This window comes from Lissotriton vulgaris, chromosome 9 (assembly GCF_964263255.1).
Source record: "Lissotriton vulgaris chromosome 9, aLisVul1.2, whole genome shotgun sequence".
Taxonomy (NCBI): domain Eukaryota; kingdom Metazoa; phylum Chordata; class Amphibia; order Caudata; family Salamandridae; genus Lissotriton; species Lissotriton vulgaris.
In genome coordinates this window covers 92794733-93083090 of record NC_141697.1, presented here as the reverse complement: position 1 = coordinate 93083090, position 288358 = coordinate 92794733, and positions in this window count along the sequence as shown.

Here is a 288358-nt window from a genome sequence, read left to right as displayed (position 1 = left end):
GAAGCCTGGATTGTTTGCAGCCTCTTAGCCACCCCGGATTTATCTCTACTGATGACGGATATTATCCAGAAACGCGAGCCATGTCTCGCGTCTAGAGACAACATATACTAGCACCTGCTTGCACCAACTCTGTGTTATACCCTGAATTGTATCCTGAGGTGTACGAACTGCATTGACCACAATGCGATGGGGCGACCCAGTTAAGAGGTCAGGAGTGTGCTCCCTTTCTGTTTCCTGTGTTGGTAGTTGTTTGCTCTTTTTCTAGATGGGTAGAAGCTTACCCCCTTAAGGACAACACTGCTTTGTCCACTGCCAAAGCTCTGATAAAATAATTTTTCCCTAGGTTTGGATTGCCGAGAATCATTTGGAGTGATAACGGAAGTGAGTTTGTGGGACAAGTGATGAAGAGAGTGTGTGATGGTCTCGGGATCAAGCAGAAATTTCATGCTGCAAATCATCCCCAATCAGCTGGTTTAGTCGAGTGCTATAATGGCACTTTGAAGTTAAAATTGGCCAAAATTCAAGAGAGCACTGGTTTACAATGGCCAGATGCTTTGCCTTTAGCACTTTTGTCCACCCAAATGACTGTGCACTCGCGAATGGGTTTGAGTCCGTATGAGGTTGTGTTTGGTCGCCCGGCGAATATTTGGGGCGTACCAAGACCAATGAGATTTAGCGACCTTGAGTACCGTGTTTTGCTTCATTACTTGCGCGAATTGACCACTAAAATGAGTGTTTTACGCCAACAGGTGCACGACTCTCTTCCACAAGCTGCAGAAGATCCAGGTCACATTATCGAACCTGGTTCCTGGATTTTTGTGAGGAACTTTCAACGTACTAAAAACGAACAACCCCGTTGGACTGGACCCTACCAGGTCCTGTTGTCGACGAGATCTGCGAGTTCGTGGGAAACGCCACTGGATTCACGGCTCCCACACGAAGAAAGCACCCTTACCTTTGCCGTACGATAAGTGGGTTCAGGATGGTCTTGCAGATTCAGAAACGGAGACAGTTCCGAAATTTGTTACGTTCAGTGATGCTCGTTTGATTGGGACTAATTCAGAATTGGAGAGCGATCGTCTTTTGCAAGCAGCAATACCTCCTGCAGAGCGGTTGGACACTACCGAGCCTCATCTTTTGTTTGCCGATCAAGAGTTACCTGGAAGAGACAGATACAATTTGAGATTGAGAACTAAGGACAGATAAAGTTGATAAAGTTGATTTTTTTTATGTTTGCAGGTTAACTCTCCACCAAGGATCTACGTATTTTTGTTTTTTCTGAACTGCCATCCGGTTCTTGCTGCTAGGGTCGCGGTTGCTACCAGTCTTGGGAGTGTAAGTCTGAGACACTAGGTCTTGGATTCTGTTGGTCCGGGGCAGCCTTCCTGGGTATAGCAGAGGCACTCTCAAGCAGAATCAACCAACCACCGCGGGCAGCAACTTTAGTTTAGGATGGATTTCTTTGAGTTGGAGAGACCTGTGCAGACACTGACTTTTAGAAAACGCATTTGCAAAATAATGTTGAAGAAATGTTTTTGATACCATCCATACTTTTACTACTGAGTTTTGTAATTTTCATAATTGGTTATGTAGCATTTGTTTTTAAAGTGACGTCTAATTCCACTGTGCAATCTACACCTTCACCTACTATTTCCTCTCATTCTTTCCACCCTTTGCCTGAATATGAGGTAGTCAGACGTAAGGAATTCGCTAATAATTCCTTCATACAGCTTTTACATCAGCATCAGTTAGTGATCAATACAACGAACTGCTGGATTTGTGGTTTAATGCCTCATACAACCGATAAAGGAATTCCTTATTTGGTCTTGCCCTTTAGTTTGAATGGTTCGATCCGAGCTTACAGAACCATGTTCATATATGCACACAGTGTTGACCCTTTACGTTCACCGAGAGATAATCCGAAGAATAGTCCTATAGCTAGAGGCATAGTCGACATGATTCAAGGAACTAATGCAGTAGAGACTATTCCGAAAGACGAGAGGCAACCATATATTGGTTGGAGTGTAAATGGATATGGAGTAAGTCGGAGTATTAACCAGCGTGCGAAAAGTCCTCTACCGATCTGGATAGTGCCCCATAAGGGTTACTATTGTCTGCAGGGCAACGGTAAGAATCCGAGAGCTCAGTTAGGGAAGAGCGTTTGCACTGAGACTTACGCGTTTCCGTCTCAGTCTTCCCCAGCGTTCTTAGCTGCCAAGGGTACTTACTTTGTTTGCTACGACAAAGCATATACATGGTTGCCCCATGATTTTTCGGGCACATGTTTTATTTCCTTTCTGTTACCCCCCACTTTTACAGCTGCGGCAGATTATCACAAGATGAGAATTGCTAGAGGTGTCTTTAGCCAAGAAGACACTGCAGGACAAGAATTGGGTGATTTCTTTAAGGGTTTTCTGCCGTTCTGGGGACCTATGGCTAACAGTAGGAATATTCATCAGCTTACGAGAGTGGTTGAGTCCACCATAGTTGAGACTGCCGGTGCCCTTGGTAACCTGACTGCTGAGCTCCAGTCGGATAGACTTATGACACTTCAGAATAGAGTTGCCCTAGACGTTATTCTAGCAGATCGAGGGGGAGTTTGTAGATTGATTCAATCAAGCTGCTGCGTTTTTATTCCAGATAATGCTCCGTCAGTCTTCCAAGCCATTTCCAAATTGCATAAGATCTCCGATTCTGTCTATCTGGACAAAGGGGATTGGTCTTTGATGGGATGGTTAAGGGGATTGATATCCACTTGGGGTTGGAAGATTTTGATGGTCATTGGGATGGTCTTAGCGATTCTGTTCATGTTCTGTCTCTGTGTGCAGTGTGCTCCGGCTATTTGTGGCCTTTGCGCTACTTTGTGCGTACGGAAGCCTGTCCGGAGAGAGATGCATAGTAATGAGATGATGCTACAGCAGCATTTCGATGACCTGATGAATATAGATCCGGATTCAGATTAAAATGAGTCAGGGTTTATTGCCTATGATAGGGCAAAAGGAGGGTCTGTGGTTCCGTGGTCCCGAATTGGGTTCGATAGTTTGGAAGCCCGATTTATAAAGATTGTCGGAAATGGACGATCTTGGTGTCAGCAGACCGCAAATGACGAGTCTAACGTGTCTGAGTGTTTTCGTATGAATCGATATAGGAGAACACTCTGCATTTGAGGATTTAGTTTGAACCCTCGGGTTCCATTTTGTAATGTGGCAGCCATCTTGTATGGTTGCCCTAACATAGGCCCTATGATTGTGGCCGAACGAGTCCTTGACACGTACACCTTAGCTGACTTCTGGTTGACCTGGCCGAACTGACTCCTCGCCTGGGGCGAATCCTGCTGAGCCAGTTCCTTGGTTAGCAGCTGTACTGATAAAGATCAAAGAACAGGACGTGGTCCGATTTTATGGCCCACCGTTCCCACTCCTCTATCTCCTTTCCATCTGTTTCTGCCTTTCCTTTACGACATGTTCATCGATCTGGGTTGAAGGTTTTATGATGGGTTTGTCCGGCCTGATCGAACAGGAAACTAGCATATGTGCGATCGTTTTGGTGGGCTGGACAACGGAAAGTGGGATTAACTTTGACTGTCGTGATTCGCTACTTTTTGAAATGCTACTTGCTCATTGGTTAGTTTTGTATGCACTGAATGTAAATTGTGATGTTGCCAGAAGCGTAATTTTCGGCATAAAAGACCGAGTTTTGTTCACTGAGATGATGCAGTCTCTTTCGAACTACCCGTGTGTACTTCATAGACCTCTGTCCCTGGTTGCAACCATTAAACTTTGGTCTTTGACGTCATCGAGAAGTATCCCGTGTCTCTGTTTGCCAAGACAGGGGAATCCGGGGTCTTTGGGTGTTGCCCTGACACGGCTGGGTTATTGTAGTAATATTGGTTCTGAGAAAACCCAGTACCTCAGGCCTTAAAAGGCATTCAAGTGCTTGGAGGTGTGATTGACAGTGATTATCAGGGAGAGATTAAGGTACTCCTGCTGAATAGCAGTGAGGTTGATTTACCTATTCATAAAACTGACCGAGTTGCTCAATTGCTAATAATGCCTGTTTTCAGTGGTGAGATTCAAAAAGGCACCGCCCCGATCTTGTTAACTGTTTGAGGACAAAAAGGTTTTGGCTCCACTGATAACCCAGGAGCGAGAGTGTGGGTGCAATCACCTAAAAATCCCCCTGAACAAGCTGAAATTATTGCAACCGGTCATGATAATACAGTACTTGTCATGAGACCAGGGAAAAGATAGCTGGGAAGTTGTCCCAGCTGACAAATGTTACTTACGAGAATGAATAATGCATGTATTTGATTTTCTTTCAGATCATTCTCTGGACTGCTGTTGCAGGATGTGCCGGCGTTGGACTCCTTTTGGCCTGCTATGTCGGGAGAGGAAGGAACCCCCAGACTCTGGTTAACTGGAGAATCAGAGTGCCACTTTCCTTCGCTGTGTGGGATTCATCATCTAACTTTTGGACAACCCTAGCACGGAGAGTAACAAACTCCCCACATTTCTGTTTGACACCGATGCGTTCGGGGACTGACATATTAGCAACCTGTTTGGTTGCCGTCCCGGCTTCTTTGGAGACCCTTGCCCATATTTTCAATATATCAAATGCCCGTCCTAATATTATTCTTGGTGATTTTGTGACTCATGAGTATTGTCCTTTATGTACTGTGCTATTAGATCCAGTACCACCGATTCATTCTCAAATAACTACATATAATATCACGCAGGGTGATTTATGTTTTTTCCTCCCATGTGATCCAAGCGCCATAACTGAATGTGTTCGTTTGAAGTTAAAAGGTGCTACTTCATTTACAGATCATGAAAAAACTTTATGTTCCCGGAGATCATCGAAATGATGTCTTTCAGTTAAAAATAATATGACCTGCAAAAGTCTTGTAGTTACCCCTAGCCACTATCGTACAATGCTATTACCTTCTGGATGGCTTTTCTCTTGTGGCAATACATCTTGGCCTTACATTCCTGCAAATATTACCGGAGGACCCTGTGCTATTTCTAGATTAAGCTTGCTAATGTTCTCTTCACCTCCTAATTTGAATTCCCGTATTGTCCGTGATGCTGTAATGTTGAAAGACAATTGCGACTCTACACTACATTTATTTTCTGAATCTGAATATCTTAGTTTATCTTTCTCTATTTTAGGTGTTCCTGCCCTGGCAGTATACAATGCTAAATCTATTGGAAAAATGGCCTGTTGGATGGTTAAATCCATCAATCACCACGATTCTGTCTGACATGCTATTGGACGCCCAGGGTGAACGCAGAGCAATTTTACAGAATAGAGCTGCTATAGATTATCTTTTACTCAAACATGGACATGACTGTTCTGACTTTGAGGGTCTTTGTTGTTTCAATTTATCAGACCACACTAGGTCCATTAAGGCTCACATTGACAAACTACACGACTTGACCACAGAAGTTAGAAAACACATTGACCAGGGCTGGTTTGACTGGCTCTTTAATTGATTACCAGATTTACATTCCTTACGTCAGATATTAGAGGGTATCCTGCTTACTATTTGCATTTTAGTTGCTATTTGTTGTTTTATTCAGTGTATTCCTTCTTTACTTCAAACTTGCAGATGCAGTACTAGAAATAGGTCTGTCAGTTTTGTTTCATATTATTCTTTGACAGATGTTAGTTTCATTTAGCGAATGATTAGTAGTCTAAAGTCAAGGGTGAAATGTTCTAACCAGGTTTTTGTTTCCCTTTTTGAGTGAAGATGACTTTAGCCTGCTATCATTCTAATAGGAGGATTAGAGCCTCAGACCTGGCCTATTTACAAGGTGTTTGATATAATTCCCTATTCTTTTCTTTATTCTAGGCCTATAAGCTTATGTTAAGGGATAGATTCCTTAGTATTAATATTAATCCATCCTTTTGTAAGGTTGTTAGTATATTTCTGATAGAGTTATTCATCTTTATGCTTATTTCGGGCCTTGTAGGCCTCGAACGAGAGAGACTCTATCTTTCTTTCTGCCTCGGCTGCTTGAGATGCTTTTAGGTCAAATGTAATGTTTTAGTTCTAAGGTGTTGTTCGCTTGGAGAGAACCGGCTCAGGCTGGCCCTTATCGAAAGACTGTATTTTTCTTCGTGACGAAGACATAACATCAGGCCGGCCGGCTGAGAACGTGTCCTTGGCACGGGGTGGTTCAAGAATTTGGTGGGCAGCAGGTTACTGGCCGGAAATTTCCATGCATGAACAAGGTTCTATATTAGCGAAAGCACAGAGAGTTCAGAGAGTCTGATAACCTCTCAGAAAGATTAAAGTTACTTTAGTTGGAGCAGCTGGTGAGCTTTGATACTAAGATCAGAGCATGCAGAGTGAAGAAGCTAGCAGAGCGAGCGAATATTAGAGCGGCAGTAACTGATTTATAAGAGCGACGTTGGAAGGTGAAGATAGTCCGTGATCGAGAGGAGAGAGGTTCCAGTCCAGACTTGGAGGGGAGCAGAGGAGACAGAGCATAGCGGTGCAGACCTGTATCCGTGACTGCAGGGGTGATCCTAAGATGAGCCAAGGCACAGACGAGAAGGGAACCCAGAGGACAACTGAGTCCAGACTTCGTACTCATAAGGTGACGTCGACCCTTTCTTATTAGCGTGCACACACATTCTAATTCTTCCTTTGCTTTTCAGGCTATATGCTATATTGCAGTATTATATTGTTGTTATAATTTGTTATTGCGTAATAAAGGGACCCCAGTTCTTAGTGAACCGTTGTGTGATTGTTATTTACCTGACACAGTTAACCTTTCTTTTAGTCAGATGCTGTTATGTGGACGGATGCGTTTCCCGTCCGGGTAAGTGGTAACTGAGCAAAGGAGCAGGGAGCACTTGAATCAGAAAATAACCTTTGCATATCGTAATTCGGCCATTCTTGTGTGAAAGGATTAAACTGTATATGAGATATTCCCAGTAGTATATGATGAAACTTCCCAACACAGAGAGAGAGAGCTAAAGGTATCAATAGGACAGTGATCGCCGTTGTGTAGCGGCGTTAGTGAGAGCACCGAGATAAGACGGTGTGTATACCCACAGGATTGTGGCTTGTGTAAGAGAGTGAGAGCACCAAGAGAGTATGGTGTGTATACCCACAGGATTGTGGCTTGTGTGAGAGAGTGAGAGCACCGGGAGGACACACTGCATATACCCACAGGATTGTGGCTTGTGTGAGCACTGATTGTGGTCAGTGTGTAATGGTAAGTAATCGGAACTGCCCCCTTCACTATGAGTAGGAGTGTAGCCTAGTCTGGGCCTAAGTGGCCGCAAGACTATAAGGTATGAGTGTGGAGTAGAATATTGTTTCTAGTAATCCTTATGAATTTGGTGGTATTTTAGATGATCTAAGCTTGTATATTGCGAATTCCCCATCCCCAGGTCGGTACCCAGGTACCGTGGTAAGTAAGTCCTGAGGAGGGAGGTGGTTACGTTTTGGCCGGGTTGGTGGTGTCTTGGTAAGCTGATTCTATCTGGTCCGAAAATCCGGTCATTACAGCCTGTCATTAAAATGGTAGCCATAGGCCCATGGGATGCATGCGGGGGGCACAAGGTGTGCCTCCTTGTGTGCATTATGCACCCCTTTTCTGCACTGCATGGACTTATCGGTCCATGCTTTGCAGGAACGGGCTTTGATGTTTCCATTGCAGTTCCTTTTTGAAAGGCACCTAGGTGGGAAAGCCAAAGGACCACCTGCCAGACTACAAAAAAACTCATTATCTGGCAGGCAGCTGGCGGCTGTTTCGCAGTCTTAGAGTGGATTGCAGCGTGGCAGCCTGCTCTAGGTGTGCCAAACTCATAATCAGGCCCTAAAACAGAGCTTCTTATGTTCCACTTACATTTGTCCTTAATAGGCAGGACTCAATTTGCTGCCTTTCCTCCAATCTATCCTGCTTTTACAGCAGGGTCAAAATAAACTCTGAGAGGTTTGCCTGAGTGTCATCATTATACCAGTAAAACCCAATGATGTTGGATTTAGGGATTTGAGCCATTACTAAGAGGTATACAATGAAGATGCTCAGGGAAAGTAAAGTCACATACCAGTCCTTTTGAGATGACTGCAATTTTGAAACGAAAGTTTCTGCGATTGAATAATTGGGTTTATGAGAGTTTTAATATAGCCTTATAGCCCGTGGTAGCGGGCTATACCGGCTATTAAAGGCCCGCTGAATCGTTAAAGGCCCGAGCCGAAGGCGAGGGACTTTAACAAGACAGCGGGACTTTAATTGCAGGTATAGCCCTGCTACGAAGGGCTATAAGGCTATTGGAACATTCTGCCACTAGAGGGCAGAATGTTCTAACAAATTAAACAAAGGGTTCTCGAAGCTCGAGGGGATATAAATCCCCTCGAACTTCGAGAAGCCTTTGTAGAACATTGGAATGTTGCTCTGCGGGCCTTTACCGGCCCGTAGAAGCAGGGAGCACTCCATTGTCTGCAATGGAGCTCCCAGCATTTCAATGTGCTAATTCATTATAATGCACAGACTGTGCTCAAATTGAGCCAGTGGTTGCAAGTGGGAGCCACTGATGCTTAGTTTTAAGGATCGGAACGTACTACCCTCATCAGACTTCGACCGAGAGTATGAGAGAGAAAAACACATAAGGGGGAAAGAAGGAGAAAGAGAAAGACCAAAAACAACTGTGATGAAGGGTGAAAGCAGGGATGAAAAAGAAACTGCAAGAGTGTGATAAGGGGACTAGGAGTGTCTGGTGAGGTAGTAAAGAGGCGTGAGGTAGAATAAAGATAACTACCCTTGTATTTGGAAGCCCAGCCCTCAAAAGCGCAGATGACAAGCTTTTTAGCAAAACTTTGGGCACCCGCATTTATTCTTTTAAAAATTATCCTTATTTTTTTACGAACATCAAAAGTGATAAAATTCACACTTTGAACACATTTATTTATATCAAAGGTTTGACAAGTTTTTCATCTTTAGCCCCTCAAGAACCTCTTATTTGTTACTGAAAGCAACTTTAGAGGCAAGTAGTGGGGCTGAATAAAGTAAACAGCCATTGAGATCTTTGTTACTTTTCTTCCTGTTGTTGGCATCATGCCCTACGAGACAAAGGGAAGTAAATGAAAGGGGTGCTGAAAGGCAGGGCATGGTGATTGACTCCATCCCTAATTGATGCCAGTGCGGATCTGCAGCTATGTATTCTATCCTAGCATGATGACCACTTGACTGTCAGTTGTTTAGGGAACTGCAGAGAGGTCCATACGTACCAGGATGCAGGCCTCTCTCTGGTTCAAGGAGAGAAGTTCTTACCTTATATTGAGCAGTGTGGCTTCTGCCCTACACAGTAGCTGGAAATTAGCTGGAATGGAAATCATTGATATTGCAGTATGACCCCATGTCTTGATTATTTGTCAATCCTAACTACACAATATATGAATGGTATTTAGGGTGTGGGAGGGGCAAAAAGATCAAATTTGATGGAGGCAAAGAGAAACTTCATTATTTTTAAAATAAAAAGTTTGGCAGCAAACTTTAAAATAGCTGCCATGTAAGAGTACCTTGAAATCCCACCACACAAAAAAGTGAAAGTGACCCAATTTTTTAAATACCACATTACATTTGGAGGCAGATTGTTGGAGTAAAATTAGCTCCAAGCATTAGCCACACCCAACCATAGGAAAAAACAATCTGATAAATGATGGGGATTATTGCACCCTAGAAAAATGACTCCGCACAGTATAAGCAAAGACCATGAAAGTGACAGTTAGGTAGAAAAGAGTATTGAAGAGGGAAAATTGTGGGGTTCCTGTGCTTAAGACAGTGGAGGAAAGAAAATGGATTAGTTGTTGTAGTGGAAAGATACACTGGAACACCATACAGAGTAATCCTTAAACAGGCTTTGTAGGAAACACAAGCTATTGTCAGTCCTCTCCAAGATGCCAGGACCTACTTACACTCTTGGAATTCCCTATGACTCACAATCTTCAATGGAACATCCAAAATACAACACATGCAAATGCACTTACATCATAACACATCCCCTCCCCTTCCCCCATGAATAAAAAGAAAGTAAATACAGAAGAGAAAAGAAACAAAAGAACAGCAAATACATCATAACATGAAAAGAAGGTGGAGATGAGCACCAAAACTAAGGTCTGACATAGTCCTCAAGATAAGTAGGTGGTCTCCAAAGTCTTGATCCAGACATTGGTCTTGAACCACAAACCCCATCATCAATGGGGTCAATACCTGGACCACAACCAGTGCCATTTATATCGTCATCCCTTATAAACATAATTCCCGCACATCCCTCATCCTCTTTCTTAACACATTCACGCCTCTCTTATATAACGCTAGATTCCGAAAATTCCACCTCTCACCATTTTTCAAAATCACAAAAACTCTTCCGACCCTGGCAATGATAAAAGTGCCTTTGAACTTGGAAAGCCCCTTGCAATACTCAAATACTTAGGGGGTCATTATGATTGCGGTTTTTCCGCATCCTCGGGGCCGGCGGAAGCCACCGCCAGCCCAGAGGATGCGGAAAAACCGCAGCGGACTGACCAAAGACCCACCGCCACATTAGGATGGCTGGTGGGTCCTGGTTTCCGTCCGCAGCTTTTCTGCCGCGGTCGGCTTACAACAGCGGCGGAAAAGCTCTAATATGGTGACGGTGTCTTCCAGACACCGTCCACCATATTAGGATGGCCTGTAAATTATCCTTTTCCGCGGCGGCTTTTCCGCCGTGGAAAAGCATACGGAACTTCACTGCGGGGGGCCGTTGCGGGCCCCCCAGGTGAAGGGGGGGTGGGGGGTGCACATGGGGGGTACCTATGGTACCCCCCTGCATTTGCATGCAGAAAGCGCGGTGCCTGCCTCTTACTGCATGCAAATGCAATGCGTGCATTTTTAACATTGCCGCGGGTGCAGCTTGAAGCCGCACCCGCCGCAATGTTAAAGGTTGGCCAGGGTGGCGGTCACATCCTAATTGCACAGGAGGGAACTCCGCATGCCATGCGGAGGTTTCCTCCTGCTCTGGGGTCCTAATGAGGCTCTTTATTTTTACCCAATCACCTACACTAAATTTGATTTTCTCTTCTCCAATGGATCTTACCACTCCTTGACCTCAATTCTTGACCCATTCCTTCAACCAAGCTGGAACTAATTTTGTATCTGGCAAACGCCATCACAACTCTTGAAAAGGAATTTTCTGTGTAACACTATGAGCGGATGTGCGATACATTACACTGGTTCGTGATGGGCAGCTGTATGGTACCCTTCAATAATCTATTGCTCTTTTTGTGAATGATTTCCCAGGGGATTATATATTGAGGTGTGCAAATGTCTTATCGCACATTGTTTCAGAAAATGTATTTTGTTTGAGGTTAACTGTGTACCATTATCTGTCATTAACACCATAGAAACACCTTCTTCCTCAAAAGTCTCTTCCAACACTGTATTAATGTTTTTGTGGTGGCATCTCTCAAAAATGTTTACAATAATCCACTTTATTTATTTATTTATTTTAGAAGTTTTCTATAGCGCTGTCAAGACCCAGAGGTAACAGAGCACTTTACAGTAAGAGAGTACCATACAATCAACAGAGGCATGACATATGAAAGGTTATGACAATCAACGAGTGTCACAGTAGGAGCTGCATAAATGTACAGCAGAGCTTCTTTGGTTTCAAGGTTCAATGCAGGCAAAATTTCAGGTGTTACAGTCTGTTCCGTGTTATCCACAACCAAGGGAACGGATGAGGAACACGGATTTGAGTTGGCTTTTGAATTCCACAAAGGACGGTATGGTTCTGATGTGTGTGGGGATAGAGTTCCAAATTTTAGGGGGGTTTCCCGTGAAAGAGCAGTCCGCTGTTCTTTTCTTTCTGGTTTTAGGTAGGATAAGCAGGAGTGAGTTAGAGCTTCTCAGATTCCTGGCTTGGCCAGCTTTTCTGAGTTTTTTTGCCAAGTATTCGGGTTTGCTGGTATGGAGGGCTTTGTGGGTTAGGCAGGCCGTTCTGAAGTTACTTCGCATTTCTACTGGAAGCCATTTGAGTTCTTTGAGTGCCAGGGAGATGTGATCAGATTTTTTGATGCCGGTGATCATTCTGGCTGCTGCATGTAATGTTGTTTTGATCGGTGCCAAGTGCGATTTAGGAATACCTGTTAGGATTGCGTTCCCATAGTCCAGTCTTGACAGTACCAGGGATTGAATGGCCAGTTTGAGATCCTTGTTAAGAATGTATGGTTTGATTTTGTTCAGAAGTCTGAGGTTAAAGAATGCAGTTTTGGCAGAGCTCTTAATGTGTTTCATCATGTTTAGTTTAGGGTCCAGGGTGACGCCAAGAGATTTAACAGAGTCTGCTAGAGTAAGATTCCCTTTGAGCGCATCGATTGCCTTTAGCCATTCGGTGATTTGAGGGTTGTCCTCCTTGTTCGAGATGAGGAGTTCTCGGTCTTGTCTGGATTTAGTTTCAGATGGTTGCTTGTTAGCCATTCTTGAACATCTTTCATGACATCATTTAGTCTTTGGATGTCAGTGAGAGAGGAGGTTTCCAGATAGATCTGTGTATCATCCGCGTAGAGGTGGAAGCGGATCTTGGCTTTACTGAGTAACTTGGAAAGCGGTTCCATATAGATGTTAAGAAGCTGTGGAGAGAGCACCGATCCTTGGGGGACGCCCTTGTTAACTTGCTGGGTTTCAGAGGTGAAGCTCTTGATTTTTATTATTTGCGTGCGGTTGTGTATAAAGGAGGAGAACCACTTGAGAACTACCTCTCTGAGGCCAGCTCTTTCTTGGAGAGCCTTGATGAGGAGTTTGTGGTCCGCTGTGTCAAATGCTGCCGAGAGGTCAAGGAGAATGAGGAGGCCGCATTTGTCTGAGTCTAGAGATCCATGGATGTCATCTATGATGTTCAGCATCGCAGGATTTTTCAGTAGGGGGGTGACTTGCCCCATTTTAAGGCAATCAGGGACCACTCCGTTTTTTAAGGAGCTGTTTATGATTTTGCTTCATATAGGTGCAAAAGCGTGCTTCAGTTTCTTGATTAGTAGGGGAGGAATGGGATCTGAGATATGAGCTGATGGTTTGGAGGTCGAGATCAGCGTGTGGAAAGTCAGCCCAATTTACTACCGATGCCCAGGCTGCTGGCGCAAGACGCCTCTTAGTTCCCATTCTGAATAGTTATCAAATAAAGAGACGGGCGCTGGGAGCAGGAACACAAGAACAGAGTTTTATTTCTCATGAGGAGAGCCTGTCATTTCGGACACGAAACACAGTGTCTTTCGGGAGGTGCTCTAACAAGTTCTCTGAGACATCGCCTTTTATACATCACAAACATTCCTTATTACAATAATAACATTGTGAAGCAAGGAAAAGACATCCCCGACCCCTCCCCGTTCTAGCGCAATCCAACACGTGGCTACAGTACAGGTCCTCACACCATACAATGGGAGGGGGCTATTGCTCAGCTGAGTGTTCCGCTGATTTCTTTGGAATGTGTGCGCCTGATCGATTCTCGGAGGGGTGGGGAGGTTATGGTCAATAGTAGCTGTTTTGAAGAGGGACGAGTGCATACAGTGGTGGGCAATGAACTGTATCCTCAGGCGAAAGAGATAACCAGTGGTCCGTGCGGACAATCGGGCTCAGTGGAGGGGTCATCAAGGGAGGGGTATTCATAGGAAGAAGGGAGGTGATGGTCAGGCACGAGGTGTGATGCCCAGGGACAGAGTCGTACAGAGAGAGAGGTCTTATGACCCGTACATGAGAGAACGGGGGCAGTCAGGTACAGCTGGGGGGGTTATGTCAGCTGAGGCAAAGGATGCTTCTTCGAGAGGAAATGGGGGGTTTGCGTGGGTCAAGCAGGAGGGTTGCTTCTCAGAGCAGGGTCGCGCAGAGGGAGAGGGTTTTATGGTCTATGCATGTGAGGGGGGGGGTGTTCAAATACGCAAAAAGGCCATGGTGCCTAAAATGGCTGTCATGTACATATGGGCACGGACTTTTACTGGCGGAATGATGCGGTCAATATTTCACGGTATTCATGGTGCTTACAGGGAGGGGAATGGGAAAAGGCAAATGAACGCCGCTTAGGTACATTAATTTTGCTAATTTCCACAGTCGCCGCTTTTACCATAAGCTAGTTCATTTCCTAATTAACGGGTGTACATATAAACATGTATGGTTGATGAAAACTTATCAATACTAGCAGATTGCATATAACCATGAGCAGTTGATGTGATTGGCAGGATGCAATACATAGAAATTTACATTTGTTGGGTTACTACAAGCCTAGGGTGCAGCATACTACACAGTATAAATGCTTCTGACTTTCTCATCAATGTACAGCTCTAAAGGTGACCGACAGACATTTTGAAAACAATACCAAGTGGTTGAGGGAGGAATTCAGTCCAATATATCTTCGTCACAGTGTCTTTTTAGCAGTGAGCCATCACTGGTAGGCTCTCGTCCGTATCTTTTCGTTGGCGCTGTTGAGCACCGGCGGTGGAGCTATAGGTCCAGCTCGGATCTATCCTTACGCGTTGCAGGGTGCGGTCAGTCCTCTGCCGTTAGACCACAGTCCTGTTCCCTAACCAATCCTTTTGGTGGTGCCTTATGCTTGGCACCTATATTTCTTTTTACTTCCGTTTGCAAACCTCATTTCCACCTAAATGCTGTTTCTTCTTTCTGAGTCAAAAAGTCATGTGGAAAAAGAGGGGGTTGTTGGATAGTCGAGGGAAGAGAGGGCGGAGTGGGATCAGATCTTTTCGGACAGTTCCAAGGGACCAAGGGAGCAAAGGATAACGAGCAGGCAGGCCCATCAATCGGGCCCAAAGAGGGGGCAAAGACGTCAGGCACACGTGGGTTAGCAGACTGAGGGCTTCAGGGCAGCCCGTCAACTTTTCATTTTCCACGTTTGAGATTGCTGTCTCGTCCCGTATCTTGTTGCTCTGCAGCTCCACCTTTGGTCGAGGTCACATGTGTCTCAAGATCTGCAGCCAGGCTGTACGTCACGTCCGACCCTTCTCCTCTGGTGATCGTATATCTTTGAATAGGTACAAAACAAGCTTTAGAGAACTGGCAGGAGAAGACATTTATGCATGTGAATTCCTCCTTCAATCCTACGCACTTGGGAGATACGTTCATCGGTCACAGTCAGAAGTCTATTACCATGCAGTGTATATGTCGGCATTCCTACTGAGTTCATGCCAATTTTATTCATCGTCTATTCATGACACAAATGGAGAGAAATCAGACTCCTATCAACTGCGCATTTCATCAAATTCAACATTTCGGAACCTCCAGCGGAGACTTGTCTTTCTAACCCGAGCCTTAACAGTCTAACATTTCCCTTCAGAGCTGGTTAACCCTTTCAAACAGGGCGGGGCTACTATCATCGAGAGAGGGGTCAATGGGAGAAGCGGGGACGCTTTGAACATTCGCGCTTGAGTACATAAGGGTGGGGCAACCTGGACATTGGGGATCAATCTGGGCATTGGGGATCGTATTTCTAACGAACTGAAGAATAGGAAGCCATTGACATGTAGTCCCCCCTATAAAAGGCCAGATTGGGGGATATCAGTCGTCTTACCTGCCCTTTCTTTTTTAGCCAATTCAAGTTCATTTATTTTGCAGAAAGGAGAGGTAGTAATATGGCAAGTCACAATCGTTTTAGTTTCTGTCAATTTTGCTGAACACCTTTGCGTTCAAAAAAATGAACCCAATTAGGATGGTGCAGACGGGGCACAATTTTACCACGAAAGGGAAGAGGGAATAGGGAGACTCTCATAGAGAGTGAGAGTCGTCCGCAACCTAAACGAGCCATTCGGTACACGTATGACATGTAGAGAGAGAGAGAGAGAGAGAGAGAGACGTGTACAGTAATGGGTCATTTAGTGCGCTCACAACACAGAACAGCAGGGGTCAGGTAACACAGAGACGCGAACAGAGGGGAGACATAAACCCATACATTACATACACACAAACTCAGTCAAAGGAAGACAGTACATGTAGTACATACAAAAAAAATGTTCATGACAAAACATAAAACAGTTATTGGCCAAAAAGATCTCTTTCTGCATGCTGCGTATCTTTAGTATCCTATTTGTCTACGTGCTGAGCTCTTTTTACCTTTTCCTCCTTTTCCTTTCATTTGCTATCTTTGCGAGCGTTCTCGATCGCTAATACTTACACCTCGGTCAGTTGGTCAGGAATTAACCTGGTCGGGTTACTACTCACTGTGGGATCTTTGAATAATTTTTCCTTTTCTCCCTTTTGGCGAAAAGGTTCTCCAGGCTGAGGCGACGGAGGGCGTTAATCGGGAGAACAGTCGGACAGCTTAGCTATATCTATACGGGTGCGAGAAGGAGGTGGTACACGGTCTTTAAACATTAACAACATTCCTAATCTTCCAGACGGGTGGTGCCTAGGTAAACCTTACCCCGGAACTTTCCTTGTCCTTTCCCTATCTAGAAAAACGTCATAGTTGCACTATCTGGTGTGCTAGTTCGAGTCAAATTCTGTCATACAGTACTAACCCGTCAAGTTTCTATGTCAGTCCATCCTCCCAGTTGCTACGTTCTAAGGAGACACAGTCATATCTAAGTCTACACCTTTCAAAGCTCGTTAGCATAAGTACTATGCTCAGATCCCCTTTTTCCCCTTCTGTCGGTCGCTCGATCATCGCTCTTCCATACTTCAGCCAATGTTCCGGCGCAACCTGCAGAAGGGAGGAGAAAGAAGGGGGTGGGGGCAGCATTCAAAACACATCAGCGCGCAATAATCCGAAAAGTTTTTACCTACCACATACCTGACCTAATTTCCACAAGCGAGATTATCTCGCTATGTTTCTAGAACGGGGCGAAAGCTAAGCCAGGGGGTGAGAGAAGAGCCAGGAGAGAGGGCAAGGGGTACAGCCGAGCTGCTCTTCTTGGGGTGTGATTCGTTGATGTCTAATGATAGTTCGATTCTTGCGATCTTATCATTGAAGAAGTGTGCAAAGTTGTTGCAGAGTTCTTTGGACGCCTGTACAGATGAGGACCCTGGCTTGGAGGTTTCTTGTCTGATGATGCTGCAGAGTTCCTTTGGCCTGTTTTTGGCCTTGTCCAGTGACTCGCGGAAGAAGTTGGATTTCTTATTTTTGATGTGGTTGTTGTATTTCCTACGGGCTGATTTCAGTTGGTCACGAAGGATGGCAGTCGGGTTATTTCTCCATTTTCTTTCTTTGGCTCTTAAGTTTCTCCTTTCTGTGTTGAGGTCATCGTTGAACCATGTTCTGGATGGAGTGGTTCTGCTTCTTTTGAGCTTTAGTGCAGCTAGTTTGTTGAGTATGGACACTAGCTCGGAATTATACCGATCAGTGAGACCTTTGGTGGAGAGGTGGGCTTTGTTGTCCGGGAGAAGTGAGCTTAACTGAGCTTCCAGGATATCCAGGGGTACTTAGGAGATGTTTCTCATCCATTTTGGGGGGTCGTGTGGAGGTTGGTAGGAGATAGAGGGATGATTGATATGAAATAGGATTATGTGGTGGTCTGACCAGTTGATGGGAAAAGAGTTCTTTTGCGAAATGATGGCATCCAATGTGACTCCTTTGTAATGAGTTTCCTCAGTGCAGTGTTGTTTAAGGTTGTTATCATTGAGGAGGCTGGATAGCGATTGGATTAGAGGATTGTGTGTCTCGTTCCATCATAGATTCAGATCACCAAGAATTAGGTTATTGGAGTTGCCAAGTGCGCCCTGTGCTATCAGGTCTAATCGTTGTTCTCCAAAAGCGTTGTTTCTGCCTTGGAATATACATCAACAATAATCACTGCAGATCTCAACTCCCCAGACAATTCCACCTTGGGACCAATGAAATCTAAACAGACAGTATGCCAAGTAAGCATGGGCGAATTTTGCGAATCTCGCGTTCGCGAATTTTGCGGATTTGTGAACTCGCAATCCGCAAAATCCGCGAATTCCCGCGAATTTGCGGATTTTTTTTTTTTGTGTTCGCGCGTGTTTCTGCCAGTTCGCGAGGGTTTTTACAATTTCGCAATTTGCGAACTTACCTGTCGGGTCGCAAGTTTTGCGAACTTGTTGTTTCTACGTGTCCAGCCTGTTTGGGACACTCTTCTTCATCACTGCCACTCTCTGTCACCACTGCCACTCTCTGACTACTCATGCCACCCTCTGGCCCACCCATGCCACCCTCTGTTTCATCACCACACCCTCTGGTTGTCCAGTGTACATTATTTTCGGCAAAGCAAAGCACACCTTCCCTGCCTCAAGTGACCTGAATTAATTTGGGGCTGATTAATGTGTCACAGAATATTTTTTTAGCTGGCACCTGCTTCCTTAGTGCTTCCTGATTAGTGATCTTTTGCACTTGCTAAGTGCTTTCATTGTTGCAAAATTAGTTACAACACCTGCCCTGCCCCAACTGACAATAATGAATTAGGGGCTGATTAATGGATTTTAACTTCCAGCCTGGCTCCTGCTTGTCTCCCTTAGCTGTAATTCAGGACCTTTGTGGCATATGTGTAACTATTCTGAGGTTCAGAGCAGGGTCACATAATAGTTGCAACTGGCAACTGAACTCTGGAGGGGCCCCCCAGGAAGCACTACAGAAAATGGCTACTAATGATGAGCCTGAACTTTTGAACCTGGTAAGTAGTTTCAGTTTTGCTAAGATCGTATTTCTGCAATTTAGCACTTACTCGCGGGGTGCGAAGTTGTACTGGCAAGCCGCAAACTCACACGAACAGTGCGAGCAAGCCATAAAATCCGCTGCTCGCGGATTTGCGGATTTTGCGGGAGATTCGCGGATCTCGCGGATTGCGAATTTACCGAAAATCCGCAAAATCCGCGAGCGAAACGGATTTTCCGCCCATGCTTAATGCCAAGGCCTACCAGGATCTTCAATGTGCCCTCCTTCACTTTTGCACCCCACTCTCAACCTTTACTCACTCTCCTTACAAATACAACAACACTTCACCCAACTTTTGATCATCAAGACCAGGCCACCTAAATTCACCCTTAAGTCTCTTACTAGTCACACCTTGTCCCAAATGTCCCTCATGCACCAAGTCAAACAACCTAAGCCTCCCAAAGCTATGGGAGGAACAAAACGATCTCCCCTCATAATGACATTCCGACCACAACCAACAACTCATCCAAGACTTTAAAGCACAGCCTCACCGACAGTGACAGAGTACTCTATCTTGCTGCACCCCTCTGAATCAAATTACAAACCTCCATACAATTCAATTTCCTCCTCCCACTGCCCCATGTGAAAGCTCCCAAGCCGCTATGTACTGCATCTTGCACAGATGATACCACACTCTCTGATTCAAACCTCTTCACCGCCACAGTTTCCCAGGCGAGTGGTAATCTAAATAGACAATCTGTCTGTACATTCCTTCTTCCCTGCACACATTCCATTGTATCAGAATAGTGTTAGAGCCTTGCCGATAGCCTTGCCAACCTAGCTGTCCCCTTACCTGCTCCTCCAGATGACAAGATCTTAATCAGAGGTTTGTGATCAATACGCATGATAAAAGACAAACCCCATAAATACACTCAAAAATACTCATCACCCCAAGCAGCAGCCAAAACCTCCCATTCTATGACTGAGTATTTCCTTTTTGCCTGCATGAGGGTGTGTGAAGCAAATTCTGTTTCCTCCCATGTATCTGGTACTGCACTAACCCCAATCATGTCGCACTTGAATCTACTGTGAGCACTGTTTTCAACTTGTTGTTAAACACGGCCAAGATTCCTGCATTGCAAATTTTAATGTTGTCAAAACACACATGCTGTTCCTCTCCCCACACAAACTTCTCCCCATTATGTAGGAATTTCCTCAAATTCTCTGACTTATCTGCAAAACAGTCCGCAAGTTTGTCATAGTACTCTATGAGTACTAAAAATGATCTTAATTGATCTGTCTCAGTTGGATCAGTTGCCATTCTTATTATGTTCCATAGGGATCACTTGTATCTGACTATTTTCATGCTAGCTTGTTTGAAAAAGGAGCGATGCACAAACATATTGTATCTTTTTTTATTGAAAATGAAGGGGGATTTGTGGCTGTTGCACTCTAGCTACAAATAAATGCCGATAAAAATACATTGAAGCCTGAGTGTTCATGCAAAAGATTACCTTTTGACCATTTCTTGTGGCAACAGCAGAATTGCACCACTATACATAACCATATTAAACATGCAATGGGTTGTCGACTTCGCTGTCTGGCCAAGACACGACATCAACCATAATGCTCTGGTACTCGATCTTAAGCTTCCGGAACCTCATAGCCCCCCAACCTCTGGCAACCCCACTGGTACCAACCTATCTTTAGATAACAACAGGAGGCGAATTATGTGGGAAACCCTGAAGAAGTCACCAGAAATAGACAGCCGCTCTGTACTCCCTAATAATTCCACCTTCGCTGGTAATGGAGAAGGCCGTACAATTTTAAGGGCGATATTGCCCAACTTACGGCTATCCATAAAGATCCGACCATTAGTTTGACTAACACCTTTAACCCTTTGATACATTGCAAAGCTAAGAGGACCTCTAAAACCACTTTGTTTAATAAATCTTGCCGAATGGCAAAGGGTGCCCTCATTGACGCTATAAAACTAATAGACAGATCTCTGATTAAAATTAGCAGGACCCTATATAGTTATACTCTAAAGTCAGCCAAAATGGAGTGGGAGGCCAAAAGATGGGACATAATAGAACAGGCCCTCATCAACAGAGATATGAGGGCGATCTGGACCCTGGTCCGTACAGGCAGCACTTCAGAGAGCTCACCTATTGGGCCGATTACTGCAGCAGATGCTTGGAAACTCAATCATTGTATTCCACTCAGGACATGGTAGAGCCAGTAGGGAATACCTCACAATTCCCTGTGGAGAACCCCCTTGAAGGTGATGGAGGATTCACCCTTACAGAAGTGTTTAGTGCAATTGGGAAGATTCCCCTCAGAAAGGCCCCTGGCCTAAACAAGATTCCCGGGGACCTATTTCGGGAGCAGCCCAACATCTGTGTAATATTTAATGCCATCTTAAATGGTATGAAAATCCCAGACACCTGGTTAGGGGCAGACATTTTTCTAGTATATAAGAAGGGATCTCCCCTCCTTTTGATTTGGTGCCCCGTGACAAACTCTGGGCAATTTTAGAGCAATTGGGCATTCTGTCCTACTTGCTCTCCTTGATCAAGAGATTGCACACTGGAAATTTTGTCCAGTTGAGATTCAGGAAACATGGAGAGCTGACCCCAAGCTTCCCAGTGAACAGGGGTGTGTTTTGGCCCCCACCCTGGTTTGTCTTTTTATTAATGCCCTGGTGGATCCTTTAAATGAGGTGGACTACATTGATGCCTCAAAGCTAGCCCGGGGCAAGGTGCCAGCAATGATGTTTGCGGACGACACCTTGTTACTATCTAAATCACCTATGGGCATTCTAAGGACCCTTGACTGCTTCTCTCTATTTTGTAAGAACAGGTGCCTAGGGATAAACACACTAAAAACCAAGTATATATGTATTTAACCCTAGTAGAACATCTCGCCCTAACCCTACTTTAAATGGTATTCAGATAGAGAGGGTAGCTGTCTTTGATTATCTGGGTGTGACACTAACGGAAACCTTTGGGTGGGGCCCTCAGCTAGAAAAGGCAGATGGCCGGGGTACTAGCAAAACTTTATAGGAGTTCCACATCTAGACAACCTGGCCCACTGACCGAGATATACAAGGTCCAAATCAGGAGTGCAGTAATGTACGGGGCAGAACTTTTGGGACGCCTCCCTGTAGCCAGAATGGCCAAGACCGAGAACAAGTTCATGAGGCAGGGCTTGGACCTTCTGCAAAGCACCCCCTTATCCCTTTACGAATGGACCTTGGGATTAGACCATAGACGATGAGATTGGATTGCGACCTCTGACCTTTTGGCTTAGGCTATGGGCGACCCTGAGCTATTAGCCTACCAGTCGGAACTCAAAGTAATCATGGGCCTCCCAGGGGCGGGCCAGCTACCTTGGTTTATACACATAAAAGATCTAAGTCCTTGACTAGGTCGACCGGACTTATGGACCCACCCTGAGGAAGTGTCCCCGATAATATCATGGCTCGATCTAGTAAAAACCTATAGACAGTTCAGATTGGCCGAAATCAAAGGGAGCACTAAACAAGGCCGCTTAACCTCTGACTTTTTTAACTTTAAAGACCAGTTTTCATTTGAGCACTTTCTTGATAAGGTTCAACCGTTCATGGCAAGGAAACTTTATGTTCAATTTAGACTGGGTTGCTTCCCGGTCAACGCATTTACAAAGAACTGGTCCAAAGCTTCCCTTGTTAGTTTTCCTGCCTGCAATAGCCAAGAAGAGACCCCTATTCATGCTCTATTCTTTTGTCCAGAATATGATGTCCCTAGGTGGTACTGGCTTTTACCAATTTGCAGGAACCTGGCGTTCAGACAGTCACAGAAGGCTTTTAGAGTCTTGAGAATCGACATTCACCCTCCAATTGTTCTTGCTGTGTCTTGGTTCCTTAACTCTATGTGTCATAGGCATCGCAAGTTTTTAACTTCCCCCTCTATTAGATAATTGCTCTTTTGCCATTTCCTATTGTGTTGATTTTACCATGTAATGTAATCAATGTTTAGTTCGTTTTAAAAAAAACCTTTTAAAATGTAATATATTTTTTCAGCTGTTATAAACTGTGTCCAAATCACCCTATATGGTTATATTTTGCAATGTCCATTGTTCTGTTTTTTGCTTAAATCTTTTGCTGTATGTATTTTATCCATTTGCTTTTATCGTCCATTAGATACAGCTTGGAAATGGTAATGGATATTAAACATTTCTGATGACGTAAGACAGCATTTTAGACCATGAATTAGTTTTGCATGTGTTAAGGTATGAAAATAAGAGCTTGAGGTGCTACTTGAGAGGGTAACTTTTGACTTCAAGGCAGAGGAATAACTGACACTAGCTACAAAAACATAATTAAAGTGCATTTTATTATATTTTACTACTACAACACCACCATCACAATTTTACAACTACATCAGCCTTAATGTAATTAATTTTTTTTAATTTAATTAGTAGGTACTATAATCAAATTATTGTCTTTAATACTTAACCCTGGTTCTATGACGTTACAAACGCATGCCATTACCCCGCATGCCATTAAAACGCATACCTTTACCCCAACTTGATGTCGGGGTGCTGGAAGTTGGAATAGTATAATTTACTATTCCAATTCCAGTGTGTGCAACAGTAGGGAAGGTGTTGGAGTTAAATCCAATACCTTCTACCCCCTGTAACAAGCCTTTCAAGTTGTAACAAATTGTAGGGTTATGGCATGCATTGTAACACATGCGTCGCAACACTTGTTTCCCCTTAACCATATCCTCAACTCTTAAATAATTGAAATTAAATACTTTTAAATCAAGTATTCATTAATTTAAAGCACAATTAATTTGCACCACATCAATGCAGAATAACACCATATATTGTAAGTGACTGTAATTAAACAAATTAGTTAAACTAAATTAAATAATATCCTTAGCCTGACCCCAAAATTAACCCTCTGCCATTCTATAATTTGACTTTAATTTTTCTTACTTTAAATATATAGTAATATTAGCCAATCACTAATGTCAACCTTATTAATCTTTAGCAAACATCATTGGCTGATCTCCCTTTTAATTTAAATTATATTAAAATGAATTCAATCAGTAACTATACTTCATTTAAAATAGTTTAAATTATTAGCCCTAACCCAATCTCTCAATCTATTTCATATTATTTAAATTAAATTACATAATTATAAAAATGCAACCTTAAGCTGACTTAGATCCCAACTCTAGCTCTTACCCCTAATTTGTTACAAATATTTTTTAAATAATGAATCCAAGAATGTAGCTGTAAGAAATGTGGCTGTTAGTTGAGGGGATGAGAGTCCACCTCAATAATATCCACAATCCTTGTCTGGGTGAAAACTCAAAGTGACTAAATTACCATGAGTTCAAACCCTTTGCAGCCTGTGGCTCAGAGAAGGAAGGATGAATGAGTACAGTATTTATGTAGTATTCAAACAGTAAGTCAAAACACAACACAAGAAAAGTCCCTAACCAATTTATAATAATCAAGTAAATTTTAATTAATAGAATGAAACTAAAATAACACAAATCCAAAAAGTAAAACCAGAGTTGTGAATTTTTGGAGATTAAGGTTCAAAATAGTGCCAAAAAGCTTCAAGCGCCAGCCATGATCATCTAGTTGTGCTTGACCATGACAAGGACAGAATTTAAGGCCGACCGTAGTGGAGCATGTGTCAGATAACATGGACCAGGTGTGTCCCAGTGAAAACTTCTACCTTTTTATTACGTCAAAAATCCTCAGTGGGGCAAGGCAACAGCTGTGGCCAAAGAGGGCATTGTCAGATAGCCGCTGACGAAAGTATTGGTGAAGCCATTGACTTTTTTGGGCAGCACAGTTCTAAGCAGGAGAAATTTCAATTTTGTACCTAGAGGTCTCGCCCAAGCATCTTCATCCAGTGGAGATTTCTTCTATCAGATTTAGTAACTTTTTTGGAGCTTGGATTCTTCCAGCGGGGCAGGGCTGCAGACTGTAATCATAGAGGGCCCCTTATGGCCTGACACACATTTTTGCTTGATCCCAGTTGAATAACAGACCATACAACTATTGACAGTGGAACCCTACAAGAAACTAGCACCTAACCTGCTATCCCCTGTTTTAAAATAAACAATTGGAAATACCTAAATGGCGTGCGCACACAGTGTTTGCATCCACAGTGCAGTCCACTACTGGACTTAACAATGTTTAGCAAAACAGAAGCAAATGGTGCACCACTTAATAAATATTAACACAAAAGTTAGAAATTCTGTATCCAAGGTTGTTCTTCAAATCTTCCTTAATTTATTCTTTTTTTATTTTTTTTATTTTTGGAGAACCTTTATTTTTCTTACAAGCAATTACAGGCAGAGGCCTACGACCACCCTGGCCGGCCACTAAACAAGTCATGATTACCACAAGTCAATGATAAGAAAACATAGCAACCCAAGGTCAGGGGGTCTAGCAAAGTCAGGATATAACATGTATTCAAGCGTGCACGTGGGCCATCAGGATTAGAGAAGGTTCATTTTACAATATAAGAATCACAGGATCAATGCCATACAGTCGTACCAGGTCCTGTAGTTAGCAAGCATAAAGTAGTAGGTCAGCAAGTAACACTACTACAGTAGGAGTGAGAAAGGCGAAGTACACAAATCAGGATAGTCTCCAGCATAATCACGTTTCACAACAGACCAACGCCCCACCCCTCAAAACTGAACATACTACAGGGACCGTAGGAGGCGATGACGCCGAAAAAGAGAAAAGTAAAGGGCCATAGAACCAATGAGGAAACAAGAAAAAATAAAGAAGGAAGAAACCCCCTCCTCCAACCCCCCACCCCGCACCCCTGCAGAAGGCTACGGCCTACCCCCCCAGCAGTGTGCCTGTCGCCCTATATAAGAGACCCGAAATGTAGTAAGAGAGAAATAAGAAAAGCGGAGGAGGAGGAGAAAATAATATATACTAGCTCCCTTTCACCTACCCCCGAGCCCCAGACTATCAAACTGACACCAAGGCGATATGCGTTTCAATCTTAATAAAGCATGTCCCACATAGTCACCAGCCTAACAAGCACTATTAATCAAGGAAACATACTCAGCCTTGTCCCGTGCGATCTAGTGTACCAAAGGAGTTCTGCCGGCCAGCCGCCATGTTAGATTATTTGGGCGACCAAGAGGACCAGGATAATTCGGTAGACTGCCCACCACAGCCAGCCAAGAACAACAGTTTATAGTCAAGGGCAGTGCGAGAGAGTTCCATGAGCGACAATAAGCCCCCACGCCCTGTTATCAGGCCCGGTTGTACCAGTTCTGTGAGAAGAGGAAGAGTCACCCTGTCAATCCACAGCTGAATAGTCGGAAGCAGCGTCCGGAGCCGAATCTCCACCCACGAGGTAGGTCCAGAACCCCTGGACCTCTCCCCACCGGCAGCAAATAGCCCAGTGGCTGTCATGAGATCCCGGTCCTCCAACTTCACCATGTCCACCGGGGTAATCAGTATACCCTGCTCAGGTTTAGGGTGTGGCACAGTGTCCTGCACTCGAGAACAATCCCGTAGAGCGTATCCCACCGCGGGGATAATGGCGTCTAGTTTTCTCCCCAGACCGCGGGCACTGCAATCCAGGGCGACGCGTAGGGCACTGAGAGCAGCCAAAACATCACTGATCCCTGCCGTTGTTCCGTGAGCACAATCTGCGGCGCTCCTCCTCACCAGAGGCTCCCCGACAGGCAGCGCTTCATTAGCCAGGACATTGCTCTCCCATGCGTCCGAACGGTCACTATCTTGCCACACATCGGAATACAATCGAGTCACGGCCATGGGAGTAGCAGATTCCATGGCGCTACAGACGATGTTGTGGAGGCGGACTTAACAAGCGCCAGGCTCGCTATCGCAGTCTGGAGCTCTCATTGCCCAAGCACAGATCCCCAGTTGCACAAAATGTCGCCCGCAATGGCGTCGGGAGAAACAGAAGGATCATCCGAGTGGCGCACGGGTGGAAAACCAGCCGAAATATGGTCCACCCGGACCTTTGATGTTCCGCCGGCTCTCGACCCGCTGGGTGGGCTAGAAAGTTGCAGCGAGGGTTGCGCAATGCAGTTGAGTCACTCCGGCCGGCCGACTCCTCCCTGTCGCGGATGGCCGTTGTTGTTGCATCAGAGGCTGGCCATCCCCCTCACGCAAAGCCCCAGTTCCATGGCTGTTAAGGGCCAGAGATCGAGTGAGGATATTTCTCCGGTTCCACAGCTGGTAGGAAACTCGGGAGCACGCTACCGGAGGCTGTGTCATTTCCCCTTCACGAAGATGCGGCTCGGATTCAGAACAGGTTACAGGATGTAAGCGCAAAGCAAGGAAGTCGGCGGAGCTGAGAGCCTAAGCGGCCATCACGGTCGCCAGCTTGGCTCCTCCCTTTATTTATTCTTAGTTAATTTTAACATATCAAGTTGAGTAGAACAGCCAACACGTTTCATCCAAAGAGATGGACATCTTCAGGGTATATGCAAGGCACTCCTAACATATTATGTTAGGGGATCAATGGTAGGTGAATATAACCAGCGTATGAAAATACAACACTCCGTATCCAATCTATTTAGTCTGAGTGAAGCAGTACTATGTGTTAATAGTAAAAACCGGACTCAAGGAGTGTCCAAGTGAAAGGATTCATTTGCTGCTGTGGAGAGGAATGTAGCGGGAACAACCTGAAACTTTGGCCCAGTGTTGATACACCTTCGTTAGATCAGCTTGGCAGGCTGGTCCTGATCCTTCGTCGGTTCTTATAACAAAAAGTTGGCAAAAAGTTTCTCTAAGTCACAGAATTCAGGAAACTTTAAGAGGACTACACTTTGACTACACCTGATGGGACAGGGGACTTGGTGGCACCCCCCTCGGCTTTGACCCTCAGCTCATCACTCACACTGATAGAGATTGAGGAAGCCTTAGGGAAGGGAGCACGGCTAAAAGCTCCAGGCCCAGACGCTGTCCCCTTGGACCTTTTTAAATCCAATGTTAGTTTGTGGGCACCCATATTATTAAATGTCTTCAAGGCTGTTGTGGTTGGGCGCATCCCAGGTACATGGGAGGAGGCAACTGTAGTGCCGATTTTTAAGAAGGGCGATAGGTGCGATCCACGTTGCTATCGCCCGATTTCTCTATTAGATGCCTCATGTAAAATACTGGGTAGGGTAATCCTAGCGAGAGTAGAAAGTTGGGCAGACTCTACAGGCCTTATAGTTGACTCTCAATACGGTTTTAGGCGTGGAAAGGCGACTAACAAGCAGTGCCTAAATCTGGCACTAATTTTAGGCAAGTATATGAAGGCAAAAAAATCCTCAGTACATCTTGCCTTCATGGACTTGACTAGTGCATTTGACACTGTTTGCAGACATAAGTTGTGGCGGATGATGGATGACATGGGCTTTGAGGAACCTTTGGTCACATTACTCCGCAGGTTACATGCAGCAACAACTGTATCAATCAGATTTGGTCCTGGAGGTGAAATAACTAAACCAATACCTTCTACTGAGGGTGTGTGTCAAGGATGCATTTTGGCGCCTTTTCTTTTTCTTGTTTACACAAATGGGCTAGAAAAGTATCTACTAAACCAGGGTTGCGACTTCCCAAAAGTTAATGGTAAAAGTATCCCCATGCTTTCTTATGCAGACGATACTGTCCTAATGACATTAACCGGAAATAGCATGCAAGTATGTTTAGACGCCTTTAATACATTCATGCTTGACCTTGATTTAAAGGTGAATTTTGATAAATCCTTTGTAATGTCTTGTGGGCCCAAAGGGTCAAATATTAGGAAGTTCGTGGTAAATAACCGCATAATTGGAAAGGTGGAAAACTTTAACTACCTTGGTAATCTGTTTAATAGCAAATTAAGCTGGACACCGGTTATGAAGGTTCACGCCCAGAACATGACAAGGGCCATAGAGGGCATTTTCCGTTTTTGTAGTAAATTAGGGCAAAAGCATGTCATGCACCTCAAAACCCTTTATACTTCAAAATGTCTATCTGTGGCCACCTATGGGGCAGGGGTGTGGGGGACTGAAACACCATCTGTGATACAGGTGGTGGGAAATAATTTTATAAAAAGGGTTTTATCAGTTCCAAAAGGTTGTTCGAATATTTTCTGCCACAAAGAAATTGGAATGGTCAGTGTTTCTGATACGATTCGCCTGTCACCTCTATTGTTGTGGGGCAAAGTTTGGAAATCTGAAGACCTGCAACTTACTAAAGACATTATTATCGATTGCATGGCCTCAGAAAACTCAAAACAGATCCCCTGGTTGTCTTATTTTTGTAATATGTTAAACAAGATTGGACTGGGTTCCTATTATGACAACCCCGGAAAGATAGAGGGAAACTATAAGGCGGATATAAAGGCGATGTATCGGAAATCATTGAATCCACCACCTTTGAATCCACCACCTTTGGATGATGCTACTGTTTACGCCTGTAAACCCCAACCTCAGTTTTACTTAACATTCACCCTCAATGTTCAATGGCGATTCCTACTAACAAGGTTTAGACTGGATATTTTGCACTTTTTGCTTGCATTCCCGAAACAAGGGGGTTGGTGTGAGAGACTGCCCCCTTGTCCATGTAATAATAGGGATAGTCAAAGCACTATACATCTGGTCCTTTTTGTTCCTTATATCAAGAACCAAGACTTCGGTTTATTAGACCAATACTGAAGGGGAGGCAACCTTGCACCTATAAAGAAGGGTATGATTACCTGTTAGCATTATCCTCCGTAGAAACTTGCTGTGCCATGTTAACCACATGGCTGCTGGCAGTTTTCCCGTCCTGTGCTGGAAGTTGCCATTTTAGTGGCACCATGACGAGCTCAGCTCGTCATCAGCACACGACACCCGTGGGTGATGACGAACTGAGCTCGTCATCAGCATCGAAAGGGTTAAATTTTATTAGAATTTCGTTAAAGATCAGGAAGGCCTATGGGTAGTATTACACTGTATAGAATATCCCCTGGTTAAAATCATGTTTTATTTGTATTTTATGGTCATTATCATGTCTTTACAAATTGGGAAATTGTGTTTTTTAACAAGAACTTTTTTATCATATGAGGTATTATGAATTGTATGTTCAGAACTTTTATGATCCATTTTACGAATCGAATAAAGTTTTTTGAAATGAAATGAAATGACTACACTTTGATACCAGCCAAGGGGCGAAGACTCAGGTAACAGCACATAGAGGTCATGACTCACTGCAGCAGAAGCCAGCAGCTGGGTCCAGGTCAGGTCCAATACGAACTGCTAAGCTGGGAGTAAAAGAAAAGGCCTCTTGGGCCTTGTTGTGTCCCTTAGCCCAAACATAAGGCCAGCCTTTTGACCTGAGAAGTCCACTTCTTAGCCCTGGGTACAAGACAGAAAGCAGATCCATTCTTTAAGACTCTTCTCAGGTCACCAACAGCAGGTCCAGTCCTTTGCTGTTCTTTCCCAGGTCCATTAGTGATCTGAGGATGGCACTGTGGGTGCCACATTTATGCCAAGTGCCAGCCTGTTGGTGAGGGAAACTCTTAGCCTCTTCGTATCTAATGAGGTAAAGGTTCCCAGGGGTAACCCATCTCACTTTTGCAGCACTTTCTGTATGTTTTATTTTCTTTTTTTTAATTTATTTTTTTATTATTACGAACCCAGCACAGGAAGAGCCAGACAGAATCTATACAATACATCATATAACGCAATACATTACAGATTCATTAAAAAGAAAAGGAATAACAGAAATACATCAAATAACAACAGAGCAAGCAGCTAGAATGGAGCGATCTAAAAGCCTTATATAGTCATAGGATTATGTTTAGATTTCCAGTTAGTGATCGGAAGCCAGAGTGACTCCCCATGTTTCCTTGCTCTCTTTCCCTTTGTAGCATATATAGCCGTCTCTATGCTATAGATTGCCAGAAAACGGGATAGCCACATCTGAAAACTAGGAGATTCTTGCTCCTTCCAGCGAGCTGCCAGAATGATTCTAAAGGCAGCGGTACCAATATATAGTATTTTTTGCTCTGTTTTAGTCAATTTTAGAGTAGTTTCGAATCCTAAAACAAAGAGTGTATCTGAATCTGGTACCCTATGCCCAAAAAGCTCTTCCCAAAAATTCGAGAGCATGTTCTTAATTAACACAAGTGAGGGACAGCTACTAAACATGTGTATCAGGGTGGCGGGACCTTTCGAGCATCTTGGGCAGATGTAATTCTCCCTTTTGCCAGCCTGTTGGTGAGGTAAACTCTTAGCCTCTTCCTAACTAATGAGGTAAAGGTTCCCAGGGGTAACCCATCTCACTTTTGCAGCACTTTTTGTATGTTTTATTTTCATTGCAAGGCCTGTGGAGGTATCTGGAAGAAGGGTGACATTCCATCCTGAGCAAAGTGCAAAGGTGGGTTTGGAGTGATATTATACTTTGCACCAAAATGTTCCCGGAGGAGACTCTACAGAGTGGAGGAAGTAACAGGAAGCTGAATTCAGTGTGAAGGAGCCATATGTGCTCTCAGAAGAATGCGTTGGTCACAATGAAAAGCTCCTTTAGTGTTCAAGACTTCAAAAAAGAAGATTTGGAAGTGAATACAGAACAAAATTAATTTGGTGGGAATGATGCAGAGTATCATAGAAAAGATTAAGAAACATTGGTAAAATCTGCATTCCTGAAACAAGGAAAATGTGGCAAATAGGCTGTCTGATGCATGTGGAACAGGAGGAGGACCACAACCAAGCAATCACCCTCAACTCTTGACCACCAATTTGATTCCACTTTGTAGCGAGAAACCATTGTGTAAAATGTAAATTGTGGGTCTAATGGACATTGACACATCTACACCACCCCGAATCATGTAAAGGAAATTGTTAGAACAGGAATGCAAATTTTGAATCTTGTAGTTGGAAATGGATTGAATAGTAACTGACTAACAATTCGAAATTAACTCCAGAATAATTGATGAGAAAAAGGCCTTTTGTAGTTATGAAATACCTATTTTAGTAAATGGTTACCGATCACTAAACATTCAAAAATCTAGCCCCAAGTATCCGTTTTCAGCGCTTGACAATGAGGTTAGCAGGCAAATCAGACCAAGACTTGCTTAGGGTATATACTGTGGCCTGGAGACTTGGAAATCAGTAGTGCAATAAACAATTCTTTATTAATTTTTGTCTTAACAGTATTTTTCCTATAAAAATTAAAAATACTTCATTAAATGCAAAATTAGATACTATGGACAGATTAACAAGTATGTACATTTACTCTGAAGAGCTTCACATTCTGCAGGGAATGCACAATGAAGAAAGGTCTCACAGGTCAAGTAATCCCCCAAATATACCCCGGACCCTCTGCTCTTAAATTACTTCAAATGGCCCCAATCTGCTAAAACAGATTATCAACCCCATGTGCCTGATAGAGCATGCAGCGTATAGAGTGTAGTAATAAAAAATTCAAGTGCTCTGGCATTGCCCAGCTGACATCATATTAATCCAATGCAAACTATAAGCCCTCTAATCAAAATGTGTTTGAAATTGTTTCAAGATCATGCCAAGGAATAGCCCCTAGATGTGACTCCCACTGACAAGGGACTTGTGAGGTTATTTTAACCTCACATTTCTATCACTATTTCTGTGATGATGGAACCACTTTCTAGACAAAAACTCCATTGAGTGGACAGGAAACACTTATTTGGTTTAGTAGGTATGACTGTACTTGCCATAGGCTATGATTTATAGCGGATAGGGTGTGGTCTGAATATTTTAATCCCGTGTGATTTTCGATTTACCTCAATAAAATGGACACTTAAGCACACCTTAGAAAAAATAGTGAGTGTGCATTTGAAATCATTTACCATTAAAAGCCACTACTAACCCGAGCGATCCCATGAACACCTCCCATTGGCTACCTACAATATTCATGAACAGGGAGCTTTGTGTAAAGCAAATTTTTGAGTAATAAATATAGTGTGCAAAATAATATTTATGATGAATATAGTAATAATCAATCAATTAATGATGCAGCAGTTGAAAGTAATTAAAAGTCGTGTTTAGAAATGTGATCAATAATGTAGTTTAGCTATGTGAATGGGTTAAGGTTAAGAGCAAGGAGACAAAAGATCTTTTGTTCCAGGCGAGGTCGCCCCCACACCGCTGCTCCTGCCAGCATCCTGCCCTGCTGACTGCGCACTCCTGCTGCTGCCTTCCTTGCCCTGCAGCTAGCCGCCTGTTTCCCCCGTGTCTCCCCTGTTGCCGCTCGCCTGTTGTCCTAACTTTTGCCTCCCCCTCTGCACTCCGCCGTTTGTTTAGCCTGTTTCTGTTGCCCTGTGTGCTTGACTTTTGTGCTCCCCTCACCCCTCCTTTTGCCTTCTGTACCCCCCTGTGTGCCCCCTGCCCAGCCACCGCTGAGCCACCCCCGGTCCTCCCTTCCCGCCACTGCCATCCGTTCGTCTCCGCCCCCCTCCTGCCCATTGGCCGCCCGCTCCCGCCACCCAGCTGACCCGCCCTCCCGGCTCCTCTCTTATGACGCCCCCAGAGCGACCGCGCAGCGGACGCGAGCAGCAGGAGCACCGATTGAGCGCCGAAGGTGCGCCAAAGGTAAGCCCGTCTGCGCCCGTCTGCGCCTGACCGCGCCCAGTGCCAGGACCCCTGGCTCCCGCAGACACCAGCCCACCCGCCGGACCTACGACACCACCGAACTCTACGGACTCAATGCCGGTCGAATCCCGGGCTGCTATCGAGCCACCCCGAGACGCACCCACGGACCCTTTTGCTGCCACTCCTGCAAGTTCACCTGCATCCGGACATGCACTACACCAGCACCAACCAAGCCGAGCACCAGCAGCAACCACCTCAAGTGCATCCTGCTCAACACCCGCTCCATCCACAGACACGCCATCGAGCTCTGGAACCTGCTCGACACCACAGCCCCAGACGTCGCCTTCCTCACGGAAACCTGGATGAACGCCTCCTCAGCGCCCGACATCGCCATCGCCATCCCGGACGGCTACAAGATCATCCGGAGGGACCGCGTCAACCAGACAGGAGGAGGCATCGCCATCATCCACAGGAACTCCATCCACATCACGACCAACACCGACGACACCCTCGCACCCGCCGAACACCTGCACTTCCAGATTCACATCAACTCCAAGACCACCCTCAGAGGCACCCTCATCTACAGACCCCCGGGACCACGCACACAATTCAGCGAAGACATCGCCGACTTCATCAGCCCGCACGCCCTCCCCTCCGCTGACTACATCCTCCTCGGGGACCTCAACTTCCACCTGGAGAACAACAACGACCGCAACACCACCACCCTGCTGGACAACCTCGCCAACCTCGGTCTCAAGCAGCTGGTGACCACCCCCACCCACTACGCCGGACACACACTCGACCCCGTGTTCTCATCCAGCAAGGACATCGCCTTCAGCCACGCCACCGGACTCCACTGGACGGACCACAGCTGCGTCCACTTCAGCTTCAGAAGGACCACGATCCACCACCACCAGCAACAGGTTGCACGCAGAAGCTGGAACAAGATCACAGCCGACCAGCTCGCGACTTCCCTGAGCATGAACACTCCCACCAGCGCAACGAACCCAAGCCAGGCGGCCACCAACCTCGCGAAGTGGATCAGCAACTGCGCAGACGACCTCGCCCCTCTGAAGACCCCGCCTAGCAGACCCGGCAGCAAGAAAGCCCCATGGTTCACCGACGAACTCAAGAGCTCCAAGAAGAACTGCCGAGCCCTTGAGAAAGCCTGGCGCAGAGACCCAACACCCAACAACATGACTGACCTCAAGCTCGCCACCCGAAAACACCACCAACTGATCCACGCCACCAAGAAAACTGCATTCAAGGAACGACTGGACAACAACGCCCACAACAGCAAGGAACTCTTCAACATCGTGAAAGAGCTCTCCAACCCCAACGCCGGAAACAACAACAGCACCCTTTCGCAAGACCTCTGCAACTCCCTCGCCTCCTTCTTCCACAACAAGATCGCGGACATACACAACAGCTTCAGCACTCAACCGACGCACGCCACGACTGAACCACCGCCCCCCACCACCACCCTCCGCGCCTGGACCCCGATCAGCACCGAAGACACCATCCAGACGATGAACTCCATCCACTCCGGGTCTCCGACCGACCCCTGCCCTCACCACGTCTTCAACAAGGCCGACGCTGTCATCGCACCCCACCTGCGGGACATCATCAACACCTCCTTCAACACCGCTACCTTCCCGGTGAGCTGGAAGCACGCCAAACTCAGCGCTCTACTAAAGAAGCCATCATCCTACCCCACCGACCTCAAGACCTACCGCCCCATCTCGCTGCTCCCGTTTCCTGCAAAAGTCATTGAGAAGACCGGCAACAAGCTGCTGGCCGCCTTCCTCGAGACGAACGGATCCCTCGACCTCTTGCAGTCTAGCTTCCGGGCCAACCACAGCACCGAGACCGCCCTGATCGCAGCCACCGATGACATCCGAGCCCTGCTCGACAACGGAGAAACAGCGGCCCTCATCCTCCTAGACCTCTCCGCGGCAATCGACACTGTCTGCCACCGTACCCTAGTGCGGCGCCTCAGCAACATCGGAATCCAGGAGAAGGCACTAGAATGGATCATCTCGTTCCTCGCCGGAAGGACACAGAGAGTCCGCCTCCCCCCGTTCAGATCAGAAGCCACCGAAGTCATCTGCGGCGTTCCTCAAGGCTCCTCGCTCAGCCCAACCCTCTTCAACGTCTACATGAGCCCCCTCGCAGCCATCGCACGCCAACACAACCTCAACATCATCTCCTACGCCGACGACACCCAGCTGATCCTCTCCCTCACCAACGACCCCACCACCGCCAGAGCCAACCTACACGAAGGGATGACAGACGTAGCCAAGTGGATGATGAACAGCCGCCTAAAACTGAACTCGGACAAGACGGAAGTCCTCATCCTGGGATCTTCACCCTCCGCCTGGGACGACTCCTGGTGGCCCCCTGCCCTGGGCAGCGCACCCAAACCAACAGACCATGCACGCAACCTGGGCTTCATCCTGGACTCCTCCCTCTCACCGAGACCAGGAAGACGGTCACCCAGGCCCACGTCACCAGCTGTCTGGACTACAGCAACTCCCTCTACGCCGGAACCACCGCCAAACTCCAGAAGAGACTCCAGCGGATTCAGAATGCCTCAGCACGACTCATCCTGGACATCCCCCGTCGCAGCCACATCTCTGGACACCTGAGAGAACTGCACTGGCTCCCGGTCAACAAGAGAATCACCTTCCGTCTCCTCACCCACACACACAAAGCCCTACACAACCAAGGCCCAGAATACCTCAACAGCCGCCTCAACTTCTATGCTCCCACACGCCAGCTTCGATCGACCGGCCACGCCCTCGCCGCCGTCCCCCGCATCCCAAGAGCCACCACAGGAGGAAGGTCCTTCTCCTACCTGGCCGCCAAGACTTGGAGCTCCCTCCCGACCCACCTCCGCCTGACCCAGAACCACCTTGCCTTCAGGAAGCAGCTCAAGACCTGGCTGTTCGAGCAGTAGCGGACCCCCCCTCCCCTAGCGCCTTGAGACCCTCCGGGTGAGTAGTGCGCTATATAAATGCATTGATTGATTGATTGATTTATTGATTGATCTTTGAGTATCTAAAGTTAAAAAGTTATGATATTATTATACTACAAGAAACTCATCTTATTAAAGAAGAATGGCTTGATAATATAAAAAGAGAGAAATGGGTTGGTGAGAGTGTCTGGACAAATCAGTCCTGCAACTCTAAAAGCAGCGAACATAACATTACTAGGGGAGAGTGCAGACTTAAGGGGCAGATGGGCCATAGCCAATATAAAAACAGGTGATGTTTCACTATCAGTGGTCAGATATTATGGTCCAAACACAGATGACCCAGCGCCCCTTCAATCTCTCTACGAAAAATTGTTAACGTCATCTCTTCAAATCATACTAGGTGGGGATTTCAATATTCTATTAGATCTTAGAAAAGACAGGCATCCTCCTGGTAGGGCTGCAAATCTTCTTAAAATGAGGGAATGTCTGAATAGACTTAAAGAGGATTTGGGGTTAGTAGATATTTAGAGAGTTAAAGGCGATACAATAAATAATTTCACTTACAGGAATTATAAGTATGGACACGCATCTAGGATCGATTTTTTCTTAATCGACAAGAATTTGAGCTTTAATGTTAAAAGCTCATCTCTAAGATCACTCACAAGTATATCTTGAATTAGCTATTAAGGACATACTGGGTGAGAAAAGGTGAACTTTAGATTAAGAAATAAAAGACAAGCTAAAAAATACCACGCTAAATTACTTTATAGTTAATAATGAGGGGGAACTCTCTAAGATCGTAATTTGGGATGCATTCAAAGCAATTCTTAGAGGAGCCGTAATTAACTTTGCAGCATTTAGGAATAAAGAGAACAAAACCAAATTAGTAAAGTTAGAAACTGACATAATAGAGAAACAAGGGAGGTTGGAGATAGCTTTTGACGAGGAAGACCAGAGCAAAATAAGGGAAGATATATTAAAAAGGAAACAAGAATTCGCATCATATTTGGAAGATAGGGTGTGAAGAGATGGCAGGCTAGTTCCCTATCAAACTTTGGAATCGGAGAAAACAGCGGTAAACTGTTAGCATGGAAGCTAAAAACTGAGTCCAATAGAAATATGATCTTGGCAGTTTATAAGGCCAATGGGAACAAAAAGGTAGAAGAAAGGGTGGATATAGAAGAGGCTTTTGTTGACTTCTTTAAGCTTTCATATGAAGAAGACCTTTCTCCTTCACTCTCCCTGATAGACACATATTTAAATAAATCACAAGTCTCTAAACTGGATGTTGATTCTAGAGAATCCCTAAATGCAGCTATTACAGTTGAAGAGGTGCTGCAAGTAATCATGAGCTCGAAAAGAGGGAAAGCGGCCGGGCCTGACGCAATCCCTATTGAGATATATCTAGTTTTGAAAGAGCTGCTGGCCCCAAAATTTGCAGACCTTTTTAACTCAATTTATCTAGAAGGTTCTCAGATTCCTAATACTTGGAATGAAGCTACTATTTGTCTGATATTAAAACCCGGGAAAGACCCTTTTAAATGTGAGTCATATAGTCCCATCTCACTCCTCAATAATGATTATAAAATATTTACCCAGATTCTGGCACGAAGACTTGGTCTTTTTCAAATAACCTAATCCATCAAGACCAGAAGGGCTTTATGAGGGGGAGAAAGTTAAGTGATCTGACTCACCAACTGATTGGTGCCATAGATATTGCAACTCAAGAAAAAGTCCCCCTTGTGGTTTTTAAATTCGATGCAGCAAAAGCTTGACCGTGTAAATTGGTCATACCTTCAGAAGGTTATCCATCATTTCGACTTAGGGGTATATTTTTCAAGGGTCATCACAAATATATATTCAGCCCCGGTAGGCTAAATACTCGTAAAAGGAAGAGTTTCAAAAGGTTTTCAGATCAGAAGAGGTGCAAGGCAGGGTTGCCCACTTTCTCCACACCTTTTCAACCTTTACATTGAACCTTTAGCTAATATGATAAGATCTACTGAATAAATTGTTCCTTTTAGTTTTAAGGGTTGGTCTCTGAAAGTGGCGTTATACGCTGATGATTTAATGATACACCAGAGAAACCTGAACAAATCGCTGGCTGGCATAAATTGCTTATTATCGGACTTTGGGAGGTTATCTGGTTATCAAATTAACCACCAAAAAACGGAAATTATGCATATAAAACTAGCCTTGACTGAGTCTAAAAATAAAATAAAAAATTTGGGGATTGAAATTCCAAGAAGCATCAAAGAGGTTGCACAAGTTAATCTTGATCTTAAAACCAAAGAAATGAGGTAATTGTTAAAATCATGGAGTTGTTTACATCTCACATTCCTGGGGAGATCAAATATCATCAAAATGGCTATCCTACCAAAGTTCACTTTCATATTCAATGCAATCCCTATGGAGTGTGGATACGAAAAATACAGAGTGAAATCAATTCCTTCATTTGGGAATCTCAAGGGGTAAGAATAGCCTGGAGAGAGCTATGTCAAAAGAAAGTAGGGGAGGGGGGGAAGCCAGCCCAGATTTAGCCATGCATTATAAAGCCTTTCATCTTAAAAACATTAGGATTTTATTTCTTGCCCGGGAGTCCTATCCCGCCCTTTGGAAAGCAGTAACCGATCACGATCAATGTCTTTTTAAATTCGGCTATCCTAAATACTTTAAAAAGATTAGACTGAAGGTATTAAATCAGCATATAAAATGTGGTCAGAGATACGGAAAGTCTGGAGGTTTTCGTATTACAGCCCACTGGCCCCAATATGGAACTCGCCTGGCACTCCAGAATGCCTGAAGGACGCCCTAGCAAGTCCTCTGAAAAAGGCAGGAATAGAGAGGTGGGGGGATCTTCTCGAAAATGGGAACCATAAACAATATCCGCATGAAAAATACTAAATCATCAGTAGCCACACATTTTCTGGAGGCGCAACATAACATCTCCCAATTAAAATACATGATACTGGAGACGGTGACAAAAACCGAAGGAAGGGACAATACCAAATTCATGCTGCAACGAGAGAACTTTTGGATTCACAAATTGTGTACCCAGAGTCCAAACTGGCTCAATGAACGTATGGAACTGTCTTGCTATTTGTAACAGAATATATGTTGTTCCTTATTCTGGAGTGGGTAACCTGCGAGGGTATATTTTTCTTATTTTCATTCTGCAATTTTATTTTCTAATTGTTGAGTAAAAGAACAGCATTAACTGTGTAACCTCATCACCTCACATCACCTACATTCTTCTCTCCATAGATATAGCACAACAGGCTGGTGAACGTTTTAGGGACCATGACACGTAGGAGTTCGATCCTCCGAACACCGTTTTCATTTTTTACGTTCCATTTTTCACAATGTTCCTCTAAACTCCGTTTTTGTAACTAACAGTACAATGGCCATTATTGGTTTGTAGGAGAATTATCGGTGAGAACACGCCTCTAATACCAGATTAGAAACACAGCCTTTGAACAGATAGTATTTTGTCGAGTTTTTATAGTCACGTGATCGGAGCTTTAACCTATGGTGGAGGCTGTCGGTTGAATATATGGGGAACGGCATAAACAATAGGGTGTTTGAAGTTTGGCGAGAAGAAGGCGATCAAAACGCTGCTACACCGCAGCTAAGGTCAGTTTCATAACTAGTAAGCGAGCTCAGATTTAACGTTGCGCTCGAAAGATGTGATTCTACATTTAACAAGGAAGCTTACAGGGTACATTGTTTTTTCTTTTTAGCGTTCTTAACACGGACTAAGATCCTTATATGAACTAAGCACAGGCACAAGCGCGACACGTAAGTGCTTGTCAAAGAGATGGAACTCAGTTTGTGTTGACACGGGCGTATAAGGTTTTCTTGTGGTGAAATCGGTAACATACACGCAGGTTGAGTTTTCGTTATTGGTGTTGAATTGGACACTGTTTTGTTTTACTGGAGGTATACACAGAACATTTACCCATGGGTTTCATTTTGTGTTTGTAGTGTTGATTCCCTGACGAAGGGCGGGATAAACACACCCGAAATGCATTGGATTTAAATCACAATTGTGTCGCTGATATGAACATGAAAAACTGAGCATAAATATCACAATGACAAATGTACAAAAAGAAAAAATGAAAGAAGAATAACTATAATAAAAGCAAACATACAACAACAGATAAGTGTTTGGAATCCTCTTTTTCACACACAGAGGAGAAAAGGTGTGCCCAAAGGGATGTCTTTAGTGTCCCACTAAAGACACTGGCTGTAACCTTAAACACTGGGACGTCCTAGCAGAAAGAACAAATAACGAACTATCAAGATTCAAATATTACCTATTGGCCAGTTGGATCAGAGGACAAGTAACAATACTGGATCCGGGCAGTACGTTAGAGGAGAACCTACAAAAGAAAACAATTCTTAAGGAAGTTTCATTGTGGTACTGGCACCTGATTGAAGGCAATGAGGCCAATTTTGATACACCTGAAGACATTTGGAAGAAAACCTTTCCGGATAAAGACGTGCAACATTCTTGGCAAGTATCCTGCACTTTTTTATGGCACATTATTGTTTCTGCACCTCTTAGGAGAAATCATCTTTTTACTTTGCTCAGGTCGTATTGGACGCCAAAAAATTGTCCAAGATGAACACACAGATGATGAAAAAATGTCCTAAATGCAGAGAGATGAAGGCAAACGATATGCACATGTTTTTCACATGCACTCACCTTGACGTTTACTGGCATGCAGTCGGTAAGATTTTTGATAACGCTCTAAATTTCAACATCAAGGTAAGCGCTTTCACTATCATCTTTGGCATTTTACACATTGCTAAATCTAGTTTTAATTTAAATAAAAAACAGAATCACTTGCTATTTATGTCTATGCTATTGGCCAGAAGAGAGGTGTGTAAAAACTGGATTCTCTCTCATACCTCCTGAAGTAGATGATTGGGTTATAGTAATGAACAAATTTAGAAAGCTGGATGAATTGAGAGGGAATAGTAAACGCACAAGCTATTGGGAATAATGGGACAAGGTTAGGAGGTAGTGCAGGGAGGGAAGTCCAATGGTTTGAACAAACCCGATCGAGCAAGTTCTTTCTATCTTTGGTGGTATCCCTTTCGCACAAATTTGATAGAACTTGCTGGTTTCTTATGAAATGCTAATTTCACCTCTCTGGGTACTCCCCCGCGCACGATTTAGAGGTGACCCTGTTCCCATTAGCATATAGATCGTACAAATGAGGACTACAAATAAAAATAAAGAAATAAAATAAAAAAATAATGTAGTTTAGCTATGCCACATTTTCGTGAAGAAGCAATGTTATTAAAATGAATGACGTTTCCGGTATTTTGTTCAACCTACCCCAGCTCATTTCCCCTCCAAATGAATATTCCCCAGCGAGTCTCCACAGTTTCCAAAGAACACACAACAATGTGAAGTAACTAACTTTTTAAAAAGCATGCATTGTGAAATAAACTTTCCATGGTGTCCTGGATGTAACAATTTTGAAGGACACATCTGGTGGAAGTTCCGATGCTATCTTGCTGGTACATTAACGTATTGTCAGTGTTAGAGAATGTTTCATTTTGTTGATTGCACCTCTGGTTTTGCTGTAAAAGGTGAGGGAAAAATCTTGATTTTTCTTAGAAGTGGGCTGGTGTTATAGATTTATTTGTGATGATCCATTTCTTGATTTGTCTAAAATGTGTGGTTGATGGTCGCGCTATGCTGAATCTGCTGTTTTCCTCATTGTTATGCATGAAATGTGTGTAAAAATCCAGGTTTACTGTAAATGGAGGTGACTTCTATTGTTACGTCTGGCCGTTTGGTCGAGACTTTCATTTTTTTCTACTAACTCTGCCCAATTATTTAGAGAAGTAGGTGGCCCAATACCGGTCGGTTATGGCTGAAATTACCGAATTTCGTCTGTTACGGACCGGTATTGGGCATTTGGGATGTAGGTGGCTACATTTAAGTTTCGGTAATTTACCGAATCGGTAATTTAAGGAATCAGTAAATTACCGATTCCTTAAAATACCGAATCGGTAAATTACCAAATCTGAAATATAGGGAGCACTCAAATGAGTTCATTGCACAGTTAAGGATTCGGTATTTACCACCAAATTAAGGTTGGTGGTAAATATAGAAAACCTTAATAAAAAGCAATTATGTGATTTTTTTACTGTGCCATGTGGCAGATATACATGCCCTTAGGGCATGTATGCACGCCACATGTGCACCCATGCACTATTCAAGGGTGCAACAGGGTGTCAATGTGACACCCTGCCACTCTTGAACATGGTCCCCCTATTACCGATTCGGTATTTATCGAATCAGTATTTACCGATTCGGTGAATACCGAATCGGTAATTCCCAATCATTCCTATGGGCCTCAAGGCCCATAGGAATGAATGGAAATCACTGATTCGGTAAATACCGAATCGGTAATACCGAATCCTACCAATTCGGTAAAATTTACCGAATAATTAGCTACATCCCATTTACCGGTTCTGAAATACTGAATAAGTAAAATTCGGTATTTTAGAATCGGTAAAATAGGATTACCTACATCTGGCCCTTACTTTGTTGATAAGACATGCAGTTAGTGTTCTTAATGAACCTGGGAATTATTGATGATTTCTGATTTTGTATCTGTGTATCTAAACTGCAATCATTTTTCTAGATTGGCAATTCAAATTTTTGTAAATAAAACCTTTAACTTTTAATTGATCTAAAATTGAGTTCTTGAGTGGTCCCAGTCACTATTTTTGATTTGCTCTGCTGATTGGTTGGGTCTGATGTCGGATAGAGTGTAGTCTCAACTTGTCTGGTTGTATATTTGTGAAATGCTTTTTCTCACTGTATAGTTTTTAAAAATGTCATTACTTTTATTAAATATACATGGCTTATGTGCATATGTAAAAACAGGAAACATAGAATTACTGTACATATGTGTTTTGAAATCAAAGGTATATTCAAGAGGTTTCTTTTTATGCGTAGGGGTACTGCCGCCGAATACCAGAGAGTGCTGTTCCCTTCGTGTCCTGCCTTTCCTGATTGCAGAGCAGCGCCTCGCGGCCCCCGCTCCGCGGGTGCCGCTCATAGGCTAAGGACTTTGCTTGTCACCTGTCCCTGGGCTTTTAGAAGTGCATAGGAGCACCAACGCGACCTCGGCGAGCCGACATCTGGACCCCAAGGCTTGAGGCGGGACTGCGAGGACCAGCGTGCAGCGCGGCGCTGATTGGCCGCAGCTGGTCCTCTTCCCGCCCCTCCACCCATCAAAAACATCGTGGTGCGTGAGCAGCCTGGGTACTGCCGCCGAATACCAGAGAGTGCTGTTCCCTTCGTGTCCTGCCTTTCCTGGTTGCAGAGCAGCGCCTCGCGGCCCCCGCTCCGCGGGAGCCGCTCGTAGGCTAAGGACTTTGCTTGTCACCTGTCCCTGGGCTTTTAGAAGTGCATAGGAGCACCAACGCGACCTCAGCGAGCCGACATCTGGACCCCAAGGCTTGAGGCGGGACTGCGAGGACCAGCGTGCAGCGCGGCGCTGATTGGCCGCAGCTGGTCCTCTTCCCGCCCCTCCACCCATCAAAAACATCGTGGTGCGTGAGCAGCCTGGGTACTGCCGCCGAATACCAGAGAGTGCTGTTCCCTTCGTGTCCTGCCTTTCCTGATTGCAGAGCAGCGCCTCGCGGCCCCCGCTCCGCGGGTGCCGCTCGTAGGCTAAGGACTTTGCTTGTCACCTGTCCCTGGGCTTTTAGAAGTGCATAGGAGCACCAACGCGACCTCGGCGAGCCGACATCTGGACCCCAAGGCTTGAGGCGGGACTGCGAGGACCAGCGTGCAGCGCGGCGCTGATTGGCCGCAGCTGGTCCTCTTCCCGCCCCTCCACCCATCAAAAACATCGTGGTGCGTGAGCAGCCTGGGTACTGCCGCCGAATACCAGAGAGTGCTGTTCCCTTCGTGTCCTGCCTTTCCTGGTTGCAGAGCAGCGCCTCGCGGCCCCCGCTCCGCGGGAGCCGCTCGTAGGCTAAGGACTTTGCTTGTCACCTGTCCCTGGGCTTTTAGAAGTGCATAGGAGCACCAACGCGACCTCGGCGAGCCGACATCTGGACCCCAAGGCTTGAGGCGGGACTGCGAGGACCAGCGTGCAGCGCGGCGCTGATTGGCCGCAGCTGGTCCTCTTCCCGCCCCTCCACCCATCAAAAACATCGTGGTGCGTGAGCAGCCTGGGTACTGCCGCCGAATACCAGAGAGTGCTGTTCCCTTCGTGTCCTGCCTTTCCTGATTGCAGAGCAGCGCCTCGCGGCCCCCGCTCCGCGGGTGCCGCTCGTAGGCTAAGGACTTTGCTTGTCACCTGTCCCTGGGCTTTTAGAAGTGCATAGGAGCACCAACGCGACCTCGGCGAGCCGACATCTGGACCCCAAGGCTTGAGGCGGGACTGCGAGGACCAGCGTGCAGTGCGGCGCTGATTGGCCGCAGCTGGTCTTCTTCCCGCCCCCTCCACCTGACCTTCCTAGATAACCTGTGGCAGTAACGCGCACGCGGGACGCGCGCGGGGCAACGGCCGGGGCGAAGACCGGGCAAAGAGCGGGCCGTTTGAGGCCGTTCGAGGACGGCAGAGGACGGCCCTGGCCCAGTCCCCCAGCATTTTGTCCCTCAATCACATGTAAGGAAGGCAGCCCAGTGACACTCACCTTACCTTTCAATATAGAGTGACCAGCCACAGGACTCACCACTTATCTCCTGTGAGGCCCATTTCGAAGCTCCTGATTCATATCACACATGACCACCATGCGTCCCAGAACTAGAAGCAACACAAAAAAGGCCACGGCCGTGGCACAAGTGACCGGCCCCATAGATCACTTCATCTCCCGGGTCAACGAAACCATTGATAAAAGCATCATCCTCCTAGAAAAAAGAGTCTCCCTGGACCTTATGCACGCCAAACGCTCTTCTCTGGGTTCCCTAGCAACTGTAAGCTCCCCTGCTCACCAGGTCGCTAACAATTGTTCCTTACCCTTATCCGTAACTACTCTCCCCATGCTGACTGTCCCGAATGCAGTAGACTTATCCGTGACTCAATCAGACTCCGATTTGTCATACGTTGATCTCGAGGCTACCCCAGATCTAGAAGCATGCCAATCACCTGACAAACCAGAGCAGAGTGTAGCTAGTCATTCCATTATACCTGACACAGAAATAACTTTAGAACCGATAGAAACAGGGAGAGACACCTCCACTTCCACCAAGGCCCCGCCCAACACTAAGGAAAAACCTAAAGCAAAAGTCAGGAATCATAACTTGATCTCACCTACCCCTAAATCTGCGTCAGGCATACCCTGCTGGGTGCAAAACATGGTAATAGACTTTAAATCAGATTTCGAAGCCTCAATAGCGGCACAAATCAAACCCTTAATATCGAAGCTAGACAGACTCACGTCACTAATTAATTCGAAATGTGGTAGCAAGATAAGCGGGAACGGCCTCTTACAAACACACGGGGTAAAAGAAACACTTCCCAAAAAAACACCCAGTACCAAACATGCAACAGGCACATCGATCAAGCCTAATACCCCTCTACCTAGCAAGGCATCAGCTATACAGTTTCTAACCCAAAAAGGGAGTAAACCAGATGCTCCCCCAGTCACCCCTATTGCCGCAGGTTCTGCCTCAGCAACTCAAGCAGCCCTGAAAGCTCCCATAGGTCCAACCAATACAGATAACCATCAAGTTAAAGGCACTAATGGGAACATTACTACCCCAGCAGTGTCTCCCCCCTTAGAGAAACCCCAAGAACCCAAGACAAAGCAGTCTCGCCCTAAAATAATTAATTTGCCGCCGGAAGCTTCCCCCTTCGTGGTGGTTTTAACAGCTGTACCTCCACTGAAGGAGGGTGTAAGAGAAACTTTCGCAGAACTAAGGAATAAATGTGCCCAATGGCTCCAACTGCATAAACCCTTACCTGACCACATCAGGGGTGAGATCTTCTCTGTACGTAGAGGAGACTGGGTGGGCAGGAACATGAAGACCATAGCCGGTGACGTTATTACCATCAAATTTAGGGAGATAGGTGCAGCAAACTATATCTGCAATACACCCAGTAGCGGACCTGCCACACAAATAAACCCTCTTCCCTTGTGCTATTTCCTACCCACACCCTCACGACAAAACTTTCCCCGCTCTACTTTCCCAGCAAATAGAGGGTTCATACAACCCCCAGAATACATTATGTACCAATGGCAGCAGCCTCCACAGACTCCACGATTCCAACAAATACCACAACATATATCATTTCAGTGGCAACAACCCCCTCAACCCCCTCAACCTTTACATCACGTTTCTCAACAGTGGCAGCAACCTCCTCAACCCACACAACACATCATTCACCAGTGGCAGCAACCGTGGCAAGGACGGCCCCCCCTTTCAATCCACTAGGTTCCAACTACCGAGGCAGAGAAAGGGATGAATGGAGAGGACAAGAACAGTGGAGAAATTACAGTGATCCCCCACGCTGGGATGGCTGGAATGGACTTCCCCTAGCAAATAAGTATAGTGCCCTAGAGTGCGTCGACTGACCACCACAGACAGAAGAACAGTCTCTAAATAGCACACACTCACTGGTATCTCCGGACTCTCCCTTAGCCCCTCCAGACCCAGAGATCCCTAGTGAATTACAAACAGTTAAAACCTCTAAAAACAATCCAACAACCCTAAGCCTGATCTCCTGGAATGTTGCAGGGTTAAGGACAAAAGTGGAGGATGGGACAATCATGTACCATGTGCACAGTCATCAAATAATCTGCTTACAGGAGACGTGGTCACAACAAGAACAGCATTTACAGGGGTACAAGACATACTTCTCCCCCGCGTCGTCGGGACAGAAGGGTAGACCAAAGGGAGGACTAAACATCTACTTAGCTAATACTATTCAAAACATCAAAACAAAGGTCATCGAACTAGACCCTAATTTCCAGATCCTTGGTCTCTCCCTACCGAAAAAAGAGTTCGTAGTCATTATTAACTTCTACAACAATCTGGACGACACAGAGTTTCAGAAAGTCCTGACTCACCTCTACAAAAAATTAACTACCCTTAGAACAAAACAAGGAGAAAGAGGTGCGGTATCTATCATATGGGTAGGCGACTTTAACCTCCACGTTTGTACACAACCAAAGCAAAAATGTCCTGGCATGGTGACAGAGGAAGGTCTTTCTCTTATCCATTTCTCGCACAACAACATGGGCAGATAAATGAATGATCTCCTATCAGATATGGACCTCCAAGTAGCAAATACTTTGGATCATGGACCCAACTTACAAGCACCGACCTACATAGGAAGAGGCTACAGTACTACGGTTGACTTAATAATAATATCAGCAACCTTACAACCAAGAGTAAAAAACTTCAAAGTCAAACCGAATTCCCAAAGCGATCACGCAATATTAAAAATAGAAGTGACAATGAACCACCAACAATGCCCTCCTATGATAATAGCCAACGCACTGACACAGGAAAATATAAGTATGGACAAACTAAATGGGTACTCAATAAAGTGGGGGAAGATAAACCCAGAGGAACTTACTAGAGAGCTGATAAAGACAGTTTACCCCCAAATTAAAAAATGCCTGGATATATCAACAGAAGACGAGGAACTTCTTAACAACTTCGCCCAAATCATGGACAAATTAAAGGTTCTACTTACAGCTAAACACAAAGCTGGACCATCCCGACCAAAAGGCTGGTTTAACCAAGAGTGTACCAAGGGCCATACAAAACTTAAACTAGCTCTAAACAAAGATGAAAGGGATCCTCGCAACATAGCCATCCTAAGAAGCGAATACCACAAAATCAGAAAAAAGAGAAAAGAGGATCTTAAGCAAGCACTTTGGAACGAACTCCATACCAGTGCACAGGTTAAAAACACCCAAGCCTTCTGGAGAATTATAAGAACTCCTTTTCTGGCGGATGACATGCTCCCAAAAATTGAAGTCGCAATAGACGCAGCAGAATGGGTATCTCATTTCACCAAAATCTTTCAAAAACCATCTTCTGATCAAGAAACAGAAGAGGAAAAAGAAACATCTCCAACATACCCTATAGATATAAATTTCGAACTTTCTGAGATCCTTCTGGCACTGAATTCAACCAAAAAAGGAAAAGCTCCAGGCCCAGATGGAGTCCCGGCTGACTTCTTCAAATACAAAATAGATCTTTGGGCACCGATTATAACAAGGGTGTGCACCACAACGGCAAAAAAAGGCATCTTGGAGTCATGGACAAGGTCCATCATGGTACCGATATTCAAGAAAGGCAACCGCCAGGACCCTGCTTGCTACCGCCCAATTTCTTTGTTGGATTCATTGGGGAAGATGGCAGGTAGAGTGATCCTAGAAAGACTTCAGGACTGGGTGTTGGAGAGAGGCATACTATCTGACCTACAATTTGGTTTTAGAGAAGGACTAGGAACCGTGGAACAAGTCCTAAACCTTTCGGTCATTTTTGGAAAATATGTGCAAGCCAAAAAAGAGAAACTTTACATGATCTACGTGGACTTGTCCGCAGCTTTTGACTGTGTCTCTCATACTAAACTATGGTCCCTTTTAGCCCAAATGGGGGTAGATCAACCACTACTGAACTTTTTAAGGGAACTCTATTCCAATCCTTCTGCAAGAGTTCGTTTTGGCACAAAGGGGGAACTGACAGCGCCATTTAGAGTGGAGCGTGGGGTCAGACAAGGATGTGTCCTGGCGCCTTTCCTTTTCTCCCTCTACACTAACAACTTGGAGGCAGAGCTTTTGAAGGGTGCCCGGGATCTCCCGCAGGCTAAACATCGCCCGATCCCCGCTCTGCTCTACGCGGATGACGCTGTCCTCCTGGCACGAACCCCTTGCGAACTCCAAAAATCCCTCAACAGATATTCTCAATTCATGAGAACCCTAGATCTTCACATAAATGTGAAAAAGACTTTCGTGATGACGGCTGGGGTCGGGAGAAAACAGCAAAAAACCATTACACTTGACACCCAAAAAATAGACTCCACAACCGAATATTGTTACCTGGGAGTCACAATAGATAACAAACTCTCCTGGAAAAAGGCAGTGGAAGCCAGGAAACACTGTTTTAAAAGAGCATTAGCAGCATTGGTGACGTTCACACAAAAATTGGGAAAACGACCGCCCATGGAACTGCTGACTATATATAAAGCCAAATGTCAATCGACAGCCCTATATGGCGCAGGATTATGGGGTCATACGGATGTCACTTGTCTGCAAATTGCAGAAAATAACTTTTTTAGATTTCTCCTATCAGCCCCAAAGCGAGCTTCGATCTATGCCTGCCACACAGAATTAGGCGTTCCACATATTGAAGATCTTGCGAAAATACAACCGCTACTCCTATGGCGCCGCATTTGGGCTTCAGAAAAAAATGACCTCACAAAGACGATACTGGCAGATGCAATGTCCCTGGACTATGCCCTAAAAATTAAATGGCTAGCCTATATCCGGAACTTCTTCATCGACCTCGGAGTAGAACAATACTACTCTAATCCTGAAAAAATTGGAGAACTAACAAAAAATAACCTAAAAACAAGAGCCTTGGAACATCTGGAAAACCTGAGATTACAATCAGAAGTAGGGAAACAGTCCGTTCAACATGCAATAACGGTCCAAACCACCTTTTTAATTCAGCCCTACTTAACTCTCAACATCGGTACTTTTGATCGCTACCTCCTGGTAAGATTCAGACTAAACATATTCCACAAGTTGGTAGCTTTTCCAACCCCAAATGTCTGGGATCCAAATCCACCTCTTTGTCCTTGTGACGGAAGATCAACACAAACCACCCTCCACACCGTCTTGTTCTGTAAATTTTACCAGGAACACCGTAAACTCTGGTTATTGACTCTCCTAAAAACTTGGGGTCTTAGACAATGCCGACCAGCCATGTTGAGTCTGCAGCTTTTGGACACAGAAGCCACATGCTACCATGTTCTTAACTTTTTGAAATGTATATCCAGACACAGGAAAAACCTCTAAAAACTGCACTGTACAAATTACTCGATTTATAACTTCCTTGTTATTTGTAACTATTTTTCACTGCAAATTTTACTATGTACTGCTTTTATGGATTTCTAATCTCTGAAAAATCCGAATAAAGTTTATTATTATTATTTATGCGTACTATGGTTTTGTGATGTTATAGGATTTAAATCAAATAAAGCTTATTCTGATTCTAATTCTAATAAGACATGCAGTTAGTGTTCTTTCTGCACCTGGGAATTATTGATGATTTCTGATTTTGTATCGGTGTATCTAAACTGCAATCATTTTTCTAGATTGGATATTCTAATTTTTGTAAATAAAATCTTTAACTTTTAATTGATCTAAAATTGAGGTCTTGATGGGTTCTAGTCACTATTTTTGACTTGCTCTGCTAATTGGTTGGGTCTTATGTCGGAGAGAGTTGTGTCTCATCTTTAGATCAAGGGTGCTGGAGCTGAATCACAAGATGTACATTTAGGGTGATTTTTTATATTGGGGTCTTTAGTAAATTATTGGGGTTGATTCAACAGGTTTTAACTCCCTTATGCGATTTAATAGTATGAGGATCCCAGGATTACAAGGAATAAACCCTGCAAGGCCCACTACCAAAACTACACAGGCAAGGGGCTACTCTGGAAATAATTCAGTATCCACCATCCCCAAGTGGTAGCAAACTATCAAAGTGTCAACTGTGCAAGGCATGCGTCATGGACAAACTCAAAATGTTAAAAAAGAAGCCATGCACCGATGTAATCTACAGCATGTAAGAGAGTAATACGACCCCTACTGGTTACTACCTCCAGTTGCATGGCCATGCCTGTGCACTCTCATATGGAGCATTTCCTCTGTACACATACATGTATCCTTAGATTCTCTCATTACAACTGGCATAGAAATCTAATTGATCCTAGGCCTGGGTGAACTGAGCACAAGGCTGCTCACACCAATAGGAACAGGCAGTGCAAAAGCTGGGTGCAGGCATTGGTAATCATGGGTACCTGCAGGTGCTCAGTGCTAGAGGTGCTCAGACAACCAGTCCTACTTGGAAACGTCAGAGACAAGGAGAGGAGAATGAAACACTGATTGCTGTGTGTATGCTTTCAATAAACTTGACAAGAGCACATATACCCACTGGCTCACACTGGCTACACTTGCTTATACTCTTATGCTGTTCCACCATAATAATGCAGAAATATAGCAAATACACATTACCACCAAGGCCGCTATGCTCAGGTGCTGCACTTCCAATACTATCACCTTCATGTGAACACTCAAGGCAAAGTCATGGCTTGAGTTGTTTCCGGCTGACTTATGGCAAACATATAGTGTATATTGAGTGCATTTAACTGCATGCAGCACCCGCTCAATCTATAGCATTGCCGTTAACCGTGCACTTGGCCATCCCTTCCACTTTCCTCATTAGCCAGCCCATGCTTGATATCCACATTTTCATCCTTGTCCTGCCAACCCTGATGTCTGATTCATCTGAAGCTGCAAGTGAGGATGGCCACCTTCAAATATGTTAGTGGTGTCTATAGGACATCACTTGGGAACGTTATCCTGTGGTCAACTGAATTCACATTCCCTCCAACACATGCATCGCTCATCCTCCTAACACTTCATCCAAAAGGTCTGTCGACACACTGGTTTCAAAGTCAGCCTTTTCTCTTCAGGTGATGCTACGAATGATGGAAAAGTGTGGCTCAATGGTTAGAGCGGCAGACCCTGATGCAGAGGTCTAGCCCGGGACCAGGGTTCAATTCCCTGCCTTAGCGGGTCTTGGGCTCAAAATTCCACGGACCTGATGATTCTCGCCTCGGTGCCTATTCTAATCACGGGTCCCACTCTGCAACTCTGGGCAATAGCTTGCTTAATCTCCACAACGGCCCCCACAATGCTAAGGATGCCTGGCCTCCACCTTGGGGGTGCCCAGGAGTGGACACCTCACAGGGAAAGCCAGGACGGGTTCCACAGTGGTATTCGCACAAGCGCCTTGAGACCCTTGCGGGTGAGTAGTGCGCTATACAAGTATCAATTTACATATCAATTTACATTTATCACATGTATTTATGGTGACAAAGGTACTTTGCCTTTCGACTTTGCCACTAAAAGAGCATAAATGCAGAGAAAAATTATCATTATTGAGAGTTGTCAGAACCATCTAGATATATATGCATGAAGGACATATATATATATATATATATATATATATATATATATATATATATATATATATATATATATATATATATATATATATATATCCTGCACTCCGTTTGTCTCCAAGCTCGCGCAGCTCGCACAGCCAGCAAGCAGACTCCGGACACGGACCTCGAGGTGCTTCACAGATCTTTATTTGGCAGAAAGAGTCACAGACGTTTTGGCTCAGCGGAGCCTTGATCACATGACAGCGTTTTCTATGCAAGGTACACCTTTTAAAGTGAAAGCAAGTGGTCAACTCATAACACCTGTGCAAACTTACTAGTAGACATAGAAGATATACTATGTAATGCACCCAACTATGTTTGTACTTCGATTTTCTAAATAGATGTAAAATACATTTATAACAAATCCATATTTACAATATTCTATACAGATTCAATATCAGGTGTGACTTGAATTATAAATGGAATTCATTAAAAATATCTTGGTAAAATACACATATCTAATATACAAATCCGTCTAGAAAAACCTTATTTACAAGTATGTACATCTCCTACCACATGTCTCTTCACATTTGTAAACTTAATTTCTGATTTTTATTCTAAATTCAGGAACCTCGGATTAATGGCTAAATCCTTATAAAGTGCTATGTGCTGACTTTTCAAAGTGCAAATTGTGCTTTAAAGTGCCTTATTTCAACAGAATGTGCAAAATTAGCAATGCTAGTGCAAATACGCATATTGCAGTTTTCCTCGGTCCTAATCTGTTTTGATTGTAATCAGTATATATTTACAAATATATTGATTTCTATGGAGGAGAGCTGCTGTATCAGTTTCTATTATCTTTCAACAATTTTGCATTGCAATTTCTAGTCATAGACGGAAAAATTGATATTACATTTAACATGAGTCACACTAATCTGTAATGTAGACTCCTATGTGGGTGCCATAGTTGCCATGTCTCAATATCGATTGTAATGGAACGAGTGAAAAATGATAATTCAGGTCCAAAAGGGACCTGAAACCCAAAACCAAAAATTAAGAAAAAAAAAATTATTATATATATATTACCTACTGGCGATAGCCAGTAGGTATATATAGTTAGGATTTTTTTCCTATGGGACTTTTGAAAATTCTATGTCTAATAACTTTGGCGTTTGTGGACGGAATCGGCTGAATTTTTCAGGAAAATGGCACATTTTGTTTCTGAGCAGCCCTTGAAAGTTTGGGGGGGTTTCGTCAAGAGGGGGCCGAGAAAAAAGGGGGGTCCCAAAACACGTTTTTCCCATGTTAATTTCCATCGGGCGTTTGGCCTCACTTTTAGCTCGAACGGCTGAATAGATTTGCACGAAACTTGGCAAAATTGTAGGGACTGTTAGCATGATGTGCCTTTGCTGGGTCTCAATATATGTGCTCTAGTGGATTTTGAGAAATTAACGTTTTAAAAAATGTATATATCTGTGACAGCGTCCTGGATAGCGCACCAGTTCGCGTACTTTTCGCGTAACGGAGCTTTGCGAAGCGAAACTGATTGGCTCTCCTGTGTCTGTCAACATTCTAAACAGTCCGTAGCGGCCGCCATTTTGTCTCTCGGTAGGATCGAGAGACAAGAGGAGGCCAAAACGAAGGGGGAAATAAAGGAAAGGGGGCAAGGTAGACCCCTTCTGACCCCCTAGGATTGATGAGGGGGATATTAAAGTGTCCCGCGGGGTCAAAAAATTGCAATTTTTCGTCGTAGAGGCATTGTAAACAGTCCGGAGCAGCCGCCATCTTCCCCGTAGAGGCGCGTCCCGGTACGCGAACCGGGCAGCTAACTAGGCAGCTAACCGGCAGCGTAACGGGAGTCTGAGGAGAAGCTGATTGGCTGTCAACTTTGTAAACAGTCCGGAGCGGCCGCCATCTTGTCTCTCGGTAGGATCGAGAGACAAGAGGTGGTGAAAAACGAAGGGGGAAATGAAGGAAAGGGGGCAAGGTAGACCCCTCCTGACCCCTAGGATTGATGAGGGGGATATTAAAGTGCCCCGCAGGGCAACAGGAAAAACGAAAAAAAACATTGAGATTTTTCGAGGTAGAGGCGCTTCCCGGTACGCCAACCGGGCAGCTAAACGGTAGCGTAACGGGAGTCCGACATCTTGTGTTTTGGAGCGTCCGGTTTGCGTACCGGGTAGCGTTCCGGTAAGCAGAACAAGGGGAAAACCAAAAGAAACAGTAAAAGAGTGAAATAAAATTTTAAGGAATAGATTTCCACCAAACTTGGCAAAATTGTAGGGACTGTTTGTTTGATGTGCCTTTTCAAGGCCTCAAGATATGTGCACGTGTGGATTTTGTCTAATTAAGGTTAAAAACAATATATATATATCTGTAAGCATGCTCTGGCGCGCTTACGTTACGGGTTTTGTTTGCGCTGCAGAGACGATACGTCACGTTTATGTGACGCGTCATGAGGCGTCTCACGTGGCTACGTGATACGTCACGTAATAAAGAATATATTTTACAGCTATAGATATTAGCTTTTAAAAAACCAATGAAATTCACTGAAAAAACCATAGGCTATAGACCATATATAGTTAGGAATTTGCATTTACAAAACCTTGAAAATTCACTGAAAAAACCATTGGTTATAGACCATATATAGTTAGGGATTAGCATTTACAAAACCTTATTTTACTCGCATAAAACCATTGGAATTCACATATATAGTTAGTTGCGCTAACTATATATCGCGCACCCGCAATCCACTGCTGATGATGTCACATATTACATCATTCATGACATGGTCAGTGACATCACTGATGACATCTCAAATGACATCACTGATGACATCACCCAGTGATTTTATGTTTCTGTAAAGTTAAAATATGTCTTACATATTGAAGAATGAGTGGATGTATAAGTGTCTGGATGAAGGATTTAGTAGGTGCATGACTGACTGTATGAGTGAGTGATTTAATGTGTCTCACTGAGTGCATGGGTTAGAGACTAAACTGTCTTAATTTGTGTATCATTATGTCTGTTGTTCTGTAAACTGCTGCATGTGTTGATCAGTAGCTATATGAGTAACTATATGGGTTATTGATTGGTTGCCCAAGTATTTGTATGGGAGACTGAGTGTGTGTGTGGGTGGCTGGGAGGTGTGTGACTCTGTGCATAGATGTGTGAGTAGTTGATTCACTATATGTATGGGTTCAAAAGTGCATGTGGAAACAGCTGTATGGGCGGTTGACTGTGCATGAGTGTATTGGTGAGTGAATGGATATCTCAGTGCTACATGTCAAAGTAAGTACATATGTAAAACACAGTACATGTGAGAGTTGACATATATAAATAACTGTGCATAAGAGCCAGTGAATGTGTGAGTGGCTGTATGGATCATTGTGAACATGTATCAGGGATTGTATAAGAGAGTAAATATGTGTTAGTATATGTTTGAATAAGTAAGGTGTGTATAACTGTATAGTTGAGAAAATGGAGGTGTGATTGATTCTTTGCATGACTGACTAGGTGTGTGAGTAACTCCATGGATAAGTGACAGTCTGTGAGTGTCTGTTTACACTGATTGTATCTAAGGTTATATTAAAGTCTGAAGATGTTCATTGTATTATCACATAAATGATATCATCAGTGATGTGATCAGTAATGTCAAATGAGATGTCATCAGTGATGTCATCAGTGATATCATTTGAGATGTCATCAGTGATGTCATCAGTGATGTCATTTGAGATGTCATCAGTGATGTCATCAGTGATGTCACTGACCATGTCATGAATGATGTAATATGTGACATCATCAGCAGTGGATTGTGGGTGCGCGATATATAGTTAGCGCAACTAACTATATATGCGAATTTCAATGGTTTTATGCGAGTAAAATAAGGTTTTGTAAATGCTAATCCCTAACTATATATGGTCTATAACCAATGGTTTTTTCAGTGAATATATATATATATATATATATATATATATATATATATATATATATATATATATATATATATATATATAATTATATATATATATATTTATATATGAGGCTCCCCCAAGCTGGCTGGGATCAGAAGCAGGGACCGAGCCAGTTGGGGGGGGCTGGCTAAGTCCTTTCCACTGCGTAGTAAGAGTTTGGACCAAACTCTTACTGCGCAGTGGATAGGACTTAGCCAGACACCCCCCCAACTGGCCCGTCACGGGCACCCGGACCCTCGGCAGGCCGCAGGACAGGGGCTCCCGCACCACATATATATATATATATATATATATATATATATATATATATATATATATATATATATATATGTTCTCGCTCCAAGGTTGTCCACCATTGAGTAGCACGCGAGCAGCAGCTTTATGTATGTGTAGGTGAGGACGGGGATCCGCATGTAGACGCCGCTCCGTAATGGATCTGCCCGACACGTTTCGAAGCTCCATCTGCTTCTCTTCAGGGGCTTTAACGGAAGCGGTGTGCGCACCCGCTACACTTCTCCAAATACGTATAACTCACCCACCGATGGGAGACTCCAATGAGACTTCTGGGAAGTGTAGTGCAGAAAGCACACAATCAAGTCCTGGATGGACTCCACAAGTGGGCCCGTCCTCGATCCCATGTACGGCTGCTACTTCACTGCCGTGACCCCCACGTTAACGGGGTGGTGCATACTCTGCGGCTGGACTACCGCATATAGATTCTCGCTCCAAGGTTGTCCACCATTGAGTAGCACGCGAGCAGCAGCTTTATTTACGTGTAGGTGAGGACGGGGATCCGCTTGTAGACGCCGCTCCGTAATGGATCTGCCCGACGCGTTTCGAAGCTCCATCTGCTTCTCTTCAGGGGCTTTAACGGAAGCGGTGTGCGCACCCGCTACACTTCTCCAAATACGTATAACTCACCCGCCGATGGGAGGCTCCAATGAGACTTCTCAATGGTGGACAACCTTGGAGCGAGAATCTATATGCGGCAGTCCAGCCGCAGAGTATGCACCACCCCGTTAACGTGGGGGTCACGGCAGTGAAGTAGCAGCCGTACATGGGATCGAGGACGGGCCCACTTGTGGAGTCTATCCAGGACTTGATTGTGTGCTTTCCGCACAACACTTCCCAGAAGTCTCATTGGAGCCTCCCATCGGCGGGTGAGTTATACGTATTTGGAGAAGTGTAGCGGGTGCGCACACCGCTTCCGTTAAAGCCCCTGAAGAGAAGCAGATGGAGCTTCGAAACGCGTCGGGCAGATCCATTACGGAGCGGCGTCTACAAGCGGATCCCCGTCCTCACCTACACATAAATAAAGCTGCTGCTCGCGTGCTACTCAATGGTGGACAACCTTGGAGCGAGAATATATATATAAGTGCCCGGATAAAATTGGATACTGGCTTTTCAAAAATGTTGGCGGTCATACAGTATAATCCTTCAATGGGACAGAGTATCTTGCTGGGGCAGTGAAGTCGGTGATCAGGCTGCTGGTGCGTCAGCATGACCTCATATTAATGGGCTTTCATGAGGTGGGAAGATGTGTGGCACCAACACACTTTGATGCCTTAAAGTGTGCACTGCATGCAAGATTTCATGGTGAATGACATTTGAAAGTGAATCACTAACATGCCCCTTGTCCTTTTCCTACAGCAGGTTCATCAAAAGCACAGCCCTTGGCCTATTCCTCAAACTGGTCATCGAAATCATGTAAAATGTTGTGGACAATCTCTCCAGGAAACGTATTTAAATAGACATACCTAGAGAAAATAAACAACAATTCATTTTCAACATTGGAGCCCACGTTTAATAAATGAAATACACATAAGCAGAGAATCTGTAAATATATGCTTTAAAAAGCAGTATGTCAATATTGGATTGTTATCAGAACAAGGGGTTCCAAAATGCATGTGCTAAGATTTAAATCAGCCTAAAATAATGTCGTGGTTGAATGCTAGAACAGTACTTGAGAATATCTATTATCGTTTTCCTTTGGTTGCAGAATTGCCATACATAATAGGCCTCTCAGAATTGAATCTTCAGTCCTCAAGTGCTTTTGCATTCAGAAAGTGCCTCTCTTCTGGATACTATGTTTAATTGCATCGGAATCAGAGCACTCCATCTGGTCTGTACCAGGAGTAAAAAGGGTAAAGGAACAACAAGTGGTTCTCATCTTCAGGCGTTTGATGATCACAAGGGCAACAGGTCTTGACTCCATTATGCATTTAATAGCGCGAGAGGCAGGAATCTAAATCCTAATGTCATGTACCAGGTTTGAAGACATGTAGAGTTCTTCCAGTCCAGGTCAATCTTCCAGCCACACAGCTTCTTGTAGAATATACACTGTAAATCACGGCTACTATTCTGTTTCAGCTTTGATTTTGGACCTATTTTTATTTATTTATTTGAGTTTTATATAGCGCTGGCTAGACCCGGAGGTATCAGAGCGCTTTACATAGGGTTCCACAAAGATACAAAATTACATCAGTTACCAGTTACATCAGTTACTAGAAAACATTTCAAGAGCGTAAAGACGAGATAAATGGAGCTTATATGGGAGAGGGGGTATGGTAAAGGGGTGGAGGAAATAGGGTGGAGAGACGAGGGAGAGTCTGCCCAAAGTTCAGCTGGGTAGGTGACGGCCGAGGGGGAAGTCCACAGCCCATTTCCTCTATAGCTATCAGGTAGCCACCGGGCTTCGGCCAAATAGCTAGGTCCCAACGGAAAAACATTTAAAAAGCATAGGGGATGAAACAAAATGGAGGATAAAGGGGAAAAGGGGGTTGGGTAAATGGGTGGGAGAAAGAATGCGAAGTCGAGATGAAAAAAGGTCTGCCCAAAGTCCGGCTGGGTAGGTGACGGGTGAATTCTAGCCTCTGCCCTTTCATGAGGTTGCAAATTATGGGGTTTACAGCAGTTTACAGATTCATGGTGTTTTTTTTAATCCTTGGGTAGTTTTATTTATTGTGTTTGATGGGTTTTTTTTGGCAATAGTATGCATGGTCTATTTTATCTGGAGGACAGATTTTCAAATATGAAGTAGACCTACACAATTCTCCTCAGGTACTCTCCAAGACATCTTGGGAACAGGTACAGTATGTTCACGCATTTAAAAGAGGCCCCTGTTTTAGCCTGTGGCTATAGAGGTGAATCGCTGTACTGTTGGTACTCCAGAGAGCGAACAAACGCTAGGAAAGGATCCCTATGTCTGACTTGAATTTGAAAATGTGATGATTCCACTCACAGAAGACAGCATGGCAGAGTTGTGCATGGAGCTGATTCCCCTTTACACCCAGTGGTAGCAAATAATAATGCAAGATTCAGATTAATCGATTATGTAAGATTTTAATTATCCGATGAACATTGCAGCAATTACTTGCCGTTTTTGATTGACCAGAGTAGTGAATACAACATACCTGTAGCTATCGTATTTCCGAGAACCAAAGTGCAGAGGCCACCTAAAATCGGACGTGCACCCTGAATATTGACCCTAAAATAGCGATTTGACACAATATTGAGAATAAAATATCCAGAAAAAAAGTAGTGCAAGTTAAGTAAGTTTACATTTTCTTTTCTTTTTTCATTAAATAAGAGGCAAAAGGAGAGTGGAAGCACGAAATAGGGAAGGAAATATGAACTCAAAGAAGGAAAAAAAGAATGAAAGAAAGCAGGAAGGAAAGGCACAAATTAAAAATGTAAAGGAAAAGAAAAGACACGGTGGAAAGAATGATGAGGGATGAAAGGAAGGAAGGATTCAAGAAAAAGGTTTGAAAGGAGAAATGATGGCAAGAACAATTGTGAGAAGAAAAGAAGGAAGGAATAAAGAAATGTAAAAAAGATGGATCTGGGAAAGAATGAAGAAATGCAGGAAAATAGAATTAAAGAAATAGTAAAGGAGGCATGAGAGATGGATAGAAGAAAGGCAAATCAAAGGGGGGAAAGAAGACATAAAGGAAGGACATATATAGGAAAAGAAACAATCATTAACAGAAGAGGAGAAGGAAGGACAAGGGGATGCTACGAAGAAAGATAGAAAAAAGGCTGAAAAAGAATGGAAACGTAGAAGCAATATCAAATAAGGTAAAGAATGATGGAAAGTTAGAAAGAAGGAGAGAGAATGAAAGAAGAATGAACAGGATAAATGAAATACTGAAAAAAGGAATAAAAGGACAAAAGCAAGGAAAGAAAGAAAATATAAAGAAGTAATAAAAAGGAGGAATGAAGGCCAATACTGATAAATGTGCAATTTTTGGCCACATCCTTTAAAAATGAGCTTCAAAATCCATGATTTGGCAACACTTATTTTTCAAACTTTCCACAGCTGAACATTTGCAACAGGCCTTATAATAAGTTGAGATCAGTGACTCAATGAGTGCCACATGTTTCAAAGTGAGAAGAATTTTGTTCTTTTTCTTGGCTTTTCCCACACCCATTGGCAGAGACCCTCATCCTTTCAAAATCAGCATTGCCACGATCTGGGGTCAACTTTGACAAAGATGGCGGCAGAAAAGCCATCCGATTGACGGTGACTGAGCCATGTCGAACTGTTGAAGTTATCTGTGGGAGAGATTGAAATGGTAGAAGCAGTGGTAGATTTATTGGTTGTGTAGGAATTTGGCCCTAACCTCTTGAATCCTTCTCTGTGGATGCTAAGGACAGGTATATGGCTGCTGACAATATGAAAAATTACCTACTAAAGTGGTCATTTTCCAGTGTCCACATCTGTTAGGAAACAAAACTCTTTAAGAATTGGATATTGGAGGAGTTTTTATGATGGGTTTCTGCCCAAGCATATATCCATTAGCAGATACAGCCTTATGAGTTGAGAAACCTAAGCTATCAAGGCATCTACATGTACATGCATTTTTTTTCACCTCCACCTTAGCAGAGAGGTGGTGGGGGGCAGGGGAGGGTAGGGAGGGGTTATAAAGAAAACAAAAGCTTACCTCATCATCGCCGATCGCCAGCCACCACCTCTCCTGCTCCGAGCAGAAACAGGAAGCTGCCAACCTGCCAGAATGCCCTGACCAATCACAGCACTTCTAAGGCAGTGTTGTGATTGGTCTGAGCGCTGAGGTTGGGTGCTCAGACAGGGATTGGGAGGTTAAGTATGATCCCCACCCAGGCTGTAATGCACCTGCAAAGTGCGAGAGGCGGTTCGCACACTTAACTGCAGCAGGAACCACTTCTCGTCACTTTCCCAGGCAAGCCCAGCCCGCCCCAACCTGGCTGGTTCCAAAAAACAAATGATAACGTAACATTGTTAACGTTGTATTATTATCATTTTCTTTTTGTAGGCTAGCAGACCTCTAACAATGCTAGCCCTGGTGAAGAGAGACTATTTTCTTACCAAAAAAATAAAAATGAATATGCATTATTGATTTAGTTCACAGTGCTGCAGTGTTACATGGTTTACTACCCCTCCCCTCCACAATAATTTACATACCAGAAAACAGTTTGTGGGAGCACACCGCTGACCTCTCAGGCAAGATTCGCCCCTGGCATTCTGGTAAATGCAGTCTCTTCTAGCTCGCTCCAATATTTTTGAGTGTTTCGCCAAGGTTGGCACAGATAGTGCTGACCTCGAGACACGTGTTTCTGGTTTATTGACCGTCCTAACTTGAGCGTGTAACACACTCAACCTCGTTGCACTGTTGCTATAGGTGGTTCACAAATTGAACAACACTACATGCTCTACAATTTTCACACAAATAAATGAATAAACTTCTATGTTTAGCATAGAACGAAAGTCATCAAGTTTTTTACTTCACAAAAATATGAACAGCATCTCAACATTCTGATACATTTTAAGGCAAATTTTCGAAAACATTAGTAAAACAAACAATCACATTGTTGCATCTTCTCTTGTGCCCAATGCATTTCGAGCTTAACAAGCTCTTCATCGGGGGCCTGAAACTGAAATGAACATGGTGTCAACTAACTCGAATACAGGATGTACAACGATTCAGACTCTACATGGCAAACAATTTAGTGCATTAAGTTCACTTATGAGAATGTGGTAAAAACGTGAAAAGTCATAGTGATAACCTTAGCCCACACCACGGTGTTTGAAGAGAACGTTGAACATACTCACAATCTCAAAACGATTATGGGCAAGAATCCTAAAAATCAAGACCTGCAGAACAAAACATGCAACGGTTGGGGAGGGTTCAACAGGGCAAAAGAACGGAACTGATTACAGGGGGTGGGAAATCCAAATACCTGGGACGCTGAATGCTTCTCAGAGTGCTCGGGGTTCGTAACAACTGGAGAAGGTAATGCTGGACCAAACGGCAGCCTCAATCTGTTAAACAAAAACCAACTGTGAGCACCAAACTCAAACGGTTGGTGAGTTTAGGGACCAACACTCATCATTTCTGAAACCTTACCTCTATCGACGGCGCATCGCAACGAAGGACTGCTCAAGCTCACGGGCTGACTGCGTTCGAGTGTTTGCCGGAAGCAGCTGTACTCGGCATTACCTCTTGCGGATATAAACAAAAGAACCGCCGAAACTGATAACGGACTGTAGAAAACCTCGACTCTGACTCCAGGGGAATAACGACGGACTAAGACACAACTGAACTAAGATCTAGGCACGCGCTGACAATGCAAAGCACCCTAATACTGTATGAATCACTCAAAACCAATCAACAATGAAATTGCCGATCGGAAAAAACCGACGCTATCTATGAGTGGGGACCATGTATACACAAACAAAAAGGTGACCAAGAGCCGATGAAAAAACCGACGCCATCTTGAAATGGGGACCAAGTATACACAAACAGGCAGGTGAACAAAAATGGTGTAAAAAGAAGAAATAGGGTGAATTGGCAGAAACTGTGAAAAAGTGAGAGAAATAATGGAAGGATAATGCACATTAACATTTTATACAAACATTGGAAATAAACGACATTTTATGATTAGCAGGCACAACCGTGATTACAGTCCACAGTGCTGAAAGGGATCACAAGAAACATGAAAGATCTATTTTTTCATTAAGACCAGCAGGTTCCTGTGTTTTAAGAAATGTTATCCAGTGGATCTTTCTCTGGAGGAGGGATCTGGTGAGATCAACCCCCTCATGAATTTTTATAAGTTCCAGTATGGAAAACCTAAGCTGGGAAATGTTGTGACTATTCTCTGCCCAGTGTTTAGCAAGGTTGCTCTTACAGTTTTTATTCCTAATCATGCTTTTATGTTCAGAAATTCTGGTTTTAAGTTTTCTCTCAGTTTTACCTGTGTATAATTTACCACAGGGGCATTTGATGTAGTAAATCAGATTTTTGGTGTTACAATCACCGTCATAATGTAAAGAGATTTCTCTGCCATTTAAAGGATGATGCAACTTATTTCCTTCAATCACATTAGAACAATGAACGCAATTATGGCATTTTTTCATTCCTCTATGTTGACCATCAGTATTTCTTATTGGTGTGGTCAGGAGTTCCTTAATATTTTTGGATCTGGTATAAGCGAAGATTGGTTTGTGAGTAAAGATGCCATTGAAATCAGATTCGTTCTGTAGTAGTTCCCAGTGTATTTTAACATTATTCTTGATTTTCTGTGATGATGTAGAAAATTTTGAGACAAAAACATGCCTCTCATTCAATTTTTTGGGCTTCAACATAAGCAGGTTGTCCCTATTGGTAGTATGGATCCTCGATTTGGCTTTATCCAATATCTCATCAGGATACCCTCTTTCTTTGTATCTCTGATGCTGAGATGTCAAATTCATATCAAGTTGTTCATTCGTAGAACATATTCTCTTAATTCTCATGTACTGAGACACAGGTAAGTTGTTCTTCAAATTAAGCGGGTGAAAACTGTTGTAGGATAGTGCATTATTAACATCGGTATCTTTGCGATATAGAGTAGTGAACATTTTTTTGATCTTGAATATTGATCTTAACATCCAGGAAAGAAATCTCTTTTTCACTGATGGTATGAGTAAATTCGATCTGTTCTAAACAGTTGTTGAGTTCTCCAATTTCAAATTCTAGACTTTCTTTAGTGCCAGACCAAAGTACAAAGATGTCGTCAATAAAGCGGTGGTAAATGATAGCATGTTTCTTCCAAGATTCTTTTCCAAAAACAAAATCGGCTTCAAATTTCGCCATGAAGGTGTTTGCATACGCGGGAGCACCCGCAAATCCCATGGATGTTCCATTCTGTTGGAGGAAGAATTTTGAAGACCACTGAAAATAACTGTGATACAGACAAAAATGTAACAACTCAAGGACAAAAACTTTATCTGCTTTAATTGATGGTTGTTGCACCAATGCTCATTCTACGGCTGGTGAGGTATAGAAGTGTACAACGCCTTGACGTCAATTGCATTTATTTTATTTTATTTTTATTTTATTTTGAAATTTTTAAAGCGCACAAATACCCGTACGGGTGTCTCGGCGCTGGTGATCTCAGAGCTCACTAAAGTATGACAGAGGAGTTAGGAGGAGGAGAAGAGCCATGTTTTGAGGCTTTCTCGGAATTTCAGAAGCGTGGGAGCGGATTTGATATGGAGTGGGAGGGTGTTCCACAGTTTAGCTGTGGCTGTGGTGAAGCATCTGTCTCCCCAGGTGGCCTTTCTTGTCCGAGGGACTTTCAGCAAGAGGGCTGCAGAGGATCGTACCGTCCTGCGTTGCTCCACTGGGCGAAGAGCTTCTTTTAGGAACTGTGGTCCTGTGTTATTCAGGGTCTTATAGGCTATACGCAGGGCCTTAAATTTGATTCTACTCCTGATTGGGAGCCAGTGGAGCTTTTTGATGTGCTGGGAGGTGGAAGTGAATTTAGGAATGGAAAGTAAAGTTCTAGCCGCCGCGTTTTGCACGGTCTGCAGCTTGTTAAGAACCCCTTCCTGAGCATTCAGAAGGAGAGAGTTGCAGTAGTCCGTTCTTGAAAAGACTAAGGTGCTGATGAGTGTTTTGCCGGCTGATTGAGGTAGGTAAGGAAGAAGTTTTTTGTTTTTTTTGAGGGTGAAAAAGGCGGATGATACGACAGCATTGGCGTGATGGTGGAAAGTCAGATTATTATCAAAGATGACTCCCAGGTTACGGACCTTTACCACTGGTTGGGGGGGGAGCCCAACTCAGGTGGCCACCACTGCGGGGACCATGCTGGCTGTAAGCTCCCGAACGTCATCACCTCCGTTTTATCGGAGTTAAGTTTGAGGCAGTTTGATGACATCCAGGAGCTTATCGCCTTCATTCCCTCCTGAAAGTTGGATGCGACGCTAGCTCCGTTGTTGTGCACCGATAGAACTAGTTGCGTGTCATCGGCGTACGTAGTAAGGGCTATTCCGTAGGATTTTATCACCCTCGCTAAGTCCGATACATAGATATTAAAAAGCGTCGGACTTAGCGAGGAGCCCTGAGGAACACCGCAAGGGAGTGAGAAAGTCTGGGAGGTGAAGTTGCCCACCTTGACAGTCTGAGGACGATTGGCAAGGAATGAGGCAATCAGATCTTTAGCTGTACCTCCTATTACCAGAGCTGTGACACGGTCGATCAGAGTGACATGATCGACCGTGTCAAATGCAGCGGAGAGATCTAGGAGTATCAGGACAGCCGCCCCTCCCTTGTCCATGGTTGTTCTAATTTTGTCTGCGGCTTTCAGGAGTACTGTTTCCGTCCCATGCCCTTGTCTAAAACCAAACTGGGTGTCATCAAGCAAATTGTTGTCATTAATGAATTTCGAAAGTTGGATGTTCATGGACTTTTCGAAAATCTTTGCTGGGAATGGGAGACAGGCGATGGGTCTGTAGCTTGCAGGGAGGAGTGGGTCCAGAGTTGGTTTTTTCAATAGTGGCTTAATGATGGCCTCTTTCCAAACTGAGGGATATATGCCTGTTGAAAACATGGCATTGCAGATGGTGACAACGCGGGGGAGATTGCTTGAGGAATACGGTTCAGAATGGAAGGGGGGCAGGGATCAAGAGGGGATCTGGATTTAGTGCTGGCTACCAGGCGTTGAATGTGATCCTGATCTACGGGGATGAAAGATGATAAGGTAGGCTGGGTGTCAGTGAGGAGTGCCACCGGGGAGGGAGGGGGGGCAGAGTGAGAGAAAGTGTGAAAAATGGAGCTGACTTTTTCCTCGAAGAAACTGGCCAAGGCATCTGCCAATGACTGAGAGCCTTCTAGGCGCGGAGTGGGGGGGTTGGATAGATTAGTGACTACCCGAAATAGTTCTCCTGCCGAATTTTTTGCCTGATCGATTTGAGTGGTAAAATAGTGGCTTTTCTCAGTGGTTATCAATCTTTTATAGGTGGAGAGGGCATTTTTATAGTTCATTTTGTCTGCAGTTCTATAATTGCGACGCCACTGTCTTTCAAGGTTCCTGCAGTATTGTTTTTGCATGCGTAGGGCTTCAGTGAACCATGGGGCTGAAGGTATTTTCCTGTTCTGGTGTGAGCTTTTAAGCGGGGCTAGCTTATTACAGGCCATGTCTAAGTTTGTCAGGTAGTTGGAGGATGCTTTAGTAGGATCTTGCTCATTGGGAATATGGTTATCCTGCATTATCTCTGCTAGTTGAGTTAGATTGATATTTTTCCAATCTCTGTAGGATGAAGGAGATGGTGCAGTAAAGCTAGGTTTGACGGGGTTTGTTTGAACTGTGAAGCAAATGGCTGAGTGGTCTGTCCAGATGAGTGGAATTATTTGAGTGACATTTACAAGAGGACTATTGGTGAAGATGCCGTCTAATGTGTGACCTGCCTGGTGCGTAGGGGAGGTTATTAGTTGCGTTAGGCCTGCAGCTGAAAGGTCTGTGAGAAGCTGCGTAGTATCATGATTGTTCAGAGTCTCTAGGTGAAAATTAAAGTCACCTAGTAGCGTAAAATGAGGGGCGTCTGCAGCTGCTTCAATTAGACTGCCTATATTGGCTAAAAACTTTGCTACACAGAAGTACTTGATCACTGATTTGTGTGTCCTTTGTGTGTCTTCGCTTATACCAGATCCAAAAATATTAGGGAACTCCTGACCACACCAATAAGAAATACTGATGGTCAACATAGAGGAATGAAAAAATGCCATAATTGCGTTCATTGTTCTAATGTGATTGAAGGAAATAAGTTGCATCATCCTTTAAATGGCAGAGAAATCTCTTTACATTATGACGGTGATTGTAACACCAAAAATCTGATTTACTACATCAAATGCCCCTGTGGTAAATTATACACAGGTAAAACTGAGAGAAAACTTAAAACCAGAATTTCTGAACATAAAAGCATGATTAGGAATAAAAACTTTAAGAGCAACCTTGCTAAACACTGGGCAGAGAATAGTCACAACATTTCCCAGCTTAGGTTTTCCATACTGGAACTTATAAAAATTCATGAGGGGGTTGATCTCACCAGATCCCTCCTCCAGAGAGAGATCCACTGGATAACATTTCTTAAAACACAGGAACCTGCTGGTCTTAATGAAAAAATAGATCTTTCATGTTTCTTGTGATCCCTTTCAGCACTGTGGTCTGTAATCACGGTTGTGCCTGCTAATCATAAAATGTCGTTTATTTCCAATGTTTGTATAAAATGTTAATGTGCATTATCCTTCCATTATTTCTCTCACTTTTTCACAGTTTCTGCCAATTCACCCTATTTCTTCTTTTTACACCATTCTTGTTCACCTTCCTGTTTGTGTATACTTGGTCCCCATTTCAAGATGGCGTCGGTTTTTTCATCGGCTCTTGGTCACCTTTTTGTTTGTGTATACATGGTCCCCACTCATAGATAGCGTCGGTTTTTTCCGATCGGCATTTTCATTGTTGATTGGTTTTGAGTGATTCATACAGTATTAGGGTGCTTTGCATTGTCAGCGCGTGCCTAGATCTTAGTTCAGTTGTGTCTTAGTCCGTCGATATTCCCCTGGAGTCAGAGTCGAGGTTTTCTACAGTCCGTTATCAGTTTCGGCGGTTCTTTTGTTTATATCCGCAAGAGGTAATGCCGAGTACAGCTGCTTCCGGCAAACACTCGAACGCAGTCAGCCCGTGAGCTTGAGCAGTCCTTCGTTGCGACGCGCCGTCGATAGAGGTAAGGTTTCAGAAATGATGAGTGTTGGTCCCTAAACTCACCAACCGTTTGAGTTTGGTGCTCACAGTTGGTTTTTGTTTAACAGATTGAGGCTGCCGTTTGGTCCAGCATTACCTTCTCCAGTTGTTAAGAACCCCGAGCACTCTGAGAAGCATTCAGCGTCCCAGGTATTTGGATTTCCCAAACCCTGTAATCAGTTCCGTTCTTTTGCCCTGTTGAACCCTCCCCAACCGTTGCATGTTTTGTTCTGCAGGTCTTGATTTTTAGGATTCTTGCCCACAATCGTTTTGGGATTGTGAGTATGTTCAACGTTCTCTTCAAACACCGTGGTGTGGGCTAAGGTTATCACTATGACTTTTCACGTTTTTACCACATTCTCATAAGTGAACTTAATGCACTAAATTGTTTGCCATGTAGAGTCTGAATCGTTGCACATCCTGTATTCGAGTTAGTTGACACCATGTTTATTTCAGTTTCAGGCCCCCGATGAAGAGCTTGTTAAGCTCGAAATGCATTGGGCACAAGAGAAGATGCAACAATGTGATTGTTTGTTTTACTAATGTTTTCGAAAATTTGCCTTAAAATGTATCAGAATGTTGAGATGCTGTTTATATTTTTGTGAAGTAAAAAACTTGATGACTTTCGTTCTATGCTAAACATAGAAGTTTATTCATTTATTTGTGTGAAAATTGTAGAGCATGTAGTGTTGTTCAATTTGTGAACCACCTATAGCAACAGTGCAACGAGGTTGAGTGTGTTACACGCTCAAGTTAGGACTTCAAATTTAGGCACGGTTAGGACAAACGTGCTACCTCTGTTGCACGCTTGTGTTGAATTTTATAGTAACCAAGCTTAGTTAAAATTTATTAAAATACTGGAGTGCTCCTCTCACCCACCCACTTCATTCTGGTTTATTGAACACCATCAGTAGAGAATACAGTCTTGTATTTTGGGGTTTGCTTAGTAGGCTGCCAAATATTATATCAAGTCCGGTACCTCTCACTGGGGCGCAGGTGCTTTATCCACGAGCTCGTCAGCTCAATGACTCACAGGAGTACTTCAAATAGAAAACAGGACGTGGGAGCACACCGCTGACCTCTTAGGCAAGGTTCGCCCCAGGTATTCTGGTAAATGCAGGCTCTTGTAGCTCGCTCCGATATTTTCGAGTGTTTCGCCAAGGTTGGCGCACACAGTGCTGATCTCTACTGATGACGGTTAATAAACCAGAAACACATGTCAAGAGATCAGCACTATCTGCTCCAACCTTAGCACAACAATCGAAAATATCGGAGTGAGCTACAAGAGACTGCATTTACCAGAATGTCAGGGGTGAACCTTGCCTGAGAGGTCAGCGGTGTGCTCCCACATCCTGTTTTCTAATTTACATACCACATAGGATATATTTTCAGCCCTCTATCAGGAACCTAAGAATCAAAGTACATGCTGGTAATCCAAACAGGCATGATTCATTGAATAGAGCACCTGGATGAGCTCAACAAATGGAGAAAATATATTGCCTTCTTTTTCCAATAGTTTTATGGAGAAACGCCCACTTTCCATACATTAAAACTGTTGTGACACAATGTGGTACAACGCAACGCTTGTGCATGCAAGGCTGCAAAGTGATGTAAATCAACTTGTCACATTGTAAATATTCACCTACCGAATTGCATTGTCTTCTTGGGTGATGGAGGCATGGCACAGGAGCTTTGTAAACCTGAGTGCAAGTGATTTACCCAGAATCACAGAATATTTAGACTAAGCTGGAACTCAAACCTGGTTCCCTAGTTTAAATGAGGGCAGCTCTGGACGTTAGGCCACACCTTCTCCTGATAAAGTAGTATTTTAAATTGTTTATTTTCTACAGCTTAAATGAGTCTATCATACGATAGACGGATGAGAGAGAACGTTCCCTGAGCGGTTCAGGACACTTGTCCACAATATTAAAATGAAACTCTCTTCTAGACGTCGTAGATGTTTTGAAGTGGTTGCAAATGCTTCCTTCCTTTGAGCTCGCGCCTTCCCAGCTGCAGACAACGGCGAGAGCCAGGCATTCAAAGCCTGCATCTTGTCCTGCAGAGAGAAAACAACATGGAGGTAAATGCTGTTGGAAAGAGGAAATAATAAAAACAGATTTGCAAGCAGTGGCAGGAGTCCAGATGTATTCAGGCTGCAGGAGGTCTTTGCTGTAAGCAAGCAAGATAGGCAGTAAAACGGAAGGCACTGCCAGGCAGCGACCAGCTCATCATAGTTTATGGCCCAGAACCCCTTTTGGCCTCAGGCGCTGAGCAGCTTGTAAGCGTGTTAGACACCAGAACAATTCAGCCGCTTTTCTTTCTGTTCGTCTTACTGATTGAGAAATGTCTGTTTAATCTTTTTGTCCTGTTTCCAATAAGTACTGACATTTTGTCTACCAGATCTGGCTTGCGCCTTTAATATAATTGTACTGAAAAAGTGAAAATATGTATGTTAAGATATTTAGGGGCATATTATCAAGAACGGCATTAAAGTCATCGCGGGTTTAGCGGCAGAAAACTGCAGCTAAAGCAGCAAGAATGGGCTTGATAATATGCCCTGGAGAATTCCAATGGAAGCCCATGTTCACACCAGAAAATGGACTTGTATGGGAATTCTCTACGGCATATTATCAAGCCCATATTATCGCTGCTGCGTTCTTGATTGTATGCCCCTCACTGTTTTATTGCAGACTCACCTAGTGTAAAACCATGGTCAAACTGCGAGAAAAGCCTATGCATTGTCCGAGCAGGGGCAAAAATTGTCGTGAAGTTCACAATACATTAAAAAATATTGACATTGTTTATAACACATTTATCAGCAGCTCTGGAAATTGTCATTTTGAGAGTCTGACAGAGTCTGCAAAATCACAGTCTTCAAATAAGGACGAAGAAGATGATCTTTTAACAAAGGATCACCCAAAGCAAGGCAGATGAGATTAGGTATTACAGACCGAGAAAAAAAACATCTTTGCTTTACTGAACAAAATGGGACTCTCTTTGCAATCCAACATTGAATGTTCACTTGCAATACCTCCACACGTGAGGCTGCTGCCTATACTCCATCTGCTTACCTTGGGAGCTTTCCAATGCACTTGTGCCTTGATGGCTGGTATCGCCAAGGGTACACATTCTTCTTCTATTTCAAGTGTACTAGAGCCTCAAATAACTCCTCGCGTTCCTTATTGTCCCAATATTCTTGAAGGACAAATTCAGACCAAGAAAGGATTTTGTCAGATTGCACCATTTCAGCATGTGTTGCATGCCATTGACTACACTCAATCAATTAGTGCCACCAGCACAACACACACATGCATAGGAACAGGAAGCACAATGACTCCATCAGTGAGCAAGCTATTGTGCACTCTCAATATTATTTCGCTAATATTGCAGCAAAATATCCTAGAAGTGCCCACAATCCATACATCTTTCATTGTTTGGAGTATATGGAAATTCTCTACAGGTTGGTAATACATTTTTTATATGTTAGTTGAGATTAATAATATGTCAATGCATTTAAATGACCATTTAGAGTACAATACATTATAAAAAATAAACAAAATGTTGATATAATATTATGGGGCCGATTACAATGTCGGTGGTTTCAATTCTGACCGGGTGATCATGATACAGCTGCTCGGAATTGAAACTGGCCAGTCATTCTGGCTGGCTTCCAACTGACTCAAGGAGCCAGCCGGAATACATACGGAATCCATATGGCCGGTGGTTTACGCCATCCGGATTATGATACACGGTTTCTGGCAAAGATTCCATGTTGGCCTTTCCGACATGGAAACCCTGTCAGAAAGTGTGTTTGGGGGCCCCTCGCAGGACCCCATTCCCTTGTGTCCTCTGGACGGGGGCTGAGGGGGCACCTATGGTTCCCTCCTGTTAATCTCTTCACCTTGTGACAGGCACCTTGAGGTGTCTGCCACGGAGTTCAAGCATTAACACAATCTCCCATTTCTCTATGGGAGCTTGCGTTACGGCCGTTTTATGGCTGTAACATAAGCCCCCATAGAGAAATGGGAGAATGCGACTGCACCATGTGTGGTTGCATCATAATTAGTTGGTAAAGACCGCTGACCATAGGTCAGCCAGTCCCGATCCCGCCACGGTGTCGGTCGGAGGAAATTCCGACCAACATTGTAATAGGCCCCTATATGTTACAGCTTGTGACATATTTATACAGATATTAAAACATTAGATACTGTTAAGTCCATCCAATTTCATTTAGACATGTACCTATTTATATTTTTATTTTAACGTATTTGGTTGCTTGTCACCAATGTATTAACATACAAAAGTGTGTCAGACGACAGTATGTTTCCCACTGTGTTGCACTATCCTCCATCACTTTTTGAGATATCTGATGTAGCAGTGGTATCCCTGTAGCTAGGGTGGGAAATGGTGTTAAGGTGCTTAACTCATGCTAAATTAAATCCGTCATGATGTCTGTTGTTGTATTTGATGCTTGCCTAAAAAAAGTTTCTTTTTTATCTCATTTTTATGCTAGATATTTTTTCCTATTTTGAATTAAACCTCAATAATTAGCCACACATATTCAAGTTACTAGTGACTTGAAATGGTTTAGTGTGTCATGATAACTAGTTGTTTATGTTAAATAAACCCCATGTTTTACATGTTGTTTATGGTTAGAATCAATAACATAAAATTTGTAAAAAGATATGTAGAGTGTAATAGTGTTGCACGATGAGCTGTATTCTAAATTTCTATTTGAGTATTGTTGAAGTAGATGCAGCCAATGCACGCTGTGTTAGAAGGTTCATGGCTATAACTACATTTTAAAGGATGCCTGGACAGTACTTCGGTCGGACACAATATATTTGGTTTATTAAAACTGAATAACCAGATATTAAAAACATATATTTTGTTCTTTGTGTATTGTTAAATAAATTATCACTTTAGAAATATATATATATCATATATTTCTAATATATTAGGTGACCAAGGTTATGCTATCCATCCTTGGCTAGTGACACCAATGTAGAATCATCAAAACGAAGATCAAAAGATATATAAGCTGGCACTTAAAAAAATGCAGAAAATCATTGAACGGCCAATTGGTATTTTTAAATGTAAGTTTAGATATTTGGAACAATCAGGAGGTCAACGAGCGTGCAAGCTACAGATGGTGTGTAAAACGATTGTTATCGAAGATATATATGATGCTAATAATTCTGAAAATAACATGGCTACCCAGGAGAGATTTGAGCGAAGAAATGACATTGGTAGCTGACTTTCTGCCTGATATCGTAATGTGGCCCATGGTTATCAATAGCACATTGCTGGCACTAGCTCAATTGTATTGATTTCTGCAAAACTGTGGGTATCATGTCCTAATTATACCAACATTAGGCTATTGTTGGTTCTGCCGTAGTAGTTGTAATTAGCCAAAAAGTATGGCCAATGCTAACATCAGCCTTTTCCTGGCATTCTTCATGTCAAATCACCACCTGACTATGCCCACATTTCAGGAACGAGGAAATACCCAGTCTGCCACACCACCCGACAACAAACACTGAACTACACACACAGTGTATTGCTGCCAGAGCACAGGGAGAGGGTGGGATAAAATGAGAAAAAAGGATACAAGGACACCACACCTAGGCTCCACATGTTCTAATCCTATGGGCGATAAACAGCTTCTGCACCTGAAGTTATGGTATGTTATGTTATGTTATTAAAATATTTGTTGAGCGCACTATCACCGATTGGTTTCTTGGTGCTAAGATTGACAGTAACATAGACATGAATGCGGAAAGAGAATTATTGCAGTGCTTGTCTGAAGAGCCAGGTCTTCAAGGCTTTCCGGAAAGAGAGGAGGTCTTGGCAGTTCCGAATCTCCAGGGGGAAGGTGTTCCATAAACAAGGAGCGAGTGTGGCAAACCTGCGACCTCCAGCGCACTTAAGTTTAAAGGAAGGCGTCTGGAGGAGGCCCTGATGGAGTGAGCGTAGGTTGCGGGGTGGTATATATCTGGTGATTAGTAGGTCGATGAATTTGGGGCTTTTACAGTACAAGGACTTAAATATCATGCACCCGGTTTTGAATGCACAGCGCTGGGTGACTGGAAGCCAATGCAATTTCCTGAGTAGGGGAGAAGCTGGCTGTCGCCTCGGTTGATTCAGAATAAGTCTCACGGCATACTTCTGTACCATCTGGAGGCGTTTAGATAGATAGGTAGTTGGGAAGACCTAGATAGATGGCATTCGCATAGTCCAGATGGGACAGAACAGTGGCAATCACAACCTGGGTGATTGCCTCGGGCGTGAGAAGACGCTGAACCTTCCGGATTTTTTTTAGCTGGAAAAAGCACCTGGAGACCACCTGGCCCACTTGTGCCTTTAATGAGAGATCACGGTCCACGATGACTCCAAGTGTTTTGGCCGACAGGGAAGGTGTTGGGGCTTGACCTAGGTCCGGGGGCCAATAGTGAGGGCCCCAATGCTTGACGCTGTCCCCAGTAAGAACCAGCTCAGTTTTCCATGGGTTCAGTTTCAGCTGGTTTTGGTCCATCCAAGATTTTATGAACCTCATGGTTGACTGGAAATGCAGAATTGAGTTTTCAGAGTTATCAATAGTGAACAATAGCTGTAAGTCATCGGCATAATTGTACACCCTCACCTGTTCGTCTCTAAGAGTCTGGATCAGAGGAAGTATGTATAAGTTGAATAGGTGGGGTGACAGGGAAGAGCCCTGTGGCACTCCGCAAGTGATGGATTGCCTGGTGCCAGTTAAATGTCTGAGGCGTAAAGCCTGCGTGCGGTTATCCATGAGAGAGCTCAACCAGCCAGCCGCAGTGCCCCGTATGCTGGCCTGTCTGACACAGTCGATGAAGATGTTATGGTCGACCATGTCAAACGCGGCCGACAAGTCCAGGAGCACCAAGGCCTGTGGGGAGCGTCGGTCAGCACAGTCTTGCAACGTATCTAGGACTGTGGTGACTACTGCCTCTTTGGAGTGTGCCAGCTGGAAACCAGTGGGAGACAAACAACACAATATCAAGCATGTAATACATGTATCCCTAAGGCCCCTATGGACATGCATGTACAAGCCCTGCATAAGTTTGCACACTTTATTCCCTTACAGGTCTGAAGTTCCTTATTGCCGTTGTAGAATCCAAGCTTCGAAGGCAATATGTAGTGTCCCAGTTACAACACAAAGAAGAAAAGCAGTCCCAATGAAAATTTAATTAAGGCTCTCCTTGCTCTTGAACGACCATGGGGGAAAAGTCCTTAGACAAAAATCCTAAGCTTACTTAATAGATACAAAAATGGCCCAAAAAATTAGGTAGTGGCCACAAAGAGGGAAAAAATGCTACTGGGACGTACTTGGTCGTGAATACACCCAAAACGCCACAAAACGAGATTGGGTGGTAACAAAATATCCAGGAAGTGCTGTTGTCAGCCGAGGAACTAATACACAGCCGCGTATTAGACACTACGTTCCACGAAGATGCAAAGACAAAATGAAGAATCTCATGAAGGAGGGGGAGGAAAAAAGGGGATCCCACGATGTTTCGAAAAACGCTTGCACTCAATATTCAGGAAAACAATGAAAATATACCTGCATTCCTGCAGACACCGCCCCGTCCAGAACACACAGGATACCGAAAATCCAGACCCAGGCAGGAAACACCGGAAACAACAAAGGCAAAAGTCCTTCCTGGTGAAATGACCGGGCAAAGAAACCAAGCAAAAAAGATCGGCTCAAGGCTTCCCTTTTAAAGCGTGCCGATCGAATGTGCTACATTAGCTGACCTGACCTGGTGACCTGTACATGCATGCCCACAGAAAGAGGACTGAGGTAAAGCCACCTAAATCCTAACAGTATCTCCCCCAAAGGCCTCCCCCTCCCCACAGGACGAGGTTTTGAGGGATGACGTAAGTGGAACAACTGCACCAATCGGAGAGCATGAACCCCACCCTCAGGCTCCCACGTACGATCCTCCGGGGCATAGCCTTTCCAACCGACTAAATAATATAACCTCCTTCTCCTTTCTCTAGAATCCAGGATAGCATTCACCTCTAGCTCCTCATACCCATCTATCACTAAGGGAGGAGGCAACTTCTGGATAGTCCTGGTGTATGGCTTCAAGAGGGACGTATGAAACACAGGAAGGACACAATACTCATCAGGCAAATCTAATTTCATAGCCACAGGATTCACTACCTTAACAATAGGAAAGGGACCCACATAACGTGGCTGCAACTTCCTAGTTCCACTTAATCATAGATTCCTGGTTGCCTACTGCATAAGAAGGGGCAGGAACCCTGTGTTGATCATCCTGCCTTTTCATGTCAACCTTAGCTTTCTGTAACTGTTCCTGTGCTTTTTCCCATACTTGAACCAAAGACAAACTTAAGGTATCTACTGCTGGTACATGCCCCGTGGGTTGGATGGGAATAGCTTTTGGATGAAAACCTATAGAGCAAAAGAAAGGAGTCATCCCCAAAGTGGAATGCACGCTGTTATTATATGCAAATTCCGCTAAAGGGATGGCCATAACCCAACTTCATGTCAATGATGTTAATAGACACCGGAGGTACTGCTCTATAGTCTGATTGGTATGTTCCGTCTGACCATCCGTCTGCGGATGGTATGCAGACAACAGATGCAACTCCATGTGTAATGAGGAGCATAATTCAGTCCAAAAATGGGATACAAACTGGGCCCCCCTGTTTGTTACTATGGCTGAAGGCAACCCGTGTAACTTCCCCACAGAATCCATAAAAACTGATGCCAACTCTCTTGCAGTAGGAACCTTCGGCAGCAGGATAAAATGCACCATTTTTGTGAACAAATCTACCACTACCAATATAGCAGTAAACCCAGACACAAGAGGAAGATGCGTCATAAAATCCAGACTAATAGTATGCCATGGTGCAGGAGGAACCGGCAATTGCCGCAATAACCCAGAAGGGCTTGTGTGTTGGTTTACTAATGGTGCAAACCGGCAAAGAGGCAACAAACACCTGAACATCATGTCTCCCACCAGAACCAACGTAAACAAAAATCCTTGGTTTTATTCATTCCGGGATGCCCCACCAAGGATGACGAATGACACCACTTAAGGACTAGGGGCCAGATGTAGGTAAGCCAATACCGGTCGGTAACGGCCGAAATTCGGTATTTTCGGCCGTTACCGACCGGTATTGAGCCTTTGGGATGTAGGAGTCCAAAAACCCTCCGATTCGGTAAATTTACAGAATCGGTAAAGTTACCGAATCGGTAAAATACCGAATCGGAAAAATTACCGATTCGGTAAAGTTACCGAATCGGAAAATATACCGAATCAGTATATTTACCGATTCGGAAAAGTTACCGAATCGGTAAAATTCCGAATCGGTAAATAAGAAGTGGTATAATTGAATATTGAGATGTAGGTAAGCACTGAAATACCGAATTTGGCTCAAATTCGGTATTTAAGAATCGGTATTTACCATGGATTGGAATCAGGTGGTAACCAGGTGCAACCCATAAAAATGGATACAAAATGCAATTCTACTTGCACAATGGCGGCATTTTATGTCATTGCAAGACGGCTACGGCTACAGCAGGAAGGAGAGAGGGTATGGCAGAGAGAGGAGCAGGTCTACAGAGAGAGGATCACCCTGTTCATGCTCACAGAGGCAGAGATTCTCCAGAGGTACAGGTTGGACTCAGACACCATCTTGGACCTCATCAGGGCCCTCCAACCACTGTTGGAGCACACCACCCCAAGGGCCCACGCTATCCCACCACACGTGCAGGTGCTATGCAGGCTACACCTGCTTGCGTCTGGTAGTTACCAGAGTGTGGTTGCTGCGGTAGGTGGGGTGACCCAGAGCAGCCTGTCAAGGTTTTTCCACAAATTCCTTGATGCCATGTTACAGAGGATGGACCATTACATTTCTTTTCCTGCAACCCATGCGGAACTGGTCCAAACAAAATCAGACTTTTACCAGATGGCACGATTCCCCAATATCATTGGCTGCATAGATGGCACGCACATTCCCATTTGTCCCCCTGCTGCCACCGAAACCATATACCGGAATAGGAAGTCAACGCATACCATCAAGTGCAGGTGATTTGCAATGCAAAGTGCGCCATCACTGACCTTGTGGCAAAATTCCCTGGGAGTACCCACGACTCCTATATATTTCAAAACAGCTGCATCTATGCACGGCTGACTGCAGGGGAATTTGGTGAAGGATACCTCCTAGGTAAGACACAGTGTGCGACCCCCATAACGCCTATTGCATTGAGAAGTACTTGTATGCATGCAAGTAATGTGCTCCCATTACCTTCTAGGAGGCAGTGCATATGCCCTCCGCTCCTTTATACTCACCCCCTACCTCAACCCCTCAACACCCAGCCATAGGAGATATAACCGGGCCCACAAGAGCACAAGAAATGTAGTGGAGCGTACGTTTGGTATCTGGAAAAGCAGGTTCAGGTGCTTGCACAAGAGTGGAGGTGCAAGACAGTATACCCCCATCACCTGCTGTAAGATCATTGCTGCCTGTGCGATGTTGCACAACCTTGCTGTGAGAAGGGTACTGAGGTGGAGTTGTCAGACTATGAGGATCATGACGATGACATTGCTGTGCCTGAAACACAACCTGCTGGAGTGGCAACACCAAGTAAGTAATGAGACGCAGACAGGTTGTGTATGGGAACAACGTAATTTAATGTTGCCACAACGTTCAAGCACGGAAGTGCAACAAAACGAACATTATAAATGTGGGGACTGTATGTCCCGGGTTAATTAACCCATGCCCAGTAAAGTCACTTGCGCCCGTGCTTCCCTGAGCCACTAGGATGTTTCTCGCTCTGGTCAGCATTCCCTGCAGCCTCAGCTGGGCGCCTGCTACTCCTCCGTGGCTCAAGAACAGCGCTTGCCATGCTGCTCCGGCTGCTACTGTCTTCAGCCTCTGCCACGTCCAGGGCTGGATTTTGTGCAGTGTGTGATATGAACATGGCCTCCAGTGCACTAGTGATTCTGGCCATGTCCCTGGTGACCTCAGCCGTGTTCTGGGTCAAGGCCTCCTGCATATTTATGCCCCTACGGCAAAGCAGGGATGTGGCAGTGGCCAGACGATTGATGGCCGTATTGTGGACACGGGCCTCCCTGCGCCTTGTGTGGGACAGACTGTCTAGTTTTGTGCAGAGCTGTGTTATAGAGTTGGTCATCTGCTGGATCCCAGCTGCAATATCCGCATTTGTTTTGGCGACCTCCCTATTTGCGCAACAATGTCACTCATGCCCTTCCCCATGTCGCCTATTTTTTCATTCAGGACTCTGAATTGGCGATGGCAGGCTTGTATGGATCTGCCCTGCATTCGTTGTATGCGCACCATGCTCCCCTCCAGCCCACGGAACACAGTGCCATCTCCATGTCCACCTGCACTGCTGGGAGTGCGTTGTGATCTGCGTACTGTGACTGGCTCATTGGTGGACTGCAGTGCTGCAGAACCCCCATGGACATTGGTATGAGCCTCACCCTCACCCTCTGCTGACTCCATGACTGGTAGTGGGGCCACGACATGCCTCCTGACTGGTGGGGTTGCAGGTGTGGACAGGAACAGTGATGAGGAGGTTTCTGGTGAGAAAACCAGGGGAGGGGATTGTGACAGCTGTGGGGAGTGCAGCATCTCTGGGGTATGTAGTGTGTCATCTTCTTGGGAGATGCCAGTCTTGTCTCCTTCCTCTTGCGAGGCCTGTACTTGGCTTGGCCCTGCTTCACCACTCTCCTCCCTCGCTGGTGCAGTCCCTTCTGTTGCTGTGGGTCGACTGGCTGATTTTGCACCTAGGTATAAATAAGCGTATATCAATTGTGTGCTACTGTGTCACAGTGACTACAATAAATGCATTACACATTTCACTTTCATTTATCTGCATTACTTTCAGTGACTTGCTGATGTCTGCACAGTTACACACAGTCTGACATTAGCTGACTACATTTCCCATAATGCATTGCTCCTGTATAGTGCTAGCAGTACTGGACTGTGGTTGGCTTGTCCACAAAGGGTATAGGGAAGCAGGTTGCTATGGGGTGTCATGCTGCGCTTGCGTCTTACCTTTTTTTGTTGCTCTGGCTGAGCTGTCAACATCTCCAAGTCCCGACACGCTCTCTGACTCAATGGTTGAGGCCACCAACTCCTCCAGGTCAGTCAGGGGGGGCGCTGGGTTCCTGCCTCCACCGGTGACACCAGCCTGCTTTTGTATTTCAGACATCTTCTTCTTGGTGAGGCTCCTGATGTCATAAAATCGTTTTTTTAAATCCTCTATATTCCTGGGTGTCACTCCCACTGCATTGACTTTTTCGGAAATTGCCATCCAGATATTTCGCTTTGCAGACTCAGGAACAGTGAGGGAGTGCCTGCCAAAAAGTTTGTTGTGTACTCTCACAACCTCCTCCACCAGTACCTGCAGCTCCATGCTGCTGAACTTTATTTTTCTCTTTCTTTCAGCCTTCTGACTTTCACTGCTGCTTGCCATTTTGATTCAGAAGTACTTTCAAAAACACTCTCCCTGCTGCTCTGTGTCTCTGCTCTGCTCTGACTGCCTCTCCAGAACCTTCTAATTAGTTGGAGCTGCCTGGGTAGCCACTTCCTCGTAGGGAGGGGGAGGGTGGTAGCACCTGATTGGCTGTTTCCTTAAGTTTCACTTTTGCTTGCTTTCCGATTCGGTATTTACCGACTCTGTATTTACCGAATCAGTAATTTCCGATTCGGTATTTCCCATTCATTCCTATGGGCTTTTTGGCCTATAGCAATGAATGGGAAATACCGATTCGGAAGATACAGATTCGGTAAATTACAAATGTCCGATACCGATTTTTAACGATTCGGTAAATAATACCGATTTTTCCCCTACATCTCATTTACCGATTCTGGAATACCGATTCGGTAAAAATCGGTTTTTAAAAATCGGTAAAATGAAGTTACCTACATCTGGCCCCTAGCCCCTTAGTTCAGGAGGTATGAAAAGATGTTCTTCATGATATATTAATCCATCCTGAACAGAAAAAAGTGCTTTGGACAGTCAAGGGGTAAGATCTAAACTCCCCATCTTCTCCTTCACCAAAAGCATAAAGTCTTCCGCAGAATCACTTCCCACAATTTTCCCACTTCCTATCATGGGGTCTTATTTCCTTCTCTGGTCCTGCTTCTCCCTGATTCACATGTATGCGAGACAACGTATCTGATTTCACATGTTGGGCTGCAGGTCTGTACGTAATAACAAAATCATATTCATTAAAAAACAGTACCCAACGCATCTGTCTCGGAGTCAACGCTCTAGCTGAACGAAAGAATTCTAAATTCTTGTGATCTGTATAGATTGTAATAGAGTGCCGAGCCCCCCATAGATGATGTCGCCATTCCTCAAAAGATCGCTTGATGGCCAACAATTCCCTCTCAGCCACTGTGTAATTGCGTTCGACTGGTAACAGAGTCTTAGAAAAGAACGCAATAGGGTGCATAAACCCGGTATCCACATCCCTCTGAGAGAGCACCCCCCCTACCGCACATAAAGAGGCATCAGCCTCAACATAAAATGGTAAAGCAGGATCTGCATCAACCAGGACAGGAGCCAAAGTAACTTTCTCAACCAACAAATGAAAAGTGGCTTGTGCATTAAGTGAGCAAACAAAAGGAACCCCCTTTCTCAACAAGGCAGTCATTGGGGCACTACATCAGAAAAGTGAGAAATAAACTGCCGATAAAAGTTGGTGAAAACAAGAAGGACCTGTATGTCTCTAACACACGTTCACCAGGTAACAATGGCCTCTGTTTTATGTGGATCCATCGTAATCCCATCTGCCGAGACAATGAAACCCAAAAACTCCACACTAGACGTATGGAATTTTCATTTCTCCAACTATACATACAGCTGATGTTCTTTCAGTTTCTGCAGTACTTGGTGTACGTGCAACTCATGCTCAACAACAGTTTTAGAATAAATCAAAATGTTGTCGATATACACTATTACATTCAAATCCCAAAACTCCCTTAAAACCTCGTTATTGAAAAATTGAATAGCAGCTGGAGCGTTACGTAAACTAAAAGGCGTAGCACGATATTCAACTAAACCAAACTTTGTCCAAAAGGCTGTTTTCCATTTGTCTCTTTCACGGACACGAATGAGATGGTACGCGCCCCTAATATACAGCTTGGTAAAAACAATAGCATGCTTCAGTTGATCTAACAATACAGGGATCAAGAGAAGTGGATATTTATTCTTGATTGTGACTTTATTGAGTGCCCTATAGTCCACACACACACAAAGACTGCCCTCCTTCTTCGGAATAAAAAAGATAGCAGAGGACACAGGTGAGGAAGATTGACGAATGAAACCATTTGCCAACATCTCCTCCAAATATTCTTTCAAATGCTGCTCCTCAGGCCCGGACAATGCATATATTCGGCTACAAGGCAATGTAGCACCAGGCAATAAGTCAATGCGACAATCAAAAGAACGATGTGGCGGAATACAATTAGACTGACCCTTATCAAAAACGTCACTAAACATAGCATGTGGGGCTGGAATATCTCTCACCTCTCCACCATCGCTCACTGCACCAGTCAAAGGCAGAACCCAATCAGTGACAACCTGATAACAACATTGTAAACAATGAGCAGAATCCAAAGTTACCGTTCGCCTCACCCAATCTATCCGAGGGTTATGCCTCTGTAACCAGGGCCCCCCAAGAACAATACCAAAGGATGGTGCATCGAATAAATCAAAACAAATGGACTCCGAGAGTCCATTGTCACATAACAAGCACAATTGTTCAGTTTGACGTGTTATGGATCCTGAAGACAATTCAGTCCCATCTATTGCTCTTACAGGTTCCGGTTGTTCTTTAAACATACATGGGACCATCAGCTTCTCAGCCAATTGAATATCCATGAAATTACCAGTCGCTCCTGAATCAAGTAACACGGACAAGGTTGATCTATTACTGTTCGATATCACCAGACAAGCAGGAAATGTCGCGGTACCCTCTGTACAGCACCAGCTATCTCATACAGAGCACTATAAGCTGACTCACTCCTGAGCCCCCCTGTTTGCCTGCAAACGCAACAGTATTTCTTGACAAGCCTGATGGTTTTACCGGGCATTCGCAAGCATAGTGGCCACTCCTCCCACAATACAAACACAGATTTTGTACATGCCTTCTTCCTTTTTCCTCACTTGATAAAGGGCCTTTGACTCCGCCTATCTCCATAGGTTCGGGTCCTTGTTTGTATTCCACAGTACTTCTAGTATCGCTTCTCACTGGTACGACACGGGAAGCCTGAAAACGATTCCTCTGCTCACGCCGCTCTGACAACCGGTGGTTTAACTTCACCACCAAGTTAATAAAGGCTGCACAATCATCAGGAGGGTTTACTACCTGAGACACTATGTCCTTCAACTCTTCACACAATCCCTGATAAAACAGGGAGGTCCGTTTTGCCATTGGCCACTGTGTTTCTGAGACTAAACGGTTGAAAGAAGAGACGTAAGTCAACAAATCCTGCTTGCCCTGTCTCAATTTCAATAACTCTGCATCGCTAGCCTGCATAAAAGCATGCTTAGCGAACAAACATCGCATCTGCCCCTTGAATGCCTGGTAATTATACAATACAGGATCATCATTATCAACCAATGGGACTGCCCGCACAGCAGCCTTACCTGCTAAATAGGAGATAATGAAAGCCACCTTGGCAGAACCATCTAGAAATGCGCTGGACGACATATAAAATGCAGATGGCACTGATTCATAAATATACTATACTTATTACAGTCACCTGAAAAACGTTCTGGTACAGCCAACGGAACAGGGACCAGAGTCATCACAGTAACGGCTATAGGTGCTACCACTAGCTCCTTGCCCCAACCTCCTGTCAAATTGAAAGTTGGCTGGTTGTATAATAGGACCGTGACCCTTGCCTTGATTCCAAGCCTGATCTCTAGCCCTAACAGTTCTCAGCTCCTGACACAACCCTAGATTCTCCTGCCTTAAATTTTGCACCTGAGACTGTAAAGTTGTAATTGAACCCATTAAATCCTGTAAAGTAGGACCACTGTCCCCCCAATGTATTCCCTGTCTCATCCATCCTCTCTCGGGCAGTGTTTCAATTCTTAGGCTTGGTTTTCTGTCAAATCACCACCTGACTACGCCCACACTGCAGGAACAAGGATATACCCAGTCCGCCGCCACCACCTTGACAACAAACACTGAACTACACACACAGGGGCAGATTTATGTTAACTGGCGCATCCCGAGGGATGCGCCAGTTAACATGCGCCACAGTGCGCCACAGCTCCGTCACCCATGGTGCGCCGCATTTATGATGCGGCGCACCATGGGGCAAAAACGGCACAGATGAGTGACGCATCTGTGCCGGAAATGTGGCGCATTGCTGGAGTTGCGTCGCAAGCGCGACGCAGCTCCAGCAATGCTCTGGGGGGGCCTATTCTTTCAATGCTGCCTCAAGCCTTACGCCTGCTTCAAGCAGGCGCAGGGTTTTGACGCAGCATTGCCCTGAAAGTGGCTGAGTGAAATCTCATAGATTTCACTCAGCCACTTTCAGGAGGCGTTCCTGCGCAGGAACGCCCCCCCCTGCGCAGGAACGCCTCCTCATGGCGCAGTGCTGTACAACGTGACGCATCTCCTAGATGCGTCACGTTGTAAATAGGGTGCAGGGATGCGCCACGTTTCCGCGCCGTTGCGTCACTCAACGGCGGCGTAAACGTGGCGCAAGCCCTTCATAAATCTGCCCCACAGTGTATTGCTGCCAGAGCACCGAGAGAGGGTGGGATAAAATGAGAAAAAAGAATACAAGGACACGACGCCTGGGCTCCGCCTGTTCTAATCTTATGGGCGATAAACAGCTTCTGCACCTGAAGTGGGAGACAAACAACACAATATCACCACCTGACTATGCCAACACTGCAGGAACGAGGATATACACAGTCCGCCGCCACCACCCTGACAACAAACACTGAACTACACACACAGTGTATTGCTGCCAGAGCACTGAGAGAGGGTGGGATAAAATGAGAAAAAAGAATACAAGGACACCACGCCTGGGCTCGGCCTGTTCTAATCTTATGGGCGATAAACAGCTTCTGCACCTGAAGTGGGAGACAAACAACACAATATCAAGCATGTAATACATGTATCACTTAGGCTCCCTATGGACATGCATGCACAAGCCCTGCATAGGTTTGCACACTTTATTCCCTTACTGGCCTGAAGTTCTGTATTGCCGTTGTAGAATCCAAGCTTCGAAGGCAATATGTATTGTCCCAGTTACAACAGAAAGAAGAAAAGCAGCTCCCAATGAAAATGTAACTAAGGCTATCCTTGCTCTTGAAAGACCATGGGGGAAAAAGTCCTTCGAGACAAACCCCCCGCTTACTTAATAGATAAAAAAATGCCTGGCAAAAACTAGGTAGTGGCCACAAATAGGGAAAAAACGCTACCGGGACGTACTTGATCGTGAATACACCCAAAACCCCACAAAACAACATTGGGTGGTAACAAAATATCCAGGAAGTGCTGTCCTCAGCTGAGGAACTAATATGCAGCTGCGTATTAGACACTATGTTCCACGAAGATGCAAAGACAAAATGAAGAAGGAGGGGGAGGAAAAAAGGGGATCCCACGATATTCCCAAAAAAACTTGCACTGAATATCCAGGAAAACAATGTGTAGAGTTGCCGCTCTAGTTGTCTCACGTCTCGTGACGACGTGACGTGAGGCGGCGGCCATTTTGTAGAGCGCGCTTCGGAGCACGAATCAGTCGGGTGCCGGAGCTGTGTGAGGTAACACGCTCGGTGCTCTGTGTGATCTGTATATCAGATAAATACCTTGAGCAACCACCTTTTACAAGTCTCTGTTATCTTGTACACATTACATCTTTACAATGGCGACGAGGAGTGTTTGAGCCTACTAGGACCCACTAGGTGGTGCAGGCAAGAAGAAAAAGAAAGGACCTCGATTATCCACCCCTGGCAATCCCATACAGCTGGGCGGCTGACCAGTGTGCAGCACTACTGGAGGGCAGGAAGCACGCAGGGGGACACACAGAGCGTGGCAGTAGCAGTGGAAACCAGCGGACAGCCATCAGACCACGATCTGAGGTACAGGGGCCACTACCACCTCCACCAAGGGTTAAAGAAGCGACAAGGCAGCACAGGAGCCAAGTCTCACAGGAGCACCCAGCTGTACAGTAGCGCTGGCGAATCCAGGTGCCTTTGAGAGTGGTGAAGTGGGAGACGATCGAACCCTGACACGTGAGGGTGAGTAGGACAGTGCACCAGGCAGTCCCAAGACCCAGAACGCCGAACCAAACAGGCGAGCAACAATGTGTGCCCAGTTGTCCTCAGCGACGGCGCCGGTCCCATTTCTACCCAAGCCAGGTGAGCCCCTGATGAAGTGGGAAGATTGGAAGGAATACATAACGAACTACATAGAAGTCCTGGAGGACGAGAATGAAGAGACTTTCACCCCCATCAGGAAATGGAGAATTTTGCTGCACAATTTGGGCCCGGAGGGTATCAGAGTGTTCAAAAACCTGGGGCCTTATTTATGAAGGCCTTGCGCCACCGGTGCGTCACTTTTAAAATGGGAAAAAGTGACGCACCGGCGGCGCAAGGCCTTCATAAATAAGGCCCCTGGTACCCAAGGAGAGACAAGCAGGGGAGGACGATGTATACATGCATGCCTTGGAAGAACTGGATGAACATTATCGACCAGCAGTGTGTGTGTTGATAGATCGTTATAATTTCCTACAGCGGAAGCAGGAGCAGGGTGAGTCCATCGACGAGTATGTGGCGGCATTGAAAAAGCTGGCGTCCATGTGCCAGTTTGGTGGGTTCAACCATGAATTCATCAGAGACCAAATAGTAATGCATACGACGATGAAGTCTGTCCAGGACAAGCTTTGGTCGGGTGGTGCCACCACTTTGAATGAAGCGATTACAATGGTAAAAAAGGCGGAGTTGGCACAACGATGTGCGGACGCAGCCAAAAGAGAAATGGCGGCGAAGCCCATGGTCAACAGAATAGAGGATGAAGAGCCAAAGGGCGGGAACAGGAACACAGGCCCGATCTACAAGGGACCCAACAAGTGGCAAGGAAAACCAGGACCGCCAGGGAGGCAGGTGAAAGGTAGTAAGACATCGTGTTACCGTTGTGGCAGTTGGGCCCACGAGGCGAACGATAAAAGGTGTCCAGCTTTCAGGGCCAAATGCATGTTCTGCAGAGTAATGGGACATTATGAAAAAGTGTGTCGAAGGAAAATTGCCTGCAACACAGTGAAATTTGTCGACGTAGACCAGGAGGAAGGGGAAGGAAGATGCCACGTGGAAGAGGATGAAGTGTTGTGCATCGAGGAACAGGTACTGAGTGTAGGCCCCAGGAGATCGAATAAACCAGTGCTGGACATGTTGATAGGGGGTGTATCAATAAGCATCGTGGCAGACTCAGGCTCACAATACACACTGGTCCAGAGTACAGTATGGACAGAGAAGTTCATGCCCCAACTAGGTCCACACCTGGAACCACCGGACATCAGACCGGTCACGTACCTGGGAGATCGCATCCCCATTGCAGGTTATCGATTACTAATATTCGAGGTCAGAGGGCACAGTGCAGAGTGCAAACTATATGTGACGGAGAAAGGCCCATCGGTATTGGGTTGGATGGACCAAGGAGACTTGGGCATCAAGCTGGACCCTGGCGCAGCAGTGCAGGTGCTATTGACGGAACCTGAACCATGGCCAGACAAGGCAAAATTGAGAAGAGACTTTCCGAAAGTATTCGGTGGAAGAGATGGAAGACTAGAGAGGTTTGCGCACAAGATCATCCTCAAAGCGGATGCAAAACCAGTGGCACATAAAGCAAGCATAAAGCACCCCTTTTATGGTTCGCTGTATGTCACCTTCGATTAACAGGACAATTTCAAAAAGTCTATCGGGGGAGCAACTCTTGTATCAGCTGTTTCTATCACAATATAAATATCAGTCGCTGTCACCTTCGGTAGTGGACGCAGGGCCTCTCTCACTATGGTAATCTCCGCTGCGCTGTCCAGCAAGGTCAGAGCCCACGTCAGATTCCGAAGCCGCGTTCTCACTATCTGTAGCATATCGATGCACTGTTAAAGCCATGACTTTCTTCTTCGCAAACTGTGGTCTTTTCGTCGTCGAGCCGTCCTGCTTCCCTGCACCGTCTTTCGAGCAGGGCTGATCACGTCCTTGTTGATCACCCCGACCCCTGCCGCCCCCTCCACCACCGGTCGTCGAGGCTGATGAGTCATGAAAGGAACCAGGAGAGAGCTGATCAGAAACCTGAAATCGATTAGGAGATTTAATCGTCGCGCGATCGCGCAAGTCATAAACACGTTCTGATTGCGCAGGCAACGGAGACGCAGGGAGAGAAACCTGTGTTTGTTGTTGTTGCTGTTGCTTTCCCTGTTTTTGTTTCTTAGGCCAAATCTGTTTCTTGGACTTGTGCTGAACGTCTGTTTCCGAAGCTTGACCCTGGGGTTGCCTTTTCTCCTTAACAGAAAAAGGCTTAAGACCCTTACTATTGCGCCCCACGGTTTTATAAGCCGCCACAATAATCTTCGCTAACTGTCGGGGTTTTCTCGGCCTCGGGAATCACAGCCAATGCATTCGCTACCTGAAAGTTCACTGCATCCCCTTGACATTAGCAAGGATCAGATCGCAAACCACATCAAAGGTGCCACACAGGCGCATACCCAACTCAACCGCAGACTCCGGTCCGTGACCATCTTGAACACGTTTAAGGACCGTAGGCAGGACAGCCATAGACGAAGTGCCGTAGCACCTCGCATAGACCGCTGCAAAAGTCTTACCCCAGGACTCACAGTCAACGAGTTCAGGTGCCAAATCTTTCGGCAAACTAAGCGTCAGAATCCTGTGTTTGTCACCAGGAGTCGTATTAGGAAATGCAGCTTCTATCTGGTCAAATTTAGCGGCAAGCCAGAAAGGAAAACCAACCTAAACCCGGGGTTTCTTGCCCTCACAGCATTGACCATCACAGGACTGAGTTTCAAACTACCCTGTCCGGCCGGAAGCGCCGCACCCCCCGGGGCCCACCCGGAAGAGTACGGCCAATGTAGTGCACTAAGACTCTAATCACGGCAATAGAGACCACATGTAGTCTACGAAGCTCAGCTAGGTTACAATTGCTGTGTAGAGGATGAGGAGTAAATCCAGCCAAAACAGGCCAACTCGTGCCTGGAATGGACAAAGGACCTAACCTCGAAGCGGTTAAAGAATGGGGTAGGGCGCCACCAAACCAAACTCGATGCTGCCAAACATCAATAGGAACTTCCTAGTCCCTGTACGGAGTATATTCATTCGGTACAGTAGAGGGAGTGTATGTGTGGAACACACCAGAATTAGCGTCCACCGCCGGAAACGTCACCCACGAATAAAACAGTTCGTATGGGTAAGGAGCATCCGCACTCACCACCATTATCACGGCCAAACCTCCCACGGGTACATTGTAAGTCAGCAAATGATTGCACACCGGAATGCGGCTGCGGAATGTCCACGGCGTTGCTGTTGCTTTCCCTGTTTTTGTTTCTTTGGCCAAATCTGTTTCTTGGACTTGGACTGAAGGTCTGTTTCCGAAGCTTGACCCTGGGGTTGCCTTTTCTCCTTAACAGAAAAAGGCTTAAGACCCTTACTATTGCGACCCAGGGTTTTATAAGCCGCCACAATAATCTTCGCTAACTGTCGGGGTTTTTCGGCCTCGAGAATCACAGCCAATGCATTCGCTACCTGAAAGTTCACTGCATCTCCCTTGACATTAGCAAGGATCAGATCGCAAACCACATCAAAGGTGCCACACAGGCGCTTACCCAACTCAACCGCAGACTCCGGTCCGTGACCATCTTGAACACGTTTAAGGATCGTAGGCAGGACAGCCATAGACGTAGAAAAACAAAGGAAACTTTGTAGCACAACTGGGTAGTAATTCAAGGAAACCGTTTTAGTAAGATTCAAGCTTGAAAAGACCTATTTCACAAATAGGTAGGTATGTTCCGACACCACTGTTTTCCGGAAACGACAGCAAAGGGGTTAAGGATTGAATGATATACTACTCGTGTGTCATGATATAAGGCCAACAACGTGTGGGAGGGAGGCGGTACAGAAGGAGCTGCACGACTTGGAAGGAAACGGAATTATTAAACCAATCACATGCGCGGAGTGGCTGGCCTCTCTTGTGGTGGTGATGAAACCGAACGGTAAGGTCCGGCTGTGCATGGACCTGCACGAACTTAACAAGAACATAGTGGTGGAGAAGTTCCCACTGCCCCGAATAGAGGAGATGCTGGCAAAGACCAAAGGGAAGAAATGGTATTGCACTGACGTTGGGGTACCACCAGGTAGCGTTGCACCCGGAGAGCAAGAGGCTGACATCATTCATCACCCCCTTCGGATGTTACCAATTCTGTAGGATGCCCTTCGGATTGGCATCGGCAGCGGCGTTCTTCCAAAAGCTGATGCACCGTCTCTTTAAGGACATGGAAGGGGTCCAGTACTTCCAAGATGACATCTTGGTCATGGGGAGTGACCAACAGGACCACGATGCGAAGCTGGCCAAAGTACTGAGGGTGCTGGAGGACAAGGGGCTGACTGCTGAGTGGGAGAAATGCCACCTAGGCCTGGCATCCGTCACCTACCTGGGGCACAAAATCAGTGAACTAGGAATCACGCCCAAGAAGGAGAATATACGAGCGATATGCGATGCACCAACACCTGCTAGCAAGGAGGAAGTCAGGTCCTTCCTGGGAATGGCAGAGTACTATAGCAAATTCATACAGCACTTTGCTTCCAAGACCCACCACATGCGGATGTTGACCAGAGAGAAGACGTCATTTGATTGGACAGAAGAAACACAGAGGGAATTTGAAGACGTCAAGAGAGAGGTAACACAAGCCATGCCCCTCCAAGGATATGACCCACAAGGGAATACGGTGTTGACAACTGATGCCAGTGACAAAGGACTCGGCGCAGTCCTCATGCGAGACAGGGGTGGAGGAAAAATGGAGACTCTTAGTTTTGCGTCTAGGACCCTGACAGACACTGAGAAAAAGTTCAGTGTCATCGAAAAGAAGATGCTGGCAGTGGTTTGGGCTATGGGGAGATTTCGCCAGTTCCTATGGGGGGACAAGATTCCAGCTAAGAACAGACCACAAGCCATTAGTACGGGTCCTTACATCTAGTGGGCATGCAAATGCCACCCCGAGGATAGCAAAAAGGACTCTCAAGCTTCTGGAGTATTGGTACGACGTAATGTACATCCCGGGGAGCAGAAATAAAGTCGCTGACTATCTCAGCATGGCAGCAGCTATGGAGTCAGCAGGAGAAGAAAAGGAAGAAGAAAATGAAATGGTGGTACTGATGGAAGATCCGTAGAAGGTGATAAGTAACTTAGAATGGAAGGATGCATACCAGACAGACAAGATCATCCAGGAGGTGAAGGGGTTCATCACAGGAGGATGGCCGGAAAAAAGACACCTGAGCGGAGACATGAGGAAATATTTTGAGGTGAGAGAAGAGCTCTCACTCGGGGATAAGAGAGTCTTTGTGTATCGAGTGGACAAAGTAGTACCCCCAGAAAGGTCTCATCCTTAGACTACTAACTATACTGCATGAAGGCCATCTAGGAATTGGGAAGACCAAGTTAAGAGCCAAACAAGGTTATTGGTGGCCTGGCATGGATACGCAAACCGAGAGACATGTAAGGGAGTGTAACCAATGTATGCAGGCAGATAAGACCATGACACCATTGAGGCTGTCCATAGGAAAGTTTGACACACCGAGGAACCCATGGGAAGAACTTTCCATCGACATATTGGGTCCCATCTTGGACGAGCAAGGAACCCCTAAGTATCTATGCGCCCTGGTGGACAAATATTCCAAGTGGGCAGAAATACATATCAGTGAAGAAATGGACACGGACACTATATTAAAATTTCTCACAGCCACCTTCCTCAGGGAAGGTATTCCCAAATCCATATTAAGTGACAATGGACCACAATTTACTTCTAACAAATGGGTGAAATACATGGAGAGAAATGGAATCTGTCCTAAACACTCTTCCATGTACCATCCTGCAGTGAATGGACAATTTGAACGCTTCAATAGGGTCTTAATGGGCTCTATCCACAGCCATCATGATGGGGAAGGACTGGGAGAAGGAACTGTTGCTCATGATCTGAGCGTATCGCATCACCCCCACGGGGGGGGAACATCACTTACAACGCATTTTTTACAACGCACTACCATTACATCGCAACCATTACAACGCAAACCATTACAACGCATTGCGCTGGGGGGCGCTCTAGGATAGGGAATATATTTAATTTACTATCCAACACCTTCCCTGCTATCCACGGGGACTGGAGTTGGAATAGTAAATTAAATAATTCACTATCCAGCGCCTAAAAGCATTATGCGTTGTAATGGACTGCGTGGTAAAAACCGCGTTGTAAAGGCATGCGATGTAAAAGCATGCGTTGTAGTGACACCAATCCCCCCCACGGGGATGGGGTACAGCCCTTTTCAGATTTTAAGAGGCAGAGACCCATTCACAAAGGATAATTTGGCATTGAAAGAGAAGACGGTGACCAGTAAATGGTCTCCAGAGGTTGTACAAGCTAATCTGGAAAGGGCTCAGAGGATATATTCGGAACACTACAATAAGAGAAGGAATGTAAAAGATTCGCAATTGGAAGAAGGAGAATGGGTAAGGGTCAAACTGGCCACACTTCAACGGAAGGGGGAAAGTAAATACAGCAGACCTTTACAGGTGAAAGAGGTTCTTGGCCGAGCGGCCAGGCTGAGTGACGGCAACGTTTGGTCCCAGGAGCGCATGGCTCGATATAACAAAATTGTACAGTGTCTCCAGAGCGACGGGAACCTGACGAGAGGGACCAACGGACTTTGGGAACTGATACGGACACTCAAGAAGTAGAAATGGAAAACACATAGCCAGGGGTGGAGCAAGAAGATGGAGGCTCCCCAGGACGAGTCGAGAGGGAAGAGAACAGACGGACAGAGAAAGATCGTTGGTCCACAAAAGCAAGGAGGAAGAGTCCCTGACCCAAGGGGGAGTGGAAGGAACAGCCACTCCGGTAAGGTGCACCAGGGGTGGACGATTGATAGTGAAGCCCTCCAGGTTCCGGGACTATGAGATGGGTGATGGACACTGAAGCCCCCATAAACTAAGTTACTGGTTTCTGGAAAAAAGGGGAGATATGTAGAGTTGCTGCTCTAGTTGTCTCACATCACGTGACGATGATGTGAGGCGGCAGCCATTTTGTAGAGCGCGCTTCGGAGCGCGAATCAGTCGGGTGCCGGAGCTGTGTGAGGTAACACGCTTGGTGTTCTGTGTGATCTGTATATCAAATAAATACCTTGAGCAACCACCTATTACAAGTCTCTGTCATCTTGTACACATTACATCTTTACACAATGAAGATATACACGCATTCCTGCAGACACCGCTCCGTCCAGAACACACAGGATACCGAAAATCCAGACCCAGGCAGGAAACACCGGAAACAACGAACGCAAAAGTCCTTCCGGGTGAAATGACCGGGCAAAGATACCAAGCAAAAAAGATCAGCTCAAGGGTTCCCTTTTAAAGCGTGCCGATCGAATGTGCTACACCAGCTGACCTGACCTGACCTGGTGACCTGTACATGCATGCCCACAGAAAGAGGACTGAGGTAAGGCCACCTAAATCCTAACACTTCACATGAAGGTACAGGCATCTGTATAATTTCAACCTGGGCATCATGTTGCTAGTTGTTGTCATATTCTCTCTCTATTAATTCACATATACTACCTGTCAAATACAAGTAAAGATTAGGCCTGTACATCATTTTAATTACACCAGAGTAATCAGAGTAATTTCAGTAATTCCATGTTGCTCTTTGATGCAGAATTATCCATGATAATGTGATTACTCTCGCTCATGTGATTAGGAGTAAATTGGGGGAAAAAGATTACTGCCAGAGCACATTTAGAGGGTGTGAGCAGCTGCTTCCATTGCTGGTCATGTTCTGTTGCATTTAGCGCTATTTTATACTACAAAATACATCCTCTCATGTACATTACGAAATAACCCTAAACTCAGAACTAATCTTCTTCCATAATTCTGTGGGTTAACTCCACATGGTAAGGCTTCACAGCATTACATGAGTTACTCCTCCACATTAGAGATGTGGATAGAACAATTTTTATGAGTTTAGGAATGAAGGGTCCTTTCATCTTAGTTGGTTGATGGTAAGCCATGCTCCCAAAATATGTAAACATTTCTAACAAGCCTCATAGATACATACATGAATGTACTCACAGGCTACCATATCCATCCATACACTCATCTATTAGTCAATGCATTACCACCTTGTCTCCTCTGAAGCCACAAGGTTTGCCTGACAGAGATCTCTATACCTTCAAAGGGGCTGCTGCCACATCGACTTCTCCAGGGTGGGAGGTTTTTTTTTTCTAAAAAACTAAACAAATAGTGGTTCTGACACCTTGAGCTCTTCTGCCCTCATCTAAGTGCCAATTTTATTTCTTTTTTTTTGATAACTTTATTTTTGTGCAGGTATGAAAAGAATACAGGTGTGCCAAGCCCACAGTAGCACGTCAAACTTACATTATGTTTCTATTCCACAGCCATTATGCCCACAACCCTGGGGGCCGGGCGGCAACACATTTCTCTTCCAGTCGTGTGCAATTATTTTAAGGCTTACGAGCTCTTCATGGAACCCCTCAATCCTGCTTTTGTTGTTTTCTCCCACACCTCCCCCCCTCCCACCCACACCTTTCTACAAAACTGGTAGCATATCCCCCTCAAGGGGGTGACAGTTAGATCACATGTCCATCAATCTATGTGTCACTAATCCATCAGTTCCATTCGTGCATAATATACTGATGCTTGTCTCCCCACTAATGTCACAATATAGCATCTCATATGTTTGGAGTCTCTGAATGTTCAATGTCTCCGCCTTCTTTCGGGCACTTATCGTTATCATGTGGTCTCCTTCTCCCGCCTCCGCCGTCTACCTCTCTATGTGTCACCTCCTATTTGCCCCACTTCTAGGCCATGGTATTGTCTCCATTTACTCCATACCCTTCGGAATTTTTTGGGACAGCCTCTAGCTTTGTATGTCACTCATTCTGCTGCCATATAGAGGTCTAGCCCTCTCCTCCACTCCTCTATTTCCGGCCTCTCCGCCACCCCCCAATATTTTGCAATGTCCCTTTTCGCCACCACCAGTGCCAGCACCAGGAAAATGATATGCGGGCGTGGCAGGTCTACTTCGGTCACCATTCCTAGTAGTGCCAGTTTCGGGTCCAGTGTTAGCTCTATTCCCAGTACCTCCCCCAATTCCGTGAAGATGTGAGACCAATATGCTTGAATCTTTTCACAGGACCAGATAGTGTGGTAAAAATCCCCCTGTTCGGATCTGCACCGAAGACATGTGGCGTCTGTTATCCTACCCATCTTGAGGAGACGCCTCCGATCGAAGTGTGTCCTGTGTAGCACATTTAATTGGATCAGCCTCAGCCGTGACTTAATGGCCACTTCTCGGGGGTGCATCAGTATCAGCTCCCAGTCCAAGTCCTCTAATTGCCCCACTTCCGCCTCCCATACACTTCTGAGTTTCGCCAAATTTCCCAACATATTGTTTGTGAGGGTTTTGTATGTGAGAGACACTGCCTGGTGTACCATCTGTTCCTGTAGGAGTCTCCCTTCTAGGGGTGAATATTCCGGTATATCCTGTAGTGATATATTCTGCGCATTCCAGGCATGTACTAGCTGCAGGTGTTTGTATTGTTGTGTGGGGTGTAATCCAAACTCTGCCTGTAGCATCGCGAATGTCTTCAGCTCCCCTTTCCTAATCACATCCCCAATAGTAGAAATCCCTATGTCATCCCACCTTTGGAAGCCTTTCAGTTTTTGGAGTTCCGTGAACCATTTGCAGTGCCATAGTGGTGTCTGACGTGTTGGCCTCTCCTCCCACCCCGTGGATCTCGTGGCCCGTGTCCATGCTCGACTCGTAATCATAGTCGCGGGCAAGAGCGTTCTCCCTGCCTTCCCCCCATACAGATAGTGAAGTACATTGTGCGTGGACAATTTATGCCTTTCTAATGCATACGTCGGGTGGTCCGCTGGTGCATGTAACTAGTCATTTATGGGGGTCAGGTGTTCCGCCCAATAGTATGCCTCCAGGTTCGGCAATGAAATCCTTCCACTATATTGGTGTCGTTGGAGTGTCTGGAGTGCGATGCGTGGTTGTTTGCCTAGCCATAGGAATGATCGCAGGTCTGCGTGGATTTTGGTGATAGTGTTAGTCGGGAGCGGATAGTACTCATTTTGAAGTGGGTATAGGAATTTGGGTAAGGTAATCATCTTATACATCGCCGCCCTTCCCAGTAGGGTGAGCGGCAACTGTCTCCATCTCGTCATGTCTTCTACTGCCTCTTTCATTATTCGTTCCACATTTCTCTGGAACGAGAGCTTCTTGTCCAGGGTGATATAGATCCCAAGGTACTGGAACCCCTCCGAGGTCGTGAGTAGACGGTCCGGTAACGCTACTCCCTGCACTGCTCCCCGCGGCGTATACATGACTGATTTGTGCCAGTTGATGGTGTGGCCCGCCATTGCCCCAAAGCCCTCTAACTCTCTGAACAGTGTCCCTACGGAGACCTCGGGGTTCGTAATATATAACAATACATCGTCGGCATATAATGAAACTTTTTCCTGAGTACCCCCTGACTCATTCCACGTGAAGCCATGGATCTCCGGGTTTTGTCGAATTTTGGCCGCCAATATTTCTATGGTGAGTGTGAAGAGTAGAGGGGACAGCAGGCATCCTTGTCTGGTGCCCCTCTCCACGCGGAATCTGCGTGAGAAGCATCCATTCACCCGTACCCGCGCCTTCGGTGCAGTGTATAGCAGCCCTATCCATTTCTGAAAGTGTGGACCAAAACCAAACCGCCGCAATACTGCCATGAGAAAGGGCCAATGTACCGCGTCGAACGCTTTTTCAGCATCCAAGGACAGGAACCAGTGCGGCTCCGTCCTATCTTTTATTTCTTGAAGCCAGTTGTGCGTCCGTCGGAGGTTGAGCTTTGTCGCTCTATCCGGCAAAAACCCGGATTGGTCTGTGTGTATAAGGTCTGGAACGACTGTCCGTAGGCGCGCCGCTAGAATTGTAGCCAGCACTTTCACCTCCATATTCAGAAGTGAGATGGGGCAGTACGAGGCACAATCCTCCTCCGGCTTGCCCTGTTTGTATATCGGCACTATGGTTGCCAATGCTAGATCTCGTGGGAGTCTCCCTATCTCGTAGGCTTCAACATACAGAGCCAATAGGTGAGGTGTCAGTAGGTCGGCCGTTATTTTAAAGAATTCTGCCGGGAACCCGTTGGGTCCTGGTGTTTTCCCCGTTTTTAATTTATTGATGGCTGTATTTATCTCCTCCAGTGTGATTCCCGCCTCTAGTGGGGCGCTGAGTTCTACATCTAATATTGGGATATCCACATTTTCCATATATTGTATGGCCTCGTCCACTGTCCCGAGGTCTCTGCCTCTATAGAAGTTCTCATAGTGCAATGCGAAGGCTTCTGCTATGCCCTTGTCGGTAGTTTCCAGGCCTCCCCCATCCCTCCTGATTCTTTCCACCCATCTTGCAGCTCGTTCTTTCCTGCTAAGCCACGCCAGAAGCTTGCCTGACTTGTCACCTACATCATATAGGCGGTCTTTGCCTCATTAGAGACCAGTTCCCTATACTCCCTTTGTTTGTCATGTAACTGCCTCAGTATATCTTCCCCTTGGTTTACATGGTAGTGCCTTTCTAGGGTCAGGATTTCAAGTTCTAACGCTGTTGCCTCCCTGTGCTGTTTGTTTCGCTCGTCTCTCAGTCTCCCTCTAAGTCCGTCTCTCAACACAGGTTTCATGGCCTCCCAGAAGGTAATGTTAGAGTCCACTGAACCCTTGTTCTCCGCTACGTATACTTTTATGTCTGCCCTCAGACCCCGTGTTATCTCAGGGGTTTGAATATCCCAGGCTGCCAAGCGCCATTCCGTCGCTCGCCTTTCCGTGTTTTTCCCTAATTTCGCATATAGGGGTGAGTGATCTGATATTCCCCTTGCTTTGTATGTGAACTCATCTCCCTCCGACAGGTATTGCCTTGCAACAAAAATGTAGTCTAGCCTGGAGAAGGCTTTATGGGCCCCTGAATAAAAGGAGAACGTCTCCTGCGTCGGGTGTCGCCATCGCCATGTGTCAGTGAGTCCCATATCTGCCATGAATTTTGCAAGCGCTGTTTGCGTCCCCCCTCTGCGTGTTGCTCCCGAACGATCTAATTCTTCCGACATGACGTCATTGAAGTCCCCCCCCCACTATTTGCATCGTGTCCGCCGTTTCCATTGGAGTTTTGGCGGGGCATATACTGAGATAACTGTCATGCTTAGTCTATTCCACGACCCCTGTATTCCCACATATGTACCTTGTGGATCACTCCATGTGCGTGTTACGTTAAAGGGGTGCGTTTTGTTAATTATTATTGCGACTCCCCTGGCGCTCGACGTGTAGCCCGCGTGAGTCAAGACTTTGTATCTCCCCCTCGCTATGAATGTACATTTTCCCGCCCTAAGGTGAGTTTCCTGCAGGAGGATAAGGTCCGGGGCAACCCTCTTGATGTATGAATTTACCAATCCTCTCTTTATTTTGGACCCCAATCCATTAACATTCCAAGTCAAAACGGAGATCCCCCTGTGTATTCTTTCTGTGGTTGATAGTGTACCTGCCATACTGTGCAGCTCTTCTGGAGATCCGTAGGAGACCATAGCAGCTGTGTGTGACAACGTTGACTCTCATGCATCTGACTGTGTCCCATTGTGTGTTCCCATGTCCAACGCCCCCCCAACTCCCCCAACTTGTTAAAACTCCCCTGTACCCTCTCCCGCCCCCGCTCCACCTCTCTCCCCTTCCAGACTCGTCCCCATCAAGGTACAAGCCGTCAGTAGAAGTCGGTCTGTCACCCCCCCACTCCTCCCCTCTATTGAACTATGTCCCGCAAGAGCCGCCTATATTAGCCTGTGATGTATCCCCCCGGCCGGGTTTGTACCCCCGCCAAAGGTATGCACCACTCCCTGAGCGTGTGTCAAGGCGGTGGAAGAACTGTTAAACTAACAAGTAAACTGTACCTGAAAACAGAAAAGGTTTAACGAAAGAAAAAGAAATAACAACTAAAAGGGTGACGGCCACTTGCGTGTCATATCCGTGTCCCGGCCGACAATCCAATCGTCCACTTCTTCCAGGTTCACGAGTGTGAGTCTTGTGTGGTCGGTACTGTGCTGCAGTTCTTGTCGGATAAGTCCTGTTCCAACTGCCGGATCTCTGTTTCTAGTGGGTGTAAGGAGCGTTGGTCACTGTCTGACACCTCGTCATCCACATCCGAGTCCCTGAGGTGTTCCCCTTCTGCCTCCGAACAGGCCTGGTCCCAGGATCCCTTCTGTGGCATGTGTGTCGTTCTCGATGTCCCCGGTGATTCAGATCTACCCCTCCTGGATCCTGACGATGTGCGTGAACGGTATGGGGTTCCTGTGTATCTCCAGTATAGTCTCCTGGATCTCCTCCTCTGCTGTTTTGGAGCTCCCCACCGCGCCTTTTCTTGTGCTGCCCTTACCAGCTCCTCTCTCCCTGCCGTTTCCCGACCATTGAGGATCGGCCTCTCCTCCAGCCATTGCCATGCATCCTCCGGGTGGTTGAAGAAGTGCGCCTTATCCTTGTAGATGACTTTGCGTTTTGCCGGGAAGAGCAACATATACGTAATGTTCAAGGATCTCAATTTGACTTTCACCGAGTCGAAGGAGTGCCGCTGTTTCTGGACCTCTTGACTATAGTCTGGAAAAATCATTATGTTGGTGTTCTCCACTCGGATTTCGCCCATCTTCCTCGCCTCCCGTAATATTAAGTCTCTGTCAGCGAAATTTAGGAAGCGCGCGATTACTGGTCTGGGTCTTGCGCCCTCCGGAGGTTTTGCAAGGAGCGCCCTGTGTGCTCTTTCGGTCACAAAGCATGGGGAGAAACGGGCTCCTGGGAAGGTGCCCGTGAGCCATTTGTGCAGGAATGACGCCATATTGTTCCCCTCGATTCCCTCTCTAAAGCCTACGAATCGGAGGTTGTTGCGTCTTGCCCTGTTTTCGGCGTCATCCACCTTCCAGAGTAGCTGTCTGTGTGACGCCTGAAGCTCCGCCATGTCTCTTCGAATTGTCGTTATCGAGTCTTCGGCCTCTCCAATGCGTGTTTCAGTCTCAGTCACTCTGGCGGAGAGGTTCTTGAAATCTTGGCGCAGGAGTGTGACCTCCGAGCCCACTTCCCCAATTTTGACCTCCAATGCTGATCGGGATTCCTGTATGTCTGATCTAGACGCCTGGATTGCTGCAAGTAGCCTGTCCGTGTCAGTGGCCCCCTCCGCTGCTGGGCCTGTGCTGTCTTTGGACGGTCTTGGCGCCGTGAAGATTTCCAGAGTGCCTTGTTTGGGATGCTTGGGTGGGGGGGTCCCTCTTCCCCATCTTCACTGATTCAGTGGTGTGCCCTGCGACGAAGGGTGTAGGTAGATTTGTCTTGGCTGCCTCCTCGTAGTATGCCCCACAGGGATCTAGTGGAGCCGGGCACTGCCTGCCTTATGTCAGATATCCTGTACCAACTCTGTTACGGATTATCCCCACCGTTAGTATCTCTAGATGACCGTCCAGAATGGTGTACTGGCTTGGCGCTCAGTTTCTTCCCCGACTATCTGGTAGTGTATATTCCGGCTGTGCGCCTCCTACTGATCGTCTGCGCTGCCTGCCCCACCACTCCTTGTAACTGCTCTGGGCGGTTTGCGGCGCCTCCACTCAAATGTACCTGTGGCGGTCCCACTCTATGTAGTGGTACTTCTAGCGAGATTCCTATGGGTGCCCCCGGCTGCCCTGCCGCTGGTTGCAGTCTCAGTCCACCACCAGGCCCTCGCCGTTGCTGCGGTCCCGGTATCGCCTCCCCAGAGCTCCAACCTTGCACTGTGCAACTCCTGCGTCATCAAAGGGCTTCCCCTCTCAGTGCCAGCGGTCCGCCTCAATAGTGTTGCCCCGGTGTGGTCAGAGGGCGCCTCGCTCGGGTTCGCGTGTTAGCCGATGTGTGGCGGTAGCTAGCGTTGTTTGCGAGCTTACTCCTTTGAGTTGGCGGTGAGAGCGTGGGGGGTGGGGTTGGGGGGGTATCTGCCACAATCTCCCCTCGTTGAAAGGCTATCTCACCCCACCGCCGGCTCCTGTACACTCGGCCGTGTCGTTCTGTCCGGGTCTCGCACAGCTCACTCACCGCGGTCGGCTGAGGTCGTGGCCGCCATGTTGGTAAAGGTCGGCTGCCTCCGGGCTCTCGGCGTCTGTGTCTCCCCCGCTCTGGCCGCACCCTGTGTACCTCGTCTGGGCCTTTGCTGTAGTCGGTGCGGGCAGGGGATACCTCTCTCTCGCTGTTGGCACCTCTGGGCTCTCCTCCGGTCGTCAGTTGGGTGTAGCGCCCGCCATGTTGTGTAAGGGCGTCCCGAGTCCCGGTGCCACCCGCTGCTCCCGGTCCACTCAGCTCGTGGCCCGGCGCCCCTCTTAAGCCCAGGTTAAGATGACGTCCAACAGGGCACCTCCGACTCCGGCCCCTCTGCACTCCACGCCCATGTAGCCGTCGTTTCACCCGAGCACCTCCGCCCTACTTCGAATCTTCGCCCGGCGGGCGTTCCGGTAGGCACAAGGGCGTTTATGGCACTCCGGGCTTGTCTGGCATCAGTGCTTGTTCGCGCCACTCTCCTCACATGCAGTCTCTTGCGCCCGGTGTGATGTGTCGCCTGGTCCCGGACCTTTCACCGAGCCGCCATCTTGCCTGGCATTTTCTCCTCCACCACGGGCCCCGTGTAAAGTTCGGCTTAACTCTCTCCGGAGGCCCGGTTTTCGCACTTTGGCTCGCTCGTCCCTCTCCAGGCGTCCCCCGACAGTCCGTGGGTGATTAATGGCTAGTGGTGATATGAAATTATGTCGGATATTTAGACGTCGGCCGGGAGCTCCCGGGAGACACGTCTAGTCCTGCATGCTGCTGGCCACGCCCCCTGTGCCAATTTTATTTCTAATCGGCACTGCTAGTATTTTCCTCATGAACAACTGCTTTCAATAGGACGAACAGTATGAGGGTCCCAGTAAGTGAGCAGTGTCATGACAGGCCAGGGTTAATGTGCAATGGTACAATCGTGCAAGTGTGCCCCTGTTTAGCTGTGTGTGGTTTGCTGTTTTGGAATGGCTGGTGGTGCTACCAATCCTGTGTAAAAACCCACCCCTGTTTTAGCAATTGCTGTTGGAGGTCATAATCGAGGCGTATTGTTAGTTATCTATGGGTTGGTTCAGCAATAGAATCACAGTTTCTGTCAGGGAAAATTAAAGACATTCATGGGTAAATTTATGTGAAGTTTGCAGGGGCTAGAACCATTAAACAGTAGACCCATGGAATGGTTTGGGAGTAGAGCAGACATCGTATGTCTGTTGCAAAATGCACACAGATTAAATGTAATAGTCCCGTAGGTAAAAATAGATGGAGGTAAGAAAAAAAGCTAGATGGCAGATTCACTCAAAAAGGTCAGCCTACATTTAATAGCCTTTGGAAAAAAGCAAACAGATTTAGGAACCTGTCAAATTTCACCACCTAGAACTTTCTAGTCCACTTCAGACCTGGAATAGTTTATACATGACATGACATGATGTGACTTCAGAGTAAGCATGATTGTAATTGTAATTATTTTAATATAGTGCTTTCTAGCACGATGAGGCATCTAAGTGGCAACACGCAGCTCCGGAACCCATGATATGTGGTTAGTTCTTTGTTACTGTTAGTTATTGGGCCTAGGCTTGTGAACTCAAAGCAAACCATCCCTTGGAATCATTCTGGTTTCTATGTGGTAGGCTAAATGAATCTTGGTTAGTTGTGATCATTAGTGGGGGGTGTGAGCTCATGCACATAGTTGGTGGGATTAATAAATGAGTTAAATAAGATTAGGTATTGTTAGGTTGCATATGTATGACTTTCAGAGGAAGGAGGAGATATTGTGATCTTGTAAATGCGTTGAGGGATATTTGCAGAAGTAGAAAAATAGAGAGTAGGTTAAACATGCAAGAATCATAGTAGGGCGTGCTGAGAGAAAGTAGGCACAAGGAGGTTGGAAGGGAAGGAGGGGGATATTTGAAAGTGAGAAGAGAAAAAGGAGTTGGGACAAACAGATGTTTTAATGAAAGGTCAGTTTTTAATGCCGGAATTAAGGAATGTAGGGAATACTTTTGAGACAGCCTGCAGTTTGAGAATGTAAGAATGTAGAAAGAAACAATAGTATTTATTTGTGAGCACTGTGCTAGAATAGGAATGTTTGATAGGTAAAACATTTCTCCGCTGCTAGGCTACTGCTAGACAACTTATCCAGCTAGGTCAGCTGATCAGCTCAAGAGTTGAAAGAGAAAAATAATGGGTGTTCGCATATGTCAAGAAATATCATGAGCTTTAGGCTGTACTCTGAGGAAGTAGTAACTTCAAGATCGTAGCAGTGTGATAATATTAATGGGAAATGATATACACATTGAAGAGGAGATTCGGCAAATGCTGGTGTTGTTTCTTTATTCCTGAGTCATTTCCTTGGGTATCTGGCTGGCTCAACTTGTATTTCAAGGCATATGGGCAAATATTTCACTAATTGTACCAGAGGTTAGTCAAGCACTGCTAATTAACCCCTCCCATGCTCATGACGAGCTCTGCTCCTCATGAGCCACGGTGGCCGTGTGCTCATGACGAGCTGAGCTCGTCATAACGGTCAGAATGCAAGCACGCGGGGCTAATTTCCCCGCTGTGCTGAGCGTTCTGAAGAAACGGGTGTGGCCGTGACAAGTTCAGCTCATCATGAGCACACGGCCACCGTGGCTCATGATGAGCTGAGCTCGTCATGAGCACCGAGGCGCTGTGCGCGCCCCCCAGCACAGCGGGGGAATTAGCCCAGCAGGCAAGGGGTTAATGCACTCATATGTTTGGCTCAAGTTTGAGCCGTGTGGAAAAAGTTGACAGCTGGCGACAAGTAATGAGGCTAAGTGGCATCTAGACCCAATTCTCCCATCAGTGTATTTCTACTGAAAGTTCAGGCATCCCTCCGTAACAATAATCAATTGTACTCAACTACCTCCTCTATGGTGTGTAACAAGAATTTAACCTGCCCTTGACTGAGGCATATAATACGACAACGTGACTGGGCACCCTTGCCACTGCTTGCTAATTGTCAACCATCTCCGTGCCTTACCTGACTTGGTTCTGTTCTTCACAAACCTATGTCTCGATCTCAGATAAGATAAGATAAGGTATTTTATTTTGCCTGATTAGTTAAAATCTTTGCAAACACATAGCAAAAGTTATTCCTATTACACACAATTAAATACAATTAAAACAGTTAAAAGATGCGTAATCTAAAAGTCATTGCTTGCATGTTCTATATTTATACGTTATTCACATAGACTCTTGCATCTCGTGTAGTGCTATCTGCCAAAGACTACAACAACTTCCCAGATCGAATGGCACAGGTTAGTTAAGACCACTGTCCAGATTGAAGATCTGGTGATTAAAATACTGATACAGCTAAAACAAAGTATTAAGTTAATATTATACTTATAAAGTTTATCAACATGGTTCGGATAGCAGCAGGGTTTTAAGTCTCTTTGTTACAGTCTCAAAATGTTTTATTAGCCGACAGTTGAGCTGAACGTCAGTGGGTTTAAAGCATAGCTTCACTGCCTGCCTACAGGAACGGATGCCGTAATGCCTGAAGAAAGGGCGCAACAAGGTGAATCTTATGTCCTTTAAGTTGGGGCAGTTGCAGATAACATGGATAATGTCTTCCTTCCCACTTCCACATAGGCGACAAATCGGAGAGCCACCTTTCATTTCCCATGGTGGAAGACGGGGCATAATCGCAATTACCCCCAGCCGCAACCTCAAAAAGTTTTCCTTCTTACTTATCTTGATTTCGGTACTCAAATAGGCTTGGGGTTTCAGCCTTACATAGTCACTGAGCACTATCCAGCCGTGTGCCTTATTAGTGAGAGTTGCTTTGTCTTCTAAGACAGATAGCATTGATGTTATTTTTCATGCTGCCTTTTTGAAAGAAAGATGTCATGCCATTTACTGTGTAGGAGGGTCACGAGGCACGATATTGCTAGGGAAAGTTACAGGATTATAGATGATATTGCTTTGTCCTGAGAAGTTGGATCTGCTGTAGGAAGCAGATATCTGCTTCAATGTCTTGTAGTTTCAGTGTGAATTTTCTTTTTGTGTTAGACTGCCCAGCCTCCTCCTCTCCTTCCTTCTGTGATTTGGCCCACCTCACCAGTCTCAAGATCCAGAATCGTGAGGTAAGTAAAATAAGTTTACCTTCTCACTGGAAAATCACCCTGAAGATGTGCTTGGTCCAAATGACATTTGTTTCGCTAGTGGGAGCGAGGTAAGATCCTGAACGAGTTGCATTTGCTCCTCTCTGACGTGCAGTGGACATTATAGCTTATTTATCTTCTTGTCAAAAGTGGTGCTCGGACCTCTAATGGGTTGTGCATGCTTCACACTGAACCGAGTGGCATCCTGCCCGTCTCCTGGTCACCTCCTGCCAAGCCCAGTCTCCCTTATGCCCAGGACGGAGGAGACATAGAGCTGAGCAGTACTTTGGATGCTCCAATGTACAACGGAAAATGTATTGTCAAAATACGTGCAGTCATCACATGCTTCATGTAAACGGTGCAAAGATCAACCTTCCTACTTTAAAAGGGGACATGCATCTGCTTGTTCCAGTTGTAAAAAAGAAAAACAAGTTGTGCTAGAGTGAAACTCCTCTGTAGTTAAGTGGTTGATTTGATTACAGGTGTAAATGGTCCCATGAATAAGCAGCTCATACCATGCTTTGCCAGGAAAGGGTTTCATTTACCTAGCAATAGAAACGGCATGGCACCGATTAAGGCTGATGGTGTGCATGTACCACTGAAAACACATATTTATTGTAAGACTGCTCACTATGGAATCAGCTCACCATCACATTGGCCTTCTTTTCAATTGCAGTTCTTCAGGCCTTTCTTAGATGTGGATGATTTGCTGGGCATTAAACTTACTAGACATGTTAGTAAAGACATGTTTAGGCAGAGAGATAGCCTTTCGCATCTGTGCACATGCTGCAAAAATGTATAAGCACACTGCCAATGACGGTTTTAAATCCAGACAGGGCACAAATAGCCTTTCATTCTTTAGCGAGAGTGAAGTTGAGCTGTACAAGAGTGACACTTGATATCACATTGGAGCGCTTTCCAATTTGTTGAGTTTATGCCGATGAATCATGAGACTTTACTGGGGTTTCAGGGTTATGCCTGTGCACAGTATAACTAATTGGGTGCTGAAGATCAAATGTGAGTTTTCTGAAGCTGCATTTGATATTTTAGATTGTATGTATTGCATAATAAGTCTAAATTCTTGTATGTATATGATGGGCGTGTTCAATTGTGACTGTGCCTGGGAACAGACAGGGTTGTGCTAAAGATTTGGGACTGCATGCTGGAATTTGGTACTGCCCATGGCTCTGCCGGGTGTTTGTGACAGTAATTGAGGATTGAGACTATGCCTCAACATTTAGGACTGAAGCTGGGTTTCAAAACACACATTGGGGCCCATCTGGCAGATCGCCACCGCCATGCGGGCAGTGGCGATCCGTGAAACATCCTTACCTGCCCGTCACCCATTACCCCCCTTCATATTACTATGGCTGGGGTTCCGCGGCAGACGGAAGGACTGTCCGCCGCTTTTCTGCCCCGGTCCCCTTGCGACCGGGGCGGAAAAGGTTTAATATGGTGGCGGTGTCTATCAGACACCGCCAGCCAAATTTGCATGGGCCAAAACAGATGCCTTTCTGTGGTGGCAATGCCGCCACAGAAAGACAGGCTTTCTTCACTTGGGGAGCCCCCTGCTGGCCCGCATGTTGAAGGCGAGGTTGGGGGTGCACATGGGGGTTACCTGTGGTACCACCCTGCATTTGCATACGCAATGCGGCAAGCACCGCGCGGTGCCTGCCGCTTTGTGTATGCAAATGCATACATGCCTTTTTAGCATTGTGGCGGGCGGTGCTGAGAGCACCGCCCGCCACAATGTTAAAAATGCAGGATGCACCCGCCACTGTGGCGGCGCATCCTAATACCCCCCACGGGACTCCCGCCCTTATGGCGGGTGGTCCAATTATCCGATAGGATGGCGGGCAGACTTAGTCCGCCCGTCATCCTATTGGCTCCCATTGTCTCCACGGTACCCAGCAGGAATATCGAAGTATAAATATCGATGGACATAAATATTCCCGCAAAAATATTGTGGGGAAGAAATATTGACAACAAAACTATCGACTGACAGGTAAGTAATATCGATTTCAAAAACATTGACGCCTTAAATATCATTCACAAAAATATAGTTGACAAAAATATTGAATTATTAATAATGTTATGTATTTCAGTGTTTTTAATGAGAATTGTTTGTCATTTTATTATATGTTTTAAAATGTTACTAGGTATTAATTTATTTTAAGTTTACTTTTGTGTTTTTAGTTCTGTAGCGGGTTGTGGGTTTATAGGGGAATAGGGTGGGAAGTAATTTAATTATATAGAGTTAAATAATAATGTATAGTAGTTAATTTTTTTTAATTTGAATTGTGCATTTTTTAGTTCCGCAGCGGGTTGTGGGTTTATAGGGCAAGAGGGTTGGAAGTATTTTAATGATATAAAATCTATTGAATAATTCATGTGTTAATTGATAAATTATTAACAGTTTAATAATTAGCTGTTTATTAATATCAATTAATCAATAATCATCAATTATGTTAATTGTTTAATCCATTTTAGGTGTGTGTTGTGGTGTTTATATGTGTAAATGGTGTGAAGGGTGGTAAGTAATTAATATTTTATTGAATAATTATTAAATATTTTAAAATTAATTTCCATTAATTAATTAGTAATGATTAATTTTAATTGTGTAATGAATTAGTGATTAGTAATTGTCATTGTGTAATTATTTTAGATGTGTGTTGTGGTGTTTATATTTGTAAATGGTGTGAAAGGGGGTAAGTAATTATTTTTGTATTGATTAATTAATACATATTTATAAATTAATTTCCATTAATTAATTAGTCATTATAAATTGTAATTGTGTTATTAATGTTAGGTGTGTGTTGTGGATATTATACTGTTAATTATTCTGTGATTAATGATTTTGTATTATCTTTGTTAAAAATAATATTTTTGCATTTATATATTATTATGTTAAAATTGGAAATTAAATGTAATAAAAATGATGATCGTTTTGTTTTTTATTGTTGTGTGATCCAGCGCTTTCCCCGCTGTTTCACTCGCTGGAGTGGGAAAAGTAAATGTTATCGCTCCGCTATCCAGCGCTTTCCCTAATGTTGCACTCACTGGAGTGGGAATAGTATTTTTTACTCCACCACTACCAAGCGCCATCCCTACTGTTGCACCCACTGGAGTGGGAATAGTAATTTATACCCCTACGCTACCCAACGCTTTCCCTACTGTTGCACTCACTGGAGTGGAAATAGTAATTTTTACGTCAACGCTATCCAACGCTTTCCCTCCTGTTGCACTCACTGGAGTGGGAATAGTAATTTTTACCCCTACACTATCCAACGCTTTTCCTACTGTTGCACTCACTGGAGTGGGAATTGTCATTTTTACCCTCTCGCTATCCAGTGCTTTCCCTACTGTTGCACTCACTGGAGTGGGAATACTCATTTGTACCCCTCCGCTATCCAGTGCTTTCCCTACTGTTGCACTTACTGGAGTGAGAATAGTAATTTTTACCCCTCTGCTATCCAACACTTTCCCTACTATTGCACTCACTGGAGTGGGAATAGTAATGTTTACCCCGCCGCTATCCAACGCTTTCCCTACTGTTGCATTCACTGGAGTGGGAATACTAATTTTTACCCCTTTGCTATCCAGCGCTTTCCCTACTGTTGCACTCACTGGAGTGGGAACAGTAATTTTTACCCCTGCGCTATCTAGCGCTTTCCCTATTATTGCACTCACTGGAATGGGAATAGTAATTTTTACCCTTCTGCTATCCAATGCTTTCCTTACTGTTGCACTCAATGGAGTGGGATAGTAATTTTTACCCCTACGCCATCCAACGCTTTCCCTACTGTTGCACTCACTGGAGTGGGAATAGTAATTTTTACCTTTTACCCCTCGCTATCTAACGTTTTCACTACTATTGTGTTTATTTTGTTATTAAAAGTATGTTATATTCTTTTTTTAATGGTTTAATGTGTTAATTACAAATAGAATATTGTATTTAATTTTAAATTATTTATATCTGTGTATATTTTAATTTTATATACTTTAAAAAGTTTATAAATGAAATAAAGATAATAGTTAATAAAATGTATTTAAGTAAATATATGCATATGTACACATTTTCTTGGTGTTTATATTTATTAAATTACGTTTATTAGTTATAATTAATTAAAATATATTACATTTACTGTATGTTGTTAATAATATTCATATTATTTAAATAATTTCATTTAAGTTATTTAATTTTTTTAAGTCAATATTTTTTATTTCTATACCTTATATTTTTGTGTCAATATTATTGTACTTACCTGGTTATGTATAGGAAGTTGATATTTGTATTATTGATATTTTCACATATTTATTTTTTTAATAAAATGTATTTAAGTAAATATATGCCTATATACACATTTTATTTTTGTTTATATTTATTAAATTACGTTTATTAGTTATAATTAATTAAAATATATTACATTTAATGTATGTTGTTAATATTATTCATATTATTTCATTAATTTCATTTGTTATTTAATTTTTTTAAGTCGATAATTTTTATTTTTATATCTGATATTTTTGTGTCAATATTATTGTACTTACCTGGTTATGTTAATGTTAATGTTATAACAATTTATTATGCGCACAGCGACTCCAGCGAAGGAGCATCCTGGCGCAGAGACAAGGAGCAAACAAAACACAGCAAGGCGAAAAGCAACAGAAAAGTGCAGAACCAGGGGGACTAAAATAGAAAAGTTTTTATAGCTCTACGAAACGACAGCAAGTCTTCTAACTGCCGAATTTCAACAGGGAGGGTGTTCCAGATTGACGCAGCTCTCACCCTGAAAGAACGGCCGCCCATCCTGCTGAGCCTAAATCTGGGGACAACAGCAAGGGCCTGACCTTGCGATCGAAGGTTGCGGGTAGGGACATAGAAGGAGATAGAGTTGGCCAAGATCTCAGGGCCTATGCCTCTAAGAATTTTAAAGGTCAAACACAGTACCTTAAAAAGTATACGCTTCCTGACCGGGAGCCAGTGCAGGGAGCGGATAACATGAGACACCGGGGAGAACTTAGGGAGACCAACAATAGCTCTCGCCGCGGCGTTCTGCACCCGCTGCAGGCGAGTAAGCTCAGCCTGATTAGCCCCAGCCAGCAAAGAGCTGGCGTAGTCCAGACGTGAGATGATAGTTGCCTGGACCACAAGCTGTCTGGTCGGGGCGTCGAAAAACTTAAGCACCGGCCTAAGCCCTCTTAGGAGACCAAAGCAACAGGCTGCGATTTTTTTGGTGTGCCCTATAAAAGTGAGACCAGCGTCTAGCCAGACCCCGAGATTCTTCACCTCCGGCACTGGGATCGGAGTGGGGCCAAGCTCCGAGGGCCACCACTGATCGCCCCAAAGCTCCACTCCCTTCCCGACAACCATCACCTCAGTTTTTGTGGCATTAAGCTGGAGACAGTTACCTGTCAGCCAGCTGGCCACCGCCTTCAGGCCGGACTGAAACCTGGGGGCATCCTGTTCCGCATCCCCGCTGAGAGTAACCGCCAGCTGTGTGTCGTCGGCATATGAGACCATGGTTAGGCCCCACTGCCTAGCGACATCAGCCAGCGGTCTCACGTAAAGATTGAACAACGTGGGACTCAGCGAGGATCCCTGCGGAACCCCCATGGCCAGAGGCTGGAACCCGGACTTGAAGGGAGGGATGGCAACACAGAAGGAGCGGTTGTCTAGGAAGGAGCGGAACCATTGTAGCGCCTGGCCGCCGATACCAATCTCCTCGAGCCGCCCAAGGAGGATGCTGTGCGACACAGTATCGAATGCGGCGCTGAGATCTAACAGGATCAGCGCCGACGTCTGTCCAGCATCCAACCTTGCGCGAAGGTGTTCCACCATCACCAGAAGGGCTGTCTCCGTGCTGTGCCCAGCACGGAAGCCATTCTGTGTGGGATCGAGAGCATTGGACCGGGCTAAGTGTTCAGACAGGGCCAAGTTGACATGGGCCTCTGTCAATTTAGCTGGCCAGGGCAGCAGCGAGATGGGACGGTAGCTTTCCGGCTTAGACGGGTCAAGAGATGGCTTTTTAATAATCGGAGACACCACCGCCTGCTTCCAACTGATGGGAACAACCCCGGTCTCTAGGGAGAGGTTGACAAGAGAGCGTATAGCCACACGCCCCACAAAGGTCTGATCTCGAAAGAGCGCAGGCCTCACAGGATCAGATGGAGACCCAGATTTAACTTGCGTGGCAAGTTTGTCAAACCCTTCCAGAGTGAGAGGGGGAAGAGTGAGGAGAGCGGGCTGGTAGGGTGTCTCCTTAGGGCTACCCAACGCTGTCCCCGTACTCGGGAAAGTCCGATATATAGACTGGACTTTACCCAGAAAATAGGAAGCGAGGGACTCACAGTGTGCGACAGAGCTCTCAGCCGACGATATAGACCGCTTAGACATAAGGTCTTTTACCGCCTTGAAGATGGCCTTACGTATAGGAAGTCGATATTTTTGTTATTGATATTTTCACATCAATATTTTTTTCATCGATATTTTTACTATCGATATTTTAACATGGAACCGTCTCCACTTTTGAGGGTGTAATTGGGATATAGGTGTACTTATGCAAACATCTCATGGCATTTGATGGTTAAGCTTGCATGGCAATGCTACAAAGTGGTAGTGTGCTTTGTGGGACTCCGTCAGTCAAACCTAGCTTTTCACCTACACCTGTTTGCATCCTGAGAGTGCTAAAAGTGAAAATGAACTAAAAGTACTACAATCCAACACTCAAAAAGCCAAAAATCACTGAAGGTGTCACACATCACATTCTTGCAAGGTTGCCTTGCTGGTATTTAGTGGTGATTGCTTCCTTTCTGCATTTTCGAGCAGCACCCCAGTTTTTTATGTATAGAAGTCAAACTATGTTTTTATGTTCTTTAAGTGATTTGATGTTCTGTAATTATACATGCGTATATTGAAATCTTTTGTTAACTTTAATGATGTCATGTTGTCATGTTAGAGTGTCAAAAGTCATGTGTTGTCAATTCCTATGGTGTCATCGGGATCAAAGGGCATGAGATGTCACTTCTACCAACCCAAGAATTTTACTGAATTGGCACTCCAGTGCATCATCTGTATTCTCTCCTGTCAATCTAGATTGGCTAGTGGGGAGAGTGAAGTAGTTTATCAACCATTCCACCACTTCCTTTTATTTTTCTGGAGACCAATGGAGGCAGCAGATCTGCCCACTCAACCAAAGCTCCGGAGTAAAGTTTTCACTCTTTGACTTCAAAATAGTGACAATTAAGGATTCGAATTGTGTGTTGTATGTAATGGTGTTCTTGGAAGAAATATTGTGGAAATTCATAAAGAAAGTAGATAATCTTCCCTCAACCATTTATCCCTACATATGAATGTAGATTTACTACTTTATGGAACTGACAAACCTTCCCAGGAATCTCGACAGACATCTGCCACCCCTAGGTTTCAAGGCGGAGTCCTTGGAAGGTCATGTGATATTTCATTTGTGCTCCCATTACTGCTGGTTGGAATTCTTTACAAAGGACAACTCCAGCATGTAGGAAATAGGAGCCCATCGGATAATGCACATTTGATTTTCTCTGAGGGAAATTAACTTTCCAGGTGAAGGAACCCCTTCCCCACAAGCGCAGTAAATCTAGGTGTGATTAATGCCCCTTCACACTCTGGAAAGAGATTTCACCAACAGTGTTTGAAAATAAAAATCCAACCCTTTAAAAAGTTTAAAAGGTAAATGAAAGGAACTTGGGAATGCCCACAAATTGTGTTGGTTTGTGCATGTTACCAATAAACCAGGGATAACCATGCCTTGTGTATTCCAAGTTCCCACCACTTGAGTGAGATGTATGAGCACAGACAACTTCACACTCATGATGCAGATCTTCACATACGAAAATGGTCTGACACCTGCCAGGAATCCCTTTGTGAATTCCCGGTGGGTGTAAGTAAGGTAAGTTCAGCCATAAACCTAGGTTTACGAATGAATTTAACTTTGCTAAACAGCTCCATGGATGTATACATTAGAAACAATCATAAATGGCTTTTTGTATGACACAACGTACTATTTCACCCTATTGAAATCCTTTATTTTCTACAGTTTTAAAAGAGTAGAGGAAGAACCTTGAGGTTCTGTTAAAATGACAGCATTACATCGAAAATATTTTGAGCACTTGTACACAACATTCAAAATCTTCCTGCTGCTAGACATCAGAAATGTTTTTAAATGACTACAAAGAAAATAAAAAGAGCATGCCCTTTTGACTGGTATCTGCAGCAGCCATACTGATTCTAGCTGCCAATGGCGGTGAGTTCCAAGAATCCAAGCCTTGCATCTGGTCATGCACAAAATGAAACCAGCATGGAACTAAATACTTTAGGCTGGCGAAAATACAAACAGATCAGCAACACATTAATGCAGTGCATGTGTGAGTCCAGGTTTATTCAAGCTGCTAGGGGCTTGTGCTGTGAACCAGCAAGACAGTCAGTAAAACACAAAATACCACCTTACAGTGACCAGCTCATCAGAGTTTATGTCACTCTTGACCACAAGCACTATATTCAACTCTTATGTTTGTTGGGTGGTGCCTGGTCAAGCAACAACTTCCCTTTCTCTTAGTCTTGCTGAATACAACATTGGTCTCTGGTGCACAGATCACGTATCCCCTAAAAAGAACAGAGACCCCCCCATAGACACAGCTGTGGCCTCTAGGCAGCACTAAATATGTATCAAAAAAATAATAAAATAATAAGTGCACTGGCCCAAAATCTCCTTACTGCAGGGTAGGCGAATACCAAACCTTCTATGGTTCTATTCACTAAGGTAAGTTTACATGTACTCTGTCCCATTTCTAGCTATAAATCTCCACTTTATTGCTGTTCACCATTTCCGGGTGGAAATTTACACCTAGATGTAGATTTAAGAGCATCCGCTCAAGTGTGAGGATGGAGACCCCTATGCCTGAATTTATGAGAGTAAAGGTACTATTAATAACTTTCCACCTGTTGAGGAGATTTCTGCTATCTAGGCAGAGATTTCCCTATAGAAGGTAATGGAGAATTTTCACGAAAATTAATTTTAAATCATTTAAACAAAAAATAGTTTTAAATTAAAAACAATTAAAGCACATTTCCCTAATTGCTGTTCATCTTAAGGTTGTGCGAAATGTGCAATTTTGTTTCGGGTAATTACGTAAAGTTTAACAAAATTACACAAAATGCAGATCAGTCAGTCACTGCTATATTTGAACAAAAAATGCATCCTGTACGTCCACTGTAAATATTTACCACAAATGGAGCATGTGTGGTGAGTTTCCACTTAGAATGGCATGCAAGTACGCAAAGTGGTATAAGGGCACATTTATGACATTTTGTGAAAGAAGCATAATTAAATTGTGTTGGTGTAAATGAGATTTTGCCTGAGGCACAGTTCTACCACATTTGCAAGGAACAACACGTCTGCACTAAATCGTAAGATAGGAATACATTTTAAATATTTTTTAACAATTTTCATCAAAATATTGCTTATATAAAATGAATTACAATTTTTATTTTCTCTATACCCCTCATTAGAGTATAATTTATTTTACATTTTCCACAATCTTGGATGCATTCTATGTATCAATTTATTGGCTTTCTGACATATATCGATCCTTCAAACATTGATATACAAAGCTATTAGGAATTTAATGTTGATTAAAACAAAATCGGCTCCCTATACATAACTATTAAAATCAAACGCACAAATATCATTTACAAGGAAACAGATTTTTATATATATTGATAACAAAAATATCAGAAACACTAATATTGTCGCCTATCAGTAAAAATGTAGAATATCAAAAATATCGATTAAGGCAATTTTGATATCAGTACTATTGCCAACAAAATGAATACGTCAATAAAAATGCACCCAAAAAGACAATTTTAACGTAAAACAATTACTTCAAATGAGCCCAAAACTTTCAATAAACAACTATAATAAAAAAATATATCAAATTAAACAAAAATGAAACAAATATTCCCCAAAAAATCGTAACCTAAACATACACATTTAAAAATACCAAAACAATTATTATTAACTATAAAAACATTTATTAATATAAATGTATATATATATATATAATAATAATCCAACTAAAGCTTTATTCAATAGTAAGGGGCCGATTCCAATGTCAGATGGACCTGAGTCCGTCCGACATCGGCCAGGAGCTGTAATCGTCTGATCTGCTGTCGTCTGTTACAGCCCTGCTAGTACGCTGCGACCAAACAGGGTTCGGTCGCATTCGTATACTTAACAATACAAGCATGCATTCCAAGCGGATTGCATGCTTGCATTGTTGAAAGCAGGGGTGCAGTTCCTCCCTGCACCCTGTGGCCGGCACCCCAAGGTGCCTGCCACCGGGTGCAGGGGTCACCATAGTGCCCCCAGGCCGCCATTTGGCGGCCTCCCACCCATCCTGCTGGGGGCCCCCAAGGCAGTTTCCAAGGACCTTTTAGTGCCAGACAGACCGGCACGAAAAGGCAGTGAAAAACTGCCATCGTACTCCCTCGGTCGCAAAGAGGCGGCTGAGGGAGTACTGGAGGATTTTCGGACGGCGGAGGGGCTCTCCAAGCCTGTCGTCAGCAATTCGGAAAACGAAGTCGGATTCCTTTCTGACCGCGCCCATCGGAATGGCTCGATCGAAAAGGAATTTGGGCCACACATTCCGGTTCGGTCAGAAGGGCTCCGACCATCATTCAGAGCCCTTCATACCGAAATCGGAATCGGCCCTTAAATGTCATAAAAGCAGGTCACGTAAAACATAAATCACAAGTTTTAAAAGAGGTAAATGCAGTAAAATATGTGTTAAAAAAGAGGATTAAACACATTAATAAACATGTACACAGTGTTGTTGTAACAAGTTGATGCAACTAAATAATAAACCGTTTAAAAAGTCCCAACATGACTAAGGCATAACTCATTGGTGTTAATGGAAAAAGCCTTCATTCGTCAATTTGCTGGAAGGAGCTTGGATCTGATTATCCCCATCCAACTTAAAAACTTTGCCATTGATACTGCATACAATACAGATGGATCAATACACAATATTCTCAAAGCTACACTCGACAGGTGAGGGCCCATGTTCCTGCAAATCGGTGCCAGACAAGCTTTACGATCTGCAACATATGTGGGACATACAAACAGCACATGTGCGTATGTTTCTTCTGAGTCAATTCAGTTTGGGCATTTATCCTCGACCGCGGCAAACCATTTAGCTGTGAAAGACTTCAGGGGTGTGCAAACTCCTGTAAACTGGAAATAAAGTTTACGGTCTAGCGGTTTTGAAATGACGTCCCAGTAGTCCTGAACGCATGGCCTTGATTTTATTTGTAAGAACTTTCCTGTCAGTGTAGCGGCATCACTTGTTCTGTTAGCTTCTTGCACAATCAGTTCCGAATACCTTTGCTTAATTAAATATTTTGATGGGAACTCAGTACTGCTAGGGTCTTCCCACAATATTTGCATTCCCATACTGGTTAGGGAGCTTCTGATGTCCCTCAATCAGCTAATTTTCTGGAAGTGTTCAGCCTCCGTTATATCTTTAAGGTCTTCTGCGAAAATGCCCAGTTCTGCTGCACACCAGATTCTGAGCAAATAGAGGGCAGGATATAGTTTTGCTATGTCAGCTATCTTTTCTTCTAAAATCATAAAGCAGGGGGAGCACAGGAGTACTTTGGGTAAGGCTTGTAATCCCTCGTAGGAACTTGTTCTCAGATACAGCAAGAGGATGCAATTTCCCGAAATGCCATAACTCGGCGCCGTACAGAACCGAGCTCAGTATCTTAGAGCTATAGATCTGTTGCACCGTGGTAAGAGGCTTGGTCAGGGATGTTTTGAATTCCTTAATCATGATGCTGGCCAATTGCCTGTGCTTAAAGGCCCTGGTGTCGATATGCGGCCTCCAGTTGAGTCGTTTATGCAAGGTGATTCCTAAATGAGTGAATACATCAACCTGTTCCAGGGGCTGCCCATTCATTACCATGCCACCCTTGAACGACCTATGTTGATTAAAGGTCATGAACTTTGTATGTGCTGTATTGATTTTTAGACCTCTCAGTGAGCAGAATTCTTCAAAATGCTGCAGCCCATGCTTTAACCCGCTTGGTATTTTGGATAATATAAGCCTGTCATCCGCAAACATTGGTATTGGAATTCTTTTTCCTGCAGGCACTGGGGAATCTGTGGTAAAAGAAGCTTAAAAACTGATAATGCCATTAATAAAAAGTGTAAAACTGGTTAGTCTTGTTTCCTTGAGCCCCCCAATGAATTTGTGCAAAGTTATTTTCGTGAAGATGAATGATTAAAAAAGTAGATCAGGGCCCATGCCCCTGCAATACCCTCCACAGTTTGGGCCATGAAGCTAAGTCTAAGGCAGACTTATGATCAACGAAGGCTGCATAAACGCTGCCTTTTCCAAGGGTCACAGTCAACCAGTAATGTCATTTGAGATGTCATCAGTGATGTCATCAGTGATGTCACTGACCATGTCATGAATGATGTAATATGTGACATCATTAGCAGTGGATTTCGGGTCCGCGATATATAGTTAGTGCAACTAACTATATATGGAATTTCAATGGTTTTGTGCAAATAAAATAAGGTTTTTTAAATGCTAATCCCTAACTATATATGGTCTATAACGTATGGTTTTTTCAGTGAATTTTCAAGGTTTTGTAAATGCAAATTTCTAACTATATATGGTCTATAACCTATGGTTTTTTCTGTGAATATATATATATATATATATATATATATATATATATATATATATGAAACAATCTCTACTATCTCTCGCGCCCGGAGCCCAGTCCTGGGTACCTTCTGCGCAGATGAAGAGAGGAGACCCAAATGCAGGTGAGCAGTGTTTTTATTCAATTAGGAAAACGGCACACCTCAGCATAACGTTTTGGCCTTCACAGAGGCCTTGGTATATATATATATATATATATATATATATATATATATATATATATATATATATATATATATATATATATATATATATATATATATATCCAAAAGAAATTCCACACGGTGAAGAAAGGAATGTCCAGGCCAGCTTTGCAGTTTTAAAGAGCTTTAATGTTCAGCTCCTACCCAATGCGTTTCGATCAAGAGGTGATCAAGAGGTTTTACCTCGAAATGCGTTGGGTAGGAGCTGAACATTAAAGCTCTTTAAAACTGCAAAGCTGGCCTGGACATTCCTTTCTTCACCGTGTGGAATTTCTTTTGGATTTCTGGGGAGTGGCTACCCCGTCCAGGCCCTCCGCTGCAAGGGGCAGGGGTCCAGAGCGCAAAACTACCTTTGGATATATATATATAAATATATAGATATATATATATATATATATATATCTATATATATATATATATATATATATATACATATATCCAATAAAAAAGTGCTCACGCTGATAAGTGCCACAAACGACATACTTTTTTCACCTTCTTTATTCAATAGGCAGCAGCAGAGCAAAGCGCGTTAGTCTCAGTAGATAATCAAGCCTCATGCCAAACGTATTTCTGGAAACCTTTTCACTTGTTCACTGGCAGGCAACGGGAGACAAAACAGCTGCATTTAAGTTTTGCTCGTATTTAAGTTCATAGTCCCACTCACAGGGGCATATGCAAACATTGCATCTTGGTTCTTGTGGTATATGAACAAATTAAATCCATAGTGGTTGCAGCTATCTAAAATCTTTCCCAAATAAAATTCCATCAGGTTGCTAGTTCAAAGCAACGCCGTTCTGCTGGTTTGCTTGTGCTTCACCGAATCGGTTTACGTCGTCCTCATGGAGCTAAACATTAAAAACACCAGCCATGCTTTGTCTGCAGTGGGGCAACTTCGTGACCGGAGTGGGCCACTATAAATCCAATGAAAAACTGCTCACACAGAGAAGTGCCACACGTGACATAGCTTTTTTCACCTTCTTTATTCAGTAGGCAGTAGCAGAGCAAAGCGCGCTAGTCTCAGCAGATAATCAAGCCTCATGCCAAACGTGTTTCTGGAAACCTTTTCCCTTGTTCACTGGCAGGCCATAGGAGACAAAACAGCTGTGTTTAATGTTTGCTCCTATTTAAGTTCATATTTTTGCCCACAAGGGGCGTATGCAAACATTGTCCACTGTGGGGAGTCATGAAGGTCAATGACACAGCAGTTGAAAGAGAGCCAAGAATGAGTGCTACAGCCTGGGATAGGATGGTGCAGAGTTCAACAGTGAAATGTTCCGTTCATCGAAGTGTCTTAATGTTGCCAAATGGATATGTATGGGTATATCGGAATAACATCTATGAATAAAAAGAAAGGGGTTGGGTTTGTGAACATTGGTTTGACTGAATTTTGGACATGTAAGCATAGTGTGATGAAGACCTCCCTTTGCCGGACCAATCACATTTTGTACTTTCCTGATATTGAAACATTAATGGCCGGAACATGCAGAATGAAAGGTACAATTAAGATAGCTTTAGTTAGTTAGATCTGAGGGAAGATGCTGATGAAGACTTGCTGAATGCTGGGGAGAGAAGCTGATGCTGTGGGATGCTGAATTACTGATAAAGAGCCAATTGCAGAACCTGAAGCAGACATTTCTATCCTAAGTTAATTGGATTAGATCCGAGATTGCAGGAGAATCTCGAGGAAGAAGAGAATGTCAGAGAGGGGTGCGGCGCAACCGTTTGTATCTTAGGGAGGGTAACTATCCTGTCCTGAAGTCTTTGTCTCCTGAATCTATCTCAGAGGACCCACACCAGCCTTTTGGCCGGGGGTTGGTCTTCCACTCCATCCTTGGTAATTATAAATTTCAGTTATTCGTAAAGTTTTTTGATCTTTTCTCTCTATCCTCTCCCTTTCCGGCATTGATTATTGCTTGAGTCAGAGATAAATGCATTGTGTTTATTGATTGCATTTCCTCTCCTATGAATGATGGTGACTGCACTGTATTGAGATTATTCACATGCATCTGAAATTATAGATAAAGATTAAAAAACTTTCTTGATTCTGGTGATTTACTTAAATGTGTAGAAAAGTTAGTTAATTTGTCACCATCAATAGTTTAACTAATGGTCCATCGATCACAGGAAAGAACTTGTTGATCTGTGAAGGGTTAGTTGGAAAATTGAAGAAGAGGTATTGAATAGACTAATCCTAAACAGGTTGGGGAAATTATATATAAAACTTAACCCCTCCAACGGTTTGTCCACTGTGTGTTTTATGGGCCCAGGTGAGTATATGGTAGTGGAGTATCTGTTGTTGGTGAACCGCTGGATCAGTAACACACACTGTCTCTTTTGCCTGATAACATAGACTACCTAAGGGAAAATATAACCAACTTACACACTGGCAAATTGACAGAAATCATCAACTATTACAAAGTACCAAGAATATATAATAAAGTAGGTATGCATTTAAATTAACTTAAAAACTCTCTCAACTAACAATCAAGCCTAAACCTAATTGCCAAAACCTAAACAAACGTACAAACAAATGACATACTTAATTAATATAACTTTGTTTCTCTTTCAACCAAAATGTTAGCACCTGTTCCATGTTAAAACAAGGTAAAAAAAAGCTTTAGACCATGCAAAACATCTGAACAACACATTCAAGTAAGTAAAAAAATAATAAGTAACTGCATTAAAAAAATATTAATAAGAAAGAAGCATCCTCAATTATCAGATACAATGAGAGAAGAGGCTAAATATATAACTTCACAGAAAGGGAAACAATTATTAAGCCATATGGGCTACACCTACAGCCAAGTGCATCAACAGAAACAATAAACTGGAAATGTAATAAATATTATTCTTATGCATGCTATGAGAGTGCAATTACAAAAGACACTTTTTTGATAAATGAAAAAAGAGCACAATCGCCTCCTAAATGTTACAGAAAAAGAAGTTAGAGAAATCTTATAAGACATAAAAGAGGCAAGCACTACTCCCAGGAGCCTACACGCACAATCCTGAAAGACATTCTACCCAAAGTCCCCATACATGTAACAGGCCAACTACCACCTATCCCCACTTTAAAATGCTTAATTGCATACGCTAAAAAAGCCACCAACGATACCCGACCAGCCCCTAAAACATTCCAAGACATAGACATACCTGACCATTTAAAAATAACACATAAAGAGGAACCATTCCTTTTACTTGACAATTTTAATAATGAAAAACAAATTGTAATTTTCTCCACAACAAACAACTTAATAAAACTTACCCAATGCCAAATCTGGATGATGGAATGGACCTTCAAAATGTGTCCTAAACCCTTCACTCAAATATACCACTTACATGGTGAACATGAAAACACCAATATCCCTTTTGTCATCTCTTTACTTCCAAACAAACAAAGCAGCACCTGCTATGAACTCCTTAAAAATATAAAATAACATACAAATAACTACTACCCCAGAAAATAATCATAGACCGTGAACAAGCTATGAGTCAAACAAATCTGAAAATATACCCCACACAACCACACCAGGCTGTAACTATCACTTTAATGTTGATATGACAACACCTCCAACAATCTACAATAAGGGCTTAATTATGAGTTTCTGTGGTATGGGAGTGGGCGGGCTGCCACCACGCTCCAGCACCGCTGAGACTTACCGGCACCCGCCTGCCATATTACGACTTAAAAGAGGTGTAGTAGGCGGGCAGCATGGCGATCACATGGTGTAGCCCCCTTCAAAGGTGGCAGAGCCTTTGAAAAAGGCACCTCAATGGGAATGCCACACAAGGTTCCTGTATAGCATGAACTGTAAAGTCCACACCACCACCAGGGAATGGAGGTTCCCTGAAGCCAGTTCCTGGGTGGTTCAACTGCCCAACTCATACTGGGGCGTTCAGACCGCAGGTGTGCCACCACGAGTCTGTTGGTCCATGGACCGCCAGACTCGTAATTAGGCCCTAAGTGTAGAGTGCTCTACTAAGAGCAAACTCACCTTCAAAATCAATCAATAGAAAGCCCATTCTACCAACAAAATTAAGAAAATAGTTTCCCCTAATTGACTTTTCACAGATTCATGGGCTGGCAAATTGCATCATTCATGACACAGACACCAAGTCAAGGGCTAGAGTGGAGAAGTGTGGCTCACTGGTTAGAGCAGGCAGACCCTGAAGCAGAGGTCAGACCCGGGACCAGGGTTCGATTCCCGACGCGGCAGGGTGTTGAGCTCAAATGTCCACGGACTCGATAATTCTCGCTTCGGTGCCTGACCTAATCATGGGTTCACACTATGCAACTCTGGGCATTAAGCTTGCTTAATCTCCACAACGGCCCCCCGCGGCGGGATGCCTGGCTTTCGCCTTGGGGATGCCCTATAGGGGCTATCTCACAGGGAAAAACCAGGACGTGTTCCCAAGGCAAGCGCGGAGATACCCCTTCGGGGGTCGATTCTGGCGCTATATAAGAAATGCAATAATAATAATAATAATAATAGATACCATGGTGGAATCTATATAACATATAACAGCACCTTGGCATACGAAGCCATAACAAACAATGCAGGGGAAGGATGGCACAATGTCTTTCAATCCCCACTAGGCAGAGCTCAACGTACATAATACTAATTCATTGAAGCATTACAAAAAGAGCAAAGCTACAAAGAACTGAGAATAGAGCAATCTGTTACCCAATTTAAAGTCAAAGGGCCTGAATAGGTTTTTCGCGGTCTGACCGCCACTGTGAAGCCTGGTTCACTGCAGCCAACCAGTCGGTCTAACCGCTGTATTGCAAAGCATGTGGTTAGATAGAGGAGAGACCGCGGAGGACCCACCACCACTGCCAGCAAATCCTCACCATGGCAGGATAGGCCAATGTGCCTGCCAGAGGGTGGACAACCAGTGTAACCGCCAGCCCACTTACCAGGTGCCTTTCAGCTGGCTCGAATGTGGCAGTCCAACCCCACATCTAATTTGGCAGAAAGGAAGGGATATAAGGTGAAACTCACCTGTACTCACCTCCATATGTCCTGATCCACCAAGGAAGTGATTTTACATGTCCTGCTACAGCCTTATTTACTAGATCACCTCCAAAACTGACATCGTCACAGATGCAACTGATGGTAAGTTGTACTCTTTCCTGTTTCCATAAACCTCTCAGTAAATCTATGCTCTGCCATGTACCTGGCAAGGTAGTTGGGGTCACTGGGCCAAATATATTTTGTTGGGAGCCTGTTCTGACGTTGTTTAAATGTATAACACAAATACTGCTCTATGATGGCCTCTTTGGACAAGTCACTGACACTGCATAGACACACTCTATACTAATAGACATGTGTTTATCTCTTATAATCACTGACAGTGATGTGTACAACACATTGTGTCACACAACAGCACCTCCTTATCAGTATCACACAGATCACTTTCTGTGACACCCTCATATTGCATACACCCTAGGTCCTGGTGTGAGATCAAAGATACATCTGTATGGATGTGTCATGAAACTCAAACAAACCTTCCCTGTTAGAACTGTGTTTCTGTAAATGGGATTACAAACAAACAGTGCGAAAAGCATTGATAAAGCACATTGTAAACTATCTGCATAAAGGGTATGCCTCTACCAGGGGGAAGGCAGTAAGGGTGGGTCCTTGACCACAGTCCATTTTGCACATGGCTTAAAAACTCTGCGTGCACAGGATCTCTGGATTGAAGTCTACCAGGGACAGCCAATAGCATAACCAAGTCCAATGAATGTGTAGGTAAAGTGTAAGTGCAAGTCATGAAAGAAAACACGATTCAGAAAAGGGGGTGGTGATGGACAGAGTATCTGAATTAAACAGAACACTCATACCCAGTCAACAGATCAGGGCTTGATCCATCACCGTTTCTTAGCTCACTGCACCATCCCAGCTCAGAACCTGGCTACATGCAAATTAGTCTGTCCCTGGCCCAGTGCATCATGGGAACAGTGCAGACCAAACTACCAAGCAAATTCTTATACTGGGAAGGAAACAAGCTTCCGGGGACCGGTTTCTGGCATTGCAGCCGTCTTCGGCCCGGCTTGCTTGAATCCTGATGGTGCAATGAGCAAGGGACTCACATCTAAGTATACCCTTCCACGCTTATGGTGGACAAAACAATTCAGAAAAGGGGGTGGTGATGGACAGAGTATCTGAATGAAACAGAACACTCATACCCAGTCAACAGATCAGGGCTTGATCCATCACCGTTTTTTAGCTCACTGCACCATCCCAGCTCAGAACATGGCTACATGCAAATTAGTCTGTCCCTGGCCCAGTGCATCATGGGAACAGGGCAGACCAAACTACCAAGCCAATTCTTATACTGCTTAATTCAGACACTCTGTTCATCACCACCCCCTTTTCTGAATTGTTTTTGGCCACTATAGGTGTGGCAGGGTATACTCAGACATGAGTCCCATGCTCACTGCACCATCAGGATTCAAGCAAGCCGGGCCGACGACGGCTGAAATGCCAGAAACCGGTCCCCGGAAGCTTGTTTCCTTCCTAGTATAAGAATTGGCTTGGTAGTTTGGTTTGCCCTGTTCCCATCATGCACTGAGACAGGAACAGACTAATTTGCATGTAGCCAGGTTCTGAGATGGGATGGTGCAGTGAGCTAAAAAACGGTGATGGATCAAGCCCTGATCTTTGGACTGGGTAAGAGTGGTCTGCTTAATTCAGACACTCTGTTCATCACCACCCCCTTTTCTGAATCCTTTTTGGCCACTATAGGTGTGGCAGGGTATACTCAGACATGAGTCCCTTGCTCACTGCACCATCAGGATTCAAGCAAGCCGGGCCGACGACGGCTTAAATGCCAGAAAACGGTCCCCAGAAGCTTGTTTCCTTCCCAGTATAAGAGTTGGCTTGTTAGTTTGGTTTGCCCTGTTCCCATCATGCACTGGGACAGGAACAGACTAATTTGCATGTAGCCAGGTTCTGAGCTGGGATGGTGCAGTGAGCTAAAAAACGGTGATGGATCAAGCCCTGATCTTTGGACTGGGTAAGAGTGGTCTGCTTAATTCAGACAATCTGTTCATCACCACCCCCTTTTCGGAATCATTTTTGGCCACTATAGGTGTGGCAGGGTATACTCAGACATGAGAGCCTTGCTCACTGCACCATCAGGATTCAAGCAAGCCGGGCCGACGATGGCTGAAATGCCAGAAACCGGTTCCCGGAAGCTTGTTTTCTTCCCAGTATAAGAATTGGCTTGGTAGTTTGGTTTGCCCTGTTCCCATCATGCACTAGGAACGGAACAGACTAATTTGCATGTAGCCAGGTTCTGAGCTGGGATGGTGCAGTGAGCTAAAAAACGGTGATGGATCAAGCCCTGATCTTTGGACTGGGTAAGAGTGGTCTGCTTAATTCAGACACTCTGTTCATCACCACCCCCTTTTCTGAATCGTTTTTGGCCACTATAGGTGTGGCAGGGTATACTCAGACATTAGTCCCTTGCTCACTGCACCATCAGGATTCAAGCAAGCCGGGCCGACGACGGCTGAAATGCCAGAAACCGGTCTCGGAAGCTTGTTTCCTTCCCAGTATAAGAATTGGCTTTGTAGTTTGGTTTGCCCCGTTCCCATCATGCACTGGGACAGGAACAGACTAATTTGCATGTAGCCAGGTTCTGAGCTGGGATGGTTCAGTGAGCTAAAAAACGGTGATGGATCAAGCCCTGATCTTTGGACTGGGTAAGAGTCGTCTGCTTAATTCAGACAATCTGTTCATCACCACCCCCTTTTCGGAATCGTTTTTGGCCACTATAGGTGTGGCAGGGTATACTCAGACATGAGAGCCTTGCTCACTGCACCATCAGGATTCAAGCAAGCCGGGCCGACGACGGCTGAAATGCCAGAAAACGGTCCCCGGAAGCTTGTTTCCTTCCCAGTATAAGAATTGGCTTGGTAGTTTGGTTTGCCCTGTTCCCATCATGCACTGGGACAGGAACAGACTAATTTGCATGTAGCCAGGTTCTGAGTTGGGATGGTGCAGTGAGCTAAAAAACGGTGATGGATCAAGCCCTGATCTTTGGACTGGGTAAGAGTTGTCTGCTTAATTCAGACACTCTGTTCATCACCACCCCTTTTTCTGAATCGTTTTTGGCCACTATAGGTGTGGCAGGGTATACTCAGACATGAGTCCCTTGCTCACTGCACCATCAGGATTCAAGCAAGCCGGGCCGACGATGGCTGAAATGCCAGAAACCGGTTCCCGGAAGCTAGTTTCCTTCCCAGTATAAGAATTGGCTTGGTAGTTTGGTTTGCCCTGTTCCCATCATGCACTAGGAACGGAACAGACTAATTTGCATGTAGCCAGGTTCTGAGCTGGGATGGTGCAGTGAGCTAAAAAACGGTGATGGATCAAGCCCTGATCTTTGGACTGGGTAAGAGTGGTCTGCTTAATTCAGACACTCTGTTCATCACCACCCCCTTTTCTGAATCGTTTTTGGCCACTATAGGTGTGGCAGGGTATACTCAGACATGAGTCCCTTGCTCACTGCACCATCAGGATTCATGCAAGCCGGGCCGACGACAGCTTAAATGCCAGAAAACGGTCCCCGGAAGCTTGTCTCCTTCCCAGTATAAGAATTGGCTTGGTAGTTTAGTTTGCCCTGTTCCCATCATGCACTGGGACAGGAACAGACTAATTTGCATGTAGCCAGGTTCTGAGTTGGGATAGTGCAGTGAGCTAAAAAACGGTGATGGAGCAAGCCTTGATCTTCGGACTGGGTAAGAGTTGTCTGCTTAATTCAGACACTCTGTTCATCACCACCCCTTTTTCTGAATCGTTTTTGGCCACTATAGGTGTGGCAGGGTATTCTCAGACATTAGTCCCTTGCTCACTGCACCATCAGGATTCACGCAAGCCGGGCCGACGACGGCTGAAATGCCAGAAACCGGTTCCCGGAAGCTTGTTTCCTTCGCAGTATAAGAATTGGCTTGGCAGTTTGGTTTGCCCTGTTCCCATCATGCACTGGGACCGGAACAGACTAATTTGCATGTAGCCAGGTTCTGAGCTGGGATGGTGCAGTGAGCTAAAAAACGGTGATGGATCAAGCCCTGATCTTTGGACTGGGTAAGAGTGGTCTGCTTAATTCAGACAATCTGTTCATCACCACCCCCTTTTCGGAATCGTTTTTGGCCACTATAGGTGTGGCAGGGTATACTCAGACATGAGTCCCTTGCTCACTGCACCATCAGGATTCAAGCAAGCCGGGCCGACGATGGCTGAAATGCCAGAAACCGGTTCCCGGAAGCTTGTTTTCTTCCCAGTATAAGAATTGGCTTGGTAGTTTGGTTTGCCCTGTTCCCATCATGCACTAGGAACGGAACAGACTAATTTGCATGTAGCCAGGTTCTGAGCTGGGATGGTGCAGTGAGCTAAAAAACGGTGATGGATCAAGCCCTGATCTTTGGACTGGGTAAGAGTGGTCTGCTTAATTCAGACACTCTGTTCATCACCACCCCCTTTTCTGAATCGTTTTTGGCCACTATAGGTGTGGCAGGGTATACTCAGACATGAGTCCCTTGCTCACTGCACCATCAGGATTCAAGCAAGCCGGGCCGACGACGGCTTAAATGTCAGAAAACGGTCCCCGGAAGCTTGTTTCCTTCCCAGTATAAGAATTGGCTTGGTACTAGGTATGGGCGGATAATCCGTTTCGCTCGCGGATTTTGCGGATTTTCGGGAAATCCGCAATCCGCGAGATTCGCGAATCTCCCGCAAAATCCGCAAATCCGCGAGCAGCGGATTTTGCTCGCACTGCTCGCACTGTTCGCGTGAGTTCGCGGCTTCCCAGTACAACTTCGCGCCCCGCGAATAAGTGCTAAATTGCAGAAATACGATCTTAGCAAAACTGAAACTACTTGCCAGGTTCAAAAGTTCAGGCTCATCATTAGTAGCCATTTCCTGTAGTGCTTCCTGAGGGGCCCCTCCAGAGTTCAGTTGCCAGTTGCAACTATTATGTGACCCTGCTCTGAACCTCAGAATAGTTACACATATGCCACAAAGGTCCTGAATTACAGCTAAGGGAGACAAGCAGGAGCCAGGCTGGAAGTTAAAATCCATTAATCAGCCCCTAATTCATTATTGTCAGTTGGGGCAGGGCAGGTGTTGTAACTAATTTTGCAACAATGAAAGCACTTAGCAAGTGCAAAAGATCACTAATCAGGGCACTAAGGAAGCAGGTGCCAGCTAAAAAAATATTCTGTGACACATTAATCAGCCCCAAATTAATTCAGGTCACTTGAGGCAGGGAAGGTGTGCTTTGCTTTGCCGAAAATAATGTACACTGGACAACCAGAGGGTGTGGTGATGAAACAGAGGGTGGCATGGGTGGGCCAGAGGGTGGCATGAGTAGTCAGAGAGTGGCAGTGGTGACAGAGAGTGGCAGTGATGAAGAAGAGTGTCCCAAACAGGCTGGACATGTAGAAACAACAAGTTCGCGAAACTTGCGACCCGACAGGTAAGTTCGCAAATTGCGAAATTGTAAAAACCCTCGCGAACTGGCAGAAACACGGGCGAACACAAAAAAAAAAAAATCCGCAAATTCGCGGGAACTCGCGGATTTTGCGGATTGCGAATTCGCAAATCCGCAAAATTCGCGAACGCGAGATCCGCAAAATTCGCCCATGCTTACTTGGTAGTTTGGTTTGCCCTGTTCCCATCATGCACTGGGACAGGAACAGACTAATTTGCATGTAGCCAGGTTCTGAGCTGGGATGGTGCAGTGAGCTAAAAAACGGTGATGGATCAAGCCCTGATCTTTGGACTGGGTAAGAGTGGTCTGCTTAATTCAGACACTTTGTTCATCACCACCCCCTTTTCTGAATCGTTTTTGGCCACTATAGGTGTGGCAGGGTATACTCAGACATGAGTCCCTTGCTCACTGCACCATCAGGATTCAAGCAAGCCGGGCCGACGACAGCTGAAATGCCAAAAACTGGTCCCCGGAAGCTTGTTTCCTTCCCAGTATAAGAATTGGCTTGGTAGTTTAGTTTGCCCCGTTCCCATCATGCACTGGGACAGGAACAGTCTAATTTGCATGTAGCCAGGTTCTGAGCTGGGATGGTGCAGTGAGCTCAAAAACGGTGATGGATCAAGCCCTGATCTTTGGACTGGGTAAGAGTGGTCTGCTTAATTCAGACACTCTGTTCATCACCACCCCCTTTTCTGAATTGTTTTTGGCCACTATAGGTGTGGCAGGGTATACTCTGACATGAGTCCCTTGCTCACTGCAACATCAGGATTCAAGCAAGCTGGGCCGATGACGGCTGAAATGCCAGAAACTGGTTCCTGGAAGCTTGTTTCCTTCCCAGTATAAGAATTGGCTTGGTAGTTTGGTTTGCCCTGTTCCCATCATGCACTGGGACCGGAACAGACTAATTTGCATGTAGCCAGGTTCTGAGCTGGGATGGTGCAGTGAGCTAAAAAACGGTGATGGATCAAGCCCTGATCTTTGGACTGGGTAAGAGTGGTCTGCTTAATTCAGACACTCTGTTCATCACCACCCCCTTTTCTGAATCGTTTTTGGCCACTATAGGTGTGGCAGGGTATACTCAGACATGAGTCCCTTGCTCACTGCACCATCAGGATTCAAGCAAGCCGGGCCGACGACGGCTGAAATGCCAGAAACCGGTCTCGGAAGCTTGTTTCCTTCCCAGTATAAGAATTGGCTTTGTAGTTTGGTTTGCCCCGTTCCCATCATGCACTGGGACAGGAACAGACTAATTTGCATGTAGCCAGGTTCTGAGCTGGGATGGTGCAGTGAGCTAAAAACGGTGATGGATCAAGCCCTGATCTTTGGACTGGGTAAGAGTGGTCTGCTTAATTCAGACACTCTGTTCATCACCACCCCCTTTTCTGAATCGTTTTTGGCCACTATAGGCTTGGCAGGGTATACTCAGACATGAGTCCCTTGCTCACTGCACCATCAGGATTCAAGCAAGCCCGGCCGACGACGGCTGAAATGCCAGAAACCGGTCCCCGGAAGCTTGTTTCCTTCCCATTATAAGAATTGGCTTGGTAGTTTGGTTTGCCCTGTTCCCATCATGCACTGGGACAGGAACAGTCCAATTTGCATGTAGCCAGGTTCTGAGCTGGGATGGTGCAGTGAGCTCAAAAACGGTGATGGATCAAGCCCTGATCTTTGGACTGGGTAAGAGTGGTCTGCTTAATTCAGACACTCTGTTCATCACCACCCCCTTTTCTGAATCGTTTTTGGCCACTATAGGTGTGGCAAGGTATACTCAGACATGAGTCCCTTGCTCACTGCACCATCAGGATTCAAGCAAGCCGGGCCGACGACGGCTGAAATGCCAGAAACCGGTCCCCGGAAGCTTGTTTCCTTCCCAGTATAAGAATTGGCTTGGTAGTTTGGTTTGCCCTGTTCCCATCATGCACTGGGACAGGAACAGTCTAATTTGCATGTAGCCAGGTTCTGAGCTGGGATGATGCAGTGAGCTCAAAAACGGTGATGGATCAAGCCCTGATCTTTGGACTGGGTAAGAGTGGTCTGCTTAATTCAGACACTCTGTTCATCACCACCCCCTTTTCTGAATCGTTTTTGGCCACTATATGTGTGGCAGGGTATACTCAGACATGAGTCCCTTGCTCACTGCACGATCAGGATTCAAGCAAGCCGGGCCGACGCGGCTGAAATGCCAGAAACGGGTTCCCGGAAGCTTGTTTCCTTCCCAGTATAAGAATTGGCTTGGTAGTTTGGTTTGCCCTGTTCCCATCATGCACTGGGACAGGAACAGACTAATTTGCATGTAGCCAGGTTCTGAGCTGGGATGGTGCAGTGAGCTAAAAAACGGTGATGGATCAAGCCCTGATCTTTGGACTGGGTAAGAGTGGTCTGCTTAATTCAGACACTCTGTTCATCACCACCCCCTTTTCTGAATCCTTTTTGGCCACTATAGGTGTGGCAGGGTATACTCAGACATGAGTCCCTTGCTCACTGCACCATCAGGATTCAAGCAAGCCGGGCTGACGATGGCTTAAATGCCAGAAAACGGTCCCCAGAAGCTTGTTTCCTTCACAGTATAAGAATTGGCTTGGTAGTTTGGTTTGCCCTGTTCCCATCATGCACTGGGACAGGAACAGACTAATTTGGATGTAGCCAGGTTCTGAGCTGGGATGGTGCAGTGAGCTAAAAAACGGTGATGGATCAAGCCCTGATCTTTGGACTGGGTAAGAGTGGTCTGCTTAATTCAGACAATCTGTTCATCACCACCCCCTTTTCGGAATCGTTTTTGGCCACTATAGGTGTGGCAGGGTATACTCAGACATGAGTGCCTTGCTCACTGCACCATCAGGATTCAAGCAAGCCGGGCCGACGACGGCTGAAATGCCAGAAACCGGTTCCCAGAAGCTTGTTTCCTTCCCAGTATAAGAATTGGCTTGGTAGTTTGGTTTGCCCTGTTCCCATCATGCACTTGGAACGGAACAGACTAATTTGCATGTAGCCAGGTTCTGAGCTGGGATGGTGCAGTGAGCTAACAAACGGTGATGGATCAAGCCCTGATCTTTGGACTGGGTAAGAGTGGTCTGCCTAATTCAGACACTCTGTTCATCACCACCCCCTTTTCTGAATTGTTTTTGGCCACTATAGGTGTGGCAGGGTATACTCAGACATGAGTCCCTTGCTCACTGCACCATCAGGATTCAAGAAAGCCGGGCCGACGACGGCTGAAATGCCAGAAACCGGTCTCGGAAGCTTGTTTCCTTCCCAGTATAAGAATTGGCTTTGTAGTTTGGTTTGCCCCGTTCCCATCATGCACTGGGACAGGAACAGACTAATTTGCATGTAGCCAGGTTCTGAGCTGGGATGGTGCAGTGAGCTAAAAACGGTGATGGATCAAGCCCTGATCTTTGGACTGGGTAAGAGTGGTCTGCTTAATTCAGACACTCTGTTCATCACCACCCCCTTTTCTGAATCGTTTTTGGCCACTATAGGTGTGGCAAGGTATACTCAGACATGAGTCCCTTGCTCACTGCACCATCAGGATTCAAGCAAGCCGGGCCGACGACGGCTGAAATGCCAGAAACCGGTCCCCGGAAGCTTGTTTCCTTCCCAGTATAAGAATTGGCTTGGTAGTTTGGTTTGCCCTGTTCCCATCATGCACTGGGACAGGAACAGTCTAATTTGCATGTAGCCAGGTTCTGAGCTGGGATGGTGCAGTGAGCTCAAAAACGGTGATGGATCAAGCCCTGATCTTTGGACTGGGTAAGAGTGGTCTGCTTAATTCAGACACTCTGTTCATCACCACCCCCTTTTCTGAATCGTTTTTGGCCACTATAGGTGTGGCAGGGTATACTCAGACATTAGTCCCTTGCTCACTGCACCATCAGGATTCAAGCAAGCCGGGCCGACGACGGCTGAAATGCCAGAAACCGGTCCCCGGAAGCTTGTTTCCTTCCCAGTATAAGAATTGGCTTGGTAGTTTGGTTTGCCCTGTTCCCATCATGCACTGGGACAGGAACAGTCTAATTTGCATGTAGCCAGGTTCTGAGCTGGGATGGTGCAGTGAGCTCAAAAACGGTGATGGATCAAGCCCTGATCTTTGGACTGGGTAAGAGTGGTATGCTTAATTCAGACACTCTGTTCATCACCACCCCCTTTTCTAAATCGTTTTTGGCCACTATAGGTGTGGCAGGGTATACTCAGACATTAGTCCCTTGCTCACTGCACCATCAGGATTCAAGCAAGCCGGGCCGACGACGGCTGAAATGCCAGAAACCGGTCCCCGGAAGCTTGTTTCCTTCCCAGTATAAGAATTGGCTTGGTAGTTTGGTTTGCCCTGTTCCCATCATGCACTGGGACAGGAACAGACTAATTTGCATGTAGCCAGGTTCTGAGTTGGGATGGTGCAGTGAGCTAAAAAACGGTGATGGATCAAGCCCTGATCTTTGGACTGGGTAAGAGTTGTCTGCTTAATTCAGACACTCTGTTCATCACCACCCCTTTTTCTGAATCGTTTTTGGCCACTATAGGTGTGGCAGGGTATACTCAGACATGAGTCCCTTGCTCACTGCACCATCAGGATTCAAGCAAGCCGGGCCGACGATGGCTGAAATGCCAGAAACCGGTTCCCGGAAGCTAGTTTCCTTCCCAGTATAAGAATTGGCTTGGTAGTTTGGTTTGCCCTGTTCCCATCATGCACTAGGAACGGAACAGACTAATTTGCATGTAGCCAGGTTCTGAGCTGGGATGGTGCAGTGAGCTAAAAAACGGTGATGGATCAAGCCCTGATCTTTGGACTGGGTAAGAGTGGTCTGCTTAATTCAGACACTCTGTTCATCACCACCCCCTTTTCTGAATCGTTTTTGGCCACTATAGGTGTGGCAGGGTATACTCAGACATGAGTCCCTTGCTCACTGCACCATCAGGATTCATGCAAGCCGGGCCGACGACAGCTTAAATGCCAGAAAACGGTCCCCGGAAGCTTGTCTCCTTCCCAGTATAAGAATTGGCTTGGTAGTTTAGTTTGCCCTGTTCCCATCATGCACTGGGACAGGAACAGACTAATTTGCATGTAGCCAGGTTCTGAGTTGGGATAGTGCAGTGAGCTAAAAAACGGTGATGGAGCAAGCCTTGATCTTCGGACTGGGTAAGAGTTGTCTGCTTAATTCAGACACTCTGTTCATCACCACCCCTTTTTCTGAATCGTTTTTGGCCACTATAGGTGTGGCAGGGTATTCTCAGACATTAGTCCCTTGCTCACTGCACCATCAGGATTCACGCAAGCCGGGCCGACGACGGCTGAAATGCCAGAAACCGGTTCCCGGAAGCTTGTTTCCTTCGCAGTATAAGAATTGGCTTGGCAGTTTGGTTTGCCCTGTTCCCATCATGCACTGGGACCGGAACAGACTAATTTGCATGTAGCCAGGTTCTGAGCTGGGATGGTGCAGTGAGCTAAAAAACGGTGATGGATCAAGCCCTGATCTTTGGACTGGGTAAGAGTGGTCTGCTTAATTCAGACAATCTGTTCATCACCACCCCCTTTTCGGAATCGTTTTTGGCCACTATAGGTGTGGCAGGGTATACTCAGACATGAGTCCCTTGCTCACTGCACCATCAGGATTCAAGCAAGCCGGGCCGACGATGGCTGAAATGCCAGAAACCGGTTCCCGGAAGCTTGTTTTCTTCCCAGTATAAGAATTGGCTTGGTAGTTTGGTTTGCCCTGTTCCCATCATGCACTAGGAACGGAACAGACTAATTTGCATGTAGCCAGGTTCTGAGCTGGGATGGTGCAGTGAGCTAAAAAACGGTGATGGATCAAGCCCTGATCTTTGGACTGGGTAAGAGTGGTCTGCTTAATTCAGACACTCTGTTCATCACCACCCCCTTTTCTGAATCGTTTTTGGCCACTATAGGTGTGGCAGGGTATACTCAGACATGAGTCCCTTGCTCACTGCACCATCAGGATTCAAGCAAGCCGGGCCGACGACGGCTTAAATGTCAGAAAACGGTCCCCGGAAGCTTGTTTCCTTCCCAGTATAAGAATTGGCTTGGTACTAGGTATGGGCGGATAATCCGTTTCGCTCGCGGATTTTGCGGATTTTCGGGAAATCCGCAATCCGCGAGATTCGCGAATCTCCCGCAAAATCCGCAAATCCGCGAGCAGCGGATTTTGCTCGCACTGCTCGCACTGTTCGCGTGAGTTCGCGGCTTCCCAGTACAACTTCGCGCCCCGCGAATAAGTGCTAAATTGCAGAAATACGATCTTAGCAAAACTGAAACTACTTGCCAGGTTCAAAAGTTCAGGCTCATCATTAGTAGCCATTTCCTGTAGTGCTTCCTGAGGGGCCCCTCCAGAGTTCAGTTGCCAGTTGCAACTATTATGTGACCCTGCTCTGAACCTCAGAATAGTTACACATATGCCACAAAGGTCCTGAATTACAGCTAAGGGAGACAAGCAGGAGCCAGGCTGGAAGTTAAAATCCATTAATCAGCCCCTAATTCATTATTGTCAGTTGGGGCAGGGCAGGTGTTGTAACTAATTTTGCAACAATGAAAGCACTTAGCAAGTGCAAAAGATCACTAATCAGGGCACTAAGGAAGCAGGTGCCAGCTAAAAAAATATTCTGTGACACATTAATCAGCCCCAAATTAATTCAGGTCACTTGAGGCAGGGAAGGTGTGCTTTGCTTTGCCGAAAATAATGTACACTGGACAACCAGAGGGTGTGGTGATGAAACAGAGGGTGGCATGGGTGGGCCAGAGGGTGGCATGAGTAGTCAGAGAGTGGCAGTGGTGACAGAGAGTGGCAGTGATGAAGAAGAGTGTCCCAAACAGGCTGGACATGTAGAAACAACAAGTTCGCGAAACTTGCGACCCGACAGGTAAGTTCGCAAATTGCGAAATTGTAAAAACCCTCGCGAACTGGCAGAAACACGGGCGAACACAAAAAAAAAAAAATCCGCAAATTCGCGGGAACTCGCGGATTTTGCGGATTGCGAATTCGCAAATCCGCAAAATTCGCGAACGCGAGATCCGCAAAATTCGCCCATGCTTACTTGGTAGTTTGGTTTGCCCTGTTCCCATCATGCACTGGGACAGGAACAGACTAATTTGCATGTAGCCAGGTTCTGAGCTGGGATGGTGCAGTGAGCTAAAAAACGGTGATGGATCAAGCCCTGATCTTTGGACTGGGTAAGAGTGGTCTGCTTAATTCAGACACTTTGTTCATCACCACCCCCTTTTCTGAATCGTTTTTGGCCACTATAGGTGTGGCAGGGTATACTCAGACATGAGTCCCTTGCTCACTGCACCATCAGGATTCAAGCAAGCCGGGCCGACGACAGCTGAAATGCCAAAAACTGGTCCCCGGAAGCTTGTTTCCTTCCCAGTATAAGAATTGGCTTGGTAGTTTAGTTTGCCCCGTTCCCATCATGCACTGGGACAGGAACAGTCTAATTTGCATGTAGCCAGGTTCTGAGCTGGGATGGTGCAGTGAGCTCAAAAACGGTGATGGATCAAGCCCTGATCTTTGGACTGGGTAAGAGTGGTCTGCTTAATTCAGACACTCTGTTCATCACCACCCCCTTTTCTGAATTGTTTTTGGCCACTATAGGTGTGGCAGGGTATACTCTGACATGAGTCCCTTGCTCACTGCAACATCAGGATTCAAGCAAGCTGGGCCGATGACGGCTGAAATGCCAGAAACTGGTTCCTGGAAGCTTGTTTCCTTCCCAGTATAAGAATTGGCTTGGTAGTTTGGTTTGCCCTGTTCCCATCATGCACTGGGACCGGAACAGACTAATTTGCATGTAGCCAGGTTCTGAGCTGGGATGGTGCAGTGAGCTAAAAAACGGTGATGGATCAAGCCCTGATCTTTGGACTGGGTAAGAGTGGTCTGCTTAATTCAGACACTCTGTTCATCACCACCCCCTTTTCTGAATCGTTTTTGGCCACTATAGGTGTGGCAGGGTATACTCAGACATGAGTCCCTTGCTCACTGCACCATCAGGATTCAAGCAAGCCGGGCCGACGACGGCTGAAATGCCAGAAACCGGTCTCGGAAGCTTGTTTCCTTCCCAGTATAAGAATTGGCTTTGTAGTTTGGTTTGCCCCGTTCCCATCATGCACTGGGACAGGAACAGACTAATTTGCATGTAGCCAGGTTCTGAGCTGGGATGGTGCAGTGAGCTAAAAACGGTGATGGATCAAGCCCTGATCTTTGGACTGGGTAAGAGTGGTCTGCTTAATTCAGACACTCTGTTCATCACCACCCCCTTTTCTGAATCGTTTTTGGCCACTATAGGCTTGGCAGGGTATACTCAGACATGAGTCCCTTGCTCACTGCACCATCAGGATTCAAGCAAGCCCGGCCGACGACGGCTGAAATGCCAGAAACCGGTCCCCGGAAGCTTGTTTCCTTCCCATTATAAGAATTGGCTTGGTAGTTTGGTTTGCCCTGTTCCCATCATGCACTGGGACAGGAACAGTCCAATTTGCATGTAGCCAGGTTCTGAGCTGGGATGGTGCAGTGAGCTCAAAAACGGTGATGGATCAAGCCCTGATCTTTGGACTGGGTAAGAGTGGTCTGCTTAATTCAGACACTCTGTTCATCACCACCCCCTTTTCTGAATCGTTTTTGGCCACTATAGGTGTGGCAAGGTATACTCAGACATGAGTCCCTTGCTCACTGCACCATCAGGATTCAAGCAAGCCGGGCCGACGACGGCTGAAATGCCAGAAACCGGTCCCCGGAAGCTTGTTTCCTTCCCAGTATAAGAATTGGCTTGGTAGTTTGGTTTGCCCTGTTCCCATCATGCACTGGGACAGGAACAGTCTAATTTGCATGTAGCCAGGTTCTGAGCTGGGATGATGCAGTGAGCTCAAAAACGGTGATGGATCAAGCCCTGATCTTTGGACTGGGTAAGAGTGGTCTGCTTAATTCAGACACTCTGTTCATCACCACCCCCTTTTCTGAATCGTTTTTGGCCACTATATGTGTGGCAGGGTATACTCAGACATGAGTCCCTTGCTCACTGCACGATCAGGATTCAAGCAAGCCGGGCCGACGCGGCTGAAATGCCAGAAACGGGTTCCCGGAAGCTTGTTTCCTTCCCAGTATAAGAATTGGCTTGGTAGTTTGGTTTGCCCTGTTCCCATCATGCACTGGGACAGGAACAGACTAATTTGCATGTAGCCAGGTTCTGAGCTGGGATGGTGCAGTGAGCTAAAAAACGGTGATGGATCAAGCCCTGATCTTTGGACTGGGTAAGAGTGGTCTGCTTAATTCAGACACTCTGTTCATCACCACCCCCTTTTCTGAATCCTTTTTGGCCACTATAGGTGTGGCAGGGTATACTCAGACATGAGTCCCTTGCTCACTGCACCATCAGGATTCAAGCAAGCCGGGCTGACGATGGCTTAAATGCCAGAAAACGGTCCCCAGAAGCTTGTTTCCTTCACAGTATAAGAATTGGCTTGGTAGTTTGGTTTGCCCTGTTCCCATCATGCACTGGGACAGGAACAGACTAATTTGGATGTAGCCAGGTTCTGAGCTGGGATGGTGCAGTGAGCTAAAAAACGGTGATGGATCAAGCCCTGATCTTTGGACTGGGTAAGAGTGGTCTGCTTAATTCAGACAATCTGTTCATCACCACCCCCTTTTCGGAATCGTTTTTGGCCACTATAGGTGTGGCAGGGTATACTCAGACATGAGTGCCTTGCTCACTGCACCATCAGGATTCAAGCAAGCCGGGCCGACGACGGCTGAAATGCCAGAAACCGGTTCCCAGAAGCTTGTTTCCTTCCCAGTATAAGAATTGGCTTGGTAGTTTGGTTTGCCCTGTTCCCATCATGCACTTGGAACGGAACAGACTAATTTGCATGTAGCCAGGTTCTGAGCTGGGATGGTGCAGTGAGCTAACAAACGGTGATGGATCAAGCCCTGATCTTTGGACTGGGTAAGAGTGGTCTGCCTAATTCAGACACTCTGTTCATCACCACCCCCTTTTCTGAATTGTTTTTGGCCACTATAGGTGTGGCAGGGTATACTCAGACATGAGTCCCTTGCTCACTGCACCATCAGGATTCAAGAAAGCCGGGCCGACGACGGCTGAAATGCCAGAAACCGGTCTCGGAAGCTTGTTTCCTTCCCAGTATAAGAATTGGCTTTGTAGTTTGGTTTGCCCCGTTCCCATCATGCACTGGGACAGGAACAGACTAATTTGCATGTAGCCAGGTTCTGAGCTGGGATGGTGCAGTGAGCTAAAAACGGTGATGGATCAAGCCCTGATCTTTGGACTGGGTAAGAGTGGTCTGCTTAATTCAGACACTCTGTTCATCACCACCCCCTTTTCTGAATCGTTTTTGGCCACTATAGGTGTGGCAAGGTATACTCAGACATGAGTCCCTTGCTCACTGCACCATCAGGATTCAAGCAAGCCGGGCCGACGACGGCTGAAATGCCAGAAACCGGTCCCCGGAAGCTTGTTTCCTTCCCAGTATAAGAATTGGCTTGGTAGTTTGGTTTGCCCTGTTCCCATCATGCACTGGGACAGGAACAGTCTAATTTGCATGTAGCCAGGTTCTGAGCTGGGATGGTGCAGTGAGCTCAAAAACGGTGATGGATCAAGCCCTGATCTTTGGACTGGGTAAGAGTGGTCTGCTTAATTCAGACACTCTGTTCATCACCACCCCCTTTTCTGAATCGTTTTTGGCCACTATAGGTGTGGCAGGGTATACTCAGACATTAGTCCCTTGCTCACTGCACCATCAGGATTCAAGCAAGCCGGGCCGACGACGGCTGAAATGCCAGAAACCGGTCCCCGGAAGCTTGTTTCCTTCCCAGTATAAGAATTGGCTTGGTAGTTTGGTTTGCCCTGTTCCCATCATGCACTGGGACAGGAACAGTCTAATTTGCATGTAGCCAGGTTCTGAGCTGGGATGGTGCAGTGAGCTCAAAAACGGTGATGGATCAAGCCCTGATCTTTGGACTGGGTAAGAGTGGTATGCTTAATTCAGACACTCTGTTCATCACCACCCCCTTTTCTAAATCGTTTTTGGCCACTATAGGTGTGGCAGGGTATACTCAGACATTAGTCCCTTGCTCACTGCACCATCAGGATTCAAGCAAGCCGGGCCGACGACGGCTGAAATGCCAGAAACCGGTCCCCGGAAGCTTGTTTCCTTCCCAGTATAAGAATTGGCTTGGTAGTTTGGTTTGCCCCGTTCCCATCATGCACTGGGACAGGAACAGACTAATTTGCATGTAGCCAGGTTCTGAGCTGGGATGGTGCAGTGAGCTAAAAACGGTGATGGATCAAGCCCTGATCTTTGGACTGGGTAAGAGTGGTCTGCTTAATTCAGACACTCTGTTCATCACCACCCCCTTTTCTGAATCGTTTTTGGCCACTATAGGTGTGGCAGGGTATACTCAGACATGAGTCCCTTGCTCACTGCACCATCAGGATTCAAGCAAGCCGGGCCGACGACGGCTGAAATGCCAGAAACCGGTCCCCAGAAGCTTGTTTCCTTCCCAGTATAAGAATTGGCTTGGTAGTTTGGTTTGCCCTGTTCCAATCATGCACTGGGACAGGAACAGTCTAATTTGCATGTAGCCAGGTTCTGAGCTGGGATGGTGCAGTGAGCTCAAAAACGGTGATGGATCAAGCCCTGATCTTTGGACTGGGTAAGAGTGGTCTGCTTAATTCAGACACTCTGTTCATCACCACCCCCTTTTCTGAATCGTTTTTGGCCACTATATGTGTGGCAGGGTATACTCAGACATGAGTCCCTTGCTCACTGCACGATCAGGATTCAAGCAAGCCGGGCCGACACGGCTGAAATGCCAGAAACCGGTTCCCGGAAGCTTGTTTCCGTCCCAGTATAAGAATTGGCTTGGTAGTTTGATTTGCCCTGTTCCCATCATGCACTGGGACAGGAACAGACTAATTTGCATGTAGCCAGGTTCGGAGCTGGGATGGTGCAGTGAGCTAAAAAACGGGGATGGATCAAGCCCTGATCTTTGGACTGGGTAAGAGTGGTCTGCTTAATTCAGACACTCTGTTCATCACCACCCCCTTATCTGAATCGTTTTTGGCCACTATAGGTGTGGCAGGGTATACTCAGACATGAGTCCCTTGCTCACTGCACCATCAGGATTCAAGCAAGCCAGGCCGACGAAGGCTGAAATGCCAGGAACCGGTCCCCGGAAGCTTGTTTCCTTCCCAGTATAAGAATTGGCTTGGTAGTTTGGTTTGCCCTGTTCCCATCATGCACTGGGACAGGAACAGACTAATTTGCATGTAGCCAGGTTCTGAGTTGGGATGGTGCAGTGAGCTAAAAAACGGTGATGGATCAAGCCCTGATCTTTGGACTGGGTAAGAGTTGTCTGCTTAATTCAGACACTCTGTTCATCACCACCTCTTTTTCTGAATCGTTTTTGGCCACTATAGGTGTGACAGGGTATACTCAAACATGAGTCCCTTGCTCACTGCACCATCAGGATTCAAGCAAGCCGGGCCGACGACGGCTGAAATGCCAGAAACCGGTTCCCAGAAGCTTGTTTCCTTCCCAGTATAAGAATTGGCTTGGTAGTTTGGTTTGCCCTGTTCCCATCATGCACTTGGAACGGAACAGACTAATTTGCATGTAGCCAGGTTCTGAGCTGGGATGGTGCAGTGAGCTAACAAACGGTGATGGATCAAGCCCTGATCTTTGGACTGGGTAAGAGTGGTCTGCCTAATTCAGACACTCTGTTCATCACCACCCCCTTTTCTGAATTGTTTTTGGCCACTATAGGTGTGGCAGGGTATACTCAGACATGAGTCCCTTGCTCACTGCACCATCAGGATTCAAGAAAGCCGGGCCGACGACGGCTGAAATGCCAGAAACCGGTCTCGGAAGCTTGTTTCCTTCCCAGTATAAGAATTGGCTTTGTAGTTTGGTTTGCCCCGTTCCCATCATGCACTGGGACAGGAACAGACTAATTTGCATGTAGCCAGGTTCTGAGCTGGGATGGTGCAGTGAGCTAAAAACGGTGATGGATCAAGCCCTGATCTTTGGACTGGGTAAGAGTGGTCTGCTTAATTCAGACACTCTGTTCATCACCACCCCCTTTTCTGAATCGTTTTTGGCCACTATAGGTGTGGCAAGGTATACTCAGACATGAGTCCCTTGCTCACTGCACCATCAGGATTCAAGCAAGCCGGGCCGACGACGGCTGAAATGCCAGAAACCGGTCCCCGGAAGCTTGTTTCCTTCCCAGTATAAGAATTGGCTTGGTAGTTTGGTTTGCCCTGTTCCCATCATGCACTGGGACAGGAACAGTCTAATTTGCATGTAGCCAGGTTCTGAGCTGGGATGGTGCAGTGAGCTCAAAAACGGTGATGGATCAAGCCCTGATCTTTGGACTGGGTAAGAGTGGTCTGCTTAATTCAGACACTCTGTTCATCACCACCCCCTTTTCTGAATCGTTTTTGGCCACTATAGGTGTGGCAGGGTATACTCAGACATTAGTCCCTTGCTCACTGCACCATCAGGATTCAAGCAAGCCGGGCCGACGACGGCTGAAATGCCAGAAACCGGTCCCCGGAAGCTTGTTTCCTTCCCAGTATAAGAATTGGCTTGGTAGTTTGGTTTGCCCTGTTCCCATCATGCACTGGGACAGGAACAGTCTAATTTGCATGTAGCCAGGTTCTGAGCTGGGATGGTGCAGTGAGCTCAAAAACGGTGATGGATCAAGCCCTGATCTTTGGACTGGGTAAGAGTGGTCTGCTTAATTCAGACACTCTGTTCATCACCACCCCCTTTTCTAAATCGTTTTTGGCCACTATAGGTGTGGCAGGGTATACTCAGACATTAGTCCCTTGCTCACTGCACCATCAGGATTCAAGCAAGCCGGGCCGACGACGGCTGAAATGCCAGAAACCGGTCCCCGGAAGCTTGTTTCCTTCCCAGTATAAGAATTGGCTTGGTAGTTTGGTTTGCCCTGTTCCCATCATGCACTGGGACAGGAACAGTCTAATTTGCATGTAGCCAGGTTCTGAGCTGGGATGGTGCAGTGAGCTCAAAAACGGTGATGGATCAAGCCCTGATCTTTGGACTGGGTAAGAGTGGTCTGCTTAATTCAGACACTCTGTTCATCACCACCCCCTTTTCTGAATCGTTTTTGGCCACTATAGGTGTGGCAGGGTATACTCAGACATTAGTCCCTTGCTCACTGCACCATCAGGATTCAAGCAAGCCGGGCCGACGACGGCTGAAATGCCAGAAACCGGTCCCCGGAAGCTTGTTTCCTTCCCAGTATAAGAATTGGCTTGGTAGTTTGGTTTGCCCTGTTCCCATCATGCACTGGGACAGGAACACTCTAATTTGCATGTAGCCAGGTTCTGAGCTGGGATGGTGCAGTGAGCTCAAAAACGGTGATGGATCAAGCCCTGATCTTTGGACTGGGTAAGAGTGGTCTGCTTAATTCAGACACTCTGTTCATCACCACCCCCTTTTCTAAATCGTTTTTGGCCACTATAGGTGTGGCAGGGTATACTCAGACATTAGTCCCTTGCTCACTGCACCATCAGGATTCACGCAAGCCGGGCCGACGACGGCTGAAATGCCAGAAACCGGTTCCCGGAAGCTTGTTTCCTTCCCAGTATAAGAATTGGCTTGGTAGTTTGGTTTGCCCTGTTCCCATCATGCACTGGGACCGGAACAGACTAATTTGCATGTAGCCAGGTTCTGAGCTGGGATGGTGCAGTGAGCTAAAAACGGTGATGGATCAAGCCCTGATCTTTGGACTGGGTAAGAGTGGTCTGCTTAATTCAGACACTCTGTTCATCACCACCCCCTTTTCTGAATCGTTTTTGGCCACTATAGGTGTGGCAGGGTATACTCAGACATGAGTCCCTTGCTCACTGCACCATCAGGATTCAAGCAAGCCGGGCCGACGACGGCTGAAATGCCAGAAACCGGTCCCCAGAAGCTTGTTTCCTTCCCAGTATAAGAATTGGCTTGGTAGTTTGGTTTGCCCTGTTCCAATCATGCACTGGGACAGGAACAGTCTAATTTGCATGTAGCCAGGTTCTGAGCTGGGATGGTGCAGTGAGCTCAAAAATGGTGATGGATCAAGCCCTGATCTTTGGACTGGGTAAGAGTGGTCTGCTTAATTCAGACACTCTGTTCATCACCACCCCCTTTTCTGAATCGTTTTTGGCCACTATATGTGTGGCAGGGTATACTCAGACATGAGTCCCTTGCTCACTGCACGATCAGGATTCAAGCAAGCCGGGCCGACACGGCTGAAATGCCAGAAACCGGTTCCCGGAAGCTTGTTTCCGTCCCAGTATAAGAATTGGCTTGGTAGTTTGATTTGCCCTGTTCCCATCATGCACTGGGACAGGAACAGACTAATTTGCATGTAGCCAGGTTCGGAGCTGGGATGGTGCAGTGAGCTAAAAAACGGGGATGGATCAAGCCCTGATCTTTGGACTGGGTAAGAGTGGTCTGCTTAATTCAGACACTCTGTTCATCACCACCCCCTTATCTGAATCGTTTTTGGCCACTATAGGTGTGGCAGGGTATACTCAGACATGAGTCCCTTGCTCACTGCACCATCAGGATTCAAGCAAGCCAGGCCGACGAAGGCTGAAATGCCAGGAACCGGTCCCCGGAAGCTTGTTTCCTTCCCAGTATAAGAATTGGCTTGGTAGTTTGGTTTGTCCTGTTCCCATCATGCACTGGGACAGGAACAGACTAATTTGCATGTAGCCAGGTTCTGAGCTGGGATGGTGCAGTGAGCTAAAACATGGTGATGGATCAAGCCCTGATCTTTGGACTGGGTAAGAGTGGTCTGCTTAATTCAGACACTCTGTTCATCACCACCCCCTTTTCTGAATCGTTTTTGGCCACTATAGGGGTGGCAGGGTATACTCAGACATAAGTCCCTTGCTCACTGCAGCATCAGGATTCAAGCAAGCCGGGCAGACGACGGCTGAAATGCCAGAAACTGGTCCCCGGAAGCTTGTTTCCTTCCCAGTAAAAGAATTGGCTTGGTAGTTTGGTTTGCCCTGTTCCCATCATGCACTGGGACAGGAACAGACTAATTTACATGTAGTCAGGTTCTGAGCTGGGATGGTGCAGTGAGCTAAAAAACGGTGATGGATCAAGCCCTGATCTTTGGACTGGGTAAGAGTGGTCTGCTTAATTCAGACACTCTGTTCATCACCACCCCCTTTTCTGAATCGTTTTTGGCCACTATAGGTGTGGCAGGGTATACTCAGACATGAGTCCCTTGCTCACTGCACCATCAGGATTCAAGCAAGCCGGGCCGACGACGGCTGAAATGCCAGAAACCGGTCCCCGGAAGCTTGTTTCCTTCCCAGTATAATTTTGGCTTGGTAGTTTGGTTTGCTCTGTTCCCATCATGCACTGGGACAGGAACCGACTAATTTGCATGTAGCCAGGTTCTGAGCTGGGATGGTGCAGTGAGCTAAAAACGGTGATGGATCAAGCCCTGATCTTTGGACTGGGTAAGAGTGGTCTGCTTAATTCAGACACTCTGTTCATCACCACCCCCTTTTCTGAATCGTTTTTGGCCACTATAGGTGTGGCAGGGTATACTCAGACATGAGTCCCTTGCTCACTGCACCATCAGGATTCAAGCAAGCCGGGCCGACGACGGCTGAAATGCCAGAAACCGGTCCCCGGAAGCTTGTTTCCTTCCCAGTATAAGAATTGGCTTGGATGTTTGGTTTGCCCTGTTCCCATCATGCACTGGGACAGGAACAGACTAATTTGCATGTAGCCAGGTTCTGAGCTGGGATGGTGCAATGAGCTAAAAAACGGTGATGGATAAAGCCCTGATCTTTGGACTGGGTAAGAGTGGTCTGCTTAATTCAGACACTCTGTTCATCACCACCCCCTTTTCTGAATCGTTTTTGGCCACTATAGGTGTGGCAGGGTATACTCAGACACGAGTCCCTTGCTCACTGCACCATCAGGATTCAAGCAAGCCGGGCCGACGACGGCTGAAATGCCAGAAACCGGTTCCCAGAAGCTTGTTTCCTTCCCAGTATAAAAATTGGCTTGGTAGTTTAGTTTGCCCTGTTCCCATCATGCACTGGGACAGGAACAGACTAATTTGCATGTAGCCAGGTTCTGAGCTGGGATGGTGCTGTGAGAAAAAAACGGTGATGGATCAAACCCTGATCTTTGGACTGGGTAAGTGTGGTCTGCTTAATTCAGACACTCTGTTCATCACCACCCTCTTTTCTGAATCGTTTTTGGCCACTATAGGTGTGGCAGGGTATACTCAGAAATGAGTCCCTTGCTCACTGCACCATCAGGATTCAAGCAAGCCGGGCCGACGACGGCTGAAATGCCATAAACCGGTCCCCGGAAGCTTGATTCCTTCCCAGTATAAGAATTGGCTTGGTAGTTTGGTTTGCCCTGTTCCCATCATGCACTGGGACAGGAACAGACTAATTTGCATGTATCCAGGTTCTGAGCTGGGATGGCGCAGTGAGCTAGAAAACGGTGATGGATCAAGCCCTGATCTTTGGACTGGGTAAGAGTGGTCTGCTTAATTAAGACACTCTGTTCATCACCACCCCCTTTTCTGAATCGTTTTTGGGCACTATAGGTGTGGCAGGGTATACTCAGACATGAGTCCCTTGCTCACGGCACCATCAGGATTCAAGCAAGCCGGGCCAACGACGGCTGAAATGCCAGAAACCGGTCCCCGGACGCTTGTTTCCTTCCCAGTATAAGAATTGGCTTGGTAGTTTGGTTCGTCCTGTTCCCATCATGCACTGGTACAGGAACAGACTAATTTGCATGTAGCCAGGTTCTGAGCTGGGATGGTGCAGTGAGCTAAAAAACGGTGATGGATCAAGCCCTGATCTTTGGACTGGGTAAGAGTGGTCTGCTTAATTCAGACACTCTGTTCATCACCACCCCCTTTTCTGAATCGTTTTTGGCCACTATAGGTGTGGCAGGGTATACTCAGACATGAGTCCCTTGCTCACTGCACCATCAGGATTCAAGCAAGCCGGGCCGACGACGGCTTAAATGTCAGAAAACGGTCCCCGGAAGCTTGTTTCCTTCCCAGTATAAGAATTGGCTTGGTAGTTTGGTTTGCCCTGTTCCCATCATGCACTGGGACAGGAACAGACTAATTTGCATGTAGCCAGGTTCTGAGCTGGGATGGTGCAGTGAGCTAAAAAACGGTGATGGATCAAGCCCTGATCTTTGGACTGGGTAAGAGTGGTCTGCTTAATTCAGACACTTTGTTCATCACCACCCCCTTTTCTGAATCGTTTTTGGCCACTATAGGTGTGGCAGGGTATACTCAAACATGAGTCCCTTGCTCACTGCACCATCAGGATTCAAGCAAGCCGGGCCGACGACGGCTGAAATGCCAAAAACTGGTCCCCGGAAGCTTGTTTCCTTCCCAGTATAAGAATTGGCTTGGTAGTTTGGTTTAACCCGTTCCCATCATGCACTGGGACAGGAACAGTCTAATTTGCATGTAGCCAGGTTCTGAGCTGGGATGGTGCAGTGAGCTAAAAAACGGTGATGGATCAAGCCCTGATCTTTGGACTGGGTAGGAGTGGTCTGCTTAATTCAGACACTCTGTTCATCACCACCCCCTTTTCTGAATCGTTTTTGACCACTATAGGTGTGGCAGGGTATACTCAGACATGAGTCCCTTGCTCACTGCACCATCAGGATTCAAGCAAGCCGGGCCGACGACGGCTGAAATGCCAGAAACCGGTCTCGGAAGCTTGTTTCCTTCCCAGTATAAGAATTGGCTTTGTAGTTTGGTTTGCCCCGTTCCCATCATGCACTGGGACAGGAACAGACTAATTTGCATGTAGCCAGGTTCTGAGCTGGGATGGTGCAGTGAGCTAAAAACGGTGATGGATCAAGCCCTGATCTTTGGACTGGGTAAGAGTGGTCTGCTTAATTCAGACACTCTGTTCATCACCACCCCCTTTTCTGAATCGTTTTTGGCCACTATAGGTGTGGCAGGGTATACTCAGACATGAGTCCCTTGCTCACTGCACCATCAGGATTCAAGCAAGCCGGGCCGATGACGGCTGAAATGCCAGAAACCGGTCCCCGGAAGCTTGTTTCCTTCCCAGTATAAGAATTGGCTTGGTAGTTTGGTTTCCCTGTTCCCATCATGCACTGGGACAGGAACAGTCCAATTTGCATGTAGCCAGGTTCTGAGCTGGGATGGTGCAGTGAGCTCAAAAACTGTGATGGATCAAGCCCTGATCTTTGGACTGGGTAAGAGTGGTCTGCTTAATTCAGACACTCTGTTCATCACCACCCCCTTTTCTGAATCGTTTTTGGCCACTATAGATGTGGCAGGGTATACTCAGACATTAGTCCCTTGCTCACTGCACCATCAGGATTCAAGCAAGCCGGGCCGACGACGGCTGAAATGCCAGAAACCGGTCCCCGGAAGCTTGTTTCCTTCCCAGTATAAGAATTGGCTTGGTAGTTTGGTATGCCCTGTTCCCATCATGCACTGGGACAGGAACAGTCTAATTTGCATGTAGCCAGGTTCTGAGCTGGGATGATGCAGTGACCTCAAAAACGGTGATGGATCAAGCCCTGATCTTTGGACTGGGTAAGAGTGGTCTGCTTAATTCAGACACTCTGTTCATCACCACCCCCTTTTCTGAAAAGTTTTTGGCCACTATATGTGTGGCAGGGTATACTCAGACATGAGTCCCTTGCTCACTGCACGATCAGGATTCAAGCAAGCCGGGCTGACGCGGCTGAAATGCCAGAAACCGGTTCCCGGAAGCTTGTTTCCTTCCCAGTATAAGAATTGGCTTGGTAGTTTGGTTTGCCCTGTTCCCATCATGCACTGGGACAGGAACAGACTAATTTGCATGTAGCCAGGTTCTGAGCTAGGATGGTGCAGTGAGCTAAAAAACGGTCATGGATCAAGCCCTGATCTTTGGACTGGGTAAGAGTGGTCTGCTTAATTCAGACACTCTGTTCATCACCACCCCCTTATCTGAATCGTTTTTGGCCACTATAGGTATGGCAGGGTATACTCAGACATGAGTCCCTTGCTCACTGCACCATCAGGATTTAAGCAAGCCGGGCCGACGACGGCTGAAATGCCAGAAACCGGTCCCGGGAAGCTTGTTTCCCTCCCAGTATAAGAATTGGCTTGGTAGTTTGGTTTGCCCTGTTCCCATCATGCACTGGGACAGGAACAGACTAATTTGCATGTAGCCAGGTTCTGAGTTGGGATGGTGCAGTGAGCTAAAAAACGGTGATGGAGCAAGCCCTGATCTTTGGACTGGGTAAGAGTTGTCTGCTTAATTCAGACACTCTGTTCATCACCACCCCTTTTTCTGAATCGTTTTTGGCCACTATAGGTGTGGCAGGGTATTCTCAGACATGAGTCCCTTGCTCACTGCACCATCAGGATTCACGCAAGCCGGGCCGACGACGGCTGAAATGCCAGAAACCGGTTCCCGGAAGCTTGTTTCCTTCCCAGTGTAAGAATTGGCTTGGTAGTTTGGTTTGCCCTGTTCCCATCATGCACTGGGACCGGAACAGACTAATTTGCATGTAGCCAGGTTCTGAGCTGGGATGGTGCAGTGAGCTAAAAAACGGTGATGGATCAAGCCCTGATCTTTGGACTGGGTAAGAGTGGTCTGCTTAATTCAGACACTCTGTTCATCACCACCCCCTTTTCTGAATCGTTTTTGGCCACTATAGGTGTGGCAGGGTATACTCAGACATGAGTCCCTTGCTCACTGCACCATCAGGATTCAAGCAAGCCGGGCCGACGACGGCTGAAATGCCAGAAACCGGTCCCCGGAAGCTTGTTTCCTTCCTAGTATAAGAATTGGCTTGGTAGTTTGGTTTGCCCTGTTCCCATCATGCACTGAGACAGGAACAGACTAATTTGCATGTAGCCAGGTTCTGAGATGGGATGGTGCAGTGAGCTGAAAAACGGTGATGGATCAAGCCCTGATCTTTGGACTGGGTAAGAGTGGTCTGCTTAATTCAGACACTGTTCATCACCACCCCCTTTTCTGAATCCTTTTTGGCCACTATAGGTGTGGCAGGGTATACTCAGACATGAGTCCCTTGCTCACTGCACCATCAGGATTCAAGCAAGCCGGGCTGACGACGGCTTAAATGCCAGAAAACGGTCCCCAAAAGCTTGTTTCCTTCACAGTATAAGAATTGGCTTGGTAGTTTGGTTTGCCCTGTTCCCATCATGCACTGGGACAGGAACAGACTAATTTGCATGTAGCCAGGTTCTGAGCTGGGATGGTGCAGTGAGCTAAAAAACGGTGATGGATCAACCCCTGATCTTTGGACTGGGTAAGAGTGGTCTGCTTAATTCAGACAATATGTTCATCACCACCCCCTTTTCGGAATCGTTTTTGGCCACTATAGGTGTGGCAGGGTATACTCAGACATGAGTGCCTTGCTCACTGCACCATCAGGATTCAAGGAAGCCGGGCCGACGACGGCTGAAATGCCAGAAACCGGTCCCCGGAAGTTTGTTTCCTTCCCAGTATAAGAATTTGCTTGGTAGTTTGGTTTGCCCTGTTCCCATCATGCACTGGGACAGGAACAGACTAATTTGCATGTAGCCAGGTTCTGAGTTGGGATGGTGCAGTGAGCTAAAAAACGGTGATGGATCAAGCCCTGATCTTTGGACTGGGTAAGAGTTGTCTGCTTAATTCAGACACTCTGTTCATCACCACCTCTTTTTCTGAATCGTTTTTGGCCACTATAGGTGTGACAGGGTATACTCAAACATGAGTCCCTTGCTCACTGCACCATCAGGATTCAAGCAAGCCAGGCCGACGACGGCTGAAATGCCAGAAACCGGTTCCCAGAAGCTTGTTTTTTTCCCAGTATAAGAATTGGCTTGGTAGTTTGGTTTGCCCTGTTCCCATCATGCACTTGGAACGGAACAGACTAATTTGCATGTAGCCAGGTTCTGAGCTGGGATGGTGCAGTGAGCTAAAAAACGGTGATGGATCAAGCACTGATCTTTGGACTGGGTAAGAGTGGTCTGCTTAATTCAGACACTCTGTTCATCACCACCCCCTTTTCTGAATTGTTTTTGGCCACTATAGGTGTGGCAGGGTATACTCAGACATGAGTCCCTTGCTCACTGCACCATCAGGATTCAAGCAAGCCGGGCCGACGACGGCTGAAATGCCAGAAAATGGTCTCGGAAGCTTGTTTCCTTCCCAGTATAAGAATTGGCTTTGTAGTTTGGTTTGCCCCGTTCCCATCATGCACTGGGACAGGAACAGACTAATTTGCATGTAGCCAGGTTCTGAGCTGGGATGGTGCAGTGAGCTAAAAACAGTGATGGATCAAGCCCTGATCTTTGGACTGGGTAAGAGTGGTCTGCTTAATTCAGACACTCTGTTCATCACCACCCCCTTTTCTGAATCGTTTTTGGCCACTATAGGTGTGGCAGGGTATACTCAGACATGAGTCCCTTGCTCACTGCACCATCAGGATTCAAGCAAGCCGGGCCGACGACGGCTGAAATGCCAGAAACCGGTCCCCGGAAGCTTGTTTCCTTCCCAGTATAAGAATTGGCTTGGTAGTTTGGTTTGCCCTGTTCCCATCATGCACTGGGACAGGAACAGTCTAATTTGCATGTAGCCAGGTTCTGAGCTGGGATGGTGCAGTGAGCTCAAAAACGGTGATGGATCAAGCCCTGATCTTTGGACTGGGTAAGAGTGGTCTGCTTAATTCAGACACTCTGTTCATCACCACCCCCTTTCCTGAATTGTTTTTGGCCACTATAGGTGTGGCAGGGTATACTCAGACATTAGTCCCTTGCTCACTGCACCATCAGGATTCAAGCAAGCCGGGCCGACGACGGCTGAAATGCCAGAAACCGGTCCCCAGAAGCTTGTTTCCTTCCCAGTATAAGAATTGGCTTGGTAGTTTGGTTTGCCCCGTTCCCATCATGCACTGGGACAGGAACAGACTAATTTGCATGTAGCCAGGTTCTGAGCTGGGATGGTGCAGTGAGCTAAAAACGGTGATGGATCAAGCCCTGATCCTTGGACTGGGTAAGAGTGGTCTGCTTAATTCAGACACTCTGTTCATCACCACCCCCTTTTCTGAATCGTTTTTGGCCACTATAGGTGTGGTAGGGTATACTCAGACATGAGTCCCTTGCTCACTGCACCATCAGGATTCAAGCAAGCCAGGCCGACGACGGTTGAAATGCCAGAAACCGGTCCCCGGAAGCTTGTTTCCTTCCCAGTATAAGAATTGGCTTGGTAGTTTGGTTTGCCCTGTTCCCATCATGCACTGGGACAGGAACAGTCTAATTTGCATGTAGCCAGGTTCTGAGCTAGGATGGTGCAGTGAGCTAAAAAACGGTGATGGATCAAGCCCTGATCTTTGGACTGGGTAAGAGTGGTCTGCTTAATTCAGACACTCTGTTCATCACCACCCCCTTTTCTGAATCGTTTTTGGCCACTATATGTGTGGCAGGGTATACTCAGACATGAGTCCCTTGCTCACTGCACGATCAGGATTCAAGCAAGCCGGGCCGACACGGCTGAAATGCCAGAAACCGGTTCCCGGAAGCTTGTTTCCTTCCCAGTATAAGAATTGGCTTGGTAGTTTGATTTGCCCTGTTCCCATCATGCACTGGGACAGGAACAGACTAATTTTCATGTAGCCAGGTTCGGAGCTGGGATGGTGCAGTGAGCTAAAAAACGGTGATGGATCGAGCCCTGATCTTTGGACTGGGTAAGAGTGGTCTGCTTAATTCAGACACTCTGTTCATCACCACCCCCTTATCTGAATCGTTTTTGGCCACTATAGGTGTGGCAGGGTATACTCAGACATGAGTCCCTTGCTCACTGCACCATCAGGATTTAAGCAAGCCGGGCCGACGACGGCTGAAATGCCAGAAACCGGTCCCCGGAAGCTTGTTTCCTTCCCAGTATAAGAATTGGCTTGGTAGTTTGGTTTGCCCTGTTCCCATCATGCACTGGGACAGGAACATACTAATTTGCATGTAGCCAGGTTCTGAGCTGGGATGGTGCAGTGAGCTAAAAAACGGTTATGGATCAAGCCCTGATCTTTGGACTGGGTAAGAGTGGTCTGCTTAATTCAGACACTCAGTTTATCACCACCCCCTTTTCTGAATCGTTTTTGGCCACTATCGGTGTGGCAGGGTATACTCAGACATGAGTCCTTTGCTCACTGCACCATCAGGATTCAAGCAAGCCAGGCCGACGAAGGCTGAAATGCTGGGGAACCGGTCCCCGGAAGCTTGTTTCCTTCCCAGTATAAGAATTGGCTTGGTAGTTTGGTTTGTCCTGTTCCCATCATGCACTGGGACAGAAACAGACTAATTTGCATGTAGCCAGGTTCTGAGCTGGGATGGTGCAGTGAGCTAAAACATGGTGATGGATCAAGCCCTGATCTTTGGACTGGGTAAGAGTGGTCTGCTTAATTCAGACACTCAGTTTATCACCACCCCCTTTTCTGAATCGTTTTTGGCCACTATCGGTGTGGCAGGGTATACTCAGACATTAGTCCCTTGCTCACTGCACCATCAGGATTCAAGCAAGCCAGGCCGACGAAGGCTGAAATGCCAGGAACCGGTCCCCGGAAGCTTGTTTCCTTCCCAGTATAAGAATTGGCTTGGTAGTTTGGTTTGTCCTGTTCCCATCATGCACTGGGACAGAAACAGACTAATTTGCATGTAGCCAGGTTCTGAGCTGGGATGGTGCAGTGAGCTAAAACATGGTGATGGATCAAGCCCTGATCTTTGGACTGGGTAAGAGTGGTCTGCTTAATTCAGACACTCTGTTCATCACCACCCCCTTTTCTGAATCGTTTTTGGCCACTATAGGGGTGGCAGGGTATACTCAGACATAAGTCCCTTGCTCACTGCACCATCAGGATTCAAGCAAGCCGGGCAGACGACGGCTGAAATGCCAGAAACTGGTCCCCGGAAGCTTGTTTCCTTCCCAGTATAAGAATTGGCTTGGTAGTTTGGTTTGCCCTGTTCCCATCATGCACTGGGACAGGAACAGACTAATTTGCATGTAGTCAGGTTCTGAGCTGGGATAGTGCAGTGAGCTAAAAAACGGTGATGGATCAAGCCCTGATCTTTGGACTGGGTAAGAGTGGTCTGCCTAATTCAGACACTCTGTTCATCACCACCCCCTTTTCTGAATCGTTTTTGGCCACTATAGGTGTGGCAGGGTATACTCAGACATGAGTCCCTTGCTCACTGCACCATCAGGATTCAAGCAAGCCGGGCCGACGACGGCTGAAATGCCAGAAACCGGTCCCCGGAAGCTTGTTTCCTTCCCAGTATAAGAATTGGCTTGGTAGTTTGGTTTGCTCTGTTCCCATCATGCACTGGGACAGGAACAGACTAATTTGCATGTAGCCAGGTACCGAGCTGGGATGGTGCAGTGAGCTAAAAAACAGTGATGGATCAAGCCCTGATCTTTGGACTGGGTAAGAGTGGTCTGCTTAATTCAGACACTCTGTTCATCACCACCCCCTTTTCTGAATCGCTTTTGGGCACTATAGGTGTGGCAGGGTATACTCAGACATGAGTCCCTTGCTCACTGCACCATCACGATTCAAGCAAGCCGGGCCGACGCGGCTGAAATGTGGAAAAGGAGCCCAGACTACTATCGATGCCCGGGCTGCTGGCGCAAGTCGCCTCTTAGTTCCCATTCTGAATAGTTACCAAATAAAGAGACGGGCGCTGGGAGCAGGAATCACAAGAACAGAGTTTTATTTCTCATGAGGAGAGCCTGTCATTTCGGACACGAAACACAGTGTCTTTCGGGAGGTGCTCTGACAAGTTCTCAGAGGCATCGCCTTTTATACCTTACAAAACATTCCTTATTGCAACAACGACATTGTGAAACAAGAAAACGACATCCCCCTAATCCTCGTGTCAATCCCACCCCACATGTATCCACAATAGAAGCCCTTGACCTGCTGATAAGAGGAGGGGGTAATCAAGCAGCTGAGTGTTTTGCCGATTCTTGGGATATGTGCGCCTGATCGTAGCCCAGGGGGTGGGGAGGCCAAGATCAATAGTGGGTCCTTTGAGGAGGAGCGATTTCATACAATAAGGGGCAGTAAACAGTGTCTCCCGGCTTAGGTGATGGCCTCGAACATGTGTGGATAGTCCATCGCGGAGGGAGGGTTTACTAACAGAGGGGTTATTCATGAAAGGAAAGGAGGTGTTGGTCAGGCACGGCCGTGACTCCCAAGGACAGGGTCCTGCAGAAAAAGAAGGTTTATGACTTGTCCATGTGAGGGAGGAGGGGGGGGGGCCAGGGTGCGCACAGGGACAGAGTCGCACAGAGAGAGAGGTCTTATGACCCGTACATGAGAGAACGGGGGCAGTCAGATACAGCTGGGGGGGTTATATCAGCTGAGGCGAGGGATGCTTCTTCAAGAGGAAATGGGGGACTTTGCGTGGGTCAAGCAGGAGGGTTGCTTTTCATAGCTGGGTCGCGCAGAGGGAGAGGGTTTCATGGTCTATGCATGTGAGAGGGGGGGGGGGTTCAAATACGTGCAGGAGGGAAGCCGGGGATTCCGATGAGCGGGCAAAAGGCCATGGTGCCTAAAATGGCTATCAGGTACATGTGGGCACGGGCTTTTACTGGCGGAGTGGTGCGGTTAACGTACAGGGAAGGGAATGGGAAAGGACAAATGAACGCTGCTTATGTACATCAATTTCATTATTTTCGACAGAAATGCCAGAAACCGGTTCCCCGAAGCTTGTTTCCTTCCCAGTATAAGAATTGGCTTGGTAGTTTGGTTTGTCCTGTTCCCATCATGCACTGGGACAGGAACAGACTAATTTGCATGTAGCCAGGTTCTGAGCTGGGATGGTGCAGTGAGCTACAAAATGGTGATGGATCAAGCCCTGATCTTTGGACTGGGTAAGAGTGGTCTGCTTAATTCACAGACACTCTGTTCATCACCACCCCCTTTTCTGAATCGTTTTTGGCCACTATAGGGGTGGAAGGGTATACTCAGACATGAGTCCCTTGCTCACTGCACCATCAGGATTCAAACAAGCCGGGCAGACGACGGCTGAAATGCCAGAAACCGGTCCCCGGAAGCTTTTTTCCTTCCCAGTATAAGAATTGGCTTGGTAGTTTGGTTTTCCCTGTTCCCATCATGCACTGGGACAGGAACCGACTAATTTGCATGTAGCCAGGTTCTAAGCTGGGATGGTGCAGTGAGCTAAAAACGGTGATGGATCAAGCCCTGATCTTTGGACTGGGTAAGAGTGGTCTGCTTAATTCAGACACTCTGTTCATCACCACCCCCTTTTCTGAATCGTTTTTGGCCACTATAGGTGTGGCAGGATATACTCAGACATGAGTCCCTTGCTCACTGCACCATCAGGATTCAAGCAAGCCGGGCCGACGACGGCTGAAATGCCAGAAACCGGTCCCCGGAAGCTTGTTTCCTTCCCAGTATAAGAATTGGCTTGGTAGTTTGGGTTGCCCTGTTCCCATCATGCACTGGGACAGGAACAGACTAATTTGCATGTAGCCAGGTTCTGAGCTGGGATGGTGCAATGAGCTAAAAAACGGTGATGGATCAAGCCCTGATCTTTGGACTGGGTAAGAGTGGTCTGCTTAATTCAGACACTCTGTTCATCACCACCCCCTTTTCTGAATCGTTTTTGGCCACTATAGGTGTGGCAGGGTATACTCAGACACGAGTCCCTTGCTCACTGCACCATCAGGATTCAAGCAAGCCGGGCCGACGACGGCTGAAATGCCAGAAACCGGTTCCCAGAAGCTTGTTTCCTTCCCAGTATAAGAATTGGCTTGGTAGTTTAGTTTGCCCTGTTCCCATCATGCACTGGGACAGGAACAGACTAATTTGCATGTAGCCAGGTTCTGAGCTGGGATGGTGCTGTGAGAAAAAAACGGTGATGGATCAAACCCTGATCTTTGGACTGGGTAAGTGTGGTCTGCTTAATTCAGACACTCTGTTCATCACCACCCCCTTTTCTGAATCGTTTTTGGCCACTATAGGTGTGGCAGGGTATACTCAGACATGAGTGCCTTGCTCACTGCACCATCAGGATTCAAGCAAGCCGGGCCGACGACGGCTGAAATGCCAGAAACCGGTCCCCAGAAGTTTGTTTCCTTTCCAGTATAAGAATTTGCTTGGTAGTTTGGTTTGCCCTGTTCCCATCATGCACTGGGACAGGATCAGACTAATTTGCATGTAGCCAGGTTCTGAGTTGGGATGGTGCAGTGAGCTAAAAAACGGTGATGGAGCAAGCCCTGATCTTTGGACTGGGTAAGAGTTGTCTGCTTAATTCAGACACTCTGTTCATCACCACCCCTTTTTCTGAATCGTTTTTGGCCACTATAGGTGTGGCAGGGTATTCTCAGACATGAGTCCCTTGCTCACTGCACCATCAGGATTCACGCAAGCCGGGCCGACGACGGCTGAAATGCCAGAAACCGGTCCCCGGAAGTTTGTTTCCTTCCCAGTATAAGAATTGGCTTGGTAGTTTGGTTTGCCCTGTTCCCATCATGCACTGGGACAGGAACAGACTAATTTGCATGTAGCCAGGTTCTGAGTTGGGATGGTGCAGTGAGCTAAAAAACGGTGATGGAGCAAGCCCTGATCTTTAGACTGGGTAAGAGTTGTCTGCTTAATTCAGACACTCTGTTCATCACCACCCCTTTTTCTGAATCGTTTTTGGCCACTATAGGTGGGCAGGGTATTCTCAGACATGAGTCCCTTGCTCACTGCACCATCAGGATTCACGCAAGCCGGGCCGACGACGGCTGAAATGCCAGAAACCGGTTCCCGGAAGCTTGTTTCCTTCCCAGTATAAGAATTGGCTTGGTAGTTTGGTTTGCCCTGTTCCCATCATGCACTGGGACCGGAACAGACTAATTTGCATGTAGCCAGGTTCTGAGCTGGGATGGTGCAGTGAGCTAAATAACGGTGATGGATCAAGCCCTGATCTTTGGACTGGGTAAGAGTGGTCTGCTTAATTCAGACACTCTGTTCATCACCACCCCCTTTTCTGAATCGTTTTTGGCCACTATTGGTGTGGCAGGGTATACTCAGACATGAGTCCCTTGCTCACTGCACCATCAGGATTCAAGCAAGCCGGGCCGACGACGGCTGAAATGCCAGAAACCGGTCCCCGGAAGCTTGTTTCCTTCCCAGTATAAGAATTGGCTTGGTAGTTTGGTTTGCCCTGTTCCCATCATGCACTGGGACAGGAACAGTCTAATTTGCATGTAGCCAAGTTCTGAGCTGGGATGGTGCAGTGAGCTCAAAAACGGTGATGGATCAAGCCCTGATCTTTGGACTGGGTAAGAATGGTCTGCTTAATTCAGACACTCTGTTCATCACCACCCCCTTTTCTGAATCGTTTTTGGCCACTATAGGTGTGGCAGGGTATACTCAGACATTAGTCCCTTGCTCACTGCACCATCAGGATTCAAGCAAGCCGGGCCGACGACGGCTGAAATGCCAGAAACCGGTCCCCATAAGCTTGTTTCCTTCCCAGTATAAGAATTGGCTTGGTAGTTTGGTTTGCCCTGTTCCCATCATGCACTGGGACAGGAACAGTCTAATTTGCATGTAGCCAGGTTCTGAGCTGGGATGGTGCAGTGAGCTCAAAAACGGTGATGGATCAAGCCCTGATCTTTGGACTGGGTAAGAGTGGTCTGCTTAATTCAGACACTCTGTTCATCACCACCCCCTTTTCTGAATCGTTTTTGGCCACTATATGTGTGGCAGGGTATACTCAGACATGAGTCCCTTGCTCACTGCACGATCAGGATTCTAGCAAGCCGGGCCGACGCGGCTGAAATGCCAGAAACCGGTTCCCGGAAGCTTGTTTCCTTCCCAGTATAAGAATTGGCTTGGTAGTTTGATTTGCCCTGTTCCCATCATGCACTGGGACAGGAACAGACTAATTTGCATGTAGCCAGGTTCTGAGCTGGGATGGTGCAGTGAGCTAAAAAACGGTGATGGATCAAGCCCTGATCTTTGGACTGGGTAAGAGTGGTCTGCTTAATTCAGACACTCAGTTTATCACCACCCCTTTTTCTGAATCGTTTTTGGCCACTATCGGTGTGGCAGGGTATACTCAGACATTAGTCCCTTGCTCACTGCACCATCAGGATTCAAGCAAGCCGGGCCGACGACGGCTAAAATGCCAGAAACCGGTCCCCGGAAGCTTGTTTCCTTCCCAGTATAAGAATTGGCTTGGTAGTTTGGTTTGCCCCGTTCCCATCATGCACTGGGACAGGAACAGACTAATTTGCATGTAGCCAGGTTCTGAGCTGGGATGGTGCAGTGAGCTCAAAAACGGTGATGGATCAAGCCCTGATCTTTGGACTGGGTAAGAGTGGTCTGCTTAATTCAGACACTCTGTTCATCACCACCCCCTTTTCTGAATCGTTTTTGGACACTATATGTGTGGCAGGGTATACTCAGACATGAGTCCCTTGCTCACTGTACGATCAGGATTCAAGCAAGCCGGGCCGACGCGGCTGAAATGCCAGAAACCGGTTCCCGGAAGCTTGTTTCCTTCCCAGTATAAGAATTGGCTTGGTAGTTTGATTTGCCCTGTTCCCATCATGCACTGGGACAGGAACAGACTAATTTGCATGTAGCCAGGTTCTGAGCTGGGATGGTGCAGTGAGCTAAAAAACGGTGATGGATCAAGCCCTGATCTTTGGACTGGGTAAGAGTGGTCTGCTTAATTCAGACACTCAGTTTATCACCACCCCTTTTTCTGAATCGTTTTTGGCCACTATCGGTGTGGCAGGGTATACTCAGACATGAGTCCCTTGCTCACTGCACCATCAGGATTCAAGCAAGCCAGGCCGACGAAGGCTGAAATGCCAGGAACCGTTCCCCGGAAGCTTGTTTCCTTCCCAGTATAAGAATTGGCTTGGTAGTTTGGTTTGTCCTGTTCCCATCATGCACTGGGACAGGAACAGACTAATTTGCATGTAGCCAGGTTCTGAGCTGGGATGGTGCAGTGAACTAAAACATGTTGATGGATCAAGCCCTGATCTTTGGACTGGGTAAGAGTGGTCTGCTTAATTCAGACACTCTGTTCATCATCACCCCCTTTTCTGAATCGTTTTTGGCCACTATAGGGGTGGCAGGGTATACTCAGACATGAGTGCCTTGCTCACTGCACCATCAGGATTCAAGGAAGCCGGGCCGACGACGGCTGAAATGCCAGAAACCGGTCCCCGGAAGTTTGTTTCCTTCCCAGTATAAGAATTTGCTTGGTAGTTTGGTTTGCCCTGTTCCCATCATGCACTGGGACAGGAACAGACTAATTTGCATGTAGCCAGGTTCTGAGTTGGGATGGTGCAGTGAGCTAAAAAACGGTGATGGATCAAGCCCTGATCTTTGGACTGGGTAAGAGTTGTCTGCTTAATTCAGACACTCTGTTCATCACCACCTCTTTTTCTGAATCGTTTTTGGCCACTATAGGTGTGACAGGGTATACTCAAACATGAGTCCCTTGCTCACTGCACCATCAGGATTCAAGCAAGCCAGGCCGACGACGGCTGAAATGCCAGAAACCGGTTCCCAGAAGCTTGTTTCTTTCCCAGTATAAGAATGGGCTTGGTAGTTTGGTTTGCCCTGTTCCCATCATGCACTTGGAACGGAACAGACTAATTTGCATGTAGCCAGGTTCTGAGCTGGGATGGTGCAGTGAGCTAAAAAACGGTGATGGATCAAGCACTGATCTTTGGACTGGGTAAGAGTGGTCTGCTTAATTCAGACACTCTGTTCATCACCACCCCCTTTTCTGAATTGTTTTTGGCCACTATAGGTGTGGCAGGGTATACTCAGACATGAGTCCCTTGCTCACTGCACCATCAGGATTCAAGCAAGCCGGGCCGACGACGGCTGAAATGCCAGAAAATGGTCTCGGAAGCTTGTTTCCTTCCCAGTATAAGAATTGGCTTTGTAGTTTGGTTTGCCCCGTTCCCATCATGCACTGGGACAGGAACAGACTAATTTGCATGTAGCCAGGTTCTGAGCTGGGATGGTGCAGTGAGCTAAAAACAGTGATGGATCAAGCCCTGATCTTTGGACTGGGTAAGAGTGGTCTGCTTAATTCAGACACTCTGTTCATCACCACCCCCTTTTCTGAATCGTTTTTGGCCACTATAGGTGTGGCAGGGTATACTCAGACATGAGTCCCTTGCTCACTGCACCATCAGGATTCAAGCAAGCCGGGCCGACGACGGCTGAAATGCCAGAAACCGGTCCCCGGAAGCTTGTTTCCTTCCCAGTATAAGAATTGGCTTGGTAGTTTGGTTTGCCCTGTTCCCATCATGCACTGGGACAGGAACAGTCTAATTTGCATGTAGCCAGGTTCTGAGCTGGGATGGTGCAGTGAGCTCAAAAACGGTGATGGATCAAGCCCTGATCTTTGGACTGGGTAAGAGTGGTCTGCTTAATTCAGACACTCTGTTCATCACCACCCCCTTTCCTGAATTGTTTTTGGCCCCTATAGGTGTGGCAGGGTATACTCAGACATTAGTCCCTTGCTCACTGCACCATCAGGATTCAAGCAAGCCGGGCCGACGACGGCTGAAATGCCAGAAACCGGTCCCCGGAAGCTTGTTTCCTTCCCAGTATAAGAATTGGCTTGGTAGTTTGGTTTGCCCTGTTCCCATCATGCACTGGGACAGGAACAGTCTAATTTGCATGTAGCCAGGTTCTGAGCTGGGATGGTGCAGTGAGCTAAAAAACGGTGATGGATCAAGCCCTGATCTTTGGACTGGGTAAGAGTGGTCTGCTTAATTCAGACACTCTGTTCATCACCACCCCCTTTTCTGAATCGTTTTTGGCCACTATAGGTGTGGCAGGGTATACTCAGACATTAGTCCCTTGCTCACTGCACCATCAGGATTCAAGCAAGCCGGGCCGACGACGGCTGAAATGCCAGAAACCGGTCCCCAGAAGCTTGTTTCCTTCCCAGTATAAGAATTGGCTTGGTAGTTTGGTTTGCCCCGTTCCCATCATGCACTGGGACAGGAACAGACTAATTTGCATGTAGCCAGGTTCTGAGCTGGGATGGTGCAGTGAGCTAAAAACGGTGATGGATCAAGCCCTGATCCTTGGACTGGGTAAGAGTGGTCTGCTTAATTCAGACACTCTGTTCATCACCACCCCCTTTTCTGAATCGTTTTTGGCCACTATAGGTGTGGTAGGGTATACTCAGACATGAGTCCCTTGCTCACTGCACCATCAGGATTCAAGCAAGCCAGGCCGACGACGGTTGAAATGCCAGAAACCGGTCCCCGGAAGCTTGTTTCCTTCCCAGTATAAGAATTGGCTTGGTAGTTTGGTTTGCCCTGTTCCCATCATGCACTGGGACAGGAACAGTCTAATTTGCATGTAGCCAGGTTCTGAGCTAGGATGGTGCAGTGAGCTAAAAAACGGTGATGGATCAAGCCCTGATCTTTGGACTGGGTAAGAGTGGTCTGCTTAATTCAGACACTCTGTTCATCACCACCCCCTTTTCTGAATCGTTTTTGGCCACTATATGTGTGGCAGGGTATACTCAGACATGAGTCCCTTGCTCACTGCACGATCAGGATTCAAGCAAGCCGGGCCGACACGGCTGAAATGCCAGAAACCGGTTCCCGGAAGCTTGTTTCCTTCCCAGTATAAGAATTGGCTTGGTAGTTTGATTTGCCCTGTTCCCATCATGCACTGGGACAGGAACAGACTAATTTTCATGTAGCCAGGTTCGGAGCTGGGATGGTGCAGTGAGCTAAAAAACGGTGATGGATCGAGCCCTGATCTTTGGACTGGGTAAGAGTGGTCTGCTTAATTCAGACACTCTGTTCATCACCACCCCCTTATCTGAATCGTTTTTGGCCACTATAGGTGTGGCAGGGTATACTCAGACATGAGTCCCTTGCTCACTGCACCATCAGGATTTAAGCAAGCCGGGCCGACGACGGCTGAAATGCCAGAAACCGGTCCCCGGAAGCTTGTTTCCTTCCCAGTATAAGAATTGGCTTGGTAGTTTGGTTTGCCCTGTTCCCATCATGCACTGGGACAGGAACATACTAATTTGCATGTAGCCAGGTTCTGAGCTGGGATGGTGCAGTGAGCTAAAAAACAGTTATGGATCAAGCCCTGATCTTTGGACTGGGTAAGAGTGGTCTGCTTAATTCAGACACTCAGTTTATCACCACCCCCTTTTCTGAATCGTTTTTGGCCACTATCGGTGTGGCAGGGTATACTCAGACATTAGTCCCTTGCTCACTGCACCATCAGGATTCAAGCAAGCCAGGCCGACGAAGGCTGAAATGCCAGGAACCGGTCCCCGGAAGCTTGTTTCCTTCCCAGTATAAGAATTGGCTTGGTAGTTTGGTTTGTCCTGTTCCCATCATGCACTGGGACAGAAACAGACTAATTTGCATGTAGCCAGGTTCTGAGCTGGGATGGTGCAGTGAGCTAAAACATGGTGATGGATCAAGCCCTGATCTTTGGACTGGGTAAGAGTGGTCTGCTTAATTCAGACACTCTGTTCATCACCACCCCCTTTTCTGAATCGTTTTTGGCCACTATAGGGGTGGCAGGGTATACTCAGACATAAGTCCCTTGCTCACTGCACCATCAGGATTCAAGCAAGCCGGGCAGACGACGGCTGAAATGCCAGAAACTGGTCCCCGGAAGCTTGTTTCCTTCCCAGTATAAGAATTGGCTTGGTAGTTTGGTTTGCCCTGTTCCCATCATGCACTGGGACAGGAACAGACTAATTTGCATGTAGCCAGGTACCGAGCTGGGATGGTGCAGTGAGCTAAAAAACAGTGATGGATCAAGCCCTGATCTTTGGACTGGGTAAGAGTGGTCTGCTTAATTCAGACACTCTGTTCATCACCACCCCCTTTTCTGAATCGCTTTTGGGCACTATAGGTGTGGCAGGGTATACTCAGACATGAGTCCCTTGCTCACTGCACCATCACGATTCAAGCAAGCCGGGCCGACGCGGCTGAAATGTGGAAAAGGAGCCCAGACTACTATCGATGCCCGGGCTGCTGGCGCAAGTCGCCTCTTAGTTCCCATTCTGAATAGTTACCAAATAAAGAGACGGGCGCTGGGAGCAGGAATCACAAGAACAGAGTTTTATTTCTCATGAGGAGAGCCTGTCATTTCGGACACGAAACACAGTGTCTTTCGGGAGGTGCTCTGACAAGTTCTCAGAGGCATCGCCTTTTATACCTTACAAAACATTCCTTATTGCAACAACGACATTGTGAAACAAGAAAACGACATCCCCCTAATCCTCGTGTCAATCCCACCCCACATGTATCCACAATAGAAGCCCTTGACCTGCTGATAAGAGGAGGGGGTAATCAAGCAGCTGAGTGTTTTGCCGATTCTTGGGATATGTGCGCCTGATCGTAGCCCAGGGGGTGGGGAGGCCAAGATCAATAGTGGGTCCTTTGAGGAGGAGCGATTTCATACAATAAGGGGCAGTAAACAGTGTCTCCCGGCTTAGGTGATGGCCTCGAACATGTGTGGATAGTCCATCGCGGAGGGAGGGTTTACTAACAGAGGGGTTATTCATGAAAGGAAAGGAGGTGTTGGTCAGGCACGGCCGTGACTCCCAAGGACAGGGTCCTGCAGAAAAAGAAGGTTTATGACTTGTCCATGTGAGGGAGGAGGGGGGGGGGCCAGGGTGCGCACAGGGACAGAGTCGCACAGAGAGAGAGGTCTTATGACCCGTACATGAGAGAACGGGGGCAGTCAGATACAGCTGGGGGGGTTATATCAGCTGAGGCGAGGGATGCTTCTTCAAGAGGAAATGGGGGACTTTGCGTGGGTCAAGCAGGAGGGTTGCTTTTCATAGCTGGGTCGCGCAGAGGGAGAGGGTTTCATGGTCTATGCATGTGAGAGGGGGGGGGGTTCAAATACGTACAGGAGGGAAGCCGGGGATTCCGATGAGCGGGCAAAAGGCCATGGTGCCTAAAATGGCTATCAGGTACATGTGGGCACGGGCTTTTACTGGCGGAGTGGTGCGGTTAACGTACAGGGAAGGGAATGGGAAAGGACAAATGAACGCTGCTTATGTACATCAATTTCATTATTTTCCACAGAAATGCCAGAAACCGGTTCCCCGAAGCTTGTTTCCTTCCCAGTATAAGAATTGGCTTGGTAGTTTGGTTTATCCTGTTCCCATCATGCACTGGGACAGGAACAGACTAATTTGCATGTAGCCAGGTTCTGAGCTGGGATGGTGCAGTGAGCTACAAAATGGTGATGGATCAAGCCCTGATCTTTGGACTGGGTAAGAGTGGTCTGCTTAATTCACAGACACTCTGTTCATCACCACCCCCTTTTCTGAATCGTTTTTGGCCACTATAGGGGTGGAAGGGTATACTCAGACATGAGTCCCTTGCTCACTGCACCATCAGGATTCAAACAAGCCGGGCAGACGACGGCTGAAATGCCAGAAACCGGTCCCCGGAAGCTTTTTTCCTTCCCAGTATAAGAATTGGCTTGGTAGTTTGGTTTTCCCTGTTCCCATCATGCACTGGGACAGGAACCGACTAATTTGCATGTAGCCAGGTTCTAAGCTGGGATGGTGCAGTGAGCTAAAAACGGTGATGGATCAAGCCCTGATCTTTGGACTGGGTAAGAGTGGTCTGCTTAATTCAGACACTCTGTTCATCACCACCCCCTTTTCTGAATCGTTTTTGGCCACTATAGGTGTGGCAGGATATACTCAGACATGAGTCCCTTGCTCACTGCACCATCAGGATTCAAGCAAGCCGGGCCGACGACGGCTGAAATGCCAGAAACCGGTCCCCGGAAGCTTGTTTCCTTCCCAGTATAAGAATTGGCTTGGTAGTTTGGGTTGCCCTGTTCCCATCATGCACTGGGACAGGAACAGACTAATTTGCATGTAGCCAGGTTCTGAGCTGGGATGGTGCAATGAGCTAAAAAACGGTGATGGATCAAGCCCTGATCTTTGGACTGGGTAAGAGTGGTCTGCTTAATTCAGACACTCTGTTCATCACCACCCCCTTTTCTGAATCGTTTTTGGCCACTATAGGTGTGGCAGGGTATACTCAGACACGAGTCCCTTGCTCACTGCACCATCAGGATTCAAGCAAGCCGGGCCGACGACGGCTGAAATGCCAGAAACCGGTTCCCAGAAGCTTGTTTCCTTCCCAGTATAAGAATTGGCTTGGTAGTTTAGTTTGCCCTGTTCCCATCATGCACTGGGACAGGAACAGACTAATTTGCATGTAGCCAGGTTCTGAGCTGGGATGGTGCTGTGAGAAAAAAACGGTGATGGATCAAACCCTGATCTTTGGACTGGGTAAGTGTGGTCTGCTTAATTCAGACACTCTGTTCATCACCACCCCCTTTTCTGAATCGTTTTTGGCCACTATAGGTGTGGCAGGGTATACTCAGACATGAGTGCCTTGCTCACTGCACCATCAGGATTCAAGCAAGCCGGGCCGACGACGGCTGAAATGCCAGAAACCGGTCCCCAGAAGTTTGTTTCCTTTCCAGTATAAGAATTTGCTTGGTAGTTTGGTTTGCCCTGTTCCCATCATGCACTGGGACAGGATCAGACTAATTTGCATGTAGCCAGGTTCTGAGTTGGGATGGTGCAGTGAGCTAAAAAACGGTGATGGAGCAAGCCCTGATCTTTGGACTGGGTAAGAGTTGTCTGCTTAATTCAGACACTCTGTTCATCACCACCCCTTTTTCTGAATCGTTTTTGGCCACTATAGGTGTGGCAGGGTATTCTCAGACATGAGTCCCTTGCTCACTGCACCATCAGGATTCACGCAAGCCGGGCCGACGACGGCTGAAATGCCAGAAACCGGTCCCCGGAAGTTTGTTTCCTTCCCAGTATAAGAATTGGCTTGGTAGTTTGGTTTGCCCTGTTCCCATCATGCACTGGGACAGGAACAGACTAATTTGCATGTAGCCAGGTTCTGAGTTGGGATGGTGCAGTGAGCTAAAAAACGGTGATGGAGCAAGCCCTGATCTTTAGACTGGGTAAGAGTTGTCTGCTTAATTCAGACACTCTGTTCATCACCACCCCTTTTTCTGAATCGTTTTTGGCCACTATAGGTGGGCAGGGTATTCTCAGACATGAGTCCCTTGCTCACTGCACCATCAGGATTCACGCAAGCCGGGCCGACGACGGCTGAAATGCCAGAAACCGGTTCCCGGAAGCTTGTTTCCTTCCCAGTATAAGAATTGGCTTGGTAGTTTGGTTTGCCCTGTTCCCATCATGCACTGGGACCGGAACAGACTAATTTGCATGTAGCCAGGTTCTGAGCTGGGATGGTGCAGTGAGCTAAATAACGGTGATGGATCAAGCCCTGATCTTTGGACTGGGTAAGAGTGGTCTGCTTAATTCAGACACTCTGTTCATCACCACCCCCTTTTCTGAATCGTTTTTGGCCACTATTGGTGTGGCAGGGTATACTCAGACATGAGTCCCTTGCTCACTGCACCATCAGGATTCAAGCAAGCCGGGCCGACGACGGCTGAAATGCCAGAAACCGGTCCCCGGAAGCTTGTTTCCTTCCCAGTATAAGAATTGGCTTGGTAGTTTGGTTTGCCCTGTTCCCATCATGCACTGGGACAGGAACAGTCTAATTTGCATGTAGCCAAGTCCTGAGCTGGGATGGTGCAGTGAGCTCAAAAACGGTGATGGATCAAGCCCTGATCTTTGGACTGGGTAAGAATGGTCTGCTTAATTCAGACACTCTGTTCATCACCACCCCCTTTTCTGAATCGTTTTTGGCCACTATAGGTGTGGCAGGGTATACTCAGACATTAGTCCCTTGCTCACTGCACCATCAGGATTCAAGCAAGCCGGGCCGACGACGGCTGAAATGCCAGAAACCGGTCCCCATAAGCTTGTTTCCTTCCCAGTATAAGAATTGGCTTGGTAGTTTGGTTTGCCCTGTTCCCATCATGCACTGGGACAGGAACAGTCTAATTTGCATGTAGCCAGGTTCTGAGCTGGGATGGTGCAGTGAGCTCAAAAACGGTGATGGATCAAGCCCTGATCTTTGGACTGGGTAAGAGTGGTCTGCTTAATTCAGACACTCTGTTCATCACCACCCCCTTTTCTGAATCGTTTTTGGCCACTATATGTGTGGCAGGGTATACTCAGACATGAGTCCCTTGCTCACTGCACGATCAGGATTCAAGCAAGCCGGGCCGACGCGGCTGAAATGCCAGAAACCGGTTCCCGGAAGCTTGTTTCCTTCCCAGTATAAGAATTGGCTTGGTAGTTTGATTTGCCCTGTTCCCATCATGCACTGGGACAGGAACAGACTAATTTGCATGTAGCCAGGTTCTGAGCTGGGATGGTGCAGTGAGCTAAAAAACGGTGATGGATCAAGCCCTGATCTTTGGACTGGGTAAGAGTGGTCTGCTTAATTCAGACACTCAGTTTATCACCACCCCTTTTTCTGAATCGTTTTTGGCCACTATCGGTGTGGCAGGGTATACTCAGACATTAGTCCCTTGCTCACTGCACCATCAGGATTCAAGCAAGCCGGGCCGACGACGGCTAAAATGCCAGAAACCGGTCCCCGGAAGCTTGTTTCCTTCCCAGTATAAGAATTGGCTTGGTAGTTTGGTTTGCCCCGTTCCCATCATGCACTGGGACAGGAACAGACTAATTTGCATGTAGCCAGGTTCTGAGCTGGGATGGTGCAGTGAGCTCAAAAACGGTGATGGATCAAGCCCTGATCTTTGGACTGGGTAAGAGTGGTCTGCTTAATTCAGACACTCTGTTCATCACCACCCCCTTTTCTGAATCGTTTTTGGCCACTATATGTGTGGCAGGGTATACTCAGACATGAGTCCCTTGCTCACTGTACGATCAGGATTCAAGCAAGCCGGGCCGACGCGGCTGAAATGCCAGAAACCGGTTCCCGGAAGCTTGTTTCCTTCCCAGTATAAGAATTGGCTTGGTAGTTTGATTTGCCCTGTTCCCATCATGCACTGGGACAGGAACAGACTAATTTGCATGTAGCCAGGTTCTGAGCTGGGATGGTGCAGTGAGCTAAAAAACGGTGATGGATCAAGCCCTGATCTTTGGACTGGGTAAGAGTGGTCTGCTTAATTCAGACACTCAGTTTATCACCACCCCTTTTTCTGAATCGTTTTTGGCCACTATCGGTGTGGCAGGGTATACTCAGACATGAGTCCCTTGCTCACTGCACCATCAGGATTCAAGCAAGCCAGGCCGACGAAGGCTGAAATGCCAGGAACCGTTCCCCGGAAGCTTGTTTCCTTCCCAGTATAAGAATTGGCTTGGTAGTTTGGTTTGTCCTGTTCCCATCATGCACTGGGACAGGAACAGACTAATTTGCATGTAGCCAGGTTCTGAGCTGGGATGGTGCAGTGAACTAAAACATGTTGATGGATCAAGCCCTGATCTTTGGACTGGGTAAGAGTGGTCTGCTTAATTCAGACACTCTGTTCATCATCACCCCCTTTTCTGAATCGTTTTTGGCCACTATAGGGGTGGCAGGGTATACTCAGACATAAGTCCCTTGCTCACTGCTCCATCAGGATTCAAGCAAGCCGGGCACACGACGGCTGAAATGCCAGAAACCGGTCCCCGGAAGCTTGTTTCCTTCCCAGTATAAGAATTGGCTTGGTAGTTTGGTTTGCCCTGTTCCCATCATGCACTGGGACAGGAACAGACTAATTTGCATGTAGCCAGGTTCTGAGCTGGGATGGTGCAGTGAGCTAAAAAACGGTGATGGATCAAGCCCTGATCTTTGGACTGGGGAAGAGTGGTCTGCTTAATTCAGACACTCAGTTTATCACCACCCCTTTTTCTGAATCGTTTTGGCCACTATCGGTGTGGCAGGGTATACTCAGACATGAGTCCCTTGCTCACTGCACCATCAGGATTCAAGCAAGCCAGGCCGACGAAGGCTGAAATGCCAGGAACCGGTCCCCGGAAGCTTGTTTCCTTCCCAGTATAAGAATTGGCTTGGTAGTTTGGTTTGTCCTGTTCCCATCATGCACTGGGACAGGAACAGACCAATTTGCATGTAGCCAGGTTCTGAGCTGGGATGGTGCAGTGAACTAAAACATGTTGATGGATCAAGCCCTGATCTTTGGACTGGGTAAGAGTGGTCTGCTTAATTCAGACACTCTGTTCATCATCACCCCCTTTTCTGAATCGTTTTTGGCCACTATAGGGGTGGCAGGGTATACTCAGACATAAGTCCTTTGCTCACTGCACCATCAGGATTCAAGCAAGCCGGGCACACGACGGCTGAAATGCCAGAAACCGGTCCCCGGAAGCTTGTTTCCTTCCCAGTATAAGAATTGGCTTGGTAGTTTGGTTTGCCCTGTTCCCATCATGCACTGGGACAGGAACAGACTAATTTGCATGTAGCCAGGTTCTGAGCTGGGATGGTGCAGTGAGATAAAAACGGTGATGGATCAAGCCCTGATCTTTGGACTGGGTAAGAGTGGTCTGCTTAATTCAGACACTCTGTTCATCACCACCCCCTTTTCTGAATCGTTTTTGGCCACTATAGGTGTGGCAGGGTATACTCAGACATGAGTCCCTTGCTCACTGCACCATCAGGATTCAAGCAAGCCGGGCCGACGACGGCTGAAATGCCAGAAACCGGTCCCCGGAAGCTTGTTTCCTTCCCAGTATAAGAATTGGCTTGGTAGTTTGGTTTGCTCTGTTCCCATCATGCACTGGGACAGGAACAGACTAATTTGCATGTAGCCAGGTTCTGAGCTGGGATGGTGCAGTGAGCTCAAAACCGGTGATGGATCAAGCCCTGATCTTTGGACTGGGTAAGAGTGGTCTGCTTAATTCAGACACTCTGTTCATCACCACCCCCTTTTCTGAATCGTTTTTGGGCACTATAGGTGTGGCAGGGTATACTCAGACATGAGTCCCTTGCTCACTGCACCATCAGGATTCAAGCAAGCCGGGCCGACGCGGCTGAAATGCCAGAAACCGGTTCCCCGAAGCTTGTTTCCTTCCCAGTATAAGAATTGGCTTGGTAGTTTGGTTTGTCCTGTTCCCATCATGCACTGGGACAGGAACAGACTAATTTGCATGTAGCCAGGTTCTGAGCTGGGATGGTGCAGTGAGCTAGAAAATGGTGATGGATCAAGCCCTGATCTTTGGACTGGGTAAGAGTGGTCTGCTTAATTCAGACACTCTGTTCATCATCACCCCCTTTTCTGAATCGTTTTTGGCCACTATAGGGGTGGCAGGGTATACTCAGACATGAGTCCCTTGCTCACTGCACCATCAGGATTCAAGTAAGCCGGGCAGACGACGGCTGAAATGCCAGAAACCGGTCCCCGGAAGCTTTTTTCCTTCCCAGTATAAGAATTGGCTTGGTAGTTTGGTTTGCCCTGTTCCCATCATGCACTGGGACAGGAACAGACTAATTTGCATGTAGCCAGGTTCTGAGCTGGGATGGTGCAGTGAGCTAAAAACGGTGATGGATCAAGCCCTGATCTTTGGACTGGGTAAGAGTGGTCTGCTTAATTCAGACACTCAGTTTATCACCACCCCCTTTTCTGAATCGTTTTTGGCCACTATCGGTGTGGCAGGGTATACTCAGACATGAGTCCTTTGCTCACTGCACCATCAGGATTCAAGCAAGCCAGGCCGACGAAGGCTGAAATGCCAGGAACCAGTCCCCGGAAGCTTGTTTCCTTCCCAGTATAAGAATTGGCTTGGTAGTTTGGTTTGTCCTGTTCCCATCACGCACTGGGACAGGAACAGACTAATTTGCATGTAGCCAGGTTCTGAGCTGGGATGGTGCAGTGAGCTAAAACATGTTCATGGATCAAGCCCTGATCTTTGCACTGGGTAAGAGTGGTCTGCTTGATTCAGACACTCTGTTCATCACCACCCCCTTTTCTGAATCGTTTTTGGCCACTATAGGGGTGGCAGGGTATACTCAGACATAAGTCCCTTGCTCACTGCACCATCAGGATTCAAGCAAGCCGGGCACACGACGGCTGAAATGCCAGAAACCGGTCCCCAGAAGCGTGTTTCCTTCCCAGTATAAGAATTGGCTTGGTAGTTTGGTTTGTCCTGTTCCCATCATGCACTGGGACAGGAACAGACTAATTTGCATGTAGCCAGGTTCTGAGCTGGGATGGTGCAGTGAACTAAAACATATTGATGGATCAAGCCCTGATCTTTGGACTGGGTAAGAGTGGTCTGCTTAATTCAGACACTCTGTTCATCACCACCCCCTTTTCTGAATCGTTTTTGGCCACTATAGGGGTGGCAGGGTATACTCAGACATGAGTCCCTTGCTCACTGCACCATCAGGATTCAAGCAAGCCGGGCAGACGACGGCTGAAATGCCAGAAACCGGTCCCCGGAAGCTTTTTTCCTTCCCAGTATAAGAATTGGCTTGGTAGTTTGGTTTGCCCTGTTCCCATCATGCACTGGGACAGGAACAGACTAATTTGCATGTAGCCAGGTTCTGAGCTGGGATGGTGCAGTGAGCTAAAAACGGTGATGGATCAAGCCCTGATCTTTGGACTGGGTAAGAGTGGTCTGCTTAATTCAGACACTCAGTTTATCACCACCCCCTTTTCTGAATCGTTTTTGGCCACTTTCGGTGTGGCAGGGTATACTCAGACTTGAGTCCCTTGCTCACTGCACCATCAGGATTCAAGCAAGCCAGGCCGACGAAGGCTGAAATGCCAGGAACCGGTCCCCGGAAGCTTGTTTCCTTCCCAGTATAAGAATTGGCTTGGTAGTTTGGTTTGTCCTGTTCCCATCATGCACTGGGACAGGAACAGACTAATTTGCATGTAGCCAGGTTCTGAGCTGGGATGGTGCAGTGAACTAAAACATATTGATGGATCAAACCCTGATCTTTGGACTGGGTAAGAGTGGTCTGCTTAATTCAGACACTCTGTTCATCACCACCCCCTTTTCTGAATCGTTTTTGGCCACTATAGGGGTGGCAGGGTATACTCAGACATGAGTCCCTTGCTCACTGCACCATCAGGATTCAAGCAAGCCGGGCACACGACGGCTGAAATGCCAGAAACCCGTCCCGGAAGCTTGTTTCCTTCCCAGTATAAGAATTGGCTTGGTAGTTTGGTTTGCCCTGTTCCCATCATGCACTGGGACAGGAACAGACTAATTTGCATGTAGCCAGGTTCTGAGCTGGGATGGTGCAGTGAGCTAAAAAACGGTGATGGATCAAGCCCTGATCTTTGGACTGGGTAAGAGTGGTCTGCTTAATTCAGACACTCTGTTCATCACCACCCCCTTTTCTGAATCGTTTTTGGCCACTATAGGTGTGGCAGGGTATACTCAGACATGAGTCCCTTGCTCACTGCACCATCAGGATTCAAGCAAGCCGGGCCGACGACGGCTGAAATGCCAGAAACCGGTCCCCGGAAGCTTGTTTCCTTCCCAGTATAAGAATTGGCTTGGTAGTTTGGTTTGCTCTGTTCCCATCATGCACTGGGACAGGAACAGACTAATTTGCATGTAGCCAGGTTCTGAGCTGGGATGGTGCAGTGAGCTCAAAACCGGTGATGGATCAAGCCCTGATCTTTGGACTGGGTAAGAGTGGTCTGCTTAATTCAGACACTCTGTTCATCACCACCCCCTTTTCTGAATCGTTTTTGGGCACTATAGGTGTGGCAGGGTATACTCAGACATGAGTCCCTTGCTCACTGCACCATCAGGATTCAAGCAAGCCGGGCCGACGCGGCTGAAATGGCAGAAACCGGTTCCCCGAAGCTTGTTTCCTTCCCAGTATAAGAATTGGCTTGGTAGTTTGGTTTGTCCTGTTCCCATCATGCACTGGGACAGGAACAGACTAATTTGCATGTAGCCAGGTTCTGAGCTGGGATGGTGCAGTGAGCTACAAAATGGTGATGGATCAAGCCCTGATCTTTGGACTGGGTAAGAGTGGTCTGCTTAATTCAGACACTCTGTTCATCACCACCCCCTTTTCTGAATCGTTTTTGGCCACTATAGGGGTGGCAGGGTATACTCAGACATGAGTCCCTTGCTCACTGCACCATCAGGATTCAAGCAAGCCGGGCAGACGACGGCTGAAATGCCAGAAACCGGTCCCCGGAAGCTTTTTTCCTTCCCAGTATAAGAATTGGCTTGGTAGTTTGGTTTGCCCTGTTCCCATCATGCACTGGGACAGGAACAGACTAATTTGCATGTAGCCAGGTTCTGAGCTGGGATGGTGCAGTGAGCTAAAAACGGTGATGGATCAAGCCCTGATCTTTGGACTGGGTAAGAGTGGTCTGCTTAATTCAGACACTCAGTTTATCACCACCCCCTTTTCTGAATCGTTTTTGGCCACTATCGGTGTGGCAGGGTATACTCAGACATGAGTCCCTTGCTCACTGCACCATCAGGATTCAAGCAAGCCAGGCCGACGAAGGCTGAAATGCCAGGAACCGGTCCCCGGAAGCTTGTTTCCTTCCCAGTATAAGAATTGGCTTGGTAGTTTGGTTTGTCCTGTTCCCATCATGCACTGGGACAGGAACAGACTAATTTGCATGTAGCCAGGTTCTGAGCTGGGATGGTGCAGTGAGCTAAAACATGTTCATGGATCAAGCCCTGATCTTTGGACTGGGTAAGAGTGGTCTGCTTAATTCAGACACTCTGTTCATCACCACCCCCTTTTCTGAATCATTTTTGGCCACTATAGGGGTGGCAGGGTATACTCAGACATAAGTCCCTTGCTCACTGCACCATCAGGATTCAAGCAAGCCGGGCACACGACGGCTGAAATGCCAGAAACCGGTCCCCAGAAGCGTGTTTCCTTCCCAGTATAAGAATTGGCTTGGTAGTTTGGTTTGTCCTGTTCCCATCATGCACTGGGACAGGAACAGACTAATTTGCATGTAGCCAGGTTCTGAGCTGGGATGGTGCAGTGAACTAAAACATATTGATGGATCAAGCCCTGATCTTTGGACTGGGTAAGAGTGGTCTGCTTAATTCAGACACTCAGTTTATCACCACCCCCTTTTCTGAATCGTTTTTGGCCACTTTCGGTGTGGCAGGGTATACTCAGACATGAGTCCCTTGCTCACTGCACCATCAGGATTCAAGCAAGCCAGGCCGACGAAGGCTGAAATGCCAGGAACCGGTCCCCGGAAGCTTGTTTCCTTCCCAGTATAAGAATTGGCTTGGTAGTTTGGTTTGTCCTGTTCCCATCATGCACTGGGGCAGGAACAGACTAATTTGCATGTAGCCAGGTTCTGAGCTGGGATGGTGCAGTGAGCTAAAAAACGGTGATGGATCAAGCCCTGATCTTTGGACTGGGTAAGAGTGGTCTGCTTAATTCAGACACTCTGTTCATCACCACCCCCTTTTCTGAATCGTTTTTGGCCACTATAGGTGTGGCAGGGTATACTCAGACATGAGTCCCTTGCTCACTGCACCATTAGGATTCAAGCAAGCAGGGCCGACGACGGCTGAAATGCCAGAAACCGGTCCCCGGAAGCTTGTTTCCTTCCCAGTATAAGAATTGGCTTGGTAGTTTGGTTTGCTCTGTTCCCATCATGCACTGGGACAGGAACAGACTAATTTGCATGTAGCCAGGTTCTGAGCTGGGATGGTGCAGTGAGCTCAAAAACGGTGATGGATCAAGCCCTGGTCTTTGGACTGGGTAAGAGTGGTCTGCTTAATTCAGACACTCTGTTCATCACCACCCCCTTTTCTGAATCGTTTTTGGGCACTATAGGTGTGGCAGGGTATACTCAGACATGAGTCCCTTGCTCACTGCACCATCAGGATTCAAGCAAGCAGGGCCGACGCGGCTGAAATGCCAGAAACCAGTTCCCCGAAGCTTGTTTCCTTCCCAGTATAAGAATTGTCTTGGTAGTTTGGTTTGTCCTGTTCCCATCATGCACTGGGACAGGAACAGACTAATTTGCATGTAGCCAGGTTCTGAGCTGGGATGGTGCAGTGAGCTACAAAATGGTGATGGATCAAGCCCTGATCTTTGGACTGGGTAAGAGTGGTCTGCTTAATTCAGACACTCTGTTCATCACCACCCCCTTTTCTGAATCGTTTTTGGCCACTATAGGGGTGGCAGGGTATACTCAGACATGAGTCCCTTGCTCACTGCACCATCAGGATTCAAGCAAGCCGGGCAGACGACGGCTGAAATGCCAGAAACCGGTCCCCGGAAGCTTTTTTCCTTCCCAGTATAAGAATTGGCTTGGTAGTTTGGTTTGCCCTGTTCCCATCATGCACTGGGACAGGAACAGACTAATTTGCATGTAGCCAGGTTCTGAGATGGGATGGTGCAGTGAGCTAAAAACGGTGATGGATCAAGCCCTGATCTTTGGACTGGGTAAGAGTGGTCTGCTTAATTCAGACACTCTGTTCATCACCACCCCCTTTTCTGAATCGTTTTTGGCCACTATAGGTGTGGCAGGGTATACTCAGACATGAGTCCCTTGCTCACTGCACCATCAGGATTCAAGCAAGCCGGGCCGACGATGGCTGGAATGCCAGAAACCGGTCCCCGGAAGCTTGTTTCCTTCCCAGTATAAGAATTGGCTTGGTATTTTGGTTTGCCCTGTTCCCATCATGCACTGGGACAGGAACAGACTAATTTGCATGTAGCCAGGTTCTGAGCTGGGATGGTGCAATGAGCTAAAAAACGGTGATGGATCAAGCCCTGATCTTTGGACTGGGTAAGAGTGGTCTGCTTAATTCAGACACTCTGTTCATCGCCACCCCCTTTTCTGAATCGTTTTTGGCCACTATAGGTGTGGCAGGGTATACTCAGACACGAGTCCCTTGCTCACTGCACCATCAGGATTCAAGCAAGCCGGGCCGACGACAGCTGAAATGCCAGAAACCTGTTCCCGGAAGCTTGTTTCCTTCCCAGTATAAGAATTGGCTTGGTAGTTTAGTTTGCCCTGTTCCCATCATGCACTGGGACAGGAACAGACTAATTTGCATGTAGCCAGGTTCTGAGCTGGGATGGTGCTGTGAGAAAAAAACAGTGATGGATCAAACCCTGATCTTTGGACTGGGTTAGTGTGGTCTGCTTAATTCAGACACTCTGTTCATCACCACCCCCTTTTCTGAATCGTTTTTGGCAACTATAGGTGTGGCAGGGTATACTCAGACATGAGTCCCTTGCTCACTGCACCATCAGGATTCAAGCAAGCCGGGCCGACGACGGCTGAAATGCCATAAACCGGTCCCCGGAAGCTTGTTTCCTTCCCAGTATAAGAATTGGCTTGGTAGTTTGGTTTGCCCTGTTCCCATCATGAACTGGGACAGGAACAGACTAATTTGCATGAATCCAGGTTCTGAGCTGGGATGGTGCAGTGAGCTAGAAAACGGTGATGGATCAAGCCCTGATCTTTGGACTGGGTAAGAGTGGTCTGCTTAATTAAGACACTGTGTTCATCACCACCCCCTTTTCTGAATCGTTTTTGGGCACTATAGGTGTGGCAGGGTATACTCAGACATGAGTCCCTTGCTCACTGCACCATCAGGATTCAAGCAAGCCGGGCCGACGACGGCTGAAATGCCAGGAACCGGTCCCCGGAAGCTTGTTTCCTTCCCAGTATAAGAATTGGCTTCGTAGTTTGGTTTGTCCTGTTCCCATCATGCACTGGGACAGGAAAAGACTAATTTGCATGTAGCCAGGTTCTGAGCTGGGATGGTGCAGTGAGCTAAAAAACGGTGATGGATCAAGCCCTGATCTTTGGACTGGGTAAGAGTGGTCTGCTTAATTCAGACACTCTGTTCATCACCACCCCCTTTTCTGAATCGTTTTTGGGCACTATAGGTGTGGCAGGGTATACTCAGACATGAGTCCCTTGCTCACTGCACCATCAGGATTCAAGCAAGCCGGGCCGACGACGGCTGAAATGCCAGGAACCGGTCCCCGGAAGCTTGTTTCCTTCCCAGTATAAGAATTGGCTTGGTAGTTTGGTTTGTCCTGTTCCCATCATGCACTGGGTCAGGAACAGACTAATTTGCATGTAGCTAGGTTCTGAGCTGGGATGGTGCAGTGAGCTAAAAAACGGTGATGGATCAAGCCCTGATCTTTGGACTGGGTAAGAGTGGTCTGCTTAATTCAGACACTCTGTTCATCACCACCCCCTTTTCTGAATCGTTTTTGGCCACTATAGGTGTGGCAGGGTATACTCAGACATGAGTCCCTTGCTCACTGCACCATCAGGATTCAAGCAAGCCGGGCCGACGACGGCCGAAATGCCAGAAACCGGTCCCCGGAAGCTTGTTTCCTTCCCAGTATAAGAATTGGCTTGGTAGTTTGGTTTGCTCTGTTCCCATCATGCACTGGGACAGGAACAGACTAATTTGCATGTAGCCAGGTTCTGAGCTGGGATGGTGCAGTGAGCTCAAAACCGGTGATGGATCAAGCCCTGATCTTTGGACTGGGTAAGAGTGGTCTGCTTAATTCAGACACTCTGTTCATCACCACCCCCTTTTCTGAATCGTTTTTGGCCACTATAGGGGTGGCAGGGTATACTCAGACATGAGTCCCTTGCTCACTGCACCATCAGGATTCAAGCAAGCCGGGCAGACGACGGCTGAAATGCCAGAAACCGGTCCCCGGAAGCTTTTTTCCTTCCCAGTATAAGAATTGGCTTGGTAGTTTGGTTTGCCCTGTTCCCATCATGCACTGGGACAGGAACAGACTAATTTGCATGTAGCCAGGTTCTGAGCTGGGATGGTGCAGTGAGCTAAAAACGGTGATGGATCAAGCCCTGATCTTTGGACTGGGTAAGAGTGGTCTGCTTAATTCAGACACTCAGTTTATCACCACCCCCTTTTCTGAATCGTTTTTGGCCACTTTCGGTGTGGCAGGGTATACTCAGACATGAGTCCCTTGCTCACTGCACCATCAGGATTCAAGCAAGCCAGGCCGACGAAGGCTGAAATGCCAGGAACTGGTCCCCGGAAGCTTGTTTCCTTCCCAGTATAAGAATTGGCTTGGTAGTTTGGTTTGTCCTGTTCCCATCATGCACTGGGACAGGAACAGACTAATTTGCATGTAGCCAGGTTCTGAGCTGGGATGGTGCAGTGAGCTAAAAAACGGTGATGGATCAAGCCCTGATCTTTGGACTGGGTAAGAGTGGTCTGCTTAATTCAGACACTCTGTTCATCACCACCCCCTTTTCTGAATCGTTTTTGGCCACTATAGGTGTGGCAGGGTATACTCAGACATGAGTCCCTTGCTCACTGCACCATCAGGATTCAAGCAAGCCAGGCCGACGAAGGCTGAAATGCCAGGAACTGGTCCCCGGAAGCTTGTTTCCTTCCCAGTATAAGAATTGGCTTGGTAGTTTGGTTTGTCCTGTTCCCATCATGCACTGGGACAGGAACAGACTAATTTGCATGTAGCCAGGTTCTGAGCTGGGATGGTGCAGTGAGCTAAAAAACGGTGATGGATCAAGCCCTGATCTTTGGACTGGGTAAGAGTGGTCTGCTTAATTCAGACACTCTGTTCATCACCACCCCCTTTTCTGAATCGTTTTTGGGCACTATAGGTGTGGCAGGGTATACTCAGACATGAGTCCCTTGCTCACTGCACCATCAGGATTCAAGCAAGCAGGGCCGACGCGGCTGAAATGCCAGAAACCAGTTCCCCGAAGCTTGTTTCCTTCCCAGTATAAGAATTGGCTTGGTAGTTTGGTTTGTCCTGTTCCCATCATGCACTGGGACAGGAACAGACTAATTTGCATGTAGCCAGGTTCTGAGCTGGGATGGTGCAGTGAGCTACAAAATGGTGATGGATCAAGCCCTGATCTTTGGACTGGGTAAGAGTGGTCTGCTTAATTCAGACACTCTGTTCATCACCACCCCCTTTTCTGAATCGTTTTTGGCCACTATAGGGGTGGCAGGGTATACTCAGACATGAGTCCCTTGCTCACTGCACCATCAGGATTCAAGCAAGCCGGGCAGACGACGGCTGAAATGCCAGAAACCGGTCCCCGGAAGCTTTTTTCCTTCCCAGTATAAGAATTGGCTTGGTAGTTTGGTTTGCCCTGTTCCCATCATGCACTGGGACAGGAACAGACTAATTTGCATGTAGCCAGGTTCTGAGCAGGGATGGTGCAATGAGCTAAAAAACGGTGATGGATCAAGCCCTGATCTTTGGACTGGGTAAGAGTGTTCTGCTTAATTCAGACACTCTGTTCATCGCCACCCCCTTTTCTGAATCGTTTTTGGCCACTATAGGTGTGGCAGGGTATACTCAGACACGAGTCCCTTGCTCACTGCACCATCAGGATTCAAGCAAGCCGGGCCGACGACGGCTGAAATGCCAGAAACCTGTTCCCGGAAGCTTGTTTCCTTCCCAGTATAAGAATTGGCTTGGTAGTTTAGTTTGCCCTGTTCCCATCATGCACTGGGACAGGAACAGACTAATTTGCATGTAGCCAGGTTCTGAGCTGGGATGGTGCTGTGAGAAAAAATCAGTGATGGATCAAACCCTGATCTTTGGACTGGGTAAGTGTGGTCTGCTTAATTCAGACACTCTGTTCATCACCACCCCCTTTTCTGAATCGTTTTTGGCAACTATAGGTGTGGCAGGGTATACTCAGACATGAGTCCCTTGCTCACTGCACCATCAGGATTCAAGCAAGCCGGGCCGACGACGGCTGAAATGCCATAAACCGGTCCCCGGAAGCTTGTTTCCTTCCCAGTATAAGAATTGGCTTGGTAGTTTCGTTTGCCCTGTTCCCATCATGCACTGAGACAGGAACAGACTAATTTGCATGTATCCAGGTTCTGAGCTGGGATGGTGCAGTGAGCTAGAAAACGGTGATGGATCAAGCCCTGATCTTTGGACTGGGTAAGAGTGGTCTGCTTAATTAAGACACTCTGTTCATCACCACCCTCTTTTCTGAATCGTTTTTGGGCACTATAGGTGTGGCAGGGTATACTCAGACATGAGTCCCTTGCTCACTGCACCATCAGGATTCAAGCAAGCCGGGCCGACGACGGCTGAAATGCCAGGAACCGGTCCCCGGAAGCTTGTTTCCTTCCCAGTATAAGAATTGGCTTCGTAGTTTGGTTTGTCCTGTTCCCATCATGCACTGGGACAGGAAAAGACTAATTTGCATGTAGCCAGGTTCTGAGCTGGGATGGTGCAGTGAGCTAAAAAACGGTGATGGATCAAGCCCTGATCTTTGGACTGGGTAAGAGTGGTCTGCTTAATTCAGACACTCTGTTCATCACCACCCCCTTTTCTGAATCGTTTTTGGGCACTATAGGTGTGGCAGGGTATACTCAGACATGAGTCCCTTGCTCACTGCACCATCAGGATTCAAGCAAGCCGGGCCGACGACGGCTGAAATGCCAGGAACCGGTCCCCGGAAGCTTGTTTCCTTCCCAGTATAAGAATTGGCTTGGTAGTTTGGTTTGTCCTGTTCCCATCATGCACTGGGTCAGGAACAGACTAATTTGCATGTAGCTAGGTTCTGAGCTGGGATGGTGCAGTGAGCTAAAAAACGGAGATGGATCAAGCCCTGATCTTTGGACTGGGTAAGAGTGGTCTGCTTAATTCAGACACTCTGTTCATCATCACCCCCTTTTCTGAATCGTTTTTGGCCACTATAGGGGTGGCAGGGTATACTCAGACATAAGTCCCTTGCTCACTGCACCATCAGGATTCAAGCAAGCCGGGCACACGACGGCTGAAATGCCAGAAACCGGTCCCCGGAAGCTTGTTTCCTTCCCAGTATAAGAATTGGCTTGGTAGTTTGGTTTGCCCTGTTCCCATCATGCACTGGGACAGGAACAGACTAATTTGCATGTAGCCAGGTTCTGAGCTGGGATGGTGCAGTGAGCTAAAAAACGGTGATGGATCAAGCCCTGATCTTCGGACTGGGTAAGAGTGGTCTGCTTAATTCAGACACTCTGTTCATCACCACCCCCTTTTCTGAATCGTTTTTGGCCACTATAGGTGTGGCAGGGTATACTCAGACATGAGTCCCTTGCTCACTGCACCATCAGGATTCAAGCAAGCCGGGCCGACGACTGCTGAAATGCCAGAAACCGGTCCCCGGAAGCTTGTTTCCTTCCCAGTATAAGAATTGGCTTGGTAGTTTGGTTTGCTCTGTTCCCATCATGCACTGGGACAGGAACAGACTAATTTGCATGTAGCCAGGTTCTGAGCTGGGATGGTGCAGTGAGCTCAAAACCGGTGATGGATCAAGCCCTGATCTTTGGACTGGGTAAGAGTGGTCTGCTTAATTCAGACACTCTGTTCATCACCACCCCCTTTTCTGAATCGTTTTTGGGCACTATAGGTGTGGCAGGGTATACTCAGACATGAGTCCCTTGCTCACTGCACCATCAGGATTCAAGCAAGCCGGGCCGACGCGGCTGAAATGCCAGAAACCGGTTCCCCGAAGCTTGTTTCCTTCCCAGTATAAGAATTGGCTTGGTAGTTTGGTTTGTCCTGTTCCCATCATGCACTGGGACAGGAACAGACTAATTTGCAAGTAGCCAGGTTCTGAGCTGGGATGGTGCAGTGAGCTACAAAATGGTGATGGATCAAGCCCCGATCTTTGGACTGGGTAAGAGTGGTCTGCTTAATTCAGACACTCTGTTCATCACCACCCCCTTTTCTGAATCATTTTTGGCCACTATAGGGGTTGCAGGGTATACTCAGACATGAGTCCCTTGCTCACTGCACCATCAGGATTCAAGCAAGCCGGGCAGACGACGGCTGAAATGCCAGAAACCGGTCCCCGGAAGCTTTTTTCCTTCCCAGTATAAGAATTGGCTTGGTAGTTTGGTTTGCCCTGTTCCCATCATGCACTGGGACAGGAACAGAACAATTTGCATGTAGCCAGGTTCTGAGCTGGGATGGTGCAGTGAGCTAAAAACGGTGATGGATCAAGCCCTGATCTTTGGACTGGGTAAGAGTGGTCTGCTTAATTCAGACACTCAGTTTATCACCACCCCCTTTTCTGAATCGTTTTTGGCCACTATCGGTGTGGCAGGGTATACTCAGACATGAGTCCCTTGCTCACTGCACCATCAGGATTCAAGCAAGCCAGGCCGACGAAGGCTGAAATGCCAGGAACCGGTCCCCGGAAGCTTGTTTCCTTCCCAGTATAAGAATTGGCTTGGTAGTTTGGTTTGTCCTGTTCCCATCATGCACTGGGACAGGAACAGACTAATTTGCATGTAGCCAGGTTCTGAGCTGGGATGGTGCAGTGAGCTAAAACATGTTGATGGATCAAGCCCTGATCTTTGGACTGGGTAAGAGTGGTCTGCTTAATTCAGACACTCTGTCCATCACCACCCCCTTTTCTGAATCGTTTTTGGCCACTATAGGTGTGGCAGGGTATACTCAGACATGAGTCCCTTGCTCACTGCACCATCAGGATTCAAGCAAGCCGGGCCGACGATGGCTGAAATGCCAGAAACCGGTCCCCGGAAGCTTGTTTCCTACCCAGTATAAGAATTGGCTTGGTAGTTTGGTTTGCTCTGTTCCCATCATGCACTGGGACAGGAACAGACTAATTTGCATGTAGCCAGGTTCTGAGCTGGGATGGTGCAGTGAGCTAAAAACGGTGATGGATCAAGCCCTGATCTTTGGACTGGGTAAGAGTGGTCTGCTTAATTCAGACACTCTGTTCATCACCACCCCCTTTTCTGAATCGTTTTTGGCCACTATAGGTGTGGCAGGGTATACTCAGACATGAGTCCCTTGCTCACTGCACCATCAGGATTCAAGCAAGCCGGGCCGACGACGGCTGAAATGCCAGAAACCGGTTCCCGGAAGCTTGTTTCCTTCCCAGTATAAGAATTGGCTTGGTAGTTTAGTTTGCCCTGTTCCCATCATGCACTGGGACAGGAACAGACTAATTTGCATGTAGCCAGGTTCTGAGCTGGGATGGTGCTGTGAGAAAAAAACAGTGATGGATCAAACCCTGATCTTTGGACTGGGTAAGTGTGGTCTGCTTAATTCAGACACTCTGTTCATCACCACCCCCTTTTCTGAATCGTTTTTGGGCACTATAGGTGTGGCAGGGTATACTCAGACATGAGTCCCTTGCTCACTGCACCATCAGGATTCAAGCAAGCCGGGCCGACGACGGCTGAAATGCCAGGAACCGGTCCCCGGAAGCTTGTTTCCTTCCCAGTATAAGAATTGGCTTGGTAGTTTGGTTTGTCCTGTTCCCATCATGCACTGGGTCAGGAACAGACTGATTTGCATGTAGCCAGGTTCTGAGCTGGGATGGTGCAGTGAGCTAAAAAACGGTGATGGATCAAGCCCTGATCTTTGGACTGGGTAAGAGTGGTCTGCTTAATTCAGACACTCTGTTCATCACCACCCCTTTTTCTGAATCGTTTTTGGCCACTATAGGTGTGGCAGGGTATTCTCAGACATGAGTCCCTTGCTCACTGCACCATCAGGATTCACGCAAGCCGGGCCGACGACGGCTGAAATGCCAGAAACCGGTTCCCGGAAGCTTGTTTCCTTCCCAGTATAAGAATTGGCTTGGTTGTTTGGTTTGCCCTGTTCCCATCATGCACTGGGACCGGAACAGACTAATTTGCCTGTAGCCAGGTTCTGAGCTGGGATGGTGCAGTGAGCTAAAAAACGGTGATGGATCAAGCCCTGATCTTTGGACGGGGTAAGAGTGGTCTGCTTAATTCAGACACTTTGTTCATCACCACCCCCTTTTCTGAATCGTTTTTGGCCACTATAGGTGTGGCAGGGTATACTCAGACATGAGTCCCTTGCTCACTGCACCATCAGGATTCAAGCAAGCCGGGCCGACGACGGCTGAAATGCCAGAAACTGGTCCCCGGAAGCTTGTTTCCTTCCCAGTATAAGAATTGGCTTGGTAGTTTGGTTTGCCCCGTTCCCATCATGCACTCGGACAGGAACAGTCTAATTTGCATGTAGCCAGGTTCTGAGCTGGGATGGTGCAGTGAGCTCAAAAACGGTGATGGATCAAGCCGTGATCTTTGGACTGGGTAAGAGTGGTCTGCTTAATTCAGACACTCTGATCATCACCACCCCCTTTTCTGAATTGTTTTTGGCCACTATAGGTGTGGCAGGGTATACTCTGACATGAGTCCCTTGCTCACTGCACCATCAGGATTCAAGCAAGCCGGGCCGATGACGGCTGAAATGCCAGAAACCGGTTCCCGGAAGCGTGTTTCCTTCCCAGTATAAGAATTGGCTTGGTAGTTTGGTTTGCCCTGTTCCCATCATGCACTGGGACCGGAACAGACTAATTTGCATGTAGCCAGGTTCTGAGCTGGGATGGTGCAGTGAGCTAAAAAACGGTGATGGATCAAGCCCTGATCTTTGGACTGGGTAAGAGTGGTCTGCTTAATTCAGACACTCTGTTCATCACCACCCCCTTTTCTGAATCGTTTTTGGCCACTATAGGTGTGGCAGGGTATACTCAGACATGAGTCCCTTGCTCACTGCACCATCAGGATTCAAGCAAGCCGGGCCGACGACGGCTGAAATGCCAGAAACCGGTCTCGGAAGCTTGTTTCCTTCCCAGTATAAGAATTGGCTTTGTAGTTTGGTTTGCCCCGTTCCCTTCATGCACTGGGACAGGAACAGACTAATTTGCATGTAGCAAGGTTCTGAGCTGGGATGGTGCAGTGAGCTAAAAACGGTGATGGATCAAGCCCTGATCTTTGGACTGGGTAAGAGTGGTCTGCTTAATTCAGACACTCTGTTCATCACCACCCCCTTTTCTGAATCGTTTTTGGCCACTATAGGTGTGGCAGGGTATACTCAGAAATGAGTCCCTTGCTCACTGCACCATCAGGATTCAAGCAAGCCGGGCCGACGACGGCTGAAATGCCAGAAACCGGTCCCCGGAAGCTTGTTTCCTTCCCAGTATAAGAATTGGCTTGGTAGTTTGGTTTGCCCTGTTCCCATCATGCACTGGGACAGGAACAGTCTAATTTGCATGTAGCCAGGTTCTGAGCTGGGATGGTGCAGTGAGCTCAAAAACGGTGATGGATCAAGCCCTGATCTTTGGACTGGGTAAGAGTGGTCTGCTTAATTCAGACACTCTGTTCATCACCACCCCCTTTTCTGAATCGTTTTTGGCCACTATAGGTGTGGCAGGGTATACTCAGACATTAGTCCCTTGCTCACTGCACCATCAGGATTCAAGCAAGCCGGGCCGACGACGGCTGAAATGCCAGAAACCGGTCCCCGGAAGCTTGTTTCCTTCCCAGTATAAGAATTGGCTTGGAAGTTTGGTTTGTCCTGTTCCCATCATGCACTGAGTCAGGAACAGACTGATTTGCATGTAGCCAGGTTCTGAGCTGGGATGGTGCAGTGAGCTAAAAAACGGTGATGGATCAAGCCCTGATCTTTGGACTGGGTAAGAGTGGTCTGCTTAATTCAGACACTCTGTTCATCACCACCCCTTTTTCTGAATCGTTTTTGGCCACTATAGGTGTGGCAGGGTATTCTCAGACATGAGTCCCTTGCTCACTGCACCATCAGGATTCACGCAAGCCGGGCCGACGACGGCTGAAATGCCAGAAACCGGTTCCCGGAAGCTTGTTTCCTTCCCAGTATAAGAATTGGCTTGGTTGTTTGGTTTGCCCTGTTCCCATCATGCACTGTGACCGGAACAGACTAATTTGCCTGTAGCCAGGTTCTGAGCTGGGATGGTGCAGTGAGCTAAAAAACGGTGATGGATCAAGCCCTGATCTTTGGACGGGGTAAGAGTGGTCTGCTTAATTCAGACACTTTGTTCATCACCACCCCCTTTTCTGAATCGTTTTTGGACACTATAGGTGTGGCAGGGTATACTCTGACATGAGTCCCTTGCTCACTGCACCATCAGGATTCAAGCAAGCCGGGCCGATGACGGCTGAAATGCCAGAAACCGGTTCCCGGAAGCTTGTTTCCTTCCCAGTATAAGAATTGGCTTGGTAGTTTGGTTTGCCCTGTTCCCATCATGCACTGGGACCGGAACAGACTAATTTGCATGTAGCCAGGTTCTGAGCTGGGATGGTGCAGTGAGCTAAAAAACGGTGATGGATCAAGCCCTGATCTTTGGACTGGGTAAGAGTGGTCTGCTTAATTCAGACACTCTGTTCATCACCACCCCCTTTTCTGAATCGTTTTTGGCCACTATAGGTGTGGCAGGGTATACTCAGAAATGAGTCCCTTGCTCACTGCACCATCAGGATTCAAGCAAGCCGGGCCGACGACGGCTGAAATGCCAGAAACCGGTCCCCGGAAGCTTGTTTCCTTCCCAGTATAAGAATTGGCTTGGTAGTTTGGTTTGCCCTGTTCCCATCATGCACTGGGACAGGAACAGTCTAATTTGCATGTAGCCAGGTTCTGAGCTGGGATGGTGCAGTGAGCTCAAAAACGGTGATGGATCAAGCCCTGATCTTTGGACTGGGTAAGAGTGGTCTGCTTAATTCAGACACTCTGTTCATCACCACCCCCTTATCTGAATCGTTTTGGCCACTATAGGTGTGGCAGGGTATACTCAGACATGAGTCCCTTGCTCACTGCACCATCAGGATTTTAGCAAGCCGGGCCGACGACGGCTGAAATGCCAGAAACCGGTTCCCGGAAGCTTGTTTCCTTCCCAGTATAAGAATTGGCTTGGTAGTTTGGTTTGCCCTGTTCCCATCATGCACTGGGACCGGAACATACTAATTTGCATGTAGCCAGGTTCTGAGCTGGGATGGTGCAGTGAGCTAAAAAACGGTGATGGATCAAGCCCTGATCTTTGGACTGGGTAAGAGTGGTCTGCTTAATTCAGACACTCTGTTCATCACCACCCCCTTTTCTGAATCGTTTTTGGCCACTATAGGTGTGGCAGGGTATACTCAGACATGAGTCCCTTGCTCACTGCACCATCAGGATTCAAGCAAGCCGGGTTGACGACGGCTGAAATGCCAGAAACCGGTCCCCGGAAGCTTGTTTTCTTCCTAGTATAAGAATTGGCTTGGTAGTTTGGTTTGCCCTGTTCCCATCATGCACTGAGACAGGAACAGACTAATTTGCATGTAGCCAGGTTCTGAGATGGGATGGTGCAGTGAGCTAAAAAACGGTGATGGATCAAGCCCTGATCTTTGGACTGGGTAAGAGTGGTCGGTTTAATTCAGACACTCTGTTCATCACCACCCGCTTTTCTGAATCCTTTTTGGCCACTATAGGTGTGGCAGGGTATACTCAGACATGAGTCCCTTGCTCACTGCACCATCAGGATTCAAGCAAGCCGGGCCGGCGACGGCTTAAATGCCATAAAACGGTCCCCAGAAGTTTGTTTCCTTCCCAGTATAAGAATTTGCTTGGTAGTTTCGTTTGCCCTGTTCCCATCATGCACTGGGACAGGAACAGACTAATTTGCATGTAGCCAGGTTCTGAGTTGGGATGGTGCAGTGAGCTAAAAAACGGTGATGGATCAAGCCCTGATCTTTGGACTGGGTAAGAGTTGTCTGCTTAATTCAGACACTCTGTTCATCACCACCCCTTTTTCTGAATCGTTTTTGGCCACTATAGGTGTGGCAGGGTATACTCAGACATGAGTCCCTTGCTCACTGCACCATCAGGATTCAAGCAAGCCGGGCCGACGACGGCTGAAATGCAAGAAACCGGTTCCCAGAAGCTTGTTTCCTTCCCAGTATAAGAATTGGCTTGGTAGTTTGGTTTGCCCTGTTCCCATCATGCACTGGGACAGGAACAGACTAATTTGCATGTAGCCAGGTTCTGAGCTGGGATGGTGCAGTGAGCTAAAAAACGGTGATGGATCAAGCCCTGATCTTTGGACATGGTAAGAGTGGTCTGCTTAATTCAGACAATCTGTTCATCACCACCCCCTTTTCTGAATCGTTTTTGGCCACTATTGGTGTGGCAGGGTATACTCAGACACGAGTCCCTTGCTCACTGCACCATCAGGATTCAAGCAAGCCGGGCCGACGACGGCTGAAATGCCAGAAAACGGTTCCCGGAAGCTTGTTTCCTTCCCAGTATAAGAATTGGCTTGGTAGTTTGGTTTGCCCTGTTCCCATCATGCACTGGGACAGGAACAGACTAATTTGCATGTAGCCAGGTTCTGAGCTGGGATGGTGCTGTGAGCAAAAAAACGGTGATGGATCAAACCCTGATCTTTGGACTGGGTAAGTGTGGTCTGCTTAATTCAGACACTCTGTTCATCACCACCCCCTTTTCTGAATCGTTTTTGGCCACTATAGGTGTGGCAGGGTATACTCAGACATGAGTCCTTTGCTCACTGCACCATCAGGATTCAAGCAAGCCGGGCCGAAGACGGCTGAAATGCCATAAACCGGTCCCCGGAAGCTTGTTTCCTTCCCAGTATAAGAATTGGCTTGGTAGTTTGGTTTGCCCTGTTCCCATCATGCACTGGGACAGGAACAGACTAATTTGCATGTATCCAGGTTCTGAGCTGGGATGGTGCAGTGAGCTAGAAAACGATGATGGATCAAGCCCTGATCTTTGGACTGGGTAAGAGTGGTCTGCTTAATTAAGACACTCTGTTCATCACCACCCCCTTTTCTGAATCGTTTTTGGCCACTATAGGTGTGGCAGGGTATACTCAGACATGAGTCCCTTGCTCACTGCACCATCAGGATTCAAGCAAGCCGGGCCGACGACGGCTGAAATGCCAGAAACCGGTCCCCGGAAGCTTGTTTCCTTCCCAGTATAAGAATTGGCTTGGTAGTTTGGTTTGCCCTGTTCCAATCATGCACTGGGACAGGAACAGACTAATTTGCAGGTAGCCAGGTTCTGAGCTGGGATGGTGCAATGAGCTAAAAAACGGTGATGGATCAAACCCTGATCTTTGGACTGGGTAAGAGTGGTCTGCTTAATTCAGACACTCTGTTCATCACCACCCCCTTTTCTGAATCATTTTTGACCACTATAGGTGTGGCAGGGTATACTCAGACACGAGTCCCTTGCTCACTGCACCATCAGGATTCAAGCAAGCCGGGCCGACGACGGCTGAAATGCCAGAAACCGGTTCCCGGAAGCTTGTTTCCTTCCCAGTATAAGAATTGGCTTGGTAGTTTGGTTTGCCCTGTTCCCATCATGCACTGGGACAGGAACAGACTAATTTGCATGTAGCCAGGTTCTGAGCTGGGATGGTGCTGTGAGCAAAAAAACAGTGATGGATCAAACCCTGATCTTTGGACTGGGTAAGTGTGGTCTGCCTAATTCAGACACTCTGTTCATCACCACCCCCTTTTCTGAATCGTTTTTGGCCACTATAGGTGTGGCAGGGTATACTCAGACATGAGTCCCTTGCTCACTGCACCATCAGGATTCAAGCAAGCCGGGCCGACGACGGCTGAAATGCCATAAACCGGTCCCCGGAAGCTTGTTTCCTTCCCAGTATAAGAATTGGCTTGGTAGTTTGGTTTGCCCTGTTCCCATCATGCACTGGGACAGGAACAGACTAATTTGCATGTATCCAGGTTCTGAGCTGGGATGGTGCAGTGAGCTAGAAAACGATGATGGATCAAGCCCTGATCTTTGGACTGGGTAAGAGTGGTCTGCTTAATTAAGACACTCTGTTCATCACCACCCACCTTTTCTGAATCGTTTTTGGGCACTATAGGTGTGGCAGGGTATACTCAGACATGAGTCCCTTGCTCACTGCACCATCAGGATTCAAGCAAGCCGGGCCGACGACGGCTGAAATGCCAGGAACCGGTCCCCGGAAGCTTGTTTCCTTCCCAGTATAAGAATTGGCTTGGTAGTTTGGTTTGTCCTGTTCCCATCATGCACTGGGACAGGAACAGACTAATTTGCATGTAGCCAGGTTCTGAGCTGGGATGGTGCAGTGAGCTAAAAAACGGTGATGGATCAAGCCCTGATCTTTGGACTGGGTAAGAGTGGTCTGCTTAATTAAGACACTCTACTCATCACCACCCCCTTTTCTGAATCGTTTTTGGGCACTATAGGTGTGGCAGGATATACTCAGACATGAGTCCCTTGCTCACTGCACCATCAGGATTCAAGCAAGCCGGGCCGACGACGGCTGAAATGCCAGGAACCGGTCCCCGGAAGCTTGTTTCCTTCCCAGTATAAGAATTGGCTTGGTAGTTTGGTTTGTCCTGTTCCCATCATGCACTGGGACAGGAACAGACTAATTTGCATGTAGCCAGGTTCTGAGCTGGGATGGTGCAGTGAGCTAAAAAACGGTGATGGATCAAGCCCTGATCTTTGGACTGGGTAAGAGTTGTCTGCTTAATTCAGACACTCTGTTCATCACCACCCCTTTTTCTGAATCGTTTTTGGCCACTGTAGGTGTGACAGGGTATACTCAGACATGAGTCCCTTGCTCACTGCACCATCAGGATTCAAGCAAGCCGGGCCGACGACGGCTGAAATGCCAGAAACCGGTTCCCAGAAGCTTGTTTCCTTCCCAGTATAAGAATTGGCTTGGTAGTTTGGTTTGCCCTGTTCCCATCATGCACTAGGAACGGAACAGACTAATTTGCATGTAGCCAGGTTCTGAGCTGGGATGGTGCATTGAGCTAAAAAATGGTGATGGATCAAGCCCTGATCTTTGGACTGGGTAAGAGTGGTCTGCTTAATTCAGACACTCTGTTCATCACCACCCCCTTTTCTGAATCGTTTTTGGTCACTATAGGTGGGGCAGGGTATACTCAGACATGAGTCCCTTGCTCACTGCACCATCAGGATTCAAGCAAGCCGGGCCGACGACGGCTTAAATGCCAGAAAACGGTCCCCGGAAGCTTGTTTCCTTCCCAGTATAAGAATTGGCTTGGTAGTTTGGTTTGCCCTGTTCCCATCATGCACTGGGACAGGAACAGACTAATTTGCATGTAGCCAGGTTCTGAGCTGGGATGGTGCAGTGAGCTAAAAAACGGTGATGGATCAAGCCCTGATCTTTGGACTGGGTAAGAGTGGTCTGCTTAATTCAGACAATCTGTTCATCACCACCCCCTTTTCTGAATCGTTTTTGGCCACTATAGGTGTGTCAGGGTATACTCAGACATGAGTGCCTTGTTCACTGCACCATCAGGATTCAAGCAAGCCGGGCCGACGACGGCTGAAATGCCAGAAACCGGTCCCCGGAAGTTTGTTTCCTTCCCAGTATAAGAATTGGCTTGGTAGTTTGGTTTGCCCTGTTCCCATCATGCACTGGGACAGGAACAGACTAATTTGCATGTAGCCAGGTTCTGAGTTGGGATGGTGCAGTGAGCTAAAAAACGGTGATGGAGCAAGCCCTGATCTTTGGACTGGGTAAGAGTTGTCTGCTTAATTCAGACACTCTGTTCATCACCACCCCTTTTTCTGAATCGTTTTTGGCCACTATAGGTGTGGCAGGGTATTCTCATACATGAGTCCCTTGCTCACTGCACCATCAGGATTCACCCAAGCCGGGCCGATGATGGCTGAAATGCCAGAAACCGGTTCCCGGAAGCTTGTTTCCTTCCCAGTATAAGAATTGGCTTGGCAGTTTGGTTTGCCCTGTTCCCATCATGCACTGGGACCGGAACAGACTAATTTGCATGTAGCCAGGTTCTGAGCTGGGATGGTGCAGTGAGCTAAAAAACGGCGATGGATCAAGCCCTGATCTTTGGACTGGGTAAGAGTTGTCTGCTTAATTCAGACACTCTGTTCATCACCACCCCTTTTTCTGAATCGTTTTTGGCCACTATAGGTGTGGCAGGGTATACTCAGACATGAGTCCCTTGCTCACTGCACCATCAGGATTCAAGCAAGCCGGGCCGACGACGGCTGAAATGCAAGAAACCGGTTCCCAGAAGCTTGTTTCCTTCCCAGTATAAGAATTGGCTTGGTAGTTTGGTTTGCCCTGTTCCCATCATGCACTGGGACAGGAACAGACTAATTTGCATGTAGCCAGGTTCTGAGCTGGGATGGTGCAGTGAGCTAAAAAACGGTGATGGATCAAGCCCTGATCTTTGGACTGGGTAAGAGTGGTCTGCTTAATTCAGACAATCTGATCATCACCACCCCCTTTTCTGAATCGTTTTTGGCCACTATTGGTGTGTCAGGGTATATTCAGACATGAGTGCCTTGCTCACTGCACCATCAGGATTCAAGCAAGCCGGGCCGACGACGGCTGAAATGCCAGAAACCGGTCCCCGGAAGTTTGTTTCCTTCCCAGTATAAGAATTGGCTTGGTAGTTTGGTTTGCCCTGTTCCCATCATGCACTGGGACAGGAACAGACTAATTTGCATGTAGCCAGGTTCTGAGTTGGGATGGTGCAGTGAGCTAAAAAACGGTGATGGAGCAAGCCCTGATCTTTGGACTGGGTAAGAGTTGTCTGCTTAATTCAGACACTCTGTTCATCACCACTCCTTTTTCTGAATCATTTTTGGCCACTATAGGTGTGGCAGGGTATTCTCATACATGAGTCCCTTGCTCACTGCACCATCAGGATTCACGCAAGCCGGGCCGATGACGGCTGAAATGCCAGAAACCGGTTCCCGGAAGCTTGTTTCCTTCCCAGTATAAGAATTAGCTTGGCAGTTTGGTTTGCCCTGTTCCCATCATGCACTGGGACCGGAACAGACTAATTTGCATTTAGCCAGGTTCTGAGCTGGGATGGTGAAGTGAGCTAAAAAACGGTGATGGATCAAGCCCTGATCTTTGGACTGGGTAAGAGTGGCCTGCTTAATTCAGACACTCTGTTCATCACTACCCCCTTTTCTGAATCGTTTTTGGCCACTATAGGTGTGGCAGGGTATACTCAGACACGATTCCCTTGCTCACTGCACCATCAGGATTCAAGCAAGCCGGGCCGACGACGGCTGAAATGCCAGAAAACGGTTCCCGGAAGCTTGTTTCCTTCCCAGTATAAGAATTGGCTTGGTAGTTTGGTTTGCCCTGTTCCCATCATGCACTGGGACAGGAACAGACTAATTTGCATGTAGCCAGGTTCTGAGCTGGGATGGTGCTGTGAGCAAAAAAACGGTGATGGATAAAACCCTGATCTTTGGACTGGGTAAGTGTGGTCTGCTTAATTCAGACACTCTGTTCATCACCACCCCCTTTTCTGAATCGTTTTTGGCCACTATAGGTGTGGCAGGGTATACTCAGACATGAGTCCCTTGCTCACTGCACCATCAGGATTCAAGCAAGCCGGGCCGAAGACGGCTGAAATGCCATAAACCGGTCCCCGGAAGCTTGTTTCCTTCCCAGTATAAGAATTGGCTTGGTAGTTTGGTTTGCCCTGTTCCCATCATGCACTGGGACAGGAACAGACTAATTTGCATGTATCCAGGTTCTGAGCTGGGATGGTGCAGTGAGCTAGAAAACGATGATGGATCAAGCCCTGATCTTTGGACTGGGTAAGAGTGGTCTGCTTAATTAAGACACTCTGTTCATCACCACCCCCTTTTCTGAATCGTTTTTGGCCACTATAGGTGTGGCAGGGTATACTCAGACATGAGTCCCTTGCTCACTGCACCATCAGGATTCAAGCAAGCCGGGCCGACGACGGCTGAAATGCCAGAAACCGGTCCCCGGAAGCTTGTTTCCTTCCCAGTATAAGAATTGGCTTGGTAGTTTGGTTTGCCCTGTTCCAATCATGCACTGGGACAGGAACAGACTAATTTGCAGGTAGCCAGGTTCTGAGCTGGGATGGTGCAATGAGCTAAAAAACGGTGATGGATCAAGCCCTGATCTTTGGACTGGGTAAGAGTGGTCTGCTTAATTCAGACACTCTGTTCATCACCACCCCCTTTTCTGAATCATTTTTGACCACTATAGGTGTGGCAGGGTATACTCAGACACGAGTCCCTTGCTCACTGCACCATCAGGATTCAAGCAAGCCGGGCCGACGACGGCTGAAATGCCAGAAACCGGTTCCCGGAAGCTTGTTTCCTTCCCAGTATAAGAATTGGCTTGGTAGTTTGGTTTGCCCTGTTCCCATCATGCACTGGGACAGGAACAGACTAATTTGCATGTAGCCAGGTTCTGAGCTGGGATGGTGCTGTGAGCAAAAAAACAGTGATGGATCAAACCCTGATCTTTGGACTGGGTAAGTGTGGTCTGCCTAATTCAGACACTCTGTTCATCACCACCCCCTTTTCTGAATCGTTTTTGGCCACTATAGGTGTGGCAGGGTATACTCAGACATGAGTCCCTTGCTCACTGCACCATCAGGATTCAAGCAAGCCGGGCCGACGACGGCTGAAATGCCATAAACCGGTCCCCGGAAGCTTGTTTCCTTCCCAGTATAAGAATTGGCTTGGTAGTTTGGTTTGCCCTGTTCCCATCATGCACTGGGACAGGAACAGACTAATTTGCATGTATCCAGGTTCTGAGCTGGGATGGTGCAGTGAGCTAGAAAACGATGATGGATCAAGCCCTGATCTTTGGACTGGGTAAGAGTGGTCTGCTTAATTAAGACACTCTGTTCATCACCACCCCCTTTTCTGAATCGTTTTTGGGCACTATAGGTGTGGCAGGGTATACTCAGACATGAGTCCCTTGCTCACTGCACCATCAGGATTCAAGCAAGCCGGGCCGACGACGGCTGAAATGCCAGGAACCGGTCCCCGGTCCCCGGAAGCTTGTTTCCTTCCCAGTATAAGAATTGGCTTGGTAGTTTGGTTTGTCCTGTTCCCATCATGCACTGGGACAGGAACAGACTAATTTGCATGTAGCCAGGTTCTGAGCTGGGATGGTGCAGTGAGCTAAAAAACGGTGATGGATCAAGCCCTGATCTTTGGACTGGGTAAGAGTGGTCTGCTTAATTCAGACACTCTGTTCATCACCACCCCCTTTTCTGAATCGTTTTTGGCCACTATAGGTGTGGCAGGGTATACTCAGACATGAGTCCCTTGCTCACTGCACCATCAGGATTCAAGCAAGCCGGGCCGACGACGGCTGAAATGCCAGAAACCGGTCCCCGGAAGCTTGTTTCCTTCCCAGTATAAGAATTGGCTTGGTAGTTTGGTTTGCCCTGTTCCCATCATGCACTGGGACAGGAACAGACTAATTTGCATGTAGGCAGGTTCTGAGCTGGGATGGTGCAGTGAGCTAGAAAACGATGATGGATCAAGCCCTGATCTTTGGACTGGGTAAGAGTGGTCTGCTTAATTAAGACACTCTACTCATCACCACCCCCTTTTCTGAATCGTTTTTGGGCACTATAGGTGTGGCAGGATATACTCAGACATGAGTCCCTTGCTCACTGCACCATCAGGATTCAAGCAAGCCGGGCCGACGACGGCTGAAATGCCAGGAACCGGTCCCCGGAAGCTTGTTTCCTTCCCAGTATAAGAATTGGCTTGGTAGTTTGGTTTGTCCTGTTCCCATCATGCACTGGGACAGGAACAGACTAATTTGCATGTAGCCAGGTTCTGAGCTGGGATGGTGCAGTGAGCTAAAAAACGGTGATGGATCAAGCCCTGATCTTTGGACTGGGTAAGAGTTGTCTGCTTAATTCAGACACTCTGTTCATCACCACCCCTTTTTCTGAATCGTTTTTGGCCACTGTAGGTGTGACAGGGTATACTCAGACATGAGTCCCTTGCTCACTGCACCATCAGGATTCAAGCAAGCCGGGCCGACGACGGCTGAAATGCCAGAAACCGGTTCCCAGAAGCTTGTTTCCTTCCCAGTATAAGAATTGGCTTGGTAGTTTGGTTTGCCCTGTTCCCATCATGCACTAGGAACGGAACAGACTAATTTGCATGTAGCCAGGTTCTGAGCTGGGATGGTGCATTGAGCTAAAAAATGGTGATGGATCAAGCCCTGATCTTTGGACTGGGTAAGAGTGGTCTGCTTAATTCAGACACTCTGTTCATCACCACCCCCTTTTCTGAATCGTTTTTGGTCACTATAGGTGGGGCAGGGTATACTCAGACATGAGTCCCTTGCTCACTGCACCATCAGGATTCAAGCAAGCCGGGCCGACGACGGCTTAAATGCCAGAAAACGGTCCCCGGAAGCTTGTTTCCTTCCCAGTATAAGAATTGGCTTGGTAGTTTGGTTTGCCCTGTTCCCATCATGCACTGGGACAGGAACAGACTAATTTGCATGTAGCCAGGTTCTGAGCTGGGATGGTGCAGTGAGCTAAAAAACGGTGATGGATCAAGCCCTGATCTTTGGACTGGGTAAGAGTGGTCTGCTTAATTCAGACAATCTGTTCATCACCACCCCCTTTTCTGAATCGTTTTTGGCCACTATAGGTGTGTCAGGGTATACTCAGACATGAGTGCCTTGCTCACTGCACCATCAGGATTCAAGCAAGCCGGGCCGACGACGGCTGAAATGCCAGAAACCGGTCCCCGGAAGTTTGTTTCCTTCCCAGTATAAGAATTGGCTTGGTAGTTTGGTTTGCCCTGTTCCCATCATGCACTGGGACAGGAACAGACTAATTTGCATGTAGCCAGGTTCTGAGTTGGGATGGTGCAGTGAGCTAAAAAACGGTGATGGAGCAAGCCCTGATCTTTGGACTGGGTAAGAGTTGTCTGCTTAATTCAGACACTCTGTTCATCACCACCCCTTTTTCTGAATCGTTTTTGGCCACTATAGGTGTGGCAGGGTATTCTCAGACATGAGTCCCTTGCTCACTGCACCATCAGGATTCACGCAAGCCGGGCCGACGACGGCTGAAATGCCAGAAACCGGTCCCCGGAAGTTTGTTTCCTTCCCAGTATAAGAATTGGCTTGGTAGTTTGGTTTGCCCTGTTCCCATCATGCACTGGGACAGGAACAGACTAATTTGCATGTAGCCAGGTTCTGAGTTGGGATGGTGCAGTGAGCTAAAAAACGGTGATGGAGCAAGCCCTGATCTTTAGACTGGGTAAGAGTTGTCTGCTTAATTCAGACACTCTGTTCATCACCACCCCTTTTTCTGAATCGTTTTTGGCCACTATAGGTGGGCAGGGTATTCTCAGACATGAGTCCCTTGCTCACTGCACCATCAGGATTCACGCAAGCCGGGCCGACGACGGCTGAAATGCCAGAAACCGGTTCCCGGAAGCTTGTTTCCTTCCCAGTATAAGAATTGGCTTGGTAGTTTGGTTTGCCCTGTTCCCATCATGCACTGGGACCGGAACAGACTAATTTGCATGTAGCCAGGTTCTGAGCTGGGATGGTGCAGTGAGCTAAATAACGGTGATGGATCAAGCCCTGATCTTTGGACTGGGTAAGAGTGGTCTGCTTAATTCAGACACTCTGTTCATCACCACCCCCTTTTCTGAATCGTTTTTGGCCACTATTGGTGTGGCAGGGTATACTCAGACATGAGTCCCTTGCTCACTGCACCATCAGGATTCAAGCAAGCCGGGCCGACGACGGCTGAAATGCCAGAAACCGGTCCCCGGAAGCTTGTTTCCTTCCCAGTATAAGAATTGGCTTGGTAGTTTGGTTTGCCCTGTTCCCATCATGCACTGGGACAGGAACAGTCTAATTTGCATGTAGCCAAGTTCTGAGCTGGGATGGTGCAGTGAGCTCAAAAACGGTGATGGATCAAGCCCTGATCTTTGGACTGGGTAAGAATGGTCTGCTTAATTCAGACACTCTGTTCATCACCACCCCCTTTTCTGAATCGTTTTTGGCCACTATAGGTGTGGCAGGGTATACTCAGACATTAGTCCCTTGCTCACTGCACCATCAGGATTCAAGCAAGCCGGGCCGACGACGGCTGAAATGCCAGAAACCGGTCCCCATAAGCTTGTTTCCTTCCCAGTATAAGAATTGGCTTGGTAGTTTGGTTTGCCCTGTTCCCATCATGCACTGGGACAGGAACAGTCTAATTTGCATGTAGCCAGGTTCTGAGCTGGGATGGTGCAGTGAGCTCAAAAACGGTGATGGATCAAGCCCTGATCTTTGGACTGGGTAAGAGTGGTCTGCTTAATTCAGACACTCTGTTCATCACCACCCCCTTTTCTGAATCGTTTTTGGCCACTATATGTGTGGCAGGGTATACTCAGACATGAGTCCCTTGCTCACTGCACGATCAGGATTCTAGCAAGCCGGGCCGACGCGGCTGAAATGCCAGAAACCGGTTCCCGGAAGCTTGTTTCCTTCCCAGTATAAGAATTGGCTTGGTAGTTTGATTTGCCCTGTTCCCATCATGCACTGGGACAGGAACAGACTAATTTGCATGTAGCCAGGTTCTGAGCTGGGATGGTGCAGTGAGCTAAAAAACGGTGATGGATCAAGCCCTGATCTTTGGACTGGGTAAGAGTGGTCTGCTTAATTCAGACACTCAGTTTATCACCACCCCTTTTTCTGAATCGTTTTTGGCCACTATCGGTGTGGCAGGGTATACTCAGACATTAGTCCCTTGCTCACTGCACCATCAGGATTCAAGCAAGCCGGGCCGACGACGGCTAAAATGCCAGAAACCGGTCCCCGGAAGCTTGTTTCCTTCCCAGTATAAGAATTGGCTTGGTAGTTTGGTTTGCCCCGTTCCCATCATGCACTGGGACAGGAACAGACTAATTTGCATGTAGCCAGGTTCTGAGCTGGGATGGTGCAGTGAGCTCAAAAACGGTGATGGATCAAGCCCTGATCTTTGGACTGGGTAAGAGTGGTCTGCTTAATTCAGACACTCTGTTCATCACCACCCCCTTTTCTGAATCGTTTTTGGACACTATATGTGTGGCAGGGTATACTCAGACATGAGTCCCTTGCTCACTGTACGATCAGGATTCAAGCAAGCCGGGCCGACGCGGCTGAAATGCCAGAAACCGGTTCCCGGAAGCTTGTTTCCTTCCCAGTATAAGAATTGGCTTGGTAGTTTGATTTGCCCTGTTCCCATCATGCACTGGGACAGGAACAGACTAATTTGCATGTAGCCAGGTTCTGAGCTGGGATGGTGCAGTGAGCTAAAAAACGGTGATGGATCAAGCCCTGATCTTTGGACTGGGTAAGAGTGGTCTGCTTAATTCAGACACTCAGTTTATCACCACCCCTTTTTCTGAATCGTTTTTGGCCACTATCGGTGTGGCAGGGTATACTCAGACATGAGTCCCTTGCTCACTGCACCATCAGGATTCAAGCAAGCCAGGCCGACGAAGGCTGAAATGCCAGGAACCGTTCCCCGGAAGCTTGTTTCCTTCCCAGTATAAGAATTGGCTTGGTAGTTTGGTTTGTCCTGTTCCCATCATGCACTGGGACAGGAACAGACTAATTTGCATGTAGCCAGGTTCTGAGCTGGGATGGTGCAGTGAACTAAAACATGTTGATGGATCAAGCCCTGATCTTTGGACTGGGTAAGAGTGGTCTGCTTAATTCAGACACTCTGTTCATCATCACCCCCTTTTCTGAATCGTTTTTGGCCACTATAGGGGTGGCAGGGTATACTCAGACATGAGTGCCTTGCTCACTGCACCATCAGGATTCAAGGAAGCCGGGCCGACGACGGCTGAAATGCCAGAAACCGGTCCCCGGAAGTTTGTTTCCTTCCCAGTATAAGAATTTGCTTGGTAGTTTGGTTTGCCCTGTTCCCATCATGCACTGGGACAGGAACAGACTAATTTGCATGTAGCCAGGTTCTGAGTTGGGATGGTGCAGTGAGCTAAAAAACGGTGATGGATCAAGCCCTGATCTTTGGACTGGGTAAGAGTTGTCTGCTTAATTCAGACACTCTGTTCATCACCACCTCTTTTTCTGAATCGTTTTTGGCCACTATAGGTGTGACAGGGTATACTCAAACATGAGTCCCTTGCTCACTGCACCATCAGGATTCAAGCAAGCCAGGCCGACGACGGCTGAAATGCCAGAAACCGGTTCCCAGAAGCTTGTTTCTTTCCCAGTATAAGAATGGGCTTGGTAGTTTGGTTTGCCCTGTTCCCATCATGCACTTGGAACGGAACAGACTAATTTGCATGTAGCCAGGTTCTGAGCTGGGATGGTGCAGTGAGCTAAAAAACGGTGATGGATCAAGCACTGATCTTTGGACTGGGTAAGAGTGGTCTGCTTAATTCAGACACTCTGTTCATCACCACCCCCTTTTCTGAATTGTTTTTGGCCACTATAGGTGTGGCAGGGTATACTCAGACATGAGTCCCTTGCTCACTGCACCATCAGGATTCAAGCAAGCCGGGCCGACGACGGCTGAAATGCCAGAAAATGGTCTCGGAAGCTTGTTTCCTTCCCAGTATAAGAATTGGCTTTGTAGTTTGGTTTGCCCCGTTCCCATCATGCACTGGGACAGGAACAGACTAATTTGCATGTAGCCAGGTTCTGAGCTGGGATGGTGCAGTGAGCTAAAAACAGTGATGGATCAAGCCCTGATCTTTGGACTGGGTAAGAGTGGTCTGCTTAATTCAGACACTCTGTTCATCACCACCCCCTTTTCTGAATCGTTTTTGGCCACTATAGGTGTGGCAGGGTATACTCAGACATGAGTCCCTTGCTCACTGCACCATCAGGATTCAAGCAAGCCGGGCCGACGACGGCTGAAATGCCAGAAACCGGTCCCCGGAAGCTTGTTTCCTTCCCAGTATAAGAATTGGCTTGGTAGTTTGGTTTGCCCTGTTCCCATCATGCACTGGGACAGGAACAGTCTAATTTGCATGTAGCCAGGTTCTGAGCTGGGATGGTGCAGTGAGCTCAAAAACGGTGATGGATCAAGCCCTGATCTTTGGACTGGGTAAGAGTGGTCTGCTTAATTCAGACACTCTGTTCATCACCACCCCCTTTCCTGAATTGTTTTTGGCCCCTATAGGTGTGGCAGGGTATACTCAGACATTAGTCCCTTGCTCACTGCACCATCAGGATTCAAGCAAGCCGGGCCGACGACGGCTGAAATGCCAGAAACCGGTCCCCGGAAGCTTGTTTCCTTCCCAGTATAAGAATTGGCTTGGTAGTTTGGTTTGCCCTGTTCCCATCATGCACTGGGACAGGAACAGTCTAATTTGCATGTAGCCAGGTTCTGAGCTGGGATGGTGCAGTGAGCTAAAAAACGGTGATGGATCAAGCCCTGATCTTTGGACTGGGTAAGAGTGGTCTGCTTAATTCAGACACTCTGTTCATCACCACCCCCTTTTCTGAATCGTTTTTGGCCACTATAGGTGTGGCAGGGTATACTCAGACATTAGTCCCTTGCTCACTGCACCATCAGGATTCAAGCAAGCCGGGCCGACGACGGCTGAAATGCCAGAAACCGGTCCCCAGAAGCTTGTTTCCTTCCCAGTATAAGAATTGGCTTGGTAGTTTGGTTTGCCCCGTTCCCATCATGCACTGGGACAGGAACAGACTAATTTGCATGTAGCCAGGTTCTGAGCTGGGATGGTGCAGTGAGCTAAAAACGGTGATGGATCAAGCCCTGATCCTTGGACTGGGTAAGAGTGGTCTGCTTAATTCAGACACTCTGTTCATCACCACCCCCTTTTCTGAATCGTTTTTGGCCACTATAGGTGTGGTAGGGTATACTCAGACATGAGTCCCTTGCTCACTGCACCATCAGGATTCAAGCAAGCCAGGCCGACGACGGTTGAAATGCCAGAAACCGGTCCCCGGAAGCTTGTTTCCTTCCCAGTATAAGAATTGGCTTGGTAGTTTGGTTTGCCCTGTTCCCATCATGCACTGGGACAGGAACAGTCTAATTTGCATGTAGCCAGGTTCTGAGCTAGGATGGTGCAGTGAGCTAAAAAACGGTGATGGATCAAGCCCTGATCTTTGGACTGGGTAAGAGTGGTCTGCTTAATTCAGACACTCTGTTCATCACCACCCCCTTTTCTGAATCGTTTTTGGCCACTATATGTGTGGCAGGGTATACTCAGACATGAGTCCCTTGCTCACTGCACGATCAGGATTCAAGCAAGCCGGGCCGACACGGCTGAAATGCCAGAAACCGGTTCCCGGAAGCTTGTTTCCTTCCCAGTATAAGAATTGGCTTGGTAGTTTGATTTGCCCTGTTCCCATCATGCACTGGGACAGGAACAGACTAATTTTCATGTAGCCAGGTTCGGAGCTGGGATGGTGCAGTGAGCTAAAAAACGGTGATGGATCGAGCCCTGATCTTTGGACTGGGTAAGAGTGGTCTGCTTAATTCAGACACTCTGTTCATCACCACCCCCTTATCTGAATCGTTTTTGGCCACTATAGGTGTGGCAGGGTATACTCAGACATGAGTCCCTTGCTCACTGCACCATCAGGATTTAAGCAAGCCGGGCCGACGACGGCTGAAATGCCAGAAACCGGTCCCCGGAAGCTTGTTTCCTTCCCAGTATAAGAATTGGCTTGGTAGTTTGGTTTGCCCTGTTCCCATCATGCACTGGGACAGGAACATACTAATTTGCATGTAGCCAGGTTCTGAGCTGGGATGGTGCAGTGAGCTAAAAAACAGTTATGGATCAAGCCCTGATCTTTGGACTGGGTAAGAGTGGTCTGCTTAATTCAGACACTCAGTTTATCACCACCCCCTTTTCTGAATCGTTTTTGGCCACTATCGGTGTGGCAGGGTATACTCAGACATTAGTCCCTTGCTCACTGCACCATCAGGATTCAAGCAAGCCAGGCCGACGAAGGCTGAAATGCCAGGAACCGGTCCCCGGAAGCTTGTTTCCTTCCCAGTATAAGAATTGGCTTGGTAGTTTGGTTTGTCCTGTTCCCATCATGCACTGGGACAGAAACAGACTAATTTGCATGTAGCCAGGTTCTGAGCTGGGATGGTGCAGTGAGCTAAAACATGGTGATGGATCAAGCCCTGATCTTTGGACTGGGTAAGAGTGGTCTGCTTAATTCAGACACTCTGTTCATCACCACCCCCTTTTCTGAATCGTTTTTGGCCACTATAGGGGTGGCAGGGTATACTCAGACATAAGTCCCTTGCTCACTGCACCATCAGGATTCAAGCAAGCCGGGCAGACGACGGCTGAAATGCCAGAAACTGGTCCCCGGAAGCTTGTTTCCTTCCCAGTATAAGAATTGGCTTGGTAGTTTGGTTTGCCCTGTTCCCATCATGCACTGGGACAGGAACAGACTAATTTGCATGTAGCCAGGTACCGAGCTGGGATGGTGCAGTGAGCTAAAAAACAGTGATGGATCAAGCCCTGATCTTTGGACTGGGTAAGAGTGGTCTGCTTAATTCAGACACTCTGTTCATCACCACCCCCTTTTCTGAATCGCTTTTGGGCACTATAGGTGTGGCAGGGTATACTCAGACATGAGTCCCTTGCTCACTGCACCATCACGATTCAAGCAAGCCGGGCCGACGCGGCTGAAATGTGGAAAAGGAGCCCAGACTACTATCGATGCCCGGGCTGCTGGCGCAAGTCGCCTCTTAGTTCCCATTCTGAATAGTTACCAAATAAAGAGACGGGCGCTGGGAGCAGGAATCACAAGAACAGAGTTTTATTTCTCATGAGGAGAGCCTGTCATTTCGGACACGAAACACAGTGTCTTTCGGGAGGTGCTCTGACAAGTTCTCAGAGGCATCGCCTTTTATACCTTACAAAACATTCCTTATTGCAACAACGACATTGTGAAACAAGAAAACGACATCCCCCTAATCCTCGTGTCAATCCCACCCCACATGTATCCACAATAGAAGCCCTTGACCTGCTGATAAGAGGAGGGGGTAATCAAGCAGCTGAGTGTTTTGCCGATTCTTGGGATATGTGCGCCTGATCGTAGCCCAGGGGGTGGGGAGGCCAAGATCAATAGTGGGTCCTTTGAGGAGGAGCGATTTCATACAATAAGGGGCAGTAAACAGTGTCTCCCGGCTTAGGTGATGGCCTCGAACATGTGTGGATAGTCCATCGCGGAGGGAGGGTTTACTAACAGAGGGGTTATTCATGAAAGGAAAGGAGGTGTTGGTCAGGCACGGCCGTGACTCCCAAGGACAGGGTCCTGCAGAAAAAGAAGGTTTATGACTTGTCCATGTGAGGGAGGAGGGGGGGGGGCCAGGGTGCGCACAGGGACAGAGTCGCACAGAGAGAGAGGTCTTATGACCCGTACATGAGAGAACGGGGGCAGTCAGATACAGCTGGGGGGGTTATATCAGCTGAGGCGAGGGATGCTTCTTCAAGAGGAAATGGGGGACTTTGCGTGGGTCAAGCAGGAGGGTTGCTTTTCATAGCTGGGTCGCGCAGAGGGAGAGGGTTTCATGGTCTATGCATGTGAGAGGGGGGGGGGTTCAAATACGTACAGGAGGGAAGCCGGGGATTCCGATGAGCGGGCAAAAGGCCATGGTGCCTAAAATGGCTATCAGGTACATGTGGGCACGGGCTTTTACTGGCGGAGTGGTGCGGTTAACGTACAGGGAAGGGAATGGGAAAGGACAAATGAACGCTGCTTATGTACATCAATTTCATTATTTTCCACAGAAATGCCAGAAACCGGTTCCCCGAAGCTTGTTTCCTTCCCAGTATAAGAATTGGCTTGGTAGTTTGGTTTATCCTGTTCCCATCATGCACTGGGACAGGAACAGACTAATTTGCATGTAGCCAGGTTCTGAGCTGGGATGGTGCAGTGAGCTACAAAATGGTGATGGATCAAGCCCTGATCTTTGGACTGGGTAAGAGTGGTCTGCTTAATTCACAGACACTCTGTTCATCACCACCCCCTTTTCTGAATCGTTTTTGGCCACTATAGGGGTGGAAGGGTATACTCAGACATGAGTCCCTTGCTCACTGCACCATCAGGATTCAAACAAGCCGGGCAGACGACGGCTGAAATGCCAGAAACCGGTCCCCGGAAGCTTTTTTCCTTCCCAGTATAAGAATTGGCTTGGTAGTTTGGTTTTCCCTGTTCCCATCATGCACTGGGACAGGAACCGACTAATTTGCATGTAGCCAGGTTCTAAGCTGGGATGGTGCAGTGAGCTAAAAACGGTGATGGATCAAGCCCTGATCTTTGGACTGGGTAAGAGTGGTCTGCTTAATTCAGACACTCTGTTCATCACCACCCCCTTTTCTGAATCGTTTTTGGCCACTATAGGTGTGGCAGGATATACTCAGACATGAGTCCCTTGCTCACTGCACCATCAGGATTCAAGCAAGCCGGGCCGACGACGGCTGAAATGCCAGAAACCGGTCCCCGGAAGCTTGTTTCCTTCCCAGTATAAGAATTGGCTTGGTAGTTTGGGTTGCCCTGTTCCCATCATGCACTGGGACAGGAACAGACTAATTTGCATGTAGCCAGGTTCTGAGCTGGGATGGTGCAATGAGCTAAAAAACGGTGATGGATCAAGCCCTGATCTTTGGACTGGGTAAGAGTGGTCTGCTTAATTCAGACACTCTGTTCATCACCACCCCCTTTTCTGAATCGTTTTTGGCCACTATAGGTGTGGCAGGGTATACTCAGACACGAGTCCCTTGCTCACTGCACCATCAGGATTCAAGCAAGCCGGGCCGACGACGGCTGAAATGCCAGAAACCGGTTCCCAGAAGCTTGTTTCCTTCCCAGTATAAGAATTGGCTTGGTAGTTTAGTTTGCCCTGTTCCCATCATGCACTGGGACAGGAACAGACTAATTTGCATGTAGCCAGGTTCTGAGCTGGGATGGTGCTGTGAGAAAAAAACGGTGATGGATCAAACCCTGATCTTTGGACTGGGTAAGTGTGGTCTGCTTAATTCAGACACTCTGTTCATCACCACCCCCTTTTCTGAATCGTTTTTGGCCACTATAGGTGTGGCAGGGTATACTCAGACATGAGTGCCTTGCTCACTGCACCATCAGGATTCAAGCAAGCCGGGCCGACGACGGCTGAAATGCCAGAAACCGGTCCCCAGAAGTTTGTTTCCTTTCCAGTATAAGAATTTGCTTGGTAGTTTGGTTTGCCCTGTTCCCATCATGCACTGGGACAGGATCAGACTAATTTGCATGTAGCCAGGTTCTGAGTTGGGATGGTGCAGTGAGCTAAAAAACGGTGATGGAGCAAGCCCTGATCTTTGGACTGGGTAAGAGTTGTCTGCTTAATTCAGACACTCTGTTCATCACCACCCCTTTTTCTGAATCGTTTTTGGCCACTATAGGTGTGGCAGGGTATTCTCAGACATGAGTCCCTTGCTCACTGCACCATCAGGATTCACGCAAGCCGGGCCGACGACGGCTGAAATGCCAGAAACCGGTCCCCGGAAGTTTGTTTCCTTCCCAGTATAAGAATTGGCTTGGTAGTTTGGTTTGCCCTGTTCCCATCATGCACTGGGACAGGAACAGACTAATTTGCATGTAGCCAGGTTCTGAGTTGGGATGGTGCAGTGAGCTAAAAAACGGTGATGGAGCAAGCCCTGATCTTTAGACTGGGTAAGAGTTGTCTGCTTAATTCAGACACTCTGTTCATCACCACCCCTTTTTCTGAATCGTTTTTGGCCACTATAGGTGGGCAGGGTATTCTCAGACATGAGTCCCTTGCTCACTGCACCATCAGGATTCACGCAAGCCGGGCCGACGACGGCTGAAATGCCAGAAACCGGTTCCCGGAAGCTTGTTTCCTTCCCAGTATAAGAATTGGCTTGGTAGTTTGGTTTGCCCTGTTCCCATCATGCACTGGGACCGGAACAGACTAATTTGCATGTAGCCAGGTTCTGAGCTGGGATGGTGCAGTGAGCTAAATAACGGTGATGGATCAAGCCCTGATCTTTGGACTGGGTAAGAGTGGTCTGCTTAATTCAGACACTCTGTTCATCACCACCCCCTTTTCTGAATCGTTTTTGGCCACTATTGGTGTGGCAGGGTATACTCAGACATGAGTCCCTTGCTCACTGCACCATCAGGATTCAAGCAAGCCGGGCCGACGACGGCTGAAATGCCAGAAACCGGTCCCCGGAAGCTTGTTTCCTTCCCAGTATAAGAATTGGCTTGGTAGTTTGGTTTGCCCTGTTCCCATCATGCACTGGGACAGGAACAGTCTAATTTGCATGTAGCCAAGTCCTGAGCTGGGATGGTGCAGTGAGCTCAAAAACGGTGATGGATCAAGCCCTGATCTTTGGACTGGGTAAGAATGGTCTGCTTAATTCAGACACTCTGTTCATCACCACCCCCTTTTCTGAATCGTTTTTGGCCACTATAGGTGTGGCAGGGTATACTCAGACATTAGTCCCTTGCTCACTGCACCATCAGGATTCAAGCAAGCCGGGCCGACGACGGCTGAAATGCCAGAAACCGGTCCCCATAAGCTTGTTTCCTTCCCAGTATAAGAATTGGCTTGGTAGTTTGGTTTGCCCTGTTCCCATCATGCACTGGGACAGGAACAGTCTAATTTGCATGTAGCCAGGTTCTGAGCTGGGATGGTGCAGTGAGCTCAAAAACGGTGATGGATCAAGCCCTGATCTTTGGACTGGGTAAGAGTGGTCTGCTTAATTCAGACACTCTGTTCATCACCACCCCCTTTTCTGAATCGTTTTTGGCCACTATATGTGTGGCAGGGTATACTCAGACATGAGTCCCTTGCTCACTGCACGATCAGGATTCAAGCAAGCCGGGCCGACGCGGCTGAAATGCCAGAAACCGGTTCCCGGAAGCTTGTTTCCTTCCCAGTATAAGAATTGGCTTGGTAGTTTGATTTGCCCTGTTCCCATCATGCACTGGGACAGGAACAGACTAATTTGCATGTAGCCAGGTTCTGAGCTGGGATGGTGCAGTGAGCTAAAAAACGGTGATGGATCAAGCCCTGATCTTTGGACTGGGTAAGAGTGGTCTGCTTAATTCAGACACTCAGTTTATCACCACCCCTTTTTCTGAATCGTTTTTGGCCACTATCGGTGTGGCAGGGTATACTCAGACATTAGTCCCTTGCTCACTGCACCATCAGGATTCAAGCAAGCCGGGCCGACGACGGCTAAAATGCCAGAAACCGGTCCCCGGAAGCTTGTTTCCTTCCCAGTATAAGAATTGGCTTGGTAGTTTGGTTTGCCCCGTTCCCATCATGCACTGGGACAGGAACAGACTAATTTGCATGTAGCCAGGTTCTGAGCTGGGATGGTGCAGTGAGCTCAAAAACGGTGATGGATCAAGCCCTGATCTTTGGACTGGGTAAGAGTGGTCTGCTTAATTCAGACACTCTGTTCATCACCACCCCCTTTTCTGAATCGTTTTTGGCCACTATATGTGTGGCAGGGTATACTCAGACATGAGTCCCTTGCTCACTGTACGATCAGGATTCAAGCAAGCCGGGCCGACGCGGCTGAAATGCCAGAAACCGGTTCCCGGAAGCTTGTTTCCTTCCCAGTATAAGAATTGGCTTGGTAGTTTGATTTGCCCTGTTCCCATCATGCACTGGGACAGGAACAGACTAATTTGCATGTAGCCAGGTTCTGAGCTGGGATGGTGCAGTGAGCTAAAAAACGGTGATGGATCAAGCCCTGATCTTTGGACTGGGTAAGAGTGGTCTGCTTAATTCAGACACTCAGTTTATCACCACCCCTTTTTCTGAATCGTTTTTGGCCACTATCGGTGTGGCAGGGTATACTCAGACATGAGTCCCTTGCTCACTGCACCATCAGGATTCAAGCAAGCCAGGCCGACGAAGGCTGAAATGCCAGGAACCGTTCCCCGGAAGCTTGTTTCCTTCCCAGTATAAGAATTGGCTTGGTAGTTTGGTTTGTCCTGTTCCCATCATGCACTGGGACAGGAACAGACTAATTTGCATGTAGCCAGGTTCTGAGCTGGGATGGTGCAGTGAACTAAAACATGTTGATGGATCAAGCCCTGATCTTTGGACTGGGTAAGAGTGGTCTGCTTAATTCAGACACTCTGTTCATCATCACCCCCTTTTCTGAATCGTTTTTGGCCACTATAGGGGTGGCAGGGTATACTCAGACATAAGTCCCTTGCTCACTGCTCCATCAGGATTCAAGCAAGCCGGGCACACGACGGCTGAAATGCCAGAAACCGGTCCCCGGAAGCTTGTTTCCTTCCCAGTATAAGAATTGGCTTGGTAGTTTGGTTTGCCCTGTTCCCATCATGCACTGGGACAGGAACAGACTAATTTGCATGTAGCCAGGTTCTGAGCTGGGATGGTGCAGTGAGCTAAAAAACGGTGATGGATCAAGCCCTGATCTTTGGACTGGGGAAGAGTGGTCTGCTTAATTCAGACACTCAGTTTATCACCACCCCTTTTTCTGAATCGTTTTGGCCACTATCGGTGTGGCAGGGTATACTCAGACATGAGTCCCTTGCTCACTGCACCATCAGGATTCAAGCAAGCCAGGCCGACGAAGGCTGAAATGCCAGGAACCGGTCCCCGGAAGCTTGTTTCCTTCCCAGTATAAGAATTGGCTTGGTAGTTTGGTTTGTCCTGTTCCCATCATGCACTGGGACAGGAACAGACCAATTTGCATGTAGCCAGGTTCTGAGCTGGGATGGTGCAGTGAACTAAAACATGTTGATGGATCAAGCCCTGATCTTTGGACTGGGTAAGAGTGGTCTGCTTAATTCAGACACTCTGTTCATCATCACCCCCTTTTCTGAATCGTTTTTGGCCACTATAGGGGTGGCAGGGTATACTCAGACATAAGTCCTTTGCTCACTGCACCATCAGGATTCAAGCAAGCCGGGCACACGACGGCTGAAATGCCAGAAACCGGTCCCCGGAAGCTTGTTTCCTTCCCAGTATAAGAATTGGCTTGGTAGTTTGGTTTGCCCTGTTCCCATCATGCACTGGGACAGGAACAGACTAATTTGCATGTAGCCAGGTTCTGAGCTGGGATGGTGCAGTGAGATAAAAACGGTGATGGATCAAGCCCTGATCTTTGGACTGGGTAAGAGTGGTCTGCTTAATTCAGACACTCTGTTCATCACCACCCCCTTTTCTGAATCGTTTTTGGCCACTATAGGTGTGGCAGGGTATACTCAGACATGAGTCCCTTGCTCACTGCACCATCAGGATTCAAGCAAGCCGGGCCGACGACGGCTGAAATGCCAGAAACCGGTCCCCGGAAGCTTGTTTCCTTCCCAGTATAAGAATTGGCTTGGTAGTTTGGTTTGCTCTGTTCCCATCATGCACTGGGACAGGAACAGACTAATTTGCATGTAGCCAGGTTCTGAGCTGGGATGGTGCAGTGAGCTCAAAACCGGTGATGGATCAAGCCCTGATCTTTGGACTGGGTAAGAGTGGTCTGCTTAATTCAGACACTCTGTTCATCACCACCCCCTTTTCTGAATCGTTTTTGGGCACTATAGGTGTGGCAGGGTATACTCAGACATGAGTCCCTTGCTCACTGCACCATCAGGATTCAAGCAAGCCGGGCCGACGCGGCTGAAATGCCAGAAACCGGTTCCCCGAAGCTTGTTTCCTTCCCAGTATAAGAATTGGCTTGGTAGTTTGGTTTGTCCTGTTCCCATCATGCACTGGGACAGGAACAGACTAATTTGCATGTAGCCAGGTTCTGAGCTGGGATGGTGCAGTGAGCTAGAAAATGGTGATGGATCAAGCCCTGATCTTTGGACTGGGTAAGAGTGGTCTGCTTAATTCAGACACTCTGTTCATCATCACCCCCTTTTCTGAATCGTTTTTGGCCACTATAGGGGTGGCAGGGTATACTCAGACATGAGTCCCTTGCTCACTGCACCATCAGGATTCAAGTAAGCCGGGCAGACGACGGCTGAAATGCCAGAAACCGGTCCCCGGAAGCTTTTTTCCTTCCCAGTATAAGAATTGGCTTGGTAGTTTGGTTTGCCCTGTTCCCATCATGCACTGGGACAGGAACAGACTAATTTGCATGTAGCCAGGTTCTGAGCTGGGATGGTGCAGTGAGCTAAAAACGGTGATGGATCAAGCCCTGATCTTTGGACTGGGTAAGAGTGGTCTGCTTAATTCAGACACTCAGTTTATCACCACCCCCTTTTCTGAATCGTTTTTGGCCACTATCGGTGTGGCAGGGTATACTCAGACATGAGTCCTTTGCTCACTGCACCATCAGGATTCAAGCAAGCCAGGCCGACGAAGGCTGAAATGCCAGGAACCAGTCCCCGGAAGCTTGTTTCCTTCCCAGTATAAGAATTGGCTTGGTAGTTTGGTTTGTCCTGTTCCCATCACGCACTGGGACAGGAACAGACTAATTTGCATGTAGCCAGGTTCTGAGCTGGGATGGTGCAGTGAGCTAAAACATGTTCATGGATCAAGCCCTGATCTTTGCACTGGGTAAGAGTGGTCTGCTTGATTCAGACACTCTGTTCATCACCACCCCCTTTTCTGAATCGTTTTTGGCCACTATAGGGGTGGCAGGGTATACTCAGACATAAGTCCCTTGCTCACTGCACCATCAGGATTCAAGCAAGCCGGGCACACGACGGCTGAAATGCCAGAAACCGGTCCCCAGAAGCGTGTTTCCTTCCCAGTATAAGAATTGGCTTGGTAGTTTGGTTTGTCCTGTTCCCATCATGCACTGGGACAGGAACAGACTAATTTGCATGTAGCCAGGTTCTGAGCTGGGATGGTGCAGTGAACTAAAACATATTGATGGATCAAGCCCTGATCTTTGGACTGGGTAAGAGTGGTCTGCTTAATTCAGACACTCTGTTCATCACCACCCCCTTTTCTGAATCGTTTTTGGCCACTATAGGGGTGGCAGGGTATACTCAGACATGAGTCCCTTGCTCACTGCACCATCAGGATTCAAGCAAGCCGGGCAGACGACGGCTGAAATGCCAGAAACCGGTCCCCGGAAGCTTTTTTCCTTCCCAGTATAAGAATTGGCTTGGTAGTTTGGTTTGCCCTGTTCCCATCATGCACTGGGACAGGAACAGACTAATTTGCATGTAGCCAGGTTCTGAGCTGGGATGGTGCAGTGAGCTAAAAACGGTGATGGATCAAGCCCTGATCTTTGGACTGGGTAAGAGTGGTCTGCTTAATTCAGACACTCAGTTTATCACCACCCCCTTTTCTGAATCGTTTTTGGCCACTTTCGGTGTGGCAGGGTATACTCAGACTTGAGTCCCTTGCTCACTGCACCATCAGGATTCAAGCAAGCCAGGCCGACGAAGGCTGAAATGCCAGGAACCGGTCCCCGGAAGCTTGTTTCCTTCCCAGTATAAGAATTGGCTTGGTAGTTTGGTTTGTCCTGTTCCCATCATGCACTGGGACAGGAACAGACTAATTTGCATGTAGCCAGGTTCTGAGCTGGGATGGTGCAGTGAACTAAAACATATTGATGGATCAAACCCTGATCTTTGGACTGGGTAAGAGTGGTCTGCTTAATTCAGACACTCTGTTCATCACCACCCCCTTTTCTGAATCGTTTTTGGCCACTATAGGGGTGGCAGGGTATACTCAGACATGAGTCCCTTGCTCACTGCACCATCAGGATTCAAGCAAGCCGGGCACACGACGGCTGAAATGCCAGAAACCCGTCCCGGAAGCTTGTTTCCTTCCCAGTATAAGAATTGGCTTGGTAGTTTGGTTTGCCCTGTTCCCATCATGCACTGGGACAGGAACAGACTAATTTGCATGTAGCCAGGTTCTGAGCTGGGATGGTGCAGTGAGCTAAAAAACGGTGATGGATCAAGCCCTGATCTTTGGACTGGGTAAGAGTGGTCTGCTTAATTCAGACACTCTGTTCATCACCACCCCCTTTTCTGAATCGTTTTTGGCCACTATAGGTGTGGCAGGGTATACTCAGACATGAGTCCCTTGCTCACTGCACCATCAGGATTCAAGCAAGCCGGGCCGACGACGGCTGAAATGCCAGAAACCGGTCCCCGGAAGCTTGTTTCCTTCCCAGTATAAGAATTGGCTTGGTAGTTTGGTTTGCTCTGTTCCCATCATGCACTGGGACAGGAACAGACTAATTTGCATGTAGCCAGGTTCTGAGCTGGGATGGTGCAGTGAGCTCAAAACCGGTGATGGATCAAGCCCTGATCTTTGGACTGGGTAAGAGTGGTCTGCTTAATTCAGACACTCTGTTCATCACCACCCCCTTTTCTGAATCGTTTTTGGGCACTATAGGTGTGGCAGGGTATACTCAGACATGAGTCCCTTGCTCACTGCACCATCAGGATTCAAGCAAGCCGGGCCGACGCGGCTGAAATGGCAGAAACCGGTTCCCCGAAGCTTGTTTCCTTCCCAGTATAAGAATTGGCTTGGTAGTTTGGTTTGTCCTGTTCCCATCATGCACTGGGACAGGAACAGACTAATTTGCATGTAGCCAGGTTCTGAGCTGGGATGGTGCAGTGAGCTACAAAATGGTGATGGATCAAGCCCTGATCTTTGGACTGGGTAAGAGTGGTCTGCTTAATTCAGACACTCTGTTCATCACCACCCCCTTTTCTGAATCGTTTTTGGCCACTATAGGGGTGGCAGGGTATACTCAGACATGAGTCCCTTGCTCACTGCACCATCAGGATTCAAGCAAGCCGGGCAGACGACGGCTGAAATGCCAGAAACCGGTCCCCGGAAGCTTTTTTCCTTCCCAGTATAAGAATTGGCTTGGTAGTTTGGTTTGCCCTGTTCCCATCATGCACTGGGACAGGAACAGACTAATTTGCATGTAGCCAGGTTCTGAGCTGGGATGGTGCAGTGAGCTAAAAACGGTGATGGATCAAGCCCTGATCTTTGGACTGGGTAAGAGTGGTCTGCTTAATTCAGACACTCAGTTTATCACCACCCCCTTTTCTGAATCGTTTTTGGCCACTATCGGTGTGGCAGGGTATACTCAGACATGAGTCCCTTGCTCACTGCACCATCAGGATTCAAGCAAGCCAGGCCGACGAAGGCTGAAATGCCAGGAACCGGTCCCCGGAAGCTTGTTTCCTTCCCAGTATAAGAATTGGCTTGGTAGTTTGGTTTGTCCTGTTCCCATCATGCACTGGGACAGGAACAGACTAATTTGCATGTAGCCAGGTTCTGAGCTGGGATGGTGCAGTGAGCTAAAACATGTTCATGGATCAAGCCCTGATCTTTGGACTGGGTAAGAGTGGTCTGCTTAATTCAGACACTCTGTTCATCACCACCCCCTTTTCTGAATCATTTTTGGCCACTATAGGGGTGGCAGGGTATACTCAGACATAAGTCCCTTGCTCACTGCACCATCAGGATTCAAGCAAGCCGGGCACACGACGGCTGAAATGCCAGAAACCGGTCCCCAGAAGCGTGTTTCCTTCCCAGTATAAGAATTGGCTTGGTAGTTTGGTTTGTCCTGTTCCCATCATGCACTGGGACAGGAACAGACTAATTTGCATGTAGCCAGGTTCTGAGCTGGGATGGTGCAGTGAACTAAAACATATTGATGGATCAAGCCCTGATCTTTGGACTGGGTAAGAGTGGTCTGCTTAATTCAGACACTCAGTTTATCACCACCCCCTTTTCTGAATCGTTTTTGGCCACTTTCGGTGTGGCAGGGTATACTCAGACATGAGTCCCTTGCTCACTGCACCATCAGGATTCAAGCAAGCCAGGCCGACGAAGGCTGAAATGCCAGGAACCGGTCCCCGGAAGCTTGTTTCCTTCCCAGTATAAGAATTGGCTTGGTAGTTTGGTTTGTCCTGTTCCCATCATGCACTGGGGCAGGAACAGACTAATTTGCATGTAGCCAGGTTCTGAGCTGGGATGGTGCAGTGAGCTAAAAAACGGTGATGGATCAAGCCCTGATCTTTGGACTGGGTAAGAGTGGTCTGCTTAATTCAGACACTCTGTTCATCACCACCCCCTTTTCTGAATCGTTTTTGGCCACTATAGGTGTGGCAGGGTATACTCAGACATGAGTCCCTTGCTCACTGCACCATTAGGATTCAAGCAAGCAGGGCCGACGACGGCTGAAATGCCAGAAACCGGTCCCCGGAAGCTTGTTTCCTTCCCAGTATAAGAATTGGCTTGGTAGTTTGGTTTGCTCTGTTCCCATCATGCACTGGGACAGGAACAGACTAATTTGCATGTAGCCAGGTTCTGAGCTGGGATGGTGCAGTGAGCTCAAAAACGGTGATGGATCAAGCCCTGGTCTTTGGACTGGGTAAGAGTGGTCTGCTTAATTCAGACACTCTGTTCATCACCACCCCCTTTTCTGAATCGTTTTTGGGCACTATAGGTGTGGCAGGGTATACTCAGACATGAGTCCCTTGCTCACTGCACCATCAGGATTCAAGCAAGCAGGGCCGACGCGGCTGAAATGCCAGAAACCAGTTCCCCGAAGCTTGTTTCCTTCCCAGTATAAGAATTGTCTTGGTAGTTTGGTTTGTCCTGTTCCCATCATGCACTGGGACAGGAACAGACTAATTTGCATGTAGCCAGGTTCTGAGCTGGGATGGTGCAGTGAGCTACAAAATGGTGATGGATCAAGCCCTGATCTTTGGACTGGGTAAGAGTGGTCTGCTTAATTCAGACACTCTGTTCATCACCACCCCCTTTTCTGAATCGTTTTTGGCCACTATAGGGGTGGCAGGGTATACTCAGACATGAGTCCCTTGCTCACTGCACCATCAGGATTCAAGCAAGCCGGGCAGACGACGGCTGAAATGCCAGAAACCGGTCCCCGGAAGCTTTTTTCCTTCCCAGTATAAGAATTGGCTTGGTAGTTTGGTTTGCCCTGTTCCCATCATGCACTGGGACAGGAACAGACTAATTTGCATGTAGCCAGGTTCTGAGATGGGATGGTGCAGTGAGCTAAAAACGGTGATGGATCAAGCCCTGATCTTTGGACTGGGTAAGAGTGGTCTGCTTAATTCAGACACTCTGTTCATCACCACCCCCTTTTCTGAATCGTTTTTGGCCACTATAGGTGTGGCAGGGTATACTCAGACATGAGTCCCTTGCTCACTGCACCATCAGGATTCAAGCAAGCCGGGCCGACGATGGCTGGAATGCCAGAAACCGGTCCCCGGAAGCTTGTTTCCTTCCCAGTATAAGAATTGGCTTGGTATTTTGGTTTGCCCTGTTCCCATCATGCACTGGGACAGGAACAGACTAATTTGCATGTAGCCAGGTTCTGAGCTGGGATGGTGCAATGAGCTAAAAAACGGTGATGGATCAAGCCCTGATCTTTGGACTGGGTAAGAGTGGTCTGCTTAATTCAGACACTCTGTTCATCGCCACCCCCTTTTCTGAATCGTTTTTGGCCACTATAGGTGTGGCAGGGTATACTCAGACACGAGTCCCTTGCTCACTGCACCATCAGGATTCAAGCAAGCCGGGCCGACGACAGCTGAAATGCCAGAAACCTGTTCCCGGAAGCTTGTTTCCTTCCCAGTATAAGAATTGGCTTGGTAGTTTAGTTTGCCCTGTTCCCATCATGCACTGGGACAGGAACAGACTAATTTGCATGTAGCCAGGTTCTGAGCTGGGATGGTGCTGTGAGAAAAAAACAGTGATGGATCAAACCCTGATCTTTGGACTGGGTTAGTGTGGTCTGCTTAATTCAGACACTCTGTTCATCACCACCCCCTTTTCTGAATCGTTTTTGGCAACTATAGGTGTGGCAGGGTATACTCAGACATGAGTCCCTTGCTCACTGCACCATCAGGATTCAAGCAAGCCGGGCCGACGACGGCTGAAATGCCATAAACCGGTCCCCGGAAGCTTGTTTCCTTCCCAGTATAAGAATTGGCTTGGTAGTTTGGTTTGCCCTGTTCCCATCATGAACTGGGACAGGAACAGACTAATTTGCATGAATCCAGGTTCTGAGCTGGGATGGTGCAGTGAGCTAGAAAACGGTGATGGATCAAGCCCTGATCTTTGGACTGGGTAAGAGTGGTCTGCTTAATTAAGACACTGTGTTCATCACCACCCCCTTTTCTGAATCGTTTTTGGGCACTATAGGTGTGGCAGGGTATACTCAGACATGAGTCCCTTGCTCACTGCACCATCAGGATTCAAGCAAGCCGGGCCGACGACGGCTGAAATGCCAGGAACCGGTCCCCGGAAGCTTGTTTCCTTCCCAGTATAAGAATTGGCTTCGTAGTTTGGTTTGTCCTGTTCCCATCATGCACTGGGACAGGAAAAGACTAATTTGCATGTAGCCAGGTTCTGAGCTGGGATGGTGCAGTGAGCTAAAAAACGGTGATGGATCAAGCCCTGATCTTTGGACTGGGTAAGAGTGGTCTGCTTAATTCAGACACTCTGTTCATCACCACCCCCTTTTCTGAATCGTTTTTGGGCACTATAGGTGTGGCAGGGTATACTCAGACATGAGTCCCTTGCTCACTGCACCATCAGGATTCAAGCAAGCCGGGCCGACGACGGCTGAAATGCCAGGAACCGGTCCCCGGAAGCTTGTTTCCTTCCCAGTATAAGAATTGGCTTGGTAGTTTGGTTTGTCCTGTTCCCATCATGCACTGGGTCAGGAACAGACTAATTTGCATGTAGCTAGGTTCTGAGCTGGGATGGTGCAGTGAGCTAAAAAACGGTGATGGATCAAGCCCTGATCTTTGGACTGGGTAAGAGTGGTCTGCTTAATTCAGACACTCTGTTCATCACCACCCCCTTTTCTGAATCGTTTTTGGCCACTATAGGTGTGGCAGGGTATACTCAGACATGAGTCCCTTGCTCACTGCACCATCAGGATTCAAGCAAGCCGGGCCGACGACGGCCGAAATGCCAGAAACCGGTCCCCGGAAGCTTGTTTCCTTCCCAGTATAAGAATTGGCTTGGTAGTTTGGTTTGCTCTGTTCCCATCATGCACTGGGACAGGAACAGACTAATTTGCATGTAGCCAGGTTCTGAGCTGGGATGGTGCAGTGAGCTCAAAACCGGTGATGGATCAAGCCCTGATCTTTGGACTGGGTAAGAGTGGTCTGCTTAATTCAGACACTCTGTTCATCACCACCCCCTTTTCTGAATCGTTTTTGGCCACTATAGGGGTGGCAGGGTATACTCAGACATGAGTCCCTTGCTCACTGCACCATCAGGATTCAAGCAAGCCGGGCAGACGACGGCTGAAATGCCAGAAACCGGTCCCCGGAAGCTTTTTTCCTTCCCAGTATAAGAATTGGCTTGGTAGTTTGGTTTGCCCTGTTCCCATCATGCACTGGGACAGGAACAGACTAATTTGCATGTAGCCAGGTTCTGAGCTGGGATGGTGCAGTGAGCTAAAAACGGTGATGGATCAAGCCCTGATCTTTGGACTGGGTAAGAGTGGTCTGCTTAATTCAGACACTCAGTTTATCACCACCCCCTTTTCTGAATCGTTTTTGGCCACTTTCGGTGTGGCAGGGTATACTCAGACATGAGTCCCTTGCTCACTGCACCATCAGGATTCAAGCAAGCCAGGCCGACGAAGGCTGAAATGCCAGGAACTGGTCCCCGGAAGCTTGTTTCCTTCCCAGTATAAGAATTGGCTTGGTAGTTTGGTTTGTCCTGTTCCCATCATGCACTGGGACAGGAACAGACTAATTTGCATGTAGCCAGGTTCTGAGCTGGGATGGTGCAGTGAGCTAAAAAACGGTGATGGATCAAGCCCTGATCTTTGGACTGGGTAAGAGTGGTCTGCTTAATTCAGACACTCTGTTCATCACCACCCCCTTTTCTGAATCGTTTTTGGCCACTATAGGTGTGGCAGGGTATACTCAGACATGAGTCCCTTGCTCACTGCACCATCAGGATTCAAGCAAGCCAGGCCGACGAAGGCTGAAATGCCAGGAACTGGTCCCCGGAAGCTTGTTTCCTTCCCAGTATAAGAATTGGCTTGGTAGTTTGGTTTGTCCTGTTCCCATCATGCACTGGGACAGGAACAGACTAATTTGCATGTAGCCAGGTTCTGAGCTGGGATGGTGCAGTGAGCTAAAAAACGGTGATGGATCAAGCCCTGATCTTTGGACTGGGTAAGAGTGGTCTGCTTAATTCAGACACTCTGTTCATCACCACCCCCTTTTCTGAATCGTTTTTGGGCACTATAGGTGTGGCAGGGTATACTCAGACATGAGTCCCTTGCTCACTGCACCATCAGGATTCAAGCAAGCAGGGCCGACGCGGCTGAAATGCCAGAAACCAGTTCCCCGAAGCTTGTTTCCTTCCCAGTATAAGAATTGGCTTGGTAGTTTGGTTTGTCCTGTTCCCATCATGCACTGGGACAGGAACAGACTAATTTGCATGTAGCCAGGTTCTGAGCTGGGATGGTGCAGTGAGCTACAAAATGGTGATGGATCAAGCCCTGATCTTTGGACTGGGTAAGAGTGGTCTGCTTAATTCAGACACTCTGTTCATCACCACCCCCTTTTCTGAATCGTTTTTGGCCACTATAGGGGTGGCAGGGTATACTCAGACATGAGTCCCTTGCTCACTGCACCATCAGGATTCAAGCAAGCCGGGCAGACGACGGCTGAAATGCCAGAAACCGGTCCCCGGAAGCTTTTTTCCTTCCCAGTATAAGAATTGGCTTGGTAGTTTGGTTTGCCCTGTTCCCATCATGCACTGGGACAGGAACAGACTAATTTGCATGTAGCCAGGTTCTGAGCAGGGATGGTGCAATGAGCTAAAAAACGGTGATGGATCAAGCCCTGATCTTTGGACTGGGTAAGAGTGTTCTGCTTAATTCAGACACTCTGTTCATCGCCACCCCCTTTTCTGAATCGTTTTTGGCCACTATAGGTGTGGCAGGGTATACTCAGACACGAGTCCCTTGCTCACTGCACCATCAGGATTCAAGCAAGCCGGGCCGACGACGGCTGAAATGCCAGAAACCTGTTCCCGGAAGCTTGTTTCCTTCCCAGTATAAGAATTGGCTTGGTAGTTTAGTTTGCCCTGTTCCCATCATGCACTGGGACAGGAACAGACTAATTTGCATGTAGCCAGGTTCTGAGCTGGGATGGTGCTGTGAGAAAAAATCAGTGATGGATCAAACCCTGATCTTTGGACTGGGTAAGTGTGGTCTGCTTAATTCAGACACTCTGTTCATCACCACCCCCTTTTCTGAATCGTTTTTGGCAACTATAGGTGTGGCAGGGTATACTCAGACATGAGTCCCTTGCTCACTGCACCATCAGGATTCAAGCAAGCCGGGCCGACGACGGCTGAAATGCCATAAACCGGTCCCCGGAAGCTTGTTTCCTTCCCAGTATAAGAATTGGCTTGGTAGTTTCGTTTGCCCTGTTCCCATCATGCACTGAGACAGGAACAGACTAATTTGCATGTATCCAGGTTCTGAGCTGGGATGGTGCAGTGAGCTAGAAAACGGTGATGGATCAAGCCCTGATCTTTGGACTGGGTAAGAGTGGTCTGCTTAATTAAGACACTCTGTTCATCACCACCCTCTTTTCTGAATCGTTTTTGGGCACTATAGGTGTGGCAGGGTATACTCAGACATGAGTCCCTTGCTCACTGCACCATCAGGATTCAAGCAAGCCGGGCCGACGACGGCTGAAATGCCAGGAACCGGTCCCCGGAAGCTTGTTTCCTTCCCAGTATAAGAATTGGCTTCGTAGTTTGGTTTGTCCTGTTCCCATCATGCACTGGGACAGGAAAAGACTAATTTGCATGTAGCCAGGTTCTGAGCTGGGATGGTGCAGTGAGCTAAAAAACGGTGATGGATCAAGCCCTGATCTTTGGACTGGGTAAGAGTGGTCTGCTTAATTCAGACACTCTGTTCATCACCACCCCCTTTTCTGAATCGTTTTTGGGCACTATAGGTGTGGCAGGGTATACTCAGACATGAGTCCCTTGCTCACTGCACCATCAGGATTCAAGCAAGCCGGGCCGACGACGGCTGAAATGCCAGGAACCGGTCCCCGGAAGCTTGTTTCCTTCCCAGTATAAGAATTGGCTTGGTAGTTTGGTTTGTCCTGTTCCCATCATGCACTGGGTCAGGAACAGACTAATTTGCATGTAGCTAGGTTCTGAGCTGGGATGGTGCAGTGAGCTAAAAAACGGAGATGGATCAAGCCCTGATCTTTGGACTGGGTAAGAGTGGTCTGCTTAATTCAGACACTCTGTTCATCATCACCCCCTTTTCTGAATCGTTTTTGGCCACTATAGGGGTGGCAGGGTATACTCAGACATAAGTCCCTTGCTCACTGCACCATCAGGATTCAAGCAAGCCGGGCACACGACGGCTGAAATGCCAGAAACCGGTCCCCGGAAGCTTGTTTCCTTCCCAGTATAAGAATTGGCTTGGTAGTTTGGTTTGCCCTGTTCCCATCATGCACTGGGACAGGAACAGACTAATTTGCATGTAGCCAGGTTCTGAGCTGGGATGGTGCAGTGAGCTAAAAAACGGTGATGGATCAAGCCCTGATCTTCGGACTGGGTAAGAGTGGTCTGCTTAATTCAGACACTCTGTTCATCACCACCCCCTTTTCTGAATCGTTTTTGGCCACTATAGGTGTGGCAGGGTATACTCAGACATGAGTCCCTTGCTCACTGCACCATCAGGATTCAAGCAAGCCGGGCCGACGACTGCTGAAATGCCAGAAACCGGTCCCCGGAAGCTTGTTTCCTTCCCAGTATAAGAATTGGCTTGGTAGTTTGGTTTGCTCTGTTCCCATCATGCACTGGGACAGGAACAGACTAATTTGCATGTAGCCAGGTTCTGAGCTGGGATGGTGCAGTGAGCTCAAAACCGGTGATGGATCAAGCCCTGATCTTTGGACTGGGTAAGAGTGGTCTGCTTAATTCAGACACTCTGTTCATCACCACCCCCTTTTCTGAATCGTTTTTGGGCACTATAGGTGTGGCAGGGTATACTCAGACATGAGTCCCTTGCTCACTGCACCATCAGGATTCAAGCAAGCCGGGCCGACGCGGCTGAAATGCCAGAAACCGGTTCCCCGAAGCTTGTTTCCTTCCCAGTATAAGAATTGGCTTGGTAGTTTGGTTTGTCCTGTTCCCATCATGCACTGGGACAGGAACAGACTAATTTGCAAGTAGCCAGGTTCTGAGCTGGGATGGTGCAGTGAGCTACAAAATGGTGATGGATCAAGCCCCGATCTTTGGACTGGGTAAGAGTGGTCTGCTTAATTCAGACACTCTGTTCATCACCACCCCCTTTTCTGAATCATTTTTGGCCACTATAGGGGTTGCAGGGTATACTCAGACATGAGTCCCTTGCTCACTGCACCATCAGGATTCAAGCAAGCCGGGCAGACGACGGCTGAAATGCCAGAAACCGGTCCCCGGAAGCTTTTTTCCTTCCCAGTATAAGAATTGGCTTGGTAGTTTGGTTTGCCCTGTTCCCATCATGCACTGGGACAGGAACAGAACAATTTGCATGTAGCCAGGTTCTGAGCTGGGATGGTGCAGTGAGCTAAAAACGGTGATGGATCAAGCCCTGATCTTTGGACTGGGTAAGAGTGGTCTGCTTAATTCAGACACTCAGTTTATCACCACCCCCTTTTCTGAATCGTTTTTGGCCACTATCGGTGTGGCAGGGTATACTCAGACATGAGTCCCTTGCTCACTGCACCATCAGGATTCAAGCAAGCCAGGCCGACGAAGGCTGAAATGCCAGGAACCGGTCCCCGGAAGCTTGTTTCCTTCCCAGTATAAGAATTGGCTTGGTAGTTTGGTTTGTCCTGTTCCCATCATGCACTGGGACAGGAACAGACTAATTTGCATGTAGCCAGGTTCTGAGCTGGGATGGTGCAGTGAGCTAAAACATGTTGATGGATCAAGCCCTGATCTTTGGACTGGGTAAGAGTGGTCTGCTTAATTCAGACACTCTGTCCATCACCACCCCCTTTTCTGAATCGTTTTTGGCCACTATAGGTGTGGCAGGGTATACTCAGACATGAGTCCCTTGCTCACTGCACCATCAGGATTCAAGCAAGCCGGGCCGACGATGGCTGAAATGCCAGAAACCGGTCCCCGGAAGCTTGTTTCCTACCCAGTATAAGAATTGGCTTGGTAGTTTGGTTTGCTCTGTTCCCATCATGCACTGGGACAGGAACAGACTAATTTGCATGTAGCCAGGTTCTGAGCTGGGATGGTGCAGTGAGCTAAAAACGGTGATGGATCAAGCCCTGATCTTTGGACTGGGTAAGAGTGGTCTGCTTAATTCAGACACTCTGTTCATCACCACCCCCTTTTCTGAATCGTTTTTGGCCACTATAGGTGTGGCAGGGTATACTCAGACATGAGTCCCTTGCTCACTGCACCATCAGGATTCAAGCAAGCCGGGCCGACGACGGCTGAAATGCCAGAAACCGGTTCCCGGAAGCTTGTTTCCTTCCCAGTATAAGAATTGGCTTGGTAGTTTAGTTTGCCCTGTTCCCATCATGCACTGGGACAGGAACAGACTAATTTGCATGTAGCCAGGTTCTGAGCTGGGATGGTGCTGTGAGAAAAAAACAGTGATGGATCAAACCCTGATCTTTGGACTGGGTAAGTGTGGTCTGCTTAATTCAGACACTCTGTTCATCACCACCCCCTTTTCTGAATCGTTTTTGGGCACTATAGGTGTGGCAGGGTATACTCAGACATGAGTCCCTTGCTCACTGCACCATCAGGATTCAAGCAAGCCGGGCCGACGACGGCTGAAATGCCAGGAACCGGTCCCCGGAAGCTTGTTTCCTTCCCAGTATAAGAATTGGCTTGGTAGTTTGGTTTGTCCTGTTCCCATCATGCACTGGGTCAGGAACAGACTGATTTGCATGTAGCCAGGTTCTGAGCTGGGATGGTGCAGTGAGCTAAAAAACGGTGATGGATCAAGCCCTGATCTTTGGACTGGGTAAGAGTGGTCTGCTTAATTCAGACACTCTGTTCATCACCACCCCTTTTTCTGAATCGTTTTTGGCCACTATAGGTGTGGCAGGGTATTCTCAGACATGAGTCCCTTGCTCACTGCACCATCAGGATTCACGCAAGCCGGGCCGACGACGGCTGAAATGCCAGAAACCGGTTCCCGGAAGCTTGTTTCCTTCCCAGTATAAGAATTGGCTTGGTTGTTTGGTTTGCCCTGTTCCCATCATGCACTGGGACCGGAACAGACTAATTTGCCTGTAGCCAGGTTCTGAGCTGGGATGGTGCAGTGAGCTAAAAAACGGTGATGGATCAAGCCCTGATCTTTGGACGGGGTAAGAGTGGTCTGCTTAATTCAGACACTTTGTTCATCACCACCCCCTTTTCTGAATCGTTTTTGGCCACTATAGGTGTGGCAGGGTATACTCAGACATGAGTCCCTTGCTCACTGCACCATCAGGATTCAAGCAAGCCGGGCCGACGACGGCTGAAATGCCAGAAACTGGTCCCCGGAAGCTTGTTTCCTTCCCAGTATAAGAATTGGCTTGGTAGTTTGGTTTGCCCCGTTCCCATCATGCACTCGGACAGGAACAGTCTAATTTGCATGTAGCCAGGTTCTGAGCTGGGATGGTGCAGTGAGCTCAAAAACGGTGATGGATCAAGCCGTGATCTTTGGACTGGGTAAGAGTGGTCTGCTTAATTCAGACACTCTGATCATCACCACCCCCTTTTCTGAATTGTTTTTGGCCACTATAGGTGTGGCAGGGTATACTCTGACATGAGTCCCTTGCTCACTGCACCATCAGGATTCAAGCAAGCCGGGCCGATGACGGCTGAAATGCCAGAAACCGGTTCCCGGAAGCGTGTTTCCTTCCCAGTATAAGAATTGGCTTGGTAGTTTGGTTTGCCCTGTTCCCATCATGCACTGGGACCGGAACAGACTAATTTGCATGTAGCCAGGTTCTGAGCTGGGATGGTGCAGTGAGCTAAAAAACGGTGATGGATCAAGCCCTGATCTTTGGACTGGGTAAGAGTGGTCTGCTTAATTCAGACACTCTGTTCATCACCACCCCCTTTTCTGAATCGTTTTTGGCCACTATAGGTGTGGCAGGGTATACTCAGACATGAGTCCCTTGCTCACTGCACCATCAGGATTCAAGCAAGCCGGGCCGACGACGGCTGAAATGCCAGAAACCGGTCTCGGAAGCTTGTTTCCTTCCCAGTATAAGAATTGGCTTTGTAGTTTGGTTTGCCCCGTTCCCTTCATGCACTGGGACAGGAACAGACTAATTTGCATGTAGCAAGGTTCTGAGCTGGGATGGTGCAGTGAGCTAAAAACGGTGATGGATCAAGCCCTGATCTTTGGACTGGGTAAGAGTGGTCTGCTTAATTCAGACACTCTGTTCATCACCACCCCCTTTTCTGAATCGTTTTTGGCCACTATAGGTGTGGCAGGGTATACTCAGAAATGAGTCCCTTGCTCACTGCACCATCAGGATTCAAGCAAGCCGGGCCGACGACGGCTGAAATGCCAGAAACCGGTCCCCGGAAGCTTGTTTCCTTCCCAGTATAAGAATTGGCTTGGTAGTTTGGTTTGCCCTGTTCCCATCATGCACTGGGACAGGAACAGTCTAATTTGCATGTAGCCAGGTTCTGAGCTGGGATGGTGCAGTGAGCTCAAAAACGGTGATGGATCAAGCCCTGATCTTTGGACTGGGTAAGAGTGGTCTGCTTAATTCAGACACTCTGTTCATCACCACCCCCTTTTCTGAATCGTTTTTGGCCACTATAGGTGTGGCAGGGTATACTCAGACATTAGTCCCTTGCTCACTGCACCATCAGGATTCAAGCAAGCCGGGCCGACGACGGCTGAAATGCCAGAAACCGGTCCCCGGAAGCTTGTTTCCTTCCCAGTATAAGAATTGGCTTGGAAGTTTGGTTTGTCCTGTTCCCATCATGCACTGAGTCAGGAACAGACTGATTTGCATGTAGCCAGGTTCTGAGCTGGGATGGTGCAGTGAGCTAAAAAACGGTGATGGATCAAGCCCTGATCTTTGGACTGGGTAAGAGTGGTCTGCTTAATTCAGACACTCTGTTCATCACCACCCCTTTTTCTGAATCGTTTTTGGCCACTATAGGTGTGGCAGGGTATTCTCAGACATGAGTCCCTTGCTCACTGCACCATCAGGATTCACGCAAGCCGGGCCGACGACGGCTGAAATGCCAGAAACCGGTTCCCGGAAGCTTGTTTCCTTCCCAGTATAAGAATTGGCTTGGTTGTTTGGTTTGCCCTGTTCCCATCATGCACTGTGACCGGAACAGACTAATTTGCCTGTAGCCAGGTTCTGAGCTGGGATGGTGCAGTGAGCTAAAAAACGGTGATGGATCAAGCCCTGATCTTTGGACGGGGTAAGAGTGGTCTGCTTAATTCAGACACTTTGTTCATCACCACCCCCTTTTCTGAATCGTTTTTGGACACTATAGGTGTGGCAGGGTATACTCTGACATGAGTCCCTTGCTCACTGCACCATCAGGATTCAAGCAAGCCGGGCCGATGACGGCTGAAATGCCAGAAACCGGTTCCCGGAAGCTTGTTTCCTTCCCAGTATAAGAATTGGCTTGGTAGTTTGGTTTGCCCTGTTCCCATCATGCACTGGGACCGGAACAGACTAATTTGCATGTAGCCAGGTTCTGAGCTGGGATGGTGCAGTGAGCTAAAAAACGGTGATGGATCAAGCCCTGATCTTTGGACTGGGTAAGAGTGGTCTGCTTAATTCAGACACTCTGTTCATCACCACCCCCTTTTCTGAATCGTTTTTGGCCACTATAGGTGTGGCAGGGTATACTCAGAAATGAGTCCCTTGCTCACTGCACCATCAGGATTCAAGCAAGCCGGGCCGACGACGGCTGAAATGCCAGAAACCGGTCCCCGGAAGCTTGTTTCCTTCCCAGTATAAGAATTGGCTTGGTAGTTTGGTTTGCCCTGTTCCCATCATGCACTGGGACAGGAACAGTCTAATTTGCATGTAGCCAGGTTCTGAGCTGGGATGGTGCAGTGAGCTCAAAAACGGTGATGGATCAAGCCCTGATCTTTGGACTGGGTAAGAGTGGTCTGCTTAATTCAGACACTCTGTTCATCACCACCCCCTTATCTGAATCGTTTTGGCCACTATAGGTGTGGCAGGGTATACTCAGACATGAGTCCCTTGCTCACTGCACCATCAGGATTTTAGCAAGCCGGGCCGACGACGGCTGAAATGCCAGAAACCGGTTCCCGGAAGCTTGTTTCCTTCCCAGTATAAGAATTGGCTTGGTAGTTTGGTTTGCCCTGTTCCCATCATGCACTGGGACCGGAACATACTAATTTGCATGTAGCCAGGTTCTGAGCTGGGATGGTGCAGTGAGCTAAAAAACGGTGATGGATCAAGCCCTGATCTTTGGACTGGGTAAGAGTGGTCTGCTTAATTCAGACACTCTGTTCATCACCACCCCCTTTTCTGAATCGTTTTTGGCCACTATAGGTGTGGCAGGGTATACTCAGACATGAGTCCCTTGCTCACTGCACCATCAGGATTCAAGCAAGCCGGGTTGACGACGGCTGAAATGCCAGAAACCGGTCCCCGGAAGCTTGTTTTCTTCCTAGTATAAGAATTGGCTTGGTAGTTTGGTTTGCCCTGTTCCCATCATGCACTGAGACAGGAACAGACTAATTTGCATGTAGCCAGGTTCTGAGATGGGATGGTGCAGTGAGCTAAAAAACGGTGATGGATCAAGCCCTGATCTTTGGACTGGGTAAGAGTGGTCGGTTTAATTCAGACACTCTGTTCATCACCACCCGCTTTTCTGAATCCTTTTTGGCCACTATAGGTGTGGCAGGGTATACTCAGACATGAGTCCCTTGCTCACTGCACCATCAGGATTCAAGCAAGCCGGGCCGGCGACGGCTTAAATGCCATAAAACGGTCCCCAGAAGTTTGTTTCCTTCCCAGTATAAGAATTTGCTTGGTAGTTTCGTTTGCCCTGTTCCCATCATGCACTGGGACAGGAACAGACTAATTTGCATGTAGCCAGGTTCTGAGTTGGGATGGTGCAGTGAGCTAAAAAACGGTGATGGATCAAGCCCTGATCTTTGGACTGGGTAAGAGTTGTCTGCTTAATTCAGACACTCTGTTCATCACCACCCCTTTTTCTGAATCGTTTTTGGCCACTATAGGTGTGGCAGGGTATACTCAGACATGAGTCCCTTGCTCACTGCACCATCAGGATTCAAGCAAGCCGGGCCGACGACGGCTGAAATGCAAGAAACCGGTTCCCAGAAGCTTGTTTCCTTCCCAGTATAAGAATTGGCTTGGTAGTTTGGTTTGCCCTGTTCCCATCATGCACTGGGACAGGAACAGACTAATTTGCATGTAGCCAGGTTCTGAGCTGGGATGGTGCAGTGAGCTAAAAAACGGTGATGGATCAAGCCCTGATCTTTGGACATGGTAAGAGTGGTCTGCTTAATTCAGACAATCTGTTCATCACCACCCCCTTTTCTGAATCGTTTTTGGCCACTATTGGTGTGGCAGGGTATACTCAGACACGAGTCCCTTGCTCACTGCACCATCAGGATTCAAGCAAGCCGGGCCGACGACGGCTGAAATGCCAGAAAACGGTTCCCGGAAGCTTGTTTCCTTCCCAGTATAAGAATTGGCTTGGTAGTTTGGTTTGCCCTGTTCCCATCATGCACTGGGACAGGAACAGACTAATTTGCATGTAGCCAGGTTCTGAGCTGGGATGGTGCTGTGAGCAAAAAAACGGTGATGGATCAAACCCTGATCTTTGGACTGGGTAAGTGTGGTCTGCTTAATTCAGACACTCTGTTCATCACCACCCCCTTTTCTGAATCGTTTTTGGCCACTATAGGTGTGGCAGGGTATACTCAGACATGAGTCCTTTGCTCACTGCACCATCAGGATTCAAGCAAGCCGGGCCGAAGACGGCTGAAATGCCATAAACCGGTCCCCGGAAGCTTGTTTCCTTCCCAGTATAAGAATTGGCTTGGTAGTTTGGTTTGCCCTGTTCCCATCATGCACTGGGACAGGAACAGACTAATTTGCATGTATCCAGGTTCTGAGCTGGGATGGTGCAGTGAGCTAGAAAACGATGATGGATCAAGCCCTGATCTTTGGACTGGGTAAGAGTGGTCTGCTTAATTAAGACACTCTGTTCATCACCACCCCCTTTTCTGAATCGTTTTTGGCCACTATAGGTGTGGCAGGGTATACTCAGACATGAGTCCCTTGCTCACTGCACCATCAGGATTCAAGCAAGCCGGGCCGACGACGGCTGAAATGCCAGAAACCGGTCCCCGGAAGCTTGTTTCCTTCCCAGTATAAGAATTGGCTTGGTAGTTTGGTTTGCCCTGTTCCAATCATGCACTGGGACAGGAACAGACTAATTTGCAGGTAGCCAGGTTCTGAGCTGGGATGGTGCAATGAGCTAAAAAACGGTGATGGATCAAACCCTGATCTTTGGACTGGGTAAGAGTGGTCTGCTTAATTCAGACACTCTGTTCATCACCACCCCCTTTTCTGAATCATTTTTGACCACTATAGGTGTGGCAGGGTATACTCAGACACGAGTCCCTTGCTCACTGCACCATCAGGATTCAAGCAAGCCGGGCCGACGACGGCTGAAATGCCAGAAACCGGTTCCCGGAAGCTTGTTTCCTTCCCAGTATAAGAATTGGCTTGGTAGTTTGGTTTGCCCTGTTCCCATCATGCACTGGGACAGGAACAGACTAATTTGCATGTAGCCAGGTTCTGAGCTGGGATGGTGCTGTGAGCAAAAAAACAGTGATGGATCAAACCCTGATCTTTGGACTGGGTAAGTGTGGTCTGCCTAATTCAGACACTCTGTTCATCACCACCCCCTTTTCTGAATCGTTTTTGGCCACTATAGGTGTGGCAGGGTATACTCAGACATGAGTCCCTTGCTCACTGCACCATCAGGATTCAAGCAAGCCGGGCCGACGACGGCTGAAATGCCATAAACCGGTCCCCGGAAGCTTGTTTCCTTCCCAGTATAAGAATTGGCTTGGTAGTTTGGTTTGCCCTGTTCCCATCATGCACTGGGACAGGAACAGACTAATTTGCATGTATCCAGGTTCTGAGCTGGGATGGTGCAGTGAGCTAGAAAACGATGATGGATCAAGCCCTGATCTTTGGACTGGGTAAGAGTGGTCTGCTTAATTAAGACACTCTGTTCATCACCACCCACCTTTTCTGAATCGTTTTTGGGCACTATAGGTGTGGCAGGGTATACTCAGACATGAGTCCCTTGCTCACTGCACCATCAGGATTCAAGCAAGCCGGGCCGACGACGGCTGAAATGCCAGGAACCGGTCCCCGGAAGCTTGTTTCCTTCCCAGTATAAGAATTGGCTTGGTAGTTTGGTTTGTCCTGTTCCCATCATGCACTGGGACAGGAACAGACTAATTTGCATGTAGCCAGGTTCTGAGCTGGGATGGTGCAGTGAGCTAAAAAACGGTGATGGATCAAGCCCTGATCTTTGGACTGGGTAAGAGTGGTCTGCTTAATTAAGACACTCTACTCATCACCACCCCCTTTTCTGAATCGTTTTTGGGCACTATAGGTGTGGCAGGATATACTCAGACATGAGTCCCTTGCTCACTGCACCATCAGGATTCAAGCAAGCCGGGCCGACGACGGCTGAAATGCCAGGAACCGGTCCCCGGAAGCTTGTTTCCTTCCCAGTATAAGAATTGGCTTGGTAGTTTGGTTTGTCCTGTTCCCATCATGCACTGGGACAGGAACAGACTAATTTGCATGTAGCCAGGTTCTGAGCTGGGATGGTGCAGTGAGCTAAAAAACGGTGATGGATCAAGCCCTGATCTTTGGACTGGGTAAGAGTTGTCTGCTTAATTCAGACACTCTGTTCATCACCACCCCTTTTTCTGAATCGTTTTTGGCCACTGTAGGTGTGACAGGGTATACTCAGACATGAGTCCCTTGCTCACTGCACCATCAGGATTCAAGCAAGCCGGGCCGACGACGGCTGAAATGCCAGAAACCGGTTCCCAGAAGCTTGTTTCCTTCCCAGTATAAGAATTGGCTTGGTAGTTTGGTTTGCCCTGTTCCCATCATGCACTAGGAACGGAACAGACTAATTTGCATGTAGCCAGGTTCTGAGCTGGGATGGTGCATTGAGCTAAAAAATGGTGATGGATCAAGCCCTGATCTTTGGACTGGGTAAGAGTGGTCTGCTTAATTCAGACACTCTGTTCATCACCACCCCCTTTTCTGAATCGTTTTTGGTCACTATAGGTGGGGCAGGGTATACTCAGACATGAGTCCCTTGCTCACTGCACCATCAGGATTCAAGCAAGCCGGGCCGACGACGGCTTAAATGCCAGAAAACGGTCCCCGGAAGCTTGTTTCCTTCCCAGTATAAGAATTGGCTTGGTAGTTTGGTTTGCCCTGTTCCCATCATGCACTGGGACAGGAACAGACTAATTTGCATGTAGCCAGGTTCTGAGCTGGGATGGTGCAGTGAGCTAAAAAACGGTGATGGATCAAGCCCTGATCTTTGGACTGGGTAAGAGTGGTCTGCTTAATTCAGACAATCTGTTCATCACCACCCCCTTTTCTGAATCGTTTTTGGCCACTATAGGTGTGTCAGGGTATACTCAGACATGAGTGCCTTGTTCACTGCACCATCAGGATTCAAGCAAGCCGGGCCGACGACGGCTGAAATGCCAGAAACCGGTCCCCGGAAGTTTGTTTCCTTCCCAGTATAAGAATTGGCTTGGTAGTTTGGTTTGCCCTGTTCCCATCATGCACTGGGACAGGAACAGACTAATTTGCATGTAGCCAGGTTCTGAGTTGGGATGGTGCAGTGAGCTAAAAAACGGTGATGGAGCAAGCCCTGATCTTTGGACTGGGTAAGAGTTGTCTGCTTAATTCAGACACTCTGTTCATCACCACCCCTTTTTCTGAATCGTTTTTGGCCACTATAGGTGTGGCAGGGTATTCTCATACATGAGTCCCTTGCTCACTGCACCATCAGGATTCACCCAAGCCGGGCCGATGATGGCTGAAATGCCAGAAACCGGTTCCCGGAAGCTTGTTTCCTTCCCAGTATAAGAATTGGCTTGGCAGTTTGGTTTGCCCTGTTCCCATCATGCACTGGGACCGGAACAGACTAATTTGCATGTAGCCAGGTTCTGAGCTGGGATGGTGCAGTGAGCTAAAAAACGGCGATGGATCAAGCCCTGATCTTTGGACTGGGTAAGAGTTGTCTGCTTAATTCAGACACTCTGTTCATCACCACCCCTTTTTCTGAATCGTTTTTGGCCACTATAGGTGTGGCAGGGTATACTCAGACATGAGTCCCTTGCTCACTGCACCATCAGGATTCAAGCAAGCCGGGCCGACGACGGCTGAAATGCAAGAAACCGGTTCCCAGAAGCTTGTTTCCTTCCCAGTATAAGAATTGGCTTGGTAGTTTGGTTTGCCCTGTTCCCATCATGCACTGGGACAGGAACAGACTAATTTGCATGTAGCCAGGTTCTGAGCTGGGATGGTGCAGTGAGCTAAAAAACGGTGATGGATCAAGCCCTGATCTTTGGACTGGGTAAGAGTGGTCTGCTTAATTCAGACAATCTGATCATCACCACCCCCTTTTCTGAATCGTTTTTGGCCACTATTGGTGTGTCAGGGTATATTCAGACATGAGTGCCTTGCTCACTGCACCATCAGGATTCAAGCAAGCCGGGCCGACGACGGCTGAAATGCCAGAAACCGGTCCCCGGAAGTTTGTTTCCTTCCCAGTATAAGAATTGGCTTGGTAGTTTGGTTTGCCCTGTTCCCATCATGCACTGGGACAGGAACAGACTAATTTGCATGTAGCCAGGTTCTGAGTTGGGATGGTGCAGTGAGCTAAAAAACGGTGATGGAGCAAGCCCTGATCTTTGGACTGGGTAAGAGTTGTCTGCTTAATTCAGACACTCTGTTCATCACCACTCCTTTTTCTGAATCATTTTTGGCCACTATAGGTGTGGCAGGGTATTCTCATACATGAGTCCCTTGCTCACTGCACCATCAGGATTCACGCAAGCCGGGCCGATGACGGCTGAAATGCCAGAAACCGGTTCCCGGAAGCTTGTTTCCTTCCCAGTATAAGAATTAGCTTGGCAGTTTGGTTTGCCCTGTTCCCATCATGCACTGGGACCGGAACAGACTAATTTGCATTTAGCCAGGTTCTGAGCTGGGATGGTGAAGTGAGCTAAAAAACGGTGATGGATCAAGCCCTGATCTTTGGACTGGGTAAGAGTGGCCTGCTTAATTCAGACACTCTGTTCATCACTACCCCCTTTTCTGAATCGTTTTTGGCCACTATAGGTGTGGCAGGGTATACTCAGACACGATTCCCTTGCTCACTGCACCATCAGGATTCAAGCAAGCCGGGCCGACGACGGCTGAAATGCCAGAAAACGGTTCCCGGAAGCTTGTTTCCTTCCCAGTATAAGAATTGGCTTGGTAGTTTGGTTTGCCCTGTTCCCATCATGCACTGGGACAGGAACAGACTAATTTGCATGTAGCCAGGTTCTGAGCTGGGATGGTGCTGTGAGCAAAAAAACGGTGATGGATAAAACCCTGATCTTTGGACTGGGTAAGTGTGGTCTGCTTAATTCAGACACTCTGTTCATCACCACCCCCTTTTCTGAATCGTTTTTGGCCACTATAGGTGTGGCAGGGTATACTCAGACATGAGTCCCTTGCTCACTGCACCATCAGGATTCAAGCAAGCCGGGCCGAAGACGGCTGAAATGCCATAAACCGGTCCCCGGAAGCTTGTTTCCTTCCCAGTATAAGAATTGGCTTGGTAGTTTGGTTTGCCCTGTTCCCATCATGCACTGGGACAGGAACAGACTAATTTGCATGTATCCAGGTTCTGAGCTGGGATGGTGCAGTGAGCTAGAAAACGATGATGGATCAAGCCCTGATCTTTGGACTGGGTAAGAGTGGTCTGCTTAATTAAGACACTCTGTTCATCACCACCCCCTTTTCTGAATCGTTTTTGGCCACTATAGGTGTGGCAGGGTATACTCAGACATGAGTCCCTTGCTCACTGCACCATCAGGATTCAAGCAAGCCGGGCCGACGACGGCTGAAATGCCAGAAACCGGTCCCCGGAAGCTTGTTTCCTTCCCAGTATAAGAATTGGCTTGGTAGTTTGGTTTGCCCTGTTCCAATCATGCACTGGGACAGGAACAGACTAATTTGCAGGTAGCCAGGTTCTGAGCTGGGATGGTGCAATGAGCTAAAAAACGGTGATGGATCAAGCCCTGATCTTTGGACTGGGTAAGAGTGGTCTGCTTAATTCAGACACTCTGTTCATCACCACCCCCTTTTCTGAATCATTTTTGACCACTATAGGTGTGGCAGGGTATACTCAGACACGAGTCCCTTGCTCACTGCACCATCAGGATTCAAGCAAGCCGGGCCGACGACGGCTGAAATGCCAGAAACCGGTTCCCGGAAGCTTGTTTCCTTCCCAGTATAAGAATTGGCTTGGTAGTTTGGTTTGCCCTGTTCCCATCATGCACTGGGACAGGAACAGACTAATTTGCATGTAGCCAGGTTCTGAGCTGGGATGGTGCTGTGAGCAAAAAAACAGTGATGGATCAAACCCTGATCTTTGGACTGGGTAAGTGTGGTCTGCCTAATTCAGACACTCTGTTCATCACCACCCCCTTTTCTGAATCGTTTTTGGCCACTATAGGTGTGGCAGGGTATACTCAGACATGAGTCCCTTGCTCACTGCACCATCAGGATTCAAGCAAGCCGGGCCGACGACGGCTGAAATGCCATAAACCGGTCCCCGGAAGCTTGTTTCCTTCCCAGTATAAGAATTGGCTTGGTAGTTTGGTTTGCCCTGTTCCCATCATGCACTGGGACAGGAACAGACTAATTTGCATGTATCCAGGTTCTGAGCTGGGATGGTGCAGTGAGCTAGAAAACGATGATGGATCAAGCCCTGATCTTTGGACTGGGTAAGAGTGGTCTGCTTAATTAAGACACTCTGTTCATCACCACCCCCTTTTCTGAATCGTTTTTGGGCACTATAGGTGTGGCAGGGTATACTCAGACATGAGTCCCTTGCTCACTGCACCATCAGGATTCAAGCAAGCCGGGCCGACGACGGCTGAAATGCCAGGAACCGGTCCCCGGTCCCCGGAAGCTTGTTTCCTTCCCAGTATAAGAATTGGCTTGGTAGTTTGGTTTGTCCTGTTCCCATCATGCACTGGGACAGGAACAGACTAATTTGCATGTAGCCAGGTTCTGAGCTGGGATGGTGCAGTGAGCTAAAAAACGGTGATGGATCAAGCCCTGATCTTTGGACTGGGTAAGAGTGGTCTGCTTAATTCAGACACTCTGTTCATCACCACCCCCTTTTCTGAATCGTTTTTGGCCACTATAGGTGTGGCAGGGTATACTCAGACATGAGTCCCTTGCTCACTGCACCATCAGGATTCAAGCAAGCCGGGCCGACGACGGCTGAAATGCCAGAAACCGGTCCCCGGAAGCTTGTTTCCTTCCCAGTATAAGAATTGGCTTGGTAGTTTGGTTTGCCCTGTTCCCATCATGCACTGGGACAGGAACAGACTAATTTGCATGTAGGCAGGTTCTGAGCTGGGATGGTGCAGTGAGCTAGAAAACGATGATGGATCAAGCCCTGATCTTTGGACTGGGTAAGAGTGGTCTGCTTAATTAAGACACTCTACTCATCACCACCCCCTTTTCTGAATCGTTTTTGGGCACTATAGGTGTGGCAGGATATACTCAGACATGAGTCCCTTGCTCACTGCACCATCAGGATTCAAGCAAGCCGGGCCGACGACGGCTGAAATGCCAGGAACCGGTCCCCGGAAGCTTGTTTCCTTCCCAGTATAAGAATTGGCTTGGTAGTTTGGTTTGTCCTGTTCCCATCATGCACTGGGACAGGAACAGACTAATTTGCATGTAGCCAGGTTCTGAGCTGGGATGGTGCAGTGAGCTAAAAAACGGTGATGGATCAAGCCCTGATCTTTGGACTGGGTAAGAGTTGTCTGCTTAATTCAGACACTCTGTTCATCACCACCCCTTTTTCTGAATCGTTTTTGGCCACTGTAGGTGTGACAGGGTATACTCAGACATGAGTCCCTTGCTCACTGCACCATCAGGATTCAAGCAAGCCGGGCCGACGACGGCTGAAATGCCAGAAACCGGTTCCCAGAAGCTTGTTTCCTTCCCAGTATAAGAATTGGCTTGGTAGTTTGGTTTGCCCTGTTCCCATCATGCACTAGGAACGGAACAGACTAATTTGCATGTAGCCAGGTTCTGAGCTGGGATGGTGCATTGAGCTAAAAAATGGTGATGGATCAAGCCCTGATCTTTGGACTGGGTAAGAGTGGTCTGCTTAATTCAGACACTCTGTTCATCACCACCCCCTTTTCTGAATCGTTTTTGGTCACTATAGGTGGGGCAGGGTATACTCAGACATGAGTCCCTTGCTCACTGCACCATCAGGATTCAAGCAAGCCGGGCCGACGACGGCTTAAATGCCAGAAAACGGTCCCCGGAAGCTTGTTTCCTTCCCAGTATAAGAATTGGCTTGGTAGTTTGGTTTGCCCTGTTCCCATCATGCACTGGGACAGGAACAGACTAATTTGCATGTAGCCAGGTTCTGAGCTGGGATGGTGCAGTGAGCTAAAAAACGGTGATGGATCAAGCCCTGATCTTTGGACTGGGTAAGAGTGGTCTGCTTAATTCAGACAATCTGTTCATCACCACCCCCTTTTCTGAATCGTTTTTGGCCACTATAGGTGTGTCAGGGTATACTCAGACATGAGTGCCTTGCTCACTGCACCATCAGGATTCAAGCAAGCCGGGCCGACGACGGCTGAAATGCCAGAAACCGGTCCCCGGAAGTTTGTTTCCTTCCCAGTATAAGAATTGGCTTGGTAGTTTGGTTTGCCCTGTTCCCATCATGCACTGGGACAGGAACAGACTAATTTGCATGTAGCCAGGTTCTGAGTTGGGATGGTGCAGTGAGCTAAAAAACGGTGATGGAGCAAGCCCTGATCTTTGGACTGGGTAAGAGTTGTCTGCTTAATTCAGACACTCTGTTCATCACCACCCCTTTTTCTGAATCGTTTTTGGCCACTATAGGTGTGGCAGGGTATTCTCATACATGAGTCCCTTGCTCACTGCACCATCAGGATTCACCGAAGCCGGGCCGATGACGGCTGAAATGCCAGAAAACGGTTCCCGGAAGCTTGTTTCCTTCCCAGTATAAGAATTGGCTTGGCAGTTTGGTTTGCCCTGTTCCCATCATGCACTGGGACCGGAACAGACTAATTTGCATGTAGCCAGGTTCTGAGCTGGGATGGTGCAGTGAGCTAAAAAACGGCGATGGATCAAGCCCTGATCTTTGGACTGGGTAAGAGTGGCCTGCTTAATTCAGACACTCTGTTCATCACTACCCCCTTTTCTGAATCGTTTTTGGCCACTATAGGTTTGGCAGGGTATACTCAGACACGAGTCCCTTGCTCACTGCACCATCAGGATTCAAGCAAGCCGGGCCGACGACGGCTGAAATGCCAGAAACCGGTTCCCGGAAGCTTGTTTCCTTCCCAGTATAAGAATTGGCTTGGTAGTTTGGTTTGCCCTGTTCCCATCATGCACTGGGACAGGAACAGACTAATTTGCATGTAGCCAGGTTCTGAGCTGGGATGGTGCTGTGAGCAAATAAACGGTGATGGATCAAACCCTGATCTTTGGACTGGGTAAGTGTGGTCTGCTTAATTCAGACACTCTGTTCATCACCACCCCTTTTTCTGAATCGTTTTTGGCCACTATAGGTGTGGCAGGGTATACTCAGACATGAGTCCCTTACTCACTGCACCATCAGGATTCAAGCAAGCCGGGCCGACGACGGCTGAAATGCCATAAACCGGTCCCCGGAAGCTTGTTTCCTTCCCAGTATAAGAATTGGCTTGGTAGTTTGGTTTGCCCTGTTCCCATCATGCACTGGGACAGGAACAGACTAATTTGCATGTATCCAGGTTCTGAGCTGGGATGGTGCAGTGAGCTAGAAAACGATGATGGATCAAGCCCTGATCTTTGGACTGGGTAAGAGTGGTCTGCTTAATTAAGACACTCTGTTCATCACCACCCTCTTTTCTGAATCGTTTTTGGGCACTATAGGGGTGGCAGGGTATACTCAGACATGAGTCCCTTGCTCACTGCACCATCAGGATTCAAGCAAGCCGGGCAGACGACGGCTGTAATGCCAGAAACCGGTCCCCGGAAGCTTGTTTCCTTCCCAGTATAAGAATTGGCTTGGTAGTTTGGTTTGCCCTGTTCCCATCATGCACTGGGACAGGAACAGACTAATTTGCATGTAGCGAGGTTCTGAGCTGGGATGGTGCAGTGAGCTAAAAAACGGTGATGGATCAAGCCCTGATCTTTGGACTGGGTAAGAGTGGTCTGCTTAATTCAGACACTCTGTTCATCACCACCCCCTTTTCTGAATCGTTTTTGGCCTCTATAGGTGTGGCAGGGTATACTCAGACATGAGTCCCTTGCTCACTGCACCATCAGGATTCAAGCAAGCCGGGCCGACGACGGCTGAAATGCCAGAAACCGGTCCCCGGAAGCTTGTTTCCTTCCCAGTATAAGAATTGACTTGGTAGTTTGGTTTGCCCTGTTCCCGTCATGCACTGGGACAGGAACAGACTAATTTGCATGTAGCCAGGTTCTGAGCTGGGATGGTGCAGTGAGCTAAAAAACGGTGATGGATCAAGCCCTGATGTTTGGACTGGGTAAGAGTGGTCTGCTTAATTCAGACACTCTGTTCATCACCACCCCCTTTTCTGAATCGTTTTTGGCCACTATAGGTGTGGCAGGGTATACTCAGACATGAGTCCCTTGCTCACTGCACCATCAGGATTCAAGCAAGCTGGGCCGACGACGGCTGAAATGCCAGAAGCCAGTTCCCGGAAGCTTGTTTCCTTCCCAGTATAAGAATTGGCTTGGTAGTTTGGTTTGCCCTGTTCCCATCAGGCACTGGGACAGGAACAGACTAATTTGCATGTAGCCAGGTTCTGAGCTGGGATGGTGCTGTGAGCAAAAAAACGGTGATAGATCAAACCCTGATCTTTGGACTGGGTAAGAGTGGTCTGCTTAATTCAGACACTCTGTTCATCACCACCCCCTTTTCTGAATCGTTTTTGGCCACTATAGGTGTGGCAGGGTATACTCAGACATGAGTCCCTTGCTCACTGCACCATCAGGATTCAAGCAAGCCGGGCCGATGACGTCTGAAATGCCATAAACTGGTCCCCGGAAGCTTGTTTCCTTCCCAGTATAAGAATTGGCTTGGTAGTTTGGTTTGCCCTGTTCCCATCATGCACTGGGACAGGAACAGTCTAATTTGCATGTAGCCAGGTTCTGAGCTGGGATGGTGCAGTGAGCTAGAAAACGATGATGGATCAAGCCCTGATCTTTGGACTGGGTAAGAGTGGTCTGCTTAATTAAGACACTCTGTTCATCACCACCCCCTTTTCTGAATCGTTTTTGGGCACTATAGGGGTGGCAGGGTATACTCAGACATGAGTCCCTTGCTCACTGCACCATCAGGATTCAAGCAAGCCGGGCAGACGACGGCTGTAATGCCAGAAACCGGTCCCCGGAAGCTTGTTTCCTTCCCAGTATAAGAATTGGCTTGGTAGTTTGGTTTGCCCTGTTCCCATCATGCACTGGGACAGGAACAGACTAATTTGCATGTAGCGAGGTTCTGAGCTGGGATGGTGCAGTGAGCTAAAAAACGGTGATGGATCAAGCCCTGATCTTTGGACTGGGTAAGAGTGGTCTGCTTAATTCAGACACTCTGTTCATCACCACCCCCTTTTCTGAATCGTTTTTGGCCTCTATAGGTGTGGCAGGGTATACTCAGACATGAGTCCCTTGCTCACTGCACCATCAGGATTCAAGCAAGCCGGGCCGACGACGGCTGAAATGCCAGAAACCGGTCCCCGGAAGCTTGTTTCCTTCCCAGTATAAGAATTGACTTGGTAGTTTGGTTTGCCCTGTTCCCGTCATGCACTGGGACAGGAACAGACTAATTTGCATGTAGCCAGGTTCTGAGCTGGGATGGTGCAGTGAGCTAAAAAACGGTGATGGATCAAGCCCTGATGTTTGGACTGGGTAAGAGTGGTCTGCTTAATTCAGACACTCTGTTCATCACCACCCCCTTTTCTGAATCGTTTTTGGCCACTATAGGTGTGGCAGGGTATACTCAGACATGAGTCCCTTGCTCACTGCACCATCAGGATTCAAGCAAGCTGGACCGACGACGGCTGAAATGCCAGAAGCCAGTTCCCGGAAGCTTGTTTCCTTCCCAGTATAAGAATTGGCTTGGTAGTTTGGTTTGCCCTGTTCCCATCAGGCACTGGGACAGGAACAGACTAATTTGCATGTAGCCAGGTTCTGAGCTGGGATGGTGCTGTGAGCAAAAAAACGGTGATAGATCAAACCCTGATCTTTGGACTGGGTAAGAGTGGTCTGCTTAATTCAGACACTCTGTTCATCACCACCCCCTTTTCTGAATCGTTTTTGGCCACTATAGGTGTGGCAGGGTATACTCAGACATGAGTCCCTTGCTCACTGCACCATCAGGATTCAAGCAAGCCGGGCCGATGACGTCTGAAATGCCATAAACTGGTCCCCGGAAGCTTGTTTCCTTCCCAGTATAAGAATTGGCTTGGTAGTTTGGTTTGCCCTGTTCCCATCATGCACTGGGACAGGAACAGTCTAATTTGCATGTAGCCAGGTTCTGAACTGGGATGGTGCAGTGAGCTAGAAAACGGTGATGGATCAAGCCCTGATCTTTGGACTGGGTAAGAGTGGTCTGCTTAATTAAGACACTCTGTTCATCACCACCCCCTTTTCTGAATCGTTTTTGGGCACTATAGGTGTGGCAGGGTATACTCAGACATGAGTCCCTTGCTCACTGCACCATCAGGATTAAAGCAAGCCGGGCCGACGATGGCTAAAATGCCAGAAACCAGTTCCCGGAAGATTGTTTCCTTCCCAGTATAAGAATTGGCTTGGTAGTTTGGTTTGCCCTGTTCCCATCATGCACTGGGACAGGAACAGACTAATTTGCATGTAGCCAGGTTCTGAGCTGGGATGGTGCTGTGAGCAAAAAAAACGGTGATGGATCAAACCCTGATCTTTGGACTGGGTAAGAGTGGTCTGCTTAATTCAGACACTCTGTTCATCACCACCCCCTTTTCTGAATCGTTTTTGGCCACTATAGGTGTGGCAGGGTATACTCAGACATGAGTCCCTTGCTCACTGCACCATCAGGATTCAAGCAAGCCGGGCCGACGACGGCTGAAATGCCATAAACCGGTCCCCGGAAGCTTGTTTCCTTCCCAGTATAAGAATTGGCTTGGTAGTTTGGTTTGCCCTGTTCCCATCATGCACTGGGACAGGAACAGTCTAATTTGCATGTAGCCAGGTTTTGAGCTGGGATGGTGCAGTGAGCTAAAAAACGGTGATGGATCAAGCCCTGATCTTTGGACTGGGTAAGAGTGGTCTGCTTAATTAAGACACTCTGTTCATCACCACCCCTTTTTCTGAATCGTTTTTGGCCACTATAGGTGTGGCAGGGTATACTCAGACATGAGTCCCTTGCTCACTGCACCATCAGGATTCAAGCAAGCCGGGCCGACGCGGCTGAAATGAAAGAAACCGGTTACCCGAAGCTTGTTTCCTTCCCAGTATAAGAATTGGCTTGGAAGTTTAGTTTGCCCTGTTCCCATCATGCACTGCAACAGGAACAGACTAATTTGCATGTAGCCAGGTTCTGAGCTGGTATGGTGCAGTGAGCTAAAAAACGGTGATGGATCAAGCCCTGATCTTTGGACTGGGTAAGAGTGGTCTGCTTAATTCAGACACTCTGTTCATCACCAGCCCCTTTTCTGAATCGTTTTTGGCCACTATAGGTGTGGCAGGGTATACTCAGACATGAGTCCCTTGCTCACTGCACCATCAGGATTCAAGCAAGCCGGGCCAACGAAGGCTGAAATGCCAGAAACCGGTCCCCGGAAGCTTGCTTCCTTCCCAGTACAAGAATTGGCTCTGTAGTTTAGTTTGCCCTGTTCCCATCATGCACTGGGACAGGAACAGACTAATTTGCATGTAGCCAGGTTCTGAGCTGGGATGGTGCAGTGAGCTAAAAAACGGTGATGGATCAAGCCTCGATCTTTGGACTGGGTAAGAGTGGTATGCTTAATTCAGACACTCTGTTCATCACCACCCCCTTTTCTGAATCGTTTTTGGCCACTATAGGTGTGGCAGGGTATATTCAAACATGAGTCCCTTGCTCACTGCACCATCAGGATTCAAGCAAGCCGGGCCGACGACGGCTGAAATGCCATAAACCGGTCCCCGGAAGCTTGTTTCCTTCCCAGTATAAGAATTGGCTTGGTAGTTTGGTTTGCCCTGTTCCCATCATGCACTGGGACAGGAACAGACTAATTTGCATGTATCCAGGTTCTGAGCTGGGATGGTGCAGTGAGCTAAAAAACGGTGATGGATCAAGCCCTGATCTTTGGACTGGGTAAGAGTGGTCTGCTTAATTCAGACACTCTGTTCATCACCACCCCCTTTTCTGAATCGTTTTTGGCCACTATAGGTGTGGCAGGGTATACTCAGACATGAGTCCCTTGCTCACTGCACCATCAGGATTCAAGCAAGCCGGGCCGACGAAGGCTGAAATGCCAGAAACCGGTTCCCGGAAGCTTGTTTCCTTCCCAGTATAAGAATTGGCTTGGTAGTTTGGTTTGCCCTGTTCCCATCATGCACTGGGACAGGAACAGACTAATTTGCATGTAGCCAGGTTCTGAGCTGGGATGGTGCAGTGAGCTAAAAAACGGTGATGGATCAAGCCCTGATGTTTGGACTGGGTAAGAGTGGTCTGCTTAATTCAGACACTCTGTTCATCACCACCCCCTTTTCTGAATCGTTTTTGGCCACTATAGGTGTGGCAGGGTATACTCAGACATGAGTCCCTTGCTCACTGCACCATCAGGATTCAAGCAAGCTGGGCCGACGACGGCTGAAATGCCAGAAGCCAGTTCCCGGAAGCTTGTTTCCTTCCCAGTATAAGAATTGGCTTGGTAGTTTGGTTTGCCCTGTTCCCATCAGGCACTGGGACAGGAACAGACTAATTTGCATGTAGCCAGGTTCTGAGCTGGGATGGTGCTGTGAGCAAAAAAACGGTGATAGATCAAACCCTGATCTTTGGACTGGGTAAGAGTGGTCTGCTTAATTCAGACACTCTGTTCATCACCACCCCCTTTTCTGAATCGTTTTTGGCCACTATAGGTGTGGCAGGGTATACTCAGACATGAGTCCCTTGCTCACTGCACCATCAGGATTCAAGCAAGCCGGGCCGATGACGTCTGAAATGCCATAAACTGGTCCCCGGAAGCTTGTTTCCTTCCCAGTATAAGAATTGGCTTGGTAGTTTGGTTTGCCCTGTTCCCATCATGCACTGGGACAGGAACAGTCTAATTTGCATGTAGCCAGGTTCTGAACTGGGATGGTGCAGTGAGCTAGAAAACGGTGATGGATCAAGCCCTGATCTTTGGACTGGGTAAGAGTGGTCTGCTTAATTAAGACACTCTGTTCATCACCACCCCCTTTTCTGAATCGTTTTTGGGCACTATAGGTGTGGCAGGGTATACTCAGACATGAGTCCCTTGCTCACTGCACCATCAGGATTAAAGCAAGCCGGGCCGACGATGGCTAAAATGCCAGAAACCAGTTCCCGGAAGATTGTTTCCTTCCCAGTATAAGAATTGGCTTGGTAGTTTGGTTTGCCCTGTTCCCATCATGCACTGGGACAGGAACAGACTAATTTGCATGTAGCCAGGTTCTGAGCTGGGATGGTGCTGTGAGCAAAAAAAACGGTGATGGATCAAACCCTGATCTTTGGACTGGGTAAGAGTGGTCTGCTTAATTCAGACACTCTGTTCATCACCACCCCCTTTTCTGAATCGTTTTTGGCCACTATAGGTGTGGCAGGGTATACTCAGACATGAGTCCCTTGCTCACTGCACCATCAGGATTCAAGCAAGCCGGGCCGACGACGGCTGAAATGCCATAAACCGGTCCCCGGAAGCTTGTTTCCTTCCCAGTATAAGAATTGGCTTGGTAGTTTGGTTTGCCCTGTTCCCATCATGCACTGGGACAGGAACAGTCTAATTTGCATGTAGCCAGGTTTTGAGCTGGGATGGTGCAGTGAGCTAAAAAACGGTGATGGATCAAGCCCTGATCTTTGGACTGGGTAAGAGTGGTCTGCTTAATTAAGACACTCTGTTCATCACCACCCCTTTTTCTGAATCGTTTTTGGCCACTATAGGTGTGGCAGGGTATACTCAGACATGAGTCCCTTGCTCACTGCACCATCAGGATTCAAGCAAGCCGGGCCGACGCGGCTGAAATGAAAGAAACCGGTTACCCGAAGCTTGTTTCCTTCCCAGTATAAGAATTGGCTTGGAAGTTTAGTTTGCCCTGTTCCCATCATGCACTGCAACAGGAACAGACTAATTTGCATGTAGCCAGGTTCTGAGCTGGTATGGTGCAGTGAGCTAAAAAACGGTGATGGATCAAGCCCTGATCTTTGGACTGGGTAAGAGTGGTCTGCTTAATTCAGACACTCTGTTCATCACCAGCCCCTTTTCTGAATCGTTTTTGGCCACTATAGGTGTGGCAGGGTATACTCAGACATGAGTCCCTTGCTCACTGCACCATCAGGATTCAAGCAAGCCGGGCCAACGAAGGCTGAAATGCCAGAAACCGGTCCCCGGAAGCTTGCTTCCTTCCCAGTACAAGAATTGGCTCTGTAGTTTAGTTTGCCCTGTTCCCATCATGCACTGGGACAGGAACAGACTAATTTGCATGTATCCAGGTTCTGAGCTGGGATGGTGCAGTGAGCTAAAAAACGGTGATGGATCAAGCCCTGATCTTTGGACTGGGTAAGAGTGGTCTGCTTAATTCAGACACTCTGTTCATCACCACCCCCTTTTCTGAATCGTTTTTGGCCACTATAGGTGTGGCAGGGTATACTCAGACATGAGTCCCTTGCTCACTGCACCATCAGGATTCAAGCAAGCCGGGCCGACGAAGGCTGAAATGCCAGAAACCGGTTCCCGGAAGCTTGTTTCCTTCCCAGTATAAGAATTGGCTTGGTAGTTTGGTTTGCCCTGTTCCCATCATGCACTGGGACAGGAACAGACTAATTTGCATGTAGCCAGGTTCTGAGCTGGGATGGTGCTGTGAGCAAAAAAACGGTGATGGATCAAACCCTGATATTTGGACTGGGTAAGAGTGGTCTGCTTAATTCAGACACTCTGTTCATCACCACCCCCTTTTCTGAATCGTTTTTGGCCACTATAGGTGTGGCAGGGTATACTCAGACATGAGTCCCTTGCTCACTGCACCATCAGGATTCAATCAAGCCGGGCCGACGACGGCTGAAATGCCAGAAACCGGTCCCCGGAAGCTTGTTTCCTTCCCAGTATAAGAATTGGCTTGGTAGTTTGGTTTGCCCTGTTCCCATCATGCACTGGGACAGGAACAGACTAATTTGCATGTAGCCAGGTTCTGAGCTGGGATGGTGCTGTGAGCAAAAAACGGTGATGGATCAAACCCTGATCTTTGGACTGGGTAAGAGTGGTCTGCTTAATTCAGACACTCTGTTCATCACCACCCCCTTTTCTGAATCGTTTTTGGCCACTATAGGTGTGGCAGGGTATACTCAGACATGAGTCCCTTGCTCACTGCACCATCAGGATTCAAGCAAGCCGGGCCGACGACGGCTGAAATGCCATAAACCGGTCCCCGGAAGCTTGTTTCCTTCCCAGTATAAGAATTGGCTTGGTAGTTTGGTTTGCCCTGTTCCCATCATGCACTGGGACAGGAACAGTCTAATTTGCATGTAGCCAGGTTCTGAGCTGGGATGGTGCAGTGAGCTAAAAAACGGTGATGGATCAAGCCCTGATCTTTGGAATGGGTAAGAGTGGTCTGCTTAATTCAGACACTCTGTTCATCACCACCCTCTTTTCTGAATCGTTTTTGGCCACTATAGGTGTGGCAGGGTATACTCAGACATGAGTCCCTTGCTCACTGCACCATCAGGATTCAAGCAGGCCGGGCCGACGCGGCTGAAATGCCAGAAACCGGTTCCCCGAAGCTTGTTTCCTTCCCAGTATAAGAATTGGCTTGGAAGTTTAGTTTGCCCTGTTCCCATCATGCACTGGGACAGGAACAGACTAATTTGCATGTAGCCAGGTTCTGAGCTGGGATGGTGCAATGAGCTAAAAAACGGTGATGGATCAAGCCCTGATCTTTGGACTGGGTAAGAGTGGTCTGCTTAATTCAGACACTCTGTTCATCACCACCCTCTTTTCTGAATCGTTTTTGGCCACTATAGATGTGGCAGGGTATACTCAGACATGAGTCCCTTGCTCACTGCACCATCAGGATTCAAGCAAGCCGGGCCGACGACGGCTGAAATGCCAGAAACCGGTCCCCGGAAGCTTGTTTCCTTCCCAGTATAAGAACTGGCTTGGTAGTTTGGTTTGCCCTGTTCCCATCATGCACTGGGACAGGAACAGTCTAATTTGCATGTAGCCAGGTTCTGAGCTGGGGTGGTGGAGTGAGCTAAAAAACGGTGATGGATCAAGCCCTGATCTTTGGACTGGGTAAGAGTGGTCTGCTTAATTCAGACACTCTGTTCATCACCACCCCCTTTTCTGAATCGTTTTTGGCCACTATAGGTGTGGCAAGGTATACTCAGACATGAGTACCTTGCTCACTGCACCATCAGAATTCAAGCAAGCCTGGCCGACGTTCCTGAAATGCCAGAAACCGGTTCCCGGAAGCTTGTTTCCTTTCCAGTATAAGAATTGGCTTGGAAGGTTAGTTTGCCCCGTTCCCATCATGCACTGGGACAGGAACAGACTAATTTGCATGTAGCCAGGTTCTGAGCTGGGATGGTGCAGTGAGCTAAAAAACGGTGATGGATCAAGCCCTGATCTTTGGACTGGGTAAGAGTGGTCTGCTTAATTCAGACACTCTGTTCATCACCACCCCCTTTTCTGAATCGTTTTTGGCCACTATAGGTGTGGCAGGGTATACTCAGACATGAGTCCCTTGCTCACTGCACCATCAGGATTCAAGCAAGCCTGGCCGACGACGGCTGAAATGCTGGAAACCGGTCCTCGGAAGCTTGTTTCCTTCCCAGTATAGGAATTGGCTTGGTAGTTTGGTTTGCCCTGTTCCCATCATGCACTGGGACAGGAACAGACTCATTTGCATGTAGCCAGGTTCTGAGCTGGGATGGTGCAGTGAGCTAATAAACAGTGATGGATCAAGCCCTGATCTTTGGACTGGGTAATAGTGGTATGCTTAATTCAGACACTCTGTTCATCACTACCCTCTTTTCTGAATCGTTTTTGGCCACTATAGGTGTGGCAGGGTATACTCAGACATGAGTCCCTTGCTCACTGCACCATCAGGATTCAAGCAAGCCGGGCCGACGATGGCTGAAATGGCAGAAACCAGTCCCGGGAAGCTTGTTTCCTTCCCAGTATAAGAATTGGCTTGGTAGTTTGGTTTGCCTTGTTCCCATCATGCACTGGGACAGGAACAGAATCATTTGCATGTAGCCAGGTTCTGAGCTGGGATGGTGAAGTGAGCAAAAAAACGGTGATGGATCAAGCCCTGATCTTTGGACTGGGTAAGAGTGGTATGCTTAATTCAGACACTCTGTTCATCACTACCCTCTTTTCTGAATCGTTTTTGGCCACTATAGGTGTGGCAGGGTATACTTAGACATGAGTCCCTTGCTCACTGCACCATCAGGATTCAAGCAAGCCGGGCTGACGACGGCTGAAATGCCAGAAACCTGTCCCCGGAAGCTTGTTTCCTTCCCAGTATAAGAATTGGCTTGGTAGTTTGGTTTGCCTTGTTCCCATCATGCACTGGGACAGGAACAGACTAATTTGCATGTAGCCAGGTTCTGAGCTGGGATGGTGCAGTGAGCTAAAAAACGGTGATGGATCAAACCCTGATCTTTGGACTGGGTTAGAGTGGTCTGCTTAATTCAGACACTCTGTTCGTCACCACCCCCTTTTCTGAATCGTTTTTGGCCACTATAGGTGTGGTAGGGTATACTCAGAAATGAGTCTCTTGCTCACTGCACCATCAGGTTTCAAGCAAGCCGGGCCGATGACGGCTGAAATGCCAGAAACCGGTCCCCGGAAGCTTGATCCTTCCCAGTATAAGAATTGGCTTGGTAGTTTGGTTTGCCCTGTTCCCATCATGCACTGGGACAGGAACAGACTAATTTGCATGTAGCCAGGTTCTGAGCTAGGATGGTGCAGTGAGCTAAAAAACGGTGATAGATCAAGCCCTGATCTTTGGACTGGGTAAGAGTGGTCTGCTTAATTCAGATACTCTGTTCATCACCACCCCCTTTTCTGAATCATGAAAGAAAACACAGCACTAACAGCTTTTGTCACATGTCTAAAAAAAGTAGGTGTAAGTTACAGGAAAATGGACACATGTCAATACAAATGTCCACAAAGGTATGGCAATTTAACACCCTCCATGTGTAGATAACCAGATATCTAATTTGAACACATTAAACACATTTCCAACCTAAATCACAGGAAGAAGTGTAACTTAAATGATATTGACATTAGCCCGGGCCAGCTGAAATATTTTCCATATAATATAACACCAAATGCAATGCCAGCTCCAATTGGATCTCATCCCACATAGACATCCATTCAACATTTCCCCTTGTCCTATGTAAGACAGCATTGGGTCCAAGGTCAAATCATAATATCCACTTCAAATCAATCAGCAATAAAGGATTAAACAAAGACAACTATACTCACACATCACTAACTGTACAATAACATCCAATCAGTAGAAAAGTAATGGCAGGACTAATGTCTTCCAAACTATGAAACTGTTTATTCAATGGATAAAAAATATAATGCATAGAAAGGCCAACAGCCAGTCCATTACTGAACTCTGGCTTGGGGAGGAGTGGGTTTGGTTGTGGCAGGGTTGTTTTTCTTCTTTGGGGTATGGCTGCATTTGGGGGGTGGGGATGAGGATTTCCAGGGGTAGTTTGGGATGTGGAAGGGATACGTTTGGTTTTAGGAGGGGTTTTCTTAGTCTTCTCAGGGGTATGGCTGGGTTTATGGGGTGTGGGGATTAGATTTTCTAGGGGTGGATTAAAATGTGGAAAGGATGGGTTGGGGTTTGGGAGGGGTTTTCTTGATCTGCTGCGGGGTATGGCTGGGTTTACTGGGGAGGAAACTTTATTTCCCTGGGGTGGATTGTGATGTGCTGGGGATGGGTTGGGGTTTTGAAGATTTTTTTTAACTTTCAGACAGGGTGGTTGGCACAGCGAAAAGGTCAAGGGTAAACAAGACATCTTAACAGGGAAAATGGGCAAGACGTTCGAGAGGGTGTTGGGTTTGGGAGGTAGAGGGAATGGAAGTGAGAGGTGTGTGTGCTGTATCTTCTGTGGGTTCTGTATGTATCTGTTGTGTGGGTGACTGTGAGCGTTTGTGCTTCTTAAATTTCTGGGATGTGAATGTGCTTGGTGTTGTGGAGGGTTCTGTGGCTGTTGGTGTAGGGTCTGTATGGATGGTGGCTGTTGTGGATCAGTCTTTGGCTATTGCTGTGGTGTCCGTATGATTTTTGTGTGTTGTGGAGGTGTCAGTGGCTGTTGCTATGATGTCTTTGTGATTGTTGGGTGTTGTGGAGAGGTCTGTGTCTGTTGCTGTGGTGTGGTATCTGGGAGTATGTTGGTGGTGGTAAGGGGGGGTGAGTGGCTGCATGCATGTATTATTAATGCGGCTTTTGTGTGTGTGTGGTGCTTTGGTCTGAACAAGTGTGTGTGTGTGCGGATGTGCGGATGTGCTTGGGACAGGTATGGGAATAGGGAATTTGGATGAGGATGGGGAAGGGGATGGGGCAGAAAGTTGGATGAGTGAAAAGCTGCTTTGAGTGAGGAGGCCAGAGCCTGAAAAGACCTCTGTAGGCCAGACATAACACTGTGGACGCTTTCCAGGTAGACCACCATCTGTGTCAGCTGCCTGCCTTGAAACTGGATGCACTCAAGAGTGCCGTCTGACCCACAGACATGGTCAATAGACTCCTCACTCAGGTCAATAGAGGTAAGAGGGGCAGGGGTTGAGGTATCTCCAGCAAAGGAGATGGCTCCCCTCTTAGGGGAGCGAGCCGGCCAGCTGGTTGGTGGAAAACATTAAGGGTAGCAAAGGACCTGGGGGTGGGGGACGAGGATGAAGGTGGCACTTATGCTGTGGGGTCCACCTCAACTTGGGAGTGTCCACCGAAGGAAGACTCAGATGAAGATGTAGTTAAGCTTGTGTCCTCCATGGCACTCCACACATTCATCTAATCAGCGGGGCCCTCAATGTATGTGCTGTCATATCCGGAACCACCGTTACGAGCTATGACAACACTAAAGGGTGCCCCTTCTCTTTCGCTTGCCCTGGATGAATCTAAAATGACAGGTAAAATAGGTTTGTAGCATCTGTGTTCCACACCTGACCATCACATGCCAACAGAAAACATTTATTAAGTGCACTTTTTACACGAGCTTCATGGTACACCATGTAGGCTTCACCACTAGCATGAGCCTATGCATGCATGCTACATAATATGCAAACAGTTGGTTCCACTTATGTCATAACCATAGACACCTTCAAAGGTATTGTTGGACTTGTCTATACTCCATCCTTATGGCCATACTAGGATAGTTGATCACCTTGCATACTTTGGCACTTGTACTATACCAAAGTAAAATGATGTGACCAAATTGGATGGGTACACTTTTTACATTTACACAATGTACACACAAGGCCCTGACCTTACAAGCAATTAATTTACCTTAACACACATCGTGATGTCTTGCACGTCAAGTTAAAGGCCAATGTACCATCAATAGGTGCTGTAGCAGACATCATTTCACATCCAAATTCTCATTGGCCACTGATTACACTTTTGACTTGAAACTTCTTCATATTTCCATAACCAGAAAAGTCTAATAAAAGCTGTACTGAAGTAATTTACCTATGTATATATATGCTATTCTGCACACTGTGACTACCCATTGTTTCTACATTGTTTTCAGTCCTCACATAAGTTTATTGAAAGATTATAATAGTAAAGATATTTCATCGTCACACAACACATATAAATATCATTATTCATTCTAGAACGTTGGATGCATTTAGCTTAAAACGTGGAACTAGATTGCATTTTTTATAACATTAAATCGGTGTTTTAAAAACAATAAAAATATTAACACCATCATTAAAAAGAGTAATAAAAAAGGGTTATTCGATGTTTGGATAATTATTTCCCTCTAATGGCCCATGCTGCATGAAAAAGTTTGGAAACTGCAACTAAGGTCCATTCATTCTTACAAATCCTAAGGGTATTAACCCTATCGAGGATTGTGAGTCTTTTACATAAAGGAATAATCCACCACAGGCCTCGGATAATCTACTGGCCCACTCCCAATTGCCAGTAAAATGTTATTAGGTCAGCTATTATTAGCACCAGCTAGTCCCATCTGGAGTGAATTTCGGCTGGAAAGGAGCAGGTGTTCTGTTCATTCAGAAAGCGAATGAGCAATAAAGATGCCATTAAATCTTGATTTTATCTTGACACATTTGCTGTCTGTTCAAAGGAAGAGGTCAAATGTCAGCTTGTCTTTTTACTAACTGCTGCTTGGAAAATTGAGTTTATTTTTCTCTCTCTTACTAGAGTTAGAGGTTTGAGCTGTCTATAAGATGTCAGTTATTTTTCTCCAACACATTACATTAAAATAAATAGCCTGTTAAATAAAATTGTAAACATTTCAAAATATATCAGAAATTATAAAAGCCCATTTTTTTGTAATTAAGAAGTGTGATGCAAACAAAGAGTTACATAGGAGAAAAGCAAACCAGAAAACTTTACTTGGTGATATGCAAATGACACATATTTGCAGAAACTCTATTTCCAAACATTATTGTTTGTACACTATTTGGTTTTATCAGTAAACCTGCATTTCAGTGGGAAAATTTGTGCACAGTCCAATGTAAAATCTGCTGAATACAAATGACAGTGTGCTAAAACTTCATGCTTTAATTATGTATTTATTAAAATTGATGGTTTTTAAACATTTTTTAAGAAACATTCCTGCCCCAGCGATGATGACAATGCTAATAAGGCAACTAAGAGGCAAGTCAGGGGTCATTGTATTCTGTGTCTAGATTTATAATATATTGAAAAAAAGGTTAATCTATTAAATCAAAGAGGAGATTTTTGTACAGCAGACATGCTCAACTCACATATTTGAAGGTGCTCTCATATGTGATAATGAAGAAAATGGCAGCTCAATGAACTAAAATAGTTACCCACTTTCACTTCATTTGAATCCAGTTCATGGGTCAAGAGCATTGCAAATAGGTTGAGTAGATTATTTAAGTCACTAGACCTGCAGGTCTCGTAACATTTTAATGATTTTTTGAGTCCTGCACCTATTCTTGAGACTGCATATTTAGGACAAAAAAAAGCAAATGCTCATCCGTTTTGTCCATAGTAATGGAGAATTTGCAGTTCTTAGTACCATTCAATTTAGAAACCCAACCCTTGATAAAAACAGCAGTCAGAAGAATAGTGTACCTAAACGGGAGGACGAGACTAAAAGCTTGGGTAGATCTAATGAAGTCCAAGAATTTTTCAGCTTTTGGTACATCTTTATACATTCAAAAACAATTTGTCAGTGTGCCTCTGATACTATCCAGTCCGAATTGTAATCTGGCCATTTAACAAACGTTTTGCTTAACCAATGCAGCAACATTTATGCGAATAGACTCCCCAGTACCCTACCAGTCTTAACTGTATCCATTGCTCCTTAAGACTCTTTAGCCACTGAATCCTATAAATAGCTTTCTTACGCGGCCTAACATCACTACAATAGTGGTAAAGTTCTCTTATGGTCTATACACGAACCTAGTATAGGCCTGCAAGTTCAGCTACTGGGTAAGTTCCGAAGTCCAATATTAAGGGCAACAAAAGAGTCCCCTTCCCCATCCCCCTAATAGCTCTAATAGCTCTAAAACATCACACATAAGTACCCTGGGAGAGGGAGGAGATGACAGCCTTCAGTGTATCTCTCACTTCCTGACTTTCAGACCATGTATAGCATGTAATCAAAAGGTTTTGTTGAAACAGGTAGACAATACAGGATTTATGTCATCAGTAGGAGCCTGATCTACTTCCTCAAATCCTACCTTTAAAAATTTTTACTTTTCTGGCCGCAGGTTCCTTCCAGCACACTCTGGCTATATCTGATGGTATGTCACAACCAGTGTTCAGTGGGTACTTAAAGACTTGCTTTCTGCAATGTTGAAACACATTAACAGCTAAATACAGTTTCCCAGACGTGACGATGTAGCCCATGTGAAGGGTGATTTCTTTGGATTTGGCCACCTCCCACATGTGGTCAGACCCTTTGCTGGATCCCATATTGCCTTAATGCCACCGCAAGCCAGGGAACAAGTGTACCGAAACCGAAAGCACTTCCATTCTGTCAACATGCCATCTTCATTTAAACAATACAGAGTTGTGACATTAGCAGGTATATGTTCTGACGTATGAAGTGGACTTGGATTGTTCCTGGAAATGTCTGTCACAGACTTTGGATGTACAAAACCTGTACCAAGACACCTTGCAAAGTGATTGGATGGAAGTTAAGAGGGCTCCATTGGACTTGTTGCTTGTGTCGTGGTGGTCCTAATGCAATATGTGTGCTATCATCTGCTCCAACACAGTGTTTTGTTGGGCTCAAATCATGGTACTCTGCCTCACATTGGCTAAATCCTCATTGTGTATGCACTGTATGTAGCTGTTAATGTGTTTACTCATTGTAGGCTGCAGTGCTTGTGGCACATGACTGACATTTGTTTGTGACATTCCACCAGATGCAGCAACATTGGATTGGAATGACCCTGTGATCGGAAACTGTTGTTCTGCCATGTGTCTATTTATTAGTTTAGATGATGTGGAATTCCTTTTTTGAGGTGGGTAATATGTCTCTAACTGATGATGTAGAACTCATTTTATGTTGCCTATTGTATAGGATATTGCCTGCTGTGCCCCTCCCTTCCATGATGTAAAGGCCTGCAACTGTAAATGTCATCACTGACATAGTATACTTGAGTGATGTTTGATATGCTATGTTTCTGACATCATGTCAGCCTATGATTCAAACAATGGAACAAAGAGTTTATAATACCGGAAACTTGAATGTTTGTGTTGGTGTGACGTGGTTGTGATCCTGAGTTAAACATTGTTGACATTCATCATATACATACTTACACAAGTAGCTTGTTTTGGCATTTTAAAGTTCACATGAGGGTATATATATATACATTCCTAGATGTGGGAGATACTACAGGAGGCAATGACTTTGTGGTTAGGGTATTTATTGCACTGAACGAGGTTAAAATAAACATTGTGCCAAACTAAATAACGAAAACCAAAAGAGAAGAAGTCAGTCATGGTGGATGAAACCATAGCTATCAATGCCAAATTGTGTAAAGTCCTAAGTCCAAAATAGTACTGTCATCAGAAAGGGAATGTGTTGAGGAATAGTCTGCACAGTGAATGTGTTGCACACATAGGAGGAAATTAGGTGCTAGGTTTCTTACTGGGGATGGTGAGTTTGTTGCCACCCACACCTCACGGATTCTTGGATGAACGTCCCTCTTTTTGGTGAATGGTGATCGGCTGCTGCAGAGACAGGAGGGGCTGCAGATGTGTCTTCTCTGGCAGTACCTCCCTTCCTATGGCTGCAGCAACTATCAACAGGTTGGATGTAGGTTGACCACAAGCTGATGTAGGGGGTGGTGGGAAAGCCCTGCAGAGGGTGGTACTGATGTCTCACCGCACCCGAACAAGGGAGCCCATGTTGGTGTTCATGCTGGCCACCTCCTGGTGTATATCACTCTGCAGCTTCTTCATATCCTGGCTTTCCATTAGTGCTTGGTCCATCATGACTTGAGAGTATTGATAGGCTCCCAAGACTTGGTGGATGGCAGCCTGGGTTTGAGTGGCCCCAGTGGGCTCACTCAGCAGGCCAACAGTTACCCTCCCATGACCCCTAATCCATCAGACCTGTGCCCTTGACTCAGGCTGCACCCCCCCAATGGGCCGGTTCCTCAGAGCCTAAGTGACTGTTTTAGTGATTGCCAACTCGGAAATCAGGACTGGGTGGCACAAATTGTTACTGGCTGTGCTAGGTACAAAGGGTGGAGGGCAGAGATTGGCTGTGTTGATGTAGCTCAGGTGGGAGGTATTGTTGTTTGCACAGTGAGACCCACTTTTGCCGTCTGCCAAGGCCGACCAGATGTGCCAGGAAGGTCATCTGCATCCACATTTCCAGGAGTGTTGTCATCACTGAGGGCTTGATCCTGGGATGGAGTGGGAGTCTGCTCAGTGGGCAAGCTCTGGCCAGGTGTTGTGCCAGATAGCCCTGTTAATAAATAGAGAACATTGTTATTGTTGGGAATGTGGTATGTACATCCACATTGTTTGTGTCACAGTAATTCGAAATCTAGGAAGAAACAAAATAAGTAGAGAATACTATTGTGATCTATTAAAGTTGTAGTGAACATGTTAACAAGACATTTTGGGGCATTCAAAATATGTAGTAGAATTGAGCAACGTGTTAAATGTGCTGATATGTTGCATTTTAGAAGAAGAAATTAACATGCCATCTCCAGCAAATTTCAACCAACACAGTGTTGAAGTAACATGTATTTGAACATTGAAGGGCCTAATTGTGTATAATACCGGCAAACACAACTTGGGGACCGATTACGATGTTGGTCAAAAAGGCTCCGAACGGCATTCGGTTCACCCGAATCCAATTCGGAACCCGCATTTCCGACCGACCAATTACGATATTCAGAATCTGGTCGGTCGTTCCGATTCGGTTCTGATCGGCATTCGGAGAAACCGAGTCAGTCTGGAGATAACTCAAAGGGCTCTGCGGACTTTATTTCTGACCGACGCATTCCGATGTCGAATTCGGTCAGCCTTTCCGAATTGGTCTTTCCAATACGGATCGGCTGTCAGAATCCAACTATGGAGGCATGTAGCAGGCCCTCCTTCACTTGGAGTCCTCCGTTTAGGGCCTGTGGGTGTACCAATGGGTCCCCTTTGTCCAACCATGCACGGTGTGGCAGGCACCAAAGGGTGCCCACCCTAGGATGCAGGGTTTTCTACGACCACCCCTTTTTTCAATGGAGCCTGTTTTGTCAGTCGGAACACAGACTCCCATTGAAGTCAATAGGAGTCCGACTGAAAGGTTTTCGGAAACATTGTTATCGGCCAGTCGGACTCCTCGAATCCAATTCGGTCACAAATTATTCTTAGACCGAGTCGGTCGGAATGCTTTCTGACCAACTTCGTAATGAGGCATTTGGTTATATAGCTAGCATTAGTCATCATGTGAGCTGTGCAGCGTCAATCGGTCACCTGCGACTTCTTATCAGCTGAGTTACCTTCATGCCTTATATATTTTTGAGTTATATTTTTGGTATGGTGCTACGCATGTGATCAATAGTTTCAGTTGACCCCTGTGTCAACATCAAGCATAGTAGTCAGACATTTCTCTGATTAGAGCATTGTATGTACATTTCACAGTCCATGATTGGTGAACATCAGTTGTAACAGGGCAGACTAGTGAGAATGGGCAAGATCTGCATCTTGCTTAGAGTTGCAGTAACAGGTCCTCATGGTAGTTGTAGTCATTTCAATCAGAACTCCCCAACACTTGACAAATGGTAACCTGCATGATAAGTGAACTTTAGTTGTAATAGGGCAGATTAGTGAGAATGGACAAAATCACCATTGCATCTTGTTTAGAGTTACAGTAACAGACTCGTTGTTGTAGTCATTTCAATCTCGACTTCCCAACACTTAAAAATGGGTGTTTTAACATATCTGTTCGCAACATGCATTTGGGATGGACCATACATTTGCTAATTAACACATATTATGGATCCTGTGATTATATTTTTATATTAATACACTTACAGCCAGCATTCTAACAAGTGTTATGCAATGGAGATTGATACATGTGATCTTATATGCACCAATAAACATTGACACTGGCAAACCGCCATCTCTGATGCTGTTAGGCAAGTAGGTAGACAACCCAACAGCAAAAGCAGAGTTGAGAGCCAACAGGACATTGAGGTATTGTGACAGTTAAGAGTAGCCTTTCACTTTCCACTCCCCCAGATATTCCTGTCAAACCCTCAGAATACAGGATGGGCAAGACATTCTCCTTCCAGTGAAAAAGTTTTAATGGGGGACTGGGAGGACCACCACCAGTCCTCTGGGCCTCCAGGTGGTGATTGGAGGGCAGGGAACGCACATTGATCCTGATGTTGTTCCACCTCCTCCTATTGTCCAGCTCTGTGCGCAGAGTGGTACCAACAGCATTCACTCATTTGACTATCCTGTCCCATATTTCCATTTTCTTACTGAGAGGAGTATATTTATTTATTTATAAAGTTTCATATAGCATGAACATGACCCACGAGGGTATCAGAACACTTTACAATACACAGTTATTAAACATTAGATGATTGGGGTAATATACATACGTTCGATTTTCACCACTCAATACAAAAGAGGTAGACAGTAGTATATGGTTAGCATAGGTGGCTAGTAGTCATTAAAGAATTAAAGTCTTCAGATGTGAATTTGTTCATTAGTAGCATTTTTTATTCCTTTTTGAAGGAGGAAAAGGAGGAGATTCTGCGTACATCTGGAGGTAGGGAGTTCCAAATCTTCGGTGCGATCCCTGAGAATGCTCTGCAACCAGTTTTCTTTTTATGGAAGTATTGTGGTTTCAGTAGTAGCGAACTCACACTTTGCGATTGTCTGCATCCTCTCGACCGCTCTAGCTTTTGTGCTAAGTAGCTGGGGGTATTGCTATGCAGGGCTTTATGGGTCATGCAGGCGATCTTTAGTTGTATTCTTGCCTCGTAGGGTAGCTAGTTCAGAACTTTCAAGGTAGGAGAAATGTGGTTATTTCTTTTAGTTCCTGAGGCCAGTCTGGCCGCAGTGTTAAGAGGTGCCCTCAGCGGGGCTAGCTTGTATTTGGGAAGGCCGCATAGAGTGGTGCTTCCATAGTCCAATCTTGGTGACACTAGGGCTTGTATTATCATTTTAAGTCGGTCTGTGGGAGGAAACGTTTAAGTTTCCTTAAGATACTCATCTGAGGATTAACTCCCTTGGTGGCATTATTGATTTGCTACTGCATATTCAAGTGTTTGTCTAGGATGACTCCCAAGGATTTTGTGGAGTCAATGATGTGGGGAGCGCAGTCAAAGGAAGTTAGATGATTCAGCCATAAGTCTAGCTTGAGTGTGTGATTGGGGGGGAGATGAGAAGGAATTCCATTCTGTTGGTGTTAAGCATGAGGTGGTTGCCAGTGGGCCAACTTTGAGTAATATGTAGAATAGCGTTAAGGGGGATGAAGTCATCTGGAGAGGAGATTTTCATATACAGTTGTGTGTCGTCCGCATACAGGTGATATAAAATGTTTGCAGAGTTCAGTGCATTTGCCAGGGGTTGGTTGAGTAGATTAAAAAGAATGGGTGAAAGTGCTGAGCCTTGTGCAACCCTTATGGTGACCATGGAGGGTTGAGAAAGTAATTCATCTTCATTCTTTGGGTTCTGTTATTTAGGAAGGAGGTGAACCATTGTAGCACTGGGCCAGTTAGGCCCATCCTTCGTTCCAGGAGGGACAATAGGTTGTCATGCTTAACCATGTCGAAAGCAGAGGATACACTGAGAAGTATCAATAGACATGATTTGTTATAGTCTAACATTTTTAATATGTCATTCATTATATGGGTAAGTGCAGATTCAGTGCTGTGACCGTGACGGAAGCGGGATTGTTTTTTTTTAGGAGGTTGTAATTCTAGATATGTTTGCATAATTGAATTTATACACATTTTTCCAGCAGTTTCGCCAATGTGGGCATGTTGGCTATAGGGCGGTAGTTGTTGAGATCTGAGGAGAGGGAGTTGGCTTTCTTTAGTATAGGTATAACCTGCCCTACTTTAAGACAGTCAGGTAATGGGCCTTGTCTCAGAGCGGTGTTTACAATCTTTGAGCATAAGGATAGAATAGAGGTTTTTATCGTTTTGAATAGAGACGGAGGTAAGGGATCAAAGAAGTGATTGGAGGGGTTAATTGCTAGAAGAGTGTTATAGATTTCGTATTCAGGGATGGGCGAGAAGGTGTGCCAAGATGCATTGTTTTTTAGAATTTCAATCGGAATACTAAAATGGTCCTTGATCTGTGAGTGAAATGTAGACCCATGAGCAATAGTTTGTGGAAGGGCATTTGTATTCAATGGATTTTGTCTTTTCTAGGTATAAATTGGCAAGCTCATCGCAATTAGGGGTAGCCAAATCGCTTAGTTCCAATGTGTTAGGAGTGTTGTTTAACATTTTCAGTTAATGGCTTGGTTCAGCTGGATTTTGAAGAAGTCTGCCTTAGCCTTTAGGATTTTCCGGTTGTAGGTATTCCTCAGCACTCTAAGGTAATATAGGTGATCAATGGAGGGTGCTGATTTCCATAGTCGTTCAGCTGATTTTAGCTTGTGCCGATCAGAGTTCAGGTTCTCATTGAACCATGGTTTGGATATTTTGGAGGAAACATTTTATTTTTGGGAGGGGCAATGTAGAGTCAAGAATTTCAAGCATAGTGGAATTTTAAAAGACTGTGGGGTCATGGATGTCAACCATGCCTGCTGTGGAGATCAGGGCAGAGACAATCGGTTTTTCCAGGGTGATGAGGTTAATATTTGGGATATTCCTTTGCCATTGTTTTGCTTTTGTAGGTAGGCATCTTTTTGGAATTACCTCAATATTGATGGAGAAGAAATTGCTGTAACGGTCAGTCCAGTCACATGGGGTGATGGAATCTAATGATCCAATGTTCATTTTCGCTATGATGAGGTCTAATGTCTCTCCCTTGTGGGTAGGACTGTCACAGAATTGGGACACATCCGGATCTGACAGTAAGTACTTAAGACCGCTTACATCATGATCTCTTGTGTTGTTCAAATGGGGATTGAAGTCTCCCAGGAAAATCTGCGGCACTTGTGAGTTGTTGTTGGATGGTATGACTTCCATTAAATCATCGATGAACATCAGATGATCACCCGGGGTGGTATATTATGTGAAGTTTGCTGGTGAGGCACTTGTCATCGGAGATGTTGATACAAAGATATTCGCAGTAGGATAAAGAGATGGAGTCTGCTTGATTGACTGAGATTGTGTTTCGATGAATGCAGGCTAACCCGCCACCAGGTTTCACGGTTCTACATAAGCGGATTATATCATGACTAGGAGGGACCAGTAAGTCTAGAATTAGAGAGGAGGAACTATTTAGCCATAATGTCCAGATCATTCGAGAGGATGAGAACGTAAATGTCAGGAGCTTGTTTGCTAGCAGATCTGCAATTGATGAGTGCACAATTCATCTTGCTGGTCGAATGGGTGAGAGCAGTTTGCACTATGTTGATATTTGTGAGGTTTACTCTACTAATGAATCTGTAGTTGTCAGTGGTTTCTCTGTAGGGGTTCGTTTGAATGGATTGGATAATGCCACATGGAGACTTTCTATTGTCTGTAGGACTGGCATAGGATATGAAGAGGCCATATATGCCATTGTCAGATAGGTCAGCAATGGCCCTCCTAGGACGAGATGGGTCATTGGGGAAGCTATCTTACTCTGCCTAGTGTCCTCAGGGTGTGAATTCTTGGTGATATATCTGCTAGTTTGGTAACTGATTTGGGTCACGGTGGCACAAGTGGCGCTGTGTGTGTTTAGGAGTTCTTTGGTGATAGTTGATAGATTTTACATTTTGTCCATGAGATGGGATAGGCCAATGGCTAACTCATTGAATCTTGCGATCCAATCATAGTTAGGATAATTAATTATATTTATATGCGTGTGTTCTATTATAGAGGGAGGTCCGCAAGTAAGGTCTGGTATGTTGTACTTAGGCTCCAAACAATTGTGGTTCAACTCTTATTCTCTCATCCACCATGAATGTCAACTCAGCCTCTGTAAAATGTGACCTTTTGGGGTGAGGCATTACTACAAATTAAAGTAAGGGACAATACAAAAAACACACCAAGGTATATTAGAGAAAATACCTTAAACAAAAAAGGGTGTGGAGAGTGAAAACAGAATGAGGAAAAAGAAAAAAGGGCTGCCTTATCTCACAAAAATCAAAAAAAATGCTGTTGGATGTCCTTTGGGCTGCAGTTGAGAGGCAGAGGATCATGGTCAGGGATGGGTGTGTTTTATAGTGTAATTTGCAGGCGCGTCCACTTGGCCAAAGGACATCAGTATTTGTTTCATGTGAACCTTTAAACTCGGCAAACGTAACACATAATGTTTACTGCTTTTTGGAAGCTCTTGTCGAGGGCCTGCTTTTCGGCACTGTGACCAGTGCTGACCTCGGGTGGGGAGGTCCTGTGTGCAAGTAGATTATGGTTTTGTTCCTTTCCTTCAGCAATTTTCAGGCAACAATAAAAATGTCAAGATGATTCCTGTGATTAATGTTCTTCCTTGGGAGATTGGAGTTTTGTCTAGTGGAAGTTTTAACTCACCGTAAGGTAGTGCATAGGGTTAATATGCCTGCTGCAAAGGACCTGTACCATACAGATCACAAAGTGCAAATAATGTAAATTGGTCAGTCGGTTACTGCTTGTGTCAGAGAGATCCTTTAGTTACTTGCAGTTTATAAATTAAAATCCTAATATAGAACAGTGAACTAGTAACTGTCATCAAAGAACTGTGTGCAAACTGCAAAAAATAGAGTGGTATGATTTTTCCCCTTTTTTCATTATCCTAATGTTGAAAAAAGGGCTCATTTGAGTAGAAATAATTGTTTATTATTAAAGAGAACCTACAACCATGGTGAGGGTACGGGTGAGCAACAGCCAGCGAGAGAAATATGGCTGCATTATGAGGATGCTCACAATTATGCAGGCGAGGGCGGAAGCATTTTTAATCACAATGTCATTGCTGTGCCGATATCGGACACTTTTGTGTGACCATTTTCGGGTCAAATGCTCCACATTTGTCTTTTGTATTTTTATTCACCCCTTAGTCATCCACAAGTCATAACCCATCCAACTAAATCACCCAAATGACCCATCCACCCACCCACTTATCCAACCCCATCTATTCATCCATCCAAACCCTTTATCCATCAAACTTGCAAAACCAATTCATCTATTCACCCATCCAGCCATTCAGCAAACCTAACACATCAACCCAACCGTTCATCTATCCCCACCCATCCATCCTCTTGCATTGAATCACATATCAAACCAAGACCGTCTGTCCATATTACCATCCATTTATTCACTCATCTACCCCCCCATCTCTCGAGATACAAGATGTGAGCAAAGGATAAGACTTTCACAGGCACAATAGAAAACTCGGAGCCCAGTCTTTATTCCACCCCATGCCTGATTCTTCCACTACACACTCCCACCCTGCCTCTTAGCTCACAGCTGGGATTATTTTTATCCCGAGTCCTGCTTTTATCACTGCTGCGGTCGTATCCTTCTCTTCCTGCTTCTTTCTCCATTGCCCCGCCTTTCACTCTATTCTACTAGGTCAATCTTTGGAAATGAAAAATAATTCTGGATGCCCAAATATTGAACGCCCGAGTCTACAACATGCATCCAACAGCACAAATTAAGCATGTATGCCAGAGAAACGACTGACTCTGTCCCGACTCTCACAAGCTTTCAGAGACACTGATCTTTTCATAAAATGTCCCAGTTTTGAGACAAGCCAGTGCGCCATTGATCTCTGCTTATTCTTAGGCCTTAGTATTACTTCCTTGGACTCTACATCCACCCCCCCCCCCATCCTCTACTATGTATGGGCCACAATCACAAATTCCTGAAACACAGGACCTGGTTTTGATGATTTTGTAAAACAAACTTCACTTATCAATTACGAAAATCGAACTATACCATTGTGTAACTCGGGAATTGTTTCTGCTTTCAAAGGGACAGGCAAAGGCTTGAGTTGTGTCCCACCGTCAACAATCAAAGTGATATTACGCTACCCATTAGCTGTTACGTTGATGCAAAACTCCCAAAATGAAAACTTTAAAAATATATTTGATCTGTTAAATGAGCATCTGTCCTTTCATGGCTAGTGTTCTCCAAACCTTCAAGAAGGTGTGACCCCATGATGTCCTCTTGCTGACATGCCCTGGACTGGCCCAACATGTCTTTGTGCCCAAGACTACAGCTGTAGGCCCCTGTGGAGTATGTAGGGATGACCCGCTCTTTCTGTAGGTCATAATGCCACAGGAATTGTCCATTAGCTGATGGATTTTATAGATCCCCAAAGGAAGAACCCCATTGCAGCCAACACTTGCCAACACTGCTTTGGCCACCATACATCCTTCTTCGTGGCCAAGGCTGTCACACTCCTCTGCAGCGCAACTGTTACGCGCTGTAGAAGTGCCACTGATAAGCATCCAATGGGGTCTGGCAGCACACACGTCAAGTCAAGTCAAGTCAATTAATTTATATATAGTGCGCTACATACCCAGAGGGTCTCAAGGCGCTTGAAGAAGGGTGGGGAATTACTTGTCGAATATCCAGGTTTTAAGTTGCTTTCTGAATGCTAGGTGGTTCTGAGTGAGGCGAAGGTGAGTGGGAAGTGCGTTCCAGGTTTTAGCCGCCAGGTAGGAGAAGGATCTTCCTCCCATGGTGGTTTTGTTGACGCGAGGTACAGCAGCAAGGGCTTGGTTGGAAGAGCGTAGGTGGCGGGAGGGGGTGTAGAAGGAAAGTCGTGTGTTGAGGCATTCGGGTCCAAGTTCGTAAAGTGCTTTGTGTGCGTGGGTTAGGAGGCGGAATGTTATCCTCTTATTGACGGGGAGCCAGTGGAGGTCTTTCAGGTGACCAGAAATGTGGTCTTTACGCGGGATGTCTAGTATGAGTCTGGCTGATGCGTTATGGATGCGTTGGAGTTTTTTCTGAAGTTTTGTGTTGGTACCGGCGTATAGGGTGTTTCCGTAGTCCAGGCGGCTTGTAACCAGTGCGTGGGTGATCGTTTTTCTAGTTTCGGTGGGGATCCAGCGAAATGTTTTTTTGAGCATGCGAAGAATGTTGAAGCAAGATGATGAAACGGCGTTGACTTGTCTGGTCATCGAGAGTGAGGAGTCCAGGATGACGCCCAGGTTCCGTGCGTGGTCCGTCGGGATGGGTGCTTTTCCAAGGGCCTCTGGCCACCAAGAGTCGTCCCAGGTGGAGGGGGAGGTACCTAAGATAAGGACTTCTGTTTTGTCTGAATTCAGTTTCAGACGGCTGTGCTTCATCCACTCGGTAACTTCTTTCATTCCTTCATGTAGGTTGGTTTTGGCGGTGTTAGGGTCTTTGGTGAGTGAGAGGATCAGTTGAGTGTCATCAGCGTAGGAGATGATGTTGAGGTTGTGTTGGCGTGCGATGGCCGCAAGGGGGCTCATGTATACGTTGAAGAGGGTGGGGCTGAGTGAAGATCCTTGTGGCACGCCGCAAATGACTTCAGTGGCCTCTGACTTGAATGGTGGGAGGCGGATTCTCTGAGTTCTTCCAGCAAGGAACGAGGTGATCCATTCCAGTGCTTTTCCTTGGATTCCGATGTTTCTGAGGCGTTGTAACAGGGTGCTATGACAGACTGTGTCGAAGGCTGCGGAGAGGTCGAGGAGGATGAGGGCGACTGTGTCTCCATTGTCCAGTAGAGTTCGAATGTTGTCTGTTGCTGCGATGAGTGCGGTCTCAGTGCTGTGTTTGGTTTGGAAGCCGGACTGTGAGGAGTCGAGGGATTTGTTGGTTTCGAGGAAGGCGGCGAGCTGGTTGTTGACAGCTTTCTCGATGACTTTGGCCGGGAATGGAAGGAGCGAGATGGGGTGGTAGTTTTTGAGTTCGGTGGGGTCAGCTGTGGGTTTTTTCAGAAGGGCGCTGAGTTCGGCGTGCTTCCAGCTTTCCGGGAAGGTGGCGGAGTTGAGGGAGCAGTTGATGACGTCTCGGAGGTGTGGTGCTATGATGGAATCTGCTTTGTTGAAGATGTGGTGAGGGCATGGGTCTGTGGGGGATCCTGAGTGGATGGAGTTCATCAGGCGGATGGTGTCCTCAGTGGAGATTGGGTTCCAGTCATTAAGGATGTTCAAGGGGGGTAAAGGTTCGGCAGAAGGTTGGGTGGGTTGGTCTCCGGGTTGGTTGTCGAAGCTGTTGTGGATGTCTGCGATTTTGTCGTGGAAGAACGAAGCTAGGGAGTCGCATAGGGTTTGAGAGGGAGTGATGTCGTTGGAGTTGGCAGTGGGGTTGGTAAACTCTTTGACGATGTTGAATAATTCCTTGCTGTTGTGGGCGTTGTTGTCTAGTCGGTCTTTGAATGCGGCTTTCTTGGCAGTCCGGATCAGTTGGTGGTGTATGCGGGTGGCGTTTTTGAAGGCGTCCCTGGTGCTGGTGTTTGGGTCTTTTTTCCAGGCCTTCTCAAGGGAGCGACAGAGTTCCTTGGATTTCTTAAGATCATCGTTGAACCAGGGGGCGTTTTTGCTGCCTAGTTTGATTTGACGTTTTGTCAAAGGTGCTAGGTTGTCGGCGCTATTGGTTAGCCATTGAGTGAGGTTAATGGCTGCTTGGTTGGGGTTCGAAGAGTGGGCAGGGGGGTTTTGAAGAAGCGATGAGGAGATCTGGTCGATGGTGATTTTGTTCCAGTTTCTTCGCAGAGTGGGTTGAGGATGGTTGTGGGTTGTGGTCTTTTTGTAGATAAAGTGAACGCAGCTGTGGTCCGTCCAATGGAGAACTGTGGTGTGACTGAAGGAGATATGTTTGCTGGAGGTGAAGATAGGGTCGAGTGTGTGACCTGCGTAGTGAGTGGGGGTATTAACAAGTTGTTTGAGTCCGAGGTTGGTGAGATTGTCCAGAAGGGTGGTGGCGTTGCAGTCGTTGCTCTTTTCCAGGTGAAAATTGAGGTCTCCCAGTAGAATGTAGTCCTCGGAGGGGAGGGCGTGTGGGGTGATAAAGTCAGTGATGTCTTCACTGAATTGTGCACGGGGTCCTGGTGGCCTGTAGAGGAGGGTGCCTCTGAGTGTGGTCTTGGGGTCGGTGTGGATCTGGAAGTGAAGGTGCTCGGCGCTAGCGAGGTTGACGTCTGAGCTGGTTGAGATGCGGATGGAATTCTTATGGATGCCTCCTCCTGTTTGGTTGGTGCGGTCTTTTCGGATAATCTTGTAGCCTTCCGGGATGGCAATGGTGATGTCTGGGGCTGAGGAGCTGTTCATCCATGTTTCTGTTAGGAAGGCGACGTCCGGAGAGATGGTGTCTAGTAGATTCCAAAGGTCGATGGCGTGTCTGTGGACCGAGCGGGTGTTGAGCAGGATGCATTTTAGGTGGTTGGTGTCGGATCTCTGTTTGGTGTTAGTGGATGAGGAGTTGGTCTTGGTGCCGTCATACTTGCAGGAGTTGAATGTGAAGGGTCCATGGGTGTGTCCAGGAGCGGCTTGGGCGCAGTTGGGGAGTCTGCCGGGGTTTAGGGCTAAGAGGGTGGAGGCGTCGTATGTAATGCGGGTGGGGTGGGTGGTACGGGGGCCAGGGGTTCTGGCGCTGGGCGCGGGCTTGGCGCGGATGGGCGTAGACGGGCTTACCTTTGGCACACCTTCGGCGCGCATGTGGCGCAACCGCTGCGCGTGAACGCTGTGCGCAAATGCATCTGTCATAAGAGGATGGAGTAAGGGGAGGGGCGCGGGAGGGTCAGCTGGGAGGCGGGAGCGGGGACGAGCCACGGGCTGGGAGTGGAGCCAACAACAACAACAAAATGGCCTCTTAATGGGAAAACGAATGGGGCACAGCCGAGGACCGGCAAACACAATTAAATCCTAATCAAGAGCTGTCTCAGGCACAGAGCAGCGCAAACGTCACCAAAAGCGAGAAGCTTCTTCAATAATGAATGAATTCCCAACAGGCTGGCTAAGTGAAATGAAAGTCAATGTAGCACAGGTAGGGCACTGATAGCGCTTAGCGGTAACGATACCAGGCGCTGAGGGAGTGCGCTCGAACACTGGTCCAGCAGGGTAGCAGGCAGCAATGAGGTAGGCAAGCTGGCAGCAGGCGTGGGAGCGTGGGTGAGCGACCGCTTCTGGACAAGCCCAGGTGGTCACAGCGCTAGGAGGGGAGGAGGGATGGTCTTACTCTGTCTGTGGGCGGGAGGGTCAGCTGGGAGTTGGGAGTGGGGAGGAGCCACGGGCTGGGAGTGGAACCAACAACAACAACAAAATGGCCTCTTAAAGGGAAAATGAAACGGGGCACAGCCGAGGACCGGCAAACACAATTAAATCCTAATCAAGAGCAGTCTCAGGCACAGAGCAGCGCAAACGTCACCAAAAGCGAGCAGCTTCTTCAATATCGAATGAATTCCCAACAGGCTGGCTAAGTGAAATGAAAGTCAATGTAGCACAGGTAGGGCACTGATAGCGCTTAGCGGTAACGATACCAGGCGCTGAGGGAGTGCGCTCGAACACGGGTCCTGCAGGGTAGCAGGCAGCAATGAGGTAGGCAAGCTGGCAGCAGGCGTGGGAGCGTGGGTGAGCGACCGCTTCGGGACAAGCCCAGGTGGTCACAGCGCTAGGAGGGGAGGAGGGACGGTCTTACTCTGTCTGTGGGCGGGAGGGTCAGCTGGGAGGCGGGAGCGGGGAGGAGCCACGGGCTGGGAGTGGAACCAACAACAACAACAAAATGGCCTCTTAAAGGGAAAACGAAACGGGGCACAGCCGAGGACCGGCAAACACAATTAAATCCTAATCAAGAGCAGTCTCAGGCACAGAGCAGCACAAACGTCACCAAAAGCGAGCAGCTTCTTCAATAATGAATGAATTCCCAACAGGCTGGCTAAGTGAAATGAAAGTCAATGTAGCGCAGGTAGGGCACTGATAGCGCTTAGCGGTAATGATACCAGGCGCTGAGGGAGTGCGCTCGAACACGGGTCCAGCAGGGTAGCAGGCAGCAATGAGGTAGGCAAGCTGGCAGCAGGCGTGGGAGCGTGGGTGAGCAACCGCTTCAGGACAAGCCCAGGTGGTCCTGGGCTTGTCCACGACCATTTTGAAGTCATATACATGTCATAGGGAGACCTGACAAACTGATCTACTGAAAAAATCTAAAAAAGAAATAAAATACTTCATTGTTTGATGTAGACACAAAGATTTGACCAATGCATCAAAGTTACTCACACAACACTCTGCAAGAACACCATTGATGTTAAAGAAAAGGACATGAAGGCCAACATAAACAATAAATAAAAAAACAAGCCTTACACTACTGCCTAGGTGAGCGTAAGGCACTTCTAATTTTTTCTAACTGTAGAACCTTTAATGTACTTGTTTGCCACACTTCACAACGAGGAACACAACACATTATGTGGGGCAATCCCAGAACTTTCCAACATGATGGCATTCATTTAGTAAGAAAAAGCACTTTACAGATAGAGCTGGCACTTTCATGTAACTACATTGGCTCTTCCCTGTTTGTATGGCCTGCAAAATCTCCACTGTCCTGGATGATTTAACGGTGACGTGATAACAACAGCTACAAATTGAGTAACTCCGCCAATACACTATGAACAATAAATAAGCCAAATTACCGGCAACTCACAACCAAAACCTGTAGCCGCACCAGTGGGACAGTGAAAGCAGTTCACATCCACTGCTACATCACATTTAAAAGGACACCGCCTGCTTCACCCCTTCAAGCACTTTTAGTGGCATAGTAGCAGCACTTAGCATCAAGAACGGTGCATCACGTTTAAAGGGACAGTGCGCGCTTGACGCTTGGCACACTTTTAACAGGACACCCCAGGCATATCTCAACATACCTACAATGCTTTCCACAGACCGGCAGAAGCACTTTTCCAAAGAATTTGATTACATTTAGTGTGGCAGAGGCAGAGCCAGCAGTCTCAGCAGGCATCCGCCACTGCTGATGGGACAGTACGAATGATGCCGATCTCTGCGAGTCTGCTGCACGTGCGGTGGAATAGTGAAAACACAAACAGAACTAAGAGCATCTTCTAGGACACAAAGCAGCACTTCTCAACGGAACTTTATGGGACAGTATCAATACATCCAACCCGACTCCACAGCATTTCCTGGGAGAGTATAGACAGATCCCATAGCATTTCATGGGACAGTACACAAACGTATCTCAGAACATTCCATGGGCACTACAAAGAGAACCCGGAGCATTCCATGGGGCAATACAAACAGATCCCTGAGCATTCCACTGGGCAGTAGCACCAACAGAACTAACACCATTCCATGGGGCAGTACAAACAGATCCCTGAGCATTCCACTGGGCAGTAGCACTAACAGATCTAAAAGCATTCCATGAGGCAGTACAAACATATCCCTGAGCATCCCATGGGGCAGTACAAACATATCCCTGAGCATTTCATGGGACAGTACAAACATAACCCTGAGCATTCCAAGGGGCAGTAGCACTAACAGATCTAAAATCATTCCATGGGGCAGTATAAACATATCCCTGAGCATTTTATGCGGCTGTACAAATAGTTCCCAGAACATCTCTTCAGTATCTTCAGGCCTTGGCCCAACCTTACTATCCTTCATGAGAACTGCGTTCCACTACTCAGAGAAAATTTGTGGTGCCCAGGATTAGACTCTCACGGATGGGAGGTCATTCTTTTTCCTTTCTCGGTCCTACTATGTGGAATACTTTGCCTGCATCTCTTCGGCTTGAAACAAATGTCGCAAGTTTTCGTAAGAACTTAAAAACATGGCTATTTAACCAATAATTTCAACGCTTACTCCCTGCCCGGCTGGCACCAGGAAACCCTTGTTGGGTAGCTGTGCACCTTACAAAAGTAATTTAACATAACATAACATGTCTTTGGACTGTACCAACAGATTCCAAAGAATTCCATGTGGCAGTACAAAGAGATCCAAACAAATTCGAAAGTCTCAACTGTTTCAAGGGATAATATAAGCGCACCCGAACAGATCTCAGACAATTTCATAGGACAGAACCGCATTTCTAAAAAGATACACAGCATTCCAATGCGAAGTGCATACACAAATTGGACAGTGCATACATAAATCCGTGCAGACATCGTAACATTTCACAGGCAGTACATACAAGTCCTAAAGCATTTAATGGACAGTGGCGACACTTCTGAACAGTACCCCATAGCGTCTAAAAGGATAGTGCAGCATTTCTCAGGGGACACCAGAGCATTAAATGGACAGTACCAGATCACCACAAGGGACAGTGCCAGCCACGAGCAAACCTTCTGCATAATCAGTCCCCCTCACCGCCCCAAGCAAAAATGTGACTGGGTTAACACACCTGCTTACAGAGATCCCTACACATCTCAGGCCTGTAACTCTGATGCCCCCATCCTTTCCCCTGTCATCTCTCCTCTGTGCTGCCTCTTGCTCTCTCTGAGGGCCCCTACCCCCATCCTTTCCCCTGTCAGCTCTCCTCTGTGCTGCCTCTTGCTCTCTATGAGGGCCCCCACGACCATCCGTTTATAGGCGGGCTAGTGGTTCTGACTGAAGAGAAACAATGTAACTTGTTACTTTGTTTCTCCTCAGTCCTGGGTCAGCGCAGGAGCTCAGAGCAGACTGCACACACAGCTACTTCAGAGGAAGAGACATACAGCTCTCTACCAATGAGCTGAGGGGGCCCCCTTCAGAAACTGAGGACTGGGGACCCCCGCACCATGGGGGCTGCGGGGGGGTTTGTTACGCCCCTGGTTGTGGGGGCTCAAAAAGTAATTCCAGCCTTAACGGTTGGGTTTGTGGTGCAAAGGTTAGTTTTGGGTTGCACTCACTGAAGTGGGAACAGTGATCTTAACGTCTCCGCTATGCAGCACTTACTCTAATGTTGCAATGTGCCTAGTATTAGTTTGCATTGGAATGGACTGCAATGTTATAGCATGTGTCTTCCACTACGAATGTGCCTTTGGCACACAAATGTTAGACCCACTGTGCATGGATGCACAGCGGCCATCATTGAGAAGTGCATCGGGGTCTGGGCAGCTGTGAGGTGGTAACCGCTGAAAAGAATACTGTATGGTGCGTGTACGCGGGGATGTGTGTGTGAGAAGGTGTTGTCATAAATTAATTGAGGGAAGTCTTACCTCTAAGCTGTGTCCTGTGTCTTTCTTGTCTCCTGCTCTCCTGCGTCTGCTTTCAGGAAAAGGAAGTAGGCAGCCATGCTCCCTCCCATGAGTAAATCATAACGCGGCGATGCGGCGGGGAGATTGGGAATTGGCAACGGGACAATTCATGAAGCCAGGTGCCAGAGGGGTGGGAATGTTCTCCATGCAGGTTATTATCCAGTCTGCATTGTGAACAGGGAAGTGCGCATGAATGCTTTGTGCGGCTTGAGTGTTCTGACCAAACAGTCATTGCGCACTTCAGTGGGCATGCTAATCTGCCCATGCCCTGCTCCACCCTCCTACCCCGTGAAGATACATAGCATGATGATATCATTAATTGATCCATTGTATACCCCAATTTCATCAGTTTTTGTGCCTTCTCCGAGCCTGCACTTCCCGCTGCTGCTCCCCCTGCGTGTTCATACCCCCCACCTGCTCCTCGTCACTAACCCAGCAAGGGTGACATGGGCCCTGGTGCAAACCAGCAAATAGGCCCTGGGATCCCGGTAGCAAAAGTAAATTTGAATGCTGCGGCGTGTGCAGGGGGCGAGCTGTCAGACGTGGACTCGGGCTCCGGGTGTGGCAGATCTGCCGATGATTGCGGCGCGGGGAAGGAGCGCTGTGGCGGTCGAGCAGAAGTCTGGTTGAGCTGAGCGGAGCGCAGAGGTTTGTGGACTCGCAGCTGGACATAGGAAAAGCTTTGGAGGCCACAGGATTGAGACGCCTGGCTGTTGCGGGAGATAACACCGATAGAGACAGCTGCAGTGGGGAGCTCGTGTCAAGTTCTCGACCAGCGTAGCCTAAAAAGCACGAAGAGCCTGCACGAAGGACGATTTTTCTTTAGATACTCTGTTGGGGGATTCAAACTGTCCATTTTACAGCTGCAACCTACCCTTTGGCTCCCGGCTGAATCAAGATCCGGGAGGATTTTCAATCGCCACGTTCCAAGGCTTCCCGAGGCTATGGTCACCGCTCTTATCCTTATCTTGAATAAATATACTGTGGCATCAAGGGGATCGGTCTACCTTGGGTTCATGGACCTATCCACAGCCTTTGATCTTGTAAACCGGACCAGGCTGTGGACTATGCTCCTGGACCTAGGATTAGATCAACCCCTGGTGCACTTTTTGGCTGAGGTACACCGGGATTTACATGCTTCAATAAGAATGACACAAGAGGGTGTTTGCACTACAAAGTTCAAGTCCGGTAGAGGGGTACGCCAAGGGTGTATTTTAGCCCCGATGCTATTTACGCTTTACATAAATAATCTGGAAGAATCTTTGGGCAAGGCTACTTTATATGTATCGCGTTTTGGAGGAATTTCGACACCAGTACTCCTCTACGCGGACGATGCAGTTTTACTGGCACGAATTCCCTTAGGCTTCCAAAGATTATTGACCTCTTTTGGTGTCTTTATGTCTTCACTTGATCTAATGATAAATACTGGAAAGTCGCATGTTATGGTAGTGGGTGGAAGGAAAAATAATGTCAACATCTTTTACTGTAACGAGTCAGCAATCTCGAGAGTTAAGGTCTTCACCTACTTAGGGATGGTATTTGATGATAGAGGTACCTGGGCCCCCCAACTTTCGGCAAAGGCTAACGCGATGAAAAGATCTTCAGCTGCTAGATTGGGCTTTGCTAAACGTCTAGGGGGGAAACCACCCAAAGCCATCTTATCCATATACCGAGCCAAAACAGTTGCAATTGCAAGATATGGGGCCACCATATGGGGATATAAACACCCTGAAGCTATTCAAAGAGAGGAGAATAAATTCCTATGCGCACTCTTAAGCTTACCCCAATCGGCAGCTACTTTCGCCACCCATCAGGAGCTTGGGATGGGTTACATTAGAGACATTATATATATGGCCCCTATCCTGCTGTGGATAAAAACTTGGCAGAATCCTCACCTCTCTTTTAATCATGCGATTTTAAAGGACTGTATGAACTTGGAGAACATGAAAAGTATTCAGTGGATGTCCTATATTAAAAATATCTCTAGGGAACTGGGGCGCCCAGAAATCTTTACTAATCCAGAGGGCCTGGTAAAAGCAGATCTGGGCTGGGTCAAAACCAACTTTATTAAGAACAGAGAATTGGAGCGGGAGGCGTCTTAACTAAGGAAGTCATCGGTAAGGGAACACTACTTATTTATTTCATCCCTTTCTATTCAACCGTACCTCACTGTTGTGACGGTCCCGTTCCATCGTTGGGGTTTGACCAAATTCAGATTCAATCAAATTCGTTTGTTGCTAACCGACTCTAATGTCTGGTGTAGGCCGGTGGATGCGTCCCCATGTAAGTGTGATGGTTATTCCCTGCAGGACACAATGCACTTTACTTTTTTTTGTTCCTATTACAGTTTGCCCAGGAAAAAGTTTATCATTCCTTTACTAAAGGGTAAGGGGTTTGAGCAAGCCAAACCTGCGTTGCTATTCCTAAAATTAATGGAGTCCCCGTTTACAATGTTTGGAGTGGCAAATTTCTTTGTAGCTTCCATTCGCCGCAGGAAATGTATCATGACGGGCCTTAATAACATTGCTGGTGTAGATAAATGAATTCATATTGACAATATAATGTTTTAAACCTGTAATGTAATTATTTTTCAAAATTTCTTAAAATTGTGTTCTTTTTAATGTGTTTTAATGTGTTTTACCTACCCCCAAATCGATTTGTATACTGTACTTTTTATGATTTTAATTAATCGAAATAAAGTGGTATTGAATTGAATTGATATTGTCACCGCTACTGGTCCTTCCCCGCCGCCGCAGCCTTTCAATCAGAGCGCGGCCGCTGTGGGGGGGGGACCGAGGGGAGATGGGAAGTACATCACCCAAGCTCCCTTGCGGCCCTGCTGAGGAAGAAGACGCGCCAGGAGGCGTTTTAAATTGCACGTCACCCCCCGCGTCGCGGGAGCGCACGGGAGCGCCAGGCGAAGCCCGGGCAAAGGGCGGGCCCTCTACGGCCAGAGGAGGCTGGGCTGGGCCACCCCCCTAACTTCTTCTATACAACAAGATAAATTCTTCAACCGGTGAGATAACAGTGCTAACCTGATATCCTTTTATCGTTAAAGCATGAGGAAGACCACCAAAACTACTAGGATGCCTACGCTACGCTCCAATACTAGGCAGAAGGCAGATACACCCCAGCCCTTACCTACGCTGACAGCGATAGATAAGATGCTAAAACAAACTATAGGGGCAGTAGCCACGGCAATAGTTAACACTGAAAGGAGGCTCTCATTACCACCGACCATAACTATTCAAGAGTTAGGAGAGGACCTCTCAGTAGTAGTAACGGATGTCCCGGATACAAGCTTTTGTCTTACCTCCTCCTATGCGGAGCTTCCCTGCGCACAGGCTCCCGCGGAGACCCCCAGAGGATCTGACAACACCCCGATAAGCCTAAGTCCCGCGCACGTTATTGAAAAGGAAAGATCAAGTAACACAAACCAGAAAAAGTCTAAAGAAACTCGAGTAAACAACAAAAGAAAAGGGAGAAATCATAGTGTGAATCATAACTTAGTGGCACTAATAACTAATACCACACCTGGGATACCTTGTTGGGTGGCAAACATGGTAGCCAATATAAAGGCAGACCTTGAGGAATCCATCACTACCCATATTAAACCCCTGATATCAAAAATTGACAGATTAATATCCACAATAAATAACAGGGGGGTAGGAACATCTAGGTCCGTGGAACAAGATGGATTACCAATCCAGGCTGGGCAGGTAAGGGGAATCCCTAATAACACTCATAAGGATAAGGCAGTACCAATTGTCAATTCTTCCACAAATAAACTTAAGAAAGGTACTCTAATTACTACCCCAAAAAACAACAAAGCTCCCACACCCCTGAACCCTATCACCACCACCACGCCCCAAGTACACACAAACCAGAGAAAGGCAAATCTTCCAGTTTCAAGTAGCACAATGGGCCCTAATATCGAGAGCAATATTACAACCAAAACTACTCTACCCAAAGATATACCTGAAAAAACAAAAACGGTTCGCTTCCATACAATTAATCTTCCCCCGGAAGCTTTACCCTTTGTCGTAGTACTTAAAGGAGTCCCCCCCCTATAGGAGGGGAAAAGAGAAACACACTTTGAATTAAAAAACAAATGTAGACAGTGGCTAAGGGCGAAAAGGCCTTTACCCCCAAATATCTCTGGTGAGATACTCGCTGTCAGAAGAGGGGAGTGGATAGGGAAAGGTATAAAGACTCTAGCAGGGGACATTATAACGATTAACTTTAGAGACACCGCTGCAGTGAAGTATATATGTAATGCCCCACTGAGTGGAACAGACACACAAATTTACCCGCTGCACCTATCATACTTTTACCCAATCATGCCCCAAAGACATATGCAGATAAATAGGGCTCCCATGACTAGAGTCTATCATTTTGACCCCCAGTACTGAGCGCAACAATGGCAAACACCATGGCAGGGCACACCCATCTATGACCCTAGCATTTCACAGTATGCTCATTGGAACAGGTTCTGCGTATTGGACGAGGTGGATTGGCTCGCATATGCAGAAATTAGCATAATACAGCTAGATATGAGATCATTAGGAGAATGGCCCTTAGGGATAGGCAACATCACTCCCACCATCCCAGAAGAAAGTGGTAGTTGGAGGGTCTGCAGAGGGAACATCCTTGAACAACAGGGGGAGATAAAGCACAAAGAACCTAAGGCGTCAGATAAATTAGCTAAGACGAATGCAGAAAATATACCTGTACTAAATATTTATAAAATAATAGCGGGGGAAGGTAGGAAATCTTGTTCATTAAGGGAATTGGAAGGACCGAGAACGCTGGTGAATCAGGATAGCATCAGAATTGTATTGTGGAACGTTGCAGGTTTAGCGGCGCAGTATGATTGCCAGGAATGGCGACAATACATAAACAAGTTTCAAATCATTTGCCTGCAAGAGGCTTGGGCGGTCGACCCTAACCAGTACAGCATGGAGGGGTATAAATGCTTCTCTGTCTCCGCTGTAAGATCGTCATCAGGGAGAGCGATTGGAGGACTACTAATATATGTAGACCTCCGTATACAAGGGGTTTGGTCAAATTATAACTGGGACTCACAAAATATGCAGGCAATAGGCTACCGCGCTAAAGGGACTAATATTTTAGTGTTAAACTGGTACAATGCGGTGGGCTTAAACGGCAGAGGAAATGTAACAAAAAGAATTAGACACCAGATTAGATGCACAGACATCACTAAATAAGTCAACAAGTATCCCTAGTATAATACTCATGGGAGATTTCAACTGTCACCCCTGTGAGAACCTGAGGTCACTGAACAAGGATTGATCCCGGTGCACCGTGTTAAATGGACCACACTTTTCTCACACCTCTGAGGGCTGGGAAATGGATAAGGTAACTAAAAGACACAATCTGGTCCACACTATGGACCTGATAGAGTTAGGGAGCAATGGAATCCCTAACCCAACATTTAAGGGCAGAGGCTGCCACTCATATATAGACTTTGTTATGGTTTCGCCCACACTCAAAAAAAGGATTAGTAGTATGGCAGTAGAAATTAGTATATTCAGTGATCACAAACCTCTGGTCATTGAATTAAAAGGTCTAACTTGCAAGAAACCAGTATGCAGAACAGACGTAATAGAAAAGGCGGTGGACCAGGGGAGGAGGCTTAAGTGGGCCAAGACAGATGGAGACAAATTTTATAGAAGTCTAATAACAGCAGGGCAAAACGCAATAAAAATATGCCTTGATTTAAGCTTTGAGGGAGGGATGGTGGTTAGCGCATTTTAGGAAATAGCACGCCTCGTAGAATGCCTATTAAAAACCTCCAAAGGAAGCAAAACAGTACCTGTTTTGCGCTGGTTTGACCAAGATTGTATTAAGGCACATAAAGACCTCAAACATAGCCTTAAGCAGCGCCCTAGAGACAACGCCAAAATAGCCCACTGTAGATCAAAATATAAAAAGGCTCTGAAATCTCGCAAACTAAGTCTACAAACACAAGCCTGGGAGGACCTAAGAGAGGCGACTGAAAGAGGAGACATGTCAGGCTTCTGGAAAGTCATAAATACACCGTGCTTCCAGGAACCCGACAAGCCCAAATTACTAAACGCTATCTAACCAGAACAATGGTACAATCACTTTCAAAGTCTCTATAACTACACAGGGAAGCCCACTCATGATGAAGACCAGAGGCCAAAATTGACTACACAATTAGACTTTTCTATGGCAGAAGTGGAATCAGCTATTTTAGGGTTGACTAAAAATAAAGCCCCAGGCCCTGATGGTATACCCCCTGACCTTTCTCTGAGCAACGTAGAGTTGTCGGCACCCATTCTTACGAGGGTCTTGAACGAGGCAGTTGTGGCAGGGCTGCCACGCTCCTGGTCATTGGCAACTATTGTTCCAATTTATAAAAAAAGGGAATCGGGATGAACAACAATGCTACCGCCCTATATCTTTAATTGACGTGACGGCCAAGGTACTGGGTCGTGTTATTCTAAATCGTCTACAAGAATGGGCTGAGGATAATCAAATCCTCACAGACATACAATATGGGTTCAGGGAGGGTAGATCTACGACCGACCAGTGTCTAAATTTATATCTTTTGACCGCCAAGTATACCATTGCTAGTAAGGGGGCCATTTACATGCGGTTTATGGACCTTTCTGCGGCCTTCGATCGTGTAAATAGAGAAAAATTATGGGCTTTGATGATAAATATAGGAGTGGAACAGAAGGTAGTGGACATCCTCAAGGCCCTACACTGGAACACCTCAGCAACGGTCTGATATAACCAAGAGGGCAGCAAGACGGAACAATTTTTATGCATGAGTGGCGTGCGGCAGGGCTGCATTTTAGCGCCATTATTTTTTTTCGTTATATATTAACAACATAGACAAAGAACTATCCAAACTGAGTGTGGATTCCCCCCAAATAGGACACCGTGCAGTGTCCGTGCTGCTTTACGCGGACGATGCGGTGCTGCTAGCAAGAACACCATTGGGGCTCCAGAAGCTGATCGATGGATTTGTTAACTTTATGGCTACACTCGACCTATCAGCTAACCTGGAAAAATCCTATGTCATGATAGCGGGAGATAGAGCAAATAGGAAATTCGTATACAAGATAGGCTCTCACAAATTAGGCCAGGTCAAGTCTTTCTCCTATTTAGGTGTGTTATTTGATGAACATCTAAATTTCCAACCCCTAATGGAAAAGCATGCAGCGAAACTGGTGGCTTCATGGGGGCTATAATGAGTTATGGGAGAAGACTTGGCAGATGGTCACCGGAACAAGTGCTCAACTTGTATAGGTCAATCTGCTGCGCTAAAATAACCTACGGTTCAGAAGTGTGGGGTTTTACAAATAAACATCTGCACCAGATTCAGATGAAGGAAAACAAGTTTTTCAAAAGAATCTTGAAAGTGCCACAGAGTACTCCATCCTATATAATACATGAAGAGTTGGGAGAGTTCTTCATTGAGGACCGAATTAAGATCAGACCGCTTTTGTCCTGGATTAAAATCTGGACTAACCCAGAGGCAGGCCTTACTAGGCAAATTACCGTGACCGTGAACCGTGACAGAGGGGGTCAAATTCCCTGGATAAATTATGTAAAGGATTCCTTGGATGCAATTGGCTGCAAAAACTTTTATACAGCACCGGAATCCTTAAATACTCAGAACAAATTAATGGTGAAAAAACTTTTTAAGGACAAGTCATTTACTAATAGGGCTGTTGTCGAAAAGCATAAATCTACAGTCTTGACCTACTGTTCACTGAAACAGTCACAAGGAATGGAACCATACCTCGCTGTGCAGTATAATGCACAGGATAGATTCTACATGACTCGTTTCAGACTTAATATGTTACACCATCTATTCTCTGTCCCCTCTGGTTTTACCCCATCATTGGAGTTGAAGAGTACCTGCGGCTGCGACGGTAGGTCTCCGCAGAATACCTTTCATTTTTTTTTGTTATACCGTTTTTATTCTGTCCCTAGACGTAAATTTTTAGTGGGGATCCTGAAGGAAGCTAAATTCAGACAAGCGAAAGCAGCACTAATGTTTTTGCAGGAAGCTCCGGATGCTCATACACTGTTCTGCATAGTAAGCTTTATCAAGGTGGCATTAAGGTTAAGGAACACTAGAGAAGCAAGTGACTGTTTTGCCCAGTAATCAGAGACTTATTTTTCAGAACCCCTTTTAAATGAATGTAATACTTCTTGGCTTTTTAAAATCATTTTAAACGTGTTTTTAAAAATATTTTTTTAAAAAAATGTAATTGCTTATGTACTTTTATGGTGTCTTTTTAAGTGCCAAATAAAGAATTTAATTGAAATTGAAATTGAATGCATTTGGCCTCTAGGGCACTGGTGCTGCTGTACCTGCTGCACAGTGATAGTCACTGCTAGTTCTCATGCACTTGGATGCTCCCCAGACCCCTAGGCCTCACACTTCCTTCTCCTGCGGGCCCCTGCTCATGCATGCCTCTCTCTCACACAGGCCTGAGCTTCCTTCACGGCCTTGTGTGGTTCTGTACCCCACCCTTTCATGAATGCATGTTCCTCGTCAAGCCCAGGCCATCTTACCTGCCTGCTGCTTCTGTAGAACGGCAGTCTCTACTCTGCTTCTGCTAAAGGTTTACATCCCTCTCACCCTGCATCTCTCGCATATTTCCTTTTTCTCCTGCAGCTCGTATTTTTTGTGGTTCTGGTCTAAACATATTTAAATTTTTTTGTATGGCCCAGTTTCTTATTGTTATACGTAATTCTGTATATCTGGGCATTATGCAGACTTGGATTAGTAGCAAATATGTAGTACATGTTAATATTGTTCCGAAAAGGGACCCTCAAATCTAGGCCTGGCAGGTAAATTCCACTCCTCTAGCGGAATTTGCAGAATTTAGGTAATTTCGCATTCCGCAGAGAACGCAAAATCGCCCCAAATTCTGTATTCTGTGACTTCGCTAAATTTTTTACTTGTTCGCTTTCTCAAAATGTGTGTTCATGAGATATTTCTCCCCGAGCATGCAAACAGCAATCTCAAACAGGAAAAAAGCATAGCAAACAAGCAATTCCACATGCTTGCGGAATGTCTGCGTGTTCGTGGAGATTTTTTACTGTTTCGTGGAGATTTGCGTAATGCGATTAACCGAATTCCGCCCACCCCTACTCAAAACCCTTTAGAGGACACTGGCTTTGCCCCTGTGCTACAGGCCTTTTTTATCTGTGGGTCCTTTAAAATACATAGCTATCACTGGGGGGACCCAGGCTTGTTATGGGCCCACTCTACCCCAATTACAGCCATTTTTGTTAATTCAATACCATGGGAAGGGGCCCATTCTTCTTGCTAACTTTAGGCCCTAATGCACCCTTGCTATATCACTTTCTGTGAGTATATGCCGGCCACCAGCCCCTCCTGCTCCTCTGCAGTCCCCTAGGCCTCCCCACCCCGCTCTGAAGAACTCTGGTCATGCATGCCTATCCTCCAGGCCTGCTGCACCTGTGGGGTCTGGCAAGCGTTGCCTCTCACCTGCTCCCCCTGTGGTCCGGACTCTCTAACGGGAGACTGTGGTAGCTTCCCCTGGCGGTTTCTATTCCATCTCACACCCTCGTCCAGGCCTTGCACTCCTGCGGGGGCTGCGAGCTCTTCCTGGGTGTCCTCGTGCCATGCTTGTTGCTACTGTGATCTGCATCCACCCTGCGCTTCCAGCTGCCCCAATCGCATTGCTGCTTTTCCTGCCTGTCCTTCACCCATGCACACCCATGCAGGGCTTTTTACACCGTCCATGCATGCCATTGCCCCAGTATAGATTCACTCCATCTATGCTGCTCCTGCAGTCACATTCACGCCTGTTCCTCCCAACAGGGCTTGGCCCTGCATGTTTTTCTCTATGTCAGATACTAGTCCCTGCATGCTCCACTTAGTAACTAGTTGTGTACCCCTATTCTAATCCACCAAACCATTGCCTGGTCCTTATGCACGTGTCTATCCCCTGCTTGTCCTCAGGCAAATACGTAGCCGCTGCCTCCTCCTCTGGCAAGTACCTACTCGCTCTGTGCGTTGCTTGCTTGTCGTCAGGCATTGCCTGCTGCCCTGTTAGCCCCAAGACCTGTCGGCTCTGGGAAACATCCTCTACAACGAAACTTTCCACGCAGTACCTTTACAACGCAGGAATTACAACGCAAGTCGTTACAACGACTTGCGCTGGAGGGCGCTGTAGGATAGGGAATAGTTTAATTTACTATCCAAAACCTTCCCTACTATCCACGGGGACTGGAGTTGGAATAGTAAATTGAACTATTCACTATCCAGCGCCCCCCAATGCAAGTCGTTGTAACCAGCCTTTGCATACACACCATAAAGGCACCTCACCTACGCCTGCTCTCTATGCAAGTGAAAATCACTACAGCCTTCTCCTGCTGGATAGTGGATCCCCTTGTGGGACTGTCTTGATATCTTCCTTGCTGATTTGAGCACATGCTTATAGATGAGGGAGACTTCATTCTTTTGAGTGGCTTGCCCATCAGTTTATTGACACTTGCCTTCAGTTTTTCTACTTCAGACGTAGAGTGTGTCGGCATCTACCCCATTTCATTCCCAGGCCTTGAAAAGCTTCAAAATCATTTCAAATGCAACGTGCCGGATGCAACCCATCTTAAAGTGGCTGACAAAGGACATACTTGTGTCCAATGCAGTGGCGGCTCCTCGAGGGAGTGCTGCAGGGCGGTGGGGCTAGGGAGGGACAGGATGGGGGGGGTAGTAAACTCCAGCATACGGCCGAACCGAGTTAAGTAGAGTAGAGTAGAGTGGAGAAGTGTGGCTCACTGGTTAGAGCAGGCAGACCCTAAAGCAGAGGTCAGACCTGGGACCAGGGTTCAATTCCCGACGCGGCATGGTCTTGAGCTCAAATGTCCATGGACTCGATAATTCTCGCTTCGATGCCTGACCTAATCATGGGTTCACACTCTGCAACTCTGGGCATTAGGCTTGCTTAATCTCCACAACAGCCCCCCGCGGCGGGATGCCTGGCTTTCACCTTGGGGATGCCCTGTAGGGGCTATCTCACAGGGAAAAGCCAGGACGGGTTCCCAAGGCAAGCGCGGACATACCCCTTCGGGGGTCGATTCAGGCGCTATATAAGAAACATAATAATAATAATAAGTACATAACTAAATAAATGAGATGAATGACATTGCAAGCGCTGCAATCCAATCAGTGATGCAGCACGCGAATTGTTCGCAATCACATCTGGCTTTGACGCACATGGTGGCACCTTGGAAGCCTGACTGTGTTTTGTAGTATAGCTTATGGGTCCAATGTGGACATTTGCTAAGTTAGCATGAGCTTCGCTACCATGAGGCTACTTTTGCGCACAGTACTGCAAGCATATATTTCGCAAGACTCTGTACACCTTTCACATGAGAACTGTCTGCTTTTCGTGGTCTCTGCTGTGCTCTAAGGTTTAATGTGCACACAATGTACAAGGTCGATCAACAATGCCCCTTGCTATTCTGTTCTGGTCAGTCCCTCGCACCTAGACATAACATACTACCCACAGCTGCATTACTGGAAATTGTGTACTTTAATATTACAAACTAAGCATGTTTTAACACACTTGGAGAGACACCTTTCCAGAGAGAAGATCTTTGCTTGTCCTGCGATGTGAACCTTACATCTAGGCCTTGAGGTATGGGGTCTGCTGACAAAGCCCAGAGGTCTTTTTTTTATAATAAATTATTACTTACCAGGGGTAGGGTGGCTAGGTCTCGTAGTCCTTTTTCCACTGTCTTTATCCAATGATATCCCCGATTAAATTCTATGGAATTATGACAATGATGACTATATTATGTTTATGCACTTTGTTGCTAGTAACGGCACTTGTACTGTACCATAGAGCGCGTTAAAATAAACATTTTAAAATATACAACATCTCTGATTACTCGCATTGTGAGCAAGTATGAGTGAGTGAGCAAAAGAGTAGTCTGGCTACCGCGATTCCCAAGAGAGAGCTACGTGTTCTGGGTTGTCAAATCATTGTTAGCTCCGCTGTAGAGGGAGAACGAATGAGACACTATAGCTAGTCGGTTTGGGATTTCGGCTAATAATGTGGTAGGTTGGTACACCTCTATTCACTGAGGTCCTGTTTTCCTGTGCATAGTTCTGTAAATGTGCAGAATCCCTGCCACAGTTGATATACCAGTGTGGTTGCTCTTCTGCTGATGTGGTAGATGTGTTCTTATTCACACTCTGACTCCTATCTGCCCCTTCAGGCGGGATGCTCGTAGGTTTCCCTGCCTTGTTCTGCAGTTGATTCTGCGAGGTGTCTGCAAACTTGGTGTTGTTGGGGAACTGGAAAACTTTGGAAGACTCCTGTTTTTTCACTGAAGGCTTTCTCGCCTCTCCATTTATTTGTCACCAGATCTGAAAGTTTGAGTTTGATCAAGTTGCTGATATTTGGTCCATATGTTTAGCTCGAGCATTGGCGAGGTCATATGATCTCACTAGTGCCAGCTTTCCTGGCCATGGCATCTTGTCTGGTTTGAGTGGCACCCCCGGGTGACCTGTGCTCTGATCTCTTTGTCTGTGCTCATGAAACTGCACATGCTGGCTAGCCTTCAGAGGCAGGAATAGAAAATGTCTATTGTTTCTTTTGAGCTTTGCTTGGTATGGCCGACAAAAAAACTCTCATAATTTGTGTTGGTTGAAGAGCTCAATTGTGCATGTCATTTAAACCTGGTGACAGGTCTAAATGACCGTTTGTTTCAAAGTTTAAGGTGCAGTGTAACCTATGGCAAGTTGGAGGAGCCTGCACTAGACCCTGGAACCAAGTGATGGACACAGTGTAAATTCACAGAATTGGATCACCTTAGTGTGGTCTATCAGGAGAGAACATCGGAGCAGCACTGAGCTGGCTCGTAGCAGCACCTGTCCCACAGGTGATTCATCTTCTGCTGATGCACCACAGGGCGAGACCACTGCCAAGCAGCATGCAGGGGTCGCCTCATTGTGCATCATCCAATGGGCTGACCCATGTACACAGCCTTCAATGACAGAGTGTTCAGAAAAAGAGATATCTCCCTCTTTGAGGATGAGAGCAATTCTTCCAGGGAACCGTGCACCACTGCATTCAGGATCACCAGAAACCTGCAATTAATAATTCAAGGGGGTTAGTGCCACTTATTGAAGTACTAAAAATATCCCTATTACTGAAATATCAGAGATGTGTTAAAATGTCCAGAAAAAAAATTAAAATGAACAGCATTTCCTTTTAAATGACATCTTAATTCGGAGGTGATAGTGATTGTGATTGCAGCTGCCAATGCCAGTGAGGGGCAAGAATCAAACCACTGAACCTCGTCTCGCACAGAGAGGAAACACATGCGTCCAGCATGACAGCTAGCAACAGATCAGCAGCAACGCATTTGGAGTAGTGGGGCTCAAATCGTTAGAGCGGCAGACCCTAATGCAGAGGTCTGGTCCGGGACCAGGGTTCAATACCCGCCTCGGTGGCTCTTGGACTCAATCTCCCCGGACCTGATAATACTCGCCTCGGTGCTTATTCTAATCATGGGTCCCACTCTGTGACTCTGGGCAATAGCTTGCTTAATCTCGGCCCCAACAGCGCTAGGATGCCTGGCTTCACCTTGGGGGTGCCCAGGAGTGGACATTCCACAGGGAAAAACCAGGAAGGGTTCCTTCCTAAGCGGTATACGGACAGCGCCGGGACACCTCCGTTGGAGGTAGCTGTGCGCTTTACAAATGGCATTTACATTGATCCCAAGTCCGGATTTATTCTTCCAGCAAAGGACATGCGCAATGAACATGCACAGAGCAGGAGACACTGGCAGACAAGGACAGCCTGTGCCAGAGCTCATGGTATGTTTGTTGCCGGGATCCACAGACCCAGCTGTTAGCCCTTCTGTAGGTCTTACTGAATACAGCATTGGTCTCCAGTGCGTGCATGGTACAGTCCAAAAAACATCAGGCAGTGGCTGTACGTATATTTACGGCCCCCAGGGGGAGCTGTGGATACTGGGCAAATTGATTACATTAAACTGATTCACTGTATAGAGATTAGGCAAGTTATATTTATGTTCCAAATAATAGACTCCCTCCCTCTGCTTCTCCGTGACCTGATGGGTGTTTGTTCTGTTCCTTCTTAATCCTTTTGCCGTTTGCACAGTGCTTTCAGTTATTTTGTATGCTAAGCCTTTGCAAATGTAAAACATACTGCATTTGATTTTCAGCTTGAAATGATATATTTGACCTATGAAGTCAAATTAGATCACGTTGATGATGAAGAATATTTCTCTTGGAAAGTAGGTATCTTTTTTCGCTTGTTTTCTGAAAGTAAAACCCCCAATTACACTGCCCAAGCCCTACTGGTCAAAACTTGTCAATGAACGTTGGATACCTTTGAGAGCTGTCAAGCTGAGAAAGCTATGAGTACAATGGAGCTGCCTCACGTTTTCAACAGTTTTTTTTTAAATGTTATGTCCTGTTGTGAAGCATCATTTGCCAGGCTGCCACTTGCGCTTTGAAATGGTGTGTTTTTCATGCTCCCTGCTTCCTTTTCATGCTGCCTCTGTCTCCAGACTCAGGGCTTGGCCTGGGCTCTTATGAAGCCCTGTGGCCTCTGGGCTGTAGAGGAGAAGCGCTGCAGCCTATACCTTCCCAGCTGGAAAGGGCCTGTGGCCTGTGATGGGCGTCCTCTCCCTCACTTAACCAAGGCTTGGAAAGCAAAGGTTCTGCATCAACAAGTGTGTCTTTGCAAATGGTTGTGTCTGTGTGCATGCACGAGTATGTGTGCGTGTGTGTGTATGCATGTGTGTGTGTCAAGTGGTTGTGTCAGTGTGCGTGTGTGTGGGTATGTGTGCATGTGTATGTGGTTGTGTCTGTGTGCGTGTGTGCACGTGTGCGCGTGTATGTGGGGGTGTCTGTGGTGCATGTGTGTGCGCACACACATATGTGTTAAGACTTGAAGGCACTGTGGGGATTTTCCTTTACATTAAAGTCTATTCCACACTACACTGTGATTGCAGGATGTCTTCGAACCTCAGGCACCTCAACCAGCATCTGTCATGTACATCATTCCACCTCCAACAGCCGTGCAACCGTGAACCTCCAAAAGGGCCCCCACGAACCACTGAGCATCGGATCATTTGTGGCCTCCTCAGGGATGTGAAGTGTTATACAAATTATATAATGTCATTGTCTATGGAGGTAAACTAATGATATGGTAGTCAACTGTGACAATGTTATTAAAGGGAGGTAAATAAAATCACAAAAAACTTACTACATTCCTTGATTGCTTAAACGGGGGTCTCAATTGTGGCCTGGGTAGATCTCAATGGCAAACATGGTTAGATAAAGCAAGGTGCCAATGATGATACAAGATTTTACATCCGGAATAAGTCTTCGAATGGTGCACAGACCTGGCCAACTGGAGAAAGCTGCAAACTATGTCAGACCAGACTTACGTTAGGTGCATGATATTCCAATTTCCTATACATGTTATGAGTTGTATTGACAGATATTGCTATAAACATGCTCCCTTAATTTGGTCATATTGGGCTCTTCTACACTAGAACATTGTTTCATTCCTAGCATCTGTTGTGCCTTATGGCAGCACTTGACTCCCCCGGCTTGTCCAGCGAGTTGGCATTTATGATCACAACCAGGGATGAGCGGTCAGCCAGCGCAGACGTGTCCTAGTCCTTCTGTTATCACACTTGGGTTTAAGTTGGGGCATCTTCTCCAGTTTTCACTCCAATCTGGTGGAGAGGGATTGACAGTATTTTATTTCTTTGTGCCTCAATCGCTTACAACCATGGAAGTAGCTTTCCTACCTGTGTGTTTGTGCTTGTGCTCTTAATCTGAACTTCTTTATCTTGGCTGCAGTTCTTTACAGGATTTGTTGTTAATTAGACTTCCAATGGTTAAGTCTGAAAATGAAAAGATCTTCAGTGATCAT